General features: G+C 48.3%; 75 protein-coding genes and 1 non-coding gene across 76 annotated transcripts; 40 read left to right on the forward strand and 36 right to left on the reverse strand.

The window, feature by feature from the left end:
- Positions 1-8,119: 8,119 nt before the first annotated feature.
- On the forward strand, positions 8,120-10,545 carry J4E78_005317 (uncharacterized protein; the record flags this gene model as incomplete). Its single annotated transcript, XM_049365938.1, has 3 exons — positions 8,120-8,272; positions 8,327-9,076; positions 9,127-10,545. The coding sequence occupies 3 exons, from the start codon at positions 8,120-8,122 to the stop codon at positions 10,543-10,545; spliced, it is 2,322 nt and encodes a 773-aa protein (XP_049222653.1).
- A 2,287-nt stretch (positions 10,546-12,832) lies between these two features.
- On the reverse strand, positions 12,833-14,751 carry NAR1 (Cytosolic Fe-S cluster assembly factor nar1; the record flags this gene model as incomplete). The annotated part of the gene is made up of 2 exons (XM_049365939.1): positions 12,833-14,590; positions 14,647-14,751. The coding sequence occupies 2 exons, from the start codon at positions 14,749-14,751 to the stop codon at positions 12,833-12,835; spliced, it is 1,863 nt and encodes a 620-aa protein (XP_049222654.1).
- Positions 14,752-15,379: 628 nt separating this feature from the next.
- J4E78_005319 (uncharacterized protein) lies at positions 15,380-16,418 on the forward strand (the record flags this gene model as incomplete). Its single annotated transcript, XM_049365940.1, has 4 exons — positions 15,380-15,619; positions 15,669-15,840; positions 15,909-16,369; positions 16,395-16,418. 4 exons carry the CDS (start codon positions 15,380-15,382, stop codon positions 16,416-16,418), a joined length of 897 nt encoding a protein of 298 aa, XP_049222655.1.
- Positions 16,419-17,636: 1,218 nt separating this feature from the next.
- Positions 17,637-19,016, reverse strand: J4E78_005320 (uncharacterized protein; the record flags this gene model as incomplete). Its single annotated transcript, XM_049365941.1, has 3 exons — positions 17,637-17,879; positions 17,932-18,816; positions 18,939-19,016. 3 exons carry the CDS (start codon positions 19,014-19,016, stop codon positions 17,637-17,639), a joined length of 1,206 nt encoding a protein of 401 aa, XP_049222656.1.
- Positions 19,017-19,636: 620 nt separating this feature from the next.
- Positions 19,637-20,183, forward strand: CYP10 (Peptidyl-prolyl cis-trans isomerase cyp10; the record flags this gene model as incomplete). Its single annotated transcript, XM_049365942.1, has 2 exons — positions 19,637-19,648; positions 19,698-20,183. The coding sequence occupies 2 exons, from the start codon at positions 19,637-19,639 to the stop codon at positions 20,181-20,183; spliced, it is 498 nt and encodes a 165-aa protein (XP_049222657.1).
- A 316-nt stretch (positions 20,184-20,499) lies between these two features.
- Positions 20,500-22,075, reverse strand: J4E78_005322 (uncharacterized protein; the record flags this gene model as incomplete). The annotated part of the gene is made up of 3 exons (XM_049365943.1): positions 20,500-21,041; positions 21,092-21,887; positions 21,935-22,075. The coding sequence occupies 3 exons, from the start codon at positions 22,073-22,075 to the stop codon at positions 20,500-20,502; spliced, it is 1,479 nt and encodes a 492-aa protein (XP_049222658.1).
- Positions 22,076-23,101: 1,026 nt separating this feature from the next.
- J4E78_005323 (uncharacterized protein) lies at positions 23,102-24,817 on the forward strand (the record flags this gene model as incomplete). The annotated part of the gene is made up of 2 exons (XM_049365944.1): positions 23,102-23,260; positions 23,306-24,817. The coding sequence occupies 2 exons, from the start codon at positions 23,102-23,104 to the stop codon at positions 24,815-24,817; spliced, it is 1,671 nt and encodes a 556-aa protein (XP_049222659.1).
- A 2,405-nt stretch (positions 24,818-27,222) lies between these two features.
- J4E78_005324 (uncharacterized protein) lies at positions 27,223-28,588 on the forward strand (the record flags this gene model as incomplete). Its single annotated transcript, XM_049365945.1, has 3 exons — positions 27,223-27,228; positions 27,417-28,019; positions 28,085-28,588. The coding sequence occupies 3 exons, from the start codon at positions 27,223-27,225 to the stop codon at positions 28,586-28,588; spliced, it is 1,113 nt and encodes a 370-aa protein (XP_049222660.1).
- Positions 28,589-28,823: 235 nt separating this feature from the next.
- Positions 28,824-29,199, reverse strand: J4E78_005325 (uncharacterized protein; the record flags this gene model as incomplete). Its single annotated transcript, XM_049365946.1, has 3 exons — positions 28,824-28,921; positions 29,029-29,121; positions 29,181-29,199. 3 exons carry the CDS (start codon positions 29,197-29,199, stop codon positions 28,824-28,826), a joined length of 210 nt encoding a protein of 69 aa, XP_049222661.1.
- A 1,374-nt stretch (positions 29,200-30,573) lies between these two features.
- J4E78_005326 (uncharacterized protein) lies at positions 30,574-32,208 on the forward strand (the record flags this gene model as incomplete). The annotated part of the gene is made up of 3 exons (XM_049365947.1): positions 30,574-30,780; positions 30,840-31,764; positions 31,823-32,208. 3 exons carry the CDS (start codon positions 30,574-30,576, stop codon positions 32,206-32,208), a joined length of 1,518 nt encoding a protein of 505 aa, XP_049222662.1.
- An 803-nt stretch (positions 32,209-33,011) lies between these two features.
- On the forward strand, positions 33,012-33,712 carry J4E78_005327 (uncharacterized protein; the record flags this gene model as incomplete). Its single annotated transcript, XM_049365948.1, has 2 exons — positions 33,012-33,017; positions 33,041-33,712. The coding sequence occupies 2 exons, from the start codon at positions 33,012-33,014 to the stop codon at positions 33,710-33,712; spliced, it is 678 nt and encodes a 225-aa protein (XP_049222663.1).
- Positions 33,713-33,878: 166 nt separating this feature from the next.
- Positions 33,879-35,421, reverse strand: J4E78_005328 (uncharacterized protein; the record flags this gene model as incomplete). Its single annotated transcript, XM_049365949.1, has 3 exons — positions 33,879-33,944; positions 34,004-35,101; positions 35,242-35,421. 3 exons carry the CDS (start codon positions 35,419-35,421, stop codon positions 33,879-33,881), a joined length of 1,344 nt encoding a protein of 447 aa, XP_049222664.1.
- Positions 35,422-35,814: 393 nt separating this feature from the next.
- J4E78_005329 (uncharacterized protein) lies at positions 35,815-36,966 on the reverse strand (the record flags this gene model as incomplete). The annotated part of the gene is made up of 1 exon (XM_049365950.1): positions 35,815-36,966. One exon carries the CDS (start codon positions 36,964-36,966, stop codon positions 35,815-35,817), a length of 1,152 nt encoding a protein of 383 aa, XP_049222665.1.
- A 474-nt stretch (positions 36,967-37,440) lies between these two features.
- J4E78_005330 (uncharacterized protein) lies at positions 37,441-38,640 on the forward strand (the record flags this gene model as incomplete). The annotated part of the gene is made up of 1 exon (XM_049365951.1): positions 37,441-38,640. The coding sequence occupies one exon, from the start codon at positions 37,441-37,443 to the stop codon at positions 38,638-38,640; it is 1,200 nt and encodes a 399-aa protein (XP_049222666.1).
- A 765-nt stretch (positions 38,641-39,405) lies between these two features.
- On the reverse strand, positions 39,406-40,354 carry J4E78_005331 (uncharacterized protein; the record flags this gene model as incomplete). Its single annotated transcript, XM_049365952.1, has 4 exons — positions 39,406-39,411; positions 39,459-39,563; positions 39,610-39,897; positions 39,947-40,354. 4 exons carry the CDS (start codon positions 40,352-40,354, stop codon positions 39,406-39,408), a joined length of 807 nt encoding a protein of 268 aa, XP_049222667.1.
- A 1,705-nt stretch (positions 40,355-42,059) lies between these two features.
- On the reverse strand, positions 42,060-43,103 carry J4E78_005332 (uncharacterized protein; the record flags this gene model as incomplete). The annotated part of the gene is made up of 1 exon (XM_049365953.1): positions 42,060-43,103. One exon carries the CDS (start codon positions 43,101-43,103, stop codon positions 42,060-42,062), a length of 1,044 nt encoding a protein of 347 aa, XP_049222668.1.
- Positions 43,104-43,836: 733 nt separating this feature from the next.
- J4E78_005333 (uncharacterized protein) lies at positions 43,837-45,261 on the forward strand (the record flags this gene model as incomplete). The annotated part of the gene is made up of 1 exon (XM_049365954.1): positions 43,837-45,261. One exon carries the CDS (start codon positions 43,837-43,839, stop codon positions 45,259-45,261), a length of 1,425 nt encoding a protein of 474 aa, XP_049222669.1.
- A 1,097-nt stretch (positions 45,262-46,358) lies between these two features.
- On the reverse strand, positions 46,359-49,661 carry J4E78_005334 (uncharacterized protein; the record flags this gene model as incomplete). The annotated part of the gene is made up of 4 exons (XM_049365955.1): positions 46,359-46,385; positions 46,409-47,351; positions 47,820-49,611; positions 49,655-49,661. The coding sequence occupies 4 exons, from the start codon at positions 49,659-49,661 to the stop codon at positions 46,359-46,361; spliced, it is 2,769 nt and encodes a 922-aa protein (XP_049222670.1).
- Positions 49,662-51,688: 2,027 nt separating this feature from the next.
- J4E78_005335 (uncharacterized protein) lies at positions 51,689-53,236 on the reverse strand (the record flags this gene model as incomplete). Its single annotated transcript, XM_049365956.1, has 3 exons — positions 51,689-51,822; positions 51,886-51,982; positions 52,037-53,236. The coding sequence occupies 3 exons, from the start codon at positions 53,234-53,236 to the stop codon at positions 51,689-51,691; spliced, it is 1,431 nt and encodes a 476-aa protein (XP_049222671.1).
- Positions 53,237-54,036: 800 nt separating this feature from the next.
- Positions 54,037-55,247, reverse strand: J4E78_005336 (uncharacterized protein; the record flags this gene model as incomplete). The annotated part of the gene is made up of 3 exons (XM_049365957.1): positions 54,037-54,332; positions 54,389-54,620; positions 54,681-55,247. The coding sequence occupies 3 exons, from the start codon at positions 55,245-55,247 to the stop codon at positions 54,037-54,039; spliced, it is 1,095 nt and encodes a 364-aa protein (XP_049222672.1).
- A 371-nt stretch (positions 55,248-55,618) lies between these two features.
- Positions 55,619-57,702, forward strand: J4E78_005337 (uncharacterized protein; the record flags this gene model as incomplete). Its single annotated transcript, XM_049365958.1, has 5 exons — positions 55,619-55,681; positions 55,735-55,905; positions 55,962-56,198; positions 56,254-56,902; positions 56,951-57,702. 5 exons carry the CDS (start codon positions 55,619-55,621, stop codon positions 57,700-57,702), a joined length of 1,872 nt encoding a protein of 623 aa, XP_049222673.1.
- A 453-nt stretch (positions 57,703-58,155) lies between these two features.
- On the reverse strand, positions 58,156-59,145 carry J4E78_005338 (uncharacterized protein; the record flags this gene model as incomplete). The annotated part of the gene is made up of 3 exons (XM_049365959.1): positions 58,156-58,304; positions 58,355-58,578; positions 58,664-59,145. The coding sequence occupies 3 exons, from the start codon at positions 59,143-59,145 to the stop codon at positions 58,156-58,158; spliced, it is 855 nt and encodes a 284-aa protein (XP_049222674.1).
- Positions 59,146-59,494: 349 nt separating this feature from the next.
- On the forward strand, positions 59,495-60,003 carry J4E78_005339 (uncharacterized protein; the record flags this gene model as incomplete). Its single annotated transcript, XM_049365960.1, has 4 exons — positions 59,495-59,615; positions 59,669-59,717; positions 59,820-59,953; positions 59,999-60,003. The coding sequence occupies 4 exons, from the start codon at positions 59,495-59,497 to the stop codon at positions 60,001-60,003; spliced, it is 309 nt and encodes a 102-aa protein (XP_049222675.1).
- Positions 60,004-60,588: 585 nt separating this feature from the next.
- Positions 60,589-63,120, reverse strand: J4E78_005340 (uncharacterized protein; the record flags this gene model as incomplete). The annotated part of the gene is made up of 6 exons (XM_049365961.1): positions 60,589-60,649; positions 60,701-62,654; positions 62,713-62,779; positions 62,840-62,916; positions 62,973-62,990; positions 63,039-63,120. 6 exons carry the CDS (start codon positions 63,118-63,120, stop codon positions 60,589-60,591), a joined length of 2,259 nt encoding a protein of 752 aa, XP_049222676.1.
- Positions 63,121-63,697: 577 nt separating this feature from the next.
- On the forward strand, positions 63,698-64,069 carry J4E78_005341 (uncharacterized protein; the record flags this gene model as incomplete). Its single annotated transcript, XM_049365962.1, has 3 exons — positions 63,698-63,842; positions 63,892-63,994; positions 64,042-64,069. 3 exons carry the CDS (start codon positions 63,698-63,700, stop codon positions 64,067-64,069), a joined length of 276 nt encoding a protein of 91 aa, XP_049222677.1.
- Positions 64,070-64,328: 259 nt separating this feature from the next.
- Positions 64,329-65,690, reverse strand: PGK1 (phosphoglycerate kinase; the record flags this gene model as incomplete). Its single annotated transcript, XM_049365963.1, has 3 exons — positions 64,329-65,095; positions 65,144-65,564; positions 65,625-65,690. 3 exons carry the CDS (start codon positions 65,688-65,690, stop codon positions 64,329-64,331), a joined length of 1,254 nt encoding a protein of 417 aa, XP_049222678.1.
- A 700-nt stretch (positions 65,691-66,390) lies between these two features.
- On the reverse strand, positions 66,391-67,395 carry J4E78_005343 (uncharacterized protein; the record flags this gene model as incomplete). The annotated part of the gene is made up of 4 exons (XM_049365964.1): positions 66,391-66,462; positions 66,511-67,029; positions 67,167-67,283; positions 67,333-67,395. The coding sequence occupies 4 exons, from the start codon at positions 67,393-67,395 to the stop codon at positions 66,391-66,393; spliced, it is 771 nt and encodes a 256-aa protein (XP_049222679.1).
- A 594-nt stretch (positions 67,396-67,989) lies between these two features.
- J4E78_005344 (uncharacterized protein) lies at positions 67,990-69,863 on the reverse strand (the record flags this gene model as incomplete). Its single annotated transcript, XM_049365965.1, has 4 exons — positions 67,990-68,146; positions 68,198-69,305; positions 69,354-69,620; positions 69,680-69,863. 4 exons carry the CDS (start codon positions 69,861-69,863, stop codon positions 67,990-67,992), a joined length of 1,716 nt encoding a protein of 571 aa, XP_049222680.1.
- A 183-nt stretch (positions 69,864-70,046) lies between these two features.
- On the forward strand, positions 70,047-72,551 carry J4E78_005345 (uncharacterized protein; the record flags this gene model as incomplete). The annotated part of the gene is made up of 4 exons (XM_049365966.1): positions 70,047-70,193; positions 70,245-71,483; positions 71,534-72,361; positions 72,417-72,551. 4 exons carry the CDS (start codon positions 70,047-70,049, stop codon positions 72,549-72,551), a joined length of 2,349 nt encoding a protein of 782 aa, XP_049222681.1.
- Positions 72,552-73,556: 1,005 nt separating this feature from the next.
- Positions 73,557-75,038, forward strand: J4E78_005346 (uncharacterized protein; the record flags this gene model as incomplete). Its single annotated transcript, XM_049365967.1, has 4 exons — positions 73,557-73,886; positions 73,935-74,419; positions 74,472-74,845; positions 74,896-75,038. The coding sequence occupies 4 exons, from the start codon at positions 73,557-73,559 to the stop codon at positions 75,036-75,038; spliced, it is 1,332 nt and encodes a 443-aa protein (XP_049222682.1).
- A 2,884-nt stretch (positions 75,039-77,922) lies between these two features.
- On the forward strand, positions 77,923-81,054 carry J4E78_005347 (uncharacterized protein; the record flags this gene model as incomplete). Its single annotated transcript, XM_049365968.1, has 4 exons — positions 77,923-78,167; positions 78,414-78,589; positions 78,641-79,149; positions 79,327-81,054. The coding sequence occupies 4 exons, from the start codon at positions 77,923-77,925 to the stop codon at positions 81,052-81,054; spliced, it is 2,658 nt and encodes an 885-aa protein (XP_049222683.1).
- Positions 81,055-81,997: 943 nt separating this feature from the next.
- Positions 81,998-82,684, forward strand: J4E78_005348 (uncharacterized protein; the record flags this gene model as incomplete). Its single annotated transcript, XM_049365969.1, has 1 exon — positions 81,998-82,684. One exon carries the CDS (start codon positions 81,998-82,000, stop codon positions 82,682-82,684), a length of 687 nt encoding a protein of 228 aa, XP_049222684.1.
- A 222-nt stretch (positions 82,685-82,906) lies between these two features.
- On the reverse strand, positions 82,907-84,954 carry J4E78_005349 (uncharacterized protein; the record flags this gene model as incomplete). Its single annotated transcript, XM_049365970.1, has 3 exons — positions 82,907-83,367; positions 83,438-84,645; positions 84,746-84,954. 3 exons carry the CDS (start codon positions 84,952-84,954, stop codon positions 82,907-82,909), a joined length of 1,878 nt encoding a protein of 625 aa, XP_049222685.1.
- Positions 84,955-86,014: 1,060 nt separating this feature from the next.
- Positions 86,015-87,252, forward strand: J4E78_005350 (uncharacterized protein; the record flags this gene model as incomplete). Its single annotated transcript, XM_049365971.1, has 3 exons — positions 86,015-86,060; positions 86,112-87,008; positions 87,062-87,252. The coding sequence occupies 3 exons, from the start codon at positions 86,015-86,017 to the stop codon at positions 87,250-87,252; spliced, it is 1,134 nt and encodes a 377-aa protein (XP_049222686.1).
- Positions 87,253-89,718: 2,466 nt separating this feature from the next.
- AMT1 (ammonium transporter Amt1) lies at positions 89,719-91,556 on the forward strand (the record flags this gene model as incomplete). Its single annotated transcript, XM_049365972.1, has 6 exons — positions 89,719-89,832; positions 89,904-89,968; positions 90,031-90,285; positions 90,338-91,012; positions 91,066-91,309; positions 91,374-91,556. 6 exons carry the CDS (start codon positions 89,719-89,721, stop codon positions 91,554-91,556), a joined length of 1,536 nt encoding a protein of 511 aa, XP_049222687.1.
- An 835-nt stretch (positions 91,557-92,391) lies between these two features.
- Positions 92,392-93,501, reverse strand: CKB1 (casein kinase 2 regulatory subunit; the record flags this gene model as incomplete). Its single annotated transcript, XM_049365973.1, has 1 exon — positions 92,392-93,501. The coding sequence occupies one exon, from the start codon at positions 93,499-93,501 to the stop codon at positions 92,392-92,394; it is 1,110 nt and encodes a 369-aa protein (XP_049222688.1).
- Positions 93,502-94,142: 641 nt separating this feature from the next.
- Positions 94,143-96,461, reverse strand: J4E78_005353 (uncharacterized protein; the record flags this gene model as incomplete). Its single annotated transcript, XM_049365974.1, has 3 exons — positions 94,143-95,330; positions 95,377-96,275; positions 96,341-96,461. The coding sequence occupies 3 exons, from the start codon at positions 96,459-96,461 to the stop codon at positions 94,143-94,145; spliced, it is 2,208 nt and encodes a 735-aa protein (XP_049222689.1).
- A 280-nt stretch (positions 96,462-96,741) lies between these two features.
- J4E78_005354 (uncharacterized protein) lies at positions 96,742-102,010 on the reverse strand (the record flags this gene model as incomplete). Its single annotated transcript, XM_049365975.1, has 5 exons — positions 96,742-98,706; positions 98,754-101,204; positions 101,251-101,339; positions 101,392-101,598; positions 101,866-102,010. 5 exons carry the CDS (start codon positions 102,008-102,010, stop codon positions 96,742-96,744), a joined length of 4,857 nt encoding a protein of 1,618 aa, XP_049222690.1.
- Positions 102,011-102,435: 425 nt separating this feature from the next.
- On the forward strand, positions 102,436-104,395 carry J4E78_005355 (uncharacterized protein; the record flags this gene model as incomplete). Its single annotated transcript, XM_049365976.1, has 7 exons — positions 102,436-102,508; positions 102,562-102,641; positions 102,692-102,817; positions 102,866-102,945; positions 102,999-103,052; positions 103,653-103,704; positions 103,754-104,395. The coding sequence occupies 7 exons, from the start codon at positions 102,436-102,438 to the stop codon at positions 104,393-104,395; spliced, it is 1,107 nt and encodes a 368-aa protein (XP_049222691.1).
- A 91-nt stretch (positions 104,396-104,486) lies between these two features.
- J4E78_005356 (uncharacterized protein) lies at positions 104,487-105,297 on the reverse strand (the record flags this gene model as incomplete). The annotated part of the gene is made up of 3 exons (XM_049365977.1): positions 104,487-105,049; positions 105,100-105,180; positions 105,231-105,297. 3 exons carry the CDS (start codon positions 105,295-105,297, stop codon positions 104,487-104,489), a joined length of 711 nt encoding a protein of 236 aa, XP_049222692.1.
- Positions 105,298-105,472: 175 nt separating this feature from the next.
- J4E78_005357 (uncharacterized protein) lies at positions 105,473-106,627 on the forward strand (the record flags this gene model as incomplete). Its single annotated transcript, XM_049365978.1, has 1 exon — positions 105,473-106,627. One exon carries the CDS (start codon positions 105,473-105,475, stop codon positions 106,625-106,627), a length of 1,155 nt encoding a protein of 384 aa, XP_049222693.1.
- An 890-nt stretch (positions 106,628-107,517) lies between these two features.
- J4E78_005358 (uncharacterized protein) lies at positions 107,518-111,108 on the forward strand (the record flags this gene model as incomplete). Its single annotated transcript, XM_049365979.1, has 4 exons — positions 107,518-107,549; positions 107,601-108,507; positions 108,557-108,672; positions 108,717-111,108. The coding sequence occupies 4 exons, from the start codon at positions 107,518-107,520 to the stop codon at positions 111,106-111,108; spliced, it is 3,447 nt and encodes a 1,148-aa protein (XP_049222694.1).
- Positions 111,109-111,626: 518 nt separating this feature from the next.
- On the forward strand, positions 111,627-113,422 carry J4E78_005359 (uncharacterized protein; the record flags this gene model as incomplete). Its single annotated transcript, XM_049365980.1, has 5 exons — positions 111,627-111,633; positions 111,720-111,747; positions 112,011-112,194; positions 112,266-112,377; positions 112,428-113,422. The coding sequence occupies 5 exons, from the start codon at positions 111,627-111,629 to the stop codon at positions 113,420-113,422; spliced, it is 1,326 nt and encodes a 441-aa protein (XP_049222695.1).
- A 504-nt stretch (positions 113,423-113,926) lies between these two features.
- Positions 113,927-117,097, reverse strand: J4E78_005360 (uncharacterized protein; the record flags this gene model as incomplete). Its single annotated transcript, XM_049365981.1, has 6 exons — positions 113,927-114,030; positions 114,084-114,797; positions 114,852-115,174; positions 115,224-115,417; positions 115,467-115,729; positions 115,780-117,097. The coding sequence occupies 6 exons, from the start codon at positions 117,095-117,097 to the stop codon at positions 113,927-113,929; spliced, it is 2,916 nt and encodes a 971-aa protein (XP_049222696.1).
- A 1,051-nt stretch (positions 117,098-118,148) lies between these two features.
- On the forward strand, positions 118,149-119,689 carry J4E78_005361 (uncharacterized protein; the record flags this gene model as incomplete). Its single annotated transcript, XM_049365982.1, has 2 exons — positions 118,149-119,272; positions 119,326-119,689. The coding sequence occupies 2 exons, from the start codon at positions 118,149-118,151 to the stop codon at positions 119,687-119,689; spliced, it is 1,488 nt and encodes a 495-aa protein (XP_049222697.1).
- Positions 119,690-143,513: 23,824 nt separating this feature from the next.
- On the forward strand, positions 143,514-148,772 carry J4E78_005362 (uncharacterized protein; the record flags this gene model as incomplete). The annotated part of the gene is made up of 7 exons (XM_049365983.1): positions 143,514-143,648; positions 143,706-144,099; positions 144,208-144,350; positions 144,925-145,205; positions 145,270-146,161; positions 146,216-148,054; positions 148,110-148,772. 7 exons carry the CDS (start codon positions 143,514-143,516, stop codon positions 148,770-148,772), a joined length of 4,347 nt encoding a protein of 1,448 aa, XP_049222698.1.
- Positions 148,773-149,409: 637 nt separating this feature from the next.
- On the reverse strand, positions 149,410-150,189 carry J4E78_005363 (uncharacterized protein; the record flags this gene model as incomplete). The annotated part of the gene is made up of 1 exon (XM_049365984.1): positions 149,410-150,189. The coding sequence occupies one exon, from the start codon at positions 150,187-150,189 to the stop codon at positions 149,410-149,412; it is 780 nt and encodes a 259-aa protein (XP_049222699.1).
- A 2,719-nt stretch (positions 150,190-152,908) lies between these two features.
- On the forward strand, positions 152,909-153,343 carry J4E78_005364 (uncharacterized protein; the record flags this gene model as incomplete). Its single annotated transcript, XM_049365985.1, has 1 exon — positions 152,909-153,343. The coding sequence occupies one exon, from the start codon at positions 152,909-152,911 to the stop codon at positions 153,341-153,343; it is 435 nt and encodes a 144-aa protein (XP_049222700.1).
- Positions 153,344-153,630: 287 nt separating this feature from the next.
- Positions 153,631-154,395, reverse strand: J4E78_005365 (uncharacterized protein; the record flags this gene model as incomplete). The annotated part of the gene is made up of 1 exon (XM_049365986.1): positions 153,631-154,395. The coding sequence occupies one exon, from the start codon at positions 154,393-154,395 to the stop codon at positions 153,631-153,633; it is 765 nt and encodes a 254-aa protein (XP_049222701.1).
- A 1,958-nt stretch (positions 154,396-156,353) lies between these two features.
- On the forward strand, positions 156,354-156,497 carry J4E78_005366. Its single transcript has one exon. It is a non-coding gene; the product is annotated as a tRNA-Leu (tRNA).
- Positions 156,498-157,485: 988 nt separating this feature from the next.
- On the reverse strand, positions 157,486-158,710 carry J4E78_005367 (uncharacterized protein; the record flags this gene model as incomplete). The annotated part of the gene is made up of 3 exons (XM_049365987.1): positions 157,486-157,930; positions 157,986-158,406; positions 158,458-158,710. 3 exons carry the CDS (start codon positions 158,708-158,710, stop codon positions 157,486-157,488), a joined length of 1,119 nt encoding a protein of 372 aa, XP_049222702.1.
- A 1,116-nt stretch (positions 158,711-159,826) lies between these two features.
- On the forward strand, positions 159,827-161,509 carry J4E78_005368 (uncharacterized protein; the record flags this gene model as incomplete). The annotated part of the gene is made up of 3 exons (XM_049365988.1): positions 159,827-160,202; positions 160,253-160,770; positions 160,826-161,509. 3 exons carry the CDS (start codon positions 159,827-159,829, stop codon positions 161,507-161,509), a joined length of 1,578 nt encoding a protein of 525 aa, XP_049222703.1.
- Positions 161,510-161,985: 476 nt separating this feature from the next.
- Positions 161,986-163,341, reverse strand: J4E78_005369 (uncharacterized protein; the record flags this gene model as incomplete). Its single annotated transcript, XM_049365989.1, has 2 exons — positions 161,986-162,699; positions 162,748-163,341. The coding sequence occupies 2 exons, from the start codon at positions 163,339-163,341 to the stop codon at positions 161,986-161,988; spliced, it is 1,308 nt and encodes a 435-aa protein (XP_049222704.1).
- A 530-nt stretch (positions 163,342-163,871) lies between these two features.
- Positions 163,872-164,582, reverse strand: J4E78_005370 (uncharacterized protein; the record flags this gene model as incomplete). Its single annotated transcript, XM_049365990.1, has 1 exon — positions 163,872-164,582. One exon carries the CDS (start codon positions 164,580-164,582, stop codon positions 163,872-163,874), a length of 711 nt encoding a protein of 236 aa, XP_049222705.1.
- Positions 164,583-164,976: 394 nt separating this feature from the next.
- J4E78_005371 (uncharacterized protein) lies at positions 164,977-165,983 on the forward strand (the record flags this gene model as incomplete). The annotated part of the gene is made up of 3 exons (XM_049365991.1): positions 164,977-165,306; positions 165,362-165,585; positions 165,641-165,983. The coding sequence occupies 3 exons, from the start codon at positions 164,977-164,979 to the stop codon at positions 165,981-165,983; spliced, it is 897 nt and encodes a 298-aa protein (XP_049222706.1).
- Positions 165,984-166,290: 307 nt separating this feature from the next.
- RHP51 (RecA recombinase Rhp51) lies at positions 166,291-167,483 on the forward strand (the record flags this gene model as incomplete). The annotated part of the gene is made up of 4 exons (XM_049365992.1): positions 166,291-166,368; positions 166,419-166,498; positions 166,548-166,615; positions 166,663-167,483. The coding sequence occupies 4 exons, from the start codon at positions 166,291-166,293 to the stop codon at positions 167,481-167,483; spliced, it is 1,047 nt and encodes a 348-aa protein (XP_049222707.1).
- Positions 167,484-167,864: 381 nt separating this feature from the next.
- On the forward strand, positions 167,865-171,578 carry J4E78_005373 (uncharacterized protein; the record flags this gene model as incomplete). The annotated part of the gene is made up of 3 exons (XM_049365993.1): positions 167,865-170,628; positions 170,677-170,977; positions 171,029-171,578. The coding sequence occupies 3 exons, from the start codon at positions 167,865-167,867 to the stop codon at positions 171,576-171,578; spliced, it is 3,615 nt and encodes a 1,204-aa protein (XP_049222708.1).
- Positions 171,579-172,021: 443 nt separating this feature from the next.
- J4E78_005374 (uncharacterized protein) lies at positions 172,022-173,428 on the forward strand (the record flags this gene model as incomplete). The annotated part of the gene is made up of 2 exons (XM_049365994.1): positions 172,022-172,024; positions 172,085-173,428. 2 exons carry the CDS (start codon positions 172,022-172,024, stop codon positions 173,426-173,428), a joined length of 1,347 nt encoding a protein of 448 aa, XP_049222709.1.
- Positions 173,429-177,052: 3,624 nt separating this feature from the next.
- Positions 177,053-178,427, reverse strand: J4E78_005375 (uncharacterized protein; the record flags this gene model as incomplete). Its single annotated transcript, XM_049365995.1, has 3 exons — positions 177,053-177,460; positions 177,509-178,337; positions 178,390-178,427. 3 exons carry the CDS (start codon positions 178,425-178,427, stop codon positions 177,053-177,055), a joined length of 1,275 nt encoding a protein of 424 aa, XP_049222710.1.
- Positions 178,428-202,854: 24,427 nt separating this feature from the next.
- Positions 202,855-203,276, forward strand: J4E78_005376 (uncharacterized protein; the record flags this gene model as incomplete). Its single annotated transcript, XM_049365996.1, has 2 exons — positions 202,855-202,863; positions 202,893-203,276. 2 exons carry the CDS (start codon positions 202,855-202,857, stop codon positions 203,274-203,276), a joined length of 393 nt encoding a protein of 130 aa, XP_049222711.1.
- Positions 203,277-203,552: 276 nt separating this feature from the next.
- Positions 203,553-204,986, forward strand: J4E78_005377 (uncharacterized protein; the record flags this gene model as incomplete). Its single annotated transcript, XM_049365997.1, has 3 exons — positions 203,553-203,558; positions 203,671-204,525; positions 204,588-204,986. The coding sequence occupies 3 exons, from the start codon at positions 203,553-203,555 to the stop codon at positions 204,984-204,986; spliced, it is 1,260 nt and encodes a 419-aa protein (XP_049222712.1).
- Positions 204,987-205,189: 203 nt separating this feature from the next.
- Positions 205,190-209,000, reverse strand: J4E78_005378 (uncharacterized protein; the record flags this gene model as incomplete). Its single annotated transcript, XM_049365998.1, has 3 exons — positions 205,190-205,402; positions 205,460-208,707; positions 208,865-209,000. The coding sequence occupies 3 exons, from the start codon at positions 208,998-209,000 to the stop codon at positions 205,190-205,192; spliced, it is 3,597 nt and encodes a 1,198-aa protein (XP_049222713.1).
- Positions 209,001-210,174: 1,174 nt separating this feature from the next.
- On the reverse strand, positions 210,175-211,387 carry J4E78_005379 (uncharacterized protein; the record flags this gene model as incomplete). Its single annotated transcript, XM_049365999.1, has 3 exons — positions 210,175-210,540; positions 210,595-211,120; positions 211,173-211,387. 3 exons carry the CDS (start codon positions 211,385-211,387, stop codon positions 210,175-210,177), a joined length of 1,107 nt encoding a protein of 368 aa, XP_049222714.1.
- Positions 211,388-211,922: 535 nt separating this feature from the next.
- On the forward strand, positions 211,923-213,736 carry J4E78_005380 (uncharacterized protein; the record flags this gene model as incomplete). Its single annotated transcript, XM_049366000.1, is given in 2 exon segments — positions 211,923-211,926; positions 211,941-213,736. The coding sequence occupies 2 exon segments, from the start codon at positions 211,923-211,925 to the stop codon at positions 213,734-213,736; spliced, it is 1,800 nt and encodes a 599-aa protein (XP_049222715.1).
- Positions 213,737-218,567: 4,831 nt separating this feature from the next.
- J4E78_005381 (uncharacterized protein) lies at positions 218,568-220,254 on the reverse strand (the record flags this gene model as incomplete). Its single annotated transcript, XM_049366001.1, has 2 exons — positions 218,568-220,190; positions 220,249-220,254. 2 exons carry the CDS (start codon positions 220,252-220,254, stop codon positions 218,568-218,570), a joined length of 1,629 nt encoding a protein of 542 aa, XP_049222716.1.
- A 1,996-nt stretch (positions 220,255-222,250) lies between these two features.
- J4E78_005382 (uncharacterized protein) lies at positions 222,251-223,396 on the forward strand (the record flags this gene model as incomplete). The annotated part of the gene is made up of 1 exon (XM_049366002.1): positions 222,251-223,396. One exon carries the CDS (start codon positions 222,251-222,253, stop codon positions 223,394-223,396), a length of 1,146 nt encoding a protein of 381 aa, XP_049222717.1.
- Positions 223,397-226,856: 3,460 nt separating this feature from the next.
- J4E78_005383 (uncharacterized protein) lies at positions 226,857-227,357 on the forward strand (the record flags this gene model as incomplete). The annotated part of the gene is given in 4 exon segments (XM_049366003.1): positions 226,857-226,862; positions 226,878-226,935; positions 226,990-227,165; positions 227,220-227,357. 4 exon segments carry the CDS (start codon positions 226,857-226,859, stop codon positions 227,355-227,357), a joined length of 378 nt encoding a protein of 125 aa, XP_049222718.1.
- Positions 227,358-230,721: 3,364 nt separating this feature from the next.
- On the forward strand, positions 230,722-231,482 carry J4E78_005384 (uncharacterized protein; the record flags this gene model as incomplete). Its single annotated transcript, XM_049366004.1, has 2 exons — positions 230,722-230,776; positions 230,824-231,482. 2 exons carry the CDS (start codon positions 230,722-230,724, stop codon positions 231,480-231,482), a joined length of 714 nt encoding a protein of 237 aa, XP_049222719.1.
- A 788-nt stretch (positions 231,483-232,270) lies between these two features.
- On the forward strand, positions 232,271-233,305 carry J4E78_005385 (uncharacterized protein; the record flags this gene model as incomplete). The annotated part of the gene is made up of 1 exon (XM_049366005.1): positions 232,271-233,305. One exon carries the CDS (start codon positions 232,271-232,273, stop codon positions 233,303-233,305), a length of 1,035 nt encoding a protein of 344 aa, XP_049222720.1.
- A 127-nt stretch (positions 233,306-233,432) lies between these two features.
- J4E78_005386 (uncharacterized protein) lies at positions 233,433-234,645 on the reverse strand (the record flags this gene model as incomplete). Its single annotated transcript, XM_049366006.1, has 3 exons — positions 233,433-234,164; positions 234,220-234,330; positions 234,634-234,645. 3 exons carry the CDS (start codon positions 234,643-234,645, stop codon positions 233,433-233,435), a joined length of 855 nt encoding a protein of 284 aa, XP_049222721.1.
- A 700-nt stretch (positions 234,646-235,345) lies between these two features.
- On the forward strand, positions 235,346-238,118 carry J4E78_005387 (uncharacterized protein; the record flags this gene model as incomplete). The annotated part of the gene is made up of 3 exons (XM_049366007.1): positions 235,346-235,517; positions 235,574-236,841; positions 236,892-238,118. 3 exons carry the CDS (start codon positions 235,346-235,348, stop codon positions 238,116-238,118), a joined length of 2,667 nt encoding a protein of 888 aa, XP_049222722.1.
- A 1,721-nt stretch (positions 238,119-239,839) lies between these two features.
- Positions 239,840-244,244, reverse strand: J4E78_005388 (uncharacterized protein; the record flags this gene model as incomplete). The annotated part of the gene is made up of 4 exons (XM_049366008.1): positions 239,840-242,668; positions 243,037-243,357; positions 243,424-243,901; positions 244,240-244,244. 4 exons carry the CDS (start codon positions 244,242-244,244, stop codon positions 239,840-239,842), a joined length of 3,633 nt encoding a protein of 1,210 aa, XP_049222723.1.
- Positions 244,245-247,686: 3,442 nt separating this feature from the next.
- J4E78_005389 (uncharacterized protein) lies at positions 247,687-253,041 on the reverse strand (the record flags this gene model as incomplete). Its single annotated transcript, XM_049366009.1, has 7 exons — positions 247,687-248,279; positions 248,628-248,978; positions 249,069-250,416; positions 250,914-251,217; positions 251,288-251,409; positions 251,643-252,531; positions 252,584-253,041. The coding sequence occupies 7 exons, from the start codon at positions 253,039-253,041 to the stop codon at positions 247,687-247,689; spliced, it is 4,065 nt and encodes a 1,354-aa protein (XP_049222724.1).
- Positions 253,042-254,158: 1,117 nt separating this feature from the next.
- On the reverse strand, positions 254,159-255,632 carry J4E78_005390 (uncharacterized protein; the record flags this gene model as incomplete). The annotated part of the gene is made up of 4 exons (XM_049366010.1): positions 254,159-254,416; positions 254,466-254,829; positions 254,879-255,371; positions 255,476-255,632. The coding sequence occupies 4 exons, from the start codon at positions 255,630-255,632 to the stop codon at positions 254,159-254,161; spliced, it is 1,272 nt and encodes a 423-aa protein (XP_049222725.1).
- A 636-nt stretch (positions 255,633-256,268) lies between these two features.
- On the forward strand, positions 256,269-258,165 carry J4E78_005391 (uncharacterized protein; the record flags this gene model as incomplete). The annotated part of the gene is made up of 2 exons (XM_049366011.1): positions 256,269-256,504; positions 256,554-258,165. 2 exons carry the CDS (start codon positions 256,269-256,271, stop codon positions 258,163-258,165), a joined length of 1,848 nt encoding a protein of 615 aa, XP_049222726.1.
- A 1,316-nt stretch (positions 258,166-259,481) lies between these two features.
- Positions 259,482-264,588, reverse strand: J4E78_005392 (uncharacterized protein; the record flags this gene model as incomplete). Its single annotated transcript, XM_049366012.1, has 5 exons — positions 259,482-263,682; positions 263,737-264,048; positions 264,100-264,223; positions 264,280-264,555; positions 264,585-264,588. The coding sequence occupies 5 exons, from the start codon at positions 264,586-264,588 to the stop codon at positions 259,482-259,484; spliced, it is 4,917 nt and encodes a 1,638-aa protein (XP_049222727.1).
- Positions 264,589-275,316: the final 10,728 nt, after the last annotated feature.

Consider the following 275,316-nt stretch of genomic DNA (forward strand, 5'->3'; position numbering starts at 1 on the left):
ATTTCCATTTCTTTCTACCTTTCTTGTTCCTAATTCGGGCTTTTTATTTCTCTTCTGTGGGACGGGCAGATGAAATGGGATTTATGTGAGAGGGAGGTTTTTTTCCTGATGGATGATCCAAGGGACAACAAAATATCATGCCTTCGTTCTACATAAACATGACTTCGCCGTTGTGCCTCCTTTGACGTTGATCGTACAAATAATGCATCACCCCACCTCGTCTCGCCTCCCTTGACGTATAAAACCGACATGGTGGAAAGACCATAGCAAGCAAGCCCTTGACATACCATATCACATGACCCTCAACACCTGCACTCCCATCACACCATCACGAAATCGCGAAACCCCTTCGTCACTGTTATGACGACGGACGCGTAATTTCGCGTTCCAGCCCTAAACGCAGGAGATCGCGATTTGCGTAGGATCGAAGTGGCCTCGCCGCTAAGGTTTACCGTGCCTCTTCCTTCCTACTTTCCACATTAGTGCATGGAGCCTGTGCCGCCCCGGCCATCCTTCGGTATATGAGTAATCATGTCATGTACCTGCCGCGTATTTCTGTGCCGCAATTTGTGCGGCGTGGTACCTGGGTAGGTGACTAGTAGTGGTAGCGGCGCGGACGCGATGGATGCGATGGGGTGTTGGTGCGGGATCGTGTATTGTTTGTTGTTGTGCTGTGAAGGATTTCCACGGGCGAGTACGGGGGAGTTGGATTTTCGCACGGTTCGCTTGTGTTGGATTGTGTAGATGTGTGAGTTATGAAGGTGTGGCGTGGGTGTGTTTGAGGGCTGCACTTGTGTTGGGGAGTTTGGTAAGGGAGGAAGACGTGCATTTGAGTTATGGATGGTGCTATGGGTGGTTCGAAGGGTTTGCTGGGCTGGAGGTGTGTTAGGGCTTGTTGCTTGGGAAGACGTTTGCGTGAGGTGTTCGAAACATTGGACAAGATGTTCAATGTATCTATGACCGGTGTTTGGTAAAATGTGGACGGGGATGGGGACAGTGTAGGTGAGGTGTTGATATCCGCAAACCTTCCAAGGTTGTATTTAGCAAAGGTGAGCACTATAGCCAGTCTTCGGAGTAAGAGATCGATTCATAGTGAGTCTTCTTTGATGTGCGCCCGCCCGAGGTCCATCAGAGGAAAAGATAGTAATCGCTTGCCCATTTCCTCGCAGTATGACAAAGGAATGGACTTTTCAAGCACGATCTGGAGCTCCCCTGGGCCTTCCTACTGTATGATATCGATGTGCTGCGTAATACAGGATGTGTTGTGCTCTTGGAAACCTTGCGCCTCTTTTACTTCGAACATCTACCGAGACAGAGAGCATATCTCTGATATTTGAAGCTTATGTTGTCTGCGAATCGTGCACGACATGCGCGACCAGTCCTTTTATCTCGATATGCTTTCGCGGCTGGTAGTTTCCAGTCACATGGGTAGAACCAAGCATACGTGTAGCGAACTGGGGCGTATAAGTCTCGAAGGCCGGACAAATCATTTTGATGCTCGAATTTAGAGGAGTACATAGCCTAGAAGAGTCACTTCAAAAGCTGTGAAGCTCAATGACCGCATGAGAGAGCCCAGTCGATTCGCGTTGCGACATAACGGTACTTGTAGGATGTTTTGTTTCTCGGTAGACACATGTCTTGCAAAGACCTCGCGCGAGATGATTGACATCCAATACACTCAACTTGCATCGCTGTGGATGGGGAGGCTGGACGAGCGGGGCTGATTACATAAGCGCGCTACGGAGGCTCGGCGCCGAGGTTCAAGCTAAAATTTCTGTAGCTCAAAACCGTTCTCTACATCATCCTCATCACCAGCACCACATCGCGCTTTATGATGCGCGCGCTTTCATTCAAGCGCCTTGATCAATATTAACGCAGCCATCGCGTATGCTCTAGTTACCAGGTAAGCCTTTCCCAGCTTCGCGACTCCTGCAGAAGATTATCACATACGAACAATCCAAATCCTACAGCACCGTGAAGGACTACACAACTCTAGAATTACAATGATGCACTCAAGCGCAGCGGCACTATCAGAACATTCATTCCGAACAGCTGCTAACAAAGCTTCAGTGTCGCGATCCATATCGCGCTTGGCTTCTTCCTCTCTACTCAATCTCTTCAAAGGTAAGAATCCACCACTACTCCCATCCCCCTCCGCAGAGTGATGAAAACACGACACGGAAAGGCATTCCTCGACCTGAATATACAATGTCGACACCCTTGCTTTTAGTTTCAGCCTTGTCTGATCCTGCTCAATGCTATCGCATATTTGCAAAACTTCTTTGCGATCAACGTGCTAACATTGATCCTCGCAGGTACATACTCCCACACACGATCCCTTCCTCCCTCCCGAATACACCTGGCTTCCTGATGAAACCCTGATGCGTCGGGCGGACATAACGTATGCCTTGACCGGCATCCATCAAAAGCAGGCGTACAAACCTGTGGGTGTTCGGAAGAGGCTTTACTTGTTGATAACAGCATCTCTGATTGCCTCCACACACCACACACTGTGATGCTTCTTTGCGGACTGTTCAACTAACAGCCTCCGCAGGTATGGCACACTCTCTTCTCCAGCAGTCGGTCCATCATTATAATGATGATTATGATATTCACGCTGTGTGAGAGGCGGCGTTGTAACGAGCGTCCGTCTTACTGATCACGACAAACACAATCTGATTTAATGAGGTAAGTCTGGATCAAAGCCATCGATCCTGCGAACATTCGCTAACATGACGCAGGCTGATTCTTGATGGACTCGTACTTTTTCATCCCATCACGGATGTCACATGTCTCTGTGGACGTACGCTGACATCTCGACACCAGTGACCCTCTCACCCTCACATGTCTTTCATGCTGCATCTCTCGGTAAGTACAATCGCATCCCAACTCGCCCGCCACCCCTAGTATGATGAACAACATGATTCGCTGTGTTCTTTCTTAATCACATTGAAGATAATATCACCTTGGAGAACTGATCCCTACACCTTACATCTGTCGCTTTGTCTCCAATATGTGTTGGACTTGCTGGCTAACCATGGACAGTAAATCATCCCAGTTGGTCGATGTTGAGCAGCTTTGCGATGCTCGAGGTGTATATAGCCAATGCAATTGTTTATGAACCAGATTTGATTCCCTTCAACTTGACCGTGATGGCGCAATGTTTCAAATATGATGGTGTTGGAATGATGATCCTTGGATGAGTGCATAGATTCTAACGGCCCACGGTGACCGCTTTTCTCACCGCATACCATCCGGTGTACCTCAACATGTTCACTCGCCCGCACCCGCCAGCTCCCCGAGACCAGATTCCCTGTACCGGCATCTACCAGCATCGTGGGTCTTGGGTGCGTCTATGCAAACCACATTAGGTCTGGTTCGCAGTTAAACGCGCATGCGATACGCGACACCTGCATGAAATGGCGGTCAAGGGACAGGATGTCCGCTGTTGTCAAAATCGCTGCAAGAAAGAGCTTAGCTCTGCAGGTACCCACCTGTTGTTCTCCCTCTTCTCGCCGGTGTGAATTGCTTGCAGTAGTATCTGTTTATCTCCCGAGCAACCAAAGATTTTCGCACTTGTTCAGAGTTTGCGTTGGTGAAGCGGGGAAAAAGCTGAGGCCGGGTGGAGGTTGGGGTCGTCTCTATCAGCACTAGGTATCACTATCAGATGGGCGCACGGTTTGCTGGGTTTTCACGATGTCGACGATGTTGTCTCTGCTGCGAGCGAGGGAGATGGGGTGGTTGGATTTTTGAAGTAAGTCACGCGGGTGATGCATTGGAGAAAGCCTATTCTGGTGTTGGCGAAACAGTAGATTGCGTTGTCTCGTATTGTGCTGTCTCTATGCTGTGTTGTCTCGTCTTGTCTTATGAGAAAGAGGTTTAGTTTTGACGCTCTAGAGTATTGGTGTGAGATGACGTGGTGCGTGTAGTGTGGGGTGTGCATGTTTCTCGGTCTGTGGCGTCCTCGCATCGAGAGACACGACTAAGACGTGCATGTATTGATGAGGGGGGGGGGTGATGACAAAGTTTGATATGGGAGCTGAGGCAGAGGGTTGTTTGACTTTATTGGTGTTGTGCGCTGTACCTTCAGTCACGAGACCGCATGTGAATGTGATGAGAGCTACATAGCTTATGAGTTGTTCACGTTAGAGGGGAGATGAAGCAGGTGACGGTAGATCTACGGAACGGGCAGTATCTCATGCAGAGGATATGCACAGCTTTGCGGGGGATACATCGGTGGTTCTGCTGTACACAGGTCGTCGGTTGCTCAGCTCACGTAAACACTAGCTCGATGGACCGAGGGCCAAATTGCGATCGCAACAACGGTAGTTCACTCGCAGAAGATTTACATGTCCTGTGTCTGCTTCGGACCGAAGCCTTGCGGAGTCCGTGGAGCTGACGTTGGATGTCTCCGATGAGAGATGCCGATAGGCAACGTTCGGAGAGCGGGGAGACAGTGGTGATCCGTACACTGCAGAGACCCTGAGATGGCGAGATTGATAAAATCGGCGATTATATGGGCAACAAGAGGCTCGTTGGCCGGCTGAACTCTGGGATTCGCCGAAAGCTGGCATCGTCAGCTGAGCGCGCTGCTGATGTACAGGACGGTAGCTGAGATGTTGCGAAACGTGAGTGGCTGTTTCAACGCAATGAAATCAATAAAGACAAATATGACTGCGCAACCTGACTTCAAGGTCCAGTACCACCTATGTCGTCGTGCAGCAACCAGCGCCACAGCATGAAGCAACGACAGATTGTTCTATCGTAATGGGGAGAACGGTTGGCTCGAGGCTCAGCTACCGTTGCGCTAGCACGTTTCTTCTCCAACGTCTGTCTCCTTACTTCTTCCGAGACAAAGATGCTTTTGACAAGAGGCATGGCAGCTGAAACAAAGCAAGTGTGCCGCGATCGAGCGATGCCATCTCTCTCCTGTGTCAGCGCCCGTCGTTTTGGCCAAGTCGGCGTTGCAGAACGGCCCCAGGAACCAGGTCGTTCAGGTCGGGTGCGCAAGGAGAACCGGTTTTCACAGAGGAGCACAATAGCACGACGTTGTTCACGGGTGACGCAAACGGACACGGGCTGCCCTGAGGTAGGATGCCTCCTATGTTCGTGCCGTGTCGCGTGGGTCTTTGACGTCCCGGCTGTTGTTGCAGGTGGGTGGTGCTCGGGAAGGCTGATAACGATGAGCGTTGCAGAGCCTACCGATGCGGAATGGGGGACGAATGCGGTGTTCAGACTGATGACATTTCGGTATGCGCACCGGATAGGGTACGGAGTATGACTTGCAGTGCACCGTACTCGTCTCTGGTGTAAGCTTGTTGGGCTACTGGGGATGGGTGCACGATTGGCTGGGTATTGGGATTTCACAACTGCCTGAATGCGCACTCATAACACGGAGGTTGCCAGATGACATGGCCAGCTATTGTTGGCCTGGTGATACTGCCGCGCACAAGAATTATGGGAGTTTGAATAGAGAAAAAGATGGTCGTCAATAAAGCGTGCTAGTCAGACTTGGTCGCACGTCTCTGAGGTGATGGGCGATCGAGGTGAAAATTCGGAATAGGAGAGCTCGTGTCGGAGATTCTGTGCCCATCTGGCATCAGGCAGCATTCAGGGTGGGCCGGCAATCTACTCGGATAGCCTGTGACATGATCTCAACACGGGAGAAAGATTCTGGAAGAATGAGGGCCCCGTCGTAAATCTTGATGTTCCCTGGGCCCAACAGCTCGCCCAGCCAAAGACGAAACCATCGTCGAGTGCGCATGGACTGCAGTTCTTGGGTGACATTCAGGGTCCGTCGCTGATAGCGCAGGGACTGACAGGATGAACGACGGAATTGCGCGCGTCGGGAGGGAGCGGCCAGCTTGCGGTGGCCGTCGAAAGTCTGCTTAACTCGTGCAAACTCTCTCGAGGCTCGAATGAGGCGCGGTCTATTGATGGGCAAAAGCAACTTTGCCGCACCTCCGCAAAGGTTCCCGCGCAGAATAGAGTTGGGCCTTGCGCTCGCTGCCGTTTGGTCGATCACAGGAGGTTACACGACGCGTCGGGCACTCCACAACGCGCCGCGCCCTGCATCGTTCTTGAAGACGCTTGAGATCATACTTTATCGATGATGCCATGTGACGCAGCCGCTCAACATCCTGTCTCTGTTCCCATGTTTGGCAGCCGCGTCCATCGCTGTGGAGGAGCAAATCGCGAGCGCATCAAGGACGGTCCTTTCACTACGCTACTGACTCGAGCAGGGGATGAGCCTGACGGTCTATCTCGCCGTCGTTGTTCCGTGGTGCCGCGGGAGGCTAGAGGCACGCCTCGACAGCGAAACCACGTTGACGGGTGCCCACGGCGGACTCTGCCAATGGCGGCACGCGCTAAGCCCCTGACGGCCAATGGAATAAGGCTGCATGACGGCCATCCAGGAACCTGCCACAAATCAGGAACCGGCGCCGGAGCGAGGATGAAAGGGGTGGAAACGTGGGCCGCAGCGAAATGACAGCTTGATGCTTGCTTGTGCCTGTGACGTTCCTGACGCTCCCTTGGGATCGAGGGCTGGTTGCAGGAGGGCTGCCGGCACCCAGGGGGCAGCAGCGCAAGGCAGGCGGCGCGAGGGCAGGCAGAGCGCTGCTACTTGAGCGCGTGTATTTTGAGGGTGGCTTTGCGGTGAGGGGCGCGTGTGCGCTGTACAGACGTGAGGCTATGTCTCGCGCGGTGAATTAGTCGTGGCCGTACATAAGACGCGTGCATGGCTAATGCACATGTATGCGCGCAGGACCAAAATGGCACTGTCTGCACGTCACGTCACGTGGGGGGCATAAAGGCAGAATGGCAGCAAAAGTCAGCGCAGGGGGCCCAATGAAGGGCGCCGACAAAAAACATCTTGCAACAAATTCGTGCCATGGGCTGCCCGACAGTTGGGCGCTAACCGCTCCGGGCAGCCGAACGCTCCTTCCTGCTAAGCTTGGAACCACCTTCGCGCCGTCCTTCACCACTCGCCCCGAGCCTTGACTGTCAGCCCCCGGTGCTCATTTCGCGCCTATTCACTCCACCCCCCAGCGCCACACTCGCATCTCCCCCAAAAACAATCGCGTCGCCATGCTTCCTGCGCTGACCGCTCTGCACCTGCTCTCGCCTCCCCCACCACGTCTTGTCGCTGCGCATCGTGTTTCGCCCACGCGCTGCTAACTAAGCCGTCTTTGCCTCTCTCCGCCCAGCACCCGCCTCGCTGCCAACGCACGCAGCAGCGACCGCTCTCACCATAGCAACAGGCCGACTGCTGGCCCTCTGACCGCGCTTGTCCCGTCTGGGCCGCCCGATCTTCATTGTTACGACTCACAACGCTCCCCGAGCGCCGCTTCCACTCTAATCTCTTGGGCTAGCCCGCCGACTCGTGCAAAGACCCAGTACCGCACCCCTTGCTGTCTCTCATTACACGCGCCGTCCATCAATCACAGCACCCTCCTAAAGCCGGCGTGTTTTCGTTCGTGTGGCTCTGACCTCCATCACATCTCGCTCCCGCTAGATCGCTCCGTCTTCTACTCACCAAGCCGCATCACTGGACCTGGCCAGCTTTCACCATCTTCGACCACCATTCGGAAGTCCACATCCCTACTCCCCCGAGCGCACAGGCACGCTCAAATCTCCCAGCCCGATCATTAAGCCACCTGCGCTATGGTCACAGAGTCATTCCTCTTTCAACCTCACTAGAACATCCTAACCTGCGGAATACTACCCGTCTACCGTGGTCCTGGGCTTGACTCCACACGCCCTCCCAACCGTCGTCTCTCATTTTCTCGACATTCCCGCACCTGCATCAACCTGGACCCTTACTACACGCTCCTATCGCATCTCAAACCCTCGATACGCACTGAACTCCCCCTCCCCCTCCGCTCTCAACTACACCTCCCCTGACGTCTACCTACCACTACCACCTTCTGCAACGCGAATCTTCACATGAGATGAACTAAAGGACCCTCGAGAATCGAGCATCATCGCCCAAGGACTTCATCATTGGTAAGCCTCATCACTGCATCATCATTACGCCTCCTCTAACCTCCACAGTCCTTCCCATTGGGAGCATCTGCTATAACAGATCTTCAACTCAAAAGGGTACATTCACATCAATATGCATCCAGAATCACAAGCACAGCCACATGGCTGGGCCTCTCTTGAGGAGAGGTATGAGGTGATGAAGGAGATTGGCGACGGCAGCTTCGGCAGCGTCGCGCTCGCACGCGTTCGAACTGCGGGATCTCACATTGCTCGTCGTGGTACTCTGGTACGTACAACGTTCCACAGGAGCTAAGATATCGAGTCAACTGACGCGTCATAGGTCGCGATCAAGACCATGAAGAAGACGTTTGACTCATTCTCGAGCTGTCTTGAGCTGCGAGAGGTCATCTTCCTACGGTCGCTACCACCGCATCCTCATCTGGTACCGGCTCTGGACATCTTCCTGGACCCCTACAGCCGAAGGCTTCACATTGCCATGGAGTTCATGGACGGCAACCTGTATCAACTCATGAAGGCCCGGGACCACAAGCCAATGGACGCGCACAGTGTAAAGAGCATCCTCTTCCAGATAATGTCCGGACTGGAGCACATCCACGACCGCGAGTTCTTCCACCGCGACATCAAGCCAGAGAACATTCTCGTCTCGACATCGCAACAGAACGACACATCGCATCCCTTCCGCCGCTACTCAGCAATGATGACCCCTCCTTCGACACCCCCAGCCTACACAATCAAGATTGCCGACTTTGGTCTTGCCAGAGAGACCCACTCCAAGCTCCCCTACACCACGTACGTTTCGACCCGATGGTACCGCGCCCCGGAAGTGCTCCTACGTGCCGGTCAATACTCAGCGCCAGTCGACATTTGGGCAGTTGGTGCCATGGCTGTCGAGATTGCAACATTGAAGCCCCTCTTCCCTGGTGGAAACGAGGTTGACCAGGTCTGGAGGGTGTGCGAAATCATGGGCAGCCCCGGAGGTTGGGTCAACAAGCACGGCCAACGCGTCGGTGGTGGTGAGTGGAAAGACGGTGTCCGGTTAGCACAGAAGCTGGGCTTCTCATTCCCCAAGGTAAGTCACGCGGAAACCATGATCTCCATCTCCAGCTAACGGTCATGTAGATGGCCCCTCACTCGATAGACACCATCCTGCCATCGCCACAATGGCCTGCCAGCTTGGCACAGTTCGTCACATGGTGCCTGCTTTGGGATCCCCGTGCCAGGCCTACTTCCCGACAAGCACTCGACCACGAGTACTTCCAAGACGCCGTAGACCCTCTACGGCTGAAGTCCTCATCTTCTAGGTTATTGGGTCGCAAAGGATCCGAACTCTCCGGCAACAACTCCCCAGACGCATCGCCCAAGCTCACATCGAAGACCTCATCATGGCTCCGTCGATCATTGGTCGCACGTGAGAGCGCACCAGCAGTCCCGCAACACACCACACAGCAGCCGTTATCACCTCGACCATCTCCAGCCCAGGCCAACTCTGGCGATGTGAGTGGGTCGACCAAGCAGCGTCCTGCTGCTACTAAGCGAGCTACGTGGACGAATGGGACTTCGAACAACGGAGCTCCCATACCCATTCTACCCTCCATCAAGCCGATCTCACCATTATCGGCGGAAGTCACTGCGCAAGCCAATGTACGTGCTACCAATGGAGAGCAAGCTGCCGGCAAGATTGGACGACAACTTTCTCACGCATCACATGGCAACCACTACGCAGACGTGCATCGACAAGAAGCCGAAAGAGCATTGAACGGTCAATCAGAAGTCACTTCACCCTCAAACGGACAGAAGGAAGGTTTCTTCTCACACCTGCGGAAGCGTGCTCGACGCCTCTCTGGCCGCTACCAGACCCCTATGTCGCCGAACTCTGACGATATAGAGGCCAACGCTGGATGTGCACCATGGGCTGCTACTAGCGCCCGGCAATCATTGGTGATGGACCAGTCACAAGGCGCAGCGTCCGGTTCTACTTCAGACTTCTCTGAGCTAGACAAGGCATTGCAACATGTCAGGGACAGTGTTGAAGCGCACTCCCAACAGACTGCCTCAACGAAGAGCTCGCGTGTTGCAACTAACCCTATGCTCAAACGCCACCACTCAGTGCCCCACGGTCCCGAGCCCCGGAACTCTGAGAACGCACCCAATGCACCGATCTCCAGCAGGACGCGACGCGCGATGCAGAACAAATCGAACCCATCAAATAGGTACGAGACGCCTAACGAGGAAGAGGAACTGCTTAGCGAAGTTCTTGCATCCGCCACAAAGGCTGCAAAGAAGCTGGACAACCCGAAACCTCAAGGACCACGTGGTCCTGCGGCATCCTACCTGACACCGTCGCCATCAGCGAACCGTAACAGCGTGGGTTTCGGACAGTCTGACTACATGACACCAAGCAAGCCTATGGACATCTCTCAACATCAGAGCAAGAACGAGCAGCCTGTTTCCAAGTGGCCCACACCACCCGATGACGGCTCAGACTGGGCTTCAAGTGTGGCTGCCAGCCTCATGGCAGCACAGACCCGACACCGATGATATCCAACATCGCGGGACCCATACTTCTTTTCGCCTTGCCTTCGTTGCATGCTCTTGCATCCATATAATTGTAATTTGGGTCACCGCACCCGCTCTTTGTCGCTCCCTATACGACCGTACGACATTGAGCTCTCCCGTCTGGAACGGTGCACGATTACAGAAAGATAGACACAGACGCGACGCGCTGCAAAGCCCTCAAAAGCAAAGCGCACTTCCTGGGACGGTGTTACTGGCGTCATAACACATCATCGTCCTTTTGCGCAACCACCATCGTTTATCATCTCACAACGTTAACGTTGTCGTTTTCCAATATCACCTCCACATTCGCTCTGTACCACCACCACATTTTCTTTTTTTCAATCATCATCTCGGGCGGCATTATACATCATACTTGTGGCGGATCGACGCGAGATTGTCGTCTGTTCATTTCGTGGGAAATTGTCGATACCTTGTCATCAAGTTACTTGGGTGTTACTGCAGGGATTGTCCGTGTTTGGGAAAACCCAGTGTACACCTTGCTTCTGTTTCAGATTCTCTTTGGCGCGCCTTGTTGGCGCTATCCCGTACTATACTAGACCGAGCTTTTTCCTTTATGTGCTTCATTTCATCGGCGGATACCCCCCAATTTGAGCATTTGGCGACTACATCATACCGTCAGCTACTATCTCCTCTACTATATATCCTTGTTGGTTAAAAGGGAAGGCTGGGGTGAAGGAAGGGAGGCAAACCATGTTTTCTTGGGATAAACTTGGTAACAACATGGGAGGTGGGTAGAATAGTTTTTGAGCGATCAACTGGCCCTGTTTCAACTCTTCTCTTTGCGTCCCGTTTTCTACTTGCATTCTCCTTGCGTACTCTCATCTCACTATCTTGACTTTTCTAGCGATTCCTCACACAACCCGTTGTAATATGTAATAGGACATATAGCCCAGGATGGCTAGTCATTGTACGTTTCTTGCCTCGCGTCTACCCACGCACAAGGCTCATGGGAAGGAGTTCGATACCACCTGGCTTGTTTTTTCTCCATCTACCATCAACAAAGCGATTGCGGCGGTGCCGAACGCGCATCTCCTATGTACTATTAGTTAGCCATCTCCCTACCATCAATGAAAGCTGCTCGCTTGCCTGCCTCCGCCGCGGCACCAGACTGCAAAAACACCACACTACGTCTCCGCTCTCCCATCTCCATGCCTGACCCTGTGAAATCAATCTACCAGCCTCGGGCCAGCCTTGACGATTGCGTGATCCGCTCCACAGGACACGCAACGCCACTGCGTCACTCGCCTACTCAACCACACCTCGACTAGCCAACGCATCACTCCCGCCACTGCCATGAACCCTTCTTGCGTTCACGACCAAGTGCACTAGCCACGTCTTCACGTACTTACAAGCATCTTCCCTAATCAGATCTTTCCCTCGCCTCCGAAAGATCTCCATCGGTCCTACTCGTGATCTTCAGCGTGCATCTGTATGGCAGTCATTCCTTACTTGGTCCTCACAGCATCTTCCCAGATAGAAAGCTGGATACATGGTACTGGAGTGTACAGCGGTGTCCTCGTCCACCACGGTGAAGTCGGCAGGCATACGCTGACAGTCAGCCGCAGCGTCGACCAAGTCCATAAACCTGGTGATCTTCGTCTACACACATCATCATCTCTCCTGCTACTACACCCAAAGCACAACAGCCCATTTCCACCACTCTATCTCCGCCTACCCAAACCGAGGTGTCTCAACAAAGCGGAAACGGAAGGTAACACGGCAAGGTGCGGCGGGGACGGCCCGTCGCATATGCAGGTCTGTGTACACATGCAGCCAGCCACCAGCCACTACCACTACCACAACGGAAAAGGAGATGGTATGACGTCGATTGTCGCGATTGAGATTGCGGTCGCGATTGCGATCACGAGGACGATTCAGCATGTTCAAGTGAAACTCTTTTTGCTTTTTGAGGGAGGGGCAGAGTTTGGTACGCATTAAAGGGGGGATATTGGGGTGGGATAAAAAGTAAGTATGGTTTATCTAGCTCGCGAGCGAGCGCGAGCGCGAGCGTCGTAGTGTTAGTTCAACACGGAAGAACTTCCCGGTGATGACTGATCTTGCGTTGTTTCATGTGGTGCTACATCGAGTTGATTGCAATCAATGGTCGAATCTATTGATTCTAGGATAGACTTTCCAAGTCTCTATAGAAATGATGCCGCATCGCCGTTACAGTATTCCCCATGTCTAAGAAACGCCATGCAATGCTCCTTCTTATATCTAATGCCGTCGTTTTTTCGTAAACATGGCTTTACCATCCGCCACCGGCGGTAACAGCCAGCCCAGCAACACGTTCCATGTCACTCGGCTTCTTCTTGCCAACATCGCTTTCGACCTTGATGTACGAAGTGTATATCAACTTCTGCTGATCGACGCCCGTGATATCAGCCCAATGTGCCATGAGCTGCTTCATGCGTGAACTCGATATTCCATCAACGATATCTTGGTCAGGAGAGTTTCCGTTCATCTCCCCATCTGCTTTCTCGTCTTCCGAGTCTGTGCCCGAGAAGTAGGCTTCGTCCACCTTTGCCAGCCACTCTTTCTGCTCCTTTGGGCCTGGCTTGGGCGCGGGCGCATCTTCATTCGCCTCTTGAATCCCTTCGTAGACGCGCACTTCTTCCACTTCCTGAACCTTGACTTGACCACCGCCGTTTGTGCATCCACCGGGACAAGCCATGACCTCCACGTACGCATAGTCCTTGACACCCTCACCCGCAGCAGCAACTGCACCACCTGGTCTCCTGCTAACACCCGTTTTGCCGCCCGGTAATCTACTGGCTTTTGCTGGCTTCAGTCGCCGTACTAAGTTCTGAATGTTTCTGAAACCATAGAATCGTGCTGCTTTAATAATCGTTTCTGAGCCACGAACTACTGAGTATTCCACTACATCAGCATTACGCCCTCGGACTGTTGATATTGTAGATCCCGGATTTTGAGCTTGGTAGGTTTGCAGTATGTGGTGTAGATATCCGCCAGATGGGCCAGCGGCTGCGCTTTGGTTCTTCCGGCGCGAAGGAGGGAATAGGAATGCATCTAGCTTTGGGTCTGGGAACGGCGTTCGGTCGCTAGATGGAAGTGGTGTACGAGGAAGGGAAGCGAAATTGATGCCACGGGCTGCTGCGAGATGTAAGAGTTCGCGAGCTGTGATTACGCAGTCGGTGTCGCGGATCTTTTCCTGCGACTGGTCATAGCTAGGTAGCCATGCAGCTGATGTTAGCTCTCCACGGCTAGCTTCAAGCTTCTTATCGAAGCATGGCATGATGGCGAGGTGCCATATCTGAGATGGCGACACGTTATAACGCTCGCTAAGAACCGACTTGATCAAAGTGCCGGTAAGAGCTTGTGGCGACTTGAGTCGCGAGAGATGCGGGAGAACGTATGGATGTGTCTTCTCTGCGTAGCATATCCATCCTGGGCAGGCAGATGTGAGTATAGGAGCTTTTGGAGTCGTATCGATTGAGCCCTCGGATCCGGGCTTTGGTGTAATCTTAGATGCTTCGGGAGAGAGTGCATTTGTGACCTCGTCTGCTGCGGCAACGAGACAGGCTTCGCGCATCGCGTTGGTGTCGATAATCCACATGAAATCGCTTCCTTGATGGCCACCAGACCTCAGACCTAAAGGTCCACTAAGAAGCTGTGCGATCATGTTTCCAGCCTCTACCTCGGAAATGTTGAAGACAGCTGCCAGACTTGCGCGCGACTGTGGTGAGACGCTTGCGACGAATAGCTTTCCTTCAGCATTTTGCCCATTCATGTCTTTCTCTGTCCCATTGCTCACATGTCCATTCGTATGTCCATTCGTCCCATTGTGCGCCAGCCACGGTGCGCGTAACGACGGGTGGGTATCAAGCGTTGTGAGGACCTCGGTATGCGATTGCAGCGAAACCAATACGGCTTCCGCACTTGTCACACATCCTGAACAGGCGAGACAATCGGTAAGCGATATCGAGGCGGGTGGCGGCGGTTCTGAGGCGGCGGCTTTCTCTTCAGTTGTGACTTCGTATGGGTTCTAGCATCATTGTTAGAGTGCGCCCGCGCATGACGCAATGCGATAACCTGACATACCGAGTTGTCTGCCTGTTGTACAGGGAGCGTCTCTATAGGTTTTATGCACGCGACACCCGGTGATATGAAGTCGTTGAGGTCGTCTGCTGAAAGAATGGCGCTCATGTTGCGCCGTGTTCTAGTGGGGGAGGGGTGGCAAGCGGTATTGCGATGAGAGTAAAAACGACCGCAGAGACAGCAAACACCACACTATGCAGGCAAAATTTTGAGGACTGAGTGGAGGAAGAACGAAGAGCGCGATACAATTAAGAAAGTCCAAAACTCACGCCGCCCCGATGTCGCGGAGAAAGCAGTCACGCAACGCGCTGGCCTATCGATAGGCTCGCATTTCCAAAAGATTCCGAGATTACAAACCTCCGCGGCGAGTCGCCGCCACACTACCTAGGTATCCACATCTTTTGCATGCCCGCCGTCACTTCTCACGTGCTTACACATGCCAATGTCGAGTACAGCAGGAACATATATCCACACTTGGCTACATTAGCTGCCGCAATATACTCGCTCACGGAGTATAGGAGCATACAGCATGCGGGGCGCATGCTGTTCGGCAGATCGATTTAGCCTGGCAAGCCGCGCATCGAATGGTCGGAAGGAAGGCAACAAACTTGGAAATGACCAACATGAATATAGTATTTCGCTTTACTCCTGACCATGCCGTGCCACGGGAGTCTGACTTGCTCACCATGTTTTCTTTCCTCACACCTCTGCAGTGTTGCTCCTGCGTACCGCCCGCATGCGACGCATTTCCATTGATACCCTGGGACTGATGTCTTCCAAGAGCGGCACGAGGTTTGAGGTCGCAAGGAAAAGGAGTGGGTGGATGTCAGCGCCTAGACTGCTGACGACATGTGTCTTCTTCAGTGTCTTGTGGTTGTGGTTCAACATAGGGACAAGTGAAGCCCTGATACCAGAGGATTCGTCCGCCTATGTACAGGACGAGAGCTTAAGAGACATACTGAACATAACTCTAGGAGTACAGCCTATTAGCTTCCCACGTTCTGCTATACACTAACACACCCAAGTTTGAGAAGATTCTCGTCCTCAACCTGCCCTTCCGGACCGATCGTCGCGATGCAATGAGTCTTTCAGCAGCAGTTTCCAACATCAAGCTCGAGTTCGTCGAAGGCGTAACAGGGGAGAGTATCAACAACAAGGCATATCCTCTACCAGAAGAGAACAGAAAGCTTTCAGCAGGTATCCGAGGAAGTTGGAGAACACACATGAACGCCCTACAACAGTACACATTCTCCACCCTTGACCAGGAGACATCATCGACCTAACAACATTCAGAGTAGTCAATCAAAACCTTACTACGGCCCTCATCCTAGAAGATGACGTAGACTGGGACATCCGCGTCCGCCAAACCCTACAACGCTTCGCCCTCGCCTCCCGCTTCCTATCCTCAAACCACACGTCCATCCCCCTCTCCAAACTGCAAGCCCGCCGAAACACCGAAACAACACACACCGCCCTCCAAATCATCGACACAACCAACCTCGCCAAAAAGCTCATCTCCCTCCCTCTATCATCCCTCCCACGCCAATCCCACCTTACCCACACCTCATCACCACCATCACCCTACGGCGACCCCACAAAATGGGACATACTCTGGCTCGGCCACTGCGGAACCGGCATGCCACGTGCAGCCCCCGGTCAGCACTCCCAAGTCTACGACCACGCAGTCCACCGCACGATAACCCTAACGCACACCAACGACGCCACGGTACCCTCACCCCAGCACCTAAAAGCCCATCCTTTCCAAGGCGAACTAGACGCCCTAGCCACCGCTTTCCCACCACACACACGCATCTACCACCGCGCCACAGGCGGCACCCTCTGTACAGTCGGATACGCCGTCTCGCAACGCGGCGCCCGGCGCTTGTTGCATCAATTTGGGGTGGCGGGTTGGAACGGGATTTTCGACAGTGAGCTTGGGCGGTGGTGTGCTGGGAACGATCCGGATATGGGGCGGCAGGCTCAGCACGCTTCTGGCAGTGCTAGGGGAGGTGGCGGCGTGGGTGTGAAGGGGGATGAGAGGGTTTGTCTAACGACTCAACCACCGGTTTTCGCACACCATCATCCGAGTGGTGGGGAGAGTGATATTGGTGGTTTGGGAGGCGGGTTTGCGAAGGGGGTTGAGACGAAGTATTTGAGGTATAGTGTTAGGATGAATTTGGGGGCGTTGGTTGGGAGGACGGGAGGGGAGGTTGGGGCGGAGGGATTGGTGGATCAGTGGCCTGATGGGGGAGAATGAGGGTATGGATAGGAGGCCGGTCTTGTGTATAGGCATGAAAGCGGGCCAGGCAGGGACGATTGAGTGAAGTGTCATGAGTAGTGGTTATTCTTCAACTTCTCTGCCCTAGCTATTGAGATCCACCTACTGTGGCTTTTCTTTCGCTCTTTAGATCACCTCTTCCTCCTCCTCCTCCTTCTCCAATCAATGCACGAATCCTTTCCCAAAGACAAAACTTCCCGGTACCCGCCGAGGCGTTCTTCCTTTCTCCCTCCAACCTGATGATTAAAATAGGAACGAACGACTCGAAGGTATCATGAACAAACAGGCGGCCGTCCCGTCGTGCCCTTCCTTGTAACGCCAATGAAAAGCCAAAATAATGCTCCCTATAAACAATGCACAAGCTCACTGGGTATAATGACCTTGCGCCTTTTGTGTTCAAATAGACCCAATGCGTGCTGTAGATGGTAGCTTCGACATGACTCCGGGCTCTGCTGGTTGCATGATCGGTGTTGCGCCTGTGTTATATGCTATCGCCTTTGCGCGATCCAGTAATTTGCGTGCACAGTAGTGCAGATCGTCTGTCCTGGTCGGGTCGGCTGGTTGCCGGTGGCTTCATCCAACAACGTTTCGTGCTCGAGTCCGTCTTGATCCTCCAATCGCAGAGACCAAACGTGCGGAATGTCGAACACAAGTATCCTACGCATGGCAAAATCGCGTCCCTCAAAATCCTCAATGCTTTTGCGCGACCAGCTCTTCACTCAATCAGCGGTTTCCGTACGCCTCCCACAATTGCGATACCGAGTGCGCGCAAGCCTTCTGGGTCGTTGGATCGAACAATGGTACTGGCGGGCAACATGGGGTTGTCAGGTGTGACGTGTGCGGCGTCCTTGGCTGCCTGCTCAATGGCCTCCATTTCCTCTTTACAGCCTGCATGGTCAAAAGGACATACCACAATGGGCTGACGGAGCAGGATGTCTCGGGCTGACGACATTTGCGCCTGCGTTCAGTCAGCATAATTTTCAACTTGCAATTCGCCCAGTCCAGCCTACCTTGACAGTGAGGTAGTACTCAATCTTGTATAGAGTACCAGTCGTCGTAAAACCAGTAACAGCGTACATGGGAAACTCCTTCTGCCCTCTTGGGATAACACCTGCGTTGTCTCGTAGATCTTTTGCGGGGAAGACTAGCCCGAGGTTCGTGAAATAGCCCGCTTCGGGCATCCTCACTCCGACGTGTTGCTGTGTTTTTGCCAGCGTCTTGACTTTACGAGTCGGCTCATCTCCTTCGTGGTTGAAGATGATCTCTTCGTCTATGCCGACTGTGATCTTATTGATTGTGACCTTCTTCGCCTTGCTCAGCCAGTCGGGGTTGGGACTCAATTTGATGTATACTGAGACTGGGTCCATGGGTCCATAACTCCATCTCGGCAGGCTGATGCCAAGGGTGACGAGGTGGTCCGTCACTCGCTCTGCGCTTTCGGGTCGATTGTACATGCCAAAGGTAGAGAGGGTGTCGTATCGTTGTATCGGCACGGCAAAGGGATACTTCTTCTGTTCCTGGGGCCCTTGCTGTACTGTCACGACGAGTTCGTAAAACGTCTCCGCCGTCCGACTCGGTAATTGTAGACTCGCGGGCGGGACTCTCCTCGCTACCTCCTCGCCGCCGCGTCCGTACGGTATGAAGATGACGAACGGGAGGTCCATACATAGTATACTCTCATGCTCTCTTCCGGGCGAACATCGATATAGGAGCATCTCCTTACCGACGATGTCGGTAATCTCTTTGCGCGGGGCTGCCAGATGCTTCTTCGTAACCGAGTCGGCGGACGGGTGTATGGTTTCGCGACGGTGCAATGCGATGGTGACGAGGGAGACATTGACGGGCGCCGATACTCCAATGAGTGGCCGTATCTCGACTTTGCCTTCTATTCGAGGCTGTGACATGTCAGCAATGGCCAGTACCCTTGTCGAAGGGGAGTCGGTCATACAGCGACTCGACGCGGCTGGATGGAGCGCAAGACGCCCACTCATAACGGAAACAGACTGGAGACACGTACTAGTGTTGCTGATATGCCCGGATAGCCAACCAGAAAGTTACTGTTGGGCGGTCCTGAGACGCGAACGAAGGCCGACATGTTCGTTTCTCGCAGCGCAGGCCTGGGAGGGCAGCGGGCGCTGCATGGGCGTGTCCGTGGCCTTTCAGAATGCGGTGCCCTCGTCCGAGTCGCGCGCTGGAGGCTCTAGGGTGGTGATGCGCCGGGCAGCTATGCCGTGCTGGGAGCTAGGTAGCCTTCCGGGCAGCCAATTGTGGGGTTGAGATGATGTAGGCGCCTCGTATCTCGAACCCGCGGGGCTCAGCGTGGCAGTGAGGCCGGTGGATGCGCGGCGGGCCGACGGCTAAGGTTTGCGATGTAGGAATGGGCGTGTCTTGGGTGAATGCGCGGGGATACTGTGGTGGATTACGTCCCGAGCGTGGTAGGGCTGTCGCCGGGTGGAGCTTATGCGGCGGCGCTTATGATGAGGTCGGCCGTCTGCCAGTGTCGCGAGCAGAGGAGGCAGCGTGGGCAGCGGGCGGTAGCAATGATGATGACAGCGAATGCAGGGCGATTGCACACAGTAAGCGCAGTCGGATACACGCGCGATGTTCTAGGCGCGACGAGGTGGAGGTGGATGGGCGCTCGACTTCGAGGGTCCGATTCGTGCGCCATCATCGCTCCTTCCAAACCACAAACACGACTGATCTGCACCCACCACCATGTCCGTCACAGTGAGTCCAACCGCCTGCCTACTGCAAGCTTGTTGCTAACAGTGACTAGCTGCATACGACAAAGGGCGATATAAAACTCGAAATATTCTGCGAAGCCGTCCCCAAGACCGCCGAGAACTTCCTCGCCCTCTGCGCGTCGGGCTTCTACAACTCTTCACCCTTCCACCGCCTGATCCCCTCCTTCATGGTCCAGACGGGCTCGCCAGCCTCCGACCCAAAGTCCAAGACTTCCACATCCATCTACGACACGCCAAACCAGCTCTTCGAGGACGAGCTTCGGCCCGCGTTGCGACACAATGCGAGAGGCATCTTGAGCATGGCGAACAAGGGACCGAATTCAAACGGCTCGCAGTTCTTCATCACGTTTGCGCCTGCGCCGCACTTGGATGGGAAGAACACCGTCTTTGGAAAGGTGCTCGAAGGATGGGAGGTACTGGATGACATGGAGGCCGTTCAAGTAGACAAGAAGTCAAGACCGCAGGAGAAGATGGAGATCAAGAATATTACCATTCATGCAAACCCGCTGGCAGGATGAACAATATTTTACTGGGCACAGCGGTAGTAATGCGACTCATGTCAAGCTGGAAGCGTAGTGTCTGATTGGAGCCTGAAGGATGTCGCGTCATCTGCAGAAAAAGAAAGCGCGGATCAAGATCTGAGAGAGCCGACCATTCACACTATCGGCGTTGGGCAGAAGGATATCAAGTCGCTATAGGCATCACGAAGCATGGACGCAGGGAAGAGTTGGAAGAAGATCATGTCACACTGATCATGGCTGGCGAGGCCTTGGTATCTACGAGCGCCGACCTAATGCAAGAGTCAAGGAAATCTAAGAGACATCGAAGTTAGCCCTACGCGCCATTGGTCGCTGTCCCGTTCGCTGCCATGCTAGCCGCATGCTCCTCCTCGTAGCCCTCCGTCTTCATGTCGAGCAACCCAAGTTCCTCCTCCTCCGCCTCTGTCCTCTTGTAGTCCTCGACCTTGATCTTTGGATCGGGCTCCGGTGCCGTGAAGCTCTGGACGTAACTGCTGGCGAGAGGGTCTTCGAGAACGAGAGTGAACTTGTCTTCGCCGTTGATGGCCGCAGAGAGGTTGTGGAAGAAGGTGTTCCACTTCTGCTTAGACTCTGAGTCCATTGAGTCTCCTCCTCCGCCAGCGTCGAAGATGGAAGATTTCAAGTCATCGCGTACTTGGGTCAGTAGACCTTCGATCGTGGTGAACCTGCCACCAAGAGTACCGGGTTCAACGCTGAGGTTGAGCTCGAGACAGGACATGGCGCATGATTCGGCCTTGAGGATATCTCGCGACAGGTCTTCCTTGCTGTCAACGGTGACTGTGATACGACGACCCAGCTCAGGAACTTCGCCTCCGGTTTTGACCTCGTTACTTCGGTCTGCATTGCATTAGCAGGTAAACGTTGATTGTTCCATGATATAAACTTACATCCGCAGTGATCGCATACTGTGCTCATCAGGACCACCTGCTTGAAGTGGGGAATGTTGACCATCTTCATGTTTGTGGTGCACGACTTGGTGCATCCCGGGCAGCTGGCAGGGAAGGAGTAGACCTGGTTCTCCACAATGTCGTCCTCATCCACGTTGTTCACCATTGGGGCGTGAGAGGATGGCATCTCTGGATACATTTGCGAAGCGTGGTACTCTGGTCGGATTTCTGTGGCGGGCGCTTCACCGCTGGCGTCTCCGCTGGTGTCGCCCAGACCGAGCGCTTCGTTTTGCGCCGCCGTTCGTGGGTATTCGTTGCGAGAGTATTTTCCTGCGCCAAGTACACTGGGAGGTTCGATTGACGAGTTGCCGGCAGGGTCGTCGATTGTGATCTTGAACGGCAGCTTCTCTCCGGTGGCCATCTGCTTAATCGTGGTGATGACTCCCTGTAGCTGCTCGTACACCTCTGGCACCACCGCCTTCCTCTCCTCCTGCTTCTGCTCCAGGTCTTGTGCTACCATTGCGAGTATGCCTTCCACATTCGTCAGTTGTCCGCGCCCTTGTGGTATCTCTAGATCGATGTCCTCAATTCGGAACACTGCGGTGTCGCTCTTGATAATCTGACGGCTCAGATCGTCGGCCGTTTCGACTTTGAGGGAGAACTTGATGCCTCGTTGCTGGATCTCGCCGGCGGGTTGAACCTCGGAGTTCTTGAAGTGGCAATGCGGGCATGAGAAGGACATGAGGACGATCTCGCGGAAGAAGGGGATTCTTGTGAGGAGGAGGCGCGTAGTACCCTTTAAAATATCAGCTGAATTTATCATTACTTTTCAAATGCACCTACATCTTCGTGACAGTTCATGCACATGCTTTCGATCTCGTCGACAACCTTTGTGTCGTCGTTGTCTCCCTGGGCGCTCGCCTCGGCGACCTTGCGGCCCATATCCTCGAAGAGATCCTTCGCAAGGCTCTGTTGCTGTGCCATGTTTGCAATCGATTAATGTTGGTGTAGGGTAGTGTTGGACAAAGTGATTTTGCTTGCGACTGTATTGACTTTCGCAAGTCCTGATGACATAACTTCTCGAATTTTTTGAGCCCCGCGCTTGCATAGCGGGGTGTCCACGGGTCGCTAGGCCCTTCCATGCAGGTGGGCTGCATTCACTCAGCCCTACGGGACTTACAGCGCAAAGTCCATGAAATCGAGTCCGCCCGTGCCCGAGTCTTGTGTCTTCTTCTTTTCAAGCATAGCTTGCAGGCCACCTTTGCGTGCCCTCTGTCTTTGCTTGCTGCTTGCATTGATCGTCTTTGGGGCTGCATTCTCTTCTTTCTTGGTCGTAGTCGAAACCGCGGACGTTGGGACTGTATCCAACAGAGACCGTGATCTTTTGACCTGTCTACGAGGCCTTCGCTGAAGCGTCTGAAGTGTCTCTCGTTGGCATCGCAAGCAGGTATACTGAATACTTTTCTCGGGCACCGACGACTTTCTGCCAGTACTTTTGCGCTTGTTTTTGTTCGAAACTTTGCACGACCATCCCGGAATCATGACATTCCCGCATGCGCCGCAAATACTTCGTCGGAGGGCATCCGTCTCCTTGCTTGAAATACCGACTTCAGCATCTTCGATTAGCTTGTTGCATGCATTACCTAGAAACGCTGCTGTTGTTGGCGAGGGAATTGCGAGGAAATGAGCGGCTTCCTGAAGGAACTTGGCCCTCAGCTCTGTTTGAGTTGCTGAAGCCATGTGTTTAGAGGACCTGAATGATCTCTGCGCAGATCTTGAGAAGCTTCCTGCAGGTCCAGTATCTACACGTGCTCGCTAGCTTATCATAACTCCGACTTCCGACGCTAGTGCTGCAGGGCCGTGCTCTTACTTTCTTCGACAGCAGCATTCGTCATGATGTTTACTCTGCGCGTGTCGCGATTTCTGCGCTAGTGTACTGCGCAACAAAGCTCTAGCAACAGTACTAACGAGCCTTTCTCTCACTAACTACCGGTTCACAATTGTCGAAGTATGGCCGCCCCAGAACTGGTAGAACAGCAAGGCGTGCGCATAGCAGTCGAAGGTTGCGGCCATGGAGTGCTACACGAGATCTATGCGTCTGTCGCAAAAGCTTGCGAGCTGAAAGGCTGGCCAGATGTGGATCTCTTAATTATTGGCGGTGACTTCCAGGTACGTCAAGCTTTCATAGCGCTCATCCAGTAACTGACTTTGTAGGCTGTTCGAAACGCGTCCGATCTCAAGGCAGTATCGATGCCCTCCAAGTACTACGCCATGCACGACTTTCACGAATACTACTCAGGCTTGCGCACAGCCCCATATCTCACCATATTCATCGGCGGCAACCACGAAGCGAGCAATTACATGTGGGAGCTCTACTACGGTGGGTGGGCCGCACCAAAGATATACTACATGGGCGCAGCCAATGTGATACGGCTGGGACCACTGCGCATTGCTGGTCTATCTGGTATCTGGAAAGGCTACAACTACAAGAAGCCACACTATGAGCGCTTGCCCTACAACAGTGACGATGTTCGGAGCATCTACCATGTTCGAGAACTCGACGTGCGGAAACTGCTTCAAATACGGACGCAGGTTGACATTGGACTGAGCCATGACTGGCCGCGCGGTATGGAGTGGAAAGGCAATTACCGGCAGCTCTTTAGCTGGAAGCCAGACTTTGAGCAAGAGGCCAAGGACGGTACTCTGGGTAGTGTTGCTGCAAAGGTAGTCCTTGAGCGCCTGCGACCACCTCATTGGTTCAGCGCCCATATGCATGCTAAGTTTCCTGCTGTCTGGGACCACGCAGAAGTTCCGACTGCTCCGCCACCGCAAACAGATGCTGATAGTGCTATCCCGCGAGTCGTAAACGACGGCGAGATTGATCTGGATGTATCAAACGAGGAGCCAATACCAGCACCTAAGAATGATGCCGAAATTGATCTTGACATGGATTTGGACGACGACGAAGTGGTTCCTGTACCAGTCGCAGAGTCCAAGGAGCCTATACAACCTGCTGATATGGAGAGCGAGACTCAAGTTCCAGAAGACATTCGCAGCCTCTTGCCGGAATCATTCTCACGTCCGAAGGCTGAGATAGTACAGACCCTCCCCTTTCCTGAAGATATAACGAACAAGACGACCAACTTCCTCGCACTAGACAAGTGCTTGCCCAAACGGAGCTTCCTGCAATTGCTGGAAATACAACCACATACACCTGCGGAATTGCAACGGCCTCTGCGATTGCAGTATGACAAGGAGTGGCTTGCCATTACTCGTGTCTTCGCCGATCACCTTACTGTAGGGGATCCCTATGCGCAAGTCCCTGCAGACAAAGGCGATGCGGTCTACCGACCTCTTGTGGAGAAAGAGATAGCTTGGATCGAAGAAAACCTTGTTAGAGCTGACAAGATGATGATACCTGAGGATTTTACAGCAACTGCGCCGACATACGACCCCGCACTAGGCATACATGTCCAGGCTACCCCGCAAGAGTACAGTAACCCGCACACTCAGTCGTTTTGCAACTTACTGCAGATCCCAAATGTGTTTCATGCGTCAGATGAAGAGCGGGCACAATTAGCGCAACGCGGTCCGAGACCGGAGCAACAGCGGTCCAATCGAGGCGGGGGAAGAGGCGGAGGTGGACATAGAGGGGGTGGGCGTGGCCAAGGGCATAGGGGACGTGGGAGGGGCGGAAGGGGTGGTCGTGGTCGGGGACGATGGTGATGACTTAACCGTATGCCTGAGCCGATGCGAAAGTTTGGATGATGCAAAGGAAGTCGTCATGATCCGTCCAGATTATCCAGAGCCGCACTACTCAAACTTCAAAACAGTCTAGCAGAGTGCGCAATTGCCGTGGACTTGCGATATGCTCCACGACACCAGTGTAGCCTCACGATGGCTCGATGGCCACGACATTGTATACATGACAAGTGCAATTGGTGCCCAAGACTAGAAAATTGCACACGCGGCTAGCGTCGTGTGTCCGCTTATATCTGCAACTTAACCTCGAAAAGTCGGCTCCGCTGCCCACTTGACATGACGGATGGCGCAGAAGTTTGGGGTCTACCGTTGTCACAGACCCACAAGGGTCCGGGCGCCGGACAGTTTGAATGAGGACCCTGCACGATGATGTCGACTAGCTGCCGAGTATGGCATTTCGAATACACCGCAAACCTAGGCGAGGCCTCTCGTTTGAAGCTTGTCCTGTTGTCGCAATCGTTCGCTGGCAAGCGGAGCCGGGCGGCGCTTTAGACAAGGCCGTGGTTTGGAAACTATAGCCAAAGTGGTGGCTGTAATATTGGATGGCTCTCGTCCTACGTCAGAGGCCCGGCCATACTCGCGATGGACGCAGCGGACCCGACGAGAACACCGCATGCGAGCTGCCGTCGTGCGGACACAGTTTCAATATAACTGCTGCGGATAAAGTGCTCAGGCTCGGTCTTGCCTCGCGACTGCCTGGGGATCGTGCTGATCGCAGGCATGTTAGGCGCAAGTTTATTTGACACGGCGAGCCGATATTCGCAAGCTGTGGCGAAAGGGTTGCGCGTGCTGAGCAAGAATACCCAAGGCTCACAAGGTCGCCGCTGTCGCGCTGCGCATGACTGGGCAGAGGCTGGAGGCGGCGGGTCGGATGCGCAATCCTGCCAGCAGTCGTGCGAAGACGTCCGTAATCTGGTTGACGCTTCCAAGCGGCTTGGGAGAGCCCTTACGGATATGTCAGTCCTGCGAGCGCTGCTATTTCCAGTACGCTCACCCATGGGACTGTGCGACTGGAGACTTGTCGCACGCGGTTACGCGCCCGTTATGGCCGCACGACGACCGTGTGGCTGCCAGCAGAACGCTGTCCAGAACGTTTTGGTACGTCATACCATGCCCTTAGCGCCGCCGTTATATGCATCGAGGCTTCGCGATCGGCGGGACAGACCCTGGATCGCACTGTAGCAAGTCCCTGGCCTCGTGTGCCGTCGACACACGGACCCCGTCCACCTGCTCGTCCACACACGCCCTGAGATATGTTTAAAAACCTTTCGCCGCCCTTGCATGCCTAGGCTTTGTTCATTACTTCGGCATATATCGTCTACCATCGCTTCGAGCTTTCACCCTTTCCACTCTCGCTACTACACTATTTCCGGTATCCGCAACTGCCTGCTCTCTTGGTATACTATATCCGGACATTGCCACATCGAAGTCTGGAACATATACCATAAGCCACGCTCGACACATCACGCGTAGATCATATCAGCCACCCAGCACTATATATCGATACTGGTGCTATAAAGATCTGCATCTCCCCACATCCATTCACACACAACGACCGTTCACCCACTCCAACACTTCACTACCACTATCGACGCAATGGCCTCTCGCTTTGTCGAAAACCTCGAAGAGGTCCCGATCAGTCACCCCCACCTCAACGTCTCACTGGACGACATCCTCGCAGAAGAGAGCCGCAAGAGGTCCTCTTCTCAGTCATCCGCTAGCTCAGACCCTCGCCGGTCAGGCAGCAGCTCTACACCGAGTCCCACATCACCCACTGCCACCGAAAGCAAGCTCAAGCGCGCTTTCACTCTGGGCAGCAAGAAGGGTCGCCGAACCTCATGATGAATGAAGTTTGACGCGCATCCATTTCATGCGTCAACACTCCACATGCCCATTACGAATAGCTATGAACAACGGTTATCAGACCATAACGACACCACCAAGACTTTCTCGACCAAGCGTTGGAAGAGAACAGTCATCGCCTGACGAGCGCCCAGCCGTCAGTCAGCCTCCGCCTAGCCGACACCCGGATGAATATTGAAACGTCATCACAACAACATCCATAGCGTGGTCGCTAGTGCCACGACAAGCACGCGCCCCATAACACACGCGCCCCATCGTCGTCATCCTTACACCGCCACGATGTGCGCTTTAGTGATGGAAGGTTACGATGGAATTAGTGCTTGGAATCTCTGGTAGTGGAACGGAATTGTCATTGACGTTGTCTTTGCCAGAAGATTTCTGTTTCCATACAAGCCGCGTATCGCAGCACACATGTACCTAATAATCATACACTTCTTCAACAACCATGTGCTTGATGCGATAGTCTGTCAATCTTGAGACATATGATGAATGCAGATAACTTGATCATGCTGGTCAGCCATCCAAAAGCAGTCCCACCCTCATCGCTATGTTGGCAGTACCGATGCCCACAGTTGTACTTGCACTCACTGGCACGTGTCCTTCTTATCTCGCCAGCTTGGATCGCAACTACTCAGCACTAACTGCGCAACTCCCTCTCTCTGAAGTCTAGAAGAAAGATGCATCTGGTAACCTTGACCAGTGCCAACTCTTCAAGCCCGGACGTCCTGTATCCGCCTCAACCACCTATTACTACCCACCTCCTCCTCCTCCTGACGACCCATCACCAAGCAGACCTCAAGCCGCCATGACCACAACAACATCCGCCTCCTTAATCGCGTCCCTAGAATCCCACCTCGCACCCACCCTAGTCTTCACATCCCCACCAACATCACCGAGTCAACCGTCCCTCCACCTAATCCCCCCAGCTACCCTCACCAAACTACGCAACATAGGCCCCGGCCGCGTGAAAGACATGCGTACTCTCGGCCACTCGAAACAAATCATCAGCCACATCCCCATTGCCGCCGCACCGCCGATCTGCAGCAAGATCAACGACACGATGCATTCGGCGGTCATCATGAATGGGGAGAAGGTCGCTGCGCTGAGCATGTTGCCTTCGGAGGGCAAGGAGGCAGCGAAAGAGCTGGCGAGGTGTGTGGGTAAGATGAAGTTCGTGGGCGGTTGTATTGGGATGAGTCGGAATATCAAGTTGGAAGAGGCGGAGTGGGAGGACCTTTGGGATGTGGCGGAGAGGTATCGAGTGCCGATTCTGTTGCGGGAGATGTGGCCTGTGGGATCGGAGGTATGCTGCTTTTCCGTTCTTCAGATATCAAGAGGAAGGGAAAGCATGTAGACTGACATGCGCAGATACCGAATTACCAACACAGTTTCCCTTCTTCGGTATACGCGCCTCTCCTGACACATATCCATTCGTCGCAAACTACGTCTCCTCTCCCGCTGTTACACCTCTACCTCAGCTGCGTCTTCGACCGCCACCCTGCTCTCCGTCTCATACTCGCGCATCCGGGCGCGCTACCCTCGCTCATTCCACGCATCGAGATGCTGCTCACCACTATCCCCTCTGCAGATAAACCGAAGCGAAGTTTCCTAGATGTCTGGCAACACAACATCTACCTCACGACAGCGGACGCACAAGACATGTCGAGTCTGAGAGCGCTACTGGAACGCATACCCGTAGATAGGGTGTTGTATGCGAGTAACTACCCGCTTGAAGAAAGAGGGAAAGAGTTGATGGAGGAACTCAGGGAGAGCGGATTCTTGACGCAGGTAGAGTGGGATAGGGTGGCGTGGGGGAACGCAGAAACGGTGTTTAATTTGAAGGGGGCAAACATGAAGGCAGGGAGGAGGTAGTCTGTATCTGGAGACTGGGACGACCTAAATTGCAAGTAGCGAAGACGTAGAAAACAGTCACCTGGCATGCGCAAAGGTCATTGATAGCTCATTCCTGTGCATTCATGATATGTGTATATGAACGCCCTGCCAAGTCATGACTCTCAGCCTGTGGTATCTTTCATGTCAAATCGTCGTGGTTGCCGCACTGCCGTCTCTCGTCGCTTGCTCGCTCGCTCGTGGGTATGTCGGGCGCTTATTTCTTGCCGGACTTCTTGATGCCCTGGGAGCCGGTGTTGAGCGGTCCTTTGCCCTTGCCGACTGTCTTGGCTAGGTCCTCACGCTGCTTCTTCTCTGTATATCGTCAGCACATCTGTCTTTGTTCTTCGGAGCCTTGTGGTGGCGCTTCGGGACAGGTCGCAGTATAGGCGTCGGAGAACGAGGGGTAGGGCGGTACGCACCCGCAGCAAGCTTTTGCTTGTAGGCAAGGTCATCCTCGTCGAGCTCGACGGCCTTCTTCTTCTTCTGCTTGTTGTGGATGGGGTTTGTACCGGCTATGGTATTCTGTCAGCCTTGACCCCGCTTCAGTCTGCGCAAAGGTTATGGCGCTCACCTCCTTGTCCTGAAGGCATCTTGAAAAAATCGGTTGTCTTGGTAGCCCGGTCTTCGGTGTGTAGGTGAGAGAGTCGAGAGATTTGGTCGGGCGTCGAAAACGTTAGGCGGTCGCGGGCGGTGGGAAAGGGTCTCGATGCCCGAAAAAGTGGGATGCGCACAGCCACAGAGCTGTGGCGGAGGAGTGCACGTGATCGATCACGTGCTGGTCCCAGAGCTGGGGAATCTGGAGCTCATCTCAGCGCTGATGAGGCTCATCTAGCGACCCGGGATACCGCGGCATGTCATATGCACCTGTAACAGTTCATCACCGAAAACACATGCGCGTCGCGTGGTGTTGCCCGAGAACATCTTAGGGGCACATTGGCTTTAGGCTCGTTCGATCGTTGGCTCCCCGCGTACCCATCTCTGGAGGATGCGATATGATGGTCACCGCCCGCAACCAATGTGCCGACCCACCCGAACTCCACAGCTGGCTATCAAGCGATGTTCTCTAGCATGATTCATGTGATACCTACTCTCCGTTCTCTAGCATGATTCATGTGATACCTACTCTCCGTTCACAACATGAAGTCGTCTACAATGATCCGACACTCTCTCTCTCTACGACTCGACTGTGGCACCGGCGCCACACATTTACTTCTCGAGAACCACTCTCGCAGTTTTAAGCATCAATTAATCACAAAATAAGAGAGCCCAGGCGGCAGCCAAAAGCTTTGCTTCGCTGCGTCTCCCTTGTCTCTGACTTGGCATGCTTGCGTCCACGAGGAAATTCTACCCATTATCGACATTGTCGCCGGCAAACCTAGCTACCCACGGGCTAGATGGCGCACTAAACACCATCTCGGCATGAGTCGGTCTCGCTTCTCCTCAAAACAACGGCGCCTCAACACTTAGCTCGATTACGCCCATTCGTGGAAAAACTCCACGACGCCTCTCCGTCCATCAGATGGACAAAATCCTCCCATTGACACTCCCGTCCCAAGCCCCAGATTCCCCAGATTCAGGGACTACGGAGAACGAAGTGCTAGGCGTCGATGCATTTGGCACTAGAGCAAGCTTTGGAGGCGGTCTGGGCATGTTGATTCGTGGTGATATTCTGGATAGAGGCGTCTGGTAGCGGCGTAGGCATCGGATCCTGGGTGCTGGAACTGGCGCTTCCCCGAGCCCATGGGGTTGACATGGGGCAAGATAGTAATCCACAGGGTGGCTTCTCATGTGGCATGTATATATGCCCATCGCAGTCTCCTCTCATTGCTCTCCACTCCAGAGCTCTACAAATCTCTCGCTGTATCCGTTGCGGAATTCGAGCTGGACGCCTTTGTCAATCGCTACCAAGTCGAGCGCTATTGTTACTTTCGTTTTGGGAGAAATCCTGAGTGACTACCGTCAAGATGGTCGACAAAACTAGGGTGTACAACTGGTACATCTCGCTCGTTGCAGCATCGTGCATGGTGCTCTACGGTTACGATGCGTCCGTCTTCAACGCGTTGCAAAACTCGAAGCATTGGATTGCCTACTACAACAACCCCGGACCCAACATCATCGGCGCCATCAACACATCATACACAGTCGGTGCTGTCGTAGCTGGTTTCTTCATGGTACGTCACGTCTGTATATCATCAGTCCGCAAAACGCGTACTAACTTTACTGTGTATAGGCTGGACCCCTCGCTGATTTCGCTGGCCGTCGAGTTGGTATGGCTGCTGGATCTGTATGCGTCATCATCGCGACCATCATGCAAACATTCGCCCCTCGCGGACAAATCGGTGTCTTCATTGCTGGTCGTGTCCTCATCGGTATTGGACAAGGTCTCGCATTGACAGCTGGCTCTATCTACATCGGAGAGCTTTCGCCCCCTGAGATCCGTGGAAAGATCATGTCATTCTGGCAGATGTTCTATTCCGTTGGCTCCTTTATCGCATACTGGATCTCCTTCGGTACCTCCAAGAACCCCCAGAAACTTGGCGAGTGGGACTGGAAGATGGTAGTCATTTTCCAGATGATGGTGCCTATCCTGATCCTCTCCCAAGTTTTCTTCATCCCGGAGTCGCCCCGTTGGTACGTTCAGAAGAACCGCAACTACGAAAAGGCTCGCCGTTCGCTCCGCCGCGTCCGTGCCACCGAGCAGGATGTCGAAGATGAGATCACCACCATCCGCGAGGCTATCGAATTCGAAGCCGAAGCTATCTCCTCCGGCTTCTCTGCTCTGTGGAAGGACAAGTCTGTCAGGAAGCGCATGTACATTGCGATGATTGTCAATGGCGGCCAGCAGATCACTGGACAGGGCACACTCAACTCTTACAGCTCCATCATCTACAAGAAGGTCTTCACAAGCGCCGACACCATCTCCCTGATCAACGCCTTGAACGCTACATTCAGCATCATCTTCACGCTTAACGCTACCTGGACTGTCGATCGCTTTGGACGCAAGTTCCTGTTCATCGTCGGTGGTATTGGTATGGGCATTTGCATGCTCATCGCTGCCACTGTAGAGACACAGACACCTACCCTACCCAGCGGCGCAAAGTCGGAACCAGTTGGTATCGCGATCGTGTTCCTCATGTTCCTGTTCGCCCTCTTCTGTAAGTCACAACCTCTCAGTACCATCTCAACACGGACACGCACTAACAACCACCACAGACAAACCCTCCTGGGGCGCAACAGTATGGATCTTCACCGCCGAGATTTTCTCCATGAACATCCGCGCTCAAGCCGTGGGAATGTGCTCGCAAACCCAAAACGTCGTAAACTCCATCGTCCAGCAGTTCTTCCCCGTCTTCCTCAAGAACGAGGGCTTCTACGCTTTCTACATGTTCGCTGCCATCAACATGCTGCTAGCCGCATTTGTCTGGTTCTTCGTTCCCGAGACTAAGAAGGTTAGTCTCGAGGAGATGGATGCCATTTTTGGTGGTCAGAACCATGTTGTTGAAGGCGCGGCCATTGAGGAGAAGGACCCGGCAAGGCACCACAGTGTTGTTGTGGACAATGACGCCAAGGGTGCTACCGAGAGGGTCGAGAGGGCTTGAATTGACGATTGATGACTGTTGTTTATTATGCGGTTGGTCCTTATGCTGGGGGAGTCATATAGTACATGGTACTGCGATAGCGTACCAAGGTTTAATGCTAAATCTTCCAGCCCACCAACACCAGGGTTGCCTTATGAATTAAACGTCACATGTTTCTCTAGGAGATTTCTCTGCTACCATGGTCCGACTTGACATAGCCTTTTGCGCAGTATTCAATATGGCTCCCCAGAAAGTCTCTCTTCTCTTCCCCAACGTCACGACATTAGGCTTTCAACCCTTCACATAAACCGAAATGTCGAGCCCACGGAGAGCCGCAGACGCAGCTAGACCTCCCATTCAAAGAGCCAACACATCCATTCTCTCTCAAAGTCTAGCATCGATACCATCTTCACCAGCCCCCATCGCTGCGCCACCAAACACCTCCACAAGCAATCCACCACCGCATACACCATCTCCAAACCCAACCACCTCAGATCAATCCACAGCCCAGCCTCAAACTGAGCAAACTACCTCTGCCCCCGCCCCTGCACCACCAACTCAGGCCCCAAACCCAACCATCACAACCATCACAACCACCACAACCACCACAACCACCACAACCCCCGCACGCCCACCAGTCCCAATCTCCCAACTCCCCCACCGCCAACACACCCCATCCTGGCAACCAGTCGCCGCACGCATCCACCACCGCGACGACGACGTACACAGTTACTGTGCACCAGGAAGTAACGGGTGGGTAGAATGGCAAGAGCGACGGGTAGCAGACAGTCAGGCTGAGATTGGCAGGATATATTATAGCTGGGATGGAGGTGAGATTATTGATTATGCGGAGAGGACGAGGTTGAGGAAGTTGAGGAGGGTGAGGACGGCGGAGTGGATTGGTGGGTTGGGGGAGGGGCATGCGGAGGGTGAGAAGAAGGAGGGAGGGAGAGGGGGAGCGGAGGAGGGGGAGGAGGGTGGTGAGGAAGAGAAGGCGGATGCGGGGGATGGGGAAGAGAAGGCGAGTGTGGGCAATGGGAAAGAGAAGGCGAAAGTAGGAAATCGGGAAGAGATGGAGATACACGAGGAAGCGGAGATGCGGAATGGCATCAACGGAGCGGAGACAGACTCTGAGACAGATTCTGCTGAAACAGTAAAGGAGAAGGTCTGGAAGGGGAAAGAGAGGGCGGTAGAGCAGGACTCGGAAGGTTCATGTTCTAGTTGCCTGGAGGCGCAGGGGAAGATAGAGGAGCAAGAAGGCGATGTCCCAAAAGAGTGCAAGAGAGGGCAGAATGACGAAGACGAAGACGAAGACGAAGACGAAGACGAAGACGAAGATGAAATGTCACAGACAGGCTCAGACAAAGACCCTGAATGGTTAAGCAGTTGGAAACAGGTCGTGATGGCGTCTAGAGCACAGGTTGGCAGTCCTGCATATAGGGCAGCCGAGCAACGGCTCTCTGCTACTAGGCTCTCCTATCGTCGCGAGGACCAGATTAAAGCTTTGCGGCCTAGATCACATTGAATGAGCAAAGAAACGAGGATGCGGATGTATGTAGCCAGCAGAACAATGTATGACTATTAGCTGATACCTGATTCATGCTACCAACGATGAAGGACTGCCTGAGCAATCGCGAATACCAAGTTATTGGTGTGCGTCAAGATGAATAGCGAGGTAATGGACTAGTGGATCATGCTGGGTCTGCTACGTTATTGCGGGCGTCGTGAACCGAGGGCTTGTCTGGGTGGGTGTTGACCTATACATTAACATGATTAGCAGGACGAAATAAAGACCAAAGATCGGGTTGCTGCGTACAAATTCGCGTTCTCCACCTTCGGTCACGATCAACCGACCTTCATATCCCTCTAAACTCCCGTTGGTGCCGGTTCCATATCCGCCGTGATTCTCATCGACTTGGTCCAACACGAATGTTGTGATCATAGACGCATTGAAAACAACCTCGTTCACGACTTCGATCCATAGACCTGCGTGCAGAGTGCTTCTGGCGAAGATGAGAGTTCTGAGGGTGTCTTTGTGTCGGTCGATCAGTTCACACAGATCGCGCTCTTTGGCGTATATGCCTTCGAGCTTCAATGAGCGGAGCTTCGGCCATGTTGCCCCAAGGCCGATTAGATCGATGATAGAACGTCCTTCTGGAATGCTGGTCCCATCCCACATCAGCTCGTTAAGATACCTCCAATTCAGTATGCCAAAGGAGAGGTGCCGCAGCTCCTGGGCAGCCTCAAGGACTTTGGCGAGGTTCTCAAGCTGTCGTTCAGAGGAGTCCATCTCAGTCATAGGATGCGTTGTATGACTCGGTATGTTGAGGATAGATAAGCTTATGTCTAGCTTAACCAAATTTCGGAAGAGATGTCTCCCGGCGTTCAGATCGTTGGTGTCTGGGAAAGTGAACATTTTCAAAGAGAACTCAGTGCGACGATGGTCTTCGCGAGGTGCTTCGATGGTGAGCTGCCGGATTCCGGTGTAATCCGACAAAAAGATGGCGCCGATCAATTGGCGGAAGGGGTGGTCAGATTCAGTGGTGCGATTATCGGCGAGTGTGCGGGGAAGAGCTCCTCTTGGTAGCAGATCGCGCAGTGTCTTGACCTCCATAGGGATGGTGTGTTGATATGGCGAGTAAACGATGGACGAGATATTCTGCATGTTCTCAAGGCCTCGTGCGCATGATTGTAACAATACGCCGTCCTCCTTCATGCTCTCTTGCTCCTTGTGAAGCTCTTGGTATCTTTTCCACCTGGTTCGCATTGCGTAGAAGGATCCTGGTTGGAATTTGCCGCTAGCCTCTTCGGCTCGAGAGTAGTTGCGATGGTCTTTCGCGAGATGCCCATCGTATAGCGTTCCATCAAAGATGATCTCTCTTACATAGCCTGAGTATATCGAGTGTAGTGATACCTGTTCGTGTCATTAGCCCATATGCCCGTGCTCTATCTACTTGATATCAAACTGTGGTCTTGAGGCATACATGAGGCTAACATTGACTTCCTCATTACGAAAGATAATGCGGGTACCTCCAGGGTTCGTTTTGAACTTACGTTTTGGAAGGCGCCCAGCGCTTGGTATCTTGCACAAGCAACGATACTGCGGAAGAGCGCAGGCGTAGCATTGTTTCGGAACGTTCTACTCACAGCTCTCGCGGATTTGACGTCGGGAGCGTGGAGGTAGTCGAAGATCTGGATCTGGAGTTCGGCTGGCAACTGCGTGAAATTGCCCATCTTGGGCGATAGTGACTGGTAGTATTTGGCTGCTAAAAGAGTCTCGATGTGTATGGCTGAACTTGACGTGCTCACAATGAGAAGCAGGTCTATCGATGTGTCTAAAGGAATGGTGGTTGGGCTGAAGGAGTAAGGCTGAATGTGTTTGCTACCGAGTGAAGTAGGTGCATGTGGGCAGGCTAGGCTGCAGCTGCAGGGCGAGGACCAGAGTGGGGTCACCAATGAGAGGGCGCATGACGGCATGCTGCACATGGAATTTGTTCGCGATAGCCATTGCAAACGATGCTGTATTGATCACAGCGGACTTTGAAAAGTGAACGTCAGGGATTGATTGTTGCCCATCAATTGGGCAAAGTCACATGTCGCAGTTTCGAAAGTGTCGTAGAACATTGTTCATTGTTTCCTCAACTTGCTGAGTGCAGCCATGACGCCCTCGCTCATGTTCTCCTCTTCTGCCTGCTTCCGCTTCACTGGTTTTGGAGCAGTGGGTTGAGTCTCATTGCCTCGTGGGACTGCACCCAACTCTGCCTCACGCATTGCTTCTTCATCGTCCTGGTTGAGATCTTCAGCGATGCGATGATCGGGTCGTTTGTCTGCATCCGACCCTGAAGTAGCAAAGGGAGCGGATCTCTCCAGCTCCAGTGCAAGAGGCCCGGCATCGTCCACCCTGCGATGTGCTGTATCATCAGCATCCGCTGTCGGCGGCATCTGGCTTTCGCCTTCTGCCATGGAGATGTCGCGTGACATGGTCGCTGCACCGCTGTCTTGACCGACGGTTCGTCGCGCTGCCTTCTTGACCCGAAAGGGCTCCCTGACGGCGTTGCACCATCGTTGAACCTTCTTGTCACCCCACCCTGCTATTAGGCCAATTTCCTCAGGCCCAGCGTTGATTGCAGTGCGGATGCTTCCAAAATTAGAGACTAAGCCTACTGCATCTGTCTTGTTGATGCTGCGTGGTACGGTGATGAATTCGACCATCTTCTCTGAATAAGTGCCTGCTTGCTGAGCGCGAATGCTGGTCGGTGCAGCGTTCTCGAATGTCTTGAAAAGTTCCAGATAGCGACCGGCTTCCGGTGCGCTCCAACATAGCATGACTGTGACGTTGTTGACTAATGACGTCTTGGATAGCTCCCTCAGTGGATCTTCATGGTTTTCAATGTCGACCATGGTAAGGAGAATGCGCAGGCTGTACTGGCCCTTCAAGTCTCGGATGCGGTTGTAGATATACTCGGGATGCAGACGGTGGTACTTGAGCGACAGGAAGAGGGCACATGTTGTGGCACCGACGACATAGTCGGCGGGAATGTCAGAGTACTCCCATGCGACGGAGCGCACGCTGTTGAGGATGGGGTTGCCTTTCTGTCGCGGCGAGACCAGGATGGCGCTGGGGCCGGATCGCGATGGCAGAGCTTGGGGTTTCGGCTGCTGGATCTTGGGCGCATTGCTCGGCGCGGGTGGATTCGATGCCTCGGGGCGCGCAGTCGGCGCTGCACCAGGTGAGGCGGCCGCAGCAGAGGCACCGGCGCGCGGCCTATTGTCATCCATACCGACCAAAGAATGGCGGTGCAGGCATTGAAGAGCGGGCGAGCCTTTGTTGTCTGTTGTCTTGTTGTTGCAGCGTCGATGAATGGTTGACACGCCCTAACACGAAAGGCGGTTTTAGATGGCGGACCATGGGCCCCGGCACGTCACGTGAGCAGTTGAGACAGCGCTGAGCCCAAACCGCCGGTCAACCCCATCATCTCCTTCACATCTTCGCACCCTCAGCCGCCCACAACCCTCCTGCGCATCCCGCCACGCCCACGCCCCGCCCCATCGCCCGCAGCCCATCGTCGCCAGCGCCGCCGTCCGCTCTCTTCGCATGCGCACCATCGAGTAGCGCGCCCACCTTGCTGCCGCGGTCGACCCGCGCGGAGGACGCCAAGCGCTTCAGTACGAGCCCTCCTCTCACCCACCGCTGAACGCTCCACGCACGCCGACGAGCTCTCCCCTCTCGCTCAACCCCCGAAGACGGCCTCTATGTCGGATCACAGCGCGAAACGGCAACGTTTGGACTCGATAGGAAGATTCTCACCCGCCAGCCCGCCCTTTGACGTCGCTGCCAAGGCGAGCGGCCAGACGACAAAGACGCTCATTCACCCTCGAACGCCCACCTCGCCACCCTACTCGATGAATTCGCAATCCAATGGAGGCTTCCCCACGACAAACTCCGCCGTGTCGGACCGCTCACCGCAATCCTCCCTGCCCATGTCCAACTCGCTCTCCCAGTCGGCAACATCGGCATCCAACCAGCACCCCTTCCCGACTCCCGCGAGCACTGCCGGCTTCATGTCGAGCGCCAATATCGACAGCGATGGCGATGCGACGATGGAAGAGAGCGCAGACGATGACATGACGCGGTTGCGTCACCACAGGCTGTCCAACCACAACCGGCAAGCCGAATCGCCATACACCGAAGACGGCCGACTCAAAGCTGCCCAAGGCATTTGCGGCAGTCAATTGTTCAAACTCAGCAGCGAGAAGATAGAGATAGCACGGCCGCAACCCTCGCAAAATTTCATCTCACTCTACAGGCTCAACCCGCTCGCCAGCACTGTAGCCCGCAATGACCCGGTAACAGGCGAGAAGATTAACAAGCTTCGCAAGTCCTACGAGGGCCATATCAAGCAGATGCAGATCGCCGGCAAGCCAAAAGCGATTAAGATGGACGGCGTTTTCCGGGATCTGCTGCTAATGCCCGAAGAGATTTGGCAGTCGCAACATGTGCAGAACAGAGAGCCCGAGAAGCAGGGGCTGACAGCAGACGGCACAGCATTGAGTTCAAACCTCAGCAGACTTCTCGACGACGCCTTCGCAGGCACAGCTCCTGGACCTCTCCCTAACGCAGAAGCTGCCAAATACAAGGCCTATCTCGGCACAGACGATGCCGTAAAACCCAAACCACAGGAAATACCACCACAGCGAGCCACACCCTTCACATCCTCCGCACCAACACCGACCAACCATATGAACCGGGGTGCAGTAAGGCCAGAGCGATCAAGCTCGAAGCGCGGCTACACCGATGCCGCATTCCAAGGCTACGGCGAGGGCTTTGGAGACGACTATGCAGACTCCACCGGAGGCGAAGACACACCCGGCGGGAACATGGCGAACAAGCGACGAAAGCTCCAATTTGAACGAACATCACACTCGGTCGAAGTAGGCGGCGCACGACGATAGCGACGTCAGATTTTCCTTTCGCACATATCAACTTAGCAGCATCGGGGTTACGGATCTCTCTCCACAATCGGCGTTTAACGGAAAAATCGGTTCACGAAAGCAACGGCGACATTGAGCTCGACTGGACATGCTTCTCCACACCAACCCTCACTCACACACACACCAAACTATTCTTTATTGGCATAATGCGCGGCAGGAGTGAAGCGAGCGAGCGATCGATCGAGCGAATTGGGATATGACGACCACGACATTCCTATACCTCTCCTATATATACGAGGAACCAGATTGGGGCGCCCAGGACGTTTTGAGTTTGTGTCTTTTTGTTTGTGTGTGTCTGCGCGCGCGCGCGAGTTCTGTCTCTCGAAGAAAGAAGGGGAGTCCTTTTTATTTTCCACTACAAATCTTTCGAAGTGTGCATATTTGGGCAGGCAGATCCCTCATGATACCCTTAGGATACCACGCAGCATATGTGGATACCTATATAAAACGAATCGAATCGTAAAGTATAAACATGTTGCGACTTTGCGTGGTGATGTGTTATATTCGATTGTATGTCCAGTTTACTAAGAAGGTACTGATCCATGCCTTACACTCATTCCATCTTCTCTGAGAGCTCCGTGGTGAAGCGATCATGTAGTTCAACAACGACATTAGCATCAACACCCCGAAGAATGCAGCCCACGGGTACTTCGCTGTGACGAAATCCATGCTGAAGAATGCTGTTGTGAAAAGTAAAGGGAAGGCGACGTACTATGAGGGTCACGATTAGCTCTTGGTGAAGCTGTGTAAGAGCGATGGATCGGTATGGGGTGACTTACAACGGTCATCTTGGTGAGCATCCTTAGGTCGTCGCCTTGGTTTACTGCGGTCTTTGCTTGGAGATTTCCTGTCTCTGTTTGGCTGAGGCTGGAGACAGTGTGGAGCTGTATAGCATTAGATATATGCCATGAACAGTGGGGTTGAACTTACGCTATCGAGTTTGAACTTGAAGCGGTCTCGCTTCGTAAGAAGTATTTTGCGTAGTCGATCTAGCTCTGCAACGTTTCGTATGATGCTATTGATATACTTTGGCCACAGCGACTTTTCGGATATGTTGGTGTTGAAGAGCGACAGCTCAGTGCGACGGAAAGTATCCCAAGCGTCGACTATACCGCCGATGTTGTCAATAAACACTTGTGTTGTTTCGATAACGTCACTTATGGTCCTTGTATTTGTTCTTTTGTTGTCGTCTTCGAAAACGCGTCGGATAGTTTGTGCCTTCAAGTGTCTTTAGAGATGTCTTTTGCAGTGCATCAATTCGACTTACGTATTCATCCATTCTCATGTTGAAAGTCTCGATGAGTGCACTGTACTCCGTGACTACCTGTTCAGTCCGAAACCAGAGCTTCACTAGAAAGTACTCTCTCGGATCAAAGCCCAGAGCAGTCACCGAATATCTGCCACCACACGCAGGATCGAATCCATCGCCTTCCTGACATCCAGCGAAATAGGTCTTGTGCTCTTCCTCGGAGCCGAAGTAGGTGTCTACCAGACATAGCTCCGTCCAAAACCACTCATCAGCACCCCAGGAAAGTGATGAAGTCTGAGCTTCGTGGTAATAAAGATCTTCCTTGTCACTGGAATGATATCTAAGTGGCAGAGGCTCGGTCTTACGGAGGCGTTTGCCCCCTGTCAGTCTTGGATCTTCAGTGCCCGCAAGCGGCCCGCGGCGCATTGCATGGTATGGTATATGTATTTCGAAGAAGAAGCCCCAAGTCTTGAACAGTTAGTAAACAGAAAATATGGTCAGATAAGCTTACCGTAGTCGCGCTGAAAATAACTTCCCGTTTTAGATATCTATGTAGGAAAGCCCGGAGTGTGACAGCTGATCGCTCCGCGACTGTTGCCGCTAAACCCACGGCTGCCGCTGATGTGAGATTTGGTATGAAGCTGGGAAGATTAACATGCGTGATTGCACTGAGGTCTATCTTTCGAGTTGGCAACCGTACATTATCCGCTTCTCAGCCTTGTATGTCCTTCTCTAGCATAGAATAAGCCACCGTCCATACTTTATTAGAGCGAGGGTTAATTTACCTTTTCTTGCAACCGAGCACAAAGTTCAGGAATGCTGACTGATCTCGAGTAAATTACACAATCGTCACAGTGCTTTGTTGGCATCTTTTTGACGCATCCTTCGTGGTTTTGCCGGTCGTCTACAAGCGCGATGTGATCGTCCTTGCTGTATCTTTCTACGTCCTGCAAATAATGACCTATTCCACGTGGAAAGGCTGGAATGACTTCGATCAAAAAGTCTTTTAGGACTTGCCGTCGACGTGGTACCGATTCGTCTATTCGAATCTTCAGTTCTTCGTAAACTAGGAATCTCTCGATTATCTGGGCGCTCGTTTGGCCTGGAGTGCACAGCCTGACATCGTCTTCGGGCAGGTGTGTTGGTTCCCGTCGATCCGTAAACTTCTTCCATGGACTATGCGGTTGGTAGATGCCATGCTCCATGCGTTTTCGTTTGAGTAATGAGTTGGGAATGTTCGGACAGTAGCCACCATGAAGCGACGGGGAAGGCGGCTTACATCTAACGGAGCACTTTGCTATCATCGCAGATAGCGGGGCGACCTACGAGGCTGAACATCTCGGGATACCATAGGTCTAAACGTCAGCACAGGCGGGCTATGTGCATGCATTTAGGTAGGCGGCATGTCATGTTCATGTCCAGGTGTTGATTGATTGGCGCGCTTACCCGATGAGTCTACGCGCTTGTAGAGTCAGCAGGTAGGGAACCTGAGGCCTCACGCATACCGTCCACCACCAACAACAACATTTACGGCCTTTCGGCTTCGAACATGCCGAGAGGGCATCACAATGCCTACTGCTGCCCTTTGTCGTGCGGGGTAAGTTCCAAATAACGAAGTGCCTATGATGCGGGCTGACCTGTACTACAGCGGACGGACCATATCTCCAAATCCCATCTTCACGACACGCAGAATTGGAATCCATCAAATCGAACAATGGAGGAAACTGTCTGCTTTCCCAAAGCTTGCTACCCTGGTGTTCGAAAACGTGGAGAGCTAGTGTGGTATTGTGTAAGTCGACGACCACGTACGCTTTGTCGAATCCTTGCTGACTATTGAAGAGTGATTGTTACGACGGACCAATACCATATTGGCAATCCATCTGTACCTGTTGTAGCCATGAGAAGTGCAATTTATGTAGAGTTGAAGACACAGACTAGTAGGGTTTCAACGATGAGTTTGCTATCGCGGAAAGGCGTAGGGTCACAAAGATGATCAGCGACTCAGAGACCGAGGCACCTATGGAGTACTGCTTTCGGTCTAATACAGTTTGTAGCATCCATGTACGCCAGCGGAGCTTTACATGATGTTCTTCAACGTTGCCGATCTTATTGTACATACCTCAACCTGACTCTATGACGACTTCTCTTCCTCAACAGGACCCTTCTCCTTCTCCTCCATATCCATTCGCCTTCCCTCAACAGTAAAGTACAAACTCTTGCTCGCGCCCTCCAAAGCACCAGTAAGACTTCCACCAACACCCTGCAGCATATGCACAAGCTGAGCGCGGAGACCGTCGATACCTCCAGCAATGCCACCAACCCACTTTGTGCCGTCCACATCGAAGACCTTGCCCTCTAACCGCGCACCCAAAAGCATCAGCTTCTGGAGACCAGCTTGAACGGCTGGTTCGTAGTAGTCTGGGTTCGCTTTTCGGCTTGGAGCGGGGAATCCGGGCTTCGAAGGCGAGAGGATGGACAGGACGGTCTTGAGGTATTGCGGCGCAACGTCAGGGAACGCTACAATAGCAAGGGGACCCGAGAGCAGAGGCTCCAGTTCCAACTTCAACTTCCTGTTATTCGCAATTTCATATGCCCGTCTCGACAGACCGTGTGTGAAGCGCTCGTCCTCAGCGTCATTACTCGTCTGCGGTATCTGCGCGCTCGTCGGTGTCCGCGGGTCCGTAGGATGTTGCGCATGATCCATTGTCGAAGTTTCCGGGTTGAAGAACTCGACGACGCGCAGTGCGCTTGCGAAGATGTTGGTCTGGATGACCTGCATCTTAACCTCCTCTGCAAGCGTCTCTTGCCCGTTCTTCACTCTCTCGGCATCCAGCTTGCGGAGGGCAATGGCTAGCTCCCGTCTTATGCTCATCCATTCTACCGCTTTCACATTGTTGTGCTGGAATATCAAGATCAGAGGCGAGGATCGGAGCAGCGATTGGTATTGCCGGTGGAGTTGGGTTTTGCGGACCTCCGGTGGCTTGTGAGAGGGTGGTTGCGTGGGTGGGTATCGTAGTACTGGCGGTGCGGCTTTGTATGTCTGCTGGATTGGAGGTGCGGGGGTGGTCGCTGCTACTGTGGCGTAGGTTGCGATTGCGGGTAGAGAGATGGGGTGGGTTGGGTTCGAGGTGCAGGCGCGGAGGGCGCGTGGCCTGATGCGTATCCGTGGAGGCATTCTAGATGTCGGTTAGCACTTTCTGAAGAGACACAGTCTCAGTATAATAGTTGGTATGCTTACGTGAGATGTGGTCGTGGAGCAATTGAGAGATGGGTTCGATCTCCAAATATTTCCATGCGCTTTGAGATTCGAAGTGGTCTGTGCTCGTCATGTTGGAGGCAGATCTCCCGCTGTCGTCCACCATTTACGGAACATGCAACATTTCCACACTCTCTTTTCCGTCTTGAAACCTACAGTGTGACTCCAAGCTTCCTGTTTGAAGTTGATCATATATCATCATTGTGGTGCGCGCATGGCGGCGTATATTCGTAGAGCTGCATGGCAATCGCGATCACAGCGAACACCAATACAAGGCTTTCGACATGCTAGATTTATAGGTGTAAGTCGTTCCCAATCAAGTTCCATGTTCTTGGTGATAAGGCTGATGTTCGAGTTAGACCGACTCAAGAAATCGATTATCCAAATTCTGGGCACCAACGGGTGGTATATCACCCCACGACAGCGAGCAAGGTGAGGATCATGAGAGCGACTAGCACTCGTTGACTAACGACTCTTCAGATGAGTCCCACTCTCTTCTCGTTAGAGGTGGCTTTCTCCGTCAGGTATACATCTACAACCTCTTGACTTCTAGCACTTGTCTCATCATGCGCAGGCACATTCAGGAGTCTTTCATCTCCTACCCCTAGGTTTACGCGTTCAAAATAAGCTTGAATCGCTAATCGACAAGCACATGAGCTCGATTGGTGCTTCGAAACTTTCGCTCTCTTCCATCACCACGGAATCGTTATGGCGGCAGTCCGGTCGCTACTCCGCAAACTCTGAACTCCTGCGCATCAAAGACCGAAGAGAATCTGGCTTCTTACTATCGCCAACTCATGAGGAAGAGATCACCGCACTTGTAGCCAGTATGGTACATTCATATAAGGATCTGCCACAGAGGCTGTATCAGATCGGACGCAAATACCGCGACGAACGAAGACCAAGACAAGGGCTATTGCGGGCCAAGGAATTCATGATGAAAGATCTCTACACATTCGATCACTCAACAGAAGCCGCGCTCAAGACTTACGAAGAAGTACGGGAAGCATACAACAATCTGTTCAACGAGCTCAGACTGCCGTACCTAGTCGCCGATGCCGATTCTGGTAACATGGGAGGCAAACTGAGCCACGAGTATCATTTTGTATCTCCAAAGGGCGAGGACAACGTGTGGTCTTGCAACTCATGCGACTACGTCGCCAACGAAGAGCTTGTGGAAAAGAGCGGCCAAGCTGTAGCGTCACGTACCGACAGCTGGTTGGCGTACACAGGTATAAGCGTCGACAAGAAGACAAAGATCAATGTGTGGATACCACGTCCATCCGAAACTGAGACGGATGTAAGACAGAGACATGAGCATGTCAATCTTCATGCTGTCAAGAAAGCCCTTCCAGAGGAGATCGAGCTGGACACCGGCATCGAATCCTCATCACTCGCTTCTCTGCTCCGAAAGAAAACAGATACCATCGACCTCTTCGACCCCTCCCTTGTCTTCGATAAGAATGATAGGTCTCTCTCAAATCCTCTGTCTTCCAAACTAAATCTCACGCCTGTCGAAACTGGCGATCCATGTCCTCGGTGTTCCACTGGCAAACTCGACGTCCAGAAAGCCATCGAAGTAGGCCACACCTTCCACCTCGGCACCCGCTACAGCAAGCCCCTCAACGCAGTCGTCGCACTACCAGACCAGAACCTCTCCTCTCCAATACAAATGGGCTGCCATGGTATCGGCGTTTCGCGCATCATCGGAGCTGTCGCATCACTGCTCTCAGACGCTGAAGGGCTGAACTGGCCCAGGGCGATAGCACCCTATGAAGCCGTCATCCTCACATCTCCAAAGGTCGATGAGAGCGACGCGGCAGAAGTGTACGACGCGATCTATGGTGAAGGTCGGTATGGAGATGTGGATCTAGTGTTGGATGATCGAGTAGCAAAGAGCTTAGGGTGGAAGTTGAAGGATGCAGAATTGATTGGATATCCTGTCGTCGTTGTGTTAGGCAGAGGCTGGACAGACAGGAGAGAATTAGAGGTGCAATGCCGGAGATTGGGGTTCAAGAAGGATGTTGGTTTGGGTGAACTCAGGCAAGAGGTCTTGGGATTGCTGGATCAGTTGTAGTATACCTGTACAAGTAGGGCTTATCTGATTTCACGACAGGGCTGCGCGAAACGACATGATCGTCGTTGCACAAAAGCCTAGGTGCAGATCATATCGATGCTATAAATACATGCTTCAGCCCATGTAGATCTTGGAAGATCTCGTTCGTTCTACTGTTGTTCCAGAATATGCAGCTAAGGCATGCTGATGCATCCAAAACACCGCGCTAGTACGTCAGCTCTGTACCCCGAGCGCCTACATCTACGCCTTATTGACAGATCACTTCAAATTACTCCTACAGTATCCTGCGTACGGCATATTCTCTCCACCGCACGTCGAGCGCCATCTCATTGTAACCAACCGCGATGAACGAGTCTTCCATCCCCATCGTGCCCATCCTACAAGCAATCGCAACCATCGCGCCAGCCATATACACAGGTACATTGATGTCAAAACCATGCAAATAAGCCCGCTAATAGTTGAATCTGTCAGGCTTCACTTTCGCATACAGTCATGTCGTCATGCCACCCCTCATCACGCACGCCCCACCAAAACTCCTAGCAAAGCAATGGCTTCAAGCCTACCAATTCGCACCTATTTTCGTCGCGCCTCTCATCTTATCCGGCGCTTCAAGTAACATTCTCCTCGCCTACCTTTGCAATGATCAATCTTCTTCCGCAAGGCTCCTGTACGCTGTTGCAGGACTTGTAAATGCTAGTATCATCCCGTACACAGCCCTGTACATGGAGCCAGGAGTGAATGGCGCGGGAAAGTGGAAGGCTCAAGAGATATTGCGCGATGAGGGAGTTGTTTTGAAAGGTGTTGGGCAGGGTACAGATAAAGATACGGCGAGTGAAGCCGCGAAGAAGTGGGCTGAGAAGGTGGACATGAAGACTATTGCTGAGACTTGGGCAAGGACTAATGCGTGGCGTTATGTGATCACCGCGGTTGCTACTGTAATCAGTGCAACGGCTACGGTTATGCGGCGCTAGGATAACTCGTTTATGGTATCTTGTTTCAATTCATTCTATCAACTCCATGCCTCATCACAACCTCCGCATCAATAACCCCAAGCACTCACCCGATACTTCTCCACCGCCTCCAACGCCTCATCCTTCCTATACTCCCTCCCCGGCCACCCAAACCTGCGATAAATCCTCTTGCATACCTTCACATGCTCCTCGTCATGTTCATCCAAAGACTCATCGGCAGTCTCAGGCACCGACCCATTATCCTCCACCTCAGACACGCCCTCGTAGAACTCGCCTCTTACGGGTACGCAATCCAGCCTTCTGAGCTTGTCCTTCATATCGTCGAAGAAGTCTTCTATCCATACGCCAGAGACGATGTTGCAGCGAACTATGTCTTCGTGGATGATGCCTTTGTGTACGTCGAGGAGGAGGATCCGTCCGCCGGATTCGTAGCCCATGGATAGGAGGAGGATGTCTTTTATGTCGACGGAGTCGGGGTCGTCGCCGAAGTCTTCTTCTTCGTCGGAACTGTAACCTTCGTCATGCGGTGCGTTCTCGTCGTCGCTATTGATTTCTTCGTCTTCGTTTTCCTCTTCATCCTCGTTGGTGCTGTTCTGTTCATCTTCATTCGTGTCGTTGTTCTCCTCTTCACCCTCCTCGTTATCCTGCTCCTGCTGCTCTTCATCTTCCCTTCTCCGCTCCTCCATCTCTTCAATGCAAACTTTGAGCCCGTCTTCTCCATACGATACATTGTATTTCTCAAAGTCTTGTTTCGTGTATGTGGAATAATCTACCACGTCGCTCTTGTAGTGAATGTTCGTGATCATCTCGCCTGACTCGGCCTCATCGATGTATGGTAAATGCTTCATGACCTCAATGACAACATGCGATTTGTCCAGACACTTTGTCGCCTCCGCAGTAATGTTCGGCCAACCACCCAGAGGCGGATGTTTCAAAGCTGAACATGGTATGTAGAGAGTGGTCAAAAAGGTGTAATAGTCGTTCATTATGGCGGCTAATTGGGTGGGTGGAAGTCGTGGGCGCTTGTGGGATGCCATATTGAAATCGACTTGTGCAAACTCCTTGCGGCGAGGGTTGAAGCGAGGAACATGGTACTTTAGTAGACGTCTCGCTGTGCCGCTGGTAGAGACAAGGTTAGTACATTCGAGGTTGCCGCCTAATGCACAGACGCGATGCCAACTTAACCGACGACAACAACTCGTATTGATACTTGGCGACATGTTCAGTAGCTCACTAATCGTTAATTTCCTGTGAAATTGGTCAAGATAGATGCCTTTGCCAAGCTGCAAGACCTCAAAAGCAGACGTCAATGGCTCTGGAAGCGGGTAAATGCAGATTCGCATTCTGTATCTCGATATTGCGACAAATATGTTACACGTACTCTTCCAGGCATGGATATGCAGCTGTAAAGGCATGTCTCGCTGAGTTATCATACATTCGGACTATATTGTACACATGCATCGACGCATATCCGGTAATAGACAAGCAGCTGGCGTACCTGTAGCCAGGAGCAAAAGCAATCATGGATGTTGTGATCGACGACGCGTGGCTCGTTTGGGACGTTTGGGATATATTGTCCTTGCAGACGGAGCGGGCGATTCCTCTAGCTCTTTGGAAGATTCCGAAGACTGCATGTCAGATTCCTCATGAGGTTTCGGTTGAGGGGCGTCGGACGCTTCTGAATCATTTTGCGTGATGGTAGACATGAACCTGTCCGTGTCCGATTCGAAAAATTCGTTTGGAGCAGATGGCTTCTCCGCCTGGCCATCCGCAGCAGAACGGCGTGCACGAGTTGTGCGTCCGCTGTGCTGCTCTGATGTTGACGCATCTGCGGTATCGACCGTTTGCCATACGGTGTTATGCGAGTTCAGGATATCTCTTTCTAGTGATTCAACATCCTTGGTGCGCACTTGTATGTTCTTTTCATCTTCCATCTCTGTGGTGGCTGCGTCTGCAAGATGGGATTCCTTCGGCGAGTCTGAGCGTCTTTGGGCTGGCTTATCGTTGTTCATACCAGTCTCTAGTAGAGGCTCTGCTTTCTCTAGTACAGTGTCTACTATCTCCAGTGCAGGATCTGTCTCTTGTGGTGTAGGATTTGCTTTCGTTGCCGTCGCAGCTTTCGGTTCTGGTGAAACACTCACCGGTGCCTGTGTTGTCTCTCGACTAGGTTTGATTGGAACCTTTGAATTGGTCTTGCGATATGTCTTCTCCTGTTTTTCTCCCCAGCTGTGGCCTCGAAGCCTTGCTGACAGGCGGAGAAGCCTAATCGTTTCTTTCGTTTCGTTTTTTACTAAACCAGCATTTACCTGGTACCGTACCATTCGCTTCAACCTATGCGCAAACGTTCCCTCAAAGTCTCTCTCCTCGCTAATTCTGATGCTGTCGGCGCATTTTCGTACCGCCATGTCCCATGCTATTCTCATGATGCGTTTTTCACTGCTTTTCAAGCCCTCAGATGATTCTATTTCTGCTGGAAACTTCATCGATGCGACAAACTCATCTGCTTCTTCCTCCGGCGATAGTTTGGTGCCTAGGGTGACTACCTTGTCCTGGTTCTCGACGTGAGATACTGGCAAATCTTGGCGTTTAGAGACTGTTTTCTTGTCATCGTGTTCCAAGACATCATTTGATAGGTAGCCTTCTTTCGATAGCTTGTTGGCAGCTACGACCGCGCGTCGTTGCAGTTTTGAATCTGATCCCTGATTGGCATTCTGCGATGGTGCTTTTCCCTTCGAGGCTGGACTTTGGCGTTGCGCGTCTTGTCTAGCAAGTCGGCCCAGATCCTTTGCGTCACTCGGGTGACCATTCGTGCGATATTCGATCACGGAATCGGCTAGATTTTTCGAGGCCTCCGCATGTGTGAGCGCAACGCTGCTCTTCTTCTTAGTTTGAGGCTGAACTGTTCCCGAGTGTCCATCGTGTATTTGACTTTTGGTGGACATATTGTCTTCTTGCGCCTCCTCTCTAGGCTGATCTGCCACCTGTTTTTCCGCCAGTTTTGCTGCTTCTTTCGCTGCCAGTGCTGCATCATGCTCCAGCTGGGCTTTTTTAGTGTACGCAGCTTGGTTCCTCATATAATCAGAGTACTGCAGCGCCGCAAGCCTTTTATTGTCCAGACGATCCTGGGCCGTAATCTGCTCTTCTAATCCCTTGTGACGATCGAGCTTGATTCCGGTGATAACTTCCTTGACGGTTTCGATGTTGTTCCCAGAGTCCAAGTAGATAGCACCAAGAACAGCTTCGAAGGCCTCGGCAACATGATTAAATGTGTAGGGGTGCCGATCGTGAAGAAGCAGATTGTCGTTTATACCGAGCGCGTATCCTTTCTTACCCAAACCAACTCTGCTTTCTATATCCGGCTGCATCGAAGTGTATTCCGCTATTCGCTGTATTAGCTTAAGCACCAGAGCTATATGCAGTACATACCATTGGTATTTCCTGTCTTGAACCAAACATCGCATAGAGCTAAAGAGATAACTCGATCACCTAGCAATGCCAGGCGGTTGTTTTTGTCTATGTGATGAATGACTCCATTGAAATAAAGCGGTGTAGTCGCCGAAGTGGTCTTGAGCGCTTCGATACAAATCATCTTGTCTTTGAACTTGTAGCCCATGATCCCTTCAATACGGCCCACTCTCGCTGCAGCGTCAAGCAGATCATGATAGGCGTACGGTGGGGGCATATGCCAATGCAACCGCTGGGCCTCAAGCGCCAGGTAAACTTGATCTCTCCGATCAAAAAGGTCGGGTATACGAGCTTTTCGACCAAAATGTTCAGGTAGCGGGCTGCGTCCCCCCGATAATAACCTTCCAATTTTCTGCATGTTTTCTGGCCGACGATCGTAGCCTACGAAAACCCTCAGATGGTTTGTGAATGTGTCGGGGCGGCCAAAGAGCTTTAGAGTTAGATGATGACGAAAACGCCTCAATCCCAGGAAAGGTTTCCGCGGCATCATGACAGAAGCACGCAGCCTATACTACGGAACGACTGGAGTATGTCAGCAAAGTGCTCTGTTTGGTACGCGACATCCTGATTGGACCACAGGACACGCGCCACACGGTGCGTACCGGCGCAAAGTCAACATATAAACGAACGGCCCATGACCAATCGCCTGGAATTGGGAGTTTGGGGAGAGATACGCTCAATGTAGGTGAGCTCGGCACTTGATTCTGATGATATCGATGGAAGGAGTAGCGGAAATTAAGCAAGGGTCCATCGGCGCTGGGGACGAAAATCTTTAGTGCATGACCGCACAGACAAGGCTTGCCACCTCGACAAGTCACACATTCCCTAGGCAGCAACGGATTTCCATCAACAACTCTTGTAATTGCAGCAGAAAGCATCGATCGCAAACGAAGCCCCGACAAATAAAACACGTGAATTGTAACATTGTAGGCAGTCGCATAGTCGATGTAGAGGTGGCTACTTTCAGCGTCCCGATGCACCGACGCCACCGTTCACCAAATCAGGACTATCCGAACTGTTATGCGAATAACTCTTTTCCGATGCAGTAGAGACGCGCATTTTGTTGATCAACGTAATTAAGTTCTCGGAAAATCCTCGCTGGAGCCATGTAGGAGCCAGCCTCCGTCTCATTCACACACAGCCAGCAATCACGACAGCGAAAGGATTGTCAGGACCCAACTCAACACAACTCAACGTCTGCTCTGCCAATCTACCTATCCCGAAAAATCCAGAAGAGCGCAGCTGTAACGACGATGGCTACAGACACGCTCAATGCCCTAACGTTCGCCATGTCAGAACGGGCTGGAATAGACGCAGTAGTAGTAGTAAAGTTCGCCACATTGCGCAATGCTTCAGAATGACTGTTACAGCGGATCCTGCTCTTCAGGCTCTTTTCTCGATCGAGTCGTTCACGGCGGTAACATCGATGGGGTATGACAGGCTTCTTAGGTACCCCGTCGCCAACACGCATCGTGAAGCGGGTGTGTCCTTTGGGCATTGTTGACTGTTGAGTAGTCACCACTTCTGCAACGAGTGCGGCCGCCGATGTCTTATGTTGAAGGTAATTGGCTAGCGAACGCAGTAGATATATCATAGGAGATATTTTGGAGTTGAGGCGACGAGGGGAAAACAGATTGACAACGTGGCCCATAATATGTATTGAAGGTTAGTTCATGTCCTTCGTTGCGCATGAGACAACCGGTCACAACTGCGCTATGTTGGGTTACACATGTGGTATGGCCCATTCCTACAGTCATGTATCTGTACAATATCAAGCATTAGCGCAGACAAGTTCGACCAAAGACAGCTGTCAAGTCGGGAATTATCCATGTCATCGCACCTTATTACCATACTAATCGCGACATCGTCGCACAGAATTTGGAAAGAATTGTTATGAGAAGAAGAATTATTCCGTTGCCGAGCCTCCTGGCCAGGCAAATTCATATCACCAAGCCACACCCCTCTATCTAAACTAGCACCCTCTCCTCCACCTATATCTTCGCGGGCCGTACACTCTGCGGATTGTGAAACACATCCAACGGATCAACATCCGCCTTAATCCGCTCCAACCTCTCAACATTACCACCCCAATACAGACTCGCGCTGTTCTCACCCAGTGCAGGATCTAAGAGGTGGGCGTACGAAGTCAGTATATGTCTCACATGCACTTCGTATAGCCAGAACTTACCCACATATCCTGCATACGCTCCCTGGTTGTGGTTGGGCAGCGCATCGAGAACGACGTTGTTCAAGCCGTTGAGAAAATTGCGAGTCTTGTCGCTGACCTGTGGTGATGTAAGTACGCTTGCTAGACTGTTTGAGATGAGATGGGGACTGACCTTGCCAAAGAGATTAACAGCATAAGCCTGGTGGTAGAACAACGCGTCACGATGACCGTAGGCTGTAGCATCAGGCGCAACGTCGTTGATAGCGCCGCCCTCAAGGTCCCAGATGATGAACCACAGTGCACCGCCTTTGTCTGCTTCGTCGATGTACTTGAACAACTTGTCGATGGTCTCGTCGGGTATGATATCTTTTTCCGTGTACGAAAGGGATTTCGCGTAGAAGTTGGATGGTATTCCGCCAACAATCTCTAAAGCGATGTCTTCGCTCCAGTGGCCTACTACACCGAGCCAGTCTTTTAGTTCTATCGATTCCAGAGCCGAACCGGTTGGGAGACGAGATGTGATGTTCAGACTGTCGAACTCGGCTTGGCTGCCGAAGAAGGTGCCTGTGATGATGGCGCCGAGCTGTTCGGTGAGGATGTACTGGCTCGCGAACTTCCTGGAAAGGGCCGGGTCCGATATGAGCTTCTGCCACTGCTTGAACGCTTCAGCCTTTGATGCAGACGAGCCGCCGTGGAAGTTGTAAGAGTAGAGGACTGCTTCGCCGGGCTCGGCCTGCGTGCGCATCTTGAACTCTGTGACTATGCCGAAACCGGCTGCAGCGCCTTTTGTCGCGAAAAAGATATCTTGGTTTTGCTTCTCGGAAGCACGCACTACTGTCGAATTCGCCAAGACTACTTCCACCTCTTCTACGTGATCGAGAGTGGAGCCCCACATGCGTGAAGTCGGTCCCAGGCCACCTATCGTTGCATGACCTCCGATTCCGACTTGTGGGCAGGTTCCATGGGCTATGGCGCGTTTACCGTTGTCGTGGAGTCGCTCAGTGACGTCGCGGAGGAGCGTACCGCCACCGATTGTGGCCTGCCAGGTGGATTTGTCCATGGAGAATTGCTGGAAGTTCTTCATGTCGACTACAATGGTGTTGTCTTGACCTCCGATACCGTAGTTGGCGTATGAATGTCCACCGCATCTTGGCTGAACTTTGAGGCTATTATCGACTGCGCATTTAACGATCGCGGAGACCTCATCGGCCGTCTTGGGGTAGGTAACCGCCGCTGGTGTCACCGGAACACCGAGGTTGTAGGGCTTGACGTGTGAGATCTGGTAGAGTGGTGTGTTCTTGAAGGCGACATGATCCTTTCCGATAGCTTGCTCCAGACACTGCTGGACGGCGGAACTTTGTTGGTTTCCCATCGTTCAGTGGGAGGCGCTCTGGTCAGAGGAGCTGCTGCTGGCAGAACTGGACTCCGGTTCGAATGTTAACAAAGCGAGTGTTTGCCAGGTGAGCACTTGTACATAAATGTGAATGATTTAAGCCACCACTCTCACCTGCTCCATAGCTAGGCCGCTAACGGAACCTTACGAAATGAAAATAATGAATGAAGCGAGAGTCGGTCGAGAAGGAAATTTCCTAGACAGATGGCCAAGTGCCTAGATATTTCAAGAGAACTGCTGACATAGAGTGTGGATCACAAGTGCTCATCGTTGCGCTGCTATCGTGCAAACACCGCCCGAATCACCGAAATTGGCAAATAGGCCCGGTTGTCAAACCCCTGCTTTACTGAAAATGTGTGACCGGCGGCTTCATCCGTGCTATAATGATCACCAGTATGATCGTAATTTGTCTACGAATACTGGAGACCAGGGTTAGGTAAGGCCGTTGCGGGGGTTGAATGGCCAGCCTTACCATAGGCGTCTAACGATAACTGGGAAGGCGTAACGGCGCCAAGAAGACGTTGCATGCCCCAGCCTCAGCCTGTCGCGCGGACAAGACATGAGAGCGAATCCAGCGGTTGGTGTTGTGCCGTTATGCGACGACTGAGATGTGCGTTGTCTCTGGAAGTTGCGCAAACTTGGAAGTGGCGAATGCTCGAAGCGACCCCACCGCCTTTGACCTGTCCACGAAGTGACCAACTACTAATTCTCACCGATCAGAAAGCGATAGGGCGCCCAAAGTTATGTTTCGGTTTCAGGTGCCCCGCTGTTCTTGGCTCTCAATACCATATGCTTCTCGTGCGATGGTGTGGTATGACGTCCGCCTCCTCCTTCTCCCTCTCCTTCGCAAGATCATACAGGAAGAAGTCGATGAGAATAGCGTTGACCTTGGCGTCTGGTTTCAGCTTCAGAATCTCCTTGCGGAGAAGCTCTACAGCCCAGATACTACAACCTCGGATCTGCATCTCCCAGGAGTGGCCAGACTCGATGGTCTCAAGGCGGCGTACCTTGTTCTCGAGAGGCGGGCAGTACCAGATTATGCCTAGTGAGTGTAGCATTTGAGGGATGCGGTAATCTATAGATGCGTCAGTCAGTCGGACTATAGGTTCAGCCAGAGCCGGGATGTCTTACCTGCAAACATTGTAATCTTGTCAATGTCGTTGAACTCGCCATATCCCTCGCCATCGAACGCAGCCCACAGGTCTGCAACAAATATTTGGGCTCGCTTCAAGAAGCGCACCTTCTTGTTCTCGAATCTGCCTTCATCTCTGAAGCAGTTGAACTTTTCGGCGAGTAGATTCACAAGGCCGGCAGCGGAGTTGTTCGCGTCTTCAATAAGTGTGACGACACTACCGTCAAATTCCTGCAACGTCAGTGATAAGTCAACTTGCTCTTCTGTGTTGGTGGTTCATCACAAACACACCTCCTCTAGGATTTGGCCTGCTTCTCTTAAACATCGCATCCTTTGCTCGAACATGGGGATCTCCTCGTCGGTACCAGAAGAGAATACGGTACGCAGTACTTCATCCGAACACAGTTCTTCGTCGACCCAGAATTCCGGACTAGTGATGGGTATGTCTTGCTCCAACGCTCTTTGTAAAATTGCAACCAGACTCCAGTAGCCGGTCCATCTCCTTCCCTTGTAGACTACTGCGAAGCGTTCCTCGTCGCTCTTCTCGCTCCAGAAGCTGAAGTTGAGCAGATCCATTGTGAAGATGAAGTTGACAGTGCTCTCGTCTTTTGCTTTGGGGTGCAGCTCATGCTCTGACCATGTTTTGGTGGAGTACTCCCGCTTCTCCATCTCGTCAAGCACAAGTTGGGCAGCGACCTTGGTAGAGCGCATGTCAAGGGCAACGTCCATGCTGTTATCGCAGATGAACTGGGCGTTTTCCAGAACTTTTGTTTCAGGCGGACCTTCCTCTTTGGCACCACCACCCCAATGCTTCCGCATGAGGTCTAGCAGCTCATGGTCGACTTCGTCGTCCGACATGATGGTGGACGGATGTGTGCGCTAGCTCCGGTTCCGGTAGTCGTGATGAATGGGACTTCCGCGGCGGCTCGTATATGTCGTTAGTAAGCTCCACCAGGCTCCCAAGCAAGTTTTTTGTCGTAGCGAGCAGCAGCCAGAGTGTGTCCCGGCAGTCCAGAGGCCCACGATCCACTCATAGGGCGCTCGTTTAGGTGCCAAGCTTCGGAGGCTGAACGCGAGCGGCGCAGGCCCAGTGGAGCGGCGCTACCAGCTGCACTGACGTCTCTCACCTGTCGCCTTCACCTGAGACGGGCACCTCGCCAACTTTCGCATGTCGTAGCCTCGCCCGCACTACAACCTCGCTCGCGCCTACTCCCACCCCCGAACCCGCAATGGCACGCGACAAGTTTGCTCGGCAGAGCCTCGGTGGCACGCTCCATCAGCGCATCAAAGAGGTAGCTGCAACCACGCGCAAACATGGTATCAGGCAGTCGCTAATGCGCTCTAGTCACGCGTCTTGATGGTAGGAGCTGGCGGCATTGGCTGCGAACTCCTCAAGAACCTCGTCCTCACCGGCTTCGGCGAGATACACATCGTCGATCTCGATACCATCGATCTCAGCAACCTCAACCGCCAGTTCCTGTTCCGCAATGAGCACATCAAGAAGTCCAAGGCACTGGTACGGCACAACATTACTTACAAGCAAGTTAGAGGCCTTGCGCTGACAGCTCATAGGTTGCGAAAGAGTCGGCCGGCAGGTTCAACCCCGACGTCAGCATTGTTGCGTACCACGACAACATCAAGGATGGCCAATTCAACGTCGCGTGGTTCCAGAGCTTCGGCCTCGTCTTCAATGCGCTGGACAATCTCGATGCGCGGCGACATGTCAACAGGATGTGCCTTGCCGCCAATGTGCCGTTGATCGAGAGTGGCACGACCGGCTTCAATGGACAGGTCCAGGTTATCAAGCGGGTGCGCGACCTCAATGCAATTATCTTACTGAGCGGTTGTGCTAATTATATCATAGGGCGAAACCGAATGCTACGACTGCACACCGAAAGCCGCGCCCAAGTCCTTCCCCGTATGCACCATCCGAAGCACACCCTCGCAACCCATCCACTGTATAGTATGGGGCAAGTCGTATCTGTTCGCCGAAATCTTTGGCACCTCGGAAGACGAAGCGCCCGAACTAGACCACAGCGAAGATGCCGACAACGCAAGCGAAGTCGCGAACCTGCAGAAGGAGGCACAAGCGCTGAAGCGGATTCGCGATTCCATGGGTTCCCAAGACTTCCCACGACTGGTATTTGACAAAGTGTTCAAAGAGGACATTGAGCGGTTACGGAGCATGGAAGACATGTGGAAGACCAAACGGGCGCCAGAGGCGTTGGACTACGACGCGCTTATGCACGAGTCGCTAGGTGTAGGCACGGGAATCGCGCAGCAGGACCAAATCACATGGAACGTCGCCGAGAACTTCGCCGTCTTCGTCGACAGTATCAAGCGACTCAGCACCCGGCTGGAAGAGACGCGCGCAAATGCCGACGTTGGCAATGCGGCACCTATCCTCAGCTTCGACAAGGACGATGTAGATACGCTCGACTTTGTCGTTGCGAGTGCCAATCTGCGCTCACACATCTTCGGCATCGAGATGCGGTCAAAGTTTGACATCAAGCGTAAGAAAGCGCCCACACATGGCTGGATTAGCTGCTAACAGATCACAGAAATGGCTGGCAACATCATTCCCGCCATTGCGACAACAAACGCCATGACGGCCAGTCTCTGCGTCTTACAAGCCTTCAAGGTTATGCGCGATCAGCTCGACAAAGCCAAGATGGTCTTCCTCACCCGCAGCACCGAGCGCGTCATTTCAAGCGAATCACTCCGACCACCGAATCCCCACTGTGCGACCTGTGGTGTATGCTATGCCACCCTGCACGTCGATACACCGCGCGCGAAGCTAAGCGATCTGATCAAGATGGTCCTGAAGGAGAAGCTGGGCTACGGAGAAGAGTTCAGCGTCAAGCGCGATTCGGATATACTCTATGACATGGACGAAGACATTCATCTCGACAAGACATTTGAGGAACTCAACTTGAAGAACGACACCTTCCTCACGGTTTCTGACGACTCGGAAGAAGACGCAAAGGTTGATTTAGTGCTCTGCATCATACACACAGAGTTCACCGAGAACGCGAATCCGCTCAGGTTACCCGATGAGATCAAGATTCCGACCAAACCCAAGGCACCTGCGCCAGAGACCAATGGTCATGCGACTGTCAACGGAACCGTTACCAATGGTGTCACAAACGGAAGCACGAACGGCACTGCGAAGCGCACAGCCAGCCAAGCAGGCCTGGAGGACGACCTCGTCCGAAAGAAGGGCAAGGTCATGGAGGAGTCGCAGAAGAAAGACGACGGCCACATAACCATTGAGGACGACAAGGACGGAGCGATTGTCATTGATGACGACTGAATAAACCTTCAACAAAAGTTGGGTTGCTGCCAACATCTTGGCGCATCGTCCTCACCTTGGACCTCATGATCGTTTTGGCTGTCTACAGACGATTATTGGAGTATTCGATATACTTCACTCTTCTCGTCCCGCCATTGGATCGTCAGCGCTCAATCGTCTTTGACATTCCACTCATCCCACCACATCTCCGCACCTCGATCACCAGTCCAACAAACCGCGCGCTACCGAAGCGCAAACGGCATATAGATTTCCTTTTTCTTGTACTATACACCGATCAGTCGCATGGAAACGTTTGGCATGGGCGTCTTTTGGGAGGACTCACTGGTTACATACCTGAGCCTGGATCATCTGGTGGAAGGAAGCACATCTGGAGAACGCCACTGGGCCGTCTTGCAAGGCCGGAATGGCAGTTGAATGGGAAAAATACCAACCAGCGTAGTAAAGTTAATGGAATCAGACGGCAGATAAGCCGCCATCCAAGTTCAATACACAGTTATGTGCATATCGGTTTTCTGCGAGGAACAATGCTGCGTGAGCGATCTCGGAGGGTCTGCCGAAACGATTCAACGGGATGCGTTGCTGAAGCTCAGTGGCATTCAGGTCTGGCCGTGGTTAGAGCACGCCTTAACAAACAACACCGTGGCATGCGTACCTTTTGTCATGTCCGTTTCCACGTATCCAGGTACGATAGCATTGACCCGCACTTTGTGACTCGCATACTCTGTAGCCAAAGCACGAGTAAACCCCAAAACACCCGCTTTCGACGCCGCATACGCAACGGCTCCGTAGCCGCCTTGCAAGCCCAGCAGCGAACTGACGTTGATGATGACAGGATCTTCATCTTCAGCTTGAGTCCTACCTCTCAGATACCCATTCCTGTTCCACACGTAAACAAGTCAACAGACCGCACATAAAACAGAGCCTCAAATAACAAGAGTAAAACACGTTTGGGTGTACATACCGCAACAAAAACTTGGTCCCCAGCATCATAGAAGTAAGATTCGTCCGAATAATACTTTCCAGGTCCTCTTCATTCAACCCCGAGAAGAGCTTCGCCTGCGTGACACCCGCACAATTCACCACTACATCGATGCGCGAAGGATGTGTCGAGAACGCCGTGCGCTCTGGCTTGGGCAGATGAGCGATGAAAGGGCGCGAGGGGTGTAGGTGCCAGAAGTTGGAACCTAGGGATATGTCGCCTGCGATGTAGCCGTGTTGGTATGATGGTGGTTCTGATATCTCAGGTGTCTCGGGATTTGGAGGTGTTTCTGGTGATGAGGTGGATGGGAGGGGTGTTAGGCTTGCTATGGCGGCTTTTAGGTCAGGTTCTGAGCGCGAGATTAGGGTGCAGCGGTATGCGTTTTTGGAGAATAGTTGTGCGATTGCGAGGCCGATGCCTCGGCTGCCGCCTGTGATGAGGACGTGCCGTGGGCGGTGCGCCATGGTGATGGGATAAGTGTACTTTGCGTTTGTGGAATGCGGTCAATTCGTCCGTGGAGAGAATTGCGTTTGGGTTTAGGCCTTCTTTCAAACTAGTTCCTCGTAGTGGATTTGCTTTACAAGAAATTAAAAAGGTATAGTCTAATGTAGATGGGTGATGTAAGCCATCCACTCCCCGTCTCGACGTTCGCCCACGCGAGAAAACGTGACAGCGCGCGCTCTCCTCCGCAACTTCCCCGCGATATCCACCATCTCTCACACAACATCCCACTCGACGTTCCGCACGCTGCACTCCGCTCTCATACTGCACGCTCAGAAGCCACTAGATTTCTTCTCCATACCGCACACGACAATGGCCGACGACAAACCCACCGAATACGTCACGCTCGTCTCAAACGACGGCTTCGAGTTCAAGATCCTCCGCTCAGCAGCCTGTATAGCAGGAACGATCAAGAAAGCACTGGATCCACTTTGTGAGTCGCTCTTCTCGGATAAATCTCGTACAACCCGGCTAACGCATCAACAGCTGGCTTTCGGGAAAACGCACAGAACCGCGTCGACTTGCCTACAATCAAGTATGTCTACTCCAACCATGCCTCCCTCCCATTCTCGCTCCGTCCCGCTACATCTCCACCAGATTGAATATCCTAAGAGAAGAGGCTAATAGTGGTATCTAGTGGTGTGGTGCTAGAGAAGGTCTGCGAGTACCTCTACTACAACCAAAAGCACGCGGAAAGCAAAGACGTGTCTGATATGGATATCCCGCCCGAGCTTTGTCTGGAGTTGTTGATTGCAGCGGATTATCTTGATGGTATGTACGTCTGCGGATGAAAGGACAATCTGCTAACGCGTCTAGTGTGAGATCATGATTGAACATCCGAGATACGCTTCTATATCCATACACCCAGCGAACGTTGCCAACGAGAACAAGAGGAGGAGGTTGGGAGGCAGAGTTTCATACATCGGCTTGATAGCCGTGGTGGAAGGATGATGTGATATGGGTCTGAGAGCTGCTGGGGACTCTCATGCCACAATACTGGAGGAAGCGGAGACGTCGAGCACATGAGCTTTCCAGGCGACATGTACCCTGGACGCAAGGAAGGTATCGTGCTTTCCAGTTGCCGATTCGCCTCTCTCTGGGGCATCTTTCCTATCACCCAGATGCCGCTGCTGCTGCTGGCAAGTCTCATCTCTTAGTTGTTCTACCATAGAGACGAGATGAGGAACTAAGTAACCTCTCGTAGAGTAGCTTATAGACACCGACAATAAGCTTAGTGTGATACTTAGCCATGCGTATTCATCAATACTACTCTCATATCGGAGACAAGAGGATGATGTAATGTGTATTCATGCCCTTCCATCCCGTTCTATCTTTCTACATCCCTACCATCTATATGTACTCCCCATCCCCACAAACCCCAAAAGGTTCCCGTGCATCGTCACCCTCTAGCATTGCACCCCAAACTTCCGCAGCGTCTCCTTACCCGTCGTAATCTTCATACCAATTCTATCCATACGTTAGCCACATGCCACACACATCGATCAAGTCACCACATACCTAGCATCCAAATCAAACCCACCCATCTTCGTAACCTCATCCAACCAATCTTTACACTGCATCAGCATCTGCGGATTCTTCTCCGGATGCCCATCCGCATCAGCCTCACGCCAGATATTCGCGGCCATCTCGTAGCGCGCACACGGCGCAGTCCAGTTGTCCTTGAAGTTACCTGTGATGAGTAGTTTGTCAACAGGCAAGACTTCTTTCTCTAGGATGACCTTGGCTTCAGCTGTTTGGTCCATGTTGCGGAGGGTAGCAGCGCGCAAGACGTGGAGAATGGACTTCTCGTCTACACCCTCCTTCTCCCAGTGTGGGTTGGCTGACGATTCACTCCAGGCCAGGTTGGCGAGGGAGACTTGGAGGTGATCGTCTCGCATGCGCTTGTATCCGTTCCAGAAGTAGATCATTTCCTCAAGTGGGGAGACACCGACCGCGTCGACGATGTCGCAGTTCCACTCTTTGGCGCGTGCTTCCCATTTCTGGATCTTGCGAGCGACGAAGATGTCGAAGGGGAGTTGGCGGGCCATGAACTTCTTCTTTCCGACGTTGGGCATGACTTTCTTCATGTACTCCTCTGCCTTAGTTCCATATTCTTTTGCCTTTGTTGGGTCGGTCGTCTTGTGTTTTCGGTAGAGTTCGACGTATGAGGCGGCGATGATGTGGTAGTACAGCGCGTGGGACCAGTTGTTGAGGCCAATGCACTTCTCGAAAGCGAAAGCGGTAGCTTCGTAATCGTGCATGTACATGTTGTTCAAACTGCGTTCAAACCACGTGAGCGCCTCAAGCTGTTTTAGCTTCGACTCGCCCACTTCGTGCATGAACTGAACAGCCTCTTCCAACTTCTTCTCGGAGGCGAGCATCCTGGACTCCTCAAGCAGCCAGAGATGACTCTTGGGGTACCTTGCGCGCATGTATCGGAGCAAAGCCAGACACCGTTCCTTCGGGTATGCTCCCTCGCCCTTTGTAGGAAGTATGTCGCAGAAGTTGGTGAAGCCATTGATATATCCCATGAGCACAACTCCAGCCATGGCACCGTGAATGTTGTGAAATTTAGTCGCTTGCCACAGCATTCGCATTCCTCGCTCCCTATCACCTTTGAAGCCAACGATCTTCAGTAATCCAGCAAAAGACGGCGGGATGAACGAAAGGATAAGCAACAGCATGCCGAAGCAAAAGTTGGATCCGGAGAGGATGAAGACATCGACTGGGTGGTTGCTGAATGACGCGATGTCTGCATCAGCATCACCCTCATCGTTCAAGGTCAGCTTCTCGAAGTATTCGATAGCGTCTGGTAGCGAATTGGATGGGTTGTCGTTCGTGGCGGGAAGCCCCGGTGCCGAGCTTGCTGCGACATCCACCTTCTTTTGAGCATTGTCTAACTCGACAGTAGCACCCTTGTCAGCGGCGACATTCAGATGCCCCATGTATTCCATAGGCGTTTCACCGCCAGTTTTATCTTCTGGAGCATCCACGAAGTCGACATCGTCATCGTCGTCATCTGTGGCCTTCTTCGCAGCCGGTCCAGTCACTGTAGTAGTCTGCTTCAGACTAGAAGTCGACGCTGCAGCGGACGGCCCAGTAGAGGTAGGACCCTGAGAGCTCTTCAGAGCACTGCTTGCCACATTTGATCGAACCGAGCCCTTTGAAGAGGGGCGCGATCCCACCGAGTTGACGCTGCTCGTACTTCTCTCTGCCAGAAACTTTTTCTCGTTCTCCATCACACCCTCCAGCGCCAGGTATGCTTTCCTCAATTTGTAGAAACTCTTGATAGCCTCCGTCAAGCTCTCGTTGAGCACGCCGACAACAGCACTCATCAGCTGTGCCTCTGCCTGACATACCGCATACTCGGTGCCTGGCGGGTATATAGGTGATTTATACGCATTCGGATCCTTGCTAATACGGCGTTGGTGTTCGTAAGCGGAGTTTTCGGCCACTGATAGGGCATTGGCAGCTGTCGACCATGTCAGTCACCGCATCTCCTTGACATCATGTTGAATATGCGATCAGACCTTCGCGTACGATTTCCGGCTCGAAACCCAACGTCGCCCGTATGAAGACACACACACCCGCTCCGAGCTACACGATATAAGACTAGAACCGAAGTATGGGCCCGAGGGCTGGAAGGTAGGTGTGTACCTGGTGGAATGGACTGGATCCTTTGCTAAGGTGTGCTTCGGCGCTTTCGATATCATCGGCCATGATATAGGTGACGGCTGTGCTCGCGTGTGATTAGCCTTGTCTGCGCCACTGTATTGGGTGGAGTTCGTACCACTCATAGCATCCTCAACTGTGTTGTATTAGTATCTGCCTAGCCTATGCATGCTTTTCAACTTACTCTGAGCCATTTCGCTCAAGGAATCTAAGCTCTTCGAATGCCCAGGCGTATGGCCCTTGAGCCAACCGCCGACTTTGAACATGCTGGATAAATAATCCCGCGCCGCGGAGAGACTGGTCGAAAAAAGGTTAACCAGAAGAGGCCGAGAAAGAGAGACACGAGAAAGATCGAATGAAGAGAGGTAGTAAGTATATTCAAATCTCAGCGTAAAGCGGATACGCCAGCTAAGACACTGAGCGCGTGTCTAGACACCTACTAAAGCCCACCAGACGGGCGGTGCTTACAGCTTCGTCCGGCTACTCGGAGCTAAAGTACGTGTACGTCATGTTCATTATCCGTACTTTACCCTCCAATGCACTCCAGGTTTGGCTTGAAAAGAGTAGATGAGGTACGAGGGCGATAATAGAACACCGCCATGCATCACATGGAACTTTCTCGGAGCCAAGCAGCAACCTCGACGGACTCGTACCCCGCGAACCCAGTTGCCAGGTGCACCACGTGACGTCGCGCTAAGCCTTGCGGACAATCGCCGCCGCCGCTCCTCCGCTGTTAGAGCCGCATCACCAAAGCTCACCAAAGCCACAACACCGCGTAATCACAACTCGACTCACCCAGCCATACCATAACACATCGCCGATCGCATCTCCGAACCCGCCATAATGTCCGGCTCAGCACAAGGCAGCAACGACATGAAGAAGGCCGTCGTCAGCGACTCCAAGAACGGCGAGCAACCACTGGCGCCCGAGAAGAAGCCCGCAACACAGCTAGAGGAGGATGACGAGTTTGAGGACTTTCCCGTAGAAGGTATGTTGCAATGGCTAAAGGAGGATGCATCAAGCTAACGTGTCTGCAGACTGGACTGAGGAAGAGACACAGATCCCCAACGGCAACACACATCTCTGGGAAGAGAGCTGGGACGACGATGACACGAATGACGACTTTGCGGTTCAGCTGAGGTAGGACACTTATCTACTGGAAATGTATAGGTGCTAACAACAACCAGGGAGGAGCTTAAGAAGCTGGGCAAATGAGCGATACCTATAGTCGACACGAACAGACGCGATTCGAACGGAAGACATGACGACCCTTCAAACGAATGAGGATATGGCTAGCTCGAGACACCCACATGGTCGAGAAAGTGAGCCCAAAGACTCCACGCATCACGTCCATAGGCCACGAGGTGGAATGCGGTATCTTTATTGAACCGAAAAGAGCTATAGCTACAATCATAACTTCGAAGATAGACCTTCCCTCATCTTGAGCTGCCGTTCACTTCTATGAGTGACTGGTTTACTTACTTGACAGGGCGGATACACCGGGCAGGTCCTTGCCCTCGAGCAGCTCGAGCGACGCACCACCACCAGTCGAGACGTGGGACAGCTTGTCTTCTACGCCGTACTTGGCGGCAACAGTGGCTGTGTCACCACCACCGATGATGACAATCTTGCCGCTCTGCGCAGCGTCAACGGCAGCATCGAGCGTCGCCTTGGTGCCCTTGGCGAACTTCTCAAACTCGAATACACCGGCGGGGCCGTTCCAGAGAATGGTCTGCGCCTCGCCAATGGCCTCCTTGTACAGCTTGATTGACTTGTCTCCGCAGTCGAGACCCATCCAGCCATCTGGGATACCGTCCTTGTCCTCAGCGTAGCCAGTGTTGGCATCCTTGTCGAACTTGTCGGCAGTGATGTAGTCAACGGGCAAGACAATCTTGACGTTGTTCTTCTTCGCCTTCTCAACAAGGTCCTTGACAGTCTTGCTGCCGGCCTCGTCGAACAAGCTGTCACCGATCTTGACGCCCTCGAGTGTCTTCTTGAAGGTGAATGACATGCCTCCGCAGATGATGAGGCTGTTGACCTTGCCGAGCAGGTTGTCGATCAGCTGGATCTTGTCGGAGACCTTGGCACCACCGAGGATGGCGAGGAAGGGGCGCTTAGGCTCCTCGAGCGCTTGCGCAAAGTAGTCGAGCTCCTTCTTGACAAGGAATCCAGATGCCTTTTGTGGGAGGTCGACGCCGACCATGGAGCTGTGTGCGCGGTGAGCAGTGCCAAAGGCATCGTCTGTAATCCGTCAGTATGCTACTTGTACAAATCGCCGAGGACACTCACTGATGTAAATGTCACCAAGAGCAGTCAGGCCCTTCCTGAATTCCTCGACCTTGCTCTTGTCAACCTTCTGCTTCTTGCCCTCGTCATCCTTGTAGCTGCCCTCCTCCTCGGCGTGGAAGCGCAAGTTCTCCAGTAGGATGACCTGGCCGCCGCTAGCGCCGTTAACTGTGTCCTCGACCGACTTGCCGACGCAGTCGTCTGTGAAGGTTACGCTCTTGCCGAGGAGCTTCTCGAGTTCGGGAACAACCGGCTTGAGACTGTACTTTGCGTTTGGCTTTCCGTCTGGGCGGCCGAGATGCGACATGAGGATGACGGCCTTGGCGCCATTGTCGACAGCGTGCTTGATTGTGGGAAGAGCGCCGACTATGCGCTGGTTGTTGGTGATGTTCTTGTCGGAGTCGAGAGGGACGTTGAAGTCGACCTGGTGTGTCGCGATTAGAATTGAATTTGTACTTCACACCCAAGTTCTGAATATACTCACTCGGATGAGGACGCGCTTGCCCTTGAGGTCGACGTCGGCGATTGACAGCTTGTTAGAGAGAGACATGGTGGGTGTATGGTAGTACTGTGATCGTGTGAGTTTAATGAAGTTCTAGATGTATCAATCGAAGTATACAGCTGCCAGCTATATACCTCAGATAAAGGTCCACTTACGTCAATGAGTTGGAGAAAGGAAGAAGCGTGGGAGGTGTTCAATGTTTGTTGTCGAGCTTCAGATCGTCATGGGCAGGCTTGGTGGGGTGTAGCGGGGCAATCCACGGGTTCTCCTGCATGCAAAGCTTCGCGCTCCTTATCGAACCACAAAAAAGCAAGTTGACGTGACCGGACTAGAGAAATTAGCTGATGTAAAACACATTTTGCTGCCCGCGCGTCTTGGGGCTTAACAAAGTGGGCGGCCAAGGTCGACATCCCCCGCGGCCGAGAGTACTCAGTGGTGTTGGGGTATCGTTGCAACGCGTCTTGCATGATCTCTCCACATGAAGAGACTTGGTAAAACACACAATCCAAGCATATACGCAGGGCGAACGATATTTTTGCATGATGATAGTTTCATTCTGTATCAAATTCAAGACTGTACATAACACATCGACCGTATCAAAGTCAACTAACCTGACGCCGTGCAAATGCCCAACCAAACATGCTAACGCGCGAGACGCTCAAGGGGAATCACCCGATGCCACCATGACCCGAACTTATGTGTACGTATGATATTTAAACATGGGAATTCGTTCGCATAATTTATAGGCTTAGGCTTCGTCGGCCGAGTTCGTCAAAGAGAGGTAAGCTGTCCAAGCAATACCCACGGTAGATACAAATGGCTGGCACACGTTAGTCGCTAGCATCATAACCTGGAGCAAAATACTTACAATCTGGAATTGGATGGGCATGACTCGGAAGTTGATGAGCTGCACGGCCGGCCAGACCATGTAGTTGGCCTTGAGCGCAGGCACATAAACGTCCTGGAACTTGCGCTGCACCGCACGCTTGCCGCCACCCTCTGCAACAGTCATGAAGGTGAAAAAGGCAGCCAGACCAGCTGGGGCGAACAGGAACTGATCAAAAGCCACGCGCTTGAGTGCTGGCAACCATGTCGCAGTCTTTGAAACGGGGAAAGTCCTGGACAGGAAGCCGAACCACCTGTGCTGGATTGGCGACATGAGGAAACCGTAGGACATGAATCTCGTGGTTCGCTCGAAATCGAAAGGCGGGGGGAGTATCTTCGAGTCGGGGATAAGGTCGTTCTCGTTGAAGGGGTTCCGTCTGTCGAGCTCGTGAATTTCAATCGCCAGGAAGTCGTCCTTGCCTGGGCCGCCCTTCTTGCGTACTGCGCGCTCCCGCACGGCGGTGAGCGTCTGGGCTACTGTGTCTGCGATACCACCCAACACCTGCACATGGTGTTAGCCTCCCTATTTCGTCATGTCTGAGATATGTCGGGTTCGGCGCAGAGGTCGCAATATGCGGTGTGGCGGTCGCGCGCCATGCCACTCGATGCGCATGGCGTTTATAGCAAGGGAGCACGTACGGCGTTGGTGATCATCGTGGTGAGAACTGGACGCGCCGCATAGTACTGGTTGTACTTGCGCGTGAGCATGCTGACGGCCGCCATTTGGAGCAGGAATACTATCGAATGCAGCAGCGGCTGGAAATAATTAGTCGACCATCAAACAGTATCAGGACGGGTGGCTCACAATCTTCCCGTATATCCAGCGGCTGTTTAGCTGGTAAAGCAGTCTGTGTCTGGTGCTGTTCATGTTTAGTATGGGTCCTGTGAAAAGCTCTAGGTGTAGCGTTGCTCGAAGATCGCGATGACGTTGATGAAACGTAGCCGCAGGCCCGTGTGCGGCTATAAGTGGTCCTATCTGTTGCGGCTCAAAAGCGCGATAAGGAAATAGGGCAGGCGACAATACTATCGTGATTAAGAGCGGTTTGTGGTAGGAAGTGTAGCAGAGGCATGCGATGCGCAGCCGCAGCCCAGGGTTCAGTGCGGAGGTGCTGCAACAGTGGCGAGAGTTTCACGCCGGGACCAATGACGAGTTTCAGACATCAAGCGACGGCTGGCATCAGCCTAGTTCCGCGCGCCTATGGCTCGTACTATCGAGCTATGTCCAAGACGTAAAGTTGGGAGCCCGGATGTCTAGCACTTTCTCGTGGTCCAAATCCGGTGGCGGCATCTGTGCTCCACTCTGCTGAGCGCCTGCTGAGCTCCACAGTGTGTCTCGGCGTCACAAGCACGACCCCGTCCATGGTCTACTACAAGGAACGGCACAACATAAAGGGGGGTACGCTATCTGCATCGCACGCTTCATTGACTAAAGATAGTCTAAGCTATAAGAGGTGTTGCGAGCTCATGAGGCTACAGCGACAATACTTGGTAAATCATGAATGTCGACAGCTTCGTTGCTGACCAGATCGACGACTCGTATCGATTCCACGAACAATACTCCTGCCGAAAGCGCAAGGAACTTGAGGTCGGCCGTGTAGCAGGAGCCGGGTGAGAGTTGCCTGAGCACGTTAGCCATTCGTTCTGTGACCCTTCTGCTTACTCCGACTTACCCGAGCCGTATGTCGGTTGTCAAGCAGATCAAGTCCGCTGTATCGGTCCTCGCACTCTTTTGCTTAGCGTATACGACGTTTTCGTCAACGACCGCCGTCCCAAACAACTCTTTCTTGTCCGCTCGAGGTCCGCCTACAGAAGAGACGGATGGATGTGACTTGTGCTTCCCCGAATCTCTCGGTCTTTTCGCAATGACCAGAACTGCCAGTCTTCGCGTTTTGTCCGATCGGTTTACTATAAACACATCCCACGTGAAGATCTCGCCAACCTTGACACTAGGCGGCCCAGACACTGTCAGGGTGACATTGACGTCGTTGTGGGAAGCATCCTGTTCGGGTTGATCTTGGGCATCTTGAGTGACAAGGGCGTCGGGATTGGCTGCGTTCGCGCTTTGTGTTGTAGAGCTACTCGGCCGACTAGCCCTGGCCAAGTTGAGCGCCTGTTCTGACGGAAAGTCAACGGGTGTCTTCCACTCGATAGCAATGTCTGGGTGGCAATGATCGGACATTGTGACATTTGCCTCAACATTCAACGTTAAGTAATGGCCCTTGCTCCCGAGTGCTGGTGTTCCATCGGTACCAATATCAGGCCGGATCTTGTACAGAAACGTTAGCTGATCACCAGGTTTGTGGCTCGTCGTGGTATCCAGCTCTTCGTTCAACTCTTGAACCTTGCCTCCATGCAAAGCCAGGCTGACCTTTTTGATTCTGACGTCGTAGGTAGCGAATTGAGCGACTTCCAGATCTAGAGAGGCCATTAAAGACAGGTCGCTTATTGATGCTTGAATCCTCGAATAACGTATCCTCCATATCAAAGGCGGCAGCACACGAAATAGTGGTCTTTGTCCGTTTCGAATCGGTCGAGCCATTTCCTTTGCAGCAGGGGCAGTTGGAGTGACCTTGCTGATACGCATTGCTGAGAGTCGTGGATGGACACCGACAAGAGCGGGATCATTCTCGAATGACTGCAGCAGGTTTAAGGGTGTGGGTACGCCACTTGGGAGATAGTCATCCTCTGACGCGTCTTTTTGAGGCTTTTCTTCTGGCTTGAAGGAGGCCGTGGGTTGGAAGTACACGGCAGGCTTATGAAATCTGCCTTGTGGGCGAGCTGCTGTTGATTAGATACGATCTATGAGAGATTGGCTGATTGTCTCACCTATGAAAACATCCACCTTCCAGATAACATAGGTATGAGCACTGTCCCCTTCACCATGGTTGACAACCGTAGGTTCATCTGTGTGATTGATGGTACCTGAGAAGATGACTTCTTTGGGAGGCGTAGATTTTGGATCTTGATCAGATGGGGGAACCGTACTGAATGCGAAGGCCTCTACGTTGATCACCAGTCTTGCAAGGTACGACTTCAAGGTCGCTTCGTCTAACAGCGGTGTTTGGAAAACAACATATACGGCTAAAAGTTCATCTAAAGGCCTGTGCATGAGTAAGAGACGTGCTGATTGTAGGGAATTGTTGGAGACGTACCGAGAAGTAGCACATTTCGTTGTGCTAGGAACGGCAATATGGAACCATTGTCGTCTGCTGCACCATCCCAAGAGTCGATCTCGCTCTTGATGTCGATGTCGGAACTCGCAGGCACCACAGCTTCCAGCACTGAGCTCTCGGCAAACTCGAGGCTCCTGCGTGGTATCACCTCATCGTCTGCCATGATTTCCACAGGACAATCGAGGTGAAGGTAGATGTGAAGGAACACGTGAATGTGGTGCCTGAACTAGGGGTCCTGCTTTCGCGCTACCCAAACCGTCCGTGCGCCAGTAAGTTCCACAACTTCTTTGCAGACAGGCGTTCTGACTTTACCCATCCCCACGCGCAACCATCGACAACCGGCGCAATGAACGGCCCACCCTACGCGCCGCCAATGGCTCAAGCTTCTGTATGGTCAGTCGCGACAGCAGCCGATGGCAAGGAGTACTACTTCAACAAAGCCACCAACCAAACCACGTGGGAAAAGCCCGACGAGCTCAAGGACGATGTAGAGGTACTTGATCTCATGATCATTCGACAGCGAGACAATACTGACGCTAAGAAGCGCGCAATTCCCGGCACCGGCTGGACTGCGCACGTAGCAGGCGGCAGGCGATACTACGCAAAGACTGGCACGAGCGAGACTACGTGGGAGATTCCCGAGGTGGTCCAGAAGAAGATCGACGAGTACAGGCAGAGCTTGCAGAATCAGCGCCCGCCCCCTGCCGGTCCCGCGGGATGGCCAACAGGACCAGCCTCGAGCGCGCCTTCGTACGACAACAGACGCCCCGAACGCGACGAGTACCGCCCTGACCGACACGACCGCCGCGATGACCGTGACCGTGATCGCGAGCGCGACCGTGAATCTGGCTTTGGCGGCGACCGCCCCAACATCAGCTTCACGACCGGCACCGAGCTGCAGTTTTCTACTCCGCAGGAAGCCGAGGCTGCTTTCATGAAGGTGCTCAGGCAGATGAAGGTGCAGCCTGACTGGACCTGGCAGCAGGCCGTCCGCGCCGGTATCCACGATCCCAACTGGCGCGCCATTCCCGAGCCGGAGAAGCGCGAGGAAGCCTTCAAGAAGTACTGCGAAGACTTGCGCGCCCAGGAGAAGCACAAGGAGCAGGATCGCCAGGCCAAGCTACGATCCGACTTCACCGCCATGCTGCGCTCGCACCCCGAGATCAAGTACTACACACGCTGGAAGACTGCTCTCCCCATCATCGAAGAGGAAACCATCTTCCGCTCAGCCAAGGACGACAACGAGAGAAGGACTCTGTTCGAAGAATACATCATCTCTTTGAAGAAGGCGCACGAAGAGGAAGAGGCAGAGAGTAGGCGCTCTGCACTCGATGAGGTCATGGGTCTGCTGAAGGGCTTGGACCTGGAGCCGTTCACGCGTTGGCAGGCAGCTGAAGAAAAGTTGGAGCAGAACAACGAGTTCAACAGCGAGAAGTTCGAAACTCTGACTCGAATGGATGTCTTGAACCAATTCGAGAAGCACATAAGGCAGCTCCAGCGCGAACACAACGACAAAGTCCAAGCTGAGCGACGCAAGAAGCACCGCGTCGAGCGCAAGAACCGTGATGCATTCCTCGAGCTTCTAGACGAGCTTAGGAGGGACGGTTTGCTTCGCGCTGGTACCAAGTGGAAGGACATTCACAGTCACATCGAGAACGAACCGCGCTACACAGCCATGCTTGGGCAGGGCGGATCCTCGCCACTCGATCTATTCCGTGATGCTCTGGAGGAGGAAGAGGGCAAGTTCCGCACCCTGCGCCGAAGGGCGCTTGATGTACTGGAGGTATGTTGAACCCCAACTCCCCACTAAAACTGGACTAACTGTGCTACTAGCAACAACGCTTCGAGGTTACCACGTCGACCCCTGTGGAAGACTTCCTTAACGTTATGCGAAAAGATCCTCGCACCGCTGATATTGACGAACAGTCCATGCATAGCATATACAACTACGTCCTTGCGAAGGTCAAGAAGCGCGAGGAACAAGACCGCCAAGACGAAGAGTACAACGAGCGCTCTACTGTGGACAAGCTTCGCTCAGTCATCAAGCATCTTGACCCACCGGTGTCGCTGTCAGACACCTGGGAAGTGGTACGTCCCCGCGTTGAAAAGACAGACGAGTATCGCGCACTGAAATCAGATACCCTCCGCGAATCGGCTTTCGACAAGTTCATGTCCCGCCTGAAGGAGAAGGAGAGCGATCGCAGAGACCGGAGCAGGCGCGATGGCCGTGATCGTAGTAGGGACAGGCGTGACCGAGATCGTGAGTATCGCAATGGTCATTCTGACTCTCATCGTCGTCATCGTACACGAACTCGCTCACCTGAACATGACCCGTATGCTGCAGAGCGCCGTCGTGCGGTGCAGGACAGGGAGGCGCGCTACAGGAACAACGACAGTACAGGCTTGTCTCCTCCCCCGCGCCGTGAGCGCCGAGACGACGATCGTTACGAGCGTTCTCGTCGCAGCCCTGGCGGTGATCACTACGTACGTGAGCGCCGCGAGCGTGAAGCCGAGCGTGAGCGATCCTATGTCAGCAGGGCCGACCCTCGTGAGGCCACGGTTAGTCTGCTAGACTACGGTGACAGCGGTGGTCGCACGTCGTCTGCTCGACGCCGTCGGGAAAGCGACGAGAGCTCTTCCAAACGCGATCGTGAGACAAAGGTCCGCAAAATTACGCCCCATATATATTGAGAACACGACACTAACCTCGTCACAGCGTGCTCGCTACTCTCCACGCCCTGACCGCAAGTCCAAGACGCCTGTTCCTGAGGCAGCCAGCACGATTAAGAAGGAAGAAGAAGACCGCGCCCTCCGCAGTGGAAGCGAGGAAGGTGAAATTGAGGAGGATTAGAAGTTCTCGCTGATACACCCGTCTCGTAGGATACAGGCGACTTTTCCTCGTGCCCAGTCAGTCAACAACTGGAACTACATGTGAGTAAGTTACGGTACTTTGTTTCTAACATTCATTCGATTACTCGGCTACGTTACCACTACACCCTTAGCTTGAGAGTATGCGTCATAATCACCTCGTAGAGTGCGTTCAAAAAATAGCTAGAATACCAGCAGTTTCTACGATCTTTGCACTACCATATGTTTGATGTACGTTCTGATATCAGCAGCAATGGTCTGCTTTGACGACGATGAAAAGTATGAGTATCAAATAGTCGATGCTCATGCTGTAAGAAGTGATTGTCGTCATTGCCATTCAGCATACTCCAGACTGTATTTGACGGGTATCCCAATCCGAAATTTGGGTGTTGAGTTGACACTGCATATGCCATACTGAAGTGAGAAATGATATAACCTGGAAACGAATTCTATGTTGTACGCGATGCGTGCCAGCTTGACATAATATAGTCTCCGTGCTTGTTTTGATGGAGGTCGCAGCATCCGAGATCTGTACTCTGGAGGCATTCATGCCTACCTACAGTATCAATCGTTGTGCAGATGACCTGTGGTAACTCTCTAGACACCGGCAATCGACGGCTTTTGGCAACTTGCCTGTTTCGGACTACATGCTAAAGAGCGCCCAACACCAATATCCAAGCCCTCGGAACCGAAATTCGTATGTAAGCGCAGACCGAAACAATGTTTCCTTTTGTGCCTTTAGTGGTGATTGCAACTGCCTAGATTGCTCAGGCCAAGGCGCGTGGCTTGCGCCTCGATCTGGTAGTCGTCGGTTCATGACATGTCAGAAGCGTGTAATCCTGGCGAACCTCGGCTGGCCTGAAGCTACCCCGGACTCCACTTCTCCTCTCCATATACCGAGCGCAACACCATCATGTAGTCTACACGCAGCAGAGCCCCGTCGCTCGCATCTTCTACTCTACCTTCGGCTCGCCTCGACAACATCGCAATGTCTTCCACAGCTTTCGTCCCGTTCTCCGAACCGCCCTACATCGTCGGCCTACCATCTCCATACTACAAGGAGACGCATCTGAGATGGCAGAAAGCGTGTCGCAAATTCGTGGACGAGCATCTCCTGGAGAATTCTCTGGCATGGGATACGGAGGAGACTGTGCCTGAGCATGTCTTTGAGACGTTCGCGAAAGCAGGCATGCTGCTACCGACACTACCTGCCCCGTTGCCAGTGGAATGGCTGAAGAAGCTCGGAATTCATGACATCCTGGGTGTCGTCAAGGTCGAGGAATGGGATTATATTCATACCATGATCTACGCCGATGAGGTAGGATTTCCCAACACCCAGTTTGAGCGCAACTAACAGCCGTACCAGATGGCGCGAACCGGCCTTGCAGGACCGGCTGGGTCTCTTACCACAGGAATGTCCTTCGGTGTACCGCCCATTATCAAATACGGCAGCAAACAGCTCCAAGAGCGCTATCTCCCCGAACTCCTCACCGGCAAGAAGCGAACTTGCATTGCCATTACCGAACCCGAAGCCGGATCAGACGTCGCAAACATCACAACGACCGCTACAAAGACACCCGACGGAAAGCACTACATCGTCAACGGAACCAAGAAGTGGATCACAAACGGAATTTGGTCAAGTTACTCTTCGATGGCTGTTAGGACCGGTGGCCCTGGACCCACAGGTCTGTCCATGTTGGTCGTGCCTTTGTTAGGAAACCCAGGAGTAAACATGCGCAGACTGAAGGTTGGCGGTCAAGTCAGTGCAGGAACGACCTTCATAGAACTTGACGATGTCAAAGTGCCGGTTGAGAATCTCATTGGAGAAGAGGGTATGGGCATGAAGTACATGTAAGATAACGACAGTCTCAAGAAGTACTCTAGCTAACGGGAAACTTCACAGCATGACCAACTTCAACCACGAACGGCTCAGCATTGCGATCGGCGCAACCCGTCAAGCGCGTGTCGCCCTCTCCGCCGCAATGGAATACGTCCTCAAGCGCGAGGCTTTCGGCAAACCACTCGTCGAACAACCCGTTGTACGCCACCGTCTGGCAAAAGCCGGTGCTCTGCTAGAGTCACAATGGGCTTGGGTCGAGCAATTCGTATACCAAATGGTACACCTACCAAAGGCGTCAGCAGACATCGAATTGGGTGGCCTGACCGCCATGGTCAAGGCACAAAGCGGCATCGTGCTGAACGAATGCGCTCAAACGGCGCAATTGCTATTTGGCGGAAATGGATACACGAAGAGTGGACAGGGAGAGTTGATTGAGAGTGAGTATTGCGAGTATCGGAATTACAGGCAGTAACTAACATGTTCTTAGGGATATACCGCGAGGTTCCAGGTATAAGGATACCAGGTGGTGCGGAAGACGTAATGCTGGACTTGGGTGTAAGACAGCTTGTTAAAAATTTCAAAAATAAAACTAAGGCTATGGAGAGGCCGAAGGGATCATCGAAGCTCTAGATGTGGTACATATCAGCAGCATCAAGACTTAGACGATAATCCAATCTCGTTCGAGAGCATCACCATTGGCATTGGCGTCTCGCTACAGCGTCAGACGTTCCAAGATCATTGTGTTCGAATCCAACTCTTCCGCCAGCCACTGTGTCTTACACCGCGCTCTTGGTACAACGCATTTTCCTATTCGAGTCCTATGCCGCAGTCGAAGACCCAGAGATGGGCTTTCATTCGCAACGGTAACTCGGGCTTCCCTCAGCTCTCGCTGAATGTCTCATATGCCTTTTCCCAACTTGACACAATATCACGTCAGATAGTGAAGCCACGAGTAGAGCTGGTTGACATATAAACATATCGTCCCATAGACTGTTGCAGTTCTACAACTACTCCCTGACAGTACTTTCACATCCAAGTTTCTTTGCATCTCAAACATGAAGTCCGTCATCATCGTCTCCGCGCTCTTTGCCGCCATCTCCCTAGCAGCACCAGCGCCAGCTCCATCTGGCCTACCTGTTTGCCGATGCGGTCCGTCACCGATCTGCCCTCTGGAGTTGATGGCTGTACGTACAATTTTGTGCTGATGGGATATAACTGCTCCTTGCTGACGGCCTGATAGCAATGCAAATGCGAGCAGGCAACGTTGGATCGGTGCTACCCAGTGAGAGGAGAACATGGTACTTGTACAAGCGACCTTGTAAGTGACTACTCAGCCGTTCCATTGCGTTGGTATTTGTTGTTTGCGTACTTGCTGATGCTGAGCAGAAATGTGAGCTCATCTATGGTGGTGGGTCAGAGTCGTGATTGGATCGCGTTAGCTGAGATTTGGTCATGTTTGCCATGTGATACTGAGATGGAAAGCACATAGAACCGAGATACATCTTGTGGGTTTCTTGCCAAATTCAGACCACCTTGTGTTTCCAGCTTGTATTCTTTTGTCGGATGAGACCATCCACGCTACCTCTAGCTGAAGCGTGAACCAGCCAGGTTACTCGCTAGTTACCGCACCGATGATGCACCGACCTTGGGATCTTCACTCCAGATTCTCAAAGTGGAGCTCAAAACTTAGTGGTTCCGTACAGTGACTGTCCTGCGTCTTTAGTCGCCCGACATGACATAGCCTCGTTGGCTGTATTTGAGTGCCTTTTTCCGATGACCTGAGCGGAAATTGATTCCGTCCCAACGGCCGAAAGCTCGCACGAGGATTGGATGGTGAATATTAATCATGCCTGCCACGCATGCCTTTCCCAAAGATGCTGATGTGGCGGTAAGCCCCGCATCGAACAAAGGAGCTGGAGGGGGCAGTCAGAGCTGACTCTTCAGTGATGACACGGTTGGTACATGCAGAGACCTTGAGCCTCAGCCATGATAACGCTCACAAACCAGGCCATGTCGTGCGACGGTTACTTTCCCTGCAGATCATGTCGCGTGGGACCGCTAAAATGGTCTCGTTAGACGTGCACATCAAGGCTTGACCTGGTCTTCGCTTCTTTCCAATGTAGTAGTAAGGATGATGGGTGTAATGCCCCAGATGTTTGAGTGACCGGGAAAGTCACAGGTACCGACGGGTAGGCTCGGGCTGCGGCCGCGGACGCTCGATCACGATCGCGATGCAGAGAAAAAATTGAGCGGGAGGTGCATGAGGGTGCCGAGCATCTAGGAGCAATCTGGAAGGATGGAACGTGTGCATCACTGCAGATTGGTGGTTGCGTTCTCTGCCTCATGCAACGGCATGGCGTCGTCCGAGACTTCACCGAGAGGGGAAAGGGCGTGTTCCCCGCAATTTTGGCACGCCCAGAGATCAACCTCCAGTCGTTCGCTACGCGTGCCATTTTTGACACCTTTACCGCGACCACTGACCACGCAGCTGGAAGAGCCTTTGCTCCGAGCGCCGACTGCATGAGACGCAGCCTCTCAGAGTTTGCTTTCACGTCATCCATCGCCATGTTCTCCCGTGCACCGAGCGCTGTGTTTGTTGTCAGAGCGGTCAGCCAGCTCTCAGCAGATCAGAAAAGACGGCAAGCACCGTGCCCACTAAGGTTCACGATGCAGATTTTATTGGGGTGTGCTGGGGCAGTGCGTCGGGGCAATGGACCTGTCCGTACGATTGGCAAAAAGCCGCAAACATACTTGGACGCCTATGTGTCCTCACGTGCACCCGAGACGGCTAGCACTTCGGCTATAGGATCCAGAGCTGTCTGGCTTGGTCATGGCATTCCGCTCATAGACACCAATCGCGCTGTCCCTGGGATATTCATTTCCGCACTCTACAGCGATGATCCTACGCCTGGCTTGTTCTTGCGTTTGTGGGACGCGTCGTGAATCGAAAAGTGCCGTGCACCCCACAACAATCATGACTCGAGCTGGGGTGTCAAAGACGCCCGGTACTCGCGTGCCATGCGTCCGTAGTAGTCGGAGGGAGTGTGCTCTTGGCATTCACAGGCTGCCCGTCGTACAGGCCATCGTCGGCTTGAGCGAATGCAAGAACCGCGGCATCTTACCCGTGCACAAGGACTGGCTTAGCAGCTGACGTTGCCAAAACGCGTTTGTATCCAGGAGCGGGCTTTGTCCCGATGACATCCGAAAGGCATCGGCGTCTTAGTCGCCAAGGATAAAGCGCCGACCAGCCGCATCTGGGGGACTGGGGTACTAACTAACGATCCCCAGTGGGGACGGAGGCGGCGTCATGAGCGTTAAAACGCACCATGTGAAGCGCGGCTTGCTTGTGTGTCCTAGCACACGACTAGCCCTGGCATGCAATCCACTCTCGCGAATTGTGGTCTTTATAATCTTCGGGCACCCCCAGACCCCTCGCGTGTGGTAGGAATTCTCAACGCTACTTGCAACCCATCGTGCCTTCAACGCAGACTCCAGACATCTACATCTTGCAGCCATGTCTGATTACTCTGCATCTCCGTCCGACCATCACAACGAAATCCAAGCACCGAAACGAAAAGCCACCGCGGCCGGCCTCGATGGACATGGAACAGGACGTTCAGTAAAGAGGAGGGCTTCGAAAGCGTGTCAATGTTGTCGAGCTCGAAAAGTGCGATGCAATGTCACAGAGCACGGCGCTCCTTGCACAAACTGCAGACTGGACGAAGTCGAGTGCATTGTGTCGGAGAGCAGGCGCAAAAAGTTAGTTCCACATTCCCGTGCAATATCCGACGTCTCCACAAACAAAACGCTTTATCGTTTGATCAACAATTTCGATATGGCATGTTCCATCGATTTCGTCATCCAACGTCGGCTGCGAGCTCGGTATTTCTGGCCTAGCCACTTGTGCTGCGCTGCACCTATCACAATCACCGAAAGCATTCCAGCCAATGGCTGTTGATGCACCCACACCAAATGTGCGCCTCGTACGACTACTGACAGCTGCAGGAAATGGAGCAAAGATGACGACCAAGCCACAGAAAACGCAAGCACAACTGCACCTGCGACGCGCAAGATCGCATCGCGTGACGCGCTGGACGGTGCGCAAACCTTGAACCGAAGCTCGTCGCGAGGATCACATGAGGCGGAATCAAGGCGAGATGAGCATGTGCCTCACTCAATATGTATGATTACTGCATCACGGCATCAGTCGCACTGGGCTAATCGCAACACAGACCAAAGTCATGGCCATCGTATCAACTCCGTCGCCAGCATCTCAGATATCCAGCGCCGCCTTTCCATCACGTCACAAATCAATGGCTTGCCTACACTACCATTTTCGCCGTTTTCCAATGAACCACGAGCACCCTTCTTTGGAAGCATACCACAGAAACCCGCTCCTGGAGAGCTACCCCGATTCATCAAACCTCTGCCGGCGAAAATCGGACCTGACGAGATCGCCTATCTGGAGAAGAAGGGTGCTTTGACCGTACCAAAGGGAAATCTCCGCGGTGAAATGCTTCGCGCATACGTCGAATTTGTCCATCCCTACATGCCACTTCTGGATCTGCATGATTTCCTGTCAATGGTTGACAAACGAGACGGAAGCAAAGGAAAAGTCAGCTTGATCCTGTTCCAGGCCGTCATGTTCGCCGGATCGGCGTTTGTTGATATGGAACACTTGCGCACAGCGGGCTACGCTACTCGGAAGGACGCGCGCAAAGACTTCTTCCAGAAGACTAGAGTAAGTTGAGACCCTTCTTCGGATGCCTTGGCAAGTCATGGGCTTTGGCCGACTAGACCCAAACACTATCGGGGTGATTCGGACACACCGATTTTCCGAGGACATGCCGACATGTGAAAATCGACGGACCTACAATGGGCCGATAACATGTGAACACCGTGCTAACTCTGCCACCAGATCTTGTACGACTTTGATTATGAGTCCGATCGCGTTTCACTAGTCCAAGCACTGTTGTTGCTGACGTATTATTACGAAACTCCCGATGACCAGAAAGACACCTGGCACTGGATGGGCGTCGCTACATCGGTTGCTCACACCATTGGATTACATCGCAATCCGGACAACACCAACCTGGACAGCAAGCGCGTGAAGTTGTGGAAGCGGATATGGTGGTCAACCTACATGCGCGACCGACTTATTGCACTTGGCATGCGACGCCCTACAAGGATAAAGACCGAGGACTTCGACGTGCCTATGCTGACGTTGGATGACTTTGAGATTGCACCTCTCCCGGATTCGATCACTTGCCTGCCAGCTGACTGCCGTATTGCGAGGGATGTGGATGCGCAGCGACAACTAGCTATCATGTGCATTGAGAAGGCTAGGCTGTGTCTGTGCATATCCCATGTGCTTTCCAAGCAATACTGCGTATTGAACAACAACCACGGCCTACAAAATGACCGTACAACCATGATGCTGCTACCGAAGAAACTAGATCCCGAAACTAGTGAGGTCAAGGCCTGCGATGAAGAGCTCCAAAAATGGGTATCAGAGCTTCCAGAAGAAGCCAAGTACACGGACGCACCCAGCGGCGAAGCAGCCATCGATCTTGCAAGGTCACTACTGCACATGGTCTTCTTCACCACGTTGTCAGCGTTGCATCGGCCGCAGGTTCTACCAAATTCACAAGGCGGCCCAGCCAGCGCTCCGACAAAGGAGAATGTTGAGTCTGAATTGCTCGATGTCTCGCGCCGTAATGTCCGCCGGGCTGCTTCAGCAATCACATCGATAGCTCAGCGTCTAGATGTGGGTGGTCTCGTTAAATACCTACCGACCACAGGTGTTACGGTTCTGCTGCCAGCAATCATCATCCACCTACTTGACATCAAAGCTCCAGAGGAGGAAACTCGTCGGACTTCTCTACGTGGCTTCTGCCAGTGCATGGCTGTTATGGGTAAACTACGGGATCTCTACGCTGCCGCCGACTACTCAGTAGCCTTCCTGGAGGCCGCTATCCGCAAGGCAGGTATCCATGTTGCTCCTGTAGGAGCCGCTCCAGCTGCGCCAATGCCCAAGCCTTCGCCCGTCACTACAGTCGAAGATCTTGTAGATGCTGGAAGGAGAATGGAGATGATCAACAACGCGACTACAGGAACACAGAACCTACGTCCTTCAACATTGACACCGCCGCCAGACAACGGTACCACCAACATGCACGCTCTCGAGAAGCAGCACGACCAGCCTAATGTCACGGATGAGGAAGTCGCTCGCCGTCTCGAAACATTCCTCGCATCTACGCCACCAGAGTCCGATCACGAGCATATGCCCAGCATCACTATTGCCGACGAATCACACATGGACGGCATCACGGCTTCTGCGTCGGACTCGCACACACACGACAACCTGAACTCGATGGCTTTCAATAAGTGGAGTACGATGGACCTTCCTGCAAATCCATTCACCAATAATATCAACCACCACCAGGACGACGAGATGCTATTCTCTAGCCTGCCATTAAACAACGAGTTCGATGACGGCGATTTCGATCAGTTACTCAACCTGGATGCAGTCGGCGAGGCGTTCAACTTCGACGACTCAGCTCTTGACGCCAACATGGGCATCTCAGGCGGACTAGGAGATGTAGATTGGCTGAATACTGGTACCGATCTTACCGCTGAGGCATAAGACGACCATCTCGACTATCTCGTATGATGTCACGATTTTCTTTAACGGAACGGAAAAGTTTTATCACGGGATTTCATTGGATCTGTGGCATTGTTCTCTGCGAAGATATCCATTTCCTTGACTTCTGCTTCTGCGTATATCTTTCTATCAGATAATGACCAAGGGAACTGGATTGGATTGGATTAGGAAAACACGGAGGTCAACGATCAGGAAAGACGTTGGCTCCTGGAACATGTTATCCAGCATGACGTTATGACATGAAGTACACACATGATCTCTCATTTCAAGCTTTCCTGACCATGCAGGTGACTGTGAATCACGATGCTTATACTCTAACTAGCTCGGCACACACATACCGTTTGATATGCGCGTCTAATGCATACTGGCACACCATATTTTAGAAGACCAACGGAGCCTAGTCCGGTCCAGAGTTTACCGTTGACTAGTCGTGGTAATCGGATGGGGTAGACTAAAATGGCGCGTCGGATGGAGTCTATTCGCGAAGGCTTGGAGCTAGACCCCAGGATTCTATGATCCGGAGGAAGGTCCGGAGATGGGATATCTAAATGACGTTTGTGGGGTCGGGATGATGCGGCATACAGTAGCGATTGTGTGAAAGGAGTTTTGCTGGTATTCCTGGATCGATGGATATGTATGTGCAGTAGTCTAGCTTACCTACTAACAGCAGACGGGCAAAATTGTTGTCTCTTTCCAAACCATCCACGGATCTATTAGCGGTAGCGCTAGCACACTCAGTGGCTATCCGACACCAGGTGTCTTTGAAGTTGTTCGATATGTAAAAAAACAGTCGTGCGTTCAGTGGTATCGAAGGCAGCTGAGCCGTGAGTACTAGTCCCGTGATGCCACGGTTGCCTGATTCTGGGCAGTACCTAGGATTTCGCGCTGGCTGCGCTCAAAGATCTGTACATCACCGTCCTACATCATGACCACTTTCCATCCCTTTCCGCGGCTTCCTCTGGAGCTCCGAGAGCAGATCTGGAAAGACACCGTCGAACCGCGCACCGTCGACGTGCGGCGTGTTCGAGATAAGTGGTCTCAACCCTACCTAGGTAGGTATGGCCGGCTGGTCTCGTCTACGCCCATACCAGCCACACTACATTCCTGCCGGGAAGCGCGAAACCTTGGTCTTTACGAGCGAGTGATCTTCGAGGTTGATATAGTAAAGAAATTCGAAAACAACCACGCGCCTGAAGTCCTCATCGAGAAATTCTTCACGCCTGAGGAGAAGCAGGGAGAAGAAGAGCCCGAGAAGGCAGGCTGCCCCAAGACGGAGCAGCGCTATGTTTGGCTGGATCTCGATATCGATATGCTGGACATCGGCCGTTCTGCGTTCTACGATTACAGTTCCATCGCATCAGCCGTCAAGCGCCTCAAGTTTGAGCGAGACGACCCGGATGATTCACCTGAAATCATGGAGTTTGGTAGTGTGGAGGAGATCCACATCGTCTGCCCAACAGGGTTCTGGGTGTGGGCTGGGGTTGTGTACCATTATAACTGGCCCTGCGCTGAAGAAAAGCTCTTGTTTATTGAGGCTTTCAGTGGTCGAGTTGCGCGTGCCATGGAACTTGAAGATGTTTGTAGACAGGACAATGAAAACGACGGGTATTGAGGGTGGATGCATGGTCTTGTCTTTCTTTCTGGCTGTCGCAAAAGACAGAATTTTGTTGGGAGTGAAGAATATGGGAAGGCGTAACTCTATTAATGGAATACTGTCGATTACGTTAAGACTTTTCGACAATCTTGTGAACCGACGCACCGGAGTTCTCGACCAATTTCTTCATATTATCAATTATGCCAGACGATTTAGCCCTGTTCTACCCATACCAACACATCAAGCCAAGGCAGCCTTCCTGACCATGTCCCCCACCTCCCTCACATTCCTAACAGCCCCCGCCAAAACCCCTCTCACCAGCGCCTCAACATCCCTAACCCCCAACCCACTCCGCCAAAACCTCCACGCGCCGCCAACCGCCAACACAACCGCCAACGCCCTAACCAACCTCCTCGCCCTCATCCTCACAATGCCCTTGCGCGTATACTCTATATTCCAGTCATTCCACTTGACAAACGTACACCTCCGCCAAAATTCAATCTGGGTATAAGGATACACAGTCGAGTTCCAGCCGTCGCCGGTGAAATACCAGCTTGAGCAGCCGCTCTGCCAGACGGTGTTTTTGAGGGCGCGCTGCATTTCGGCAGTGTAGGCGACTTCGGCGGAGTGCTTGACGTCGATTGTGCGGGCTTCGTTGTGGAGGAGGAGGCGGATGAAGTTTAGGGAGTAGTTTACCATGTCTGGGGTTTGTGTTAGTAACGTTCTTGGTATGAATAACGGTGAGCGTTAGTTGGGAGGGCTTAGACGTACTCTCACTTGCCATGACGACGCTGGAATGCCCAGTCGCTGTGTTGGGGCCGAAGATCATCATGAAGTTGGGGAAGCCGTCAACGGCTGTGCCTTGGTAGGCTTGAGCGCCTCCTCGTTCTTCCATTACTTGGACGAGGTCTTTTCCGCCTTGGCCGATGACTTTGAGGGGGTGGAGCCAGCGCGTTGTGTCGAAGCCGTTGGCGAGGATTATGACATCGGCGGGGATTTCTCGCTCGGGGTAATCTTCTTCTTTCGCGTCCTTTGGATATGTCGCGCCGGGGCCGATGACAACGCCATGCTCTGTGACCCTGTTCATCGGCTGTGTAGTCAGCTCGATCTTTGGGTCGTTCAGGCTGCGGAGCCATCGCTTGTCGAAGATGCGTCGTTTGCAACCCACGCCGTAGTCTGGTGTCAGGATCTCCCAGTACTTTTCTGGAGTGCGTTTGCGCATGTTCTGGAGGACCTTCTCTTCGTAAAGTTTCCGCTCTTTGTTAGCGTATGGTGTGTTGGGGAAGATCTTGAGGAAGCCTGATTCTGCCGTGGCGAAGATGATGAAGCGCAAAAGCTCTTTGAGGCCCGGTACGTTCTTCATCAGCTTAGGGCCGTTCTTCTCCCACCACTCGTCACCCCCGGGCGCGTGGACAGCTGGAGTGACCCACGGTGGTGACCTCATCAACTGAGTGACCTTTGTGGCGTTGTAAGGCGCGTGGGGTAGAGGAGGAACGAGTTGCGCGCTGCTACACCCAGTGCCGACAACGACGACGTTCTTGTCTGTGAAGTCGACGCTTTCATCCCACCTCGCCGAATGGAACATCTTGCCCTTAAAGTTCTCAATGCCCTTGATTTCGTCGGGCCAGCCCCTGGGTTCGACCAGTCCTCCCACACAGCTAAGCACAACCTTGGCTTTCACAACTTCCGTCTCCGAGTATACGGCATGCTCGCCTTTTTCTTGCGCGATCTTCATGCGATCCTTTGCCGACAAGTCACCCATACCTGACACCATGCGACGGAGAGTGACCTGCCATAGCTGCTCGTTTTCTAGCCATTTGCAACTTTCAATATCCGTGTTGAGCTCGAATTTGTCCGTGATGCGGTATTTCTGGCATACTTCGTGGTAGTAGCGTACGATTTCTTTGCCGGGCGGGTGGAACGAGGACCAACTGGGGTTTTGGGCGAAGCTGAAGGAGTAGAAGACAGCGGGTATATCGCTGTGTGGCTGTTAGTCTTGTGTTTGTGGCACAGTGGCGGCTGAATGCAGAGGCCCTGGTTGTGACCACCTGCATGTCGTCGGGGAGATCGCGGACTTACCAAGCCACACCGGGGTACCGATTGATCCACCAGGTTCCTCCAATGCCTGCTTGCCGATCAAATACGCGAAACTGATCAAATCCAAGTTGCTGCTTCAGCTGGCAGGCCATAGCAATGCCAGATGCGCCTGCACCGACGATGATGACGGGGTAATAGGTGTAGGCATCTTTCTCGTAACCGTTAACACGTCTTATCGATTCGGTGATCATCTTCGCAAGCAGTTGGGCTGCTGAGAGGCTGTATACGCAGACGTTCCAAGGTTCGCTTTGAGCTCCAACGCAGCGTACGAGGCGTGATTATGAATTTGACGATAGCTTCGTCGATATTAAACTTTAGCCGGGCGCCTTGTTCGATGATCTAGCTGTTGAAGACCTCGGAGAGTCAATCGCATGTGAAGATGAAGTTGACATGACAGCAGTCCCTTGATGGAGAATCATCTTGCCAATGGACGGGACGTTCGTCCTCCATAGTGCATCGCGTGGGGCGAAACTATCTCCTGAGCCTCGGTAGATTGGCGTAGACGCGTTAGCTTTGCGAGACGGCACGTCATGTAACGACGGACATATCGGCGACCTTGGTATTCCGCGATTTGTCCTGTCTCTGAAGGATTCACATGCTCGTGACCATACCTCCGCACAAGCTGAAACTCACTTCCGTCTCTTTCTGCAAGACTGCATAGCCGATAGGTCAGCCAATTGATACCTCTTGATCCTCTCTCAAGGTTGAGTAGCAGCGTTCTCGAGCCATGGATGAGAGACGTTCGCTGTCAATATTGTAATTTGGCAAATACAATACATCTATAGATTTCAGGCCGGGCGGGAAGTCACGTCGTTTATGTATGCAATGAGGCTGAACAATAAATGGGTCTGGTAAGCCACAAGTCTATGGCTGCGCCGCTGGCTGACATGTAGCCAATAACAAGACCCGTTCTACAGAACAAGCTCGATGATCGTTTTCTTGGACAGAGATCTCTACAGGCTGCCTTCAAGTCATGTAGTGGTGCTCAATAGTTACCCAAACAAGTAGGAGGTCTTGCTTGCCCAGGTGTAACGCTCTCACGTGCTGACGCGGGTAGCGCACGGGCGCTTAATGTTAGGCGGTCGCGAACTTCCGAGTTGACCTCATCAACTGAATTCAGCAACAGCTAGACCCTCTACACCAACAATTTGGACATTTTGAGCATGATTTATTCGCTTCTCTGAACCATGTACCATCCTTGAATAGGAAGAAGTCACCTCGAATCTGCGCAGAGAAGGACGTTCCAGTGCAATGAATACCATCGACGGTTCCGACCGTCACGTCAAGACAGACGAAGGCATGCTGCTGGAATACCTCAGCTAATACGGACGTGACTAATACTTCCCAGCCCCGCCGCCGTCATTGCTTGCGATCGTGCTCGATACCAACCCGCATGCGTGGGCGCATCTATCCTCGACCCTCTCACTCTCGGCCGCCTTAGCCAACATCCTCGTCTTCATCAACGCGCACTTGGCCTCGGGAAACGCCAATGAAGTTGCCGTAATAGCTTCACATTCGCATAAGACGACGTTTCTCTATCCGACTCCCGCAGAGCCGCAGCCTCAATTACGGGGCGGGAATACAAATGGGCATGCGCAGACGAATGGACATGGAAAGGACAAGGAAGGCCACATGGCAGAGAGTGCGAACAAGTACCGGCCATTTGCAGTTGTAGAAAGTGCTATCCTACGCAACTTTGCCAAACTACTCAACGAGACGAAAGAGAGCCATCTGGAAGCAACACCAACCACGCTGATCGGCGGTGCCCTCTCCATGGCCCTTACCCACATCAATAAGCAGACGATTCTGCATGCTCCCACGGCCGCCTCCGCCGAGAGCACATCTCTCGCGGCACTCGCCGACTCGGAAAACACGCACGTCGACCGCGTGCCCCTCACATCTCGCATCCTCATCGTATCCGTATCCGGCGACCTTGCGAACCAGTATATACCCGTCATGAACTCCATCTTTGCCGCACAAAGAAAGCGAATACCTATAGATATTTTGAAATTGGCTGGCGACACTGTGCTACTGCAGCAAGCAAGCGATGCGACGGGAGGCGTATACATGAAGCCGGACCGCCCAGAGGGCCTGCTACAATATCTGATGATGGCATTCTTACCCGATGTAACAGCGCGGACAAGCCTCATAGTCCCTAGCGCCGGCGGTGTCGATTTCCGTGCGGCGTGTTTCTGCCATAGGAGGGTTGTTGACATCGGTTTTGTCTGCAGTGTGTGCTTAAGCAGTAAGCCAAATCGAACATGCCATCCCACTCAACACAGTGCTAACCTCCATCAGTCTTCTGCAACCCGGATCTTCCTGATAACCTGTGCCTGACGTGCGGCTCCTATCTATCGCTGCGCAGTGCTGTCATGAACCCGCCGGCATTGATACCACGCAAAAAGAAAAAGAAGAAGAAGGTCGGGACGGATTCTGCAACACCAGGGGCAAACACTCCTGTAGGATCTGGTACTCCACTCCATGGTTGAGATACTGATCTCGGATCTGGAATCCATCCCACCAGATCCCATGATTTACCGCGTTACACCTTTCTCGGACGTGTATGCATATCTGCTACACTCCCCGGCCCGTGGCGTAGGCTAGTTCCACCGAAAGACGCAAATTTGCCCACGTTTATGGGGAATGTGGAGACTTTGACGGTAGGCGTATTGAGCCACTAGGACGGCTGTACGACAGCCTTCCCCTTCGAATCGGAAACCGTGCCAGCACACTTTGTTCTCCGAAGCCTCGCCTACGCAAGTGGCTCTATGATACCACACGCGCTTGCAATTCTATGTGGGGAGATCTCTCAACGCAGTGTTCAGTTCACGGCGGCATGATCCTTTTGCCGTCGACACGGACGTTTCAACAGCCATGCGTGCGGTATTAGTTCTGCTGATTACTCACCTGCCAAAGCGTCGGCCGAGCCCGTAGCATTGGAGGATCATTTGGCATCCGAAAGACTCGGTGCAATTAGTTGGCAGCACAATCAAGCCCAAGAGATGGAAACATCTCCAAGATAATGCCTAGAGAAGTTCCTCAAATGAAAACTCAAGAACCTTCCAGACGACATCAATTGGAAGCCTTGTACCCACGTCTCAACAGTCTCAGCTCATTGTCCCTGTCGCTCACGTACCAATAGCCGTGATCTCGGTACTTTGCAGCCATATCGCACCCTACCAACTGCCATATATGAATACTCATTGCCAAATGCACAGATAGGGCAGTGACAGGGTCCGTAATTCAGGCTGAGCATCATCGTCGCCTGCACCCAGCCGCGACAGTTATCGGTGAATCTCAGGGATAGCGGCGCATGGCGCAGGTAAAAGCAAGATGGTTCAATGCAGGCAAGACGATTGCGGTAGACGAGGCGAACAACGAATGCAGCAGCATGGTGTGATGCTATTCTAGACTTGGACATGATTATGGTGAGATGACGCCAGGGGTGAGGATCCCCGTTGGACCTGCATGTTGCATCTGATGGATGTTGGAGGCGGCTGCGGAGGGAGTCGCGGGATGTGGGTAGCGTCGCCGGCAGGCCTGGGCGTGGGATTGAGAGAACGGGGGAGATAAGGGATTCCTAGGCCATTTCCGACGGCAGCCGGAGAGACTGAAGTCTGAAACACTTGGGAATGAACTACTTGTAAACTCTAACAGAGTGATCACACCACAAACCGTAAGCTCAAGACACCAATATCCCTTATCCCGTACTCGGGAACGACATGCTGCATGGAGTCTCTGATCGCCATGTCTACGCTAATTGCGCACCTTACCGAAAGTAGACTCGCCCAGCCCCGGAAGATGTCAGGCCAGGGATGGCCTGGACTTGTTTCTAAACTCCAAGCACGAACGCAGCCTATCAGCCGCCCTCACGTTATCACTACCCTTGCATCAACAGCTCTCCCAAGCTCTGAACAATGTTTTCGAATCATTGCGCTGATAGCGAACGAGCTGTGCAGAGGGGGCTCAGTTAACGCATTGCCTGATGTGACCCCAGGACTTGGTAAGTCTGACAAGATGAAGCGAACAAGTGCATCCCATGTCGATCAAGAAAAGAGATACCAAACCGTGGCACAAGATCACCGCGAGCTGCTCCACAGGATGGTGGAACCAAATGATCGCATCCAGGCCTTGCGGCAATCGATCACACACAGCCCTGAGGTCATCCCACACGTGTGGTTCGACAGCCGCAACAGGCCCAGCGCCTCTCAAGGGCCTCCGTCGTTTCCGCCCCGTCCCAAGTGTGGGCGGCACCCTGCAGTTCTGCATTTTGGCTTAGCGATGCACCCGTAGTCGGACATTGGCTGACAGGGCCTGGCTTGGGGCGGCCATTGCCCATCCCAGTGCCCACCCGTCAACAGCAGCTATCAGACACCCCACCGCCCGTGGCGTTTGTGCATTCGGGAGAGAGGGGGATGTTCATGCCGGTTTGCTGGGAGATTATCAAAGCGGCATCGCCTATTCCACTGCGGACGGAAGCCAACTGAAGCTTGGATGCTCTCTTGTTTCTTACGCATACCCATATAGTCCACCACCGACCCCTCGGTTCCATTGATTGTCGGTCGTGAGCGTGTCCACCACCCAAGCCACTCTCGCCTATAACACATATTTAGCACCGCACATGCAACTTTTGTTTGCGCGTTCCTCCTCCCAGCGGCGACATCTTTACTTTTTGGCTTGTTCGAGCTACGCAGATACTGGGGCGGACGCCAAGGGTCAACTGCAGTCTTGGAGATCCCTGATCGTGTAGCGATCGTCCAATCCTCACTTTGCTTGCGCACGCGCATCATCCCTTCCCTTCTCTACGAACCCATCTTCTGGATTTTTATATCGATCCCTCCTACATCTTTTCGGATTTCGTCACCAACTGCGCGTACCTCGTATACATACCGGATCTCAGTACGGGAAACATTTAGATCGCGAAGAGCGACGAGGACCCGGGAACACACGACATCATGGATCCAGTATCTTCGGGATTGGACCCCACACTCCCTCTGGAGCCGTTTGGTAATACCACAGATGCCACGGGCGGCGATTCGAGGTTATACAATCTCAATGTGTTCTACAACGTGAGTTATTCTGGCTACGGGAACTTGTTAAGGTTTTGGAGTAACGCGGGGCTAACCTGCCATGTTTCTAGCCCGGCGACATCGCTTGGATGATCACATCAACCGCCCTCGTGCTTCTCATGATACCGGGTGTAGGGTCAGTAAACCATTCTTCCCGGCACATGCATTATCATGTATACGGGCCTAACAGAATTGCAGATTCTTTTACTCCGGATTGGCGCGAAGAAAGTCGGCGCTATCGCTACTATGGCTGTCTGTCATGGCGACCGCGGTCGTTTCTTTTCAATGGTTCTTCTGGGGTTACTCTCTAGCCTTTTCGCACAAGGCTGGCAAGTACATCGGCGCGCTGGATAACTTCGGTTTGATGAATGTGTTGGGTGCGCCTTCGGTGGGAAGCCCGCGGATTCCCGATCTCATGTTCTGTGTCTACCAGGGCATGTTCGCTGCCATCACGTATGTCCACCGCATATTGAAACCGTGGGATCCAAGCTAACTTGATATGCAGTGTTGCACTTGCGGTTGGAGCCGTGGCCGAGCGAGGACGCATGCTGCCTTGCATCATCTACATGTTTGTCTGGACGACGATTATCTACGACCCGATTGCGTGCTGGACCTGGAACCCATCCGGATGGGTCTTCCAGATGGGTGGCTTGGACTTTGCCGGCGGAACTCCCGTTCATATCGCTTCCGGATGTGCTGCCCTCGCCTACTCGTACATGCTCGGAAAGCGAAGCGGTCACGGTACCCAGGAGCTCAACTACCGTCCCCACAACGTCACGCACATCGTCATCGGCACCGTGTTCCTCTGGGTGGGCTGGTTCGGTTTCAACGCTGGTTCCGCGCTGTCCGCTAACCTTCGCGCTGTTATGGCCGCTGTATGCACCAACCTTGCTGCTTGTGTCGGGGGTATCACATGGTGCCTAGTTGACTACCGTCTCGAACGCAAGTGGTCAACTGTTGGCTTCTGCTCTGGTGTTATCGCTGGTCTCGTCTGCATTACTCCCGGTTCTGGATACGTTCCAGCCTGGGCTGCGGTGGTGTTCGGTGTATGCGGGGGTGTCGCTTGCAACTACGCGACTAAGCTCAAGTACTTCCTGCGCTGCGATGACGCTCTCGACATCTTTGCGGTTCACGGCGTCGGTGGTTTCATTGGAAACATCCTCACTGCTTTCTTCGCCGCGTAAGTCATATACGACGTCATTATCAAATGACCCATTACTAACAACCACACAGTGACTACATAGCGCATCTCGATGGCTACACTGTCATTGAAGGCGGCTGGCTCAATCACCACTGGATCCAACTCGGCTACCAACTCGCCGACTCCTTCACCGGCGGCGCCTACTCCTTCCTAGGCACCTGCCTCATTCTCGGCGCCCTCGACTTCATCGGCCGCTTCATCCCCGCCTTCAGACTGCGTGCAACTGAAGAAGAAGAAGCCGCCGGTATCGACGACGTCGAGATTGGCGAGTTCGCTGTAAGTTCAACGTCCTAAACCAAACACACATACCTGAAAAACACATCACTAACACACATTACAGTACGACTACGTCGAGCTCACGCGCGAAGTCAAAATTCCCGACGACGACATCATCGATGAAGGCATGTCGACGCATTCCCTCGAAGGCCACGGCGCAGGCATGGCCATGACGAGCCACCACGAGAAGAATCAAGACTCTGTTGATTCGGCGAATCAGCTCGCGGAATGGGCTCATCGCGCATAAAGCCTTTGTTGTTGCTTTGCGTTTTCACTTGTTAATCGCTCTATACCAATTTTTCTTTCTGTGCACGTCGGTTTGACATGCTGTGTATGTGTATGTATGTATTTAAGGAGGGTATGGATGGATGATGTAAATGATTGGGTTGGTGAGGATGGGTAGCCTTAGCTATGACTTGAGGGTAGACGGTAATAGCTCTGCTTGTGTAGATGTTGAATATGCTGTTAATGACTCCGTTCTGCGTATACACCGGTGACCACTTTCATCGCCGTATACACGTGCCCTCAACATGAACAGCGTATAGAATCCCCAATGGCATACCCAACCATTCCAGCAACACCACTTCCACTCACCATAAAATCACTCACAGCACCAACTCCGCACATCAAAAACCACGAACAGGTAAACTCTTAAAGATTCTCATTTCGGCATTCAAGCTCATCGACTCACATACCAAGAATCTGCTATAAAACCCCCCACTCCACCATTCTCATACGTCTCTGAACAATACTTGAACAAGAAAAAGAACTAACCTCGACGCAAGAGTCCCAAACCCACGATGCTCCTTTCCTTTGTAGTGTGAAAAGCGTGAAACTAGTGACGATGAAGAAAGAGAGAAAGAAAGAGGGACGTTCTTTGCAACTAAGCCAAACTCAAGTTCACATGATGCCCCCTCTCCATTTTGACTCGCGCCCTTTTCTCATTTCGCGGGGGGCTGCAAAGGCCATAGTAATGTGTATGTGTTTCCCCGCCGTCTTGGGCATCAGCCCTCTTCGTACCATTCACCATGTCTTATCACGGCACGCAGGGGGTCACGGTTGACAAAGCGCGGCTCGGACATCTAGCCCGCCGCTGCGCCGACACCGTTTGTGTCCATCGGGCTGCCCCCTCCGGCGTTTGAGCCGTTTGTCGGCCGTCGTCGTGTGCGGATTGCCTTCTTTCTTCGGTCTACTGGCGCGCCTTTGCCGCCTTCTGCTACGTCGACCATGTTGAGGTCGTCGTCGTCGGGCCGGTCTGCGTCCTCGTCATGTTCTTCCCAGTATCTTCTCGTCTCGTCGAGCTCGGTGACGTCCGTGGGCCGCATCCGTAACCATTTCATCCGCGGCCCTGATCGTGCGCGCTCGCTGACGCGGAAGCCGTAGATGCGCGGTTCGTAGATGCTGCCTGTGCCGAGGCCGGGGGCGAGGTTGTGCGGTGCGACGCCGTTGATCGAGGTGACGTTGGAGGGTGTGGTATTCCGCGACTTGCCGTCGGTGCTTTGCGATTGTAATTGTTGTAGGGCATCGACTGTGTTTGACGCGTTGTTGCGCAGCCCACCACCAATGTCGAGGTCGGTAAAGGTCATGAAGAAGAGCGAGGGGAAGGTGGTGCCGAAGAAAGCTCCGTCGACGGTCTGGAAGCGCGAGTTGGGCGGGGTATATACGTCTAGGCAGGAAGGGCAGAACAGCTTGACTGTTTCGTGGCCAGGACTGTCGTTGAGGCCGACTGGCAGGACTTTGCACGAGTTGCAGTTTACGCGCGGGCAGGTGCCAAAGTGCTGCAGCTCGTACTTTTCAGCCATCTGCTGTATGCCTGGTCGCGAGGTGATGTAGCGCTGATGTATGAGGCCGTACAGCAGCTCAGCGGAGCTCTCTATCACACTAAGATCAGAGGCTATGCGGAGATGTCTTCGGTCGCCAGCCCGTCGGTAGCCCGGTGCTCGCTCATCGCCCAGTATCTCGTCTTCCTCATCCTCTTCTTCCTCCTCGTCTTCCTCGTCCTCGTCGTCCTCCGGCTCCACGTCCAGTATCATCTCCAGAGCTTCCTTGTACATGGGCACCTGCGATTGCAGGCCCGTCAGGTTGAAATCATCCTCGATGAAGTCTTCTGACACCTCGGCGAAGTACTCGTGACCCAATAGCCCGCAGAAGGACGCGATCCACGACTCGGTCACCTGCGAAGAGGACGACATGCTGTCTGGGGTGTAAGGGCGTCGGGGCCGCTGTCTAGACGCGGCTCAGGTTATGACGCGCAGCCGCAATGCGTGCGTGGATACGAAGGGCGAGGGGTTCGAAAATGCGAATGTGGGGGTAATGATTCGCGATCGAGACAGAAGCGAAGGGTGCCGGGGAGGAGAGCACGGTGGAGTGTTAGGGTATATTTCTTTTGTGAAGCTGCACTTGCAGCCTTGTTATCGCATGTGAGTTGGCGTTGGGGTAGCGGACAGGGAAGGGCTCGGCGAAAGACGTAGTCCAGGTGAGGCCGGTGGGGGAGGGGTCGAGCGAGCGCAGAGCCTGATGGGAGGGCGTTAGAGTTTCTGTGCGCCGAATTTGCCTCTCTATCAGTACGGCCGATCGTCAGGCGTCGCAGGTGTATGTTTGAAGCTGTGTTTTGGCAGGTGAAGATCGCAGGTTGCCCGAGCTTAGCGATTGGGTACCACGTGATCTAGCCAGGCCCTGCTCTGGTGCGAACTTGCAAGTGCTAGGTATAGGGCAGAGGAATCACGAATGTACTGACACCTACAGAATATTATTTCAAGTACGGACTGAGTATTACAAGAGCGACATAAGTGTCCATGATATATCAGAAGAATGGTAGCCCAATAGCTGGGCATCAAAACAAGTCCCTTAGTATCCTCGCCAGCTCGTCATTCTCATGTGAGAACCCATTCACGAACTCCCCATTTGAGTTGGGCAGCTCACTTCCTGCTCCCCCAAAGCCGTTGAGATTGAAGATACCCCCAGCAGCCTCAAACAACGTCGTCAAATCGCTGGCCATTCCATGCGGTGTGTCCAGATTAGGTCCATTACGGCCATTCGAAAACAAGGCAAGATCATCCATCGAGTGGCCTGCAAGGCCCGCCATTGCGACAGCGGCCGAAGAGTGCGCATCGTGAGTGTCGTCGTTGCGGATGACGAGTCCGAGACGCGGTCCAACTTCCTTGATCGTCTTGATCGTTCTCCACAGGCGCTTCGAGACGTATGAGTTTGACGAAAGACCACGGACAAGCTCAAGCGCCATGTAGAACTCGTCGCGAGACTGCTGGCTGAATTCGGCCGGCGCGTGAGCCACAGCCAGGAAGAGTACCGCCAGCGCCGAAATCAGGAAGTAGTTGAACATGGTCTGCTGGCTTCTGTAGATGTCTGAAGTTTGGTTGATATATGTCAGTATGCGGATGGTGTCTTTGGCGACCTTGACTACGACGTGCGCAAAGTCAAGGTTCTCCATGATGGTAGTTGCGGTATGTAGTACTGGGCGGTAAATGAGAATTCGCATCTGGTTGGCTCGCAGGTAGAGCACGACCTGCAGACGATGGATGACCCGTGCAGGAGGGTCAACCTGTCTACCGCTGTCTGGATGAACAAACTTCAGCGTTTCCGGTATGCTACGGTGCCAGTTCAGAACCTGGAAGTCAAGAAAAGAGATGTCATCCTTGTTGATCTTATCCTGGTGTCCTACGTCGGCGACAGACTTCCATACTTTCGAACCGATGACAGAGTATTGAATCATGGCGTTGAGATACGGCGTGGACTCGTGCGTCGATATGTCCGGCTTCGGAACGTTAGTGTCAATATCCGCGTCTTGCAGAGCAAAAGGCATGCCAGTGCCGAAGCTCCACCGACGGTCCAGCACATAGATAGTCCAGAAAGTCCGGATCGCCGCCGCTTGCTCTTCAGGATCAGGAAAGAGAGCCACATAAGTGTCTCGACGATGTAAACCCAACTCCAGACAGTGTCGTGCCGCCAGACCAATCACTCGCCAAGCCATGGCTTCGTCGTCTCGAGTGAAGTGATACATAGCCTAGGTCTGTAAGCAGAGTCCAGTTACACCCGAATGTACTACTTACTGTCAGCACCAACAAGTTGATTCCATGGAGGCTAACAGGCTCAGACAAGGCCTTGTCAACGATCTTATGCACGTTCTCGAAGAGCCTCTCGCCGAGAGGATCCTTCCCTCCACCTTCCAGAACCAGTGTTATAGCAAGAACGAGCTTCAGTACGCTGATCTGATCGTCCACCATTGCGTCCGACCCAGGAAGAGCGCCTTGCATCAAACCCGACCTGGCCGCTGCTTCCACAAAGGTAAACAGCATCTCGGCATAGCGCTGCAGTCTATCGACTTCCAAGATGGGGTACATGATACCCATCTCCTCGTGCCATACATGCACCAAGCGGATAGCCTCGTGCTTCGAGATGGACCATATGGGGTCTTTATCCGCGTGTAGGGCGCGTTTCGGCATCATAGCGTTGGGTATGGGAGGCGATGCCCTGGGTGTCGCGTCGCGGGTCAAGATGCCGTCGTCTTCGCCTTCCTCGCCAGCGTTTATGCCCATGGTCTTGAGGCTCGACCTCGCCACCCCTACATTGAATGCGTTCGACGTCGGGCCGTGGAAGCGGGGGTGCTTGCTGAAGGATTTCGATCGCGAGCGGGCGGAGGGAGGAGGCAGCATGGGCGTCTGCTGGTAGTCTGGATTGAATGGTGTGCCGATGGAGCCGTTGCTCTGTACGTCGACTTGGGCCCGGAGCGCGCTGAGGTTCTGGAAGAGATCGTCAACTTGCTGCTGGAGAGAGGTTATATGCGTCGACATCTGCTTGAACTCGTCGCTGTCTTTGAACGAGTTGCAGCAGTTGGGAGCATAGGCGCACTCCAGGTTGAGATTCCCGCAGCGCTGACATGGCGTCTCGCCATTGCATTTGATCTTCCTCCTTTTGCACTCATTACACGCGATGCTGATATACCTGTTGCCTGAGACGGGTAGACAGAGTCAGTGTCGGGACGCATGCCATCTGGTGCACGACGGGATTACTTACGCTTCGCGCGCTGGACGGGCGTGCCATTCTCGTGTTTCCGCTTTGCGCTACTGCCGGATTCGTTTGGCGGACTCATGGTATCGCTCGCATTATTCCTGTCTGCTGGCGATGCGGCGCTCATGGTTAATTCCGCCTGCGCGCGAGTGTTCCGCGACAAGAAGTTAATGTGTGGAGCTGTTAGATGTCTCCGATGTCTGTGCTTTTGCGGGGATGGAAGCCCTGGAGGATCCGCTTAGCCCGAGCCGCTGTACGAAGTACGAAGGCCCTCGTTCTTCCTAGGGTTTACTTCAAGCCATTACCTATCGAATATAAGAGTCTCAGTTTCATCGGACAACCAGGGCATCACATGCGCATGGTAGCTTTTGAACAAGGGAGAAATGCTCATTTGATAGTATACTGCCTCAATCATCGTCTAACCCAAACTCCTCTCCAACCAGATCAGTCAGCTTCGCCAAGTGTTCGAACACTTCAGCATCCTGCCTAGCTACCCTTGTCGCTTTGAGAAGTAACGGATACAGCCTATGCAAATGCCTCCTATGTTGTGACCTGACACCCGGAGCATCAGGTATAGCCTGCGGCTCGCTTTCCAACTGTTCCAGTTGCTCTAATACAAAGAGCAACTCGCGTCTCTGCGACTCTGGCGCCGGCATACGACCGCGAAGGGGCTGGTCTGCGATATACGTCTTGAGGGGAAGTGCGCATCTCAAGATGAGGTATGGGGCCGCTGCTTTGGCCAGCCAGATACGTTCGCGACTACTGTCGCTCACAGCGACGAGATTGAAGAGCTCGGAAAGACAGGCATAGCTCATGTCTGGTCGCCAGGTGTAGTTCAGCTCGGCAGTTTGCCCTAATCGTGTTTTGTAAAGCTCCTCGAGTGGAGAGGTGCCAATGTCGGGTAACTCTCCGGATAGAGGACTGTGTATCAGAGATGTGCTGAAGAGATTGCGCGCATAGCTTTGCCGTAGACTATGTGGGAGAGAAGTCGAGCCTAGTGGTAGGGTAATTAGGCTGCGAAATTTAGCGAAAGATTCGATGTCGAATTGTTCGTCCTTCTCTAGAGAGGCGGGGGCATTGGGCAACGACTGTGCACGCGTGATGCAGTGCGCAATATTAACAAGAGTGGTCCAGATCTCCTGGTTGGAGTTGACGTGTGACAATACCGACTCAAATATAGCTGTAGATGTTGTTGTAGCTTTTTGCCATAAGGTCGGTGCTCGACCCTCTCGTTGCCACACGTACTTCTCTTCAATCGGTTGTGCCAGACTGGTAAAAGCGAAAGACAGTGCATCAGTCGTGTACATCTCTTTCAGCTCAACATGTTTGACGAAGATGTCTTGCAGCAGCGTCATTGAGGCTTTTGAGAGTGCGACAAAGGTTGGCCCGCGCTTTTCCGGGAACTTAGCCAAGGAGGTGTACGGCAGCGTAATGAACCGGCCCAACATACGGATCAGATACGGTGGAATGTCGTTATCTTCTTCCGTTTTGACCATCCTTAAGCATTCCATCACTCGATTCTGGAGAGTGGTCATGGTGTCCAGATCCGAAGAGTAAGCGACTTCGTCCGAGTTGACAACGCAAGCTTCGAGGTTCGCGAGCATCAAAGGCAGATCCTTGTTAAGGAGCCGATCAGAGAGGCGGTAGATTGCTTTGAAAGCCTCTGCATACGCGACAAAAGCGTCTTGGTTGTCCTCTTCGTGTACCTCTTGCCAAGCGTCTGAAGACGAAAAGTAACTCCTCCATACCGCAGCAGTCTTGAGAAGGGGATCGGTACTCCATACCTGAGCAGTTTCGGTGTGGGAGAGAACACCAGTCATTGTGGCGAACACCGAAGCCCCCAGCGCATGCGAGTGGTATTCGAAGTAGCGGTTCAGGAGTTCCAGTAGCTCTGACCATGCGTCACCAAGCTGAGACGTATCCAACTTTTCCATGTAGGTAGTATTGAGAACGGTCAGGGTCTGAAGAACCACCTTTGTAGTCTCATCCCATTCCTTGTGGTCGTCTTTGCGTGAAGTTTGTATCCGAACATCATTCTGGATGTTCAAGTTGGCCTCCACCATACCGAACAGAATTGTACGAAGGCAAAGCAACCAAGCATCCGATGACAACTGATCAGAACAGTTCTCGAAGATTCTCTGTATAGTTTGGATCGCAGAGTGCCGCACCTCGATGCGTTCATCCGTTGTGATGAATGAGAGATTTAGCAGAACTTGAAGCCACAATGCCGCAGTCTTTCCTTCTCGTGAACGTGTGCTTACGACATCTTCGACGTCGTTCTTGCCACTAGTCTGAGTAACAACCTCCACCAATGAGGAGAGATCGGTCCGTGACTGTAAGTAGTCTGACACATTCCAAAAGAAGGTGATCGCCTATAACAAATTAGATGCTTATTACGCATTTGAAAAAGATCACTCACGGTAAGAGACATGTTCAAATCCTCCCTTTGGGAGCAGAACCTGCGCAGGAGCTCTAACAGCGTTGAGAGGCAAGCATCAGGAACAGCAGTCATAAAATCCGAGCAGACGAGATTGGCTGTCGCAAAAGCCGATCGAGCTAGAGATCTTGATATGACATCTGTAGTGGAACTTGTGGCTTGGCTGTTTCCAGAGGTCTCGGCGTCTTCCGGGTTTCCCTGCGCTGATGGCAGTTTTTGTGTGAATACGCTCATCAAGCTCTCAATGACAGAGGTCCAGCCAGCGACTAAGGACTCGCCGCATTGCTCAATCACGCTCTTGAGTGCTTCTAGAGCTATTTGATGTACCCGTACATCAGTGTCGCTGATCGTGTCTTTGTTGACCCCATCATAATTATGGAGGTCGATAATCTGCTTTTGCAGTGCAGCAAGTATGCGAGCCTGTATTTCTTCGCGTTGGTCGTCGGACATGGAGAGCTCAGCGATCTCCCTAACTGTCCTTGCTAAGATGTCGGCTGCCAGCAGCCTTGTAGGCGTCGCTTTTCTACTGTCAGTGGAGTAGCGTATAACCTCTCGAATCAGGATGTCCCATCCACTTTCAGCGGGATCATATTGCGACAATCTGCTTTCGTTCAATGACGCCAGCTCTCCAATTTTGTTCAACGCAAATGCCGAGTCGCGAGAGTTAGCATCTGTATTGAGACCGATTCCCGATGCGCTACCGAGACGCCGATGTGAAACCTGAGGACGGCTGGAGGTAATCGGTGTTCTTTGTCCGCTCTCTGATGATGATACCCCGTTCAGCAGTGAGCAAAGCGCTTGTAGTACCTCGGAAAAGGACTCATTAGGATAGTCAACTGTACTTTCAAAGAGCCTGCGCGCAGCACTCTGGACGGCTGAGGTCTCTGCCTCTAATTTCTCTGTATTGGTATCCATGTCCGCACGGCTTCCAGATCCAGATGCGCGACTGCTGTTCTGGCTCGACAACGCCATCACTAGATCGGCTACTTGTAGCGTCTCAAAGACGATAGACCATGCTGACTGTAGCGTTGGTCCTAGTGCAATTGCAAGGTTGAGTAGAGCCCGCAGGCACAGTAAGTTGCGAGGGCCCAGCGTGGGGGCTGTAACATCGTGTGAAGGGCGCCTGTTCTTGTCGGTGGACATTGAGGAAGCTTGGCTCACAAAGCTGTCCACACTGAGCATCCCTCTCGCATTAGAGAAGATCCCAGACTTCTCATTAGTAGGAGACGAAGCGTTGGCTAGCAGCAAGTTCGATGGGACAGCTGCTTTACCCATAGTAGTGAGGAATGCATCTCGTGGCGTTGAGAGTCTGAGCAGTCCGGCAACCTGAGTAAACTTTTGTATGGCTCGGATCAGAGCCCTGTAATAGTCCGTATCAAGCGTAGCATTAAGGAATGTTGAGCAGGTTGCAAGTACTGCAGGCCAGCATTCCGTGACCAAGTTGGTCGAGGTCTGCACGTATGAGTAAGCCGGGTGATCGGTCAGATCCAGAGGATTGACTGATATAGTCTTTTTGCGGAAAGAATGAGTCCTCGAAAGCTTTCGAGTGTTTCCATCTGGCGATGCGACATCCGTGTCGTCTTCATTCATTTCCTCGGCTTTGGTTTTCTTCCGGCTTCTGCTCTCATGATGTACAGTAAGAGGAAGAACGAATTTTGCGAGACTTTCAGAAATGTTGGTGATACATGTCAACACCAGACTGTAGATGTATGTTTCGGGTAATGCAGGTGGGTCGGTCTTGTCGAGGTGTTCGATGCACGGAGTTTTGAGAGAACTCCATTGCATACTGATGCCAGAAGGACGAACATGGTTGCTGGTATCGCTCACAGAACCACCTATTACGCCAGCTAATGCGCCCGCTTCAGCGACAGCTTGATCCGATACCTCTTCTTCAAAACCAGCGGCAGCTGTTGACTGCTGACCTAAGCCAATCGCCGATGGCTTTTCAGTCGCAAGGCGCACGAAAGCCGCTAGGTTGTCTCCAAATATGTTCTTCTTTCCGCTTTCTGCATCAAATAGGGCATATATTGCTAGGAGAAGTCTGGAATCGGCGTAGATGCTGCGGAACACCTCGAGACAAAGAACTCTCTTCCATGCCTGAGAGGCCTCAGGATCGAGCATATGGTTCAAAAGACCGAGCGCAATCTCGCATTCGGAAGGAAGCGTGTCAAGATGATACCGAATGATCAGATGTAGTATCCGAATGATGCGCACAGTCACCGCAAAGGACAAACGATCGGATAGAGAGCGGATGATCAGCGGCATTAACTGGGTTCGCATAATGTAAATCTGTTCCGGATGCGTCGTCATGATTTTGTTGTGGTTCGACAAGATTGCTTCGATCAGCTCCAGCGTCGAGGCTGGCGGCAGGGAAGCAAATCGCATGAAGACTGGCTTCTCTCCAACGATGAGTGCGATGAGATCGGTAAACATCTAGACTTCGTCAGTAAAGCTATTGGCATTTAAGGAAATGACGGACCTTGTAGGCATCGTTCGCGGCTGGTCTGACTGAGACTTGGCCATCATCACCTTTCACCTCGGTCACTGTGGGGATCTCTAAGGCTTTCTCTTTGCATTCTGTCAGCCTGCAACACGTTTGTTCCTTGATTCAGCATCATACCATCTTCGGACGCAACTCTGTCGAATACGACAATCACCAACTGTTGCAACGTGGCTGCAGCCGTGTTGCTGACAGCAAAGTTCTTCGCATTTTGGAGACTTGAACATATTTGCAGAACAGCGGATAATGACTCGCTGCGTATTTCCGCGGGGTAGTTCTGAAGCAATGAAGGTAGCGCCTGCAGTATCTTCAGCTGGATATCATGGCCTAGCAGCGTTAGCTAGGTTTGAAGCATCCTGCTCGGTCTTTTTACTTGATGGTACAGATTGCTTGAACGCTTCAAGCACTTCTGTTAGCCGTTCCCGTGGCAATGCTCGCGAAACGCTCAGTCTTTGGAGACATGAAATTCCAGTAGATGCAAATTTGGCATTTTGGGTTCCGCAAGCAATCAAGAAGGGCGAGATGAAATGTGGTCGTCGCGAGAGATCTTGATTCCGTCAACACGTGCAGATCAAGTGACAGTAGGCATCTCACCAGCCGAGAGTTGAGCCTCTGAAGTATTGGAAAGCGACTTCAAGTCCTTCAAGGCCGTCTCTGCAGCATTGCGTAGCTCGGTATTCTTGCGTTTTGCATCCTGTATGAGGTTGCCTAGTTCAGCCGCCAAGATTTGAGCTGTCATTCTTTTGGTATGAGCCGAAGCATCTGGACGGTCCTTGCAGGCAAAGGAGTGACTTGAGAGTTGGGTATTGGGTTGTTGTTCTGTCGAATCGCTAAAGGCAACGTTGTCGCGTCTCGGGCGACGGGCCAAGCGATTCACGCGTGCCAGGTGAGACCCTGGTCCACGGGTGCCTCGTCATAGCCATCGACGCTAGCGGGCCCGACAGACATGTTTAGACAAACATCCATCCTGCTGCCACCCAGAACTTTACAATTGCGCTTGAGTCGAGTATACTGCCAGCAAGTTCCACTCTAGCTACACTAGCTACAAAGCTCACTCAAAACTGTCCACAACCGTCAACAGCTACCACTATCGCATAGCGGGGTCCATCCCACTTCCTCACGCGCCACACTTCTGTTCAGCCTTCACACAGAACTACCGCTACTATGGGCGCTAAGGTTCCGCGCAACTTCCGCCTGCTGGAAGAGCTCGAGAAGGGCGAGAAGGGTCTCGGTGCCGGTATGGTAGATCTGTGGTATAGCCGTGGGTAACAGGGTGCTGAGAGTTTACAGAGGCCTGTTCATACGGTCTTGACAATGGCGACGACCTGCTGATGTCCGACTGGAACGGTACTATCCTCGGCCCACCACACGTATGTGCTCCTTTCTCCATGTCGTATGCTACATACTGATCCCGTCGCAGAGCGTCCACGAGAATCGCATTTACAGCGTATCGATCCACTGCGGCCCTGACTACCCCGACACTCCTCCGGAGATCAAGTTCACAACCAAGATCAACCTACCCTGCGTCAACCCTCAGAACGGAAAGGTGCGATAGTCGGAGGCGTAGATGCTGGGCGCATACTGACGATATCAGGTCGATGGGTCGAAGCTGCCATGTCTGGCTCAATGGAAGCGCGATTTCACCATGGAAACGATACTGATAGAGCTCCGAAGGTTAGCACACCCATCAGCTGAAATTGATTTGTATATTACTAATTGCGCATCAGGTATATGGCGCTGCCTCAGAACAAGAAGCTTCCACAGCCACCTGAAGGCGCGATGTTCTAGAAGAACGCGCACAGCCTGCTCCAGAAAAGAACTAAGGATCAGGCATGATATGGGCATAAGACATGATGCACGAAGGAAATGAATGCGCATGGAACGGAGTTATGGTCTGCTAGCGTAGCCATACAGCCTGACAAGAGATCAGGATTATCAACAACTTATATTACTTCATTTTGCTCCTGTCTCGTTATTTGCGGAGTCTCTGAGTAAGCACTTACAGCAGAATATTGAAGTCAGTTACTAGCCTGGCGAATATCGAGTACCTGTATACGCGCGATGTTGTACTTTGGAGAGAGGTGGTGCGCACGTGATATCTAACATCCCAGCCCAAATCCTTCGCGTTGCGGCGCAGGCCTCGGACCTCCACCACCGAGCCATCTCATGCATGCCCCGATTCCTCCAGCCTAAACGGTCGACACAACACCGCGTAGCAGGTTAGACAGCGAGCCTTTTGGTAGCTACCAATAAACTCTAACATCGTTTCTAGCAATCGCTCTTTATCGAGCCTTGCTGTCGCGATGTTCCTCCGCTCCGCTCCCAGATGACGACCGAGTCTCTTTGTTCAACGCCATTCGCAACAAATTCCGGCGGAACAGGAAGATACAGAGCCCTTATCAATTGGGTCTGAGCTTCAAAGCTGGTTATGAGGTATGTCTATGTTACTGCAGCTCTGAATTCATCAATTGACAATGTATAGACACTCGACCATCTCGATGCCTCCGCTACTGGCAATACAGCCAGCGCAAGCACTCTGACGCAATTGATCTCTCAATTGCCCCGCGGTCTAACGCGCGCCCCTCCGATAAGACGGTACGAAAAGACGACGCTACCAGACCCTCCCAAAGAACGGCTTGCGTGCCTTCCACCCGAGAGAGCCGTCCTCAACGTGCGACCCTACGCAAAAACCACTGGAGCCCGCCGCGTCCCTATCCTCGCCTCCGCAAACGGCGTACCCTTCCTGCGCCTCACGAAGCCGCAACCTCCAGCACTGAGTCGCGTCATCCAACAGCGACTACGGCGCAAGAACGAGCTCTTCGATACGAGGGTCCTCCTGGAAAACTGGTGGCTGCCCATATGTCAGCAGGAGGACGTGTGGGACGTACTCATAACCGCGCAATCGAGGGAGCGCGAAGATACTGTGAAATGGCAAACTGCGATCCGTGATTCTTTGAGGGAGAACCAGGAAGCACACCAGGCGGACATCAGGAAGGATATAGTGATGACGAAGAAGATGCAGAGGATCGTAGATATGGAGACTAAGCTTGCGCTCAAGGAAGGACAAACGATTGTGAGGGGAAGGAAGAGGCGTCCTTTACGCATCGTCAAGCCGGAATCATGAGCACAATATACGATGTAATGGTTTGCTGTATCTGCGCTTTGCAAGATGGGTATATTCCGACCTGATATGACATGCCAATGCACTGTAGTCACTATGAAGCCGCCTCAATCTTCAACTTCCCTACATCCACTCCGTCTACACCATCGTCATCGTCGTCATCATCATCCACCTTGCCGACCAAGCCCCGCTGCCACAGCTCCTTACCCGTCAACTTCTTCTCTTCCTTGACAATCCTCTTCTTCTTGTCCTCCAGCTCCTTCTCCTCTTCCTTCCGCCTCTTCTCATCCTCCATCTCCTTCCTAAACCTGTCTCGCCATGCGAGGAACGTCTCTCGTGTGACCGCCTCACCCTGGAACTTCTTGTTCTCTTCCTCCTCGGCTTTGGCCTTGGCGATATCGACGAGGGCTTGCTTCGCGTTTTGGCGCTCCGTTATGAGCAGCTCGGCGCTGTCTTTGAGGACGGTTACGAGGGTGAAGACCATAGCCATGCCGAGGTTCTCTTCTATCGTCTCCGTGAGCGAGTCTAGCAGGCGTTGCTTGTCTTCCTGTATGTCGAGGTATTGGTGTCGTGGCGCGTTGGGCGGTTGTGTGACGTCGAGTCGGGGGGCTTCGTCGGGGTAGTTGGGCGGGTAGGAGACATTGAGGATGATGACAGCTGGTGGACATGAGTTTAAGTCTGTCTGTAGAGATAATGCAAGCGCATACGTTGCTCTTCTTCTGTTTCAACGTCTTCGTGGCGGCCATCGTCGAGCGTTATTGCGATTCGGAACTCTGTCTCGGAAACATCTGCGGAGTGTCAGTATATAGTAAGAAGATGTTGCGCAGGAAAGCGCCACCTGTGATCTCGTCGGGAAAGATAGACTCGAGCACCTCGCGCTCTTCTTTCTGGTCTTCGATACCCATTGCGTAAAGTAGTATGGAAATTAGTAGGGTGATGGCATCTGCAAGTGACGCTGAGGCTGCTCTGGCGGGGCGCGCCTTCCCCACGTTAGCTCCGTCCGACCGCCGATCTCTAGAAATTTTTGGGAATCTTGGACCGCTACATCATACATCCACAACACCACACACATTACACATCATGGCGAAAACAAAACCTACCGATCGCAAGGCGAAGAAGAGCGCAAAGAGCGGCGCAGTAAAAGAATCGAAGAAACCGAAGGCGTCACCAGAAGAACTTTTGATTCAAGCCGCTACCTTCTTACAAACGTCACAACCCGAAGAAGCGCTGGTCGCCGCACGAAGAGCCCTCAACCTACTCCAGCCCGGCACATCAAAACCCTCCGCTGCAGCACTACCTGCACTGAACCTTCTCGGCGAGATCAACGTCGAACTGGGCGACCCAGACTCTGCGCGCGAAGCCTTCCAAGCAGCAATCGTAATCGACCCAGAAGGCGCGAACGATGGCGCTGAGAAGTTCTTATGGCTAGCACAATTAAACGAGGAGGGAGGCGCCGAGAGTGTGCGGTGGTTCGAGAAGGGCATTGAAGTGCTGAAGAGGGAGACCAGTGAGCTGGAAGGCAAGCGGGTGAAGAAGGACGAAGTAGAGGAGCTGCTGGAGGAGAAGAGGCAGAAGATAGCGAACTCGCTCTGTGGTATTGCTGAAGTCTACATGACGGATCTGTCCTGGGAAGAAGACGCCGAGGCGCGATGCAACGCTGCCGTCACCGAAGCACTACTTTTCGCACCCGAAAACCCAGAACCACTACAAACGCTCGCATCGATACGCATCTCGCAGCTCAAGCCCGACGAAGCAAAATCCGCACTGACACGGAGTATGGATCTTTGGAAAGATCTCGACCCAGACAATCCCAAGGTCCCAGACTACTCAACTCGTATCAGTCTTTCTCGCCTGCTCATGGAAGCTGAGATGGAAGACGAGGCTATCGAAGTGTTGGAGCGGTTAGTGGGCGAGAACGACGGCAGTGTCGATGCTTGGTATCTGGGCGGTTGGTGCCTGCACTTGCTTGCGGGAAAGCAAAAGACCGAAGGAGAGGAAAAGGTTGCAACATCACTACTGCGTGCCAGTCGCGATTGGCTGGAGAACTGCCTCAAGCTCTACAACATGCTGGAGTGGGAGGACGAGCGGCTGAAGGAGCACGCTGATGAGATATTGAAGGAGCTCAACGACGTACTCGGTCCCTCTACCGGCGAGGAAGATGAGGACTGGGAAGACGCCGACGAGGAGATGGACGATGACGACGATGATGATAATGAGAAGATGGACGGCACGTGAATGTGAAAGTATAACTTTACAGGCCGGCTTGGCCGTGTTGAGGCCGCCGATGGTCAGCGATACGCGGCTCCGCTGTGAATGGGACCGAAATTGGGGATATTGGGCAGCATGGGCAGCGGTGTTGGGATGTTACGATCGACGTAGTACAGGCTGAGCGTGCTGGGACATATCGGCGCACTATAGTACAGCTGGATGTAGTGTAGATTTATTTGATACCCAGGGTGCGTGGATGGATAGCAGACGCGCGACCTGAGGCAGGCAGTTGGCAGCACCAGCGTGGGACGGGGCCCCTGCATGTGGGATGCCGCCGCGAACCTATGTAGGATGGGCACTAGGATGCTGTCAGCGGTGCCGTGACAGCTCCTGAATAGACGAAGCCACACGCCAATCATTCCCCGCTTTGCGAGCTACTGAGGTCGCGTCCCGCTTCGAGGTGCGAACGCGAAGCAGCGGCGCATCGGCGACGTGAACAGGACGTGTGTGTAGGACGAGTCGTCGCATGCGGAGCGAGTGCGCCAGTCGGTTGCAGGGCAGGCAGCCCATTGGCGCGCTGCGCTGAGGGTGTAACACCAAGGTGCGGTGGATGGGATGAGACATGGCCTGCGCTTGGCAGCTCTGTCGACGTCGCCGGCGCCGCCAACGCCACGAATAATCAATCATGCTCGTCGAGACCAAGACCGCCCTGGGGAGTTGCCGCAAAGTCAAAGTGACGCTGCGCCATCGCCCTCGCCCGCCGACGTGGTGCCTTTAGATCCCAACCCACAAAAGTCAACGCGCCCTCGCCGGCCGTCCCTCGCGCCTGCTCCGACAGATGCTCAGCAAGCCCCACACCCGTACACATCGCATTCGACGGAGAGTGCGTCGCAAACCCTCGGCCGCCCGGGCATGCCATGATCTGGTATCTTCTCTATCCGCTGCGTGGGTGAGTCGCTGCTGCCCCATACCACGCGTCCGCCTCTAAACGCTGCTCTAGTACCACTGAACCACCACGGCTCGACACCTCGCACCCCATCCGCCGCGCGTTCCAGGCCCACGGCACGGCCACGGCCCGGCATTGGCTGCTCTCCATTGTCCTGACCATCACCGTCTCCGTCCTGCTCTGCTACCAGGCCGTCTTCCAGGCCGACAGCTCCGCCGCCGCTGCCCTCCGCAATCTCCCCAAGCATGTCTGGACATCGACCACCGAGGTCGAGGGCGAGCGCCCCGCCGATGTCGTCGTGCGCCAGGTCTGGGTCCACGGCGACTACATGAATGCAATTGCCCTGCCGGTGCTGCGCGAAGCGATGCATGTCCAGGAAGTGCTCATCAACGGCGGTTTTGATACGCGGGAGAGCGCTGCGTACGATGACCAGCACAGGCTCCAGCGCGATGCCCCGGGCTGCCTTGTCGCACCCGCCGGAGAGAAGTGGGGCTGGCACTCCCCGTTGATGTACTGGGACTGCTCGCTGAGCGCGCTGGAGAAAGACGACAACCTCCTCGATACCATCAACGCCCATAATCGCATCCGCTCGGCACTCAATGTCACCCTGCGCCCGAGCACCGTCTTTGCCGGCAAGTCCTTCTCGGCCACCAAACTTCGCGCCGCGGATGCGTTGGTTATTACGCTGTTCGACCAGACCAACTCGAGCTTGGGAGATACTTGGGACTCACGGTCGCGCCTTCTGGCTGATAAGCTGGACCCAGACTGGACCATCTTCCCGCCCGACGGCCAGGTCGGGCGGAGTCGACTCTACGAGTTTCGGTTCAAGCCGATGACTCTGAACGATGACCTGTTCTTAGCAGCGTCCTACCTGGTGACCGCAGTTTATGTTATATGGAGGATGATGCAGCTGCGAGCAGTCAAGAGTTGGTTTGGGCTGCTTGTAACCATATGTGCCAAGGTAGGCTCACCACCACATGCTACTACTCCCACTGCTAACCACCGGGCAGATGTCCATCTGCGTCATCGCCAGTTTCACACTTTGTACCTATCTTGGAATTGATTTAGCGCGAATACCCCGCCCATGGTTTCCTGGAGTTGTCTTTTGTTTTGGATTGGGAAATATGTGCGTACACTGTTGCTTCGCCCCAACCTGGCTGACACAACTAGATTTCGTTTGATTAATGTCGTCCTCGAGACACCCCCGGAGATGCCCCCTCACCAGCGGATCGGAAATGCGCTCGGTGAAGTCGGACATCTATCTCTTGCCATTGCCTTCCAAAATCTGGCCCTTTTGTACTTTTGTTCCCGGCTCGTTTCACCCTGGGTAGCCGACTTTTGCGTCTTCGCTGCCGTCACCCTCGTCTTCGACCTTGTTTTCCACTTGACCTTCTTTGTCGCTGTCCTCAGCGTCGACGTGCAAAGAATGGAACTTTCAGACTCACTGGACCGCGCCGATCTCCATCAAAACAACAACAAGAAAGGAACAGAGCGGCAGTCTTGGCTTGGAGCGTTGTTGGAAGGTACCCTGCCACTCAGCACGCGGTTTGCTGGCACAGTCGCGATCTGTTCCATTATTCTCGCTATTAACTGGCACTTTTTCGACAACGACGGCAAGCAATTGTCCATCGATACGCTTCGCCGAAATCTCACAATGAGGAGACGGAGACGCACCCCTGACAGCACATGGAGCCCACCACCGATCAATCAGGCTAGGACACCCGCTGATTGGCTTAGGATTCAAGATCACAATACTGCCCGGGAACTATTTGGATTCATCAAGCCGGGTGCTTCAAGCTTCATAGCCCGTATTTACGACCCCATCCTCGTGGTTGCGAAAGGGGCATACGGGCGCGACCGACCTCAGCCGCCGCTGTCTTTCACCGATGGAGTCCGCCGCTTTGCGCAAGCACATGCGTTTCCGGTAGCCTTGCTCGTCGTTACGTTTATCGCGACTGTAACATTATTTATGAACTATCTTCTCTGGACTGGACTTCCGAAGACTTCTGAAGACACAGAAGATGACGAAGTCACATTGTCTATCAAGACATTGCCGACGCCGCAGAACCTTGACGTTGTACAATTGGCTTCTTGCTCGAGAGGCCATCTTGCAAGCATATCTCTTGACCGGAGCACTGCACTGTGGCTACATGGCCGCGGAGGGTATCTGCACACAACGCTGCAGACAGCAACGATGAAGCCAAAGCTCTGGCCCATATATGCTACGGCTATGGACGATGGCGGCAACATCCTTGCAATCTGTGCAGATACTGGCCAGATCGGCTTATGGGACATCCCAGCATCACGATTCCTTTTGTTTCCGAAGATCGATATTCGTGGACAGGCGCCCGTTCTCTTTACATTTGCCTACCTTAAGACACGTTTAGATGTCGAAAAGCTCTACCTCATCATCATCACACCAGACGGACACCTGACCAGGCTCGAAGCACGCACAGGCATCCACTACACCAGGCGCATATCAAGCAGTCCCATTGTCTGCACCACAACCTACACCTCACTCAAGGGCGACACCAGCGTTGTGTTCGTAACGAAGCCTGGCGAAGTCCACATCCTGCCGCTTATGGAGGAGGGCAATACGATGTCCGAGGTAGTCGCCGGTCTCGACCCCGGGCCACCTCCAGGCAGCAACCCTGCGAAGATCCGATGTATAGAGGCTGTTCCTAGTCTGGGTCTCATCTTTGCACTCCGCGACGAGGAGGCTGAGATATTTGACTTCACGAGCCGAGCGCTCGTACACTCTTTCCAGATCGGCCACGTCAAGCCGCACTCCTTCAGAGTCTTGTATCCCATGCGACGGACATGTCAATGTGGAGCTCCAACAGTGAATTCGCTTGCTGTCGCATACACAGAGCAAGAAACAGACCACATGATCATGCAAAGTTTCTCCCTTGACGACAACACGTCGTCACAAATATGTCTCGGAAAACCGCTCGATAGGGAGAAGCACGGATGCCGTGGGCTCGACCATGCAAAGGAGGCCGTACATTACGTCGAGCCTGTCGGAGTGTGGGAGGCTACGGATGCGCTCAGTGTCGTGGGGATCAGAAGGTGTATACAGTCACCTACGCCATCGTCCACGACTTCAGGCACTGATGAATCTAGCCAAGGCGTGGATCCAGTGGCGCTCACGTCGGCTCTCAAGCAGCGAGCTCAAAACCAAGGCAGTCCGAAGGCTACCAATTCCTTAGGGGGAGTATTTGCCAAGGGCAGTCGAAAAGGCTTCGTTGGCGACACGGACACATGGGAGGCCTGGACACTCTCAAGCACAGGCGAGTTTCGCTCACGACCACTCGTTCCGGATAACCTGGATGGAACCACAGAGGTCCCTTATGAAGACGAGCTTTTCGTGACAGCTCCTGGCCCAATGACTAGATTAGGGAAACGCAGTGTAGTCGTCGGCTTTGGCAACACTGTGAAGGTTATCACTTTGGGCAAAGAGTCGTTCGATGGCTTGACAAACCTCCAGAGTAACGCCATGGATATTGGCCTTGGATCTTACAAGTGGAGGGCCCGCAGAGGCACTGGCAGGAAAGTACAGTGAGGATTTGCATATGTTCGGCGCAACGGTACAGGTGGGCTCGGGCTCTGGGTGGTGGGTGTGATCTACGTGCAACTTCAGCTCTGGTGTTAGACTACGGATATACCCTATGCGCAGTAAGCGCGGCGTTTTCAGTGAGGCTCTTTCGGCCTTGGCCTCAGTGGGGAGATTAGCAATGTACCATATGATTGTTCACAGCGACTGGAAGCTTCACTTGAGCGTCATGGAGCCAACGTGTACATCAACCTGTGGCAATGCTCCATCAAGCAGGTGGTTTGCCGACACCCAATCGGCGGCATGAAGCGCACCTATAGTTTGGATAGCGAGAGTCGAAGCCCCGCAGCAGACGTCGATGTGCATAGACAGCCACACGTCGCACATACCGAGCCGGCTATCCGCCTAGGCAGACGGCAGTGGTGAGCAGGCTGCATCACCGTGTGTAACAACGAGGGACAGGATCAAGCTTGGGTTGGACCGCGCGTTGGGTGCATTGCATTGATGGACACAGGCCGAGGGACGTCATGTGGCGTGTGGCTGAGGCGAGCAGTCGTGCAAGGGCAGGGTCCTCAGACGGTGTGGTTTTGCGGGGCTAGAACAGGGGAAGAGCCCTTGAGAAAAGGGCCCACGCGACCCCCGTGGGTAGTCGATCGAATCGCGGCACATGCTCAGTCCAACCCTCCCTCCATACAAGACATCCCGACAGCCCAGAGCCGCAGGTGTCTTCCTTTTTCTTTTGCGCGCAGCCATTGCTATCCCCAATTGGTACGTCATGGCCCCCTCCGACTGCGAGCGCTGTTGTTCAGAATTTACCCTTTCACATGCGCGGAGGTCACCATCCATGTCCTCTCGACTCTCCCACCGCCCAGCCAACACCGCACTGCACCATGAGACTAACCATGGCATAGTTCAAACATCATTATGAGTAAAGCACAATCACCATACGACTCACTCCGGAACATACCGCAGTACTACGACAACTCGGACTCGGAGAAGTCGGCCCTCAACCTCATACTTGCGCTGCGGCCAGAATGGGAGGAAACCAAGGACACAATTGAGTTTGTGCGGTTCACCGATGGCATTACGAACACGGTATGCATATGCTCGCAGCCATGCACTGGCCACGGCCCCCTTTCTCCACGCATGGCTAAGACGACGGATAGCTTCTGAAAGCGGTGAACAACCTGCCCGGTCTCTCCAAGACCGAGGTCGACGACGACGCGATCCTGCTGCGAGCATACGGAAAGGGAACAGACGTCCTCATAGACCGCGAGAGTACGTGACCATGCACCGCCGCCACGACCGAGACTAAACAAGAAAACTAGAGGAAACCCGCTCCCACTCGCTGCTCGCACGCCACAATCTCGCACCCTCTCTGTACGCGCGGTTTGAAAATGGTCTCCTATACAAGTACATTCCAGGCGACGTATGCACGCCTGAAGATTTGCGACGGCCAGACGTATGGCGAGGAGTAGCACAGAGGCTGGGAGAATGGCATGCCACATTACCTATATCGAGCATTAGCAGCACATGTCCCGCGCCCGCACAACTCACATCTCACAACAACAAGCGTGCGTCTCTAGCCGCCATGGCGACCCTCACGCCAGGCAAGCCCATCCCGAATGTGTGGACAACAATGCGGAAGTGGATTCTCGCGCTGCCGACCGACACAACGGCGCAGGCCGAGCGGCGCGATGAGCTCATGCAAGAACTCGAAAGCTTAGTAGCGTTATTGGGTGACACGCCCGGTGTAGGCGGCTCGAATCCGTTTGTCTTCGCCCATTGCGACCTCCTCTCCGGCAACGTGATTCTCGAGCCTACGCCGTCCTCTGCCTCTGCCTCGCGCCGATCTAGTGCGTCGAGCGGGTCCGACTCGCCCGACACAGCGGCTGCATGCGTGTCGTTTATCGACTACGAATACGCGACTCCTGCTCCTGCTTCCTTTGATATTGCAAACCACTTCGCCGAATGGGGCGGTTTCGACTGCGATTACAACGCCATGCCCACACGCACCACTCGCCGCGCTTTTCTCCGCGAATACCTCCGCAGCTTCAACGCGCACCAGAATAAAAGTTACAAGGAGGAGGAGCTCGAGATGCTGTTTGAGCAGGTCGATCGCTTCCGTGGCGTTCCAGGGTTTTATTGGGGCATCTGGGCGTTGATCCAGGCGCAGATTTCGCTCATCGAGTTCGACTATGCTAGTTACGCTGAGATAAGGTTGGGCGAATACTTTGCGTGGAAGAAGACGCTTGATGGGGGTGTGGAAACGGAGAACGAGCGTATGGTGCTGAGGGAGAAGGTCTGGGCATCAGAAGAGTAGGAGATGGTATGACGTTGCCGGCATGGATATGCCTAGGAGTTTGGAAGAGTGGAGAAAGCTGGTTCGGCTGAACATTCAACATGCGATTTTCCTTATTGTTCCATAGGGGCGGGCGCCTTTTTTTCTTGTTCGCTATCAGCTAGAGCACTCACCTTGTTCGCCGTTTTCTTAAGACACGCTTAGTACGTTTAATACCAACTTAGAGCACGTTCGTTATGGGACTGTTACCAACTTAAGATTCTGGAGCCTACATCGACGGTGGGTGACACACTTTACAATATTGATGGGTAGTGGTGGTGGTTAGTGGAGGGGTTCGTGATGTTGTTGGGCAAAAGGGGGGTACATGTGAACGATATATAGGTAGAGAAACGAAGCAGAATGGAGGCAGGCGTTGCATCATTACATCTCTTGTGACTACGCTCAATACCATTGAAACCCACAGACGCCTACAAAGACTTGAACTTGATCTTGCCCAGGGCGCACACCTGTGCACCGGCACACTATTCATTGACCAAACCATCCTTGCCAGAATGATTTCTCAGCGACTTGATTGCCAGCAGCAGGTTCCGGCGAGGAGGGCTGCTGATGCTCCTCAACATTCTGTACGACTATCAAGATATATGTCAGTTCAACATCTCTGCAGAATTGCATGAAGACTTACCTGGCTGGTAGCGGTACCGCGAGACGATAGCATTCATCTCTTTCTCGATTCGTTCGTAGTCAAAAGCATCCAATAGGTTCCAAACTCGAATCATAGCTATGATGTCCTCATGCACCTTGCTGCAGGGACCTTCGTTGAACCATTCAGCGGATTTGTCGATGTCCTTCTTTTCAACCTCTTTTTGGTCGTTGTCGCATTGCCAGAATGCATGGTCCAGGATGATTATGGTATCAAGAGCGCACATGAGCAACGCTCTGCCGAACTGGGGTGCGGCTACTATGCTCACAGCTGCAACGCCCGTGCCGAGTACAGCTCCAGGCACAGCTCCGAAGCCTGACCCTACCATGACGGCACCAGCGCTACCCAAAGCTTGCGTAAACAACTGCACCACGTTTGCAGTAGTGTTGCTGACCAGAACGTTGGCCATACATCGCCAAGCGATGTCTCCGCTGATGCCGTGGAAATTGAAGATACCACTGATTGCGCTCACAATCATTGGTGCTACCACTGTGGTTGAGACACTGCCGGAATAGGCCAGCGGAACCGTGCTCGTTCGTACGGCGTGCTTGTATAATCGCAGAGACTCTTTTATAGCTTCGTCGACCTTTACGTCGACCAAGACTCCCTGTGCTTGAGAAAACATGGCTCTCACTTGGTTGTTCTTCAGATTGCTGGATGTGACTTTGACAAGATTCTTGATGGATTCCGCATCCTCTGCACTATAATCAGCTCAAACATCCTAAAAGATCAAAAGCATTCAATGCTTACTCTCGCTTGTGAAGATTGGACCGGCCATGCACGGATACCCTTTAGAGGTGTTCACGAATGCCTCCTTGATCTTCGCTTTGAACAGATCAACACGTTCTGCGACTCTAGCATCAACGATCCTGCGACGCTCCCTATATGTCAGTTGGTCGTCGTATTCTTCCTCTTCCTCTTCGCCCTTGTACATCGCCCTGAGTTTGTCCACTTTGGAGCATATCACCACGACAGGTATAGTACTCTTGCACTTGTTCAGCACTTCGAAGAGATCTCTGTCGGACTCGCAGGCGGGACGACTTTCGCGTTCGGGTCCGGCTAGTATACAATACCTGCTATAATCAGTCTCCACGAAACTCTATAGAAAGAAGGACTTCATACCAGATGGTATGGACTCTCAATGGGAGTTTAGGCTCTTTGGATCGGGTTGTCAAGAAATTTTCCACAGCGCTGGCTTCCTTGTTGGAAGCTCCGGACTGGAAGCCTTCCGAGTCGTGAACGATGTATGGAAGATCTGGTCCCGTAATCTCTTCCTCTACATCATGCTTTTGGTGTGTATTGGCATTGACCTGAGACTAGACCAAATAATTAGCAATGACAGCTGCTTCGCCGAAGGGGACGTACAAGGTTGCCTTTGAGGACTTTGTTTATTAGCGAAGACTTTCCTACCCCAGCATCACCACAAATCAAGATACGGACTTTCTCGAGCCGTTTCTGCATGGCCGGTGACGGATTTTGCCAGAAGATTTCACCTTCATCTGGAATGGCCCGGTGACGAAACAAAGCGAGAGATTTGGAGAAAGCCCAGCCGCCAGACACATGGCTGATGCTGGGGTTCTCATCGAGCACTTGATACACAGATGGATGGATGAAAGTCCCGACAGGTGCTACAGACGAGAGTCAGCTACGATAATCAGATAGAATGGGGCATACATACAAGTGGGGCAATAGCCCATCAATACGTGTTCGTCGAATATGCATCGAGGTTTGATTGTCCAAACCAATCTGTGCGCAGGACCCCAGTACGAGCTGTTGATCTTCACCTTGAACTCGTCCTTGCGGTTCTCATGTATGTCGCAGAGATCCCAAAGGCGAACACTAATTCCATTTTCAAGTGTCAGGGACGTTTCTGACGGCTTGCTCGAGGTCTTTTGGCGCTGCGATTGTGGCGGCATGACCAACTTCACGGGATCGTCCATGTAAGGTTTAGGAGGCTCCTGGATGTACGCTGTCTCTTTGTATTCCAGCCCAATTGGTCGAAATCCAAGCGTGAGACCAAGAGCTTCGGCTTCAGAGAGCACCCACTGTAGTGGATAAAGTGACAGACCATCCTTGGAGTTCGCGCCTCCTAGGTCCTCATGTGTACCAACGAACCAAGCCTGTAAGATTCTGTGTTTTGATGATGCTGCGTTGATATCGGGTGTCGCCGTCTCTGGCTTGAACTGCTCTCTCTCCTCATTTAGGGCCAATGCATGACGGTAATGCTGAATATGGGGGTGGGGCAAAACATCGAACAAGCCATGGTCTGTGAATGCCTTCACAGTGTCGAAAGCCCCAACAAAACGTACTACGGGAGGTGTTGCACTGCGGATGAAGTGATGATAGGTCTGTCCGCCCACGTTGTTGTTCGACGCTCTGACAGTGGGGTAGAGCTCCAACATCTCTTGGTAATGCTTTGAGAAATCGTTCAAGTCCTTGGGTACATGCATGTAACAGAGGAGGTTCGCCACGGCACGAACTGTAAATGCGCCACGGCTGAATCCGAAGAAATAGATCTCGTCGTTCGGGCCATTGGTATTGCGACAGCAGTACTCGTACACTTTTTCGATCTCGGCTGGAAGTCCAGACCCAAAGGCGCCCGATAACAAATTCTTCATGGCATTTCCCTTGTCTCCAAGACCATTGAAGTATATTCGTTGCTGTTGCCACCGTTTCCCTGTCACCTGGTCCGTAACAGGGCCTTCTTTCACGGATGCAAAGGCTCGAAACACCGTGCTGATATTCCCTTCTGGGCTTCCGAACGTGCCATCTGGCCCACCCCAGGTTCCGTCGACGCAAACGATCAAGCGCGTTGGTAGGGGCCCGTCCTGAATCTTCTCCGCTGGTGGTGCGGAGACCATCGAGGGGTTCTGTTGCGCTTTCGATTCGAAGAGGACAGAAGACGGTGCGTAATGGTATCTCACGGCAAGTATGACCAAAACACCAGCCAGACATAGCCAACCCCATTGAGAACCTGTCTCGGATCCGGCACTCATGATGGGGAGAAAGTTGTACATTTTCAGTTTGCTCAAATGATGTGAGGCGATGAGAGGGAGCGCGACAGCTCCATGCCACAGTCAGTCTGATCTATACCGCTCGATAGCCATTCTCATTTCCTAGGATGTCTGGACCCGGAAACACTAGAAATGGCGTCTGTAGTGCATGTCAGTGGCGCTCGTCCTTCTCCGGCTGCCGTGTGCTGTGGGCAAGGTAGTCGTCGTTCGGAGCTGTGTGTAACAATGGTTCGTGTGCCTGGGCCGCGTCGGCTCAGCCTCACCTGAAGCAATTATGTGCAAGCGTCTAGAGCTTCATACACTAATTCTTAGTTCCAGGAAGTCGCCCATTCTACCGCATTGTGGCTGCGTGTGACGAGCGATATGTACTACCGGCATTTGGGAAGCGACGGCCTCTCAAGTCACCCATCTTTGGGAAACTGCTCTTGCTGTATGGATAGCATGATTTGCAAGCTTGCAAACTGCACTTTCTCTGGGTATGTTGTAGACGTTTGCGGCGAAAGAAGGAAGCGGGACGCGCCTGGCCGTGCCACGCCACATGTGGGGCGGACTCGCCTGGGCAGACATCGCAGGGCTGGAGGGCTGGGTGGCTGGTCAGCCGCAATACAATAAACCCAATGCATAGAAGGAAGCCTGGCTTGCAGACGCCTTGTTTGGGGTGGCTTGCAGAGCACGCGTCCTCACGACCGGTGCACTCGCATCGCGCGCTCATTCGTTCTCTACCCCGCACAAATTAGAATGTGTAGCTCCGGACCACGAACTACAACACGATTGCGTTGAGTGCTGAGCAAAGTATGGGCCGGTGAGCGCCTCGATATGCGACGACAGACACGATGGCTTTCTGAGCGCAGCTGAGCCCAAACTTAGGCACAGTTCGCGGTTCGCTGTTTATGCTCGTGACGCAAGGTGAGGCCGACGTCTTCGATCGTCGATGTTAAAGCGCGTAACCTGGCTTCCCCCTTGGGCATGACCAGAGTTAACAGCCGTAACGTCTCTTTACATTTGCTTAGTTCTTCATCGACCGAAGCCTATCATGGACTCTATGTTCTCGTCTACTATCCTCGAACACGGCAGCATACCGTGGGACGACAACTACATGAAAATTGGCTCCGGCTACGATCTCCACAAACAGCAGTCGTTGCGCTCGCCTTTCTGGCCATGTCACCCTTCCTCTGAACTTCCAAGTACGGAACTGCACACTCTGGAGATCAGCAGCAAGATATTGCGCGATGAGGAGACTTTACTTCAATACATGACCTCTGACACACGGGCACTTGCATCGGTCTTTACTGTCTTCAACCTTAAAGCCTCCCTGGAGACACTCAAGACCGCTCGATGCAGCAAGACGTCCATGACAGTGATTAAGCGTTGCACTATTACGCTGCCTGCTGAGCATCATGAGCATTTGCTTGAGCTCTCTGACGAAGCAGAGTCCTGTTTTGGGCGGCTGAATTGGTACGGGGAAGCCAACGCACAAACCTTCAAGACAAGGTACGGCCAGTACTGCATCACTGGAAGAACTCGACAATCCACATTCTTTGCCGTGAGCACCTACTCAGCCGATACGCAGCAGGAACTCGACCAGTTTGCCAGTAGGCTTTCGGCGGACTTCAACGGAAAAACGGTGTCCGTCGAAGCTGCATCTTCCTTCGAAATGGGTTCATCCCACAAATCCGCTAGCATCAGAGAAACGCATGAAGTCGTCGTCGTTGGATGCAGTTCGCGGAACTTGCAACATCGGCTCCACACAATCGATATTCAGAAAGCTTGGGTCGATTTCCTTGAGCACTACACGCCTATACCAGTCCTGGCGCAAATTACACACTATGCCAATATCGACATCAGAATCAAACATCCGCAGGGGTCGCTGTCCATCCCAGAAGACTTTCGGAATGCAGCTGAGCTTGCCCAGCTTCTCCAGGTTGCAGCTCGGTCCAATCGTCTGGTCGGCGCTCGAGCCCTAGAGATATCCGTCCAGTCGACGATTTTGAAGCTGGCTGATCTACACGTATACGCGGAAGATAGTGACGAGGCCCTTCAACAATGTGTGGCGACTCTAAAGAACGTCCGAGAAGAGCTGAGTGGAGTGTGGGATCGACGGCGAAAGGTGGCAAAGGTGATGACTGAAACAGAAGGCCAAATCGAGAAGTGGAAGTTGTAAGCAAATTCCTTCTTCATAAATGGCTGACATGAGACTGATTGACTTGTAGAAACAAATGGGTGAAAGCCCACCACACCCCACAATGGAAGATTGGAATCTGCCCTGATGATGTGCACGAAAGTCTCCGCAATGAAGTTATAGAGTATCGAGAGGACTGGGACCCTGAGAGTAAGCGTGATGGTATGCCCGTGTGTCTCAAGAATGAGGTGTCCATGTGCCTCCCTGGACGCCGAATTGTTGGAGCACAGGTTGAGAGTGGTTGGCAAGATGATACCAATGGATGGTGGCGAAGGACCTATGGGTCTTTGGGAGGAGACACGCTTGCTGTTGGTTTCGAGACTCAACACTACCGCGGTGGTAGCTGGGCTTTGATTGTATGGGCGGTTGACAAGAATATATACATGGAAGCCTGATAGTATCTTGAACAGGATCACGAAATCGTGCTAGGGACGAGGCTTTGCAGTGGGGTATCCTGGGCAAAATAGCAACTCTATCGGAACCCAATTATCTATTACTCGTCTGCGTCGTGTCACCCCAGTACTATGGGACGAAGAGCGGTGGAAGCAACAAAGTCCTCAACCGTGAGTCTCAAGTCAGGATGCGCTCCTAGTTCACAGTGTAATGCTAGCATTATTCGCAGCCTGTATATCGCCTGGGATAGTTGCTCGTCACCCTATTTACTACATAAGTTTTAAGAATACCTATTCTTCTACATACAACTATAGAACAATAAGAATTAGGCTTTCTATCTACTTAGCTATATATAAGCATTATACTAGTAGATTAGTAGTTAGGTAAGTAAGCTACTTACTATTTTTAAAGCTGCTATTTAAAATAGTAAATAGTAAAACTATATAGTCTCTTTAGTAGCTAAAAGTAAGCGCTAGATCTAGAGTTTATATAGTAAAGTTAAGATAGAGATAGTAAATAGTAATATAGCTAAATAGTAGTAGCACTTCTTCTTAGCTCTAGACGTATATTAGTTATAATACTATTAGAAAGCGTAGCTATAGCCTTATACTTATAAAGTATAGCTAGCTTCTTAAGTATAATATTAAAAGTAGAAGAAAGTAAATAATAAAAAGTACTAGAAGAGCTTAATAACTTTTAGCGTAACTATAATAGTATTTACTATAATAAATTACTTTATAAGTATAGCTACTACTTTTATTAGTTTTCTTAGCTTTATGCTTATAAGAGGTAGTTAGTATCTATCTAAGTACTATTATTAGTCTTAGATTTAGGTATAGATATAGGTATAGATATAGTTTTATATCTTTCTAATAGTATTCTCTATATTAATATCTTTATCTTCTTTAAAAGTATTATCTTACTTTTATTATTATATCTATATAAAAACTAGTAAGAATTATTAAGTTACTACTTAATATAATCTTTATAGAGATATTATATATTATATATAACTAAAATAACTAGCGCTAGTCTTAGTCTTATACTTATATAGTGTTAGTATCTTCTTAGAGATAACCTTAGCGTTATTACTTTTCTTATTAGCTTTAGACTTAGGCATAAGTATAGCTATAGCCTTATACTTATAAGAAGTAGCTTATATCTACTATTATTAGTCTTAGACTTAGGTATAGCTAGCTATAGCCTTAGCCTTACGCTTATAAAGTATTACTAGTTTTCTAAATATAACTAGTATCTACTATAGTTAGTCTTAGACTTAGATTTAGGCATAGTTATAGTTATAGTTATAGCTATAGCTATAGTCTTACGCTTATAAAGTATAAATAGTAGTAGTACTTTAAACTTCTACTAGTAATTAAGGCGCTATAGCCTTACGCTTATAAGAAGTAGCTAGCTTCTTAGATATAATCTTAGTATTCTTAATATTCTTTTTAATATTAAGTATAATATTATAGTAGTAAGGCGTTATTAAGCTAGTAAAAAAGATAAATTAGAGCTATAGATAGTATATAGAAGATAAGATAGAAAAGAATTAAACCTAGACCTAATTAGCTATAATAATAACAAGAGTAAAAAAAACTAAAATACGCGTATAAAGGCTTTAGAATATACTTTCTTCTTATTATAGTAGTTATTAGAGGTTTTAATAGGTCTAATAGGTTAGTCTAATAAAGCTTATTACTAACTACTATACTATACTACTTATATCTCTTAATAGAAAATAGCTTAGAATATATAAATTATATAGCTAAAGTAGGCTAGATCTAGTTTCTTATATTATTATTATTAAGATAGTAGGTAACTATAAGTATATTACTAGTAGAGTAATATTATAGGCTGTAAAGAGAAGATACTAAATAATATAAACTATATACGTTATATTTATATAGTAAAATTATATAGTATAGTTATATACTATCTTTATATAGTAGAATTATATAGTAGAATAGTAAAGCTATCTTTATAATAGCTATATTTAAAACTTATAGTTAGTAAGCTATAGAAATGTATAAGCTCTATCTACGCGTATAGCTATAGCTAATATAAACTTAAAGCTATAAATATAATATTAGTTTATAATTACTTAAAGAATACTATAGTTTTATTATCTTACCTTATAGTAGTATACTTACTAACTTAAGTATTAAGTAATCTTCTAGTTTACCTTAAAGATATAAACTACTTTAAGTAGTATTTTATTTATTAAGAAAGCTAATATCTAGTAGAGATAGCTTAGTATAAGTTAAGAAAAAGTAAAGCTCTCTCTAGAAGTAGAAAAAAAGGTATAGATAGAAACCTAGAGGTATAAGAGAGTAGGTTAGAAGTAATTAAAATTCTAAATAAACTATTTATATTTTAGTTTATCTAGACTAACTTTATATTTATTAGTACCTAGATCTAGATCTAGAATAGGCTCTAGCTCTACTAGGTTGTTTATAGTAGTAGATGCTAACCTAAAACTTATAATTAAGTTTATAGTATTAGAGGCTACTATCTATAGTAATTAGTTATATATAAGTTAATTATAGTCTTCTAAATTACTAAAAGAGTATTTATATATTTTTAGTAAGACCTTCTTAATTAAAGAATAAATACTATTATTATTACTAACTTCTCTATTATTATTACTATCTATATTAGTCTTAAAACTCTAAAGCGCTTCTAGCTTATATATAGTATTCTTCTTAGTAGCGCGCTAATATAATATTTTTACTTTTTACTTTTTCTAGGTTAGCTTTTAATCTAACTAGTAATAGCTTAGACTACTTTTATTAGCCTTACTACTCTACTATTATATTATTATACCTTATTTTTATCATAGTAACTATTACTATTCTAGGTAGCTAGAGTATTATAACACTTTATACGCTTTATTTTAGTGCTTATAGTATTTTCTAAGTTACTATTTCTATATAAAAGAGCGTATTATTAACTTATATAGATTAAACTATATATAATAGCTACTTTATATAAATAGTAGAGTTTATTAGAACTATAGTACGCTAGATTCTCTAGAATTTATTCTAGTTATTACTCTTACTATATATTCTAAGTCTAGTATTCTATCTTAGTTAGAGTAAGTATTTATTAAAAGGTTTTATAATAACTTATATATTTATAGATTACACTTTTATAGTTTTAAACTCTATTAAGATAGCCTTACACTTAATTATAAACGTATATATAAAGTAGAATATACTAAAAAGGTTATTCTACTTAACTCTAATAGGTGCGTACTAGTAGCGTATATAATAAGTAAGTTCTTATAAGTAGTTTTTTAAAAGTAGAGATAATAAGATAATATTAAGTAGCTAAAGCGTATAGTTTAAATAGAGTAAAGCTATATAAAGTAGATATTTTCTATATTATAAAACTTTATAAATCTACTAGTAATATAGCTACTATAGTAATTAAAAATAAGAAGATACTATTCTTAAGGCGCTTTTAGTGCTATATAACTCTTAAATACTTACTTAAGCTAGATAACTTCTAAGTTATTATTTATTAAACTTAAAGGTAAGTTAGTAAAAAAGATCTAGTATTTTTAGACACTTAGGTTCTCTACCTAGTATATCTAAAGCTTATATTATTCTTTATAGATTAAAGATAGTAGTAGTAATATTATACTCTAGTATATTACTTCTAATTTATAGATACTTATATACTATAAATAACGTTTTATATATAATTTAGAAGTAGTTTTATTAAGTAATATAAAAAAAAGAAATTAAAAAGGTATTTTATAAAAGTACTAATATAGTAGATATAGAGTTTTATATTATAGAACTAGGTAGGCTAAATATAAGAAGATTTACTAAGAAAGTTAAGTTAATAGTAATAGCTACTAGTCTTAAGTATAGATCTAAAATAGATAATAAAAGTAGTAATAGACTATTATAATATTATAAAAAAGGCTAAAGTTAGATTAGATAGATAGCTACTACTAAAACTTAGCTAGCGTAGTAATATAGATCTACGCTAGGTCTAAATAAGCTACTCTATATATAGTTTTACGTTTTATTTATCTTTTACTTTTTACTACTATTACTTTTATATTACTTTACTATATAGTTTTAGCGCGCTATTTTCTCTTCTAAATTACTATTTTATAATACTTACTTTTTACTATAGCTACTTATTATAACTTTATATTAGAGAAAGACTTATCTAAAGATAGCTATAAGCTACTACTAAGTAGCTACTTTAAACTTTCTAGAATACACTTACTATTACTTAAAATGTGCCTAGATCTAGAGTATAATAGTAACTTATTAACTAGTAGTACCTACTAAGTATATAAGCTAAGAGTAAGTAAGAAGCTATCTTCTTAACTATACGCCTACTATAGCTATACACTACTTTTATAGTATAAGCGTTCTAGAAGTAATAAAACTTACTAGTCTACTAGTTTACTATAAACACTTAGTCTATAAGTAAAAAATAAGAAAAGTATTATAATATTAAAGCTAAGTAAGAAGATATTAGAAACTAGAAAAAAAAAGAGAGATTCTACTACTAAGTCTAAAGAGAATAATAGTAAGAATAGTAATAAAGAGTATAGTATAAAGGTAGCCTACGTAAGTAACTATAAAAAGAAAATAGATTAAAAGATACTAGAACTAGAGAGTTAAGATAAGACTAGTAGTCTACTTAATAATAGTAAGACTATAAATAAGATATTAGAGCGTCTAGAACTAGTTATAATAGGCTAGTCTTTAACTAATATTACTCTAGATTAGCTATATAAGAAAGACGCTATAAGTTACTTTCTATATTCTTACTCTCTTAACTAATATATTTATCTAAAATACTAATTTTACTACTTAGCTTCTCTATAGCTATATATACTAGTTTATTAAGTTAATTACTTCTAAACTCTACTTACGTATTAAGCGCCTTAAGAATATTAGCTATATTATTTTTTTAGTAACTTTTAATACTAAGATATATAAAAAGCTAGTTTCTCTTATCTTCTTTAAATTCTAAAATAACTTATCTATAAGCTAGATTATTAAGAATATAACTAACTAAGTTTACTAAAGTATATTAAAGTAGAAGTGTAGATTAGTTAAGGCTATATAAGTATACGTTTATTCTTTAGTATTTCTTCTTTTACTAATAATCTATAGAAATATATATAAAGTTTTATTAGAGATAAGTCTAAGTATACTCTACTTACTACTATTACTAGTAAAGCTACTTAAGCTCTTCTTACATATAGCTACTTAGTTACTAACTTCTATACTATCTTTATATTTATAGTAAACTATATTAATATTAAGAAGTTAGGTATCTATGTTACTTAGTATTATAAGAGTATATTAATAATAGTATAGACTTAGTATTAATATTCTAACTAATAGAATTAGCTTTATTTCTTAACTTTACCTAGTATACTATAAAAGTTCTTATATTAGAGGCTAGTAAGATTCTCTATAATAGAAGGTAGACCTATACTTCTTTACTTAATTACTTTTCTAAACTTCTATATAAAGAGAAAATTCTAGCTAACTAACTTTATTTTATATAATACTACTTATACTACTTATTTATAAGCGTAAGGCTATAGCTAGACTCTAATAATAATATCTTTTTAGTAGATAGATATTCTTTATTCTTATAGATACTTTAATAGCTAGCTATAATATACTCTTTTAGCTTAAAACCTTGCTATAAATATATAGAGTAGCTTTATAATATATAATCTATCTCTACTACGTTAATCTTACTACACTAGAAAGCTTCTCTTACTACTTATATTATATCTACTATATCTAGTCTTCTCTATAGAATTAATAGGCTATAGAGATACTATTTTATCTCTAATATAGCTAGTATCTTAAGAGAAGTAAGCGTAGCCTTATTTATATTATAATAAGGCTTACTATATAAGTATTATAGTAGAGCTAATATATAGATATACTAGGCTAGGCTTTAGACGTATATTAGTAAGTAACTTTTAGTCTTTATATTTATAAGTAGCTATCTTTATAAGGTAAAAAAGGTAGACTATATAAATATATTAAGTATTTATATTTTTATTCTAGCCTATAAATAGGTAATAACGTATAGCGTAGCTTAGCCTAAGAGTATTTACTTAATACTAACTTAAGATTTTATAGAATCTAAAGATATATTTATAGGTACTATCTTATTAGTATCTATTAAACTTTATTACTTCTTTAATTCTATATAGAAATTATATCTCTTTTAGTTACACTATTTAATTATATTCTCTAATATATAAAATAGTATTAAGTGTACTCTATACTAGAAGTAGTATAGTAATTTTATCTCTAAACTCTTTTCTACGCTATAGTAGCTAGTATTATTACTATCTTTTCTTCTCTACGTTTTATACTCTTAGTAATATAGCTAACTTAGTAGTACTTATAGTAGCTATTAGATTATTAATACTAATATAAAATATCTTAATAGTATCTTATATCTACTTCTAGTAGTAGAGTAACATATTAATAAGAATATTACTACTTATAACTTAAACTACATAAGTTTTAAAATCTAGATATTAGTAGATAAGCTTATAAAGTAATAGTAAGTATAGAAGGTTATTAATTTTTTAAAGCTTTACCTTTAGCTTCTTAAAGCTAATTTGCGTATAGTTAACATTCTTAGGCGTAGAAATATAAGTATTACTACTAGTGTCTAGCATAATTAACTTTATTACGCGTAGTTTAAATCTATTCTAGAGTATAAGTAATCTAATCTTTATATATTATAGTTAAAAAAGTCTACTAAAACTAGATCTCTCTTAGTATAAGCTCTAACGCTATATAGCCTTAAGTAGAAGATTTATAATCTTATTACTATTAGAAGTTAACTAAAGCTTATATTTATAAGTTTAGTCTAGCTAGCTTTAGATAAAGTTATAAACTATTATATCTTACTAGAACTTAGAGATATTAGAGAGGCTTTCTATAGCACTAGAATTAAAAAGATAATTATAGTACTATTAGTAAAGTAATACTTTTACGTAGTTAATACTAATCTTATCTTTTATATTTAGAAGCTCTAACTAAAGAATTCTAGTAGTAGTACTTTTCTAGTAGTAGAGATATTCTCTATATATTAGATTTAGTTCTTATATATACGTCTTCTTAGTATATACTAAATACTACCTTCTATCTACTAGTCTACTAGTATAAAATACTTTATCTAGTAGTAGATAGCTAGCGCATAGCTTTTAGTAGAATAGATTCTAAGTATTATTAGTAGATAAAAAAGCTAGAAAGCTTATAGTTCTAAAGTAAGTTAATAATAGAAAAGTATAATTAAAGTAAAGTCTAGGTAGAATAGTAACTTCTAGCTTATAAGAAAGTAGATTCTTAACTTTATTACTAATGTATATTATAGCCTAAAGTAATTTACATTATAGTAGCGTATTAGATAGATTATATATATTACTAAAAAATATTATATAAAGTATATTATAGTAGAAGTATATACTAAAAGTTAATATTAGTATAAAAATAGAATAATATTAGAAGTTAGAAAGTAAGTAACTTAAGATTAGCTATATAATATAAGCCTATTTATATAAAGTAATAAGTGTTTTCTTTTAGCTATTATCTACTCTCTATTATATTCTTATTCTTAAACTTATATATTACTTTTAATATTCTAAGAATATATTCTTTTATTCTATATACTATATAACCTTAGAAATAGAATAACTCCTTACAATTAATATAAGCTTACTACCTAATAACCTATCTCTTAATATAGCTAAATATTACTATATAAAAGTCTTTCTCTAGTACTCTATACTAAGAATAAGATATATAAATAATAAAATAGATAATAACTCTTTTAAGAGATATAAAATTCTAGATAAATATACTTAATATTCTACTATAATATATAGTAATAGTAGAAGTCTTAAGCTTATATCTATTACTATATTTAAAGAGTATAATCTAAAACTTAAAGATAAAAATATTATTAAAAGAATAATTAAAAGGTATATACCTAAAGAAGAGTATCTATTAATAGATACTATTATACTATAGTATAATAATATCTAGTAATACTATTAGATAGATAATAAAGTTAACTACTAAAGCGTATTTAATATTACGCGTATCTTATATTAGTTACTTAAAGAGAATAGTGTTATAGCTAAAGCTTTATAATTTTAGAGTATAGGCGCTATAGAAAAAGCTAGAAAGTTTATAACTTATATTATAGTAGACTAATTAATGCGCTTCTATAAAGAGGTAAGTATTTCTACTTAAAAGAATATCTTATTATAAACTAATAGCTAATATATAGCTTTTCTTAAAGCTAAAAAAAGCGCTACTAATTAGATTTAATCTCTAAGAAATATATTTATCTACTAGTAGTTATAAAGTACTTAACACGCCTAGTAGATAAAGATTAGTTACTTATATTCTATCTACTTTTGCGCTATATCTAGAATATAATAATAGCTTTATAATAATACTACCTCTAAATATATCTATTATTAGAATCTATATATCTTTTTTTAGTATATTAAATAGAGATTCTAACACTAAAGAAATAGCACTATAGATATAGTATAATAATAAGCTTAGGCTACTAATTTAAGAAACTTTCTAAGACTTTCTAGTATTATACGTTAAAGACGTAATATTACTACTATCTATACTACTAGAATAGAAGCACTTAAATATATTTATAAGTAAGATAGATATAAATCTTAACTATACTAATAATAAAGATTTTCTAGCCTTTTATATTATTACTAACTTCTAGTACCTTATCTACTATCTTATACTAAAGTAGAAAAATATATCTACTACTCTACTAGTTTCTAACTATAAATAGACAAAGTATAGTTTAGTAGTGTTTAACACTAAAAAGAAAGAGTAGTTTACTTTCTTATTACTAATTGCCTAACGCGTCTAGATACTTAGTAGAAGAGTAGTAGATAGATAAGAACTAGACTATATTAAAATACTTATTAATCTTAATTACTTTATAATAAAACGCTAGAACTTTAAGTCTACTCTAGATACTAATATAAACTATATAGTTAATAATATCTTAAGCTATAAAGTCTATTATAAATATACTAAGCTTTATAAGTATAGCTTAACTTTATACTAGTATTATAATAAGTAGATTAACTACACTATTAACTAGAAATACTTTAAAGTAGTATATATTAACTTTAGTTATATAGTATTATAGCTAAAGCTATAACTACTTATAAAATAAAAATCTATAAGAAGTTTATTAAGGCTACTTACCTACTCTAAAGGTTAAATATTTATAATAAACGCTAAAAGCTAGTATTTAGCTACTTCTAGAAGAGTAAGTATTCTATTTAAGATTACTTTTAATAACTATAAGAATTAAGATATTATATTTTATAGCGTATTTAGATATAAAGGCACTACTAACCTAGTTAAAATACATACTACTATTACTAGATAGAGTATAAGTAAAGAGATAATATATACTACTACCTCTATTAGTAAAGTGTATAAGTCTATTTTACTATAACTACTAGAAATACTAAAGAAAATATAAACTTAACTTTTATAAGATACTTAGTTTAATAAAAGCTACGCTTTAGTTCTAAAGTAGAGAAGTACGCTATTAGATAATAAGGTACTTAGTTAAGTTATATATAGGTATAATAACTTTACGTAAAGAAAAGAGAATATCTATCTATAATATAAGATTATTAATCTATACTAGCTATTTAGAGATTATAGTAACTAGAAAAGTATAAATATAAATATAAAGCTAAGAATAGTATAGAAATACTTAATAGATAAGAAGAATACAAGGTAGAAGTAGTATAATATATTATAGAATACTATTACTACTATAGATTTTATAGTCTATCTACTAGAGTATATAAGCTCTACTTAGTAATATAGATATAAAAGTATATATATATATATAGTTCTTTAAGTAGCTATATTATAATTAAAATATTATCTTCTACTTAATATATTTACTAATACTTTTTCTAGTTAGATAAAGAGATAAAGATTTTCTTATATAATGCGTACTCTCTAATATAACTAGAAGTAAGAGGTATTAACTTAATTATCTCTCTATAGCTACTATCTATATAATAGTATATTTAATAGAAGTTTAATATTATATTCTAGAAAATAGCTATACTATAGGCTTTATAGCTTAGAAACTTAGATAACCTCTTATAATAGCTACTATTAATATTCTATCTAGTAGAAGCTTCTAGCTCTATTTTAACTTACTATAATAGATACTAGAGCTCTACTATATAGACTTCTATACGCTTATTTTTTTTATAGAATACTAAACTAGCTTCTATAACTATATACTTCTAAAGATTTTTTTATTTCTTACTTTAGGTACTTTATTTTTCTTTAAAAAGTATATTTATTAGTAGTATCTACTTAACTATCTTATTTCTTACGCGTAAGCTTATAATAGTACTTCTTTCTATACTATTTTTACACTAGTATACATATTACGCGTTATCTAGATAGTACTTTATTTTACGCTCTAAGGCTAGAATATTATTAATATTTTAGTAGAAAATTAAAAAGATTAGAGAAAGCTAAACTAGTCTATCTACTTCTATTAATCTTATATAATTTATAAGTTTATCTAGAATCTAAGTAGATCTAGAAGGCCTATACTCTAAGAGAAAGTCTACTATAGTAAATATATAGATAAGAAGAGCTTTCTATAGCCTAAGTTTAATAAAATTTAAAATACTTTTTACTCTAATCTACTATTACTTTAGTAATAAGAAAGTTTACTATTCTAGTAAGAAGTAGTATAGGTTTAGTTAGAAATTATAAATAAGAGTATTAATATTCTTCTAGATAGCTCTATTATCTCTCTCTAATACCTATATATTATAAGCTTTTCTATTATATATATACTTTATAGCAAAAATATAAGTTTTTTAAAGATTCTTATCTTTATACTTAAATATAGTATTTATAAAATTATTATCTTATAATAGTAAATTCTCTCTATAATAATAGTTTTTAGAATACTCTTTACTACTATATTATATTATATAAAAGTCTATTCTAGTTTCTACTTCTTCTATATCTATTATTAGTAGATTCTAACTTTTATTAATAAGTATATTTCTAAATTTACGCCTTATTTTACAATTTTATTAAGGTTATATTATATCTTTAACTAGGTATATTACTACTCTATTAATTTACTACTAAGTCTATTCTAGTATTTTTAAAAAGCTAATATAAAAGTCTATATATAGCTACTCTTTAGGTAGGCTATATAAGTATTAAGTAAAGAACGTATCTAGTAGAAGTAACTAAGTATCTTTTTTTCTCTTTCTACTAACTATTCTTACTTATAAGTAGTATATATTAAAGATAGATTCTAATATAAAGTAAGTAATATAGAAGTAAAGTTTATTAAGAAAGAGTAATATAAAAAATTTACTTAAGCCTATATTATATTATAGAAGGTATAATTAGCTAGAATAAATATTATAAGTATTATAGTATAGATTAGTATAAGTATAGTAAAACTTTATTATCTTATATACTATAGTTACTATAGATACGCTATTATAATATATCTTAGAAACTAAAGTATATATTAGCTTCTTTCTACTTTACGCACTTATACCTACTATTATCTCTAGCTACTTATTCTTGTCTAAGATTTAAACTACTCTTTATTCTTCTATACTACTAGAAACTTAGTAGTATTAGTTTATAAGCGCTTTAGGTTAGTATCTAAAGAACTACTTTCTTATTTTTTACGCTTATAGTCTAATAGCTCTTTAGCTTTCTCTAGTCTATTACTATTATAATACTTTTCTCTAACTATACTCTTCTTCTACTAATCTCTAACTTTATATATCTACTATAACTTCTTAATTATATTATAGTAATTTTTCTAAATCTATACGTACTTTTTATTAGACGTTTCTTTACTATTAAGCTTACTTCTCTTATTCTTAATCTCTTTCTATCTTACTCTATACTTCTATTACTTACACTAGAGCTTTTCTCTATTTCTATTAAAGAAATAATTATTAGATATCTACTACTACTTAGCTAAGCTATTAGTTATAGATAATACTAACACTACTTATAACGTTTGCTTATAGTAGTGTTACTAACTTATTTTAGTAATATATTCTTATAATACTTTTTAATTTTTAACTTAAGTTTATAATATAGTTTAATTATATTATTTCTCTTTTATCTTAATATAGATAGTACTGTACCTAGAGTATAGTTATTTATAATAGTAAAATAGTTAACTCTATTATTAGAATTTTAGTATTAGGTATAATATTTATCTAATAGCTACTTCTATAGTTATAGCTACTACTTCTTTATTACCTCTAGTAGTAGATTATAACTTACTATAAATAGAGAAACGTTTTTTTATAAAATAAGCTTAAAGAATTCTTTAGAAATAATTTTAAGTATACTTATTACGTAGAGTAGTAAGTTTATACTAATAAAACTAATAAAGTTATTTATACTTTTAATTTCTAGATTAAGTAGAACTATAATTCTTAGATACTAGAACTAGAACTAGCTATTCTATTTTTAGTGTTTCTTATTATTTCTCTATCTCTAGTAGAAGTTATTAATAAACATAATAAAATTAGACTTATTATTATTTATATAGTTATTATAATACTTAGTATAATTAATAAATAATTAAGCTATATTCTAGACAAACTTATAAATTATCTTTATCTTCTAGTATTCTAGAATTAGAGGGTCTAGTTTAGTAGAACTCTATAAGTAATTATCTTTATAAAGAGTACTATAAATTTTATATAGATTCTATTTTACTTTAAGTATCTTTTTACTTTTTTTCTATAAACTATTATAGAGTAGAAGTAGTTAGATTATATCTATAAAGCTATAAAAATTACTAGGCATTAGATAAAAACTCTATATAAAGTTTTCTTAACTATAAAATATCTTCTTTATATTAGCGTTAGCTAATTTTCTACTCTTATACTAAAGAGTATCTAGTTTAAAATAATCTACTTATAGCTTATAGTAAGCTAGATTTTATATATTAACTATATATAATTTCTTAATTCTTACTATATTATTAACGTTATATAATCTTATTCTAGAGAAGTAGAAACTAGAGAAGAGTTATATAGTAACTATAGATAGCTTATTCTAAATTCTAATATACTTTAATAAGTATTAGGTTAGCGTTTTAATACTAAGTATAGCTTAACTATAAATTATCTAGATATCTTAGAATATAATAAATTAGGTACTATAAAGATATAAGTTTAGAGTAAAGCGCTATAAAAGTAGTAAAGAAGCTATTTAGTCTAAGAGTAAAAGTAACTAGTTAGACGTTAAGATAGTTTTAGCTATTATAAGTTTACTTAAATAATAGCTTACTATAACTAAGTTTTCTTTACTAGACTATCTAATATTAGTGCTACTATAATCTTCTACTTTTTAGACGCACTAACTATCTAAGTTATTATAGCGCCTAGTAGATATAGAATAGTAGCTATCTTATATAAGGCGCTCTTTAGTAAAGTAAAGTATTTACTAAATAGCTTAGAGTACTAGATTACTAATCTAGCGCGTAAGTTACTTTATTAAAAGTACTTAAACTATATAAATATACTCTAAGCTTTATATTAGAGAACGCGTAAGCGCGTAGTATAATAGGTATTTAGTAAAGTAGCTAAGTAGATAGTAGAGAATTAGCTATTATTTACTAGTACTTAAAAAGTAGTATTTTAATACTAAGATCTTATAGAGAGAATAGAGAACTATATCTACTTTAGTATATATTACGTTATTACTAGATTTTATAGTAGTAACTTAATAAAAAAAAAAGCTTATAAGAATTTACTAAGCTCTAGAGAGGTTTAGATACTAAGATAAGTTTAGTATATTTAATAATAAGCATAAGCTATAGAATAATATCTAATATAAAGTAATTATTTACTAATACTTAATTAATTTTAGTTCTTTACTATAGAACGTAAGTAAATAAAAGATAGTAATAAATCTAGTAAAGGTAAATACCTACGTAAGCTTTAGGTAAAAGAATATAATATATTAAGCGTAGTAGCTATAAGAGTAGTAGAGAAGACGTAGAGTACGTATTTATATATAGGTCTACTATAGCTAATAAAGACTAATTATTATAAATTACTACTAACTTATATAAGCTACTCTAGTAGAAAGCTAAGAAAGATAGATATCTACTTTATACTAGCTGCCTTAAGCTTAGAGCTTATTCTTATCTTAACTAAAACTAGTAGCTCTTAAGAAATCTAATACTATATTACCTAATATAGGCTATAATACTCTAGAAGATATAGTACCTACTAGAATAGAAAGTTATAACTATATATCTATACTTAGATTACTATCTATACTAACTACCTCTAGCTATATTATATAATATATTAATAAGCTAAAACTAGACTATAAAGAGCTCTAGGTACCTATATCTTATTAGTTATCTCTATCTAGTAATAGTAAGAGTTTAGTTATAAAAAGCCTTTTAATAGACTAAAGGCTACTAGACTAAAATCTACTAGTATTCTCTCTAAACTAAGGCTATTTAAGTAGCTCTTAGCTAGATCTTACCTAACGTAATATATAACTAGTATCTCTTATAGCCTAAATAGTAGTCTAAATAATACTAAAGATTAGTTAGACTACTTTATTAGACCTACGTAACTTAATATATATAATATAGTTATTAGTAATAGTAGAGACTAATAAAGTAGTTACTTATAGTAAGTTATAGTTAGCTAGTTTAAATCTACTACTATATAGTTAGAAAAAGCCTTATAACTATATAAAAGTAGAGTTAGTATTCTTATTAGTTAAGATTTTAGAAGTACGTAGAATAGTTATAGCTATACGTCTAACTATCTAGATATCTATATACTACTATATACGTTCTATTAATAATATAGATATAAAGAATAACTCTAAAGATAGTACTAACTATTTAGAGACTTAAAAGGTACTAGTTCTTTATTTTTACTTTAGCTAACTCTTAATTATTATAGAAAATAGTATAATAAATATATAAAAAGTGTATAAAAGAGAATATATATTAAGAGTAAGTATTATTAGGTAGTAATTATAATAGTTAAGTAATTAAAGAGAAAGCTAGAGTAATATATATTATTATATATAACGCTGTCTTTAGTTATATATATATAACTAAGAATAGTTTCTCTTAATTTAGTATTTTATATAAATTCTTTATTAGTAGTAATATATTTTTTAAATACACTCTACCTTAGTCTAAATAGTATATTTAATATCTACTTCTTTTTACTAAGTCTAATAGCTTTCTCTATAAACTATTTCTTATTAGATAGCTAGAAGAAGTAATATTAACTCTTACTAGATAATAATATTCTTATTACTAATCTAAGCTTATCTATTAGATTATATACTAGCTTAAAAAATATATACTTATAGAATATTAATAGATCTATATTAAGAGAAATAACTACTAGAAGTATAGCTATAATAGCAAGTAGGTAAGCTATAATATTCTTATTAGAACTATTAAAGTTAATAACTATATTATTCTTAATAGCTTACTTAAACTTAGAAGTATATATCTTTTTACTATAATAAAGAAGTAGCTACTATACTTTATAGTCTTTAAACTCTTACGCATACTATAAGATCTCTATAATAATAACTATAAAGAACTCTTCTTTTATTACTACTAATATAATCTAATAATTTATTTTAGAAGTAATTATTCTATTATAGAATACTACTATTAAAAGTATTATAAATTATAGCTATAATATCTACGTAGATCTAGTAATAATCTTATAAATTTAGAGATATATACTATAGCTAGACTAGAACTTATATATTTATATATAGTCTAAGTATAGATTAATATTATAGTAGCCTCTATTTATAGATAAGATTATATTAGAATTATATATAGTATACTAATTCTAGAAATTAGTATTATTAACGTATAGTAAGATTTTTAGAAATATAGTAATTATTTAATATAAGTAAAGAACGTGTTTAATAGTATTCTACTTTTTAAGTATCTTAGATAAGACTAGTATATAAATATAGTAGCTAAGCTTATTTTTAGCTATAATAAAAGTATTACCTTCTTTAGCTCTATATATAATACTTTTATTATAGAAGTTTAAGTCTATAAAAGTAGAGAAGTAATTCTTAAGATCTATCTAGAAGTTAATAGCCTTAGCGCGCCTATTATTAAGTAATAGCTAGTACGCTAACTTCTAAAACTTATATAATACTAATAACGTAAAGATAACTATATTCTTACTATTCTTAATAGTTAGGTAAATCTATAAAAGTGCGTTAGTAACTAACACTAATTCTAATCTAAGTAGTCTACTATAGTATTTCTACTATATATATAACTATAAGTACTACTACTAAGTTTAAGTAATTAGAAAGTATAAAGTAAAATTTATTATATTCTTTTAGTCTTTATAGTTAATAAAGAGAACTTATATAAGCTTCTCTATCTAAAGTAGATCTAGATTATCTATTTATAGTTCTAGAATATTAATAATATACTATATAAGAATGCGTTTCTTAAATATATTCTTTATTACTATATTACTAGTAGTCTTATTAATAACTAAGAGTTCTATTTTAATATTATATATAGCTAGAAGGTTATTAAGCGTAGTAAAGATAATAACTAAGTAGTTCTAAGTAGGCGTGTTATTATTATAGTAGCTCTAAATTTTATATTTATTAGCTATAATATATATACTATAAGCTAGATACGTATACACCTTGTCTAAAGAGCCTAGAATAGTAATATATATAGCTTTTACTATTAATAAGTTAAAAATAAGATAAAGAAAGTCTAGGTAGATAAGAATATCTTTATAACTAGCGTATAAAATAAAAGTTAAGTCTAATATAAGTGTCTAGAGGTAGACTAGTAAATCTATCTTATATAAGTAGTAGATTAGAACGCTCTTTTTAAAAGTATATCTAGTACTTAGTAAATTATCTTTTCTATAGTATAAGTACTTTATAAGTTCTTTCTACTTAGAGGTAATATCTATAACTATATAATTTATAATTTAGTATTACTATATTAACTAAAGTATAACTCTAGTCTTTTACATTTTCTATTTACATTTAAGAAGACTAACTATAGTATTTTATAGTATAGTAGCTTCTTAAGCTAGTATTATAGTATTTTAGATACTAATACTATTTATAACTCTAGTAACTAAAATACTTACTACTAAGTTCTATATAGCTTTTAAGTAGATAGAGAAGTAGTTTACTACTAGTAGCTAATTACTATCTAATAGAAGTAGCGCTATAGCGTTTATAATAAACTCTAGAAGTATTATTTATATAAAGAACTAGTATATAGTCTAAATCTAATTATTTAATATAGTTAGAGCGCTAATTACTAATAGCTATATAGGTAGAAACGCTTAAGATACTACTATAGATATAGTAATAGCTTCTACTAGCGCTTATAGCTTATCTAAAAGTAGGCGTTATATAATCTTTAGCTATAGAGTAGTTATATTAAATTAGTATTTACTAACTAGCGCTATAATAAGCGTACTACTATTATAGATTCTTACGTTCTAGAACTAACCTAGGTATAGTAGTATTATCTTTTTCTTATTAAAGTTATAGCTAATTAGTAGTATCTATAGCTAATTATATATTAACCTAGAACTATAAGAGTTATAAAGCTTTAGAAAGTTTATAAGGTACTTAGTGTATTATAGCTTTAGAGTAGAACTATAGCTATTTTATATAAAGTTATAGCTAATAATAAGTAATATATAGTATAATTTAGTTTTACCTTTACTTTTTTATATTATAGATTACTTAAAAAGTAGTAGAGCTCTAGTAGCTATAGAGAGTATAGAGATAGAGTCTTAAGAGTAAGTAGTAAGTAAGATAGAGATAAAAGCTACTTATAAAAAGTCTAGATAAGTATTATATTATAGCGTAGCTAAGAGTAGAATCTAATAATTATAGTAAAATTAAGATAACTTTTTAAAGATACTTAAAAATAGACTATTAGTAAAGATATAAAGTTACGTTACTTACTAGAGTATTATAGAAATATAGATAATATTTCTATATTAGCGTATATAGCTAAAAATATTAGTAGCTTACTTATTTTAATCTTTAAGTATTTATAGATCTATAGATATTAAATATTTATTATAATACTAGCTCTCTTTTCTAGATTATATTTTATATACTTATATTTTTACTATATCTACGCTACTTTAGTATATATAAGTTATCTTATAAGTATCTTTATAGATAGCTTAAGTAGTCTTTTATTATATAGCTACCTTTATTATTACTTTTATTTATTCTCTTACTACGCGTTATAGATCTACGTACCTCTAGGTAGTATCTATTTATAATTATAAACGCTAAGATAAGTTTACTATTAATAATTAGTAATTAGTAACTTTAAAATAACGTATAAACTATCTATAATACTTACTAGCTATTAACTATAGTAGCTATAAAGATAAACTATCTATAAATAACGCCTATAATAATATTAACGTAATTGCGCGCTTAACTAAAAGCTATAGTTATAATTCTTTCTAGCTATAATAGCTAATATAGACTAAAATAAAGCGCTTTATATTATAACTAATATTAACTCTTAAATTATTAGTTAGAACTATATTAAGTATTTACTAGATATTCTAGTTTAGCTAGATTCTACTGTAGATTAATCTATACAGCCTAGAAAGACTTAGAATAAGCTAGGTAATATTCTAGGTCTAGATAAAATATACTATAAGAATATTAAGGTTATACTTAATAGGCTTTACGTACTTAGTATTATTACTAAAGTAGATATTAATAAGAATAAATAAATTAAATTAGATATTAATAGTATTATTACTTAGCTATAAGACTTAGGCTCTTAGAAGATAATAGTAAGAGAGCTTTATAAACTAGTAATTAAGCCTATTAGTAGCTGTGTCTATATTACTATTACTTACTATATCTTTAACGCATAGTTTAAATTAAATACTTTTCTAGATAATAATAATATTAAGTAAGTAGTTATTTTATATATTACTAATTACTATAAGAAAGAGTTAAAGATACTAAAAGTACCTTATATATAGAGTAAGTTAAGTAACTATATAAAGAAAAAAAAGTAATAACGTAAGTAAATATTATATAGTACTAATACTATTAATAGTTAACTAGCCTCTAAGAAGCTAAAGATAATAGAGCTAAAGACTAATATATAATATATAATAATTACTATAACTCTCTCTAATACTATTAATAATTAGCTAGTTTTTAAGAAGCTAAGTACTATAAAGCTACTAACTCTTATATATAATATAATAATTACTATAGCTTTTACTAATACCTTTAATAGTTAGCTAGCTTTTAAGAAGCTAAGCACTATAAAGCTACTAACTCTTATATATAATATAATAATTACTATAGCTTTTACTAATATCTTTAATATAGAACTAGTCTCTAAGAAGCTAAAGATTATAAAGCTACTAATAGATATATATAATATAATAATTACTACAACTCTTACTAATACTTTTAATAGTAGACTAGTCTCTAAGAAGCTAAAAATTATAAAGCTACTAACTTATACATATAATATAACGCTTATTATACTACTTACCTAGTCTAATATATACTTCTAGCTAGCTCTAATTAGACTTCTAACTAATACTATATTTATTAGCTTTAAGAATAGAATTAAGATAAACTTAATTAGTCTAGTAGTAAGTAGAGATGCTATATAGAATAGTAGTAGCCTACTTTTATCTATACACTTTTTAGGTATTACTTTACTTTATTATATTATAATAACTACTAATAGTAATATAGCTAAGAATATAATACTCTAGCTACTTAGCTCTAACGTTACCTAGAAACTAAAGCTAGAGTTTATTATCTTACTTTTACTATATAAAGAAATTATTAACTTACTAAATAATAATATTAAATAACTATACTAGAGTTTATTAAAGACTTATAGAAGAAATAGTATAATATTTAAGATAAAGATTATTATAAGACTAGACGCTGTTAACGCACTAGACTCTATTACGTTACTAGCTAATATTATTATTAGTTCTCTCTAAATAGTAGATAGAATTCTATCTATTAAGAATACTTACTACTTTATATATAATAATTATAAGTTTAATAACACGCTTATAAGCTTTCTTAACTAGACATTTAATAGTAAAGATTAAAATATAATTATACTACTATCTTCTCTTACTTTAGTAGAAGATATAGACACTATATATACCTAATTTATAAAAGATAAATATAACTAGACATAGGTAGTATTTAATCTTCTACCTATTAAGTAGTTTAAGACAAAGTTAATCTAGATACTATAGATTTAGTAAACGTTATAGTTCTATTAGCTTATCTAGATTATATAGAGTATAGATAAGTTTAAAGATCTACCTACGTACTAGCTTATAGATAAGTAAGAGCTAAAAAAAACTATAGAAGAAATAGTAATACTCTAGATATATAATATTATACTTTTAATAAATAGATTAATTAATAAGTAGTGCTATAACTCTAGAAAAGCGCGCTATAGCTATTATATATAGCATATACTAACTAGTATAAAGTATCTATCTTAGAGCTATTAGCTTATTAAGTGTAAATATAAGCTAGAGTTACTAATAAGAAACTAGAAGTCTACTAATAAGCTCTTACTTATTATCTATATAGTTAAGTCTACTATTAGTAACTAAGCTAAAGAGATTATAACGTTTAGCGCTAAGAACGCTTCTTTTACTCTACTTTTTATTATTTACTATAGAATAGAGAAAAGTTCTAGTAGAAACACTACTATACTTAATAGTAATAGCTACCTAATAAACTTTTATAATAATACTATTAAAGTAGCTAATTTAGTCTATAATAAGAATAGGTAATACGTAAAAATAGTTTATAACTACGTTCTTATTACTTTATAGTATAGTATTAGTAGCTATATTCTAAACTTACTAAAATTAATAAATAAGAATAAAAAAGTAACTAAGTAGACGCTAGATTTCTAAATTAGCTTAATTAATAAGAGTTACTAGACTACTAGAGTAGAATCTAGATTTACTTAAAATTTAAAGCTCTTAGTATTATTAGCTAAGCCTATTAAGTTAGTTAAGTTAGATAATAATAGCAAAGTTCTATTAAAGTATTATCTAATTAAGTTTATCTTTATAAGTAGTATAATATTTATAAATATAGTAAATATAGCTCTCTATTAGATAATTATCTAAGATCTAGTGTAATCTTTCTAAGTAGTATAGAAGTATAAGAAGAATATAACTAGACTAGACTAAGTAAAGAAGAGATATATAAAAATCTTAAACTATAATATTACTACTATAAAAGTTATATACACTAAACTAGCTAAGAGTTTAAATAAATGTAGTAAAGTAGAAATAGACTCTAATATTAGTAAGATCTTAGTAGATATTTTAATACGTAGGTAGTAGAATATAAAAATTTCTAAATAGTAGCTATTTAATATACTCTTAGTTATATTACTTATAATCTATAACTTAGTTAAGAATATCTTATATCTACCTAAAGTTCTTAAAACTTATAATAACTAACTAGTTAAGCTATCTAAGAAGATACTTAAAAAAGAGAAAAGTAAGTTTATAAAGATTATAACTACTAAATAAGAGCTTATTAAGTAAAGCTATACTATATAAATATTAGCTAGTTTACTATTACTATATAGTATAATACCTAACTTTAATAGTTAGAGTTAATACCTAATATAGATTAATATAAACGTAAAGCTTAATAGAATTAATTACTTTACTATACTTTTAGATAATAATTCTCTATATAAGAAGATCTAGAATATATATAGTAATAACTTTAAGATAAGAACTCTTTATAGCCTAATTAAAACTATTTTTACTATAGATAGAGCTTATTTACAAGATATTTAAGCGCGCTAATAAAAGAATCTAGAATTATTCTTTAGTATAGTAGTAGATTACTTAAAGAAGATTATTATTATAATATAGAATATATTTACTACTATAGCTACGTATAATATTTTATAAAAGGCTTACTCTTATATTAATATTACTCTATATTACTTAGTATTAAGTAATATAGCTAAGAAGGTAATTATTAAAAGCTTTATAAATAAAAAAAATTAATATAGCTAGTTTAAGTAGACTTTTTATCTATATATTCTAGTAGCTATATAATTTCTAATATCTACTAAACTTAATTTATAACGCGTAAATATTATTATTACTCTAGAACTATATTTAAGTTCTACTTAAGAATTATAAATAAGATATAAGATATTATAAATAGAATAACTACTAAAGTACTATATTTACTACTTTTATATAGAGAGACTTAAGTTTAAAAAAGTAGTTACTAACTATAAAATATGTAGAAAGATCTTAAAAGAGACTATATACTTAGTAGAAGCGTTAATAAAGAATAATTATACTAAAAAATAAGCTACTTTATATCTAAGCGCGACTCTAGCTACGTATGTATGCACGTTACTTATGCGAATTTTCCCCGCTGTTGTATGTTTTTGCAGTTCTTTGTTGATAAAGTTTTTTTTTTGCATGTGGGGCGGCCGCACGTATTGAACTTGAAAGCCCGGTGGAATGAGAGGCGCTAATGAAGTCTGCCCTTGGTCGGAAAACGCGAGGCTGTGTTGACGAAGTTTCGGCCGCATGTCACGCCGAAGGAGACGTCCTTTCCGGATTGGAGGAGCTTCCATGCTGCTATAAGCTCGTCGGCCTTATCGTCACGGCCAGAGCATCCAGAATTGATTGAGTTTGGTATGTCCACCAGTAAATATCACCATGTACCTCGGAGAAGCGATTCGTCATGCCGTACTGAAGCTTTTGGAGGTGGATCACCAACTCGAACTGGAGTGCTGAGGTCTGTAGCTACGGCAAAAGCATCCTCACGTCGCAGGCCCAGCCATCCAGACCCACGCAGATCAACACAGGCTTAATGCCGGCCTCATTCGCTGCCTGTATGTTGCCTGTGATGGCCGTGGTGAACTTGAAAGCCCGATGGAAGGCAAGGCGTTGATGGAGATTGTCCTGGGACATACTCTTGTTTATTCCTAGTGACGGGAGCTGTCTTGTTGAGCAGTTTGAGCAGCTGTGTAGTACAGCTGATATATTGGTAGGTGGTGACGCGGCCCTGGCGACGTGATGCGCAAGAATTGCCCTTCCGACGAATAGCAAGCCATCGTGCATGCTTGCTGTCCTAGCTTGCTATTCCTTTGGGGGATGTGATGAGCTTCTAGCCACGATGATAATAGAAGCGGGCTGACGCGACTCTGCTGCTGTGGTCAAAGGGAAGCGGTAGCTGGTACTCTCTTGTAGACTAAACGACGAGGCTCTTCGATATCTCGTCGAAAGCCTTCCAATTTCAAGATACGTTGACGAATACAACCATCTTTTATGTTTCGTACGTCACGCCAGAAAGCACCCTGGAGGTACTCGCTAATATTCCCGTTGATACGCTCATATCAATAAGGACTATGTATACGCCTGGAGTACACACGAAGGCGCAGGCGTAGGTTTCTATATTGATGTAGGCTGCAGACCTGTTCAGTTTTTCCCCAGGTTAACGTGTATAGGTACACCATCATTCAGCTTCTCTGCTATCAGACTTTTCCCGTCCGCTCAGCCATATACAAGCATTGTACCGGCGGATTAGTAGTTAGGTTGGGCGTCGGATGGAGATGGTATCAGAGGCTTTGAGTAAACACGCTAACAAGTTCGATATGACAGTTAGGCTGTGGAATTATCACTTGATGAAGTCTGAGTCCAAAAGCCTCCAAGACGTTCCGGTCAAGCACATCACTCTGAACATAGGTGAGAGAGGGCAGGAAGGGAGACATGCCGAGCAAGCTATCAGAGTAGGTTTAACTGCAGCTTCTCTCACCTTTGACTTCGCCTTTGCTAACCTACCACAGTACACCCATCAACTCAAGGAACTCAGCAACTTACTATCCGATCGCAATCCCAGAGACTCAGAGATCGACCATGACGACGATCCAGACATGCCCGCAGGCCCGCCACTCTCCGAGATCACGGACATCACAGCCACCGATCCAATAGCTATTCTCAAGTTCAGCCAGGAGGCTCTCAATGTTTGGGCCTTCCCCAAGAAGCGTAAGGGTATCACCAGCACGGAACAAGGCGCTCGCATCATCAATGTTTTCAAGGGTCTCATAGTCCGGAGAAGCTACGCATCCACACTGAACGGAAGAAGACTCGACAAAGATCTGCCAAGCGTCCAACGCATGGTGTTCGAATGCGAGTATAGCCCTCAGGAACGTCAACACTACGACGCAGCGTATGCGGATAGTTCGTCTGTTCTCTTTCGCAAGAGCGGATCCGTTGTCACCTAGAGCACCACGACATACCAAAACCTATGCCTATTAACGTTATAGCTTAGATTCGCCTATTAGCTAGACTACAAGATTAAGAAACTAAAGGAGTTCCGTGAAAAGAATGGCGATGCTCGCCGAATTCTGAGAGATCTGCGAGCAACCCAGATCCGTAAGGGTCTTCCGAAAGACATGCAAGTCACAGTTCCCGAAGCCGGCGATACTCAAGTAATTCTCCAACGCCATGACACAGGCTAACCGAAGCTGAGCATTGAAGGACAATTCTGAACACCCTAGAGCCTACATCAATATGTAAACATCCAAATCAGGTGGCCTGAAATCAAAGTAGGCCCCACAGTGTTCAGTACTTCCAAGGTTTTCTTGAATAACGTGAGACGTTTCATATGGTGACAGAGCGTGATAAATCGGCGGCCACCGCCCGGGAAAGGTTAACTCACGGTGAAGCTGGCTCGAAGCTCTACACGGCTACGTCATCGCAGTGTTGTGGTGCAAACACTGCCCCGTTTGCAGGGCACAGACCGCTTTTACCGCAGGCAGCCACCGCAAATCTTCGCGCGAGCAGTGACTACTCTTCAACGACACCTTCCTCACAGGTAGCTGACTACCGTTCAACGACACCTTCCTCACACAGGTAGCCACCGCACACCTGGGCAACTTCGCGCACATCGAGCAGTGCTTCCTCACAAGTAGCCACCGCACACCTGGGCAACTTCGCGCACATCGAGCAGTGCTTCCTCACAAGTAGCCACCGCACACCTGGGCATCTCCTGCAAGCTCACAGCCAGGACTAGCTAGAATGGCGAGAGGCGGCTCCTCCTCTTCTAAGAAGCGACAGCGTAAGCGCAGACCATACGAGGACAAGAACAAGGTCATCGCCTCTTTCGGTTGCTTTGACACGGAGGCAGCATTTGAGGAGTGGCGGCAGTCATCGTTTGTTAAGCCGTATTGGGATATCTTTGTTAGCAAGTTTATCAACACCGACCTCTTCAGGCCCGGAAAGAAAGTCGCCGACTTCGACAATCTGTATGCCTGGATCAGAGAAGGAGAGAAAAACGGTCGCAGGTAAGTTCTGACTGTACGAAGTGCATGTGAGACATATACTGACTTCGTACCCCTACCTCTGCAGGAGGTTTGACAAGGATTCACATTTCCCCGAGTACGAGGATGAGATTGATTGGCATGCCTGGCTGACACACTGGCTTGTTAAAGAAAACAAGGTCGATCGTGACGGGTGTTTCTACGGCTCGCGCTTGGAGAACAAGACGTTGACCCAAACAGCATACCATTATGTTTTGTTTGCGAAGCGAGAGCGCGCCAGAGGATCCAAGACCACCACTAAATCGCAGAAGAAGAAGTCAAAGACAAGCGCCGCACGATCCGCCAAACCTCAATCAGATCAGTCCGACGCTGAGTCCGACGCTGAGCCCGACGCTGAGCCCGACGCTGAGCAGCCTGATCCACAGCTTGGTATGGCTGTCGTTAAGTGGACCAAAGGTCAGCCTTCCGATCTGCCATCCAACGCCACCACCACAACTGTCGTTGAGTCATTCTGTGGCTACAGCTTAGACGGCTTCTGGCAAGAGATAAACCGACGTTTCGATCTAAGTACCCACAAGCAGCGGCGCAAGGCTCTTGTAGCCACGAAAGGAATGTCTTTCGAGGATGCGCAAAACCATGCAGCGCAGGACGATGTGGTGGTGAGGTTCTCGCTAGAAACCGAGGACATCGTCCTCAAAGAAGAGCACGAAGAAGTTGGGCCGCAGGAGGTGCCCGCCCCCGAAGGTGTACCCGAAGCCCCAACAGCCGAAAACCGACAAGAACTGTACACCATTATGGTAGAGGAAGCTGTAAGCCTTGAGGCTACAGAAATAGACCTCAAGTGCCGCCTTTGGAGATACAATCTGTCGCTTGTGGAGAGCAAAGAGCAACATAGCGTCGACCTGCACAACATGGTCCTCATTCTTGGAGGCAACGAGGTCCAGGAAGCTGAAGCATCAGAGGCCGTACAGGCACTTCAGGTAAGCTGTAGCCACGAAAATTATCATCACCCATCTCTAACTAACTGTGCTTAGTACTCTCACGACATGATAGAATCGATCAATGGGACGACACTCAGCACTCTCAATCAAGAGCTGAATGAAGGGAACGACAACACAGAAATCGGAGGTCCACCTCTGACGAAGCTGAGGACCATTACTGCCGAGGAAATTCAAGCCTACCGAGAACAGACGAAGTGGACAGACAACCCAGCGTATCAACGGCAGAATCACGAGGAAGCCTGCGACAGGCTGGGTATCCCAAACCCTGAGAAGCCAAGAATGGAAGGTTTCATGAAGCACATTTTCCTAGATGCTCACCAACCCACCGGCATCAACGCTATGGTCGACTTCGAAGAAGGCTGTGTAAATGGAGGTCTATGCGCAGAAGATTGCGGCCTTGGAAAGACCCTCGAAACACTCGGGCTCTTACTATTCCGCTCGAACGAACGCCGGAAGAAGCTTGCAGATGGCGAGGAGGTACCCGAAGCGCGCCCAACGCTAATCATTATGCCGCAAAACCTGATTGCCCAGTGGCTCGAGGAAATCTGCAAGTTCACAGAGCGCTTCAGAATCCTTGTGTACTACGGCCCTTCCAAGAAGTCGGCGAACCCCAACGTCTACTACCTCAAAGGTAAAGGCAAGGCCGCCAGGCTCACCCGTAGCCACGACATTTTCAACGGTGAGGAGTGCAATGCGGATACCATCATCCTGACCAGCTACTCTACCTGGGCTGTTCGCCACGGCCCAAAGGTACAATGGAACTGGCTGGTTGACAAGCGCGCGAAAGAGCGAAGGATCAGCAAGAAAGAGGCCGCTGCAGAACTGACGTCGGAAGGCGTTTCCTACAAGAGCATTGATGTCAATTGCCCCCATCAGATGTATGGTATGATCCACAGGATTATACTCGACGAGGGTCACCAAATTCGCCTTCAATCGGACGAGATTGGATGGGCTATCAACCATCTTGGCGCCACGTATAGACACATACTAACAGGTACCCCTACGTTCAACGGTCTAAAAGAGTATTGTGGGTTGATGGAGTTCCTCCAGAACCCAGCTCTACAAGACGAGAACTACCTCCGCTCCCTCGGCTTCGTCGATGCTGACTTCGCCAAACCAGCCAGCCCAGTCTTCGCTATGGGTGGCACTTGCCCGCTCGACTCAATTCTAATAAAGTTCAACCCCTACACTGTGGCGGATGATGATCGGCGTGCCCCTCTCAAGTACTGTCAGGAGGCCATGGTAAAGTACATCTTCAACCCCATAGTATCGCCTACAATGGCTGAGCAGGGATCCAAGATGTCACAAGTCCTAAGGAAGATTATGCTCCGCCGCACTCATTCCTCCGAGATCAACGGTGTACCCCTGCGAGCCGCTCTTCCCGCTGTGCAGCGTTTGGTGTACGACTGTGAGTTCAATGCAGCCGAACGAGCATTTTACGATGCAGCGGTAGCGAAGACCTCAGAGACGCTCTTCGCAAAGACAGCTTCGAAGAAGAACGTGGAGTGGAACACCACGACTTACAGAAAGCTATGCCTACTGAGCTCGTGGCTTGGGTTCAAATACCTCCTTGACGACAGCTACAAAGCCGCAAAGTTGGCCGCTAAGCGCAAGAAAAAGATGACGGCTCTCACCATACTCAAAGATATGCGCTCAGGCCAAAAGCGCCTGCGTGTGCCCATTGATCAGCAAATTCCGGTCGACAAGCACACAGACATCGAATCAGACGTCCAGCAGATTCTTCATTGGCATTGCCAGGGAGCGCCTAAACTGAGGAAGCTTTTGGGAATCCTCGCCGAAATTGTGGTACTTAGGCAGGAAAAGGTCTTGATTTGGGTGAGCAATCCGGCTCAGGCCGAATGGCTCCAACAGGTAAGCTTTGTTCGTTGCAACTGTGTGGTAGACAGAGGCTAATACGTGGCTACAGGTCCTACTGCTCCTTAAATTCTCCGCGTTCCAACTCCGCACGGATCTGAGTCAGACCGAGCAAGATAAAATCTTGAATGACTTCAACAACGACCCTCACTTAGTAGCGGTACTCATCTGCTCCTATCTGGTGTCTTGCTCGGGTTTGAATATGCAGACACTGTGCCGTACTACTATCGAATACGAACCCCCGCCGAACGAATCAATCAGGGCTCAGGAGGTTGGGCGTGTGAAGCGCCGGGGTCAACCTAGCCCATGGATTCGTCACATAACTCTCTTGACGAAGGACACGTTCAACAGCAAGCAGGACTCAAGCATGATTCTGAAGAATCTACCCAACCTGCTCACCCAGCTGGACCTTGAGGTTTGGGGTCCGAAAGATCAAGGGGACGAGGATGACGAGGCAGGTAGCCACGTCTTAGGCGACTTCGTGCTGTACAACGACGAGCTCCTACCAGCAGACGACAAGGCCGTAGAGGGCAAGAACCTCAAAGTCTTAGGCCCTGACGACCTACTCTACCACATCTCGATGCTCGTTACGGGACGCAAGCCAGTGGGTAGCGTTGTCGAGCTGCGCAAGGAAGCACACAAAGAAGGCGGGGCTGCAGGCAAGGCTGGAGGTGGTGAAGTTGAGGATGTTGACGTAGATCCGCTGTGGATCTAGGCAGTCTTGACGTGGCTACAAAGCCGGGGATGGTCATGCGATATGGAAACTAGCATGCAAGCAGCTAGCATTCGGGAAAAGGGCGGATACCAAGTGGTTGAGTTTGTGGGCGACTGAGGCTAAGGCTTTATGCACGACTTCAAATAGTCAGAATCACAGCACTGGTAACCGATTTTGAGTACAACTCTAATCTGCATGCGTTAGTGGGAGTCATAGGCAACAGTCACTATCGCCACAGTCTGAGTTGGCCAAGGCTGAGTCATACAACATCACAAGAGTCACTGCGGCAAAGAGTCATTCGTGAATCGTGTAAATGTATATATAAGGAGACTATCCCGGAGACTTCAGCACGAAAGCTCTCCGCAACTATGAGTGCATCAGAAACGAACAACACCACATTACCACCTGCACCAGGCGGAGTCAATCGAAAACCACAAGGGGGAGACTGCACACCGGCGATGAAACATAAGGACAGAAGCGCGAAAACACCACCCATCCAGTGACGGGGAGGCGACAGAAGCGAAAGGAAATACCGCGGGAAACAACACGGATAGGAAAACTTTTGCCGAAAGGCAAGGCTGGTTTCTTCACCAGCTCCTTACGACCACCGGGAACCATATGAGAGAGACGAGGACATTCATTGTCCGCTGTATCCATGAGCCATAGCAATGCTCTTCCACTTTTCGACCTCAGCTTCGAGCTCAGAGTTGCGAGCCTCGAGGGTGCTGACATGGTCAAACTTCCGTTGTCGCGACTCACGAGCAGCAAGGGTATTGCGTGCGCGCTTCAGAGCGATCTTGTCGCTAGGGTCGACGGTGATGCTGGGCAGAGGACCCTTGCGCCGACGAGACTTGCTGATGCCGTTTGTTGCAGGTGAGTTGGTGACAGATGACTGGCGTCGAGAGTACTTGTCCAGAACGAGGGGCGAGCCGGTGCTTGAAGAACCAGATCGCTCCATAGACTGACTGCTGATAGTGCGGTCCATGGGCATGGAGACAGCAGGTGCATAGACAGTATCAGGAATCTTGGTCTCCTGCTCGGGGAACAGGGAGAACCAGTCGCTCGTGTCGGAAATAACAGGCTCGCCGTTGAACATCGGGGAGCACTCGAAGCTATCGTTGATGAAGGGGGAATCACCGATATCAGGGGAAGTTAAGTTTGTGAACGCCGTAGAAGGGGGTGCAGACCCAAAGCCATCATTGAAGATGTCCTTGGGGGACACGGTGCGCGTAGACCCGGCGGCAACGGAAGGATCGTTGATCGCCGTGAATGCGGACACCTGGTCCATAGAAAAGCCTCCGTTGTTGAAGTTGGACATCAGGCTTGCGCCCGAGTCGAAGGAGTTGTTGCTGTTCAAGTCTGCGGGGAACGTGAGCTCGCGATCGAGAGCGGGGAAAGCGTGCGTCGTACCTGCCATGTTTGAGACGTTGTGCAGTTGAGGAATGTTGTTGCTAGAGCTGGGGAACAGTGGAACCGGAGGACGTTGGCGTAACCGTGGCTGTTGGAATTCTGTAGTAGATGACGGGGCAGAATTTGCGTAGAAGTGCTGGCCGTTGTTAAACGTATGCCCAGGCTGAGGCGCGCTCGGTGCTCGCAGAGGCCGCTGGGAGACCTGAGGTTGATCGTAGAGCACGAAGTCCGACTGCGGATGGGCGAATGCTTGTTGACTCGTATGTTGTGGTTGCCGGGAGGCGTGGGGAGCTGGTGAAGAAAGCCATGATGACTGTTGAGAAGCCGTGATGGTCGACGTGAAGTCGAACGGGAGGGAAGACGGCGAACTGAAGTTGCGCGAGGCGAGACTTGAGTTCAGAGGTTCCGGGAAGGAAGACTCTGAGGTGTGAGTTGAAGTGGGGATAGTGGGTAGCAATATGTCGGCGGTTAGCGGACGGCGAGATGCGGGGGAAGTTAAAAGGCAGCCATTGTTCGTGACTGTCTTGTGTATTGTTTCGTGGTGTAGTATGGTGAGGTGAATAGGGAGGAGAAATTCAGGCAGCGAGGGAAGTGGGGGATTAAAAGTAACCCGAAGCGAGCGCGGCGCCAGGAAGGGCCGATTTCTGTGACTCACAAAAGGTGCAGCAGCGTCGGTGGCTCCCAACCAATGACTTGTCCCGCCGGTGCCATCTTCCATCAGCCCTAGGGCCCGATGCGGCTAACCAGGCATCACGTTCGCGACAGAGCGCGCACGATTACACCCTTGGATGCTGTTGCGCAGCCTATCCATGGCATCCCAGGTACAATCGCGTCTGTTCCTGACGTCTGGAGAACTTCGGGTCTCTCGTCTACCCACAGAAAAAACTCGTCGAACCTCGCGACCATGGTAACAGTACCGTCCTCCAGAGTCGCAACCACTAGCAATCAGGCATCAGCTTTTGTGCGCCTCTGCAATAGGGCGCGCGCCATCGGACATGGGGTACCCCAGTCAGCTGCACTCTGTATTCCAACCGGTGGAGGTGCTTACGAAGAGCCAACCCAAGACGGGCGAGATGGAAAAAGAAGGCGGAGCAGCTGCGCCCTTTCCATCAATCGTAGATTGGCAGATGCGCGCGGTATGCGCCTCTGTTCTCAGATTGATTAGCGATATTGGTGCCTTCACTAACATTTTCTGCGCAGTTGCGCGATTGCGCGTAGGCTCTGGGAAAGGTCCAAGATACCACGTCAAGAGCGGTGTAGAATGTGTGAAACAGTAAGGTTGTCTGCCACATCCAGCGCGCTGGGTCGCAGGGTGGCTCGCACAATCCCATCGATATTCGGAGCCGTACTCAGCCTCCGACCTGCTGCAAAAAGCCCAGCACAGCATGGCATTGGACAATGAGAGCGGCTCGGCGTGAATCCTGTCACACGTAGCCTCACTTCCGTGGCTAGCGCTTGCACCTGCTTTTCCTTCAGAGCTGACGGGTTTTGTTGTGTTTGGTTCTACCAGTGCCAACTCACGTGTGACCCGCCTGTCACTGCGAATTTTCCAAGGTTACGCACAATCAAATCGGCCCTATGCGGCCGCGGATAGCTATGTTTCAGATTGGAATAGTCGACCATCAAACAGCTTACCTAACATGCGTGGAGACAAGAACCCCGAACCCCATGTGTCGATATTCGACAATCCAACACGTTATCCGTCATCAAGGTGGGGCTAGTCTGCGCAGCCATTCTTCATGGGGATGTGCATACAGAGCTGGCGAATTTAGGCGTCCTCGGAGCACGATCCCCGATCCCATGCTGAACCACAACATCATTTTGACACTGGGTTCGACATCTCCACTTTCAGCGCTATTGCTTCTCTGGTCTCGGCATCTGCGTGACCCAACACTACACGATGGTGCAGCAGCATAAGCAACCAGCGGCAAAACTACATGCGGCTTGTGATGAGTGCCGTGAGTACCTCAGGCTAGGCTTCCATCTGCCCCGCGCGACGCTCAACTATGCCCAGGGACACGAAAGTTGAAATGCTCTGGCCACACTCCAAGATGTGTTCGTTGTGAGAGAGAAAAGATTGATTGCATTTATTCGCCGCAAAAGCAGATGGGTCGCCCCAGAAAAAGAATGAGAGAGGACGAACCGGACGAGATAACGGGGATACCTGCGGTAGTGCAAGACGACTACAGCAACGCCTGGAACGACTTCTCTGGTGTTCCAAATTTGTTAGATCTGGACAATCTGACTTCTCCCTCACTTCTGCAAGATGTGCAATCGTCAGATGGATCGGCAGGATGCGGAATCGTGACGCCACAGCATTATGACTTTACCTTTCAAGATCCGTCTGGGACGGCATCTGGGTCTGATAACATGTATGTCAAGCTATCTTGATGTATCTCGACCAATGCTGAAGTTGTTGCAGGTACAATCTGGACCCGCCCCTGGATCCAGCACTGTGGAATTTCCAGCCTGACCTGCCACCGGACATTCAGCCAACTAGTCTTCCCGACCCAGTTCCCGATCAATCAGATTCAGGGCAGTGCGCGTGTCTTACAACGACATGGCTAACTCTCACCGAGTTGCAAGCTGTTGTTACCTTTCACTTTCCCCAAGTTATCATACCCTTACGAAAAGCAATGTCAGCGCTCTCGGATCTAATACATTGCAAGCAATGTCCAAAAGAATCATATTCCGCGATCCAGAATGTACAGTCGATAGTTTCTGTGATGAAGGCAGTAGTAGAGCGCTTCAACAAGGTGTTGAATGAGGTCGATCGCGAAGCCGCGCGCATGGAAGAGACTGGACAGAAGAAACCATTTCGTATCGGCGACAACAGCCAGGCTTTGCAACATCTGCATACCGGTACCCTCGACTGCCCGATGGGGTTCAACATTGAGATTGAGGCGAAGGATTGGAGGAGGCTAGTCAAGACTGCACTCAAGACGGAGATCTATGGCGGAGGGAGCAACCCACGACCACTGTTGGACTTGGTGAAGGAGAGCGAAGCGAGGCAAGAGACTTGGCATAATGGCAACCATTCCTGGAGCGATGAGATGAGGCAGTTACATGCCGGGAGACCTGAATGCGATAGTTCGGCGGGCTGCGAGGCGTTAGGAGCGCAACACATACGGAGAGTCATCAATAACCTGAACTGGGATTGATGAGCTACGAATAAACCTCGGGCTTGGTTGGGAGTAAAGTCACTATCTCGCCTCCCTTCCCGGCCTCAATCTCATACTATGTTACAGGAATAAAGTACAGAGATGCTCCGAATCTGGTCGCTATATAAAGAATGCAGTAGCCACAGGAAATCGATACATGATATAGGACAGACGTGTAGGAAATAGAGAGGATGTAGCCACAGTATGTGGGATCTAAATGGCAGTATGTCGCGGAAAAGAAGCAGATAAATGGCAATGAACATGAGGAGTGGCGTGGCGTGGCTGGCTCATTCGATCAGCGGGAATTCGAGGTTCGGATCAACGTAATTTCGGCCGTACTTCCTACCGAAGGAGGTGTCTTTGCTATCCTGTAGCATCTTCCAGGCCGCAATCAGCTCGTCAGCTTTCTCATTTTGATCTTGACCAGGCCCAGACTCAAGAGCCATGCGAATATGCTTCACGTCGTACAAAATCCACCATACTTTGTAGTGAAGATCGGCGTGCTGGGCGCTTATGCCTAAAGGCAGGCAGCTGAGTCGTACGACAAAGTCGAAGCTCAATCTAGTAGCTTGTAGCCACGGAAGAATAGCTTTCTGGCTACAGAACCAACCATCGGCGCCGACTGAGATTATAGTAGGCTTAATCCCAGCTTGATTGGCCGCTTCAATGTCGTGGACGATAGCTTGTGTGAACCTAAAGGCCCTGTGGAGCAAGACCTTTTGCCTGGGTGTCTCTCCGAGAAAGCTGTTGTCGAACGCAGGCGCTGGAATGTATCGCGTAACAGCCTCGTAGCAACTGTGCAGTACTGCAGATCCACCAGAATAGCTACTCCTCCACGAGGCATAGTGTGCAAGGTACTTTCTTCCAAGCTGCGGAAGCCCTTCTTTGATTGAGGTTGTACCGTCTTTCCAGCACTGCGGCGGAGCCTTGGAAGATCGGTTGATGATGATGACACTTGGAGGGGCGCCATTGGCAGCGTCAGCGGTTAACGAGAAGCGGTATGAGGTTTCGCGATTAGATAGTGGGCCTTTCTTGCATCGTTCCTCGTGCATAGCTAGGTCGTAGAGGTCGGCATGAAATATACCGCATTCATCGTTTTTACATTGGTACGGGCTGCGAGTATCTTTTGCGTGGCGACGCGAGTGGTTTGCTAAGCCTGTAGATGTGTCGAACTCCTTGTCGCATCCGATGTGCGTTTTCCAGGGGCAAGGAAAACTCTTCCCTGGGGTTGCAGTGCATTCTGGCAACTACAGAGGTGAAGATATGAAGTCAGTATATGTCTCACATGCATTTCTCACAGCCACAACTTACCTTCGCATGTTGCACTGCTTTCTGGTGAGTGACAAACATTTCGCCACAACCCTTGTGACATGGTATCTTCCGTGTGCCATCCGCGGTGGGGTCGACCTCGTAGGGCGTTACTAGCCCAATATCTGGATGCGCTAATCTGACATGTTGTGAGACCCCCCTAAGGGTTGGGAAGTACCCTGGCGAGTGGCTACACTGCTTGCTTGCCTTGTAAGGGCAGACCCACGTGCACCGTTCTTTGAATGGCTGTACCGCCGCCCCCTTGGTGCTGACTTCATGCTCATATTCATCCTTCTCTTCCTCTTCCTCTTCGGACTTGACTGTAGCCACGCCAGATGTCTCGGTATCGCTCAGGGGGCTCGTAGCCACGGGAAATGCTCGGGTTTCTGCATGCGCCGTCTGCACGAAGCTGGACGCTACTACCGGTTTTGGGTCGTCATTGGTGTCGTGCGAGGCCTCATTGCGCGGGCGCTTCGCGAAGAAAGATGCGATACTTCTTTGCTTCGGATCGTCGGTGCTCTTCCGCTTCCCCCCCCATGCTGACTCGGATTGGGATGGTAGTGGTGGGTGGTCGAGGCCTGCTGTGCGGCGAGGCTTGAGAGGCACTGGTATGAACTTTTCGAGCGCGCGATGAACGCGACAACGCGACTGGACGCGCCAGACCTCCCCACCACAGCCCTCACCGCTTTCGTTCCAGGGTCTACATCAACTATGCATCTCCTCGAAAAGGCATGCGCACATACAGCACACCTTTCAATCCCGAGCGCCTATCCTCTAAGTCTGTTCTTGTCGTGCCATCATCGTCATCGGACCGACGCCGCTTCATACTACGAGCATCAACGGATAAGCGCTGCTACGTAGCTACGTCTGTTCAATAGCACTCAGAGCGTACGCTGCATCCTAATTCCAGGCGCCTGTGATGTGGAAATGTTCCGATTGTCGAGAAGTGTTCGGATGCTTGCAGTATCCAAAGCTTGAGGAACCTCTAAAAGTATGCTTACCAGTATGAGAAAGAGAAGGGGTAAGAGACTAAGCATAAATGGCAACCAGAAATAGAACAATTGAAAGCAGCACACTGCAGCTGCTACAGCAAATAAGAGGCATGAGATGTTGCAGCTGGATTGAAGAGGAATGGATTAGGATTGAGATTGAAAGAAGGCACAGCATGCTCGGAACGACGGTAATCCACGCAGTAAGATATTGCTTTGCAGTCTCTAAGCTCTTTCTGTAACTCTAGATCAAATAATAAACTCTCAGAACAAACCTAAGTCTAGCGTTAAAACTGTTCAGAACATAGAACTGTATACGTGGAAATTCTCGAAATTAGCTCTTGTGTGATTGGAATGAGACAAAGGGTTTAAATTTGGAGAATGCGGCAACGTCTACGGGTAGTCTCAACCTAGTCTAGATGAATAAGCAGGGCGCAGAAGCCGCACTTTAATCATTGCCCCGCTCGAACAACCTTAGTCCACAATGCGTTAAGGGTGCCGATTAGGAGCCTATAATTATATCGATGAATATTCTGTTTTTATGAATTTGCATATGGAATCTACTCGCTTAGTTTGCAGTCTAGAGTGGGGTATCTCAACCTTGCGAACAAAGGCTTCGCCTGTGCGTCGCCTATTCTTAGTGCAGCTCCACTATGATAATTGCCACGTATATTATTGCACAGAATGTTCTATTCTCCATGAAGTTATTAAATGGCAAGATGGCCGAGGTACGTTACTTCCACTCCTTGGGAATCGCAGTACTAACATCAAAATAGTGGTCTAAGGCGCTGCGTTTAGGTCGTTCTAAACATCCTCCGCAGTCTTCACGGGCGTGGGTTCGAATCCCACTCTTGTCAGCACTTCTAACTGCCCATTCTTTTTGCCTTCATCCATGATGTGGGCTTACCTTTTTGCTCATGTCAGAAGCTAAAGGTGGAAGCTAACTCGTGGCTTGCGCTGGCGAGTCTACAAAGCAGGTGCGCAGCGCAGACAAGGCCCGATCTCATCAATCGCACAGAATGCTTTGAACGTAGTAGATTGCGAGATCCTCTTTTCTCTTTTGCTCTGAGCCTGCGAACGAATCTCAGCCCCTAGCGATCTCTGTTAACTCGCTTACGACAAATATTCCCATTCCTCATCACACCCTCAAGGTTTGCTCACCTAGACTATCTCCTACAGTACTACAACCGCCTTCCGAGCGCAAGCCTTCTCTCCAGTAGACCGCGACATCCCACATAAGGACTCTACACGACCACAAGCATCGGCTATCACGCAAAAGCAGCGTCGACTTTACCCACCAGGTACTATGCCTACTCAACCCGACGACTTGCTTCTGTCAGTATGTTATCGCACTCTTTCCATCGTGTCAGGACTTCTAGTGTTGTCGGCAATGGAGCGTGGATGCACCATTAACTCAGGCTAGCTCCAATCCTCCCTCCGCAATGCGCTCGCGACATTCGGCCCAAACAGCACTCAATATCGTAATATCAAGTTGATGGTGGATGAGTATATGGCTAAGGTCGCTATGGAGGGGCTTTCCATTTCTTCGAGCGAGCCACGTCAGGACGATGAGAAGATGCAGATGGGTTAGAGCGACGCCGTTATCGATATCCACTTCTTTGAATGCGCATTCTTGATACCCTCAGATACCTTCAAGACCAAGATTGAACACCGGTGTCGTATTGCAGCTATCTAGGTACTGGTCCTTCTACGGGTGGTCCCTTCCATCGGGCTTGTGCCAAGCCCGCGACGGCGTGATCATCAGGAACTCCCGTTCGAAGCAATCCCTTCAATCTCCTTACACGTCCTCGCGATCACATTCCCGACCGATTCTACGGACGACGGCTACCGACCACCATTCCAGCCCGCATTCGGCGCGAAAAGGTCTTCCATGCTGTCACCATCGCTTTTCCCCGTCTTCGAGCCTTGGACGCTGTATGACTTGGTGACGGCAATGCGATGATCCGGCCTATTATCAGCATGCTTAGTCGCATCTGTATCCGCGTCTGCACTTTGTAGTTCATAACTCTTCTCCCCGCTCCGTTTCACGAACATCTTCAACTTGCGAATCCTGGATCCATCTCCGCTTCCGCTTCCACTCGAAAGGGCCAGTATCCAGGGCATGTACTTCTGTATGAAAGGCTTCAGTAGCGCAACGCATGCGCAAATGACTCCGCCGTTGAGCTCGACCGTGGAGAAGATGCATGCCTTGGCCACGTTGTAAGTTGCGTCGGGATCGCTAATCATACTGTAGACGTAGATGATGCGGACGGTGGATATGACGACGACACTACAAAGACTGTTAGCACAGAACGCCAGATGGCGCATTACCCGAGGCAACTTACCCAGATCCCAGAGCGAACACGAAGCCCAGTAATATCTTTTGTTTAACAGGTAGTTGCAGGGCGCGCAACATCGGTATCGGCAGGCACAGGATCAAGAAGTCTGTGATTATGTTTATACAGGCCATAAACAGGTTGAGGTCTGTAAGGCACTTCTGATCTGTATGGGTCCGCGGATTGCAGGGTCCGGCGGCGACTATGGTGATGGCCACGGAGTATCCAGTGACCAGGACTGCCAATGCGTAGATGGCTGCTTGGACTTTCTGATCTGGATTGAGTCGGTAGTACAGAGCTAATAACGAGAGTTTAGCTAGAGCTGGAGTCCAGACATACACCACCATGATACCGACGAGCATCTTCGTATAGCCCAACATTTGCTGCATAGTCACATTCCACATATGTTGACCGAAGCCATACTGGAACGCTACATTCGAGGTCAGTTGCGTACTCAGAGTAAGCAGAGGGGCAGGCTCACTTCGGAAACAGATGACCATCCATGCGACGCAGCCGCACCAGCTGAGTACCACCAGCGCATCGTCCAAGCCGGTCATACGGCGGATGAATATGCGCGTATACAATCGCAATCCGAGCACGAAGGTGGAAAGTATTGTCATGACTGCATATACCACGACGATTCTCTTCTGAAGATCCGACCGTTCACCACTGAAGTCTGCCTCAACGCCGGGTGGCGCAGACAGAACGCCCGACATGGTCGTAATCGCGGTCATCAAAGCCGGAGAATTTCTTGGATTCGCAGAAGGAGTCGGAACTTTGAAGGGAAGGCGTGATCGCTAGGACCTTGGGTTTTCTCCCGGATATGCATCGAACTTATCTTACACGCAGCCTGAGTTACCTTGCCAGGTGCCAGCGATCTTAAGACGGGGGTACACGCAAGATCCTTTCCGTACAACCTTGCCGTTCAACAGTGAAACCGTAAGATGCTGGCGCATTCTCGGCAACGCTCATGGATATGCGCATCTCCCGAAATTGCACGGTTGGAGGCTCGAATCGAATACCAGATAAGATGTTCATGAAATCATGGAATGAGGAACCATGTCCTGTTCTCCCATTCAGCCTATGCGCTCTAAGCGAATGTAGCCCTGCCGCCACCTCGCCTAGCAGACACTTATGTACATGCTTACATTTTTCCAGGCCGTCTTTGAACAGGATAAGCGCCACTCAGCAGCACCAAGTCTGATCTACGCACCAAAGTCACACACGTCGCGTTACGGCGCAACCGCATCCAATAATGCGGCGCTCGGAGAATTGAGGCTACACCACATGCTTCCTTTCGCAGACGACTAAACGGCTTTGGTCCGCTAGAGAACTCCACGATATCGACACGTTGGAAGACTAACTAGACGTGAGTTCGCACCGAGACGCTAGTCGGCTATGTACGATAGTGTGCAACAAAACCTAGTAATCCAATGCTGACCCTTGCACACTAATTACTATGCGGCAAGATTCCTGTTGCGGAGCACCAGCTGCAGTCGCAATCTACGGTAAGAAGGATGAACAGAGACCTGGCCATGTCCCACTTCATAACCCGGGGCTGCCGATCGCGTTCTCGTACCAGTCTCCACGTGTGACTCTGGGCTTCCGAGCAAACGCGTCGCACATGCAAACCTTCCACGTTTTGTACTCCCGATAAAAACAACACACACTGAAATCACAACGGTGCGATACTGACTCCCAGGGCTCCCTTATTCAAGGGGTTGTGGTATGTGGCGGTCGCCTTCACTTGATAGCAACCGAGAAATAGCCCTCGGCCACCGCGCTCTAGCACTCTATACACTGAACTTTAGCAACCCCAAACAAGATCCCGGTGCCATCCACAAGAAACCATGGGCTCGGTTCCTACCGCTGTTTTTGTGCTCGCACCTTTATCGGCGGTCATCCTGCACGAGTTCATTTTGCGACGAGTGGAAGTCGACCATTTGACCCTTCAGATCCTTGGCCTAGCGATTACCGCATACTGGGTTCTATCATATTACACTGGATTCATCGCCGCGACACTGGTGACGAGTTCATTCTGGGTTCCACTATGGCTGTACATCGGAGCGTACCGTGCCTTCTTTCACCCACTCAACGACTACCCTGGACCTTGGGCTGCGAAACTATCGAGATGGTGGGCCGTCAAGCAGACATATGACAGCAGCTTGCATTACCATCGAGTCCTTCAGCGGCTGCAAGGCCAATACGGCGATTATGTTAGGACGGGTCTGTCCAACCCGTGTACTTCCTTCCACATCCAGTGCTAACACCGTCAGGGCCACGTGAGCTCACGATTTTCGATACAGCTGCGATCCAACCAATCCTCGGAGCTCAGTCACAGACGTCAAAAGGACCGTTCTTTGACGTCATGGAAAAGTCGTTGCACCTCAATCGCGACAAGGCGTTCCACCGCCAGCGCCGCAGGATCTGGGACAATGCGATGAAGGCATCGCTTTCCGACTACGCCCCCCAAGTCGAGAACTTCACAGACCAGCTACTCACAAGATTGCGCAATGAAGAGGGGAGGTCGATTCCGCTGCTTGTCTATGCAAGCTACTATAGCTACGACGTCATGGCAGCGCTGGCCTTTGGCAAGCCCATGGGCTTCATCAAAGGCGAACAAAGCGACGTCGCTGCGAGTATTCTCGCTACTATGATGGGCAGCGTCCAGGCTTTGGGATACATGTATCTGATGCCGTGGCTAATGAACACAGTTGGTGTTCTTACCTCATTCGCCGGACCCATGAAGGAATGGCGAGACTGGAGCGTCAGCCAGATGAAAGCGCGCATGCAGGTACATATTCCTGCCCTACATCTCAATCGAAGCCATTGCTAACACCCTCCTTTAGGTCAGAGATGCGAAGCCGGACCTAATCTCTCATCTCATCACCTCCACGCCCAAAACACCTGAAGGTCGCGAACTTCTCTACGGCGAATCACGCCTCATAATCTCCGCTGGCAGCGAGACCACGTCCACGGCCCTAACCTTCCTCTTCATGCATCTCGCCACACACCCACACTACATGGCCGCCGTCCGCGCCGAGTTCCTCGCCAACATCAACACCTACGACTGCCAGCGACCCATGCCAATGCTAGAAGCTTGTATCCAAGAATCGATGCGCATGTGGCCTTCTGTCTTCTTCGGCTCCCAACGCATCACACCACCACAAGGCATGGAGATAAACGGGCACTTCATCCCAGGAAACATGATAGTACATATCCCCATCTTTCCGCTGTTGCGCGACGCGAGAAACTTTGTTGCACCTGATCAATTCATACCTGAGCGCTGGACTACGAAACCGGAATTGGTACTGAACAGGCAGGCATTCATTCCCTTCTCGACGGGATCACATAGCTGTGCTGGGAAGGCTCTGTCGTTGATGGAGTTGAGGAGTGTGATTGGCAGGGTCGTGGCGGAGTTTGATGTCGTGCTTGATGAGGGGACGGATGTGAATGCTTACTGGGAGGGTATTCTGGATCACTTCACTGCGGGTGCGCCGCCGATGATGGTCAGGTTTATGAAGGCGCAGTAATTGCGTGCGGGATCTGGTATAGAGGGCGTTTACGGTTCATTTGTCTTTTACGTCAAAACGAATCCTATCTAGCTGCAGTGTGGGAAACCACCGAGAAGTCTACATTGCTGTTAGTCGTCCCAGAATTCCTATTTTGTACTACCTTGATCTTGGCTGCGACTGTACACTTACTGCAGCTGCCCTGTTTTTGACCTGTCGATCAAAAGGTACAGATCCGTCTAGACGCGATTGTCTGTTGTTCTTACTTAGTGCGCTGTTGTGCGTCCAAGGCAGATTGTCAGCATTGCAGGTATGCGTATATTGTGTATAAGAGGGGTTTTCCGCAAATCTAGAAAGATAACGGCTCGCCAGACTATGACCTCGATCTACGCTCGAAACGTAATTCTTCAACGTTGTCAAAGACAGCAGCTTGCAATCATATTGAGATCGAATGCAGTAGTAGCTTTGCAAATTTATAAGAGCTTGCAATCGCTCTCTCAGTCCTCGTGGCGCATCGTAGATACATTTTGCAAAACCGGGCGCAGTCTTGCAAAAGCGAACCAAACTAGCAAAGCCACCACTGTCTCAGCAAGTATCGCGAACCTGAAAACGCCAATACCCAAGCCATCGATAACAGCGCCGATAGCAAAAGGTGAGAGTGCAGCTCCGACCTGCCCAAGAGAGGCCACAAAAGACACAGCTGCAACATGTAGCTCAGCTGGTAGCAAACGTGTAAGTACAACAACCCCAGACGGGAACATTGGACCCATGATAAAACCCAACGTCGTCATCAAAGCCACAGATGCGGCCGCAGATGATAGAGCAGCGAAGAGTACGTCGATACCGATAGCGATGAGGAAGTAAAGACCAGTCGCGCGACGCACTCCCATCTTATCCGTCGCGAAACCGAGAGTCAGTCGTCCAACTGCCATGCCAATCCAGTACCCCGAGGAAGAGAGACCAGCGACATAAGCGGTAGAGTGGCGGCTGCGCAGCATGAAAGAAACAATCCAACCCGAAATCGCTGTCTCAATACCAACGTAGGTGAGGAAGTACGCTGCACAGAACCAAGTCGCTCGATACTTGAACACAGCCTTGACGTCGACTTTAGGGTCCTGAGACTTAGACTGGTTGCTTTCGCGATAGACCGATGCAGTCTCGTTACGGAAAGCAATGACCAAGACCAGGAATGAGAGAGCGCATGCTCCAGCCTGCAACCGTTAGTCTTGAGGATTAATTTCTCGGATCCGGTAACTCACTAGTATTGAGTACCAAGTCCACCACATAAACCCTCTAGTAGTCAAAACCGTAACAACGAACGGCCCCAGCGCCCCGCCAACACTATAACTCCCATGCAACAGCCCAGAAACCGTATTCGCCTTCTCCATACTCCCAGCCCACGCACACCAACTTCCATCCAGTAGACCCGTACCCAGTCCTTGGAACGTAAATGCAAGTAACAAAAGACCGAAACTAGGATGCGTCGCCGCAGTCGCCGTAGCCAAGATCTGCAGTAGCGGACCAGCTACTGCAATTCCCCTTTGCCCGAAGCGGTAATGGACGGTATCGCTGCACTGTGCTGCGATGACGTAGCCGATGGGACTGACGAGGAAGATGGATGAGACTTGCAGGTCTGTGAGGTTATAGTGGCGCGAGAGGAGGGGGAGGACGGCGCCGATGGAGGAGTTGAAGAGGCCGAGTGTGACGAAAGAGTACATGGCTGCTGCGATCTTGAGAACGAGCCGCTTGTCCATGGTACTGTCGTTTGCATTTTCGGTTTCTTCCGAGTGACCAGTGGGTCTGGTGACGACGATGAGAGGAGAGGTCTCGTTGTCGGCGGGTTGATGGGCCATTTTGTTGCTTACGTTGCGCGTTTGGGACGCGTTAGGTGGGAGGAGAGGAGGCTAGTGTTAGCTTATCACGAGGTCATTCTTTGTGCAATGCGGATGGGAGTAGTCTTGAGGTGAGTGTTAACTCGAGATAGATGGTATGTTGTTTGATAGTTACTTTTGATGGAAAATGCGGTCGTTGTACGGCGCTACAATCAGGTAAGCGCCGCCGAGCGCCAGCCAATGACATCATCAGCAAGTCGCGTCCTGCGATGTTCTCGTCTGCACGCAGAAGAGCCCGGCCTCGTACGTGTGTCGAAGTGAATATCCCCAGTATGTAGCTCCCTGGTACCAATAGGTTCAAGGCGGCTTGTTGGCTATGTCGGCATCGGCTAGGTGCAGGCTTGCCAGATCGCATGTATGTGTACCTAGGTACCTGCGCAAGCGCAACTACTATCATATCGGGCCGGCGTTGCAAGTGTCATATCGACGAGTGCGCCAGTTTGAGCTGTATGCGCTGCTCTTGAAAGGTGGCTGTCGGGTGCTGAGACGACTCAATCCTCGTCGTCTGATGATGCATATCCCAGGCCGAGCGAAAGTGTGTTTCCCGGTTTGGATGTCGATTGCCCTGCTGGTGGCTTGGTTGTGTTTACGGACGTTGTCGCAGGACTCTTCGAGCCGTTGGCACTCGTTGTGGTAAATGACACGTTTGTCTTGACGCTCTCAGACTGCGCGTTCGCTTTTCCTTCGTCCACAGATTTCTTCTCTTCGGGTACGGAACTCGACTTCCTCAGCTTCACACCCTTCAACAGACCACCTTCAGTTCCCTTCTTCCTTTTCCGCCCAACTGCTGCCCATTGCGGAGCATCCTCATCTTTGGGCGCCTCTGAACTCTCTTCTTCAAGACCTTTCGCCTTCCTCTCGGCTTCTTCCCTTTGCCTGCGGAATAGATCCAGTTGTTCGAAAGTCTCCTTCTTTACATTGAGCTCCTCCTGACGCTTCTTTTCCAAGACGGAATCCAGGTAATCGGCTTCCTCATCGTCTAGAGCGACATGCAGCTTGTAACGCGCCTTTTCCTCAAATTCGGCCTGTTTCTTGTCTTTGTTGGCTTGCAGAACTTCGAAAAGGCTCTTTCCATCCTGTTGTTTCGCTAAGTCGGCTTTGGCGCGCCGGGCATCCTCAATCTCTTGCTGGGCCTTTTTCCATTCGTCATCGCGCTCGACTTCTTCACCCGCTTTGCCGCCACTGACGAATCCTGAAGACATTGCGGTCCACACTTATACGGCTAGCGCAGGATGCTGAGGGCGGTGCAGTGGATGCAGGAGTTGAACGGCAGAAAGGCAAAGAAGTAGAAACTGTTCCGGCTTCCTCATGGGCACTAGCGACAGGTGGATCGTTCTCCACACCCCACCAGTTTAACCTCACCCGCGGGCAAATCGCGACGTGATACGTGGAGGTTTTATGCCGGTGCTTAAAGTTGCTCGGTGGAGATAGCGATGCAATGGGTGAATGTTGGCCCTGACGTAGGAGGGGTACACAACGCGTCGGCTGTGCCCCTCGCTCAGCTCACCATTCAAAAGTTTGCGCCTCCTGCCACTTTCCCATCCTCCTACATCCCAAACTTTTATCTTTCAATTTATGATTCGTACTCTAGCAAGAATGGCACCCAAGAACTGGACTAAGGAGCACTTCACGCTCAACACTGGCGCAAAGATCCCCGCTGTCGGTCTCGGCACATGGCAATCAAAGCCTGGTGAGGTTCGTGAGGCCGTCAAGGCTGCTCTCGAGGGAGGATACCGCCACATTGACACCGCGCTTGCCTATGGCAACGAGAAGGAGGTCGGCCAGGGTATCAAGGACTCTGGTGTTCCCCGTGAGCAGATTTGGGTTACTACCAAGCTTGACAACCCATGGCACAAGCGCGTCGAAGAGGGCATCAACACCTCTCTGAAGGACCTTGGTCTCGACTACGTTGACCTTTACCTCATGGTATGTGTGTGGAGCTCTGATCTCTCACAAGACGAGATACTTACGAACCTCCCAGCACTGGCCCTCATCGACCGACCCCGATGACCTCAAGAAGCACTACCCCGACTGGGACTTCAAGGACACCTGGGCCGAGATGCAGAAGCTCCCTGAGTCTGGCCGCGTGAAGAACATTGGTGTCTCCAACTTCGCCATCCAGAACCTCGAGAAGCTGTTCGCCGACTCGCGCACCAAGATCACACCCGCCGTCAACCAGATCGAGCTCCACCCCAACAACCCTTCGTAAGTCAACTACAAATAGCTTACCCATGCGCACATCAATTAACAGTGACGCCAGACCCAAGCTCCTCGACTACCTCAAGGAAAAGGGCATCCACGCCACCGCCTACTCCTGCCTCGGCTCAACCGACTCTCCCCTTTACAAGAACGAGAAGCTCAAGAAGCTCGCCGACAGCAAGGGCAAGTCCGTTCAACAGGTCCTGCTCATGTGGGGTCTCCAGCGCGGCTCCAGCGTCATCCCCAAGTCTGTCACAGCGTCCCGCATCATGGGTAACTTCCAGCTTGATGGCTGGGAGCTGACCGACGAGGAGATGAAGGAGATCAACGCGCTGCCTGAGCGCTTCAAGGTCTGCGGTGACTCTTGGCTGCCGGTCAAGGTCTTCTTTGGCGATGACGAGTAGGTCTTTTGAGAAGACCGATGGCTTTACGTACAATGATACCATGAATGAACAAATCGATGACAACATATGATCTTGAGCTGCCCAGTGCGTGGTGCGTGTGTGATGCTGCGGAGCAAAGTCGGGAATGAGCGTTGGAGCCTGTTCCGGGGTTGCGTGGCGATTCGTCATGTGATCTCGCGTTTTGGCGCTTGCGAGACGCGCCTGATCTAGATTCCCGCTCGCCACTCATCCTTCCCTTCTGCACAGCACATTCACAAATCCCATACAACCACCTTTCCATAAAATCTACCGTCTTTAATCCGTCAAGATGAGCGCCGAAGAAGAGCAATTCGAGGACAGCACCATGGGTGGCCCCGGAGCCCCCACTCCCGTGTCTGCGCTTGAGGTAGGCTTTCACGGTCTTTGGGCGCGCGACAGACACTGACAAGACCTCAGGGAGTCAATGGGTTGACTGCACGCGACATCAAGTTGATTGTCGAGGGCGGCTTCAACACCGTAGAGTCGATTGCCTACACGTATGTAGACCATTGAACAGAAATTGGCCCCGCCACTGACGCCAGGCAGACCACGGCGAGCACTCGAACAAATAAAGGGCATTTCGGAACAGAAGGCTTCGAAATTGCTTGCAGAGGGTATGTGGAAATGATGCGGCTCTATCGCCTGTCGCTTACATTAATAGCATCCAAACTCGTCCCTATGGGCTTCACCACGGCGACCGAGATGCACTCCCGCCGCAGCGAATTGATCTCCATTACGACCGGCTCAAAACAACTGGACACACTTCTGGCAGGAGGTATCGAAACAGGCTCCATAACGGAGATATTCGGAGAGTTCCGAACGGGAAAGAGTCAGATCTGTCATACCCTAGCCGTTACCTGCCAGCTGCCGTTTGACATGGGAGGTGGTGAGGGCAAATGCTTGTACATCGACACTGAGGGTACCTTCCGTCCAGTCCGATGTCTGGCCGTCGCGAATCGATTCGGACTCTCAGGCGAAGAAGTTCTGGACAACGTCGCTTACGCGCGCGCATACAACTCGGATCATCAGTTGGAGCTGCTCAACCAGGCTGCACAGATGATGACGGAGACACGGTTCTCGCTGCTTGTTGTCGATTCCGCCACCGCACTATACCGTACAGATTTCGCTGGACGTGGAGAGCTCTCTGCCAGACAAACGCATTTGGCCAAGTTTATGCGTACGCTGCAACGGCTTGCGGACGAGTTTGGTATCGCCGTTGTAATCACGAATCAAGTCGTCGCGCAAGTGGACGGTGGACCAAGTGCCATGTTCAATCCCGACCCCAAGAAGCCTATCGGAGGTAACATCATTGCACACGCAAGTACGACTCGTCTCAGTCTGAGAAAGGGCAGGGGAGAGACGCGTGTGTGCAAGATCTACGACAGTCCATGCCTGCCCGAGAGCGATTGCTTGTTTGCCATTAACGAAGACGGTATTGGCGACCCCAAGGAGAAAGACCTGGAGGAGAGGAACAACAGGTGATGAGGGAGATGAGGTGCGAAGCGCCATGGAGCCGTGGCGATCTAGAGCTTTTGGTTTTACACGATTTACGTTTATGCAGCCGTATGATATCCTAATACATTACCTGAATGAATGCGCATTTTGTCCATCAGTACTGTCTGGCCTATCTTGGGATTGAATGGCCATAGTATGTGGGGAGTGAGATAAGTGGGCTGCGTTCAGGGTAGGCTGCGGTGATGGACAAAGCGTCCGTGCACCAGCCAGCTTCGCGCATCCATCGTCGCGCAACGATTGTTTTCGTGAGCTTCACCTCCGCGCGACCGCCGCAACTCGACCCCGAACGCGCGCCATAACCTCTCAGCCCCCGCAACGACAGCCGAACCCCCTTCGCATGCGAGCACCATGGTCCAACATGGAGGCACGTGTCTCTACAAAGAGGCGCGCTTGAACATTGAGCCCGCCTACCCTGGCTCGACCATCGCATTTTCGATCCCGTCGCATTCTCCCTTCAGCACACGATCCAGCGTAAAGCGCAGTGTAATCACAGAGTCATATGCGGACAAGGACGAGGAAGACTTCACAAGGCGCCATCTAGCTACAGATGGGTCCATGTACTTTCGGCAGCACCATGCCTACCCGCGCAGCTTCCTCTGGCGGGTGCTGGACAACAGGAAGATGCTCGAGATCCAGGCGACCGACTTCGATCACGACTACACCGACAAGTTCGAAGCAAACCTGACGCTCCTGTTCCAATTCCCCGCCCCAATCCGCCCCTTCTGCGTCGCTTTCGCTGAGCCCGCCGACCGCGATGCATTGACCGTCTTTGCAATCACCACGGGCAACGAGCTCTACACGATCACCCTGCACCGCGACTTCTTCGCCAACCCCGCAGCCTCGGAGCAGGACTCGGAGACGTGGTGCAAGAGGTTCGAGCCGGCGCTCTTCAGCGGGCGCATACCCTACCGATTGGCCGCCGCGAGCGCAGACGAACTGCTAGTCACACTCGACGACGGGGCCATCTGTCGCTTGATCTGGGACAAGGCCAACAACACCTGGGACGGATCGCGGTACCAGCAGAGCAATTGGTCGGTGCGCGGTCTCCTGTCGTGGAAAGCGCAGCCCACCGTTCGCTTCGAGAACGCGGACTTTGCTGTATCAGCCGCGGCTGCCGTCGCGATATCACCAGACAGCAAACACATCCTCTCAGTATGCCTGGACCACTCGATCAGAGCGTGGAACATTGCGTCAGGCAAGCCAGGCGCGCACATCGACCTCTTGGGTGCCGACGACTTCGCCATGGAGAAGTCCCATGGCTCATACTCCATTGGACCTTCGCAGTCGATGCTGATGGCTGTTGTGAACATCCCAGGCGGGGTGGGAGGCGCACTATACCACGTCGTTACGTACTCGCCAAAGCAGCATCAGTTCAAGTTCTGGGGCGTAAGGGATGCAGACGACCAAGAACACGGATTCTACGACGCTGCGCAAGACTCGGACCTCATTCCGCCGATCGACGAACTTATGAACACGACTGTATGGACGCTGGAGGAGTTTCACATCATTCCAGGGCCTAACACCTGGAGGGGCTCAGAGATCTGGATACGCGCCAGGTCAGGTCCAAGTAGCAAAGTGTACTCCCTCAAATTCGATCTCACCGACTACGCCGAACAACGAACACAAACGTGGAAGAATGATTGGGTGTCTGTGGATTCGGGTCCTCTGACCGTCGAGGCACTGAAGGTCAACCCCGCGAACCCAAGCGAGCGGGAGTTGGAACCGGAACAGGATCTCTCTAATGAATGGTACGAGTTTCTGTTCTACCCAGGCCGATTCTCGATCGCGACATTAGAAACCGCGTTACGCATATACAGAAGAGGCTTGGAGGGGATACGGCACCGGTCAAATCGAGTTCACAAAGGGTCACTAAAAGAACGTCTGGTTGCCACGCTTGTCGCCCTTGCCATTGAACGCGGTCATGGCGAAGACTTCAGCAAAGACCTAACAGCGGAGTGGCAGGCATACTACGGCTTGGTGAAAGACTTGCACAAGCGGAGGGGAGAATCGTTGTCACTCAGTTACGACCGGGCTACTGACAGGCCGTGGCTAGTGTTGAGCGACCACATCTCTGCGATTAGGAACTGCAGCGAGTCGGAAGTAACTACTCTGAACGCAGCAGTCATCTCAGGATCGCGTACCCTGAGCAAACCTCTACGGCAAACTCTGGATACATCGGAATCTCGCGACGTGGCACGCCTACTGAATGCCGCAGCTTCCTTCCGCCAACGACTACCGTACTTTGTCCAGCAAAAGGTCCAACGCCACATGGAAATGGACCTACTTCAGAGCCGGAACATCACGATTTTGGATCGCATGGAGTGGATCGAAGGCAACAGCGAGCTTTCTCAGCATGTGACCGATGAGGACGTAACCACTCTAGTTGAAGAGCTCGGCATGGAAGTCAAGGACCTGGGTACCGAGACTTTCCTCCGCACCATCAGGAAACTGGACTACGAGCATGACGGCAGGCCGCAGTCGAGAAAGCAAATTGCACGATACGGGCTGAATGCGTTGTCGTGCGTTTCCAAGGAGACCTTGGAGAACGACCACAATGCTTTGCTTGATCTGCTTGTCCTGCTGCTGTTCATGTTCATTGAGCTAGAGGGCGAGACACATGAGGAGTGGGATGCGTCTGAGGTGTTTGCCGAGCTTCTACTGCGGTATAAGGACTGCATGGTCGTTTCTTGGTTGGCCCGTACAGTGTGGTCTCACCAGACTGGAACAGGCTTAGCATCCGACAATCTCAACCGCATGTTGAGCGAGACATACAAGACTGGTATGAAGCTACCCATCACCCAGACAGTCCTCGAGGGAATCTACGGAAGTCGTGCCTTTGAGGTGCCACTACCAAAAGACCCGAAGGCGGGTCTACTTACCCACTGGAGTCGCGGCTGGTTGTCATTCATATTCGAAGAACACGACTTTGAAAACGCTGTAGAGGATATGATGGGGATACTTTTGTATCAGCAAGAGTACGAACTTGCTAAGGACTTTTCCAAGTTCCTCACGGAAGGCCACTGGGCGTCATATCTGAAGGGACGACTGTACCTTGCACTAGGCAACAAAGAGCTTGCTTCTGTGTGCTTCCAGAAGCCTGCATACTATCTGGGTAAGTCTTGGACATGCGATTTTGCCACGAAGATACTAATTTCTGTAGCTCTCGGTCCTATGTTCGACGTGGCGGAAGAAGACAAAGCAAACCTCATATCCGAAGTGGAGCGAAACTCGTTCTCCGAAGGCCTGGCGCACTATTACAGTCATGTCATTGGTCTGTTCGAGAAGGCCAAAGCATACTCCTACGTTGCCGACTTTGCGAAGCTGGGGCTGCGATCTTTGATGGGTCAGGAAGACGTGGAGTTGAAGACGGACCTGCTCCAACGGCTGTTCACCGCTTCGATACAAACATCCAGATTCAACGATGCATACGGTGCGCTGATCAGGCATCGGGACACGGCCTTGTAAGTCGAAGAACTGCTTCCACACAACCCCGTATACTGACTATTTTCCAGGAAGCTTTCCGACCTGCAGACGCTCATCACATCCATGGTAGCCCAATCGCAGACTACGGAGCTTCTCAAGTTCCCCTTCGTCGGACTAACAGATTCGGTGGACAACATCCTCACATCCCTCTGCCAAAAGACACTCAACATCGCATCCGGACCGCCCTACCACCAGATACTCTACTCCTTCCGCATCTCCCGCAACAACTTCCGCGGCGCCGCATCGATTCTCCACGAGCGCCTCCGGCGCCTCAAGACAACATCAACCAAGATCCACGACCCAGCCGACGAGTCCCTCACACAGTGCTACCTCATGATCATCAACACCTTATCATCAGTCAGCAAAGAAGACGCCTACATCCTAGCCGAGCAGCGCATTGAAGCGACCGGAGGCCCGCCGCAGTGGGGCATCGGCCAGGGAAAGAAGCTACTTAGACGGCAGATCATCACCCTGGATACCCTGAGGAAGGAGTATCAGGCGGAGCTGGACAGGATCGCGGCGATTGAGAGTGGTCAGTTTCCTTTTGTGGATCCGGTGGATGATATGGATATCTTGTAGGGCTTGGTTGTTATAGCGCGGCGTTCTTTGGTGGCTTTGCGGGATTGAGAAAGGGATGGATGGGGGGTTATGTAGATTTTGCATCTGGCTGGGTCCGAATTGGATCGTGGAGTGGCTGGACGTTATTATGAGAATCCAGATTTTGAACAAATGATGGCTGTGTTGATTGCGTTCGTGAATTGGCAGTGTTTGTCCTGTGATTGATGAAGAAGGTTATGATGAAGACAGTGATCAGGTGAGGGTGAGATGCGATGACGCGCTAGAACGCGTGCAGATGCGGGACGGCGCGAAACCTCCAGGTAGGTGCGTTGCAGCCGCTCGAAGACAGCAGCCATCAACCGCCCCTTCAGATCCTCACGCCTCGACCATGGCGCAATAATTTCTCGTCCTCATCCTAATTACCTCAACGACGACTACAACAATCCTAAACAACCCCCGCACCCATGGTACGCACCCGCTCTCTCTTCCCCAACCCGCGCGCCCCCCCAACTAACCCAAACACTCAGAACTCCAAATCCCTCCGCCGCCTCGCCGCAGACCACGGCTCCCTCCACACCGCCGGCCTTCCCCCAAACTATCTATTCCCGCCCGGCTCCGACGACTCGTCAGACCTCACATCCCTGGACATCCTGCTCGCCGGCCCCGTCGGCACACCCTACGCAGCCGGCGTATGGCGCCTCCACCTCGACATCCCACCCACCTACCCCACCGCACCGCCCACAGCGCAGTTCCGCACACGACTATGGCATCCGAATATTGATGAGGCGACGGGGGCGGTGTGTGTGGAGACGCTGAAAAGGGACTGGAGGAGCGAGTTGAAGTTACGGGATGTCCTAGTTACGATATCTTGTTTGTTGATTCAGCCGAATCCGGCGAGTGCGCTGAATGAAGCGGCGGGGAAACTGGCCACGGAGGACTGGGACGGGTATTGTAGGAGAGCGAGGCTTATGACGGATATTCATGCTAGTGTGCCGAGGGAGATTGAGGGGAGTGTTAGGGAGGCGCAGATGAGGGGGGAGGAGAAGACTACGGAACTAGACCAACCCATCGCGAAACCACATTCAAAAGGGAAGGAGACAGAGCGGGTTAAAGTTACGCCGTCAGGACCCAAACTCACGCGCATGAAGAGTGAGGATGAGGAGAACACGAGGAGCAGGAGGGGTGGGACTCAAGATGCAGAGAGTGGGACTGAGGACGATGCTGTGACTGGGCGGAGGGATGGGATGAGGAGGAGCAAGGTGCCCGAGTCAAGGAGACAGGGTAATATCTTTGGGATTAAGGGACTGGGCGATGGAATGCAGCTTGACTCCCCACCGCCGAAACGCATCTTTGCTGTGCCGGGGGGAAGTACACCGCCTGTTTCTACGCCGAACGAGAACGGGAAAGAGAGTGGGAGTGGGGATGGAGAGGGAGAGGATAAGGATCCGTTTACGACCGTGACGTCGAAACGGAACACCCACACCGATCCTTCTACTGCGACAGGAGGAACAACAACAGCAACACAACCCGACACCGAAACTCCCGACCTCCTCAAATTCTCAACACAAAACCCCTTCGCCGCCATCCAACCCAACAACCAAACTCATCCTCTCTTCAGAGAGTTTTCGTTTAGTTGGGAGGATGCTATGGTGGTGCATGACGCCGGGGTTGGCATGGCTGGTTCGGTTGGTAAGAGTGGCAGTGGTGGTGTCAGTGGGGTTAGTAAAGCAGATGTGCGCAAGAGACACGCGACGGAGGAGTTTGAGAAGAAGGAAAGGTGGGAGATGAAGAGGTTTAAGAGGGCCGGGGGTGATTTGAAGAGGTTTAATCGGGGGGATTGGGGGGTTAGGATGGGGGTTGGACGACTTTGATGGGGGAGGATGGGGAGGGGAGGGAGAGAGAGAGGTGTGGGATGGAGGGATGGTGGGAACTGGGGAAAGCGGTGAGAGGTGGTTTGCATAGCGATATGGCGTTTTGGTTCATGATGGATAATGAGAGCTCACGGCGGTTGCGATTGTTGATAAAGATGGGATGGTAGTAAGGTGGTAGTGCGTATACCCTATGAATTACAACCCTACGATTCGCGAGGTAATCTTCGCGACTTCGGGTTCTCGAGTTTGGTGATGATGATCATCATCAACCATCGTTGTGGTACATGGCCAACGCTGACCATTTCTCAGATGTCTCAAACGCGCACAAAGTATATTGAAGGCTTGCCAACACCGAAGTCCAGACATACTTTTCATCCGTGTCTTTTTCGAATCATCATGAATCAGATCTCCATCTTCGGGTGCATTTGCTGTTTTGGTGTACAAGAGAAGGAAGGAAGGAAGGAAGGAAGGAAGGAAGAAGACCATAGCGTGGATCTTCGCGGTTTTTATATCCCATGGTCATGTCTCTTCCTGATCCCTTGTCCATGACCGATGTTGCGTCATTGTTTCGATATTGCAACACAGCACCCACACAGACAATCATTTACAGCCTGTATCCTTCTTTCTTGACCCCATGCTTCTTCCTCTAGCTTTTTGGAGATCGGTGCTCGCATGTCAAGCTCTAGCTCGCTGTTTTTGATTCCGAGAAGAGGAAGAGAGGCAGAAACCGAACACATACGAACTGATGAGCGTAGTTTAGGAAGGAGCCGCCGTCTCCATGTTGGCTGATTTGATAGCTTTTGGAGAAAGAAGTGGAAAGTGGTGGATAATGAGGAAGGAAGAAGACGTGTCGAGGGAGGGTTTTATAGTTGAGCGAGGACGAGGGCGCTCACACATATTACTTGGTAATCTGGCTTTTTGGTAAAATGCGGATCTTTTGATAAAGGTTTGGTATTGTTGGTGTGGCTCGCCGAGAAGGCCGGAACACATGCGCACTATCTCTTGGGCTTTGGAAGAGAGGCACGATCTCCATGTTCATCGGGAGTAGTGTCTTTTAGAGAAAGAGGAGGAAGATGGAGGATGGAGGAAGAGTAGTTTTGCAACCGCAGAGGGGCTTTTATATGCCGATGCAGAAGAGGCGACATACATAGTACATATCCCCCATCATTTCTGGTGAACGCAAGCTCGTCGCGGTGGCTGGACGAGGAGGGCAGAACATGGATGGGTTTTCATCTGGTTTTGGAGAGAAGAGACAATCTCCATCGAAGATAGTCTCCAGTGTTTTAGAATAAAGAGGAAGAAGTAGTGTGTTGAAGGAAGAGTACTCCAGTCGCGAGCAGAAGGTTTTATAGTCGAGCCTCGCGAGGTTCGTGGTCTTGTTCTGCTGGTAGACTTTCTTTTCGTGCGCTCATGGTGCTCCTGGACGAGAAATGCTGATCATGCCAATGAGTAGCGTCGATTTGGGAGAGCAGACTCATGAAGTGCATCTGGATGCAATTTGAGAAAAGGAGGCACAGTCTCCATTCGACATCAATGTAGAGATTTTGGAAGAAGAGGCAAAGTCCTGCTCTCATCGCAGGCCATGGTGTACTTTTTGGAAGAAGAGGCACAAACACCATCGCATCGACAGTTCGGCATTTTGGTAAATAGAATAGAAGTGTGGATGTAGAGAAGAAGAGAGGAGCCGTCGCAGAGGGAGGCTTTATAGCTGGACGTCGCACGGGCGGCACGCAGACATTGCTTCGTCATGCCTGGTTTTCTGGTGTTTAGATAATCTGTCCGCGGGAGAAAGACACCGTCATTCGTCGATGCCGAACGTGTTTTTGAGAACGCGAGGAAAAAGAGGCGAACACATCGGTGCCTTGGTAGTAGATTTTGAGACGCAGATTCACAGCGCCATGGCGAAAACAGTCTCTAGTTTTGAAGAAGGCAGATAGATGCTTCATGTAGAAGAGAGCGAGGCGCAGGCACACAGCCCCATGTACATATACTTGGTTGGTTTTTGGAAAGAGGGATAGAGATGTTGGATGAAGAAGGAAGAGAGACACAGCAATCGAAGGAAGCGTTTTATAGACGAGCCAAGAAGACGCTACTCACATGCTTCCTATCTGTACGTGTTTCCGTACGCGCACGCTGTTTTTCCGTCGCACGACGGCGCTTTCATTCCTTAATCCATTCATGCTTTTGACAGCGCAGAGAAGAGGCGAACACATGTCACCGTTCGTTGTACCGTTTTGAGACAGAAAGATGACTGCTGCCACCATAAGTTTGCACATAGCATTGGGAATGGAAAGTTAAATGTTGGGTGTCAGGCCGGAGGCCTCTTTCATAACCGCTACCCTCTCAAATTTGAAACCGCCGCACGCAAAGATGAAGACTTGCGCGTTTCGCAGCGACCGCCACAGATTCTGTTCTTTTGTTCGACTCCGAACAGCCGCTTGGGATTTTGTGGGCTATCTTCTGCTGTGAAGCATTTTCTCGAGGTTTTTGAGTTCAGAGAGCAGGAGAGAACATGCAGGAACTGCTCATATGCTTTGAGAAAAACAGGCAGACTTCTCCATCAAGTATCCAAGTCTCATTTTTGAAGACTAGAGAAAGAAGCGAGGAGTGTCTGGGGATGAAAGACTGTGCAGAGAGGAAGTATTTATACATCGAGCGACTAAGATGATCACAAGTCGGAGCTGGAGCTGGTCATGAGTTTGGGGATGCAATCTTTCAGCAGGAGGTCGACGCTGAAGGGCGAGCTCCCATCAAATCAATTTGCTCGAGTTTTGAAACCGCGAAAGAAGGAGCAAGGAGCCGACCATGAGATGTGCGGAAAGTAGTTTCGTGGAAGAGCAGCTCTTTCCATGGTAAATGTGCGTAGATCTTTTGGTGTCGCAAAGTGCGATAATGGATATAGGAGGGAAGAGCTCGCAATGCGGTAGGTTTATATATCAAAGTCATGCAGACATATGGCCCGGGGAGTTTGGAGGGTCGCGAGCGGGTGAAGAGCACAGAAGGCCAGCCACCTCTTGTCATGTGCTGTTTCAAGAACGCTTTTGAGAAGCGGGCAGACTGCAAAGACACATCAGTCGTAATCGCATAGCTTTCGAAAAAGCCGGCGAAGGCGGAGGCTCTCATTTGCGAAGTGTCTTGTTGTTTAGGTAATGTTTTTGAGAAAGTTTGTTGATGAGGGAAGTCGCAACGAAGGGCGGATTTTATAGCCGGTTCGCAGGCTCGAGTGCAACAGCGCATGAGGCGAGACGCAATCATGCCGTGCGGTCTCTTTGAATTTGCATATGGGATAGTTGATATGGCGCATGATTATATCGCGCCCATGCAATCGATCAGACTGGCTTCGAAAATGGACTGGAAGGGCAGAACACATCGGTTTCTTAGAGGCTGATTTCGGTGGAACACTTGCCACAGCCCATGTGCCTGTTTATTTATCTTTTGAAGCCTCGAATTCAGATGCTGGTCTTGATAATAGCGAGAATGTCAGGCCGAGGTACACATTTTGTAGGAGTGATGCGGCTGGACTGCGCACACATTGCTGGCGTAGCAGCGATCTCTGAATGGACATGCCTCAGGATGTTGTCCTGTTCATAGCGCGTGACAAGACTATATTTGACAACCCCGTATTTACGCTCTCTCTTCGGGTAGCACACCCCATGATGGGCCGTTTAAGCGCCTCATCATTTGTATGCGGTCCATCATCTCCCTAGGATACATCTCCAGGGGCGGAAGATTAGCTCCATGTTTTGGTTGCTCCCCTCCATATTCATCGTCGCTGTCTCCATCTTCGTCCTCGCTGTCTCCGTCTTCGTCCTCGCTTTCTCTTTCTTCATACGCATCGTCGTAGTAACCATCGTCTTCTGGAGGAGACATGAATTTCTGGAAGTCTTTATAGCCCCACCTGCGCCTAAATTGAGGTAGATTGTTGGCAAATTCTTCTTTGTAACTGAGCGGACCGTCTGCTAGCATGCTTTGTTCGATGAAGTTTCGGTAAGGTCGATAGTATCCCGATTGCAGTATATGCTCTTCCTTCTCCTTTCGTCATGGTTAGCATGGTCTCACATGAGATATGTGCAGACTGACCTTTTGCCAATCCTCTTCGGTGAGGTAAAATAGTCCTTGCATCTTCCGATCATCCTCACTCGACATCGTCTGGCACATAATTGTGATAGAAGAGCCAGCGTATTTCAGATCGTAAAGAGGTTTTCTCATTGCCTCCAACACGTTAAGAACGCTACGCTCCACATTCAGGAACCCGATGCGCTGCGAAATCTCCATCTCGTCCAGCCCAGAGTCTTTCCACTCCGTTCTTGCTTCCCCATACCATCGAGGTTCGTCGGGCGAGATCTGAACTCGAACGTCAAGCTTAGCTTTCTGTTCCACGAGCGAAAGCGCAGACTCTAGGTCACTGTGTAAATTACCGAGATTCGATAGTTCTCTCCACAAGAGCTCCTCGGATCCAATTGGCATTCTCGGGCAGATATCAGTGACTACGATCCTGATGTATATCTGCCGGATAAACTTGTACGGCAGTATACCCAGGTTGAAACAGTCTTCTGCCAGTAGCGGCATCAACTGCGGTAAGCCCGGACGTTTTGAAGCCCAATCTGGCGAGATGGCTTGAGTGCCCACCTCGAAAACGTTGGTAGCATAGTAGGATTCCGCCGCTTTGCGTGCAACCTCGTAGCCCACGTAAGATGGGCAAAATACCTTATAGTCTGATGTGACAAATTCATCATCAGATGCCGTACTAAGACCATCCAGACCTGCCCCAAAATACATTGTCTCGCAGTCAGCAACAATGTACCGGTATACTTCATCTCGTACCTCTCGGGGTACTTTAGCGTATAGTTTGGACGCAATCTGACGGACTTGCTCGCGATCGCGCTTCGCTCTTAAGATTTGTTGTTCCCTGTGACGGTGTCAATCGGGGTGGGCGCCATTTCGTATGCAGGTGGCTGTACTTAGAGGGCTCTTTGAGGTTCAATCGCTTGTGGATCATGCGCACTGGACGCCATTTCCATCGCTTGTGTACTGGGTTTGACCCATCCGGGTCTCCCTCGGAACGTTCTTCTGAGAACTCCAGCTCCGAATTCCAACCTGAAGAAAACTCCGAAAGGTCTTCTGAGTACTCCGCCTCCAGCTGTGAATCTAGCTCTGAATGTTCCTCTGGGTACTCTGCCTCCCACTCGGGATCCCACTGGGAAGAATATCGCTCCATGGCCCGAGCACTGTTGAACTTCCGCTGGGTCGCCGTGATGCGAAAACTTCCAAACTACCCAGACGAGCTGTATGCTGAAGTTGTTGGGCTTGTCAATAGTTGCTTGTACCTTCGAGAATAAAGAGCGAAGCATTAATGCAGAGATTAGTTCAGCTAACCTCTAGATTTAACTTAGCTAACCCTTAATTTATCGCGTAAAAGTAACCTAACCTTTGCTTAAATTAGCGTGCAGCTACTAGCGCACTAGCAATCTAAGCTACTAATTAAGGCCTACATACCTAGTAACTATACTCTCTTACTACTACCTACTACTATACTATACCTCTAAGCAGTGCTAGTAGCGTATATACTACTATTAAGATCTTTCTTAGTAACGTCTTAAGGCGCTTAATAATATTAGAATCTAATAATTTAACTTCTAATTATAATATAAAGTAGCTAACTTTAGATCTAACCTAGTTAGATCTAGCTAAATAAGAATATAAAGTAATAATAGAGAGCGTGCGTAGAATAAAGAAACTTAAAAACTAGATTTATCTAAATAGCACTTAGTTACGTCTAGAACTAATAGTAGTATAGAAATTTATTAAGATCTACTAGACACTTCTACTACGTCTAGCTAGTCTACTCTACCTCTAGGCTATGCGCTATACTTATATTTCTTTAAGATATATCTTAGTTAATACTTTCTAGAATAATAAAACTAAGATAGTTACTATAGTCTAAGAAATAATTTACTACCTAGCTAATATTAACTTTAGAACTAGAAAACTGCTACGTAGATATAAGTTAGATAAAGTAAGAGGTCTTATATATACTTAGTTAACTCTTAACTAACGTAATATAGTTTACTATAGATAACACTAGTATACTTATAAAGTATCTTAAATAGACCTATAGTAAAGTAGTAAGTTAGATTATACTTAGTTCTATCTAAGCCTACTAATATATAATAGTATTATTATACTAGGTATTTCTTTATAAATTAGGTAAAGAAATAAGTAAGTAAGAGCTACTATAAGATAATTAATAGTATAAATACTAAAAATATAACTTAGATTAATTACAGCTAACTTAGATAGATTACTTCTAGAATATACTTAACTATATAAAAGCTATTAAGAAATATATTAAAGCTAAGAATATAGTTAAGGTCTAGTATAAGTTAGACTAAACTAAGCCTTAACTGCCTAACTACAAAACCTTAGAAAAGCCTAGCTTTAGTAACGCTCTACCTCTACTATTTTTCTATAACTAATAGCTAGCTAAGTAGCTAGCTACTTAAGAGATATATAAAAGATTTATCTTAGTTTAATTATAACTAACCTCTATAGACCTAAGAAGTAGATAAGTAGATAGTATATATTATAAAGAGATTGCTAGAGCTCTCTACGTATAAGAATAGTGTAAGTATAGATAAAATTAACTTAGTCTATACCTATTCTAATATAATATAGAAAGTCTTAGCTAGTAAAGTCTATATCTAGGCTAGCCTAAAGAAGAGTTGCTAGTTCTACTAGTCTTACTATAAGACTAATAATTATAGTAGGTTAAGTATACACTAAGATTAGACTTAGCTAACTTTTATAGTCTATCTAGCTATTCTCTAGAATAATAAGCTATATTATTGTATTTTTATTAAGTTTACTAAAGTATCTTTAGCTACCTATAAGAATATAATAATTGCTTTATATATATTAATATAATAATACTTAGTAGAGTCTAAACTAATAAGAGAGTAGTAATAATAAAAAGAAGGCTAAGAAGGTAAACTAGAATAATAAGAAGCGTAAGAATAAGAAGAAGAATAAGAAAAAGAATAAGAAGAAATAGAAGCGTTACACTAGTAAGGTTTAACTTAGTTAAGTCTAACTAAGTATAGTTAGTTTTAGATAGTTTCTTAGTTATAGAAATAATATATTACCTTCTTATTTAGGTTTAAGGCTATAGATATTTATACCTATAAGAGGTTTAGTCTTAGATAAATCTTTATTCTATAGATATAAAGTTTTAGAAGTTATAAGTCTATACACTAGCTAGCGCTTAGATAGATATATAAGAAACTACCTATCTAGTTTTCTATTACCTTAACTACCTACTCTTTTTATTTCTCTAGGTAGTCTAACGTATACTTGTAATAATTTAACTAAGTTAAATCTAATTAATACTATAGTAATAACGCTAATAGCTAAGATTATTAAGTCTAATAGTAACTAGTAGAATAAAGACATCTACGTTAATGCGTCTAAGTTTACACTAACTACACTAACCTAAGAAAATAAGAGTTTATAGCTAGCTATATACTATAATAGTCTAGATAGAACTAAGTTATAACTAGATATATCTTCTTTAATTAGCTATAGCGTATTAGATAACATAGTCTAGAATATTAAAGCGTTAAGCTTAATAGAATAGTCTACATTATTATAGTTAGATACTACTAAGTTCTATCTAGGTAATCTTACTTTCTAGTAGCATCTCTCTTAGAACTTCTCTTAGAACTTCTAAACTATATTCTCTGCGCTGCCTATACCTATCTAACTAGATTCTACTTAGATTAATTCTAACTAACCTAGTAAATCTACGTTATCTATTTCTAGTAAAGTACTTACTAATCTAATTATAATTAAGAGGGGTCTATTAAGTTCTAGTTCTAATTTCTCTAATAAAGATAAGAAAGTACTATAGCTAGATACTTCTTAGTCTAGACTAAAGCTTTAAGAAGTAGAAAAGAGCTTAGAATAATAGACTTATTAGTATAATAGTAGCTAGGTGCTAACTTAGTTACATCTTATAGTATAAGATAGTAATAATAAAGCTATATTAGTAGATTCTAACTATAAAGATACTAAGTTACTTTCTAAACTAAAAGAGTAGAGTGTTAAATATAAGCCTAAAGAGAAAGATAAGACTAAGTTAGATCTAGCTTTATCTTAGTCTAATAAAGAGTTATTACTATCTAATAGAAAATACTCTTAGTCTAAGAAAGACAACTCTTAGTCTAAGAGAAATAACTTCTAGTCTAAGAGAGATAACTTCTAGTTTAATTCTAATAATAGACGCTAAAGTAAGAGTAATATTAAAGAAAAAGATAAGAAATAGGTCTAGAAATTTTTGCTCTTAATAGCAGACGTAAGTATAGACTATTCTTAGTTAAAACTACTTAGTTAATGTATATTATTAGAAATATTACTACTACTATTTAACTTACGCCTCTTAGCTACTTAGTATACTATTTCTACCTATAGTAAGCGTATAAGATTATTCTTAGTTTAGTCTAATATTTAGAAAGAATATAGTATCTAGATAGTTTCTCTATATTAAGAAACTATAATATTATACGTTTAATAAAAATATTAATAAGTCTAGCGCCTAACTAAAGATATATACTAAGTAGGTATATACTTAGATATATCTCTTGTAACTCTAGCTTATAGTTTATAGTTTATATATAAGACTAATAAGACTACTCTAGCTTACGTACGCGTAGTCTATAAAAAAGACGTATATTTAAATTATACTAAGTTTATTCTTATATTAATACTAACGCGTCTATATAGTATAATAATGCTAGATTCTTTAAGTAGGTATAGTTACTTAGTAACGTACCTGCTAAGTAGATGCATAAATTCTTTAGTAGCTTCTCTCTTCTAGAATCTAACTTAGTTATATTTAATAGTTTAACTAGACTTTTATAAATATATAAACCTTACATATACTACTATAGTTAGAGATCTGCTAGCTTCTTCTTAACTAAGAGCACTTATATATATAGAGTCTAAGCAATAATAGCTACTAGTAGTATATTCTTAGTTACGTCTACTTATAATATTTACTAATAGCTTTAGGCGTTACGTAAACTAATATTAAAGAAGCTTACTAAGAATACTTTTATAAAAGAGGCTGCTGTATATATATCTAAGATTAGACTTAGTATTATCTAACTAACTACTATAGAAACTATTTCTAATAAATGCTAATAGCTAGATTAATATTACTATTTATAATTCTAGTTAGCTATATACTACTATAGCGCGCGTCTAGACTAAGTACTTTAAGTACCTATAGTATATTAAGTATAACGTTAACTACTATAGTAGGTTTATAATAAGTCTAAGTATAAACTAAGCTAACTATACTAGTATACCTAGACATTATAGTTAACTTAGACTATAGACTTTTAGGCTATTATACTTATAAGTCTATAGAAGTATACTATCTTGCGTAAGTCTATGTTTAAACTTAGTCTATTTTATATATTAACTAAATACCTTATAGATCTTAGCCTAAGAAGTAAAAGCGCGTTATAAAGAAGTTAACTTAATTAGTTAAGAAAAGTAAGAAAAAGGCTACTAGTAGTAACTTAGATAGATCTAAGTTAGAGGTAGGTTTAGAACCTAATATTACTTTTAATAATAAGAATACTAATAATAAGAATGTTAATAATAAGAATATTAATAATAAGAATTTTAATAATATAAAGCTTAGTAATAGAAAGCCTACTAGTAAAAAAGGTTTAGATTTATTCTAGTCTAATCTAAGTTAAGTTAGTGTTAACGTACTAGTATTTAGAGAAAGTAAGTAGGCTATTACTAGAGCTATAGAAGATTTGTCTTAGTTAATACTAGTATAAGTAACTAGATAGGTAGTAAATACATAGTAGAGAGAAATAGGTAAAAGTAGTTATAGAAACCTAGTAATACAAAAGCTACTATACCTATTTGCTAGACTCTATTCTAGTATAGACTAAGATAGATTCTATAAGCCTATATAAACGTTTTATATATATTAAAGATAGCTTTATAAAGATAAGTAAGTATAGACTTAGTATAATTAAGAGTATATATTTATAATATTATAGGTAGTTAAAGTGTAAGGCGCTTCTAATAGTAGACTTACTTTAACTTAATTCTTTATACTATACCTACGCTCTTACTTATATATATTCTATATAAATAATTATCTTACTAAATACACTATACTGTTGCTATTATCTAAAGAAATTAATAACTAGCTTAACGTATTACTACTAGTCTAACATTAACTTCTATATAGCGTATAAGATTAGACTAGGCTAAAACTAAGTAATATAGATTTTTCTATTATTACTAGCTAGGTTAAAGCTATCTATAAGTAAGATAGTACTACTATAGAGATAACTAAGTTACATCTACCTAGAGATAGAAAAGACTAGACTACACTAGAACCTAAAAACCTAGCTCTAGATATAACTAAGTTAGAATATATCTAAGCTACGCTAGAACTTTAATAAGCTAACCTAGTTAACTATAAAAACTATATTAATAGTAGAAATACTACTTAGCTAGATCTAGATACTTCTACTATCTATTAAGTTTCTTTTCTAGGCACTACCTACACTAAAAGAATACTTAGTTAAGTTCTATCTACTACACTATTCTAAAAGCGTAAGTAAGACTTTTCTAAGAATTCTAATAAATACTAAGACGTATATATTATACCTAAAATAGAGCGTACCTTAAAGCTTAAGTAGTTAGTATATACTTAGTCTACTCTATATAGAAAATATATAGCTTATATTATATAGAAGCTTTATAAAAAGTATATTACCTTATTATTTATAAGTAACTTTCTACTAAATCTACTTTTTCTTTATATAGTAAGTATTATATATTTTAACTAAGTTTTTTCTTACTAATAGTTATAGGCTATTATTAATAGAGTACTCTTATACTATATTCTAAAAGAGATACTAGACTACCTTATAAATAAGAATATTAGATTCTTGCTGCCTATATAGTGTAATTATAATACTATACGTATTAGTATTAACTTAGTCTACTCTTAGCTTATAATATATAAACCTAGTTTATTACACTATTAAGTATTACCTACTATATTATAAAAGTGCACTATTAGGCTGTATATTAGTTCTAACTTAGTATAGTCTTATCTACTAATTATATAGTATCTTAATATAGAATTTATTCTTATAAGCTAATCTAGTAGTAAAATAAAAGGTCTATTTATAATAGAATTAATTAGTAAAGTTAGACTATACTAAGAGTAATTCTAGCTAATATATTCTAGATTAGTATAGAACCTTAGTTAACGTGTCTTTAGATAAGGCAGAGATAAATAGTAATATAATATACTATCTAGCTAATATTCTATTTTACTTAAAGTTAACGCTAACGCTAGTAAGAGGTAGCTAAGTTCTATCTTAGGCTTAAGCTCTTTCTAATACGCTAGTAGTAAACTTAAACTTAAGTATATCTTATTAGCTAATACTAGTAGAACTAAGTTTAAATTTAGTTCTATTCTAGTAGCTAATACACGTTAGCAGCGTAACTACCTCTATATAGTTATCTCTAGCTTTTATATAGTAAGTTCTAGTTAGTAGTTAGACCTATATTAAGTGTAATACTAATATAGTAAGTTATTAGATTTACCTTAGTTTAATCTAGCTAACGCGCTATTAGACTATATAAACTAAGAAGACTAGAGACGCTACTAGTTTTAAAAATATTACTTAATATAATAAGTGTAAGACTATAGAGAAGTGTAGTAAGTGTTAGATATAACTTAGTCTAATCTTAGCTAATACTATATAGCCTACCTATATATTATAGTAGATAACTCTAACTATAATATCTTCTAGGTACTAGATCTAGCTAATATACTATTATACTAGAATGCCTAGTTAGCTATAGCTATAAAGTAAGTTTAGTTTTAGTAATATTCTAGAATATAGCTAATAATAAATAGAAGAAAATAGAGATGCACGTTAGTACTATAATATAAAAAGCGTTAGTTTTAACTTAGCCTAGTCTATAGTAGAGTATATTACCTAGTAATGTAATAGACTAATATTAGTGCCTATAATAGGTAATTTAGAAAAGAATAAGCGTTAAGTAATATCTAAGCTAAGAGAGTAGAGTATATACTAAGTTTTCTCTTATAGTAAGTCTAGCATAAGGCCTTAATTTAAAGCCTTCTCTTTATAAGACTTATATTAGGTTTCTACTTAGTTAGATTCTACTATAATATAGAATATGCATATACTTACTCTATTCTTATCTACTAGATATTATTTACGCTAGTTAACTACATTCTTATTACTAGAGTAGAAACTTAGTATAGTTATAGTGCCTATAGTTACTATATTATCTATACTAACGTTGCCTAGAATAGTGTTAGCTATACGTGTACTTATAGTATTACTATCTAAGACGCTAATTAATCTTAGTGCTAACTTATTATATTACTATTCTATAAGTACGTTATCTATTAGCTAGTTAGCTAAGTTAGTTATAGGTATTAGTAAGATTCTACTTAGTGTAGTCTTAGTGTCTACTAATAGTAATTAGTTTATATTTGTTGCGTCTAGAAGCATAGAAATAAATAGAAGATAAATTATTGTATTACAAGCTTACTTAGAAAGCTCTCTTAAGTAGTAACGCTTCTAAGAGCTTATCTTAATCTATGCTAGTATAATTACGTGCTGTGCTTTTAAGAAGTATCTAGAGGTGCGTTCTATAATATACTTTCTAAGTATTCTGCAAGAGTAGGCTGCGCAGTTGTAATAAGCTCTCTTATTATAGCTAAGAACGCTAATTACGTGCTTGTTAGAGCGTACGCAGCGCTAAGAGCTCGCTTAGCGCACGCGCGCTAATTATAATATTACTAAAAATTATTTAATTAGCTAAACGCTCTCTACCTCTTACCTAAAATAAGAGTAAGTATCTCTAATTTTTATTAGTACGCTTACTAACTCTAGTAGCATACTCTATTAAACTAATTAAACTAAGTATACCTCTTTGCATTTGTCTTTAAGCTCTTTAGCATTATATTAAAAGAAAATAAGTATAAGCATAAGAACAGCTACTCTTCTAAGAACAAGCAGTCTAGTTCTAGCTCTATAAGCGCCTCTAAGGCAACTTCTTTAAGTTCTAGTTACGCGAGCGTGTTAAAGGCTAAGCTATTAAGCTCTAATACCTCTAACTTTTCTAAGCACCTAGCTACTCTCTCTAAGGTAGATAATTATAAGCGCTTAAATAAGCTCTGTAGTGTTTCTAGAGGCTCTTCTAAGCGTAGTTCTTCTAGTAAGAAGTAGAGCTCTAGTTTTATAAGTGCTTTTGCTTCTGCCTATAACCTGTTTACTACTCTAACTTGCGCTTCTAAGAAGTCTAATCTATTCGCTAAGCATAGTAATGTAGTTACTTAAGAGTAGGCTAATAATATTTTACGTTATAATAAGCGCGCTGCCTAGAAGTACGCTAATAAGTAGTACGCTTGCAACCTTAAAGCTAAGAATAAGGTAAAGTAAAAGTATTATAACTAGATTACTTATAAGCGTTGTATCGCTAGTTAAGCTACAGAAAACAAGTAGCGTCTGCGTTATAAGCGTAATAAGTAGGTTAAGCGTAACTTAGAGCGTAGCGACAAGAATTCTAAAGCTAAGGCTAACGCTAAAACTAAGCGCATTAAGTCTAAGAATAAGCGCTTTGTTAATAAGCAGCGTGCTAAGTAAGAACGCCTTAAGATTCTGCTTCTAAAGGCTATTAAGCTCTGTTAAGAGATAGTTCTAAAGAAAGTAATCTGCTAAGCGTAGTAGTCTGCTAATTCTATTAGCGTAATAGAAAAGTACTATAATAAGCAGGCTAGTAAGGCCGCCTAAGAAGAGTATACTAACTATAATTCTAACGTTGCTACGCTCTCTTAGAAGCTTTCTAGTAATTCTTATAAGTATCTTACTAAAGTTACTGTTATAGTTTCTAGTTCTTTAGCTACTAGCAATGCTTATTCTAATATTCTATTTCTAGGTTCTTCTAGTTCTAAGAGCTCTGCTTCTAAGAACTCTTCTGCTGTCTCTTCTAATACTTCTAAGCTTTCTGCTAAAGCTTTAGATAAGCTCTCTGTTTCTTAAGAGAGCAGCACTATTTACAACACTTTACCTTTCTCTAGCCTTACTTTTAAGAAGAAGTAGCGTCTTTTTATTATTATAAGTAGTATAGAGAGCTCTCTCTTTAATCTAGAGCTCTCTATCTAGTCTAATAGTTTAGACAGTGCTAATTCTTCTAATAAGTATAATAATAAGAAGCATAATAATAAAAAGCATGCGCTTAATAAAGATTCTAATAATAAGAATAATAGAGCTTTAGTAACTAAGTCTGTACGCAAGCGTTTCTCTAAGAAGCCTACTTTTATTACTACTAGTAAGCTCTGCAAGATAGTGTACCTCTAATACTTCTAGTCTATAAGCACTAGAAAGGCTACTAACTCTCTCTATAAAAACTACGTAAGTATTAATAAGAGCAAGAAGTCTACGCGCTGCCTTGCTAGTGCTGTTAGTAATTATAGATATAATAACGTATACGTATGCTCTTTCTTAAGCTTAAGAAGCTTTGCTAACTTTTTTTTAGACCTAAGTGCATAGAGAAGGTTACTAAGTGTATAGTTAATTAGTTTTGCAACGTAGAGTAGAACCTAAAGACTAGTTATCTACTTAATATTAAGAACTCTTACTTTTATAAGCTTATCTATAACTATAACACTACTTTTAAGTAGTACCTTAAGCACAGCTATATAATCTAGAGGCGCAGTAAGAAGCAGAGCTTTAATACTTTAAAGGTAGAGCGTAACACTAATAAGTCTAAGAATACTTCTAGTATTAAGTAGTTTTAATCTAACCTTAATAATAAGGCTAATAACGCTTCTACTTCTAAGCAGCGCTCTTCTAGTAAGTTTTATTCTAGTGCTCTAACTTCTTAGTGCTAATAAGCTTTATAGAGCTTTGTCTAGTAGTTAAGTAGATTAACTATAATAAGACTATAGATAATAGTGCAGCGCTCTCTAATAATAATAATAGAAGAGCGTCTTCTAAGACTATTACTAATAATACTATTATAGTTGCCTATAAGAGTATTACTACTAAGCTTAGTTGCGTATTTACGTCTACAGAAAAAGTTGTGCTCTCTTAGTTCTTTACCTTAGAGTTTAAGTATCTCTAAGCTTACAAGAATGCTGCTAATAACTAGTAGTGCTTCTCTAACTTTGCGCTTAGATAACTAAAAAAGCGTTGCTCTAATTATAGTTTTAGGTATATACTTTTTTATCTTACTACGCTCTTTAGAGCGTGTGCTTTAATAAAAACCTTTTCTAATAAGTAGTTTTCTACAGGCCTATAAGAGAGGCTACGCTTAAAATACACTTTCTGCTACTCTCTAAGAAGAGTAGCTAAAAACTCTTTTGTGCTTTATAAGCTTTATAATACTACTAATAATTTAATATTCTTTATATTTAACTGCTTCTTAAAGCGGGCAAATTACTAAACTAATAGATTTTTAGTAAGCCTATTAGCTAGCATGCTCTTAGTCTCTAGGTACTTAACTCTAAAAGACTCTTTAGCATGCTCTTGTCTTAGCTACATGTTTTAGATATTAACATGTCTAAGACGTGTTGTTATACGCTTATTAGCGCTAACTACTAAGCGTATAGTCTACTAGTTATTACAGAAAATTATCTACGCTACTTCTAAGGTAAGAGTAAGCTTCTAAAACAGCTTCTTAAGAGCTATTACTTCTTTACTAATATACTTAAGAGTAAGAAGCTCTACTTCTATAGTTAAAGTTATTATAGTTGCTTGTTGCACTGCTTTCTAAATAATAGCACCTCTAAAGAGTATAATAAGGTAGCTCTATAAAGAGCGCCTAGTCTCTAGGTTATCTATAAAAGAAGCGTTACTGCAAATTATAAGTTCTACTCTAGAGTGCGCTTTATAGCAGATAGCCTAGTAGCGAGTTTTATACAAGTATATAATTACTTAGTTAACTACTTTAATGTACTCTTTACTTAGGTTTATAAGAAAGTGCAAAAGCTTTAAAGTAGTGTATACTATATTAGGCTGCAGCATAATAGCTATATAGAGCAGTAATCTAACACGCTCTTAGTAGTCTTTAACTACCTTCTTGTCTGCTTTGCCTATTAACTTTACAAGCTTTTAGCTTAGAAGTAGTGTAGCTAGGCTTAAAGAAGTACTTTCTAAGTTAAACTTCTTAGCAAGCTTATCTAAATACTTATTATGTATAAGCGTTATAGTATAAGCAGCGCAATTGCGTAATACTCTTACTTCTAGAAACTATTTAACTAGGCCTTTCTCTTCTAGATTATATACTGCTTTTATTATATTAGCGACTTGTAAAGCTTCTTAATAAGCAGTGCAGTAATACATAAGTAGTATATTATTAACGTAGAAGAGTAAGAGAATCTTTCTTTATTTGTTAAAGAAGAGACAAGGCTCTTCTTTAGAAGTAATAAGACCTGCTTTCTTTACTATGTATAAGAGCTTTTTGTACTAAAGTAGTAGAGAGTTCTTTAGTCTGTAGAGAGTACGCTTAAGCTTTATACACTTGCTAAGCTTCTTAAAGCTATCTAGTATGTTATATACTATAACTAGCTAGTGCTCTTAGTGCGCATAAAGAAATGCTTCTACTACGTTAAACTAGAGAATCTCTAGGTTAAATTTAGCTGCTATTACTATTACTATTCTAAAAGAGCGTAAGGTAAGCGTTGCTGCATACGTAGAGTATATAGAATTAATTACTTATAGATCTTCTCTTACTACTACGCAAGCTTTGCACTTAATAAAGTAGCTATTCTAATTAACTTTATATGCAAATACCTACTTTAGTAGAAGTAGGCGCTCTTACACTAAGAAGCGCTTAATCTTCTTCTAGGTACCTACTTAATAGAGTGTATTTATCTTCTTATTATAAGCTTTGTAGAAGAGCTTTTTATATAGATAGTTACTAAGATCTTTGTACTTCTTTAGAAGCAGTAGTAGTTAATTATAGTATGCGCGTTTAAATAGCTTATACTTCTATAGAAGTATATTACCTAAGATTATAGCTACTATAATTAAGTAAATAGTTGTAAGCTCTTTCTAGTCTTCTTCTACTCTATATAAGTATTAGAGAAGACTGTTTAGAAGATTATTATCTTATATACTATTCTATAGATTATACAGCGTATAAACTTCTAGTTCTTCTACTTCTAGGCCTTTACGTTACTTTCTAATTCTAGAGCTTAATTACGTTAGTTCTCTATAATTACGCCTCTAGCGTGTTAGTCTAGAAGTAGGTAGTAGTTCTATTTTACCTTATTCTAGAGAAGTTCTAAACGTAGAGCGTGCGTAGAAATATAGTGTGCTTAGAGGCACTTTATTCTAATAAGTACTATATGCCTTATTCTAATAAAAGCTCTCTGTGTTAGAAAGCTATTTATTACTTAGTACTAGTAGGCGCTCTTCTCTAGTTTAGTGCACTTTCTAGGCGTTACTATTATACTTCTAACTAGACCTTATAGTTTAGTACGCTCTAGGCTCTAGTGTTTACTCTAGAGTAAATAGGCTAGTATGCTCTTAAGAGTCTGTATAGATTTCTAGTAGTTAGCTAGCTAAGCTTTCTACCTATATAGAAGATGTATTATATGCTACTTATTAATTAGGCTAGCTAGCCTGTTTAATAGCAAGCTATAACATACTACCTTCTAGCTTCTAGATAGAGTCTTTAGAAGTATGCTAGTCTTATATTTTGCCTGCTATAGCGCAGAGTTAGTTAAAGATGTCTTTATACGCTTCTTCTACGTTATATAGCTTATTCTTATATAGAAGATTAATAATCTATGTAAGCTCTTCTACTAAGTACTTCTAGCTGCCTTTAGCGCTACTCTTATAGAAAAGCTTCTTATTAAAGCTTACGTTTCTTATTGTAATTATTTAATTAAGCTTTAGAATCTATATTTTATAAATGTTAGACACTCTATATTCTACTAGGTATCTAATATAGCCTTTTAGTACGACTTTAAAGTTGCGCTTATCTTGTCTAGCTGCTTACTCTCTATTAAGTAGGTAAGCTCTACAGCTATAGGCGTAGATAGTACTCTAATCTAGGTAAAAGTTAGCTATAATAGTATAGACCTTCTTACTGTGCTTTATATACTATGCGTTAAGCATAGTGTTAGGTGCTAAGAGATTATAAGCATGTAATAGGCTTATGTTATATAGCTAGATTACTGCTTCTACAATATCTAGCTAGAGCTTTTTAGAGAGATTTGCACTAACTCTTATCTTAATAGACTTAGTAATTATCTTCTAACCTACTTTCTCTACTTCTTTATTTAGTTTATAGGTGTAGATAAGAGTGCGCTCTATAATAATACTCTGCTCTTTAGCCTATGTCTTAAAGCGTAACTTACCTCTTTAAGGTAGCGTTGCAATATTATTGTCTTAAATAATAACGCAGATATTAAGCTTATACTAAGCTATAAGAAAGCTTATAAAGTTGTAAAAGACTCTTATAATCTCTATAAGCGTTTTAGCTTAGAGAGCATATTAATAGATTTTACTACTATAATTATCTTTAAGCACTATAATCTAGAGCTCTCTATTGCAACTAGTAGAAAAGTTAAAAAGATTCTACAAGATCCTCTAATAAGGTTTTAGAGCTTTCTTACGTAGTTGCCTAGAGATGCGCTGCCTTACATAAGTAACAGCGCAATACTTATACTTACTTTAGCTTATTCTCTTAATACGCATATTACGCGCATTCTTAACAAGAGCTTAGAGCGCTTCTAGACCTAGATAGCCTACTCTTACGTGCTAAAGCTCCTCTAAATTAGACTAAGAAAGGCTCCTCTAGAATTATTGTAAGCGCTAGTTATTAGTTACGCTTATTATAGTTAGGTAAAACTTTAAAGAATTGTATTTAATAAACGTAAGCTTATGCTTTCTCTTAAGCTTTGCTAGTATAAAGTTGTTAGTAAGCGTTTCTATATAAAGCGTTAAGTCTAACTCTAAGTACTATAGTCTAGCTTTATTAAGGGCTACTTCTAAGATAATATTAATATAGAAACTCTCTATAAGCGCTACGCTTGTTAGAATAAAGTTCTTTATATACAGTTCTCTTTTTCTAGTTAAAGCGTTTCTAATTCTTTATGTGCTGTGTCTAAGCACCTAGAAGAAAGAGCTTTCTACTTCTATAGTGCAGAATTTATGTGCTCTTATAAAGGTCTTTAGCTTAAGCAAAGATATATTATTAATAAAATATACTACTACTCTATTGTCTAAGATAGTGCTTGCAGAGAGTAGGTAGACGTTAAAATCTATAGTAGAGTATACACTGCTAATGCTTAGCTAACTTATAATAAGAGTAGAGTTAATAAGTATTGCCTAAATTAACTCTAGGTAGATAGAGTTTAGGCCCTTAATCTGTGCTTATTATAGAGTAGTCTATCTCTTCTTATTAAGAGCTCTTTATAGGCTGTTATACTTTAAGTTTCTAAGCTTAGTAGTAATCTTAGCCTTAGCTTTGTTAGAAAGCTTTAGAGGTTTGCCTATAAGCGCTGTTTCTAAGCGCTTGCATGTAGTAGTAGACTACTTATAGTACTATCTATATAGGCAATTCTTCTTAGTCTTCTAGAATAAGTTATTATTATTAGAAGCTTATTACAGTGCTTCTATAATAGCAAACACACTACCTCTACTAGTAGAGTAAGCAGCATACTCTTAGATTAGCGTAGTAAAAATCTTTAACACTTATTTAAGAGTAACCTAAGTTCTACTAATAGCAAGAGCTTTAATAAGGTTCTACTATATAGAGCGCCTCTATTCTAGAGTAAGCCTAACGCTAATTACTTCTAAATAGTTCTAGATAGCGAGCGTATTATTAACTTTAGTAAGTTTATACGCTTTAGCTTAGGCTAGAATATAGAGGTATTTCTATTGCTAGCGCTTAGCGTTAATACGTTCTTATTACGCTTTCTAGAGGTGTGCTCTATACTATAAGCGTATAAGATTCTTAGTGTAGTTCTTCTCTAGAGAAAGCGCAGACTTAAGGTATTTAATAAGTACTTGTAACGTAGCCTCTTTCTCTATAGAGATAGAGAGCATAGCTAGAGCTAGAAGCTTTAGGCTAATAGTCTAATTAATCTAGTTCTAAAGATACCTAATGCAAGTACTTTTTAACTACTATTCTATTGCTTATACCTTATACTTTGTAATAGACAGGTTATACTTATTAGCGTAGAGCTTATTAACTAAAGCGTTCTGTATAATTACTGCTAGCTCTAGAGCAGTTAGAACGCTTATCTAGATAGAAGTAGCTATTTTAGCGTTAGAGTTAACGTTAGCCTAAATTTCTCTGCTTAGAGTATAGAATTTAAACTAGGTAAACTACTTAGGCTAATGCGCTAAGTTAGTAAGCGTAAAAGCTTCTGTAGAGATTATTGTAAAGTTGCTTATTATAAGTAATAGAGTAGTGCTTTTGTAGAAGCGCAAAGATTAGTAATAGAATTAGTATTACTATGCTTTATTAAACGCCTTGCGTCTTAAGCATATAAATACAGAACTATATTATCTTCTTAAAGCGCTAGGCTTATAACTGTCGCGTCTAGAAGTATAGAAATAAATAGAAGATAAATTATTATATTATAAGCTTACTTAGAAAGCTCTCTTAAGTAGCAACGCTTCTAAGAGCTTATCTTAATCTATACTAGTATAATTACGTGCTGTGCTCTTAAGAAGCATCTAGAGGTGCGTTCTGCAATAATATTACTAACAGAGGTTAGAAGAGGTAGAGTATTAAGACTATTATTATTCTGTATATATATAGATTAATAGAGATTAGACTAGAATAGCACTAAGTAGACTAGTTAATATAATATACACTATCTACGTTGTTATATAAACTAGGTAGCGCAAATTTATTCTTAAATCTAATCTAGTCTTATCTAAGTTATACTCTACTTTTATAAAAAAAAATAACTAGTAGAAGTAGAATAATAGGCTTCTTCTTATAAGCATTCTAGAAGTAATTAAGAAGAGTCTTCTAATATACTAGTTAGATTAGACTCTAATAGATCTAAGCGCGTAGTAGATATACGCTTTACCTTCTTAGCTTATTAAGCTAGTATTCTCTAAGTCTATCTACTAACTATAATACTCTACTAGCGTAAGACTAGTCTTAGTGTATTCTAGGTTGTATTATATATATACTCTCTCTATATACTATATATAAGATAACTTACTTATAAAAGAGTTCTATAATATATTAGTAAACTATATAATATATAAATAGACTAAGTTAACTTACGTTAACTAGGCACATCTTTAGAATAGCTCTACTATAGCTAATATTAATATTATAATATACTTAACTCTTTATATACTAATAAAGATTAGATAAATAGTTCTACTATAGATTAGATCTAGTATAGTCTTTCTACTAGCTATGCGCACATAATATAAGTAAGAGAAAAACTCTAAATAAAGAGACTTTGCTAGCTTAGTGTAAGAATACTAAGAGAGTTAGTATATATAGAGTAGGCTAAGTGTAATTACTATATAGATTTCTGCAGTAACTATACTATAATATCTATAGTAGTAACGTAGACGTAGAAAGTTAGATAGAACTAAGATAGATCTTATAGTTAGAGGTACTAGGCAAAGTAGAAGAAAGTATATTAGTAGTTAGAGAGATAGCTACGCTATTTTATTATTTCTAAAGCTAAGACACTATAATAAAGTAGGTTAGAACTAGGTTAAAACTAAGTTAGAACTAAGTTAGAACCTAGTTAGCGTATTAGCGCTATATACTAAGGCTAGGTAATTACCTAGGTAATTACTAAAGGTTCTAACCTAGTTCTAACCTAGTTCTAACCTAGTTCTAACCTAGTTCTAATCTAGTTAGAACTTTACTACACTATTATTATAGTATTTATAATATAGTATAATAGTAAGACTATCTATAAATACTATAACTCTAGAAAGTTATCTAGATTTAAACTACGCTAATAAACCTCTACTAACTACTTTAGTAACCTTTAAGTATTAACTAGCTTCTATTATTATAGTGCTACGCGCTGCTTTTCTAATACTATACGCTACTTCTCTAGCGCTATCTTATACTTATAGAGCTCTAATATAGTAATTATAGTAGTATTAGCTTCTACTTAGTTTTAACTAAAAATGTTCTAGAATAGCTAGCGTTATAGAAGTAAAATAGAGTTCTATTATAATAGCGCACTAGAGAAACTTTATATAGATAGTGTTATAAATAGTACTATAAATAGGCTATATCTAATTAGTAAAAGTTAACTAAGTTAAAAGTAGTATTTATCTATCTTATAGTTCTACTATATATTCTTTAGTTATCTCTAAGTTAAAATCTAGCTGTAAGCTAGAGCTACTACGCTAGCTAGACCTAGCACTACGCCTATAGCTATAACTACAGCTATATAAAACGCTTTAGAATCTAGATCTAGACTAAGATAAATCTACGCTAGTGCTAGAAGTTAGTGTTTAGATTACTCTAGTAGACGTAGTATAGAATCTATTACTTTAACTATAGAATCTAAACTAAAATAAATCTGCGCTAGCGCTAGAGGTTAGTATTTAAATTACTTTAGTAGACGTTATATAGAATCTCTTACTCTAACTATAGAATAGAGAAGATATAGTTTTATTATTAGTCTTATTATTACTTAGTTCTATCTCTTTATAGCGTTACCTATTCTTACGCTTATTCTTCTTAATACGCTCTATAACAATTAGTAACTAGGTATAGTCTAAGTTAGATTAGAGATAGTACTTTAATTAGTAATATTTATAGCTATATAATTACTAATACTAGTCTTAGACTATATAGAAGTAACACTTTATTTATTATATATATTAAACTAATAAGTATTATTAAGATCTACTTTCTTACTACTAGAACTAATTAGTAGAGTATAGTCTTAGTTTAGTCTAGTATAACTTACTCTAGAACTACTTTTAACAGCGTTACTACTCTACTCTATAAGTTTATTCTAAAATTATTCTACTTACTATAGTTACTAGTGTAGGTCTAACACTAGTTTTATATATAGTTTAGTATTCTTAAATAGGTAAGATATATACTAGCAGCGTATACTAAATACTTATTATTAAACTAGTTTATAAGTAGAGTATTAGAGTACTAGTCTATAATAGTTAGATTAAAAGATAACTAAGATATATTCTAATATACCTTTTACTACGTAAATAAACTCTTTATATTTATTCTTAGTTTTGTATTTAGTAAGATTAAGTACAAATTTATTTAGACTTAACTAAGTCTAATTCTCTAATCTAGTTATCTCTTATATCTCTCTCTTTAGATAAACGTAATAGAATATAACTATATAGAAAATATAGTATCTCTATATTTAGCTATTATTATACTTACTAGTAAGATAGTTTCTAAAGCCTATATATGTAAGTACACTAAGAATAATCTAGCACTAAAGATATAAATCTAGTAGCTATTTAGTGTACATATCTATATGCACTAGTTTAAACCTAGTTCTATCTTTGTAGTGCTAATATATAACAAAGTCTACGCTTTCTATCTTAGTAAATACCTACTTAAATATCTTTTTATAAGACTTAGTAGTTTTATTATTTATAAAGGCGCAATATAGCGTATAGACTAGTGTATATTATTAGTATATACTTAGTTATATTATAGAGAAACTAACGCTTATTAGCACTATATATATAGATAGTAAATATTACTTTTTATATAGAAGCTTAATATACCTACTTAAAGCTTATATTAATAAACAATTAGTAGTATATACTATTCTTAATAGAAGTAAGTTAAGACTAGAAAAAGTAGACTATAAGAAGATTATAGCTATTCTAATAGAAATATTTAATATACTACGTTGTATTAGCTAAAATTAGACTAAGACCTATTTTATACTTATAGAATTACGTTTATAAAGGTTAGTTATATACTTTAGCTATACGCTATCTATATACTTACTAGCCTAGATTATAGTTAGTCTCTTTTTACGTATAATAGCCTATATTTAATTATAGTTTACTAGTAATATATATACGTTAATAATAGACTTTTTACTATTCTTTATAAGCTAGTTAATAAGGTAAGAATTCTATAGAAAGGTTACTTTATAGAATTAGTCTTAGTATTAGACTCTTAACCTAGACTCTCTAGTCTAAGTTAGAATAACCTACCTACGTACGCTTACTTAACTCTTAAGCTCTTAAGCCTACTAAGGCTATACAGCGCCTTAGGCGCCTACTACCTTAGGTAGCTACCTAGCTAGCACTTTTATAATATATCTATATCTATATCTATACGCCTACCTATACGCCTACCTATATACCTACCTATACCTATATCTATATGCCTACCTTACACGCTACCTTACGCACTACGCAATACCTAATTACGTTAGTCTTTTTTCTTACTACGCTACTTTAACGTACTACTTATAATAATTATAGTTATATACTCTATACGTATTATATTATATATATACACTAATATACTAAATATAGCTTTACATTTAGCTACTCTTATAGAAATACTATTACTAGTAATATTATAATACTATTACTATTACTATCTACTACTCTACTATATATATATAAATACCTATACTAATATAATACTTAACTAATATATTATACTACGCGCCTTAGTACTTAAGTAAGAAGAAAATACTTCTCTAGATTATTCTATACCTTTAGCGCCTCTATAAATTCTACTTTAGTATTACTTATTTTCTACTTACTAACCTAAATAATTAATGCCTTTAGTAGATTATTCTACTTTTTTATAAACGTATTCTTAGCGCCTTTTAGCTTACTTATCTTTTATTAGCCTACACTGCGCAGCTATATACTTACTATATACTTACTTACTTCTTTATATTCTTAAAGAACTACCTAAATAGACTAAGCTATTACTCTAGCTTTAGCTTTAATACGCTAGTTACTTTTTTATTATTTTTAGTAACCTTAGCTGCCTTTCTATACGCAACTATCTCTACGCTTAGAAACTTTAAGTCTATCTTATTTATAATCTATATTAGATAGCTTTCTAGATTTATATATAATTAGCTACTATATATATATATATATACTATAGAATACCTACTAGTTATAACTAGTTCTAGAATAGAAGGCGTTATCTTATTTAAACTTATTTAATCTTATTTAAACTTATTTAATACTTTTAAATATTCTTAGAGAATATTTTATAGAAAATACTTCTTTAGATTAAAGTTCTTATAAATGCGCTATACGCTTCTTTACTACTACTTTCTTACATCTAATATCTTGCATATAGTTCTTAGCTCTTTTTCTCTCTTTAGCTTTTTAGCTACTACGCTTTAGAATATAACTTAAATTAACTTAGAATATCTACTACATTCTAGCTACTTAACTTACACTTACTATACTTATACTTTCTATTCTGTTTGTAGCTACTATAATTACGCTTACTACCTTTTCTTAGTCTTAGTATATTTCTAATATAGTATACACGCACGTACTTATACTTAATTTTAAATTATAAATTTACTATATAATCTTAGATAATTTAAAAGCTATTATCTAGAGAAGCTTAGATAGAGAAAGTAGTAGGTAATTATAGATATTATAGAATATAAGCGCTATATATAAATATCTCTTAGTTTCTACTAGAATAAATACGTAGAAATAGTGTATATAGAGTCTATATAATAGGTACTTATTAGAGAATAGATAGAGTTTCTAGGCTTCTTAGAGGTAGTTAACTACTAGATATAGTTAGATTTATCTTAGTATAGTCTATAATATATATATAGTATTACTTTTTATTACTACTATTTTACTAAACTATTATACACTTAGCTAGAAGTATAGCCTACTAATTCTTACTAAACTAATTACGTAAGAACATAATTTCTAGGTAGTAATATAGATTAATCTTACTAATTTAGTGCTCTCTACAGCGTATACTAGGTATACGCTAGTTAATATAGACTATATACTAAGCTAGATTAGAATTTAGTATCTATAGTTATTAGTATAGACTTAGTAAGATCTATTAGATATAGAGGTAAGAGATGTAATAGATAGTAACTAAGACTTATTACACGTATATATAAATTATTCTCTTATAGTATTATAGAATAGTAGATAGTAGCGTTATAGTTATAACTATAAACTTTACCTCTTTAGTAAGTCTTAATATAACCTAGATAATACCTAACACTATTAGATAACACTAAAATAGATTCTAAGACTATCTACTTACTTATATACTATATCTTAAAGTGTAGAAATATTATTTATAAGTCTAATCTAGCGTAAGATATTTCTAATATTATAATTATAATAAGAGTAAGATAGATCTTATACTACTAGGCTTAACGCTATATATACTTTAATACTAGTGTAGTTATAGACATAGTAATAGCACTCTATATTATAGAGTAATATATATTAGGTAAGATTCTTTTAAGTATTCTTATAGGTAGTATAATTAGTTTTCTATTATAAGAAAGTATAATACTATATATTCTACGTTATAGTTAGCGTATATAGAAGAAACTAAGATAGTATCTATACTTTAGTAAGTGCAAGCGCGTCTTAGTAAGTTTTAATACCTAGAATATTAATAATATACGCTATTCTATTCTTAGATATTCTAGAAAATATTAGCACTACTACTATTCTAAATACATAAGTTATAGTAATAGGTTTTATCTAAGAATTAGGTTATTTTTGCCTAGATATCTATATAATAGTCTTAGAACTAAACGCATACTACTAATATATAAGACCTAGCTAAGTTATATCTAGAGTTAATATACTATAGTGTCTTTAGAATTATTACTATTAAAAGAAGTGTTAGACTTATCTAATAAGAGTAAAGAATCTAGTTCTAGTACCTAGTCTTATTAGACTAAACCTAGAAGTATCTACTTTGTTAGCTACTTACTAGCTCTTCTTCTTTAAAATAATTAATTACGTTCTATATAGGTATTAGCAGCTCTAGTATTAATACGCTATTAGACACTTACTTAAAGTTAGAGTTTATCTTATTTTTAAGAATAAGTTTCTCTAGATAGATTTAAATTAAGTTAAATTCTAACGTAGCTTAACTTAATAACTCTATACCTAAATAAGATAGTATACTATTTATATAAACACGCTTATTTAATATAGATATAACTAAGATAAATTACTTAGTTAAGGCTAGTATTATTATAGATAAACTATAGAATATAATATCTAATCTATAGTTACGCAGTATAGACTAGCTCTAGCTTAACTAGAATAAGTCTTACTACTATAGTAATAAGAATACGTAGAGTTTAGGTAACTAAGTAAAAGAGCTAAATTATAACTAAGATAAATTAAACGCTAATAAGAGTAGTAGAGGTAGAGGCATAAGATAGTAGACTACTAGATGTAGAGGTACTACTTCTTAAAATGTAGGTAGAGCTAAATATAATTACGCTAGGTATAGACTTAGTATATACTCTAACGTAGAAGTGTTAACGCTGTATATATATATATACTAAGTATAGATAAAAAGTAGTAGTTATAGTAAGTTAGAACTAGGTTAGAACTAAGTTAGAACTAAGTTAGAACTAAGTTAGAACTAAGTTAGAATCTAGTTAGAACCTAGTTAGAACTAATAGCTAGTTAGTCTGCTAAGTAGTAATCTAGTTCTATCTAACTCTATAAATAGAAGCTATATAGCTACTATAAGTAGTCTAAATATAATCTAAACTATAGCTTTACTTTCTAGACGCTATTATAACATTAAGTTATAACTAGGTTAACTTTTAGTTGTAGTAATAGGCTAGGCTAATAGTAGTAAGCTGTTATCTTATATAATATTAGCTTAATAATAAGAATAGCTATATAAGTATACTTATTATAATATAATATAAAGCTATGTAGTAAAGCTAAGTATACTAAAATATAACTAAGTTAAATATAGTATATAGAGTGTTAGTAGAGTAATAGAGGTGTAAAACCTAAAAGCTAGCTAACCTTAGAATTTCTAAGGTTAGCTTACTAGTGTCTAATTCTGTCTAATTAAAGGTTAGCTAACTAAAGTCTAGAGGTTAGCTAAACTACACTGTCGCATTAATAGCACTAAAGAGCGTAACGTATCTAGCAACGTTGGTTTCTCTCTCTAATTATTGTTTAACGCGTCAACGCGTTTCCCCCCTGTCTCTGCACAGACCACCACTACACACCGCTTACTCCCGCTTATCTCGAACGCGCAGCGTGAAAGATTCGCCGAAGTTACTGTTAAACACAGAAAAAGCAAACAAGGCGCGCCTTAAACCGCAGCGATGCCTCCTAAGGTTGGTCGCCCTGGTTGTAGGCGGCGAGAGAACCGGGCCGCTAAGCCCCTAAGGTATTACTACCTACGTGCAAACAAAATCTTCTTGAAGTTTACGCTATTGCAGAAGGATCCCCTAGAAAGCCTAGAATGCCGAAGTCAAACGTAAGAAGCAAGCCTGCCGTCGTCTAGCAGTAGCCTTTATCGACAAGCTTGGGAGAGATTTACGGGACGAAATATACCTCATCCTTTCTAAGAAGGCAGACAGTAGCAATGTCGACGTCGAAGGCTGTAAGACCGGCAAGAATTTCTACGTTCAGCCACTCTTGCGGATATTCAGCCCCGACTACGTCGGTGATAAAGTCGCCTTTGAAGCTGCGACTTTTCTCTGTGCTCGGAGTGACTATGAGTGTTATGACATTAGACAACTCAATGCGTTGCTTACGGATAACAAAATCCATAAGCGCGTCTTTCCATACCAGTGGTTGTCGCAACTGCATCTCACCATCAACATCGAAGATGTTACCGCTCCCAGATACAAGGCCAACTATGGCAATGACTCGGCCATTGTCCGGGAGCGGGAAGAAAGTCTTGATCTAGAATGGAAGCTCCATTCATATATTAACACGACCTTCAATTCGAGCTTTGCGCTTTTGTTAAAGGCTGAGCGTATATCCCACATGAAAGTTCACATCATGTTAGAATTGGGATCTTATCCGTATATGGACTCACCAGACACGGAGTCGCACATGGCTATGCTGGACGTCGAACGCAGCTTTCTCAACGTTCTGGAAGACATGCGCAAACCTGTATATGATTTAGTACACGCTGGGGCCAGGGTAATAATCACATGGGACGAGGAGAGGGAACCTCGTTACCAGCCCGACATGCGGGGTGATCCTCTTCAAAGGCCTTTAGTCGGATTGTTCCACCTAAGTAAGAAGGATTGGGAGGAAGTATGTAATGAGCCTCGCATGCACACTATTACGCACACAAAGTCCAAAACCACCGTACTGACTTTCTTAAACAGGAGAGAGCCAATGGCCTGAATGACCATGGTGATTATCTCGGGATTCACTACAATCAGAGAATGATTCAAGAGTTATGGAATGGGGGCCGATACTGCGAGATGTTCGCCAACATGCTTCCTGAATTCAGAGAGCGCTGGGGATACAGCTCATTCAGGAAACTGGTGCACATCGGGCAGCGTTGGAAGCTAGAAGATAGCGAACACGAGAACGGGTCTTCGTCAGGACCGAGCACGTATGATGGGAGCGACGAGGAGGACGAGGAGGACGACAACGATATTGAAGAAGATGAGGACGATGAAGGCGATGACGACGATGAGAACGATGAGAACGATGAGGATGACGAGGATGATAATGGACAGGCATACTACCACAGCGATGGCGATAGTAATCAAGGAGACTATGAAGCTACCTATGACGACATGGAGCAATGGGGGTATTAGCCATGAGGGACCAGAAGACGAAAGCACATTACTTACTCGTATGCTCATAGCCCTGAAACGCGTGCCTAGGTATCTAAGATCATGTAGATGATTAGCAATGTGGCCCTGCGTCTGTCCGACGAATTGTTTGACGCGTCAATGCACGGACCATGAGCACGTGGCACACACCGCATCTCGTGGGCCTACGTAGGCATCGACCACGTTTAACGGACTGTTCGCAAGCAGCAAAAGCAAAAGACAGCGCAGTGATGCCTCCAAAGGGCAATCATGGCGATGATGCGCGTCAGAGGAATGGGGCCAACAAACAACCCAGGTATTGCAAGTCCAGCATCGTCGTTGCCGCCTTCCGGAATGTTCACGCCTATGCAGAAGGATTCACTACAAAAAGCGGCAGACCAAGTCCCAAGTCGAGCAACAGGCATGCCGTCGCCTAGCCATCGGAATGTATTCCAAGTTGCCGCGCGAACTACGGGATATTGTCTACGGATACGCCATCAAAGAGCCGTTTTTGATCCGCGTGCCCGACTTCCAACAACTGAAAAACGCCGAGGTGCCATCGACAAAGCGCATATACAGCCAATTCTACGTTGGTGTGGAAGTCGCACGCGAGGTAGCAGAGTACTACTACTCCAAACAGTACATCATCGCCAAATTCCAAACTCTAAGAGAAACCCTTACTCAAGACGTCTTTCATTTAGGCGTTAAACCCTACATGCACACCCGAGAGCTGCATGTTCTCATCAACAATGACAAGATCAGCGGCTGTCTTGTGAAAGAGGCAGGGGCAGACGCCAACGGCCGACTGATTGAGAATGTATACGTGGAAAACTGTATAGCGCAGGAGAAAGGAAACCTAGATGATCTGTACCAGAAGCTTGAAGCTGGCTTTGCTCTCTTCAAAGGAGAGAGAGAGCCGTCGTTGCTGAAGCTCCGCATCATCATCAAGATGTCTGGGTACTCCCACGCTTACTATGAGCACACCCAAGAAGGCGTTACCGCCATGCGGGATTACGAACGCAGGTTCATGAATATGTTGGAAACAATACGAAAACCGGTATATGACATGATACACGCTGGGTGTAATGTCGAAGTTAAATTTGAAAAAGAAATGATCAGCGCCGTGGACCGCTATTGGGGCGATGGCACAGACAGTGGCATTGAAAGCGATTCGGATGAGGAGACCGATATCTATATGCGTCTGAATCTGACACCGGCATTATTCCATCTTAGCAAAGAGGAATGGGAAAAGGTTTGTAGCTCTCCTAGGCGCACCCCCCACCACGAGCCACACTAACACCCCCCACCTTCCAGGAAAAAGCCACAAACGTCTACATCCACGGCCGCTACAACCCAAAATCACACTACAAATCCCACATCCTACTCCGCTACACCCGCATCAACAAGCACTACCAAATGGACTTCGCCCGCAACCTGGCCGAGTACAGAGCGAGATGGGGTTATACATCATTCGAGAAGCTGTTGCATGTTGGAAAATACATCTATGGGCCGGAAGACGGCAGTGACGGTAAGAGCGAGGACTCGGGCGGCTATTCGATGCCGTGGCATAGGAACAGCAGTGCGTATAGTGACAGTGAACGCCCGGATGGTTGGACCCATTGGTCTGAGGAGGACGAGGATTATGAGGATGGAGATGTGGGTCGTCATAGCGACGACAGTTTGGACGAATGGGCAATGGCCCAGATTGCCTAGCTGTGATGGGAGGTAAGCAGTACGAAAGATTGGGGAGGAGAAAGGACCGAGGAACATAGCGACGACACACAAAGTACACCTTGCCACCAATCGATTAAACGGACCAAATCCAAGCCCGTTGAGGGACTACCTAGGGATCAAACACGCTCAAATCTATGAAATCCAACGCTAGCCACCCATTGTTGAAAGTGCGTCCCCGCAGCTCACACTACTCCATTCGCGGCAGTCTTGCTCTCAGCGCCATTCTGCAAGACCTCATTCGCCTGCTTGATCGTAGGCACCGATTCGGACGGAACGACGAGCGACGCGCCGTTGACAACGCCGTTAGTGGAGTCTTGGTGCGGTGCTTGGAGTCCTTGGCGGACCTTCAGCACGCTGTCTACGATGACGGCGTCGATGCCTTCGTTTCGTTGGAGCTGTGTTGTTGTTAGCAAATGTTGCCTAAAGTGAAAGCCTATGAGGGAGTGACTTACGAGGACGTTCTTAGGATCGTTGTTCAGTATGCCGTACGAGACGCACACCAAACCACTTTCCTTCACCACCTTGACGAGTCGCGGGCACATGACCAAGGGCTCAGCAGCGGTAACGACTCCCAGCAGATTCCAACGGCTAGCAAAGCGGATGCCTTCTTGTAGACTGGCTGCTCGCACATCGCCCACGGGCAAAGTTCCCGCGTCGGTGAGGAACAGTACGGGAATTGAGGGCTGCTTGAAGGACAGCATCAGGCAGACGTCGGGGTTAAAAGATGAAAAGATAATGTTCCGTTGGCCCATCCTGTCGTACACCTTCTGCAGCACTGTATCGACGAACTGGTTCAGCTCAACGGCGTACTGGTCCATCTCCTCATCCTCGGTCTCGTAAAGCATAGGGTACTTGAATTCGACGTTGAACCCAACGGATTCAGGCAGCTCATCGAACATACGGTCGAGAGTCGTGAATGAGGACTGGATGGATGTGCCACGGTTGTTGCCCTTGAAGCCCTTCTTCATAAAGTCGCGGGTGTACTTCATTCGCTCCGCGAGCTCGTTCTGACGATCAGTGTGAATGTTGCGCTGTTTCGAGTTATCGACTGAGTACGATCGGGGTCTCCGGGTATTGGGCTTGTCATCTGAGCCATTCGCACCGTTCAGAACGGGCACAGTCTCTGGTGACCCAGCGCGAGACGACCGTGGCTTCTGGCCCTCACCGATGTGCAGGAATTGGTCCAGTGTAAGCGTGTGTACGGGTGCATCAATACCAGTTTCGCTAACCAAGAAGTCGTGATAGATGACGGGCACATGGTCTTTGGTTAGCTGAACGTCGAACTCCACGTACTCGGCACCCAAGTTGGCAGCGGAAATGAAGGATTGAATCGTGTTCTCGCCAAGTTGTAGCGACGTGCGTGAGGCGGTGTTCTTTCCTAGACCGCGGTGGCCGATGACCATGGTCGATGCAGCCATTTTCTTCCAGTAGGTATGCTGTTCTGTGATCGACATGCTCGGGTGATGGAAGGGCGTAATGATCAAGAAGTTGAAGTTAACTGTGCCAATTACGTCCAGTGTCGAAGCAGCCACGATTGGTACCTTCATGTCTCCCTGGAGCGAGATGCGCTTAGATCCAATACTGGTCTTGATGGTCGACAGCAATGCCACAGCTCGTCCCACTACACGCTCTTGAGAACCCGCATATGTTGGGATAATGTCGAAAAGTAGCTTGACTTTAGTGGCATCGCTGGTCATGAAGGTGATTGGCTCGGTCGCAATGTTTTCCTGGATGGGCAAGTCAATGACCGAGGGTTCTCCGTTTGCGCCAGACGCATTAACAACCACAGACAGAGCGGTATCGAGTTGCGTCGCGTGTGCATCGGCAAGAGGGATATCGTCCAATTTCACGGCGGGCACATCTTTCCTGGCGTCCATTGAACCAAGGCTGACAAGAATCATTGTCTCTTTGGTCAAGTAACGATGGCCAAAGGTCTTCACGGGCTCGGGCGCCTTTTGAACAGGCGTATTGGTGTCTCGGTTTAGATTCTTAGACCTTCGCTCGTCAAGGGAGGATTGTGTAGGCGAGCCAGCTCGAGCAATACGCGTATCCTTAGGCGCGACAAGAGGCGGCTCTGTCGCAGGAGCAAGTTCCCCTAGTCTGATCGCTACCGCAATGTGACCACGAAGCGTGGCGTGCTCCTTTGCTGTCCAGCCAGAGTTGTCGCACCTCTGGAGATCAGCTCCGGCCGCAGCAAGAATCTCCACCATGGAGAGATGGTCGTCGACAGCAGCAATAAACAGTGGCGTCCAAGCGAATGTCTTCTCGGCGACATCGACCTCCGCCTTATTCACACTGGATCCTCCCAAGAGAACCTTGGCGCACTCGTCGTAACCGTAGCGTGCCGCCATGTGTAATGCGGTCTCTCCGCCCTCATCCCGGTAGTTCACGTCCACACCCGCTTCGACCAAGAGCTTGACGATGTCTACGAAGTTGGACCGGGTTGCTAGGGTCAAGGCTGCTCCCGATCTCGCGATGTTTTTACGAGATGTAAGGCGTTCTTCTGTGGTACCGCGCCAGTTTTCCGCATCGAGGAGGGCTTTCGTGGTGAGCGGATGTCCGCCCATTACGCTGAGATGCAAAGGAGCGTTACCCTCAGCATCCTGCCAGTAAGCGGAGTCGATTCCCTGAGCGACGTCGAATTGGCCCCAGTCTTGCATGTGCTTCATAACGACCTGGCAAATGACGACAAATCCATATTGCGCAGCATAATGGAGCGGGAATCTGCCATAGGAGTCGCGAGATTGGAGCGCGTTGCGTTGCTCAGCCTGGAGCTGATCGAGGAGGTAGACGAGTAACCGTACCGACTCATCGTTCTCGCTGAGTAATTGCGTTGACTCTTCTTCAGTGGTGGTGCAAGGGCGAGGTTGGCGATTGGGATCCGTCGCAGGCACAATGAAGTTGCGTGTCTCGCTAGAGCTCTGGAGAAGGGTTCCATCAGCACCAAACGTGTCGCCAGTCTTCGATCGACCGATATTGATGACAAGTCGGTGGATGCAATTGCGCTTGTTGATGTCGTCTTCCTCATCTAGTGAGATAATGTCCTTGAGTAATCTCTCGATACATGACTTTGCCCGGCATGAGATGGCGCGTTGCAAGAAATTCAGGAGTACTTGCTGGAACGAAGCACTCGAAATGCCATTGCTCGCAGCAGCTTCTGTGAGTTTCTGGTTGAGATCTTCGACCTTGTCGCCCCGAATAGCCGTATCCACAGCGTCGAGCAGGCCCGCGGGAAGGTGTAACGAGCGACCTGGAACTCTGCCCAGAGAGGCCGCCGAATGGGAGGAGCCCGTGTCATCGAACGTCTTGATGTCGCTCAACCCTGATAGCCACTCGTTGACTGCCTTCATATCCTGATTCAAAGGCAGGTTATGCGCAAAAGGCTTAGGGTTGACTTTCGACGCCAAGTAGCGCTCCTGCAGACAAACTGTCTCAATCTTCTTGTCCAGCTTCTTTGTGATCTTGATGAAGCCTCTACGATTCACCTCTCCGTACCATTGAAGCTTCCGCATCGAACCGCGCAGCTCGAGCAGCGCACCCATGAGATCCTGCGCTTCATCCTTGTCGATGCCGTCGGGCAATTGTGCGACTCGTCCGTAGCGGCCATGTAGAAGCCTCAATCGTCGTGCGTTTTCGGCGTATTTGCGGTTGTAGAAGTTGTCAACGTCTTCGAGGTTGCGATCAAGCGAGAAGAAGAACTCTGGGGTGAATATTAGCCACGTGTTCTGCGACTTGAAGCTCAATGGTCGCGGTAAACATGACGCGCTCGTGACGACTCCAAGACATCCACAATAGCTTGGTGAAGCATAGCCATGGAGTATTTGGTATGAGTCTTGGCAGAGTTGAAGTCTACTCACCAGCAAGATCTGGAGCCGAGCCATCTTTCGAAGCTTCAGCAGCGTTCTTGATGAGCTTCTTGAGGCCCTTGTAGTTGATATAAGACGCCGCCCATTCCGGGACCTGGTTCCTCGGTAGGTTGTGTCCGAACTTCATCCTGAGGGTGAAGCAACAATCGGTGGACAACTGGATCCGGGAGAGCTTGATATTGAGCTTGAGGGTAGCTCTAAATCGTATGTAGAACTAGCTCTAGGCAGCGGGGGCGGAAAAAGGAACGAGATATAGGCAGTGGTAGGTATTGAATGATCGACAGGGCAAGAGCCAGAGTGCCAATTCCATGCGACCTGCGCAATCAACGCGTTAATGTTGAATCTTTAGGGTGTGCTCGAGGCGTCCATTCTCATTGGAGGAGACGGAGCTCGACAAAAGCGCGCCTGCAACATGGTTAAACGGACTGTCAAAAGTAGGGAAAGCCGTAGCTCGAGGCAGGGGAAGTACACTGGAGCGGCGGAATCGCTGGTCAGTGTTATCGGTGCGGAGCTGGACGGGTGAGTGAAAGACGTTGAGATGAAAAGAGACGTGGTTGGTGCGTCGCAGTGATCCCCAATGACGTATGGCGACGGAGCGCTTTGTTCAGTCACTCCCGCCAGCGCGCGCAGAATCTCGTCTGCCTTTATACTCGCCGTCGCTGCAAAGCTTTGAATGTCTCGGTTCAACGGTGGATCCCTGCCCCAATTATCACATCCTAATGCGTCACGCTTCAGCGCCTCTCGCATCGGCGGGTCACGGCGGTGTACCATGTATGTTTGTCAGCTTGGCTCGCGACGGACATTGCACGCGAAAAAGCTTCTTCTTGGCACTGCATAGAGCAACTTGTGCGAGTGTAAAGCGCGACACAACTAGGCATGGTGCTGGCAGCGATCGTGAAGACTCTGGCGCGGGTGCACCGCGGGGCCAACACGGGTAAGCATACACGCGACTACCTTCCGTGGCGGGACGCATGTCATTAGCAGTGCATGGGAGTGCATATGGGGGCACGGTAGCTGATCCGGGTCACACCGCATCGAAGACTGATTAATGTGGATGGTGGGGTTGCATTGATACTGGCTATGTGCTCTCCACGCCATCATACCTCAGTGACTACACGGCACGTTTAAGCGTTGTGCTGCAGCTCGCTCCGCTCTGGGGAACCTGGCTTCTCCAGATCCCGCCCGTGCCATTAGACCCCTCCCGCTAGCCCACCCATCGAGCGCCAGGGCTTCCAAGATAAGGACTAGGCGAATAGCAGGCCTAGGCCGACCTGGAGATTATTCCTGGACCATCAGGTGGTTCACGAAAAAAAGAAGGCGTTGCCCTCGTTATCCTTCCGCTGCACCTTGGATAGGTCCTTATCTGGAGCGTACTCTGTCCATGCGCTTGCCGGGAATATGTGTTTGTTGCGTTCATACCACCGCCTGTCAACGACCTTGGTTATCGCTGGGTCGTCGCCGTAACCCTCGAGTTCTTCGTCTGGTATGCTGGACTCTTTGCTCTTCTTCTTAAGGGGTTGAGCAAGAGGGTCGTATGTAGCAGGATCTGCGTCCGCGTCTTCGTCGGTCGCGCTCGGGGTGGCTTTGGTGGGTTGCGCCGAGTAGTCAAAGATGGGGCCGTCGAAACCGGTGACCCTGTTAAACAGGAAGTGATAGATCTCGTAGTGCTGACACGGGGTTAGTTGATAGGTCGATACGTGGTGTTCAGGTCTGATACTCACGTGTGGCAGGATAACTTCACCTCTCACGAGCATCAAGTCGTCCACGCTGACCCTAGCCCAATCTCTTCGACTCTTGTCACCGCCTACGCCTAGCTCTGCGCCGACCTTCCTAGCTTTGTCTAGAAACAGCCATATTTGCTCGCCCTTCTTGATCCTGCATCGTCCACCTGGCACGTTGGTGCCATCGTAGAAGACGAATGGTATCACCACTTCCGTGGCCTTGACTGCGTCGCGCATGACGATGAAGTCTTGCCGTGCCAATTCTGCCTGTTGCGCTTCACGTTGGAGAGCCGTTTTGGTCATAACGCGGGGCTTGAGGCCGATGTTCGAGTTTGCGCCCAGCTTCTTCTTGAACACTTTGGGTTCTGCTTCCGGGGCAGAAGCGTCTGCGGGTGTGCTTTCGCGCGGGGTCGGCGTCTTGGAAACATTGGATTCGGTGTCTTCGTCTTCGTCTATGCCGAATGACAGCTTGCCTTTCCCGCCTACTTTGCGCTTCTTCTTGAAGACGGGTTTTGGTGTCGATGCCCTGTACTTTGCAAATTAGCGGGTACTTCCCAATTGGAAACGACCGTCCTTACCCGTCTGTTGGTGTGTTTTCGCCCGAACTGATTGCAGTGTCACCTCGCTCCTTCCTGTCCAACGCGTCGGCGCGTCGCTTGCGGTAGTCGTCGAGGTTGACCAGGCCGACAGTTTGCGCCTTTAGCAAGTCTTCTGCTGTCGCGGCCTGCGATGTGAAGCGGGGGTTGCCAGACGCATCTGCGCGATCGCTTGAACTGGACGCGAACCTGTCCATGTTGGCGGAACGATATGTGGTGGGGGATGCGACTGCCAGAAAGTTGATGGTGCCTGCCGAATATCAGAAACGCGCTAGCAGCTCGTCTCGTGATTACGCGATTTGGCGCGGTCACCCGGAAAGATCCCCACCCCACTCCCCGGTAGTCTCGCCTCTGCGACCCAAGCATCTACCTGAAGACACACGGCGGGAACAACGATGTCGCGCATTGTACAGGATTCTGATGAGGAGTCGGACGGCGATCTCGAGGGCGACCTCCCGCCGCCCAAACAAGCAGACGCGTCCGGACAGCCACTCAGCAACGACACCCACGGCACGGGATCCACCGGTAGGGCTGAGTTCACGGCATCATGTCATCAGACCGAGCTGACGTGCAGCCCAGAATCTCTGAAGCGAGCTATTGAAAAGGCGCACCGGAACCATCTCCAGTCACAGCCGAGCCAGGAAGAGCCTCAGTCATCGGTGTCATTGCCTGAACATCCAAACAAGAAGAGAAAGACCATAGCTGATCCAAGTCCGCTCAAATCATTCAATGATGTGTCTGCTAAGAAAGGGCCCGTCACGTATGGGAAGGCTCCGAAATCCATCTTCGGTAGTTCTCCATCGTTCAACGCTCCACTTGTGGGCCGAGCAGACGCGGCCCTCGAATCAACGCAAGAAGTACCATGGCTCCCAGAAGGAACTATGCGCGACAACTACGCCCTCCACGAACCGGCCATGTTCCCTGAGCCTTCTAGTACCGTTCCCAACGCTACTATGACCCAGCAACATATGCTCGATGTTGTCAATGCACCACTCACGATAGGACAAGAGATCGACAGTGAACAACCTCGTTACATACCTCCACCTGAGCCCTCAATACCCTGGTCAGATCTTATGAAGTTCACACCGGCAGACGCGACGGAACAGACTGAATCATCTGATCGTGACCCACCTTCAAATGATCCTCCGTCAGCCACGTCAGTCCGGACGTCACAGGGAGGCTATGAGTACAGCGCATCTCAACGCAGCAGGCGCGGATCTGGTGGTCCTTTGAAAGGCAGCCCTTTGAGAAATGAACTTTCCCGTAATGGAGCCGGTGACGCCGACCGAAAGGCGACACCAGTTGAAGCCAGCTCTGTCGATATTTGGGATATACCATCAACTGCACCACAGAAGACTCCGCGCGGTGAACACAAGGTAGTCAAGACGACACCTCGTCGTTCAAAATCCGCACAAGTGCCTGTCGCCAGCTCCGACGACGATCTTGCGAATATTGGCCTGCCAAAGGAGCAATACAAGCCACGGCCCAGCCGCTCGAGATCGCTCAGGGTTGAAGAGGAGCAGCCCATCGACTATTCTGTCCGTCCCGAGAAGGCCAAAAAGGTCAGTAAAAGGCGACAAACGACGGCTACAGCCGATACCAGCAACCCTACAACACCAGAAAAGGTTCGGCAGATTTGTGACATGGGATTTACACCTTCAACGACTTCTGGCGCCCTCAAGAAAAACAACGGTGACGTCATACAGACCATCGACTGGCTAGTCACTAACAATGTTGGCCACGACGAGCTTGCACCACCAAGTCCACCCAAAACCAAGCCGGTCATGAACAAGAGCGACGAAACTCCGGCGATGGACTCTGAGGCTATTCAAGATATTATGCGCAGTCTAGACCAGTATCAGAGGGATGATACGCAGGCCGTTGCGCAGGATGTGGTTCATGTTGCGGTGGCGAATGATGCCATACTACCAGAGCCTATCGACCTCACAGAAACTCCAACTTCCGATTTGCGCTCGCCTACGAAAGTTCAGGTAGTGATACCTAAGAAGTCACCACTTGCGGTTTCGAAGCAGCCCCCAAGCTCTACCACTGCCTCGAATAAGAAGGCAAAGCGCAAAAAGCCCACATCAAATCCAGCCGAGAGTGAACCTGCTGAGACGGACTCTACCGTGCCTGAGATCGCGCCTGCGAAGAAGAAGGCACGCGGTCGGCCCAAGAAGGTCGCGCCTGTTGCTTCGCCTAAAGAACCTGACCCAGAACCGTTAGAACAAGCTGTGGAAGTAGAGCATCAACAAGAAGTTGTACAAACGACCGAGCCCGGGTCCAATCCAGAAGAGATAGAGCAAGACTCTAAACTCACACGCAATGATACCGATGACGGGAAATCGCCAGACGCTACGGATACCACGACTGCCAGCCATTCAAAACCACCAGCGAAACCCTCTCCAGCTGCGGCGTCAGAGACTCCAGAACGAAAAATAAAACCTACAACTGCATCGCCAGCGAACACTGGCAAGGTGCCATACCGTGTCGGGCTGAGCAAACGAGCGAGGATCGCTCCTCTCTTGCGCATTGTGAAGAAATGATTAAACAAAGCATACTCGTGCTTCTGCGTCGGCATCGCGAACCATGATACCATACCTCTTATCCAGACATGTACTTGAACTTAATGATACCCACTTTTACTCGGCATTGCCGTCAATTTCCACCTCTTCGTAACATCGTATACAAGGACCAGCTGAAGTTTTTCTAGTGGCGCTCCTGCCTTAGCCGGCCACAACTGAGCGACTAACAAACGCAGCTATCCAAAGTCACTACCGTGGAGCTAAAGCGAACAGCGCAGCCGCTTAGCCGCTTGCTCGCAGCAGCAGATCTGTATCAAACAGTTGGCTGCTCTACACTGTACTTACTGGTCACGTTGCCTTAGCGAGCTCTCCAAACATTCTACATCGCATTGCACATGCGATTTGTTTGCCGGTGGTTCGTTGCCGCGCGCGGCATTATCGATTATCGAGAGCGGACGCCAGCGCTCGCTTCGAGCTTGGCAGTGGAAATGAAGGCCCTCAGGGGCCTCCAAGCATCGAATCGCGACCAGCGGACGACCACCGGGGCGTTCCCAATCCTGCTCTCCTGAGCTTGGCATTCAGGCGTTCGTCTTAGGGCTGGACGAAATGCGATTCGAAGTCTCATCGTACGAACGGCGTGCATGACGATGTACCGTTACTGGTGCGCTGTCGCTTATTCCCAATACCACGGCACGAGGTATCGCAACGGCCGTTCGTTGACAACACTGACATCGCTGACAGCACGAAACACGAGTAAAGTGCTTTCAGACTGACATTGGCAGATATCGGATCGAAATTGCGAGTTATCCTACGGTCACCGATCATACCAGCAGCGAAGGCTTCCATAGAGCCCTTCAATCTCAGAGCTCTCTGATGGGCGCCGCGTACCGAAAGAGCCGAAAGCAAACGGCCTCTGATTCCTACGCGAGACGCCATTGAACGCCACATCAAGCCAACACGTGAAAAGCACGATGTTTTTGTGATGCCAAGTACTCCTCTAGCCTATTGTTGAGTTGGGCCCCGCCGGCGATCATCCCACTTCAGTATATCCGCGACGGGAGCCGGTCACAACCAGCATCGCGGCTCATATATTTAGACCCCAGCGGTTTAAGGTCTTGGCCTTGTCAGGAACAGGACGATTCGGGCTCTGTTATCCCTCTTCGAGATTGACATGTCCCTAGGAATTGGAAGCTGTTAAGCCTCCAGATCTGCTCGGCTACCAAGACATAAGATCACATTGGGGACGCGAGATCATGTTGTAGCATTTGGTGGTGGCTTATACTAGGCGCCTTCGCAGTTGTCTCAGTACCATGCCGTCTCCACATCCTCTTCGTATCCCAGAAGGTTTCCCAGGGCCGCGCTCTTGGCTGCTGATAATAGTGTGCTGACTTCTTCCAGTTAGTGGGCTCCACTCCTCGTAGCTACGCCGCCACGAGTCGCCCTTGAAGGTGCGTCTATGGCATTGTGTGATATAAGTACATCGGGCTTCTTCTCCTTACGCTCTTCACTCGTCTTGCTCGTCTTTGCACGCATAGCGACCGTCACTCGTTTTTTCTTATCGACTAATTCTAATTGACGTTACTGTCAACCACACTCGCTTTCAATACTACAACCGAAGTCGACTACATCTATTATACTAGTGCTGTAAACATTAATTCGCCAAGATGCGTTTCTCCCAAGTCGCTGCTGCCTCTTTGGTAGCACCGCTCGTCGCCGCTCATGGCATGGAGGGTATGCCAAGGATCGTTGGTTTGCCCAGGCAATTGAGGGCCAGCAACCCTCTTGCTGGTTACTCAGGCGGTCATGCTGCTGAGGCAGGACCCGTCATTCGTCCCAGACAGTCCACTGACGGACGTTGCGGACCGGATGGCGGCAACCAAAAGTGTGCGGACAACGAGTGCTGCTCAAGCGCCGTACGTATATTGGATGAGACTGTATTGAGCGTGTACTTACAGTAGAACAGGGATACTGCGGTACTACCCAGGAACACTGCCAAGCGCCCGACTGCTTGTTCAACTTCGGTCCTGCATGTGGTATGACGAATTCTTTACTCTGCACGATGGACATGTTACTGATAGTACGACAGACGCCAACAAGACTCCTGCTGGAGCAAGCACCCGTAACGACCCCCGCCCCCAGCTTGGAAGCATCCCCTACGGCGGCGAGGGCATCTACGTCTGCAACAACCCTGGAACCGTGGCAATCACATACGACGATGGTCCGTACATCTACACCGAGGGCGTTATGAAGCTGTTCGAGGCACGAGGAGCCCACGCCACCTTCTTCATCACTGGTAACAACATCGGCAAGGGCGCCATTGACGAGAACTGGGCGGGTGTGATCCAGAAGATGTACGACAACGGCCACCAGGTCGCCTCTCACACATGGTCCCACCAGGACCTTAGTGCTATCACCAAGGAGGAGGCATACGACCAAATGGTCAAGAACGAGATGGCTATCCGCAACATCATCGGCAAATACCCCACCTATATGCGCCCTCCGTACTCTTCTTGCACTGGAAGCTGCCAGGAAGTTATGGCCGATCTCGGTTACGTCGTATCTTACTTCGATCTCGATACCGATGACTACAACCAATTGACACCCGAGAAGATTCAGGTCGCCAAGGACAACTTCAAGAAGGGCATTGATACCCGTAACGAAGGATACTTCGATGGCGACAGGCTTGCCATTGGCCACGACATCCACCAGTTGACCGCCGAGAACCTCACCGTATACATGCTTGACTACCTCTACGCTCAAGGTCTCAGGGCTGTCACCATGGGCGAGTGTATGCAGGACCCCGAGGAGAACTGGTACCGCGACTCTACCCCCGCTCCTCCTAGCACCTCATCTACCCGTACTTCATCTTCTGCTGTCCCCACCCCTACCGGCCCCACGTCGAAGGACGGCATGTGCGGTGCTGCCGGTGGCTCTCAATCCTGCGTTGGCTGGGTCGGTGTCGACGGTCTCCTTGGCGAGTGCTGCTCTCAGTACGGCTACTGTGGAAACACCGCCGACCATTGCCAGACTGGCTGCCAAGCTGGTTTTGGAAAGTGCGGCGCCCAGCCCAGTGCTTCTCCCTCTGCCTCTGCTACCGTCACTGCCAGCGTTACTGGCCCTGTTCCTACTCCCACCGGCCCCACCACTACCGACGGATCTTGCGGTGCGGCAAACGGTGGCATGACTTGCATTGGCTTCAACGGTCCCGCTGGTCTGAGCGAGTGCTGCTCCCAGTACGGATACTGTGGAAACACTGATGTCTACTGCGACGCCGGATGCCAGGCTGGCTTCGGAAAGTGCGGTGCTCAGGCCGTCAGCAGCGCCGCTTCTTCCGTTGCTGCCAGCACCAGCCCTGCTCCCTCTTCCTCTGCCGATGCCAGCGCCAGCAAAGACGCTGTCTCCTCCACCGCTTCAAGCACCATCGTTGATGCTAGCTCAAGCGCCAGCCAGGTCTCTTCCGCGGCCTCTGCTACTCCCACCACCTCCGGTGAGAAGTCTCGCGATGGCTCATGCGGTGGAGACAAGGGATACACTTGCGTCGGTTTCAGCACTCTCGAGGGCGTAAAGTCTGAGTGCTGCTCTGCTTGGGGATACTGCGGTACCTCTGAGGACCACTGCGGTGCTGGTTGCAACTCCGTCTACGGCAACTGCCCTTCGACCCCTTCTTCGTCTGCTTCTTCTTCTGTCGCCGTCTCAAGCGCTAGCGAGAAGTCCGACTCTGCTTCCTCTACCGCGGCTATTCCTACGTCTGAGGCTATTTCTTCTTCCGTTGCCGCTTCAGTCTCTGCTTCGGCTTCTGCGTCCGTCTCTGAGTCCGTTTCCGCTTCGGCTTCTGCGTCCGTCTCTGAGTACGTCTCTGCATCAGTCTCTGCCTCTGAGTACATCTCCGCATCAGTCTCTGCCTCTGAGTACATCTCCTCATCGGCTTCAACCCCTGTATCTGAGAAGCCCGAGGAGCACGACTCCACCTCCGTCGCTGCCTCTGCTTCCTCCACCTCAATTGCCGAGTCTGCTTCCGCGTCCAAGGACAGCTACCCCACCAGCTCCGCCGTCTCTGAAGTCTCCTCCGCCTACCCCAGCTCCACCTCCGGAACCTCCGAGGCCGTCCTATCAAGCAGCCCCGTCGCCTCCGCCTCTTCCGCCTCTTCCTCCTCCCCCGCCTCCAGCTCCGCCATCCTCCCTAGCAGCGCCGCTTCCACCCCCTACCCCACCTCCACCATGACACCCACTCCCAGCCTCCCCTCCTCCTCCTTCTCCACCGCCATCGTCCGCCCCAGCTCGACTTCCTGCTCCACCACCGCCACACCCACACCTACCAAGCTGCCCGTCTCCTCTAACGGAAAGTGCGGTGAGCACAATGGTGGCCAGACGTGCGCGGGCTACAAGACGCTGTTTGGTGTTGAGATGGGTTGCTGCTGCAAGCAGAGTGGGAGGTGCTCGATTGATCCTTGGGCGTGCGGGCTTGGGTGCGATAAGGGGTATGGAAAGTGTTGGTTTTAGGTGATGGGTATGTGATGAGTGTGCAAGGTTGAGGCCTTTTCTTTCTGTTCTGGATATACCTTGTTGAGATGATGAGTGGTTTGTTGTTGGGTTATGTATATCATGTAGAGAAAGAATGCATGATGATGAAGATCGAAGTGTCGTCGTGAAGAGTTCATTACATGTGACTTCGTTTGCAATCGCCTTCTTTATCATTTGATAACGATCCTTAGGGATAACTTACCGTTGATACTGCAGTGTTGTAGATAGCTTGTCATCTATAGGCATGGGAGATTAGATAGTCTAGGGTGCAGAAAGAAGCAGTCAGGTATCACACCAGAATGGACATGGAACTACAGCTGGAAATTGCATCTTAGTTACCCTCCGCACCAGACTTTGAGCGTCCTTCATCTCCGCCACTGGCCTTTTCCGCTGCCGTATTTTCATCCCGGTTGTGGCTCTGATCATTGCCATCGCCTTGCTCTTCGTCATCGCCCTTCTTCTTGTTTCCGCCCTGGCCTGCAATGTTTCCTTCCTCGTCGACATCGCTGTCACCCTCTTCGCTACTATCACCAAGAGCGTCGTCTGAAGGAGGAGCCCGGATTCCTTGCTTAACTTCCCATGCGTCGCGAACATGTCTAGACCAGTGTAAGCTCTCAATGTCCTTCCATATGGGCCACGGCCTTTGATATCCTGGTGCAAAGAGCACCTCTTTTGAGAATCTGCCCTCCTGTCGCCAGACGCGCATCGTTGTGCCTAATGCAGTCAAGTTTACCACAGATTCGCGGAAGAACTTCCTTCTGCTCTTGCGTAGTTCTCGCACTCCAGCCGGACGATATTCATAGCCAGGATCCCAGTCCTCCAAGCTGAGCGACAGCTCAACGGTCTGGAGTTTCAGAGTACGGGCCACCCCCAGAATCGCGTCGACTCGTTCGTCTTGTGCACTCAAAGATACGATGTGTAGAGCTTTCAGACTGTCAGGGAGGTACTCTTCAGGGCGTGTAAGGGCCAACGTTTCTGCACGTTGATTGTAGATGAGATCTTGAGTTGCTAGTAGGTGAGCGTCGAGCTTCAGTTCTGATAGTTTCGACAGACCCTTGAAGCTGCCGAATGTTCTCGGGGAAGTCCAGTCTGGATCCCAGTCGACATTGAACCAATGTAGAATCTCTAGGTCGGGTAGATGTGTTTCGATTGCGTGTGTCAAGTGTTGAAGATCGTAGTCCTTCCATTCGCTCTCGGGTTCAACATATATTCTACTGACCTTTAGTTCTTTGAGGTTGCTGAGTTCCGGATACGAAAGAAGCGTCTCAAAGTCGCTTGGACTGGCGTCAACGTTCTTCATCTCCAGGATTCGTAGCTTCGTACTAGAACCTCGATAGGGAAAATACATGACTCCCTGTCGGTGAGACCTGTAATCGTACTTGATGCTCAGAGACTCCATCCAGGGGAACACAGGTGTCGCTCTGTATGCACCTCCGCCGATACAAAGACTCTTCAACTTGCCGAAAGGGCGGATCTCTGGCTTCTTACGATTAATTCTCCATTCTTGTTCTAGGAGTTTTGTCGTGATCGATAGTGTGCGATCAGTCCTGAACCCGAGATCTAAGTGCTCAAGATTTGTCGCGAGACAAAGGATAACAGCCAACGCGCCATCGAACGATTCTCGGCACGCGTAGATGTCACCGAACCAGCGCATGACAAGCTCCCAGTCTAGGTCCCTCCCGATATCGTCGACCATGTCTCTCACAGTGGTGATCTTGTTGAAGGAGTCCCGATAGTAGTCATTGTCGCCGTGCTTGACTGCGCGTGAGCTAGTTTCGTGGATCAGTGTAAAGCGTTTGATCCCTTTCGCTAGATCTGGTCGGTCAAGAATAGCAAGAAAGAGGAGATTGATCTGGAAGTAGTGTTCTTCATGGAAAGAAATCTCCTTGTAAAGGAACTCCTCCGCTATGTGGCGGTAATACTTCGACATCCGCAACATCTCAAGGACCTTTGCCTTTGGCAAGTAGCCATGAATGTACTTGTGCAGCTCCACTGGCAAATCGTTCATCCACCTCCATCTCATGTTGTATTGATTCATGAAGTGACGATTGGTGTAGAAAGGTGTGAAGACAAGAAAGAGCGGGCGGCGCAGGCTCGTGGTTTAAGTGATGGGAGGCATGTTTGTGGGTCGTGTAGCAAAGGGAAAGAGCTATTTGGCCTCATCAAATGATGAGGTTCGGGTGATCAAGCGCGATTGCTCATTGAGAGCTTGTTTGATGGACGATCGACGACATGGTAGTCTTGCGCGGCATCGAGTATGCTGGTCGATATTGCGTGACGTCCGGTCTATTCGATCGGATAGTGAAGATAGCAGGAACACATTGTACCGGCTGTCGGATCTAATGTTAGACGCGCTGTACCATATATGTTGGCATCGAGTAGTGGGGTGAATTTCACGAGAACGAGCTCTGGGGATTGCTGCAGAAACTTGTGTCAGCCATAAAACACAGCGTCGAATATGTTTGAGCATATTGAAAGGCCTGTTGTCCAGACACTCGGCATGGCCTTTGCCACGTCGAACCCGACGGTGCTACTAATGAATGCTGCGACTCCGAATCACCGGTCTACTCGCGCGTGACTTATGATCGATCAAAAGGAGTCGTTGAGCTGCCAAGTTGTGGCGCCCCGATTCGTACACCGAAGCAATGCTTGTCTATACAAGCCGGGCAATTTTTTCAGGGGCCTGGCCGATGGATGTATTGATCGCAATATCGTTGTCGTTACTATAGCCGGCTCAGCAACACCAACAACACCCACCAAAAACGTCATATACAGCTCAGTCGTGCCTACCCCTCAACAATCCGTATAATCAGATCGCCATGCCTGGGCATTCTCCAGACCCCGCGCCAGCGAAAAGGATACGAGATCGTGACAAACACCTGGGCAGCGACGCGAAAACGTGCTCGTATGGCCGTCTCATCAGGACGTATTGGTCGTTGGCGCCGCATCTCAGAAATATTGAATCGGGGCCATTTTGAGACTTAGGTGCATCGGTTAGCGCCCGGCCATGTGGGGATGTGGCTGGTGACCCATAAACCCTGTCATGTTTCGTGATGACGGGCTACAACTTTACAAAGCCAACACTCTCTACACCCCTTGATTGAACGCGCTTTCATCCGCAAAGACGACCTCGCCCTATGTACTAAGAGAACCCTCCATAGACATCAGATTCTCACAGCACCCTCAACGCTATTAGACGATCCCGGGTCGCCCGGAGAGTCGGACAGTCAAGCCACATCAAGCTTGGCGCCTACGTCGAAACTCCCGCTGGCACATCACGGATCACGGCTAGCGAGACCCCCGAAGCAGCCTAAGCCAGGGGCGGATCACAACCTTCCCCCTGCGCCACCTATAGGAATGCGCTGCAAACATTACACGACCCCTAACCCCCTGTCCTTTATACGGTCCACACGGTCCAGAAGGCCAGAAGCAGTGTGGCTGAGTGCAGCACCACCACCGCCAACAATGGCGTGCGTTGGTGTGATGTGTCGCGCGTTTCGTTTCGTATATCCCTCTTTTCTTTGCTGCCTCTGCCGCCCAGCTTACTTGCCTTAGTGCCTTGACTCCAGTTCGAGCGCGCGGTTTTTTCTGGGCTTAGACATAGTTTAGCGAAGGTAGCTAGGACAAGCTTCGCGCCTGTTTAGAGAGAAAAAGCACGACTTGTGGGCGGTGTTCGAGACTGTCCTGACTGGTGGTGCCGTGTAAGCGGAGTAGCGAGCGGCTTTGCTGCACGTTTTTAGTATATGAGCTTGCGGAGCCCGCGTTTGCGCTGACCCTCTTGGTTTTTAGGTATCGTCTCTTTGCATCGTCGAGTTTTGTTGCAGCATTGTTGAGCGCTTTCACGTTTCTTTCTTCTTGTTCGTTGCTGATGGCTAGGTGACACTCGTTCGCTATTCTCTTCACGTTTACTAGCCGTCGATCAACCGTGGTCCTTTTACATATCCATATCCTTGTTTAATTATTCGGATACTGTCACTACATCTACGATACGAAATTCGAAGCATACCGAACGCCATGTCATACCTTCCGCCACTAGGAGCCTTGCTCCTGCCTCTTACGGCACTACTCGCTCAGTCTGCACTCGCTGCCAACCCGTACACCAGCTCCATGAACGAGGCGCCCAAGGACAACAACCCAGACTGCGACTGCTATGTCGTCCAATCCGGCAAAGACTCGCAAACGCCAGAGTACTTCCAATACTACCGCTTCTACGACTTCCGAAACCTCCCAGGCGCGATGAGCGAGTCACCGCCGCTTCTCAACGATAGTCAGATCGCAGGCATGGCAAACACATGGCAGCCAGATCTGTTCAACAGCGATGCTTGGAACTACGATTGGGGCATCCAGAACTGGACCAAGCCCGCCACCGAAGACTTCCCCGTACCGATGAACAACTCCTTCGCGAACATCTTCCTCGGCGAAGAAGACTCCACATCATACCTCGCACTCCGAACATCGCGTCTGGATGACTACCAGACGGCTGGAGAGATTGAGAACCAGCAGAAGAACCTCATGCACGTTTCGATGCGCATGTACGGTCGTGTTCAGGGTGCCAAGGGTGCGGTCGCAGGGTTCTTCACCTTCTTCGACGACGATAACGAGTCCGATATCGAGATCCTGACCGACGATCCTAAAGACCAGATTCGCTACACGAACCAGCCTTCCGTAGGCGAAGATGGCAACGAAGTCGCTGCTGCGTCCGTTGGCCCCACCGATCTCCCCCGCTGGGACGAATGGCAAACACACCGCATCGACTGGCTGCCGAAGAACAGCTACTGGTACCTCAACCAGAAGCAGGTCGCCGCAAACACGTACTCCGTCCCCCGCGAGCAGAGCTTTCTGGTCCTGAACATGTGGGGTGATGGTGGAGAGTGGAGTGGCGAGATGGATGTTGGCGATAGTGCTGAATTCCACATTCAGTGGATCGAGATGACGTTCAATACCAGTGGACCATATGAAGGAAAGAGCCAGGAGAACAAGAGGGATATCACCAATTTGTTCGGAAGAAAGAGAGCGGAGAAGGGATGCAAAACCGTGTGCAAGATCGATGACGTGAAAGAAGTCGGTACGCCTGAGGTTGATAGCGGGGCCATGGGAATGGGTGTTTCTTGGGGGCTGTTGGTTGTTGTTGGTCTTGTGTCCGTCGTTGTCGGGATGTAGAGACTAGATGTGCATGAATGACTGTAATATACCCAAGTCTATATAAATAGCTGCCTACTGTGAAAAAACGTAATTAGGAGATACACCTGCATTGCTATGATATACCATGTTACTCAACTCCATTATGCCCGCATTTTTGCTCCAGCACGTCCAAAAAAGCAATGCCCAAGTCTATCCCGTGAACAAGCTTACATCTTAATCCCAATAATTAGGTGGGGGCAGACGTCTCCAATAGCCGTGATCCATATCATCTTGCATCTCCTCTGGGGCTTTGCGAGGTACTTCGCATGTACCAGCTTCAACGCAATATCGCCGACCATCTGGGTGATCCACATCTGATCTTCTGCAGTAAACCAGCGGTGATGGTTGTGGTGGCGAATATCGTATGTTGTTATACTTTATGAAATCTTCAAATCCAAGATCTGCAAACTCTATACTGGCTTAGCATTCCAGATTGGGTATCAGAACATGATTAGTTGTCACTTACCAGACGTGCTGTAGGCTATTCGCACAGTGACTGTAAACTCGATGGGACCTGCACGCCACAACGCGGCCTCGCGAAGGCGTATCAGGGATCTGACGTGGTTGATGATAGTGCACCCATAACCGGAGAACGGTTGATACCAATGGACATGTATACTCTTCAACTGAGGGAATTGCCCGCTTCGAATGGCTTCAAACAAACCTTCGAAGTATGGCCACGTATGTAACGACCATGCTCTGCAGGGCTCATCAAGCCATAGGTGCTCAAGTGAGTCGGGAATAGCATCTTTGAGCATCGGTGATATTGCCATAGACCACGGACGTGGGTGATCGTAGCCGAGAAGGATGTACGGATTTGCTCGCAGGAAGGTGAGCGAGCTCAGGAGCCTGCCCATGCGGAATTTGCCTGGGTTCTGAAAGAGCGTGCGCCCAACTAGTGCCAACTGATCTCCAAGTGACAAGCTGACGAGAGTCTCTACGTGTGCTAACAGGGCCACGCCGACGTCTTCATAAAAAGTGTCGTCGCAGGGTGGCCTTCCATATGGTGATACCACTTCGAATTCGGTGAGCTCCTTGCAAGCAAGGAGCATCTTCGCGACTATGGAACCGCTGAAGTGCGGGGACAGTAACGATAGCTTGGTAATGGACGACGTGCGATCAGGCCACACCCAAGGCTCTCCCATGAACGCGGAGTCGTCAGTATCTGGTCCAACAGCCCACGGGCGTCCGAGATCAGTCTCACCACAATTGCCGATGGTTAGATCGGTCAAGCTTGGAAGACGAAACAAAGGTAGCGCATTACGGACCGGCCACTCGATACCGCTTTGGTATGCATCGAGATGAAGGACTTTGAGCCTTTCGAATCCACCCTCGTTGGCACTATGGACAATGCTGTTGAGCACGAAACTTGAGCTGCCCTCGTCCAGTTGTGATTTTGGGAGGCGGAGCCAAAGCCGTTCCAGATTGCATGCAGCAAGAATACACGGGGTAAGTAGTACATCTTCTCCCAAGATAGCGCGCTCAAGAAGGTCGTGGTCAGAGGCATGTGCCTGACTGCTATTCATAGCCGGGATGAGTTCGCCGAGCCACTCGTAGCCTTCTGGCGTGTATTCTGGTACGTCGCTCACCCCTTTGTCAACATCACTTCCATCGCCATCCAGCATCTTCTGATGCCGTCTCTGATAGCGAATGCATTTTGCATCGTAAGTCGCACGTTCCTCGACCCCTTCGTCATCGAGCTCGTTCTCGAGTCGCAGGTTATGCCCCGCCCAAAAATCGCCTACCTCGAAGCCGTCCTCCATCTTCAGTTTCAGATTCTTGATGTACCCACACAGCTCCACGTTCTTCAGAAGAGTACGTGGTAACTGGCGATAAGCCTGACTATCCATGTCGCCGGCCCGCTCAATCGATTCGTAGATGAGCGATCTCGCAACATCTCTGAAGCTTCGGCAGACGCGACACAATGCCAGGAGGTCTCGCGAAGGAGCGGGTACACGTGGCGCAGAGAAGCATGTTATCGGCGTGTGCAGCAGACTGAAGATTTGGAGGAGCAGCTCATTCGGGAATTCTTCCATGACTGGAAGACAGGACGAGAAACGTATTGCGCCTAAGATGGGGATTGTTGACCTTAAAAGTCGGGAGGGAAAATCAGGCAGCAGTATGAGTCAGAGTTGCTTACTCTCTTGTAGCCAAGAGAACGCGTTCACGTAATGTCGCGTTTTCGGTTAGCTCGATTTCCACGCGGCTGCTCACCTGGGCATGCCTTGCCGAGGATGCAGATGTTCTTACTCCCCAATCGACTACGGCTTCTCGCTCAAGCTGCGTCAACTTCGAGGCTGTCGTCCAGCTCAGTGCTTTTCCGGTCGACAAACAAGGGGATGCGGCAGTTACGTGAAAGCCACAATGACCAAAAAGGTTAACGAACAACGAAGCGCTTCCACATCCGGACGACTGAAGCGAAATGCGATCGCTTTCGCAATAGCTCGGCCGCTTCTGTGATGTGCGCACATGGCCTCGCGCATAAGGCATCAGACGAGAACCTCATAGCGTATATGTTGTTTGCGCGATGCTAAGAAGTGGCGCTGACGCACCAGACACTCCAGCGAACAACATCAAAGCTATCGCAATCATACCGTATACCAAAGCACAATCTCAAAGCCCAACCTAGGACCAGACCGCAGTCTGAGTCAAAGGCGCACTCTATTCTTTCTAAGAAGTGGCGCTCTCAGCTCGAGGCTGGAAAGCCTCCAGGGTCCATTTGGTGGCCGAGAAGGCGGGGTGCCCGAAAACGTGGAGGGCCACGCAAGGCTAGGGAACAAACAGTTTAGGCTTCGGCAGATATATGCAAGCGCGCAAGCGAAGGGGTGCACTGGGTGGTGATGCGTAGAAAATGTGAGTCTGGAAGTTACGATGTGGACCTGTCAGATGTGGAGGATGCCAGCCCGTTCCGCCGCCACATGGCATCTGGGCGATGAGGAGATACCCGAGAATCATCGCATTCAGCTGCCGACACGCAGTCTGCAAACCTCGTCTCTTTCCGTCACTCTCATCTGGACAAGACCGAAACCTGCACAGCTGGCTACACGTTTACAGCGATAGCTCATCGCACTAGAGTATTTCACGACAGCTACGCAGGCTCTTCGAGTCCAAGCTGGCTGATAGTAATGATCTAGAGCAAGCCATGTGTTGAGCATACAATTTTGATTGGTACCGTGGCGTATAGATTGGCAGGAAGATAGTGTTGGCATGACTTTATACCCAAGCTGGCTTCGTTCATCAAGGCGCGAGAGCTGAGCCTGAACAGTATAAAGACGCCCGTCATCCATCTATCATCTCATCAGCAGCCTACAAACCGCCTCCGGTACCATCTACTTCTCACTACACTCCAACGACTCCTTCCATCATGCCTTCTCTCGTCCAAAAGGGAGACACAATCTACGTCCATCCCGAGTTTCTCAGTGATAGCAAGAGCAACAGAATGACTGTCAGCTGGAGCCAGAACTGGTTCAATCGCACTGAAAAGTACAAGCTCTGCAAGTTTACCGTCAAGTCTGGTGGTACGTACAATCCCTTCCATGGTTGATGCCCTTAGGCTAATTAATCATAAATAGGCGACGCCAAGGGTCTCATTTACGTCCAAGCCAACAAGGTCGCCGAGTTCAAATCGAAGAAGACAGGCGGTGAAGACTTCACACTGATGGTTGATGAGTCTTTCCAGTATGGACAGGACAAGGATCAAACCAAGCGCTTCCTTGTGTTTCACGACACGGACAACCGGCCTTACCAGGTCAGTGAGCTGCAATAACCGTTTAAGAGGACAAAGATTACTAACATACCATAGCACCGTTTCGTTGAAAACACACTGACTGAGCTTGGAGACGATGCCTTGGACTACGTGCAGAACATGGGCTTTACAGGTGCCCACGATATCGGGGACTTGGCCAAGAACTTTGTGGGGGACTACTTGCACAACTTCTAAGTAGTGTCAGTTTGGAGTTACAGGAATCTTTTCAGCACTACATACTCTTAAACTGTATGCAGGCATTAGCATCGAAATGATTGAACGCTCTTTGAGTGAAATATTTGACCAGCTTGACGCTATGACTAATGGCATGTGTATGAGATGTCTATGCGTCTTCTAAGCTACTTGTAGCATACAACAGTCTCCACAAACGAGGTCACGAGCTATTCTCCGCAGTCCGCCACTCTCCACAAATTCCATGCTTGAAATCGGCCTGCATAGTTCTGCCGTCTTGGTAGTTGACTTATTCCTATCCTATTCCGTGTCATCTCGAGCTGCTTCCTGATCTTCTATACCTTCCTAGTATTATCCAACTAATACTCCCGATTGATGTGCATCGAAGTGCCACCGTCCCTCAGACCAGAAGATAGTGTAGACAGGACGTTCTGCACTAGGTGCTCGTATTCCTGGGCAGTCCGCCCTGGCGCAAAAACAGAAAGGTCGAAATTTGAGAGCTCGCAAGAGACAGCCGTGTTGACAATGGGGTTGTTCATCGGGGAATCTGCGTATGCTTCCTGTAAGTACAAAAGAAGACGTAAAGGAATCTCTGTGATCTTGAGAGTTACAAGACTTCTTGGAAGGTAACCAAGAGGATTAAGAAGGTGCGCGGGTGTGTTGAAGTGCATGTGAACGGCTGGTCGTATGGATTCGAAGCCGAGGACGAGCTCTTCCAACTGTTTGAAACCGGTGAAGCTACCAAATGGATGATATCTTTGATAATATTGTCGAATTTCTTCTCCGGTCCATTCGAAAGTTTTGAGTGATGGAAGAAAGCGCTGCAACAGTTCGCTTAATAGGCTGCAGTCGTACATATTCGACATGTTTTCCCCTAAGGAGATATTTTTCATCGTCAGGTGCTGTATACCATGCAGTTCCGGTAACGCCAACATACGATGGAGCTGATCCGGATGCAACGTGATATGCCGTAATTCCAGGTTACGCAAAAATGTAATCCTTTTCGATCCTCTGTATGGCCATTGCAAGTCATGGTGGGAACGATTATCGCAGGAATTCCGGTCGCCGCTGATCTTCAAGGTCTGGACAGGTGCCAATATTGGAATGGACGCATCCTTCCCAACGACTACATCCAGGCTCTTCAACTTCTTCAGTGGCCAGACTCCCAAGGACGGGCTTTTGGTGAGTCTTTGCCAGCGTGCGGGACAGACGGCTTCAATGATTGCAGAACTCATGTTCATCAGCCGAAGGTGTTCGAGGTTGGTTGCGAGACAGAGTATGAGGGCCAGCGAAGCATCTATAGTCCATATCTCTCTGGACACATTGTAGTACCACGTCACGTCAAACAGAGGCTCTTTCAATAGGTACGCGAGGTCCTTGAGAGCATTTTGTACCTCTGATGACTTTTTGGAGAGGTCTTTGCTGACCTTCTCGATGGTATTGTTCGGATCGTAATAGCTAAGATAGTGAAGGTCTGCTTCCCATTGCTCGTTAGCAATATCGAAATCGAAGCTCCGGATGTGCTGTGAGAGCTCTCTGCGGCTGATGAGAGTCAACAAAAGACGTGGTACGGAGAGGATGTTTGGACTGCATACTTGGATGTGCCTGTAAAGATATGGCTCCGCTATCTTGCGATAGTACTTGTTCGTAAGCGTCAGGTGGTGAAGGGCGTGATGCGGGAGGTATTGTATGATCATCTCGTCGATCTCAGTGGAAAGGTCCGAGAGCGACATCTTTGAATGACGATTGCGGTGGATAGGCGGCTGTTCGTAGATGTCGGAAGTAGTTCTGATCGGGCTGTGCCTCTAGAGAATGCGTTGTCGTCGCGTGAAATGTATGGAAAATATGTGTGCTTGTAGGTGCAAGACGCGACCGGCGAGAGTTTAAATATTTCGCCCTTTCAGGCACCAGCAGCAGCACATGACTGGGGTGAACTATGGTTGAGATCTGTGGACGTGTCATCGGGACCGAAGTTTGAGAATGAGTCGAAGCGCCACTTCAAGACCGACGTGTGATACTCGCTTTTCCTGACTCGTGCGCGCCTTCTCGAGTACCTGAAAAGTTTGCGCTGCCTAGGCGTGCTTGCGCTGCTAAGTAATGGGCGTGAGCACGTGTGTGAAGGTCCGTGCCTTTGAAACAGCAGGCGCGTTGTTTCCAGATTCGCTCCTTCTACTAGCAGCGCGCAGGTCCTATCGCATACAACCTTTGACATACTCTCCAAAGACTTCCAGCTCAATCTCACACCCCGCTGACGCGCAGTCGCGACACATCGCTCTTTCTAGCGACCCATCGCCAACAAGTCATCCGCGACATCCGAAGTCAATACAAGAACTCGCTCGCTTCAGCTCACCTCTGCTCACCCATCATGGACCGTCTCTCAACCGAACTAGACGAAAAGATCATCCAGCAACTGGTCGGAAGGGAAGCGTCTGCTCTTTCCATGACATCAAAGTATTATCGATCGCTTGCAGAACCACAGCTCTACCGAGAGCTCACTTTCTCGACCAAGCAATGTAAGGACTTGATGTTGTTACTCGAGACGCTTGTTGATCGTCAAGATCTCGCAAAGCACATTCATTGCTTCACTATAACCACAAATGGGACGCCAGAGTTCACCTTGGCTTTTGACGCTGTATTCTTTCCCCGCTTCCAGAGTAGAATCAATGAGTACGAGCGAGTTATCTGGGACTTTGTTCCATCATCGTCAAAAAGTCGAGCCGAGCGATGGCTTGAGCAGATGTATCAAGGAGAGCAAGTGATCGACGGACAGCTCGCGGTTATCTGCTGTCTTTCTGAAAACATCAAGCATCTGACACTAGGTGGTGTCTACCCGTCCAGTCTTCCGATCACCCTGTCAGTCCTCGAAACGTCCTGGAGCAAAGTCAGTGCCGGCTTTCAGAGTAGCGGAGGATACAGGGGAACCACCTGGAGGTTTAGCAAAGACTCGACCCAGCCTGCAGAGGGCAAAATACTCTCTCCAGATGGGAGCGAGTGGTCTATAGCGGACGGACATTTGGTGCGATGCCGATAGAATGGCGAGACATTTGAGACGGAGATGATGCATTTCGGACACGCTGCTTTTCCTACTATTCAACGCCGAAGTGTGGCATTAGAACAAACATCTTGGTCGTAGCACATACGATAGGACTAAGGCATTGCTGAAGAATGTGAATGGGTCATGTAATGTCAGGAGTTTTGTTGACAAGATGGCTTCGAAAGTACGAAGCCATAGAGCGAGCCAAATGATTACGTCACGGCGCGGCGATCTCCACCCGTGGACGCCTCGGCCATAGCGGGGTTAACTTTTGAGAGCCGAGCTGCGAACTGCCTAACACACGCGTCAACGTTAGCCATCATCCGCAACACCATGGAGGAATACAAGGCCAAGTACGCCATTCACGAGGCCTGTCGGGAAGGTCAAAGTGCGTGTCCCACCCTCAGCTACGAGATCAGGCCTAACAATCCCCAGCATCCCGAGTCGACTCCCTCCTCGCCGCGAACCCCAAGCTCGCAAACCTCCGCGACCCAGACGATCGCCTTCCAATACACTGGGCCGTGTCCTACAATCACCTCGCTATCGTTCAAACACTCGTACAAAGCAAGTCGTTCGACGCCGATGTCACAGATGGCTCAGGCTGGACGCCACTCATGATGGCATGCTCGCGGAAAGATGCAGAGCCAATAGTGGACTTGCTGCTCTCCAAAGACGCCGACGTAAACGCGAAGAACAATAACGGTCAGACCGCCCTGCATTTCTGCGCATCGAAAGTAAACCTCGATATCGCACGCACATTGCTCGCACAGAAGCCGCCAGCGTCAGCACGGATAAAAGACAAGAGGGGTCAGCTTCCACTGCATAGGGCAGCGGCGGTGGGTAGTGTGCCAATGATGAAGGCGCTGTTGGATGCGAAGAGTCCATTGAACGCGACGGACATGGATGGCATGACAGCGCTGCACCACGCGATGAGCGAGGGGCACGGCGACGCGGCGCTGTTGCTGCTCACCATGGGCGCGGAACACGACAAGAAGGACACAGACGGCCATGTACCGCTAGACCTCGCGCCAGATGCGAAGACTAGGAGCTTCATACTACAGGCAGCTGAGCGGGAAGGCATAGAACTGCAGTAGGAAGCTATCTCACGACATGTAATGTTGCATTTGCGGAGTCTACACGATACCCAGGGTCACGGCGCATTGAGGCTGTCATATCTACGAACACATTCACAATTGAGCTACTATCTGCGAATTGCTCTCATGCTTTATGCCATGCGGATCGCTGCCTGGTCGGTGGGGTGGCACGAGCTCTCGATGACTACTCCCGGCCTCGACATGCCTTTCTCTTGCAGCCCCTCGCACCCCGCGTGTTCTGCACTTCGGACCTATTGCGCAATCGCACCCATCACCTGCATTAGCCCCCACGCTCCCATCGGCATGTCATCAGCGGGTCTGACCTAGCGCCTGTCCGCAGCGATCAGTCTACATTCCATGCCTCGAGTCTCAGCGTCTGCACACGCACTGATGCGAACAGGCAATCGCATCAGTTATCAGCTCAACTGTGAAGCACGCGACAAACTCTTCTCAGACTGCGCAATCGCAACTACACGTGGTGACGTTACCTTGCTCCTGACGCGTGCTCATCCTGAGGATGATTCGCCATCATGGTGCTAATCGTCACCCATCATGGTCTTCACGGTTTGACTATATAGCTGTCGCGGGGACGATATACCGAGGCTGAATCCGCGCCGTTTACTCCCTCAAAGACGTATACAGAAAGTACAGTCTGGACTGCAGCTACCCCAGAAGTATAAGTCGCGACCGCATCGATCAACTCTAGGTTTCTTGCCTCCTCTCCTCAGCACACAACATCACACAATCACTCTCTTATTCAGCACGTCATACACCCACAGTATAGCAGTATGGCTACCTTCTCCGATCCATCGACATATCTGAATTTCCTCATATCCCCGCGAATTCCTCCAGAGTTGGTCCTTAAGACTATCCAGCACCTGCCTTTCAACGATGGCTCGCTCATTACCACTATCCGGAGCGCACATCCAAGACTTCGTGCCATCTTCAGGAACTACGAAAGATCCATCACTGGCAGCTTCATGAAGAAAGAGCTCCGGCACGCGGAGACAGACTTCAAGTGTGGGGATGATCGGCTCAACGTCGACTGGCTGGCCGATTGCGTTCACAACTACGATATTGTCGATGACGTTATGGACGCCCTCTGCTCTGAGCACAACTTCAACGCAGTCTTACAACACAACGTCCCCCTCGCAAATGCCGGGCTACTGCTATTATACCGCCTGACATCAATCGGTCAGTCCACCCCTCAACCCAACTCTAGCACAGCTCCAGCTAACCTCCCCTCAGAAGACCACGCAGACCGCCTAACCTACATCAAATCCCTCCCCCGCGACCCCCTGGTTGCAATCTACCTCGTCCTCCACCACGCCACCCTCTCCGCCCGCTACCACGGTTCAGGCTGGATAAACCAACGCACATACGGCCGCTTCATGGACGCAAACCAAGTCGAACTACGCAGCGAACTCGAATTCTGCTTCGCAGAAGCTGCGCTATGTCTCGGTCCGGAGTTCATCTCAGACACGCTACTGCACCACGATACCTCGAATGCAGAGACTACGTTACTGAACTTCTACCATGATCATGGCACGCATGATTGGGACTGGCCTTGTTGGGGGACGGCGAAGGGCGAGTTTGAGCCGCCTAGGACACAGGGGCCGCATAGGGAGGAGGGGAGTGGCAGGAGTTTGTTCACGACGATGTTGGAGAGGTTGGCGGAGTGTATGGCATGTGAGTTGGGTGATGTTAGGCCGAGGGTTGAGCGGCAGCTTGAAAGTGCGGAGCATGAGTTGGCGTATTTGAGTTTAGCGGGGAAGGCAAGGTTGCTGGAAGGAAAGGATGTGGAGGACGTCGGTGGTCGGTAGGACAGGGTGTTCGAGTCGTCGGTTGGATCGGACTGGACTTGAACGGCATGTATAATGGCATTCCTAGCAGACCTTCTAGATTTTGGTTACTCCTCATGATGCAATACACATAACGATGTCCAACGCCCTAAACCAACTCATTATAAACATCCGTCCTCCTCTTCAACGGCGAATCACTCCTCATACTCCTCACATACTCAACATCAATCTCCGCACACGCAATCTCACCCTCATCCTTCCAACTACCCCCTTCCCCCTCATCACCCCCCAGCTCCGCCACAATCTTCCCCCACGGATCCACAATCATACTATGTCCCCAACTCCGCCTCTTCCCCTCTTCATCATGCACACCCACCTGCGCCGCAGCGATAATATAACTCTGCGTCTCGATCGCACGGGCTCTGATCAGTATCTCCCAATGTCCGGCTTTTCCAGTCGGCGTCGTGAAGGCGGCGGGATATAACAGCACTTCTGCGCCCCGCGCACGCAGGGCGAGACCGGGTTCGGGGAAGCGCAGGTCGAAGCAGATTTGCATGCCTAGTTTACCGATGGGCGAGTCGAAGGGATCGCCGAGGTGGACGCCGCGTTCTACACCCGCGGATTCTTGCATCTGGGGCCCGTCTTTTACGTCCATATCAAACAAATGTAGTTTTTGGTAGCGGTACTTTATTTCTCCTTCTGCCGTAATCCAGATTAATGTGTTTTTTACTTTTTGGCCGTCGGATGTGGGCTCGTGGATGCCGACGGAGATGGGGAGGGAGTATTGGACTGCGGAGGCGCAGAGGCCTTGGACGAATTCGGAGTCTTGGACGGATTTGCAGAGTTTGAGACCGCCCGAGGTGGTTAGGTAGTCTGCTGCCTGGGGAGGGTTAGTTTGGGTGATGGATTTTGGGTGGGAAGTGGTGGTGGTGTACTTCGGGCAGGAAGAGGGCGGCGGCGCCTGCTTCGTGGGCTTTGCGGCAGAGGGATTGGGCTTGTTTGAGGTTGTCGGCCATGGAGGCCTGGGAGCGCATTTGTCCGACTGCCTGGGGCTTGTTAGTATGGGTGGTTGATGGTCGGGTTCGTATAGAGTGGTCCATCTCGAGTTGTGAACCATCTCTTGAGCGGTGTGAAGATGTGGCGGGATGTTGGGGAACACGAGTTGTTCTAGATAAGAGCCAACATTGAACAAGATTTGGGATGATACATGGAAGGTACCCAAGTCAAGAGAATGAATTACAAAGAGTCAAATCCATACATTGACGGTACAGGTTGGCAACGATGGGATGATGGACATTTAGAAACAGTTTAGATAGCAAGGAAACGAGAGATGACTGGGAACAACTTACTGCGAGAGGCATCTTGAAGGTATTGATTGGTTTGATTGTGTGTGTTGGAATATGTGGAAGGAATCAAGGTACCTCTGAACTATATGAAGGCAGCAAACACAACTAAAGAAAGAATACTGCTGTCGTCAGAGACGGCAGGCGCGATGCCACTAGAGGCTAGTTCAATCGTAGCAGTCATCGTGAGATGCATGTTGCATCTGGAACGCATGCCAAAAAAGCATATGGCATGTAGACGACATCGAAAAGTGAAGATATCCATACGCCGATCGTCATGCGGAAGTCATGGCCGGGACCCAAGTCCCCTGCATAAACTCTTGGTGGTGGGAATTGCGTCAGGGCAGAGAGCGGAGTTGCGGAACATTTGGTCGGCCAATCGGCGTGCGCGTGGCATGCTGCAACCGCGCCCGTCATCTCGAGGGCTTGCGCGGCAGGAACCTTGGGAGCAAGAGGACACGCATGCGATTGGGGCCGCCTTCCGATGATACGAGCTGATCTAGCTGCGACAACATCCACCCTACGACATTCACCCTATGATCATTGCTGTGACACCCCGCGAGCCCTACTGATCGCGTACGACCGCCAACAGACCAGCCTGGCCTCCCGCGCAATTGAGCTATGAACAGACACAAGCGCCGAACGAGTGCACGCTGAACGCTAGCGAAGCGTCGAAGACGACCCATCGCCCCAGGACACGTGCAGCTGTAGAGGCAAGATGAGCGGGAAGAACTGGTGGAACAGCGCCATCTCGGGCCTCGAGTCGCGCCTCGACGGTATCCTGGCTGAAGATGGCACCACCACCACCAAGCCGGCGGGCACAGAGGCAGGCGCCAAGTCAGACACGACAGAAAAGGCAGCGACGGACAAGAAGCTTGCGGTCGAACCAGGTGGGTGGCCTTGGAGACACTTGCTGTTACCAGCTTTCAGAGGGCTAACGAGACAGGCATCTCGCGCACCTCGTCACGAAGCCGACCCAACTCTCGATTACAGGACCGCCTAGCCAAGGCTGTGAACAAGGGCTCCGAAGCAAGAACGTCGTCGGACCTTGGATCGAGACCTGCGAGTCCAGCCGTGAATGCTGTCACCGCATCGCCAAGAGCAAGCATAGACTCGAAGGCGCCTGAGCCAGCGACTGAGGCGGTAGCTGTGAAAGAAGAAGCCACAACGGTGAAGGAAGATGAGGCGCCCAAGCCGGATGAAAGCAAGGTCGAGGAACCTCCACAACCCGCCGTAGAGGCACCTGCGCCCATAGTCTCTCCTCCAGCGACTTCACCACCGCCTACACCTCTAGTAGCCGAGCAACCGACCTCGACGCCCGTTCCCACCATGTCCATGCCGTCGATACCCTCCATCGTCACCCCGCAAACCTCGTCTCCCCGCCAGTCCTTCGACAGCGACCCGTCGCGACCTTCGATCGACGTACTTCCCGCAACGCTGTCTACCGAGACCAAAGACCCCGAAGAAGTGCAGGCTGAGCTATCGCTGTTGCAGAAGACATATGAGGAGTCGCTACGGGATAATCGCGAGGAGCTCAACTCTCACCTCGAGCGAATCGATGCTTTACAGTCGAAGCTCACATACCTCTCCGAGCAGCTTGCTGCCTCTGCAAAGGCCGCCAAGTCCGACTCGGAAGCGACCCCAGCGGATAAGAAGCTGGCGGACAAGGACGCACAGATAGCTGCGCTCATGGAAGAGGGGCAGAAACTCTCAAAGACGGAGATGAAGCATTTGACCACTATCAAGAAGATGCGCACCAAGGCCTTGGAGCAGGACAAGGAAATTGCGACACTCAAACAGCGGCTGACAAAGGCGGAAAGGAGCATCACTGAGCAGTCGGAAAGGGCACGGCGCGCAGAGGCGGCAGAAAAGTCTGCGCAAGAAAAGCTGAAGATTGTGGGCAGGATCGAGAAGGACATCGAGACCATCAGAGCTGAGCGCGAGGAGGCTGGCCTCACTATATCTGAGCTGCGGAAGCAACTCAACGACGCGCTCTCACGGGCTGAAGATGCTGAGAAGAGAGCCCAATCTGGAGCGCTGGAAGCAGAGAAGAGAGCCACTGCGTCACTCAAAGAGGATATCGAGAATGTCCGGATAGAAAAGAAGCTTGCCGAAGATCGCGCGAAGAGGGAGCTCCAGGCGGCCAGAGACGAAGCGAAGAGCCAGCAAGAGAAATCAAAGGTCGCCGAGCTTGAGTTGCGCGGCGAGATTGCTGTGAGTTTTGACGGCGCTTACAGCACAAATGGACACTGACAGAACTCTAGAACCTGGAATCTAAACTGGAATTGCTTCGCAGCCGCACAGAAGAGGCGTCTTCATCTGCGACTGGCGACTCACAAGCCAAGCTCCTGCGACAGATTGAGACGCTGCAGACCCAGTACTCGCTGGCTTCCGAGAACTGGCAGGGTATCGAGACCACTTTGACGTCTCGTATGGCAGCTCTTGAGAAAGACCGTGATGAGACAGCAAAGCGCGAGTCTGATGTCCGACGAAAAGCAAGAGAAGTCAACTCGAAAGCACGCCGACTGGAAGACGAGCTCGAGAGCATCAACGAGCGAGCTAGGACGTTCGAACATGATCTGACCGAACAGCGTGCCGCAGCTCAGAAGCTACAAACTAGGCTCACACAAGCGGAGACCGCAGCACAAGATGCGCGAGCCGACCTTGAACGAGAAAAGAAGTTGTGGGAAGTCGAGCTACAACAACGGCTAGAGGAAGAGAAGAACAAGTGGAAGGTGGAGATACAGACGCCATCTCTACTAGGCGATTCTCATCATCTACGAACAGACTCACCTTCAATAGCACAACGCCGGCATTCGCCCGATCCACTGGGCATATACAGCCGGCGACCCAACCCACGCTCCATATCCAGCGGCATGGACATGCCCATGATGTCGCCCATGGACCGCATGTTCGACGAAGCCTCGCGCCGCCCCTCTTCCTCCCGCCACAATAAATCCAGCAACGCGACAAAAGTGCGCACCCCCGAACTCGGCACGCCCCAACGACAAGACTCCATTCCATCAAGCATGTCCAACCTCAATGGCGGCCTGGAAACCCCGTCTATCCACACCATCGACCACGACAACGACCCTTTCGAGAATACATCCTCCCCCCACCGCACAATAAACGACATGATCAGCGTCTCCACCGCCGGCGCCGGCCCCTCCGTCCAACTCGTCGAGCGCATGAGCGCCGCAGTCCGGCGTCTAGAATCCGAAAAAGCGACCCACAAAGAGGAACTTTCTCGTCTGACTGCCCAGCGCGACGAAGCCCGCGAAGAAGTTGTTAAGCTCATGCGTGAGGTTGATGAGACGAGGAAACAGGGGGAGAAGGTGGGGGATTTGGAAAAAAGGCTGGGCGAGATGGAGAATAGGGAGATGACGGCGTTGGAGATGTTGGGCGAGAAGACGGAGAGGGTCGAGGAGTTGGAGGGCGATGTGAGGGATTTGAAGAAGATTTATAGGGAGTTGGTTGATACGTTGAAGTGATGGGGTGGTGTAGCCGTGGAGGCTGAATGAGATGCTACCTTTCTTCCGTTTGGGTGTCACGAAACCGTGGTTCAAAGTGTTATTTGCTAACCAATGACGTCGCGTACCTCCCCGTGGTGTGCACAACCATGGGCCGCAAACAGTGACTCATGTCGTCGAACTGGCCGCCTATATCTATACGCGCCCCTCAAACCACGAATCTTCGTTCTATATCACAGTTAGACTTTGATGATACACCGACTAACAATTTCCACATCCGCGCGACAGGTTACGCCTTTGCAACTGCCAACATCATGAACACGACCAACATAGCACCCGTCGTCTGGATCAACGGCTTTCCAGGCTGCGGAAAGCTTACCATCGCCTCCGTCATGAAGACCCTACATACCGACATGATCCTCCTGGACAACCACAAGCTGATCGACCCCGTGGAAGCAAAGTTCCAACGAAGTCACCCCGATTACCAAGAAGAACGCCATCGGTATCGGCAACACATCTTCAGAGAATACGTCAGTAACCCGGCTACGTTATCGCAAGTCGTCGTTTTCACCGGTAAGAATCCTATGTACCCTTCGCTATTAACACTTTGCTGATTGTTGTGATTTTATGATGATGAAGATTACCAGTCCGACAACGCACTAGGACAAAAGGTTGCGGAAGAGTATCGGGAAGCAGCCAGACAGGCTGGACGTCCGTTCAAGCCTGTCTATATTCTTTGCGATGTCGAGGAAAACATCAGGCGAGTTGCTGCTGCTGGACGCGTTAACGGTAGTGCCAAAAAGCTCACTGATCCTGAACGTCTGAGGGATTTTAGGGAGAGATGCGATATCTTTCGGTTTGATGGCTGTGATGGGTTGAGCCTTGACACGACTGATAGTACGCCTGAAGAAGTTGCTAGGGAGATACTGAGGTTTTTGGAGGAAAGATGACGTCTAGTTGCTACTCAAATCGGCGGGCGGTGCTACTTCGCTCAGCTGGGAGGTGTGACCTGGTGTTTGGCTTACTGAGATGGATCACTTGAGCGTACCCTTCTATCAGGCGTTCACAGACAAGACATGCGCAAAAGCGCGTTGCGCAGACCTTTTACTTGGAAACGGAGAGGGGTTCTCGGTCTTGGTGAACGTCACACAACCGCTGAACAAGTGCGGGCTGCGCTCGAGAAGCATGAAGTTGATCTAGAGGGCTATGCTTAGTACACTGAGCTTCGAGAGCACAAATCGATACTAACAACGGGTTGGGGTATGGGTATCGAGCGCTTTCTGGCTTGGGCGTTTCGCCATGACGATATCCGGGATATGACGATCGTGCCGAGGATGAAAGGATTTAGGTTTGCTCCTTGAGTTCGTCGTCGCTCAAGCCGTTGCTTCAAACCCTAGACTGCGAATCTGTCTCGCGAAGGTGTCTCTTTATCTAGAAACGCGCTAAAATATCGCTATTGCTTGCAACACGTCTTCTTGCGGCATGAATGCTTCTGCATTGAAGACCACTTTCATACAAGGAGAGTCATCATTTCTTTGCCTAGGTAGTACATCACGCTTCAAGCTTCAACGAAGCATGTTTCTAAGAACTACTTGATACTTATAGTGAAATGCATGTAAACTTTGGTAGATTATCTGACGAATCATCGAAGTGCGCACGCATGGTATCTCCCAGCGTTGTAAGCCAGAGGTATACCTGTGTTCTACGAAGCTAGGTGCTGTAATATAGACCTCTAGCTATATTTACTTCTTTTTCGCCTTCGCCGCCGCTACAGCATAAGCTCCAAAAGCTTCTGATTTCCTCATTTCGAAGTACACGTACAAGCCAAACCACAACACCGCAGCTACAGCTCCACAAACCAGCAAGCAGCAAATTCCAAGGAGCAGATACTTGCATATTTGTAATCCTACCGGTGACGTGAGCACACAGATCAAGATCTGGGACAGCGCTGGCCACAGCACGACGACGCGGAAGTAGATACGTAGCGGTAGCCACGTACTGCTGGCAATAGCCAGATGAAGGGGATTGAGACTAGAAATGAGGCTCTTAGCCCCACTAGTGTAGTAGCGATCTTTTCTAAACTCTTCCCTGAAGAACACAGGAGTCACCGCGCGCATATGGCACGCGATTGGCGTCTCATCCTCGTCTTTCGACGACTCGAAATTGACACGCACCATCTCCATTGTGATCTTGGCTTTCAGGCCCCGCAGCATGCGACCGGCCATCTCTGGCGTCACATCCTCTGGACTTGCGTTCTGGAGCAGAGCTTCGAAGACGGTCCGCTTGTTTGAGTCGCGGACGTTCATACAATTGTCGTAAGTCCGAACGTTGGAGTTATCGACCAGTGTCCTCAATTTCTTAAAGAACTCTATCTTGTCCGCGAGTGGTACGGGCATTGCGGCAATGTAGTGAAAGATGGTGGTCCATTCAGTCCATTTTTCGGGGTGTTCGGACATGGCGTGGACAATAAGATCGGGTCCAGAAGGGCAGGGAACGCGGGAGTCGAAACCTGAGTCGTCAAAGAAATGCGCGAGCGTCCACATGTACTCGAAGTGTAAAGCCCCATTTTCTTGAACGTGTCCGAAGAAAAGGCTTTCTAACGCTGTCTTGGATATCTGTGGCGACTCGTCAAAGACCCAGCCTGGGTTCGCTCCTGCGCACAGAAGGATGTCAGCCATGGTAGGGTTCGGATACTTGCCCGGGGACCAGCCTGCATAGTGTAGCAGCGGTCGACCGGGCTTTTTGATGAGATCAGGTTGTCTTCTCAGCGCTTCCGAGACAAAAGCGCACATGTTGTTGCTCACTGCGAATGCCAGGAATGTTGTTTTCCAGGCTGGAGGGTGCTGCAGGCGTGAGCCTGGCCAGTAAGCCTTCCCTTCGGTCGACCTTGATAAACATCGATCAAGAGCGTGGATCAGGTCGTAGGATTTCATTCCTTCCAAAAGGTCCAACTCGGGGGCGTACCTCATCATGATCTCTGCTGGTTCCAGGGTCCATCTAGACTCCTCTCGCAGGGCGTCGCTCAGCTGAATATAGGCGAGTGCGATTGAGATATGGTACATGGCGCCAGCTACCATGAATCCCTCCTGTGGTGGGGGAAATTTGTCGTTTATCCTCGAAATCAGATCTGTGTCAGATGTTGTCAAGAATTCCCTCACTGTCTGATGGAGGAACTGAACAGTCCAGACCGTGGCGTCTGGCATAAGCATTGAGTTCTGCACACACCAATGAAACGCATCGATGCAAGCCTCAGGATTGGTTAAGCTGACAGTCTCGTCATGCACACCTGACACTATCCCTGCGAGCAATTCATCTCTTGAAGCGATCCTGGCCTTTTCGTGTGCATAATCATCTTCTCCGGGCTCGGTCGAAGGTTTGGCAACAATCGATCTCCTGATTGCCTCCCACGTTTCCAGGGCTTCCTTGTATCCTTCTGGCATAACGACCTGCACCAATCCTCCCGTTGCGTCTCTTATGCGCTGCTCCAATCTAGGGCCACTTCTACTCATATCCAATATCGGACGGGGCTCAATTGCATAACCGTCTTCGGTAAAGGTTTGATATGGAATCACCTCGAGAAGAACACCGATATCCATTACACTCACCGCTTTGTCCGCCGCCAGGAGCGTCCTGAAGATGGCGTCCGTCTCTCCGCGAGTCTCTACCGGTATGCTGTCGAGTGTGGACAAGTAGAGCTCAGCCATTTGTGTGTTTGTCTGATCAAGGTTCAATAGTCGCGCTCGTACGTTCCCCAAGTATTCGCTTCGTGACAGGCTAACATGCACGCTGTCGACGACCAGGCGAACCCAAAGAAACACGCCCATTGCCTGATCAACAATGAACCTGCAGATCTCCTGCAGCTGATCGCAGAATTCCGAATCTCCAGCCATGTCTCGCACGCGCCGATGGGATTCCAATCGGCTGTGGACATAATAGTATATGTCCCCCTTGGTCCAATCCTGCACGCGCAAGCCAGGTCGATCCTTCAATCGGACATCGAACGCGCTCTCCGGACGGCTGGTGGCACATATCTTGAAGGTACCAAACCCTTGGTCACTCTCATTCGTTACCAGGAACTCCAAGAAGTCGGCCATATATTCCCAATTCTTCTCATCGTTGTCACTCTCGTCCAAGGCGTCTATGAAAAGACACATGCGAAACTTGACTATTTTCTGCGACTTGCATAGAAGCAGAATCCTCTCAAGCTCTTCTAGAGAGAAGGAACTTTGTTGGCCATGGGAAGCGACCAACGGTTCGATGATGGAATGAAGGGCGGGGTGGAAAGATAAGAGTTTGTACACGATTGCACCGACGACTGCTTTCCAGGATCTGTTCTCTTGCTCAATCTCGCGCGTTAAGAAAACTGCTGCATGAGACCAATCGAATGTCTCTAGGGTTCTGGCGACGTCGCCCGACTCGCAAAGGTACTTCATCACAGTAGATTTCCCGGAGCCTGGCACACCCTGGATCCAAAATATGCCTTCTTCAACGGCAAGCCAATTCATTAGGCCGGGTCCTTGCTGATCCGCTTGTAGGAGCCACGAGAGCGTGCGATCATGAGCTTCGTTAATCTGGTTGGTTTTCAACGTCAAGGCATCGGAAAAGTGTTTGAACAAAGACTCATTTCCTATCGTGAATTCATTAGACAGCGTGCCCAAAATCGAAGGCTTGAGCCTCCCGCCAGAGAATCACGTACTTTCCCGCAGTGCTTCGTACACTCTGTTCATATGCGTGCTTATCTGGGGTCTCACCACTTGCTCATAATCAACCCGAGTCGGACCCGTCCTACTGAACTTGCACATGTTCATGTGATTGGCGGTAATGGGCAGGCGCCGTTCTTTTGCGTGTCCAATTTCTGAAGAGTCTGGGTCTACAATCTATAATGGGGGTAGCGTCAGGTATTCAGGCTTTTCTAAAAGTTCTTTGCCGGGTTTCATACCTTTTCATCGAAGCCGTTGAAGCCTTTGTACCCTAACGATTCCTGGTAAGACGTAACATAGAGCATTTTCTGTTTATCCAGCTTTTTTCTGAAGTCATCTCTTAGTATTTGCAGCATTGCGTCATTCGGCGTGAGCAAATCGAGGTTGATGTTACTCGTCGAGAAGCCGATCGCTTTGGCAAAACGGGAGATGATCTTGCCCGTGCTGACCCAAAGACTCCCGCGATGAGGGGTACCGAAGAACAAGACGCCCGCCGTTGATGCCAGTATGTCTTTCAGGTCTTCATCTTCATCCTCAGCTTCGGCAGATAGCCTCAAGGCCTATTTTGAGGAAATGTCAATTGACCGAACACTATTAGGTGATGATGAGACCCAGAGAAGACTTACCGATTTGACGACTAAACCACCAAGAGAGTGCGCAATAAAAATGATGCGGCGACCTCGCACTTTCTCACGCTGAGGAGCAAGCCGTTCGAGCAGGTCTCGTCCACGGTCGAGGATGTTGTCGCGATTAGCTGGGCCAGAGAAAAAGTGGCTAACGGAGGAATCATAGCCATAGGTGAAAACGCGCGCTTTGGGGAAATCCTCGAGCAAGAAGTCTCGCGGCCAAAAGGTGTTTGACGGTGGAGAAGTTCCGGGCAGATCGGCTGCGGGCTCCGTTGCAGCTGCTTTTGCTGACCGTCGGAAAAAGGAACCCTTGGAAGGTGGTTTGGTAGATGCTTGGTTGTTAGTACCCTCGGCAAACGTCCACGTGCTCTCCGGGTGACCTTGTAGGCCATGTACAAAAACAATGTCAAATTCTCGAACCTCGTCGCCTTGAGTGAGCTCGGTCAGGCCATAGATGGAGATTGTCGCGGGTATTGGACTGTTCGCTGTAGGAGTGGTAGTGTCCGCCATGTCGCCAGCCCATCTATAGCACACTTCTAAAGAGTGATCTCTGAGTAGGCGTGTAATGAAAGGATGGGTCTTCTAGTAAGGCGTGGAGAATAAAGTGGGTGAGCAATGGCGGGCTATAAGCATATCCCTCCATGAAGGTTTCCGTATGCTAGCTAAGTTCGGGTGCGGCTGAAGTCTTTAGTTGGAGAGGCTGGATTCAGCCACGAAACACTCTAGCAATACTACAACCTCTCAAATCGCAGCTGAATAGATAGTCTGGACGCCAGAGGCGCAATCGACTGCAGCCTTCAACCTCGTGAGCGCCACGACATGATACGCTTATTGCGCTTGCAAACTGAAGCGGGAGTCTTTGGTCTGCTAATTGTATATTCGTGGGTTGAAAGTTGCAGTAATACATAGTACGAGCAGGCGCTATGTATGGTCGAAATGCGACGATGAATCTGTTCATAGGGCGCAATGCCAAAGATGAAGGATGCGATTGATGTTGAAGAGGATGTAGGAGGGGCTTATCACCGGAGCAGGAAAGTAGCGGCTCAGGTGGGCCGTCGCGGCCTGGGCTGTTGTGATTGGGTCGGAGATGCAGGCAGCTCCCCCACTTTCAATTGGGCGTCCGAGCCAGGATGTCTTTCACATCATCAAAGCTACCTAGGTATCTCAATCATACCGTATACCGACATACAATCTCAATGGCCATCTCGAATCAGGACTACCTAGACCGCAGTCTGAGTCAAAAGCGCACTTTACTCATCCTGCCCAGGTGTGATTTGCACATACGACCTTAAGCGCTTCTCATTAATACAGCCCGTTTCAGCATTTCAGTCTTGCAGGCTTCTAGAAACAGCTGCTATCGAACATCGACGATCCGATGGAAACGCGCATGTGTCTCTTGGAAGCTTTCAAAAAATCCCTCACAAGACCAACGAGTGCCAGGTCGGTACCTACAACAGCATTAGCCGACCTTACTTGCTCCTGACGCATGCAAAGAGAGAAGACTCACCAGGATTTCCTACTACCGATATTGCAATTGGAAGCTTCTCCTCGCGCCCACTCACCCGAGATGTGTACGGGAATTCTGCAACTGAACGAGCTCATCAGCCCAATCTCTTCTACTACAGGCGTACGACCTACTTGGAACGACAATTTCGGGAGCCTCGATAGTGGGCGAGATGTACAGCGCATCGAACGCGTTCTGCTTACTGGGTGGCTCTGTCTTCCGATCTCTGTAGTTTGGTGCGACCTCTGAGACTGGCAGCACCATGAATGTGTCGTATCTGTCCGCCTGGAACACTTCAGAGAGTAGCCAGTCTCTGTATGTGTCGAGGCGGGTTACAGCATCCTCGTTCTCTTCTCTCGTTATTGACTTGGCGAAATCCCTGGCGCGAAGTTAGATTACGTCAGTATCCGAGACGGCGGTGCGCACCATCTCCACTGTGTGTACTCATTGGCGTAAGGTTCCTTCTGGAACTCGCGCCTGTACGTTTCACGGAACTTGTCGAAGCTGTGATAGAAGTCATACAAAAAGGTTCTAGTGGAGACCTAGGGCACGTCAGCATCGCTATCGCGATGATTCAATGAAGCCAGACCTCGCTCAAGTAGCCATCTAGTGAATCACCATCCGCGGTTTTTGGGTGCGACCTTTCCCATTCCAGTGATAAGTCAATCTCCGTGACTGGCGCTTGCAGATAATCGCTGAAATCCTGGACGAAGCTCTTCACGTGCTGCATCTGTACTTCGTTGTTGACTGGGAAGAAGTCCACTGGATACAGGAGTCTTTTCGGCAGCTAATCATGATCAAAAACAGCCGACGATATGATTGCAAACCGTCCGGATTGAACTCACATTAGCCTTGAGTTTTGCGATGTCGCAATTGTCGAGCCATACTTGGAGTATGGTATCCATCTTGTCGATATCGCGAGCGAAGATACATTGCGTGTCGAAACGACTGACGATCAGTGAACCCATCGCATCAATCACGCAATAGCATGAACTTACTCGAAAGTCGGCACCATTCCTTCGAGTGCCAGACGCCCTGTAGAAAGACGCAGTGCGAACAAGCCATTCATAAATGCCGGGCGACGCCCGCTTCCCGTAGCTACTATGCTTTAGGATCGAATCTCCAGCTGAGGCTTTGACTTACTGTCAGATCCAAGGGTGAAGTCCAACCACGCGTAAGACGCAAGGCCCGCTGCACTTCCGCTGCTACTGCCAGCCGGTGATTGATAGCCGTCTCCGCGGGGGTTGAACGGTGCTTGGTAGTCTATGGCTTCAGTCGGCTCTTCACGTCCAATGAAGGAACTCAACTTCAGCATCCCGACCATAGCACAACCTTCGCTCAACAATCTCGTGATGCATGGAGCGGTCACTTCCGCTCGCTCCGAAACTGCATAGTACGGTCGGCTGCAGAGAGAAGTTCTCAAGCCAGCGACGGAGTACATGTCTTTTACTGCGAACCTCATACCGCTTAGTCGCAAGTCCGATTCTTGCTCAGTCAGATTGAGAGCACTCGCTCGTGACGGTATGGCAACGTTAAGCGTCTGATATCGGTCGCTACACAGCCGCAAATTCTCACATCTGTTTGGTACGACGTTAGCACATTATTCATTAGAATGCGGGGCAGATCTCACTTTTCTTCTTCACCTGGACGAATAGCAGCCATAAAAGCCCCATTAGTATCATCGTACAGTCTAGCCACCTTCCAGAGGTCACTACCATGCAGCAGGTGAGGACCGGTCTCAATGTCACAGCCACTCTGCAAGGTCGCAAGTGTGAGAGTCTGCAGCCCTCGAGCGTTCAGCGCGGCTGCGACCTCGGCTTCCAGTTCCAAACTCGAGCGGCCGTGAGATGCGACCACGACATGTTGAAGAAAGCTTGAGCTAGTCACATCGTCTTTGGCCTGGACCTTTTCTAATTGCTGTATGATCTGCGCGTAATCCGGAGGGTGTGACGCTGGGATCTTCAAGAGAAAGCAGGGCTGTAACTGCGCATCCTTTGGAGGCGGTGCATTCTCGAAATTCAATCGCCAATGTTTCTGGGACCACATGGTGTACCATATCGTGTCGAACGTCAAATTGGTACTGACGGGACGGAGCTTTTGCGTTTGAGCTGTTTGTAAGAGAGCCTCCCAAACTTGGAAGTCCATGCTGGTAGCGCGGGCTTTCGATGCTGATGCACCCGTTGTGTATCCTGCATGTAGGGAGGTAATAGCCTGGTTGGATATGGTAAGAGAGGGTTTGTTGGGCGTAGGTGGGCTGTATAATAACCCCGATTCCCAAGTCACGGATCCGCTTCACCCACCCAACGGGCTGGTCCCGTCATCAGCCGTGTGACAAACTCTACAAATGAGTTTTTGCCCCGCTTGGGCAAGTCCAAGGGCGAGTAGGGTCGTGAGTGCCAGACAACCATGTTTGTCGTTGTATTCTACATAGCAAACACACGTCACACGATCGACCCCACGCGCCAACACACGTCACTCAATAACTTGTCTCTCGGTCACGGTTTTGTTTCTGTTGAATGAGCTTTTTTTTCTCGGTTCTTTCGTTAGGGAAAAGAGGCGTGGCTGGTGATATGCCGGACTGAAGAGTGGCGTCGAGCCTGTTCAATACACACCATACGTACGATCCTCCAAGTAACCGTATTCAGCTTACCATTCTTGGGTGTAAGGATATCTTTGATATCAGACAGTTGAAATCGTATTAAACTACAAAATTCATTGCGATGCGGAAGTAGGTCATTAATGCGCATAGAAAGCAAGTCCTAACTCCTGCGAAACCAACCCTTCTTCTTCAATGTCCCACCCAAGTACTCCACGACTTCGCGATGCTTCTTCGCCTGCGCATGATCCAACGGGGTCTTGCCCTGACGATCCTGTACATTCATCGTAGCCCCATATTCCAGCAGCCCACTGACCATTACAGTACTCCCCAGCTTCGCAGCTTCATGTAGCGGCGTCGACCCAGAGTAGTCCTCTGCATTGACGTTTGCGCCTTCTTCGATCAACCTGTCGAGTATATGGAGCATGTGGTCGACGTGTGTATACACAAGCACGTGTAGAATACTCCGGCCTGTGAAGTCAGTGCGATGCATGTCCTCTTTCGCTCCGTAGTCTTCAAGGAGTATGCTTACTATATCGACGTAGCCCATTTGAACTGCGTAGAATAGCGCGCATGTCATGCCGTTAGCACGTGAGTGTACGTCTGCACCGCGATCAAGGAGAAGAGTGATGATGCCGTAGTTGCCGCCTTCAAGCGCCATAGCTAGCGGTTTCGCGCCAGCTTTCCCGATGGCTTCGATGTTGGCTCCCGCATCTAGGAGCGCAATTACAGCGAATATCTGATTCAGCGAGATTGCTAGATGGAGTGGTGTGTTTGCGTCCTCATTTGCCAGTTCTGTGTCGGCCCCATGCGCTAACAGCATCGGTATATGCCAGCCTAGGAGATCGAAGCTTGTGACTGCATCGTGGAGTAGCGTACTCCGACCGTATACGGACTGGTCATTGATATTTGCGCCTACTGACAAGAGCTGTCGAAGCGATAGCGCGTTTCCAAACCAGAGCGCGTACCTGAGAGGGGTGAAATCCGCTTTAGCTGCGAACATCGCTTGACGAGGCACGTCAAGCCATGCGCCACGTTGAATTAGTACCATGGCTAGACGAACGTCTTGTGTTCGAGCAGCTATGTGAAGGCCAGTACACCCACTCTTGTCTGTCGTATTGGCCGATGCTCCGCAGTCTAGCAGAATTTCCACAATCTTGTAGACATAAGGTGTAGTGGCGTTATTGCTGATGACCCATTTAAGGGCCTTTTCCGGCTCATTCCGATAGGACTTCTTTCCTTTGAATCCGGCTTGGGCAAGACAGGCCAAGGCCTGTGCGGTGATATCTTGTGGTGATCGGTCTGTATCGTCCTCAATGGTCCACTCATCGATGATATAGTCGTAATAGCTATGATCTGGATACGGAGGTAGCGGCATGCCAGCGAAATCATCGCCGTGGGGTAGCGAAGGAGGATTTGTGAACGGCCCCGGTGGGCTGATCTGAGCGACGCAATCTTCACAGTCGCAAGATGGAAAGTCAATGCAAGGCTCTCGATCCTCATTCAGGGCACGCTCCCCTTCACAAGACCGACACATGCACGAACTCAGACATGACATGATGTAGTTCACATCGCTCAACGTCTTGAGCGAGAGGCGTACCAGATGATAGGTGCACGTGCAATCCGCCAGATCGGGGACGAGATCGTCGACTTTGCGGACTGCCTGGAACAAACGGCAGAGATCACACGTGCAACCAGTGGGCTCCGGTTGACGGGCGAGCGAAAGTGTGCTCTGATACGGTGGCGGTGGCGGAGAAAGTCCGGGTTCGTCCGATTCATACTCTCGTAGTAAATCGGCTATCTCCAGGTTGCCAATCTTTTCGCTGATCGTCAGTGGTGTATTGCCAGAGAGGTCTTCGACATTTGCGTCAGCACCAGCCGCCAACATACTCAGAATGAACTCAGTAGGCGCGTCATGATAGCAGGCCAGATGCAGTGAAGTTTCACCACAATCGTCCTTGGTATTGATATCGGCAGCGCCAAGGTAGCGGAGCAAAATTTGGTAAGTCGCTAAGCGGCGTCGATGGATTGCAACATGGAAAGCGGTCTGGCCTCGAAAGTTCGTGATTGTCGCATTGGCACCTTTCTTGATCAAGTACTTCGTGATACCAGCTCTGTTCCTGTTCGCCGAATAATGCAATGCGGTCTGATTGAACACATCGCGTTGATGGATGATCTGTGGCTCCACAATGAGGGCGTGCTCAATCACATCACGTGCGAGAGAGTCATCGCGGAAGTTGCTGGCGACAAGCATAACGTTGGCCCCGTATTTGTCAAGCGCTTCTGCCGCGATTAGACCGGTGATTTCATCTCTCCAGTTTGGATTCTTCTCCCTCAGAAGGGCCAAGTGATATTCGAATGCGCCGTCATCGGCTGCAAACGCTTCCGCAAGACTGATGGCAGTAGAAGAGTCTTCTTCGTTCGTGGGTTCGGCGGCCTTTGGTATATGCACGAACCGCAAGTGAGCCGCTTCGTGCTCATGATCGGTACGTTTGCCTGTGCGATCTCTGGCTATGTGTTTCGGTTTCGTTGCTTGCATCTCCGGTATATCGGCGCGAGCTTTGTCCACATCGTTGGTCTTTTCCATACTAGCCCTTGTCGGTCTTGGGTAGCTATCCTCGGTCACAGCTGCAGGTGTGGCGCAGAATGGTACATTTGCATCGTTCCCGACGTTGAGCCATATAGGGTGCGACTGACCGACACCTCCCGTGGAATGATGACCGAGGTAATCCGGTACATGGAGAGGTGTATATACTATCTTTTCGATGCTTGGGGGAGGTGCCTGGAGCGTCACGTCACTGCCGATGGATGTCGTCGTAGTGTTGTTGATGACGGTAGGTTCATCCGACATGCCATCACTCAGCACGGCCGTCTGGAAGATCTCATCTTCTGACTGCGAGCCTGCCCAAGATGTTGTGTCACTTCCGTCCCCCGACAAACCCTCACTTACACAACATGGACCGCTGTAATGGACTCCTCTGGCTTGTTCCTTTGTTATCATTGCTTGGAGATCTTGAGCTGTGAGTCTGAGTTTAGGAACACTGGCGGTCATGTTACTGGTCCATTGTAACAAGGGCTGATCAGTCGTTGATCCCATCGACAGCTCGGCTATCCAACTCTGGATTGCTTCTGGATTCTGCCAATAATTTGTTGACAGTGTCCCTGTGGTTTGGAAGAATTCAGCCTTTGATCGCAGTTGTCTCTTGGTAAGAACAGTCTAGAAATGTCAGCGATGTTGAAACATACACATAAGCAACTCTTAACTCACGGCGATCTCCAGATAAATGCATCCCAAGGACCATACATCTGAAGCGGTATTACGGGGTTGCAGCATGCCAACCTGAGATAGTGTCAACAAGGATTCAGGTCATCATGCGTAGCTGAACTCACTTCGGGTGCGATGTATGCCGGTGTATAAGCTTCGGGTTGGCCCATCGTAGTCTCTCGTTGCGCCTCAGTCCAGTCTAAAGCGAGTCCAAAGTCCGCTATATACACTTGCTCGCCTTTGATCAGGATATTGGACGGCTTGAGATCTTTATGGCGGCATTTGTTGTCGTGGAGATAGACCAGAGCGGAGCACAAGCATCCCACGAAGCCCCGAAGGACGACATAGTCTTGTGTGGTCCACGCATCCCGGGCCAGATATTGTTGCAGATCGAGATCAGCTACTGGTTCCATGATGATGCCAATGTATCTTCGATCGGTGTATGAACTGACACATTACTCGTTAGCGACGCACTGTATTTCGGCTTGCCCAAACTCACCCTAGGAGCTTCACCAGATGATGGTGCGACAGTCGCTTGAGGTTATGGACCTCGTTCTCGAATGAGAGCAGCTTCTTGCGGTCCTTTGAAAATGTGCCGCTCCTTCGATCGATGCGTTTTAACTGTTGCTGATGAGTCAACCCTCTAGCAAAACACATCATAAGTCCTTACAGCGTACTCGATCAAATCAATTCTGCTTTCGACACGATGGACAATGCTGAAGCCGCCTTTCCCAAGCTGCTCCTTAATGACAAAATAAGAATCTGCACCTTTGTCTGGCGAAGGTCAGCACCTGAGCAGCGAACGGTGTACAGAAGTGTAGCTTACCAAGGTGATGATGACGACCTCCTTGTACCAGATCGACTGATCTTGAGCTGAGTACAAACCGTTGTTCCCGAAGAAAGTTTTGCCTGGAAGCAGCAGATTTGAGACTGGAAGTAAGGTCGACTTCAGTGAAAGGGAAGTGAATGTCCTTGAACCCTTCGACAATGAGCATGTTCATCGCTCGCACTTCCTTGATCATGCGGAGCACGAGATATAGTCTGGGTCGTACACTCCAGTCATGCTTTCCAAGCATTGCGAGTAGTTCCCCGAGCGCCAGAATTGTCTCGTCGTTGTATGGCTTCTCGGTACCCATACGTTGAGTGGACGCGGTCGATAAAAGTGACAGAACTCTCTCCTCGAAGTCTTCAGCATCTATCTGTAGACCATTTGTAGTCATGTCTGAAAGACGGGTGGCAGGTAGCACTGGTGAGGCTGACTTGTTCGTGTCCGGGCTCAAGGCGTTTACTCGCGGGATTGTCGATGGGGTCGGGGTGGCCGGCATGCTTGCAACGCGTTTCTCCGCTCTTGGGGTGGTTGGAGTTGATGGTACCTTCGAGGCTGGGCTTTGGTCAATTGGCGGGCGAAATCCTGCAGGCGGCTTTTGGTGATCCTTCCAGGCCCTTCGCGGTGGTACAGGAGGGCGGGTCCTGTCAACCATAGGACGTGAGCTCTGCGTCTCCTCGAGTATAGACGTAATCTGGTCGAGTCGCATTGTGGCTCGGCGTCGGACCTTTGCAGATCTATGCTGGAGCTCTCGCATTTCATCCAGCATCACTGTCTGCTCTTTGTCACCTGGCGCCGCTAGCCGTTCGTTTAGCAATTTTCCGATTTGCTCCAAGGCCACCTCGAGTCTGCTGATTTGAGCTTTCAGGCTTGCGGCATCGAGAGCATCACGTTCAGCAACCTGCATTTGCTTGCAGCTGGGATAATTCGTCAGTCATTGCCTTCATTGTTCAAAAGGGGACGACATACGTTGAGACAACCGTAAACGCCAACTGAATTGAGCTCTTATGATCCTGGAAGTTGCGCTTGATGTGTTGGAGATCATCCGAGCGTCTATCAAGCTTGAACTGAAGCACGCCCTGCCTTAGGCGGCCCGTAGCCCCTGAGATATCGAGATCGTAGATGAAATTGCTGAGTCTTTGGGCCTCGCGCTCGCAGCTTTGAAGAGCTCGTTGGAGACATTCTAGCAAGTTGACCTGCGACGCGCCTTGCACTTCTTCCACCGCAGCGACGAAGCTCGGGGTGCTGAGAACGCGATGTATGTTGTCGATCAGGTCGCAAACAGCCTCTGAGTCGGCTCGGAGTTCATCAAGAGTCTGATGAATGCTGCCTCCGTTGGAGTACGCATCCTTCAACTGTTGAACTGCTGGACGGAGAATCTGTATGACCGTCAATGCGAGGCCAACGATGCTGATCGGGTCCGCCATGTGAGGCAATTGAGCACGAAAGATGACAAGGATTTGGTCAAGAAAGACATCAAGGCTACGTTCCAACAAAAGGTCTGGTGCACTACTTATCCTGTGGTGCACAGCCCCGCAACCGAGCAACGCATCGAAACTGAATCCGTAGCCATGCGTCTCAAGCCCATTTTTAGGCACGGTATCAAAGAAGCCAGGCTGAGTTAGTCTATTGGTAAGGAATCAAACTTGACTGCAGATGTAAAGCGCTTCAACACTAGCGGCGGCAATGTCAAGAAGAAGGGGGCCGAGACCGAGTGGTAAGGAGGGCTGCTCGCGGAGATGATTGCCCAAAGAACGCATCCTCTCTTCAGCTCTCTGACAAAAAGGCTTGCCAAGAGTTATCGAGACGGACATGCAGGAAGGCTACCGATAAGAGATTGGGGGCTGATGACAAGGCTGAACGAGAGCCGCCTTCTTGAGGGACAAACCCACCCCCTCACTGACTAGGTTTTTCCGCTCCAAACGACAGCCTGAGTGTTTCTCCATGCTTTCGCAATCAGGGCCTGCAAAGAATATAGGACCCAGTCAAATGGAATTTTCGGAGCACCTGTAAGCCGTTGGGTTAACGTTGACCTTTTGAGTACCTCCTGCGTGACTAAAGATGAGTCCTTTAGGATTTACACGTTACATACTGAACGGGATGGATTGATCAGTGTTTTTACATCGCAAGCCAAACTCAATGCGGGAGTCTTACATGTTCAGATGCATCAGGCCACCTCTGCGCTCGGCCCGGCAGTGGCGAGCAATTGCACGTGAAAGCTCCCGAGGTCCACATGATGTGTCGCGTAAGCAGCCACCAAAAGCAGGCCGTGGTATCAGGTAGGCTGTATAATGACCCGACTGCCCCGGAGGAGAAATAACGCATGCGAAACGTATTGGTACCATTGTACTACCTCAAAATTTCATCAACGCGATATCGTACAAGCCATGTCAAGGCAAAGATTGTATACATGCCATTCGTTCGTTCATCTCCCAGGGGTATTCAATTCTCCGCTTCTCATCGTATCGTAAGATTGCATATACACAGCAGCCGACAACATCACTCTCCTCCGGTCCATGGACACAACATCGGTATACGCGTCTTCTACAAGAAGTATTCTCCGCGACCTCCACGACCCGCGGGGACGGCGCGCTTATGATCTGGAACCGCAGAGAAGATTTGGAACTCGGGCTTGAGGTCCTCGCCTAGGTTCATGATGGAGGCGACGTTTCCGCAGCGGTAGCAGTAGTTGGGTGCGGACCAAACGGTGACAACGTCTTTGTCTTTGAAGTGGTATTTGTAGCCTTCGTTAACTAATTGATGGGCGCGTGCGATGAGTTGGAGACCGTTTACGTGGTTGAACTGCAACAGTCAGCGATGGGGTAATGGGGGAAGGAAGATGAATGCATACCTCTGAAGACACCTTGTCTCCAAAAAGCCAGCCGGCTCCTCGGGGTGAGACAGCCCACGTGTCGACATCTTCCGGATCACTCCATACGAGATCACAGAAGGCTCCCTCGTGAGGGATTTCTTGGGCTCGCGCGACAACGCGGATCTGGTCTAGTGTTCTGATTTCCGGACTCAGACCGCCGTGTACGCAGAGCACCTTTCCATCGACGATGGCGGCGAGGGCAAGGAAATCGAAGACTTGGCAGCAGGCCTTCCATACCGAAGCGTTGCCGTATTTGGTCTGACATTCCTCGTAGAAACCGTAGACTTGGGTGATTTGTCTCGACTCGTGGTTTCCGCGGACGAGAGTGACGCGGTCAGGGAATCTGTTTCAATTAGTACCGTGAATGTAGTTCTGCGTGCCTGTTGACTTACTTGGCCTTCAAGCACATGAGGAGGGTAAAGGTCTCCAGACTGAAGTATCCTCGATCGACGAAGTCACCCAAGAAGATGAAGTTCTGCTGGCCGTTTCCACCCACTGTGTTCTTGGTGGAGTCTGCATCCGATGCCGAACCAAGACTTCGCCTGTCGTGAACGCTCCTGCTTCGGCCGCGTTCCTCCTCCTCTTCGTCGTCGCCCTCTTCATCGCCATCGCCGCCAGGAGGACTTGTTGGCCCAGTGTAGTTGGGATCGCGCTGGAATCTTCGCTTCATCTTTCGCTTGACCTTGGGGTCTGTTATGCTGGTAGGAGGCTCGAGATCGGCGGGGTTGATTGTGCTCGGTAATGTGACTGGTGGTGCGAGGGGCGCGGCAGGGGAGTCGTTGGGCATGCCGCCAGCGACACGGAAGAGCTCGAGCAGATCGTAGAATTGGCCGTGGATATCTCCGCATACTGTGACGGGTGTTCGTACGGGTTGGATGTTGGATTCTGGCAGATGTAGGTTAGTCTTATATATGGATATAGATACCATGTCGCACAATAGCCATGCTTTCCTTCTTTTGCATAACTCATGTGGCATTGGTGAGACTCACCCTCCATCAGACACTCCTTGACAATCTCACATAGTCGCTTCATGTCGGCCTCGGGCAGGTACTTGCATTGCTTGGCCTGCTCCAGCCATTCATCCGGCCCTGCGCCCTTTGCGAGGCGCGCGGGCCCTGGCTGTGGTACGTCGCTATCTTTGCCCATATTTCAGTCGTGCTCTAGCTCAGGATCAATAGGGGAAGCTCGATGCGGTGCGTTTAGGTCGGGATAGGCGACAATGGCGGCGGGAGGGAGGCGGGTCGTGTGCCGATGGGGGTGCTGAAGGGTGCGCTATAGGGTATCATGGGTCAGCGTGGGTCGCAGTGAAAGTGTGCGCAGTCAGCGGCAATTGGCTGCGTCGGGTGCAGCGCGAGGTTCGGGGTCTTGAGGATATACCGGCGTGGTTGAGGTGTAGTCGAGACGCGGGCGCCGGTGGGGCAGCTGCCGCCCCTCGGCGCTTGCCGTTGCGCCTGCCCTCGCCCACTGTCTCGTGAAGGCGCGCCTGTTGTCGCTGCGTCATTGCCGCAACTCTCACCAAAACAATCGCCGTGTCTGGTACTGCCTTCTCGAGTGATCCCTTCAATGTCCTCACCTACAAACCGGCGCTCCCTCCTCCACTTTACCTCTGCCCAGCGACACGCGCGATAAATTCACCCGGCACAGGCTCTTGAATACGACTACAACCACGGTATATACTGTGTTTGTGTGTGATAAGCAACCTTCACTAACAGATAACTATAGAGAAGAAACATCTACTCGAGCATACCGACTGCACGCACAAACGAGCATCATCGCGCCCTCATGGCCCCTCCGAATAACCCCAACGGCGTCCTGCCAGTCACACTTCTCCAGAAGAACGCCCCGGCCCAGTCACCTCGCGGGCCCAAAGCAGCCCAACCCCGCCTGAAGCTAATATGTCGGCGACTTCCTCCTGGTCTTACTAAGACCGAGTTCATAGAGGCTCTAGGCGACGAGTGGAAGCTAGGTGCTGGCAAGATCGATTGGATGAATTACAGAAAGGGCAAGATTTCAACTGAGTACTCTTCACCTTCTTGTCTTTTAAAGATAGCTTGTTGACCCCCTCAGTGCCGCCAAACCCTCCAAGCCAGCGCGCGCATACATCCATGTTACCAAGCAGGACCACGTCAAGGCGCTCGGCGACCACGTGCGCGCAATCACCTTCCACGATGCCACCAAGTCATGGCAGGACCCCGCCCTCGTCGGCCCACCTACGCTCGAATACGCTCCCTACCCGAAGATGCCTGGTGGCCGCCGCAGGAACGACAACCGCCAGGGCACCATCGACCAGGATCAGGAATTCAAGGACTTCCTCGAGAGCCTCACCAACCCCATCACCAAGCCCCCGGCCGCCGAGAATGAAGGTCAGAAGGAGAAGGTCAAAACCACTCCTCTGATCGAAGCGCTCCGGGAAAAGAAGGCTAACAGGGAGAAGCCGAGCGCAAAGGCAAATCGAGGTCGTGGAGAAGGCAAGGATGATGGTGAGAAGAAGATACTCGCCAAGCCAGGCAAAGAGAACGCCCTAAACTCGGGAGATAAGAATCGCCGCATAAGCAAGGCTGACAAGGCTCAAGCCTCTAAGGAGGCTGTCAAGATCCTTAACAAGGAAGCGTCATCCTCCAAATCTGCCTCAGCCTTGGCGGACAAGACCTCTGCCAGCCCAGCACCGGAGCGCAAGCGTGGTAACGTCGCACTCGCAAAGTCGATGCTGCAGCGTGACCTCGGTGTAGGACCTGTCCCAACTCGTCGACGTGGAACGAAGCGCGAGGTTGGTACGCCTGCGCCCGAGTCCAATGCGCAAGCAAAGGAGACCAAGGCAGTCGAGGAAAAGGCCAAAGAGTCGCCTGCTTCACAACCAGCAACAGCAACTCCGGACAAGAATGCGCAGGCAAGCAGGAAGGAACGCCCGACTCGAGCAGAACGCCGCGCTTTCAAGGCCAATCAGGGCGACAAGCCCAACGACAAGGCTACTGCCAGCGATGTAAAGCCCCAGACGCCGTTGAAGACTCCTGCGCCGCAAATCTTGAAGAAGCCTCAGGCTCAGACTCCGACGGCTCCCAAGGGTCCAGCTGCTTCACGAGCTCCACCCACCGAGCCTGCCGCAGCCAGAAACAGCCCCGCTCCTACACAGTCGCACTCTACTCCAGCAAAGGCCGATGCGGGACCCGCCCAGGCGCACAACAATGCCCCCAAAGCAGCACCAGCTCAACCTGTGCCCGCACCCACGAGCAAGCAAGCGTTCCTGAAGCATGCCAATCCCAGCCAGGGTATCACCGAGCCCCTCATCGAAGAAGTCATGAAGACCTTTGGAGGTATTGACAAAGTCGAGATTGACAAGCGTAAGGGCTTCGCCTATGTCGACTTTGCCGAGCCGGATGGTCTCAAGAAAGCCATGGCCGCCAGCCCCATCAAGATCGCCCAAGGCGCTGTTCAGGTTCTTGAACGGAAAGAAAAGGTCGCCAGAGCTCCTCGCTTCAACGGTCCACCGACTGGGCCTGCTCGTGGCGGCGCTCGTGGCAACTTCGCACCTCGTGGAGGGCGTGGCGGCCGTGGAGGTGCCAGAGGCGGCGCACATGTTGGCCCTGCTCCCGCTGCGGGTGCTGGCGATGCTGCCTCGACTGCCCCAGCTGCCGTTGCTCCCGCTCCTGCACCTGTCGCCAATACCAACACCGCTACGTGAACGGAACATGCATATCCACGTGACAGTGACGAGACATCAGCATTTCGACGACATCCTAACGAATACGGGCGCCTTCTATACTGCAGTCCACACAACATAGATTGAGATGACATATCTCTATGCTAGGTCTTCGTCTTGCATAGCCTTCCAATCATCGATATCGGGGACCTCAGCATATCAGATACGCGTACAAGAAGACACACGTATATCGTAGCAGATCGCTTGGCGAGGAGACGTGGTAATACATTTTCATAGTATGCAGTATCGCATCTGCTACATGGACATGGAGTACGAGGCGATGAGATGTATGCCGGGACCCAGCATGACAGGAGATTAGCGAAGTAGTAGATACGTCAATAAGATGCGTGTATCTACTTGCTCAACATGGTGTTCATCACACATCCCGTGCAAGACGTAGAGAGTGAATAGAGTTAAATTAGACTGAAATAGACTAAAGATGTCCTTATTAATCCTACTCTCGTACCCTGACGATAAAAGAGTGTGTTAAAGAGAAAGAGCGAGCTTTTGGTGCCGTGAGGCGCTTATCTTTGGTATATTGAGTGAAGAAACGACGCGATAATCAGAGGTTGGGCAATTTCGTGGCAACAGTGATGTTGTATAGACATGGTGGTGGGGTTGAGTCGCTTTGGGCAAAAGTACGGTGCGAGAACGATAGCAGGGCAGAGCAGAGCAGAGCAGAGCAGAGCAGAGCAGCAAAGGACAGACGTAGCAGGCCAAGGTAAGCAAGAAAGCGCAATCATGAAGCATGTACATTAACGTTGAAGATGAAAGATTTCCAGCTCTTTTCCCCATGTACCATAAACCACAGACCCGTCAATCCGCCTAATGCGAATCCTCTCTCCCTTTATCCTCATCCTCCGAATGCAATGCTAATACCCGCCCGCCTTGTTCAAAACACAAAACACAAAATGCCAAAGCTAACTACATACAAAAAAAGGGTATCGACATAATCCGCCGCGAAGCGTTAGTGGGAAAAGATAAGGTAGTTTTCCCAGATCCAGGTCTTTGGCTTGAAGATACAAAACATGTGTGGACAACAAGATAAACTGAACTGCAGCCCAACTCGCTAAATGATACTACGAGAACAAGAAAGGCAAGGACAAAAAGAGCAATGCGGTAATGACACGCTTGATGATGGTAAAAGATGCCAAAGGAGGTGGTGGAGAAGTAGATGTTGTTATCAACGGACAAGGGTTGCCAGGGAGAGTGTTGAAGATGCAAAGGTTTGTCGTTATAGTAGGCCGTCTCAGTTGTACATGGTATATGAGGAAAAGGGTGATGAAAGGCCTAAGAGCCTAGATCATAGGGGTGTTTTCGCCGCCCTGGTATACACCAGCTTGGAGGGTGTTGGGAGGCATGTTGGCGCGGAGCTCCTTGGGGTTCCTGTAGAAAGGCTGACCGTTGTCCGGAGGAATGACTTGCTCCATGGGCTGGGGCATCGGTGGCGGCGGCGGAGGCGGAGGAGGAACCTGGTTGAAGTACGAGTCGTGGTGGTTGCCCGAGTCGCCAGGTGGAGATCTCGTGTTTGGTCCGCGGGGGAAGGAGAACTCTGGTACGCTCTCGTAGGGGGATCGCTCAGCGCGGGTCATAGTGATAGGTGGGGACTTGGCGCGCTGAGGCCCACGGCTGGTGCTACGCATGCGTTCAGTTACGCGCTTGAAAGTCATACCCAGGTTTTCGCTCACACTGCCGCGTCCCCGACGGTGTGCATGTGGGGAGCCTGTAGCGGAAGGGTTGGTAGGTGACACTTCCATGGGCTTCTCGCCGGGACTGTTGCTATCGATAGCAATATTAATCATACCGATGCCGTTGTGACCGCCAAGGTTTAGCGGTGGTGGTGGCGGTGGCGGTGGGGTTGCTAAATGCTGGAGCTGAGATAGCAGAGGAGGGGCTCTGTCTTCTTCCTGGTCGATGATGATGACTTGGTTGTGGTTCTGATTCTCATGGATTGTCTCGGCGATGCTCGCAGTGATGGGCGGCGGGCTATGGCGCTTGTAGTTGGTCTGAGGCAGGACATCGGGCATGGTGTTCTGGCGAGAGTGACCGCGAGATCCACCTACAGAGGGGCGTCTGCCCATCGGGAAGGTGGGCGAGTTGTAGGTGCTGGATGGAAGGATGTCCTGCGGAGGTGCCGACATGGACCTTGGAGGTGCAGTAGGCTGACCAAAAGTGGTTGCGGGAAGTAGAGGCCCAATATCGTCTGTCTCTCCAGAGTGCGAGTCTTGGAATTGCATGCTGTCCGGGATACTTGGCACTGCTGGAATGTCATCTTCGTCATTTGGGTCAGCAGTCATGTACCTGGGATGACGCATGGCACGAGGATTGGCTGGAAGACCAATTGGTACAGATGTCGTCGATGTCGGTCCTGCGCCGCCGATTCTCTTGGTCATCTCCGGATCCGCTGTTTGGCTTCTCGTAATTGGATCGCGATACATCGACATTGAGTTTAGCATGTCATCAGTGTTCGACCGCTCGTGGGACACTGGTCGGAATGCGAGATCTCCAGGATGGGGAATGACTGGAGCGGATGGCCGGCGAGCCAAAGACAGTCTGCGCTCTTCCAACTCACGAGCGGCTAGGGCCCTCCTTGACAACGTGGTAGGGCGCATGCGCGACGCACCCGAACGTCCTGAGGTCAAGGAATCAGGAGAAGCATCGCGGCCGTAACCTCGTGTACGGCTAGATTCCCTCAGGAATGGCGTGGGCTTCCGGCTCACGGATCGGTCTCGTGGCGCGCGGCGCTCTTCGGAGGCTTCTCGACGACTGCTCATAGCACTGTCAGAAGGCCGGCGGCTACTGCTGCGGTGTCGCTGGCGAGGGGGCTCATATCCGACAAAGCCTTCATCATCCTCGCGTTGCATGGGTTGAGGAGAGACGGGGGAGTGTTCACCGCGCTGAGCGCTTCGTCCGCGACCCTCAGCTGGACGACGACTTGATGCACGGCTAGCGCCTCTGCTTCGGGCCCGCACGGCGCCTTCAGGAGACTCCGTGCGGCGAGTAGCTGCCTTGGACGAAGATCTTGTCTTGCTGACTCCCTGTCGTGCCCGGCTGCGTGCAGTGCGGGTGCTGGCAACAGATTCCGTGACGGCAGGAGAAGCAATGCTCATCTTGTAGAACCTCTCATCATCGAAATCTTCCGTGCTAGTTCCCATTTCTTTCTTCTGTGAAGAGTAGATACCTGCGTCTTCAGGAGACATTGGCACAGGTGAGGATGGGGAACGCTTTCCTTGACGAATGTAGCGAACACCTGATCGTCCGCGGTTCTGTGACTCCTCACGAGTGCGACTACGGGTGCGTGCGGTGCGCGAAGCTGGCCTCTCCTCATTTCTGGAGTTGGCGCGGTTCTGAGAGTAGTGGTTTGCTTCTTCCAGACTGCTGATGTACTGATCAATGCTGCGTGCCTTGGCGCTCTTGATGCTTGCGCCGGTGAGAGGTGGACTGAGTCTGCTGTTGCTGTAGCCTGTCTCTGGACCTGTTTCAACTACAGCGTCCGGCATGTCAAGGTGAAGCTCCTGGATGTTACGACTGCGTGAGCTGCCGCGAGACTCGGCACGTTTCTTCTCGAGAACATCGAACACTCCAGCTGCTGGAGAAGGTAGGTGATCGCTCGATTTGCCCGGGTTGAAAGTTGCTGCTGAGAGGACGAAGTCTTTGGAACCACTTGTTGCTCGGCGTGTCGAGAATGGTAAAGTCTCCGCTTCACGGCCGATATTGTCAATGGCAGTTCTTGGATGAGATTCGTTACGCTGGCCTCGATCCGGGATGGCCAGTGATGCAAGGACTTCGTTGTTGGTAGTCTTGCGGCCAGCGTCAGATCGAGAAGGAAAACGCTTCCTGCTGTATGAACCTGGTGTGGCAGTCCGTGCCGATGACGGCTCCCTGGAAGCATCACGTGCAGCACGACCAAGCCAGCCACCATGGCCTACAGCTGGGCTGATAGCTGATTCTGCGATAGGCGTCACACCGGCATTCATAGGTGTCTTTTCGTCCTCTTCTCGGACGATCTGCCTGGGTTGAGGTCCGCGCGTGAAGTCCGTGACGAGCTTGAGTGAGGCCATCCTGGCCGCGACTCGGCTACTGCCAACACTGCCACTAGGGGGCGACAGAGGTGGGCTCATCTGTGATCCAAGAAGAGCTTGCTTCTGCGCAGAGAAAACGGCATCTTGCGCACGTGGTGAGAACCAAGGCTCTGTAGTTTCCAGACCCATACAGGAGAAGCATCGCACCGCCAGCTCCGCTCTGCCGTGTTGGACTGCATGCTCTCCCCACTTCCGAACCAGGAACGATTGTCTTTGCCAGTCAGTTGGGAATGTCAGGCATGTCAGTAGGATGGCCTCCATGTAATATTTCCGAGATACGTAGACCTCGATGGCGTCGTTGTATTCACCCAGTCCGAGGAAGATGGCCACGGCGGGGTGGATGTCGCCCTTCTCCAGGAGACGCTGAACGAAGGCTTCACCGACCTTCTTTTGCGAGCCTTGACCCATGTTGCTCAAAGCCAGCAACATCCAGTCAGACGAAGTCATGGACTCAGAACCGACCATGGAAGCCATGAGATCAGCGCCGAGGTCACCAAGCCATTTCGAAAGAAGGACAGCAGCGGCCGAACCTGGGGAATGACGTGCCAGTTCGTCCTGTACTAGATCCTCAATGTCTTGGTCCCAACCAAACACAACCTTGAGCATATTGAGTCGAAGATCGTCTGGGGTGCGATCTGGCCCAAGATCGGTGGGGCGGAAAGGTACGTCACTCAGCCTCATTTTGGTGAACGGGAAGAGATCCATGTGCTGGTTCTTCTTGGATTCTTCTGGGCTTCGGAGGACCTCCTTGCGCAGAGCTGATGAGCCGTACCGAGAAGATGATGCAGCTGATGATATTGATCGAATGGAAACGCTTTCACGTGTTGAGGTGCCAGCAAGGGACGATGTGCCGGATGAGAAAATGGTACCGGAGCCGTTGGAGCTCTTCGATCTAGTTGACCTCTGCGATGCCGAGCCATGCGATGGTCTGTCGTATCGGTAACGGGGAGCGCGGCCACTGCCAGATGATCGAGAGCTCTGGGAGCCCCGGCTGGATACAGGACTGAGAGGACCAACACGATCGCGGCGCTCCTCTTCTAGCTGGTCCATCTCTTGGGCAATTTTCTGCAGCGGTGACATGGCGACACCTTCGTCCGCACTGCTTTCTGAGTCGGCAAGCATTAGTGGGAGCGACTTCGATGGGAGAGCAGTGATTGGTGTCTCCATCTGCTTTTGCTGTTCGTCTAGGGAGCTTGGTGGAGATGGAGGCGTGTTGGCAGGCGCATGCTGAACGTTAGCTACCATGGTGGCAGGTCCATTGCTGGGGTTGATGTCGTATTGTTGGATGCTTGAGTTGCGTCCAATGGTGAAGAGGGTGGCAGTGGGGCCGTAGTTGCAGATCGCAGCGATGCCATCGGTTGTTGGCACAGTTTCGTACGACACTCTCTTGGTGCGGACATCCCATGCGCAGGTTTGACTATATATCACGTGTTAGCGTGGACGAATTGACAGCGCATGCCAAGATACATACCCTTCGGTGTACTGGATGATCCTGCCGTTCTTTGACCAGGCAAACCAGCAAGGTCCGGGCTCTCTCTGTTCCTTCTGGTTGAGCACACGGATTACACATGGGGCGTCACTGCCGTGTTGGGCCTTGGGAACACTCCATACTCGGAGGTCACCGTCTGATGTTTGGGCCGCCAACATCTCGGACTTTTGCTTTGATGAAGAGCCATGCCAGGCAAGACCTGCAATAGGGGACGGGTTTCTTGGCGTGGTGAGAGTGTGCAGGATTGTGAAGGATGGCTGCAGGGTGGCGATGAGGATTGAGCCATTGAGATACCTGCGGGTGTTAGCATTGATGCCCACTTCACTAGATGCCTCTTGTACGCACCCAATGGCGAATGTTCTGCAGTCTGAAGCTGGTGCGAGTGCGGTAATTGGGTCGAAGATGGTTCTGGCGGAGAGGTGTTCGGATGTGGAAGGCTCGAACAGGATGATGTTGCCCTGCGCGTTCCCTATGCACATGTTAGCACCCGAACAGGCAATGGCGACTGCCCGACCCGTCACTCACCAAAAGCAACGTTTCCGTTCCTCATCCATGTCGCGACGCGGATCTGCTCATACGACGCAAATCTCGCCACCTCGTCGCCCGTGAACAAGTCCCATACAATTGCAGTCGAGCCGGCGTCGTACGAGACGACTAACCGGCCGGCACCTCTTTCGCTTGTTGTGTCGACTGATATCCACGATACATCTTCCCGATGCCTATCAAAGCGGCGCTCTATCGCCAGTGTGTCGTGGTGGAGGACCAGTATTACGTTGCGTTGCGCATAGAGCAGGAACGAGCCTGTTGCCGCACAGGGCTCGAATGCGAACTCATCTTGGCCCGGCGTCGGGGGTTTGAGCTTGACGTCTGTGGACCGAACCGAGTTGCTTTTGATGGAATTGGAATTCGCGCGCTGTCTTAGTCCAGTCGACATGGTGAGGGCTGGATCTATGGGTGGTCGTCAGTCGGGTCAGGTCCGCAAGGGCCCGCGAAGCGCATAACGTTGAAGACGATGGCGATTTGGGATAACGGGAGTACAATCAGGAGCTTGCACAAGAGCGAGTGTGAAACTGCAAGACGTCAGGGGAATCCAACTCACTGCAGAGAGCAAGAGCGCGCTAAACAGCAATGCGCTGACAGCTCCACGGCGTCTGGAGGAGGGTACCCTTTGGCCCCGCCCCGGTCTCTACAGGGATCAAAGTTGAGGCGGTTAAACAGAACTTGGGTACCGCTTTCGTCTTATGCGGCGGTACAACAACGTGCAGCTGAAGAGACAGACAAGCAAGCAAGCAGCGAGAAGGTAGAGAAAAAGCGACAACAGCGCAGGCGATGTGTGAGTTGAAGCGCGTGGACGCCCGCCTATCACTAACGGCGCTTAGAGCTCCAAAGCCCGACTGATACTCGCTCGAAATAGTACGAAAGGCATCGGTTGGTGCCGTCCAGCCAACGAGCAGCATACCCGGCAGCAAAAGGCGTTAACGGGCTGGGGTTGCGCAGCCTCATTCGCTCGCCAGCTGTGAAAGGTCGACATTGGACCTTCGGGGACTCGACGAACGAAGCAGACGCATGCTGCCATCCTGGAAGCCAAGTTGGTGACACCGCACGTTAATGGTTAGGTTCGCGCCGGCGTGCCTGCGTGGGTTTACAGACCAGCCTCTCAGAGGGCTGAACGGCACAGCGACGAAGACGCGGAAGACTGGGGTCGACAGAGTACACGAGATGGCCGCCCTCATTGGCCAGCACATGTGCCTACCGCACAATCATCACACTTTCGCGCTCGAAACCAGCGTATCAGATCGCGGTGCGGCCGCCTTGGACCGGCCCGTAAAGGATGATCCCTACGTGCTCAAATATGCGACATGCCTCGTCGACTCGATGCATATAACGACTCTCTGTTCTCGACGCTGCCATGACTCTTCTCAAAGTACGGTGACGGTAGCGCCATCACGACATGTTCACAATTTTCTCTCCTGCCGCTTGGCCAGCCGTTCGCATACTGCGCGGCCTTGACCGTGGCAGCTAGCGCATCGCGCCCAAGCTTTTTGCGCAACGCGCTCAACCCGCAACGCTCGGGAGCGGATATGTAAGTTGGTGGCACAAAGGTCACGGTCCCTGAACGACTATCCTGCACAAGCCATGGCCCGTCCCGGAAGAAACATCAACACCTCGCGCATGACGTGCGAGACCCCAGGAGATGGTAGTTCCGACTTCACATTCAAACCCAGCCGCTTGTATCGCGGGGGCATGGTAACGTCTTGCAATCCATGCCCGACTAATGTGTTGATACCTACATATACGGCCCAGGAACCACCACCCTCTGTCGTTGAACCAAGCACAAAGCATAACGTGCCGCTGCAGAGGCAGGAGACACAGAAGCACACGTCGCTAACCAAGCACAATCGATCTACTCCCGCCCCGTCAGCTTCAACCAAGTCAAAGCTCCGCCGATCTGGCATGCGAGCGTCGTTCCCCGGTCGTGATATATGCATGCCAGTTCATAGTAGCTACAAAACCCTCGTGTTTCCTCTCGGCATGAAGAAACAATTTAGCAAAGCTGCTTCAGGCCGTGTCATTAGCTCTCAACAGCGTCTTACACCGTTCGAGCTATACCCAACGGTATCGCAGAAACGGGGGTGGGTGTCATGAAGTTGGGCACACATTGCCTTAGTTGCGTGATGAATTATTCACACTCCTTTCCGCTTCAAGGCTTGCTCCAAGCGAAGCGCCCGACTAAGGATTCTCATCCCGGACTTCTCTACACCGTCTACCAGCCACACGCATTTCGCCCCTCTTTTTAGATGTACTGTGTACTCTGCCCCACGGCATTCGCAAGACTACAGCGGGGGACGCAAAATTACTGAATTGTCTCGCACAAATCGCGTGTCGTTCCTGGACAGCTTGCGTGCGGACTAATTTAGGTGAGGCAAGCATGCAGCTTATCAGCACTGCAGGTCCAGCCATACTGTATGGTGATACAGCATGACCGATATGCGGATCCGTGCAAGAGAAGAATGTTCGTCCAGTACCGACGGATCCCGCGAGATTTGAAGCAAAGCTTAATTTAGGACATCTTCGCGATATATGGGAAATATTGACGATGAGGAAGGGAAGGATTCTGAGGCATGTTTCCAGGGAGCGCATAGTAAGGGATTGCCGAATTGGGACGGTAGGGCCTCCCAGCGACAACATTATACTCAGCATGCGAGACTCTGCAAAATGACGTTGCGTGTACAGCGCCCAACTGGTCGTTCTGCAATTTGCTTTTTCGTTCGCGACTCGAGCACACATAGGAGAGGGAAAGCGATATTCCACCACGGCATCGGGTTCGCTGCATCATGCAGAAGAAACATGGTAGAACTACCGAAGCCCGCTCTGGGAGCGCCACACATCTCAACAATCACACACCAAAATTCAGCTAACGAAGCCCATCACATCCCCATCACATCGCTATCCTATTTCAGGGCGGGCATCACGAAAAGCGCAATCTATGTGGACATGGCAAGGATATGTTTCTTGTTGTCAAGGTAAGACGAGCAGTAAATTTCAAATGGGGTATCTATCTAAACGATGGCTGGATGGTGGGGGTATCAATAAGGGAAAAACAGGCGAGAGAGCTTATCAGCCACAATAAGCCTCGCTCCTTTTGCGCACACAAGCGCGCATACATATTTCGCATTCCGATTTGCGGAAGCGGGGGGTATCGAGAGAAAGAAAGGCCAAGTCTGGCAAAAAACGCCGCAGAACCTGCAAATGTGAAGATCCGTCACAATATCGCTCCTCCAATGCGATTCTTCTGTCGCTCTCCAAGGTGTTTGGAGTTCCTCCTCTTTCTGCGTGATCGCCAGGATCGGCGCAAGAACGCGGTCCAGACGTTTGCGCACACAAACGACTCTGGACGATGCAAGTGATGAGTGCGCGACCCCAGGGCCGTCTGTCGTGTGTGGTGGACAGCGACGGTGGGGGCGTCCACGTTCACACCGTTGGCAAGCAACAGTGTGACTGGGGCTGACATGTGGGAGAGGGGAAGGTTGCATCCACCAGCTCCTGTAACATGTCGCGGTGTTTGAAGTAAGATGCGAGAACACATGCCATGTCAGATGGCTGAGGCGCGACACGCGGCAAACTCAGGTCCCGGTGAGGGATGCTGAGTGAGGCTGACTGTGGCAACTGACTGACTGCGAGCTCATGTGACTCACTCAGCCATGCCAGCGCGCTGCTGACGGGAGCCAACGCGCGCGCCTACAATGGTGACGTCGATGTTGTCAAGATAGGTTCTGATAACGCCGTTAGTCCTGCGACGCAATTCGATGCATGCGATTTAGACTTACAATAACACGAATGCTATCGGGCGATGCTTGCTCATTCAACCTGCTCTGGTGACTCGGAGATGGGAGTCATGGGCTTGGAAGTGCGACGCTGCTTGCCACTGCTGCGGCGGCGCTCGCTCTTGGGCTTCTTGGGCGCGTACAGTGGTGGCAAGACGGGGAGTGCTGTCGCTATGGGGTACTGGCGCGGTGGAGCGGGCGCCTTGTCGAGGAACGGGCAGGCAAAGTCGTCGTCAAAGTCCTCACCAAAGAGGTCTGCGTCGCTGATGTAGGATGAAGGTGCGCTGCGGTGGTCCAGCGATGGGCCCGTAGGCCATGATGGGTAAGCACATGTTGAGCCGCGGGATGATGAAGAGCTGGTAGAGTAGTTGCTGTACAGCGACGATGTTGGTGAAGCCATGTTCCTGGGCGAGATGCTAATAGGCATCGACTTGGATGGCGAGGAGGATGGTGAGGAGCCTGGAGAGGATTCGAAGTGCATGGTGGTGAGGATGTTGGTGGTGAGGGTGAATATTGGTATGTGTATAGCGTACGGGGTGGGTCGCTATTGTATATACACACTTGCGGGCACTTTCGGCACTACGAGATTGCAGTGTGTTTTCGTGGTTTTTTCGTCAGTCTAGTGTCGCGGCAACTGGACCGAGGTGCAGGGGCGGTTGATGATGTATGACGCCGATGTGGGTTTGGGGGCAGGTGGAAAAACAGGGTTGCGGGTGCTACTCCGGTAGCGTCGGGCTGCGTCTCGGAAAGCGATGTGGGAGATTTGCGATCTTGGATCTAGCGATGCGACGGTGGGTGGGCGTTCGGGGGGCTCGATTAAATAAAAGCCACGGGGTTGCGCTGGTCAGGCGTTCGAGTCAGGCAGAAGCAATGGTCGTGTGTGCGTGTGTGTCTCGAATGAAGATCAGATGAAGGCCTGGCCGTGGGGAGGGTTCCATATATCCTCCGCCGTAAACAATCAACTCTCCACGCCTCGCTCCGGTCCGCATGAAACGCTTTTATTTGGCGCTTTATGATTTGCCTTTTGTTATGTGTCGGTGAGCGACCGCTCTTTGGAGGGGGTGCACTGTGGTTGGCGGAGCTTCCACGCAGCTCAGACCGCCCCTTCACAAAGGCTGCCATTTCTGGCTACCGCAGCCGTCAGCCCCGTATGCTCCGCTGCGCCTGTGAGTACATCCCGGCTGTCGGGGCATGAAGACCGTGACATGGCAGCCCATCCTTCGCCCTATCGCCTGGCCATCGCTTGTCTGCGCTTGTCTATCGCTGGCCCTATCGACGTGCGCACATGCGAAATGCAACGATGACTCGTCCAGCAGGCAGAGTCTGCTGCCTGCTATCTAACCTCAAACCTGCCTCGTCACCTAGACAATACTCTAGAAACCTGGCTTGTTTAATCATCGACGCACGCCATCCAGAAAAAGGCCTGAACAAGGGATGTGACAGTGACAGCGGTTACACACCCCACGACTCAATTCACGCCACGCCCGTCTCCGCGAGGATAAGATTCATCGCATGCCCAGATGCAGTAAGCTTAGTGTCAGAGGATCATCTCGGGGATGGCATAGGGAGACCCTAGCTGCCCTCCCCACGCTTTCATCCGGCGGCTTCTGACATCCGCAAAAGGAAACCCAAACGCCTGCCCCGGGTTGCTGTCCGCTTCTCCGTGCGTCTTGTGAAATGAATTATATCGATTGTTTTTTGCGCATGCTGCCCAAACAGTCATCTGGCTGTTTGACGCCCTGATTCAGGTGTCGCAAGTGGCCACCTGTTTTGCCCCCGTCCCTGCGCCGGCCACACACAAGCAGATCCTCGCCGTTTCGAAACGAAACCACTCCACAAAGCTTCCCAAATTGTAAAGAAAGGAAGAATGAACCCGCGGAACATGTCCTTCCCTTCGCATCGAGGTTTACCCGGTCAAGCTCATGGGGTGCATTAGTCGCCATCACATGCATCGCGCCGATCTCAGGGTCCTCCCCACTCGAGCCCTCCGAGACAATTTCTAGCCTGCGGGTCCCCTTCACAACTTCACCACCAGTAGCGTTCCATAGCCGGCAGTTACTCTGCGACGCGCGGAGCAAAGTAGCATTGCCACCAATTAATGTAGCGAGGTACATGCCGGCCCGGCATACAATGTACACTTTCACAACCGCCATTATCGCGCCGTGAGACGCCTCGCAGGAGTCATACTTGCAGCCGCTGCGGATCCGTCTTGCCCCCGAACAAAGTCCAGTAACTTTGTGCGACCTGAATGCACGCATTCGGATCATGATAATGCGAGGAAACTCCAACGCTTACGGCTGACCTGCAGTGTGCGGGAGGCTGAGAAGAGATCTGTAATGTCCGTCGCATGCAGTGAGCACACCCTCCCGTTCGCATCGTTACTGCAACGGTATCCCCAAATAAGCCCTTTGTGCCTATAAATTCGCAAACACCATAAAGGAAACGGAGCACAAAGATCAGCCCTGTCGGTTACATTGTTTGTGTCTGCGTTCGGCTGGATACAGCAATATAGCACCCTGCTTCATCTCCACGTTTTCGCGACCCGTTCAGCCTGCACACTCTGCCGGTAATCTGGGGTCGGGTGAAGAAAAGCGTCTGTGCTCGCTCAGGAAACTGGGGATCGTGAGAGTCCGTCCGCCTAGTGTGGAAGGTTCTTCCATTCTTCCATGCGCCGCCGTTCAAAAGGGCTCGTGCACGCCTCCTCGCCTCGAGCAACACCCATATTGCCTTTGCCGAGGTTCCATTTCACCCTCACACCACGGTCACTTTCTCGCCGTGCTGACAGTTTGGTCACTTTGGCGACTCGGTCAGAAGGTCGGCCAGCTGTCCAGACCACGTTCCCGCTACTCCTAGCCCGCCAGCTATTGCTGCACAGAATGCGGGCGGGCGACCAAGCTCGGAAGGTTGTCAATAAACTTCAACTAACCGTCCAGGAGGGTTCCCCTGTTTGCAAGTGCGCATGCAAGGCACCACCTGGCTGTTTGCAAAACCTCGAGCACGACGCAGGGTCTGCCGACCCATGAAACAGCACCTGTTCATGACGACGTTTGTCCCACAACCAAGGCCGACAAAGCAACTGTGCCGCTGACCCCATCCTCGACCCCATACCAACCCCGTATCACTTGCCTTCATCAAGTCTCTATGCCATCACCAAACTTAAAAAATGACGTCGTCGGGCAGCAGAGCCGCACTACGTCGGCCACGGCGTTATTATTTCCTGCAGTCCTGCAAACGTGAATCCATCGCCAAAAGTCTCTGCTGCGATATCCACATGCCAGTACGAAGTCAACAAATTCCACCTCGGTGAAACTGCACGTGAGTGGGCCGGTAGCATCATCGTGCTTATGGTGCGGCTACAGCCTTCGACTAGAAGCCCGTCATTCCCTTACATGGAAGGTCCGATGTGGATCCGAACGATAAGACGACTCAACTGGGTAAAAATCTCAGCGCTCCGAAGTGGAGTAACAAAACAAGTAACTCCAACATGTTTTCGTGAGACTGCAAACCCACAATTCATGCCTAATGTTACGCTGCGAAAGACGTTACAGTGTATGCCTGTAGGCTTATTAATTACTAGTCTGCTTAATCTACTTATTACTTTTACCTACTTTAGACTTTAACTAAGATACGTCTTACTTATCTTTATACTCTTTTTTAGAATTTATTTATAAGTATATTAATAATTATTTTATTAGTAGTAGTAGTATTATTAGTAAAAACTCTTTTATAAAGTTATTTAAGAGTTTTTAGCTTTACGTATATAAAGAGCTTAATAATATTATTAAAGGCGTTATTAAAGATAAAGATAGTAGTAACTTTATAATAAGTAATTACTTAAAGTAGAAACATATATTTCTAGTTAATAGCGTCTTTATACTTAATAATATAGCTAGAATACTCTTTATTAGAGAAGTTAATAAGCTTAATTAGCTTAAATTTATTAGAGCTAGGCTCTAATAGCGTTACGTGCGCGTAAAAGTTATATTAGAGCATTTTTAAGTACTTAGATAGAGATAGGTACAGAAAAATTAACGTATAAGTATAGAGATTTTATAATTCTATCTCTTCTAGGTATTAAAGTAGTATATAACTATAATAGTGTACTTTAGTTATTAAGTTAAGATTTTTTTTAAATTCCTATAGTTAAGAAACACTAAAGCTAAGGCTTACTCGGACACGTGACCACGATTCATGGGTGCTGGCGAAAACCGGCCGGGTGCTGTGGCTGTGGAGCAGGTGTTGTCGCTTCAGCTCATGCAACAATACCGTGCAGTGGCGGTGAGTGGATCCATGGTGAAGAAATCAATACGGCCGCGGTTTGAGCGGTACGAACGGTTCAAGCGAAGAAAACACAGATTTCAGGCCTTGCACTATTACTTCGCTATCGAACGCCCAAACCCAGGAATCCAGAGCCATCTTGCAAACACTACCAGACTCCTTGCACTTTCCTCTTTGGGAAGTGCAGCCGGCAGTAGCTGTTTGGCAGGAATGAAATGTACCATGGGAATCTCGTAGCCTAGACCGCCGTTGCGATCAGCCGTCGCCCTGCATCGAGGCTGCATGTCACTAGGTACTCGACAGGCAGGTAAGGTGGCTTCTATCAGAGATCATCCGTGGTTTTGTAGAATACACAGTGTTTAGTCGCTTTCGGTTGGAATTCTTCCGTTTAGAGATGAGGGGAGAAATTCCGGTGGCTGATGTTGCGCGGAGAATTACCTGCATCATGGAGTGTGGACGCGGGGATGCACATGCCAGACTGGTGCGATATCACTTGTCGGATTGTCGACCCGTGGAAGGCGGAAATACTGATACGCACTCAGAAACATCCCGTTGCAGCGGGATCTGTAGGAGTGACTTCTCGCGTTGGCGCTGCAGTAGGGCACGTGACTATATCGATCTGGCAGGCGTGACTGGATGCAACACGATAGTCATATCGTCGCACTCATACTGCGACAGGCAAATCTAATTAATCGTGGATCTCGCCATGTTTGATGCTATTTGCGACATGCGTTAGGCGTTCGTTACACAAATGCAGATCCCACGATGGAGGGGTAAACATCTGCGAAACCTCCCCAAGGCTCTCTTACAAACGCACAGTCACCACTCAGCATGCCAGGCAATCCACCACTCAGCCTTACAACCCCAGCAACTTGCACACCACAAGGCTTACACAGCGTCCTTCTAGCCCACCGCAACAAATCCAACAACACCAGATCAAGCCTGTAGACAAAGGAAACCCTCAAAGCGGTGACTCACCGCCTGGATACTGCGTCCCAACACCGCCCACCTCCATCTTGTGCTTCATGCAGTGCGACACCTGAATGCAAGTATGCCGATCCTTCGACTTCCGTAGTCGGAGTCGGTATGCATCTGTCAGATGAACAGCATACTTGCAAGAAAGCAGGGCTATGAGATGGGTGAGCCCTACAAGACGCCCTGGCCCTTCGCTCTTCCGTGTCCTTCATCGGCGACGCCCTCCAGCGTAAAGCAAGTTTGTAGCCTGCTCGACAAGGTAGACATGAAATCCGCCGAGCGGTCCAGTTCTGCCTCGCAGCCCTCTCCCGCCGTACAAGTGTGAAAGGCAGCGACAAAGGCGCTTCACGCAGCATTCCTCTCCTTCCTCACCCGTAGACGGCACAGAGTTCACAGCGCGGCAGCGCCCCTCCGCTCATTCGCCTACTCGATAAGGCGTGATGCCAGTTAGTCTGGATGTCGTGCATATGTCACTTGTCTTAGTTTTTGCCCCAATGGACCCCACGCGGGGCACACACACAGTGTGCCCATCACATCACGAGGGCGGAGGGCGCTTGCGGATTCCCCACGCCCCGCCGAACTTGACATGTAAATTCGCCTCACGTTCGAGACTGTTTGTGCGTGCCGCCCTACAGCCCCGCCGACTCGCTGTTGATCCCTCGTCCGCCCCATCACGTCCTTGTACTTTTCGAGCACATTGTAACTAATACATATACTAATCGCGAGGTGGGTTTTGCTATCATCAGCTTGTCGATTTTTACTGTCACTAATAAATGGCTTCTACAGCGCAACTCAAGCGATACATTTGAGCAACAAGACCCGACCTGTTCGCCTGGCGTCATAACAATGTCACGGTCTACGACGTTCCGTGCGATGACTGATGATTATCACACCACAGAAGAAATAACAGAGATGTGGCGCCGGCTCAACAAGGAACGATGCGTATGGACTCTTCAACAACACAAAGAGTGGCAGTTTTTCCTGTACTATCAGTGTCTCGCCCGAGATGAACGCTACGAGCGAAAGTCGCTTTCAGAATGTCTCCGCGACACCGCATCGACCTCAATCAGTTTGTCTATGGTTTTATGCGCGATACTGGCTTTCCATGATAATATTTTCGACTGCGCAGTGTGGTCGAAGGATTACATCTATGAATTTGTTTGTCCAGACTGCTCGATACGCGGAATCGCAGTAATCATGACGGGGGCTCTGTTCGGTTCACTATGGCTCGTGCTATCATTATCCGTGCTACTATGGGCAATTTGGACATACAAACGATGGATATCTCTTGCATTGGCCATGTTTTTGATGGCCGAATGCCTAACAAATGGGGTGCAACAGCTTTACAAAGCTTGGTTAGGATAGTGTAGAATACTCGGCTTTCCGAGAATGTTAGCAGTCATTATCTCGGAGACGTGGGGTGGGATTTGGGGTTGTGGTGGTGGGGTGGAGCTGTGGGTACGCGACTCCACAGTCCACACACTTTTGCCTCTTGCTCCATCTATTTCTCCAGTATGCGGTGGAGATATAGTGGGTTTTGTCAAGACCCTGATCTCTTCTTAGCCGGTTTCTTGAGATGGGATTTTCTGTATGAAGAAGCTGGTGGGGATATGGCGTCATGGTGGAGACGCAAAAGGAAGGAAAGGCTCTCGGCAGTTACTGCTTCGAGTATACCTGTTGATCTGTGGATATGGCTGTGTTTGAGTGTGTGTTGAGATGTGTGTTCAACTGGCTGTAGATATGAACGGCGGATAATCGGATATCGCTGTGATGCAGATCTACATTCACGGGTGACTAGCTCCCCGGATGATCTGTGTTTCCATGCTTATTACACTATACTACAATTACTGTCCCATCTTTTGACTGAGTGCATGAATGATATGCTCTATTCAGAAACCACAAGGTCAGAGCTCTAGCACAACGTACACTCCCGCGGATCATAGTCGTCCGGGCCAGCTAGCTAAGGATTCCCACGCATACCCCT

The sequence above is a fragment of the Alternaria triticimaculans genome (genome assembly GCF_023758025.1).
Source record: "Alternaria triticimaculans strain BMP 0046 chromosome Unknown scaffold_6, whole genome shotgun sequence".
Lineage (NCBI taxonomy): Eukaryota > Fungi > Ascomycota > Dothideomycetes > Pleosporales > Pleosporaceae > Alternaria > Alternaria triticimaculans.